This window comes from Mesocricetus auratus, unplaced genomic scaffold (assembly GCF_017639785.1).
Source record: "Mesocricetus auratus isolate SY011 unplaced genomic scaffold, BCM_Maur_2.0 Super-Scaffold_100003, whole genome shotgun sequence".
Taxonomy (NCBI): Eukaryota; Metazoa; Chordata; class Mammalia; order Rodentia; family Cricetidae; genus Mesocricetus; species Mesocricetus auratus.
The window spans coordinates 21,533,753-21,812,099 of NW_024429188.1; the positions used below are offsets into that span (position 1 = coordinate 21,533,753).

At 39.3% G+C, this 278,347-nt stretch overlaps 3 protein-coding genes, 1 long non-coding RNA gene, 1 other non-coding gene and 3 pseudogenes across 13 annotated transcripts; 2 read left to right on the forward strand and 6 right to left on the reverse strand.

Moving 5' to 3' along the window:
- Nucleotides 1–7,908: 7,908 nt before the first annotated feature.
- LOC101831582 (ubiquitin-conjugating enzyme E2 R1) lies at nt 7,909–10,141 on the forward strand. The gene has a single exon (XM_005074241.4). The coding sequence runs from the start codon at nt 8,216–8,218 to the stop codon at nt 8,921–8,923; it is 708 nt and encodes a 235-aa protein (XP_005074298.1). The 5' UTR covers nt 7,909–8,215; the 3' UTR covers nt 8,924–10,141.
- A 6,764-nt stretch (nt 10,142–16,905) lies between these two features.
- Eif1ax (eukaryotic translation initiation factor 1A X-linked) lies at nt 16,906–35,853 on the reverse strand. The gene is made up of 7 exons (XM_005074242.4): nt 35,634–35,853; nt 30,784–30,867; nt 30,123–30,226; nt 29,176–29,226; nt 25,265–25,346; nt 23,997–24,088; nt 16,906–21,077 (listed from the first exon to the last, which is right to left on the reverse strand). The coding sequence occupies exons 1-7, from the start codon at nt 35,647–35,649 to the stop codon at nt 21,072–21,074; spliced, it is 435 nt and encodes a 144-aa protein (XP_005074299.1). The 5' UTR covers nt 35,650–35,853; the 3' UTR covers nt 16,906–21,071.
- A 5,004-nt stretch (nt 35,854–40,857) lies between these two features.
- Nucleotides 40,858–146,758, reverse strand: Rps6ka3 (ribosomal protein S6 kinase A3). 9 transcript variants are annotated; one of them, XM_040744146.1, is made up of 25 exons: nt 146,740–146,758; nt 122,509–122,602; nt 121,524–121,560; nt 116,376–116,421; nt 115,305–115,361; nt 93,383–93,499; nt 87,973–88,054; nt 82,337–82,417; nt 80,969–81,048; nt 80,382–80,488; nt 75,559–75,596; nt 75,224–75,366; nt 74,097–74,167; nt 69,601–69,689; nt 69,357–69,421; nt 68,954–69,056; nt 68,196–68,320; nt 64,607–64,732; nt 61,305–61,394; nt 59,464–59,622; nt 57,592–57,753; nt 53,489–53,565; nt 52,019–52,136; nt 46,372–46,512; nt 40,858–45,786 (listed from the first exon to the last, which is right to left on the reverse strand). In XM_040744146.1, the coding sequence occupies exons 4-25, from the start codon at nt 116,376–116,378 to the stop codon at nt 45,664–45,666; spliced, it is 2,157 nt and encodes a 718-aa protein (XP_040600080.1). In that variant the 5' UTR covers nt 116,379–116,421; nt 121,524–121,560; nt 122,509–122,602; nt 146,740–146,758; the 3' UTR covers nt 40,858–45,663. The 9 variants fall into 9 exon arrangements, with proteins under 9 accessions (XP_040600080.1, XP_040600081.1, XP_012971881.1 ...); XM_040744147.1 differs by lacking the exons at nt 116,376–116,421; nt 146,740–146,758 and adding exons at nt 116,044–116,064; nt 146,283–146,363; XM_013116427.2 differs by lacking the exon at nt 146,740–146,758 and adding an exon at nt 146,283–146,363.
- On the reverse strand, nt 53,606–53,711 carry LOC121140113. The gene has a single exon (XR_005876944.1). It is a non-coding gene; the product is annotated as a small nucleolar RNA U13 (small nucleolar RNA).
- Nucleotides 146,759–149,358: 2,600 nt separating the features above from the next.
- On the reverse strand, nt 149,359–149,839 carry LOC110341656 (annotated as a pseudogene).
- A 20,017-nt stretch (nt 149,840–169,856) lies between these two features.
- LOC101842617 lies at nt 169,857–170,128 on the reverse strand (annotated as a pseudogene).
- Nucleotides 170,129–214,229: 44,101 nt separating this feature from the next.
- On the reverse strand, nt 214,230–217,045 carry LOC101842878 (annotated as a pseudogene).
- A 47,173-nt stretch (nt 217,046–264,218) lies between these two features.
- On the forward strand, nt 264,219–265,783 carry LOC121139961. The gene is made up of 2 exons (XR_005876744.1): nt 264,219–264,692; nt 265,229–265,783. It is a non-coding gene; the product is annotated as an uncharacterized LOC121139961 (long non-coding RNA).
- The last annotated feature ends 12,564 nt before the right edge of the window (nt 265,784–278,347 follow it).

The window sequence follows — 278,347 nt, forward strand, 5'->3', positions numbered from 1 at the left end:
CTGTTCTATAAGTTATTATGAATACTGTGCCACAGTAAACATAGGTGTTCAAGTATCTTTACTGTATGCTGAGCTCGATCCTTTGGGTATATACCTAGGAATGGTATAACTGGGTCATATGGAAGCTCTAATTTTAGTTTTGGGAGAGCCACCGCTAGCATCCGGTGTGGTCTCTTAATTTACTTTCCTACTGGTTGTGTGTAAGAGATCTCCTTCCCCATAGCCTCACCATTTGTGGTTTTCTTTCTTTCCTTCCTTCCTTCCTTCCTTCCTTCTTTCTTTCTTTTTTGATTTCGTTTTTTTTTTAACTGCCAGATGATTAGCTGGCAAAGATTTCCTTTCTTCCTATGGGCTTTCTCCAATAATTGTTTCCTTTGCTGTCCAGAGCTTTGTGATTTCTTGCCAGCCCATTTGTCACTTTATGTTAGAGCCGGGCATTGATGGCACACACCTTTAATCCCAGGACTCGGGAGACAGAGATAGGTGGATCTCTGTGAGTTGGAGGCCAGCCTGGTCTACAGAGCGAGTCCAGGAAAACCTCCAAAACAATACAGAGAAACCCTGTCTCAAAAAGCGAAAACAGAAATTTTTTTGTTAGTTTGTTTTGTTTTTTGACACAGGGTCTTTGTAGGGCTGCCCTAGATTGCACCATGTTTCCCAGGGTGACTCGGGAATCCTCATGATGTAACTTTTGAAATTCTGGGTTTACAGTTGTGAGCCACTGTGTTTGTTTTGTGTTAATTCGTGCTGCTAAATGTCTTGCCTGGGAAGTAGAGGTCAAAGAAGGCTATGAGTTCGAGGTCAGCCTGTTCCATATAGTGAACCTCACCCCTTTTAAGGGTCCGAGGATTGCTGAAGGAAGACCCCAGACTCAAATAGTATGTAATCACAGAGCATTTGTTGTGCAGAAATAGCCAGCATGCCGGAATCAACCATCCATACAAAATAGCGATGAGACCCTGAGACAAAGGTGTGCAGGCCATTTGAAATGGGGCTTGGGAATTCTAAGCATCTGTTTCTTCTGGGGAGTCGGGAGCAGTTACATGAGGCGCATATTGATTGGAGAGGGTTGGCAACAAGACTAGCTTTAGTCATATATGATCAGTAATAGCCGAATCCTGTAACTCTGAAACCCTTTTCCTTATAGGGTCAGGTTCTAAAACTGTTTAGTTGATTGGTCAAACTTGGCTGGAGGAATTTCCTGATTTGGGGCTTAGGTCATTACCCTCAAGGGGTGGTCCATGTCTAAGGTAGAATCATATTTCAGCTCTTTTCACCCGGTCTCCAAAAAATTAATTAGGAAATTAATTAGGAAAAAAACAGTTTGAAAAATGTCATTAGTTTTTGTGGGGGGGGTTGTTTGTTTGTTTTGACTTTTTGAGACAGGTTTTCTCTGTGTAGCCCTGGCTGTCCTGGAACTCACTCTATAGAACAGGTTGGCCTCAAAATCACAGACATCCGCCTGCCTCCCATGTGCTGGGATTAAAGGTGTGTGTCACCAACACCGGGTCCAACCTATCTTTTCATGGTCTGCCTAAGCCTTCCAGGTGTTTAGGGAGGCATAGCCTGCTAAGTGATTACCCTTATGCAAGTAGCTCAGGCTACATACATTTCTGTTGGAAAGTGGCCAGCCTTGAGATTTTTATTCCCAGCCTGGTAGAGAAAGTAACACTTTTTTTGTTGTTGTTTTGTTTTTCGAGACAAGGTTTCTCTGTGTTATGCAGAGGGAAAAAACCCAAAAAAACAAAAGAAAGAAAGGAAGAAAGGAAGGAAGAAAGAAAGGCTGAGGAGCTGGATAACAGTCTCAATGAACAAAGCACTTACCACACAACCTTGAAGCCAGAGACTTTTATCCCCAGTATACATGTAAATGTCTGCTAGGTATGGTGGCTCATCTGTAATCACCGTGTTTTGGAGGCGAAGACAGGAAATCCGCAGGGCAAGCTGGCTGCCTAAACTAGCTGAACCCTGTCTCAGAAAATAGAGAGCTGAGCAGGAAGATGCCTGAGATCAACTTCTCCCACATAGTTCCTCACAAATATGCACCCACATGCATGTAAACATGAATGCATACATGCATACCATGCCCATGTAAAAATGTAACAGAAGAAGAATGAAGCTTGTGCTGGCTAGTTTTATGCCAACTTGACACAAGTTGGAGTCATTGGAGAGAAAGGAGTCCCAAATGAGAAAATGCCTCCATATGATCAGGCTGTATGTCGGGCAGTGGTGGCGCACACCTTTAATCCCAGCACTCGGGAGGCAGAGGCAGGCTGGTCTCTGTGAGTTCGAGACCAGTCTGGTCTACAAGAGCTAGTCCCAGGACAGCCTCTAAAGCCATAGAGAAACCCTGTCTCGAAAAACCAAAAAAAAAAAAAAAAAAAAAAAGATCAGGCTGTATGCAAGCCTGTAGTGTTTTGCCTGAAAGTATGCGTGTACACCACAAAGATAATGTTCCCATAGAGGTTAGAAGAGGGTATTGGATTCCCCAGAACTGGCACTACAGATAGTTCTGAGCCACTATGTACGTGCTGGCAATCAAACCCAGGTCCTCTGCCAGAGAACCTCTGCTCTTAACCATGGAAACAGCTCATCAGCCCACTATTTTGAATTTTTAATATTTATTTCATTAAAATATAATGACATATGGGTGGCAGTGGTGCATGCCTTTAATCCCAGCACTTGGGAAGCAGAGGCAGGTGGATCTCTGTGAGTTCGAGACCAGCATGGTCTACAAGAGCTAGTTCCAGGACAGGCTTCAAAGCTATACAGGGAAACCCCGTCTCAAAAAAAGAAAATAATAATGACATCATTTCCCCTCCCTGCTCCATCCTCCAAAATTTTCCATGCCTGCCCCACCAGTCAATCCCTCTCAAATTCACGGCTACTTTTCCTATTATTATTATTGTAACATATATATGTGAATAATATGAAACAGTGTGTTTTTTATTACACTACTTGAGGGTGATAATGCTCCTGCCCCCAAAAAGAGCCATAGACTTCTGGCCTAGAACTTTTTTTTTTTCGAGACAGGGTTTCTCTGTGGCTTTGGAGGCTGTCCTGGAACTCGCTTGGTAGTCCAGGCTGGTCTTGAACTCACAGAGATCCGCCTGCCTCTGCCTCCCGAGTGCTGGGATTAAAGGCGTGCGCCACCAACGCCCGGCGGCCTAGAACTTTCTTTTTTTTATTTTCCAGTTTAAATTTAGATAAGAAACAAGGTTGCTTCACAAGTCAGTTCCAGGTCCCTCTCCCTTTCCCTCCCCTCCTCCCGTGCCCTCCCCCTAACCCCCCCATTATCCCCTCATTTCCCCAGGGAGGGTGAGGCCCTCCATGGGGGTGTCCATAGTCTGTCATTTCATCCAGGGCAGGGCCTAGACCCTCCCCCAAGAGTTCAGGGTGAGAGTGCATCTCACATTGTTGGATGGGAGTCCAAAGTCCGTGTGTATACTTGGGATGGGTACTGATCTGCTGCCCAAGGCTCAATAGATTACCTAGGCCTCCTCACTGACACCCAGATTCAGGGGGTCTTGATCAGTCCCATGCTGGATTCCCAGGCTGATGCCTGGGATTCAAGAGTTAACCTTTGTCTGGGAAGAAGAGGCAGACTCCCTTGGTTAAGTACTGAGCTGAACTCAAGAAAGCCAGTAACAGAGAGGGAGGACTGATGATCAAAGAGATTAAGACTGGGCTGGTTTAACCCCCAGAAACGGCCTAGAACTTTCTATGTAGAGTAGGCTAGCCTAGAGAACTTGCTCTTATCCTTCTGCTGCCTCCCAGGTACTGTGATTACAGGCTTGTGACACCATGCTCCATTCCTTTTATGTTTTATTCTTTTTTTTTTTTTTTGGTTTTACGAGACAGGGTTTCTCTGTTTTGGAGGCTGTCGGTCCAGCCTGGCCTCGAACTCACAGAGATCCGCCTGCCTCTGCCTCCCGAGTGCTGGGATTAAAGGCGTGCGCCACCAACGCCCAGCTATGTTTTATTCTTAATATCATTCTTTTCTTTGGGCATGCATAGTTACTCTGATTTTTGTTATTAATGATAATAATAATTTAAATACATGATCTTGTGCTGTCTAACTCAGACTAGTCTGAAACTCACTTTTGTAACACAAATTGTTCTCCAACTGGAATCCTCCTGCCTGAGCATCTAAGATGCTGGGTTTGCAGAAGTGTGCCTCCACAAACTGCTCATCTGATGTTTTCATAACTGTATGTTAGAAATGTTGCAGCATCATGTTGTGACGGCATGAGCACCTGTAAACTTTGTGTAAAATGATGTTCACAACAGCTATCAGTCTGCTTCCCTTGTTTGGAATCAAGTTTTCATGATCTAGCCATTGCAGCTGGATACTAACGAATCTATTATACAAGTTAGCCATACTGGTTTACCCTGTGAATTGACTGTTTAACCCTTGTCCATCTTTTCTTTTTCTTTTTTCTTTTTTTGGTTTTTCGAGACAGGGTTTCTCTGTGGCTTTGGAGGCTGTCCTGGAACTCGCTTGGTAGTCCAGGCTGGTCTCGAACTCACAGAGATCCGCCTGCTTCTGCCTCCCGAGTGCTGGGATTAAAGGCGTGCGCCACCAACGCCCGGCTGTCCATCTTTTCATTTGGGTATTTGCATCTTCTTTTGCTTTCTGGAAGTGTTTTGAATTCTAGATAACTCATTGAGTTTGAATGCTACAAATATTTTACCTCATTAGTTAAACTTTATTAAAATTTGCAAAAAATTTTAAAAATATTTTTTGAGACAGTGCCGTGGCTGTCCTGGAACTCACTATGTAGTCCTGGCTGGGCTTGAACTCATAGAAATCTGCTTGTGCCTGCTTTGAGTGCTGGGATTAAAAGATTAAATGTGTACATCACCCAAGCATGTTTTCTTTTCTTTTTTTAAGGTTTATTTATTTGTTATATATACAGTGTTCTGTCTGCATGTATCCCTGCAGGCCAAAAGAGGGGCACCAAATCTCATTACAGATGTGGTTGCTAGAAATTGAACTCAGGACCTCTGGAAGAGCAGTCAGTACTTTTTTTTTTTTTTTTTTGCTTTTTTGAGACAGGGTTTCTCTGTATTGTTTTTGGAGGCTGTTCTGGAACTCACTCCGCAGACCAGGCTGGCCTTGAACTCACAGAGATCTGCCTGCCTCTGCCTCCTGAGTGCTGGGATTAAAGGCTTGCAGCAACAACACCCGGCTAACAGCCAGTGCTCTTAACCTCTGAGCCATCTCTCCAGCCCCCAAGTCTGTTTTCTTAATCTGTATAGCAAGATTCCATTTTGTTGTTGTTGTTGTTTTGTTTTTTGTTTTCTCCTTTTTTTCTGAGACAAGGTTTCTGTGTGTAGCCCTGGCTGTCCTGGAACTAACTCTATAGACCAGGCTGGCCTTGAACTCAGAGATCTTCCTGCCTCTGCCTCCTGAGTTTAAATAAAGCAACTAGGGGGAATAGATGGGAGATTTGGAAGGGGAAAGGACAAAGGGAAAATGATGGCATTGTATTCTCAAAAAATAAAAACTGGCTTTATAAAAATAAAGGAACAAAAATTTACTCACTAGGCCCCACTGTCCTCCATATTTTCCTTTATGTTTACAGATTCATTTTCACTGTCTGTTTTTTGAGACAAATATCCATGGAGCCCAGGCTCAAGCTCCATATGTAGTTCAGGATAACTTTGAATGTCTCATTCTATTGTTTCCACGGCTCAGGTATACCACCATGTCCAGTTTCTCTTAAACATGTTCTCTGTATATGAAGGCCTCAAAATGTTTATCATCCCATCTCCAGTTCCCGTGTACTGAGATTAGAGGCACCCATCAACGTGCTCAGCTCCCCAAGGATTTGTGAAGCCGTTTTAATGCCACATCAAATTCTGATATGTGGACTTAGTTCTGAGCTCTTGAATCCTTTTCCACCAGTTGGACACTTATTTTTACTACTGTATCTTCTGTTAAAGCTTAATATCTGGAGTGAGTCACCTCTCAGAATGTTTATTATTTTCCTTCTGTGGCATTGAGGACGGAATTCAGGGCCTCTCACGTGCTAAGCATGTGTTTGAACCCTGAGCTACTTGTCAGTTTTGCACACTTCTCTCACGTGATCTTAAGGATTAGTACCTCCCATATTGGTCCATTTTACAATGTTTTTAAATCTCACATCCTCAAATCCAACTGTATATTAATTAAAATTACATTTAAATTAAACATTAATTTAAAATTGATGCCAAAAGAGGACCTTAGATTCTTGGAACTGGAGTTACAGATCATTATGAGCCAGTATACTTATGTTGGGAACCCACTCAGGCCTTGTGCAAGGGCAGCAAGTGTTCTTTTTTTTAAATTTGAAATTAAGTTTAATGTACAATAAAGTAACAGAAAAAGAAATTAAAAGCAGACAGAGAGAAAAACCTTCCCAGAATTACAGAAATAAAAGGAATCTGGGCCGGGCGTTGGTGGCGCATGCCTTTAATCCCAGCACTTGGGAGGCAGAGGCAGGCGGATCTCTGTGAGTTTGAGGCCGGGCTGGACGGACAGCCTCCAAAACAATACAGAGAAACCCTGTCTCGTAAAACCAAAAAATAAAAAAATAAAAAAATAAAAGATCCCACTATGTATCCCTGGCTATCATGGAATTCATTATGTAGACCAGGCTGGCATCAAACTCACAGAGATCCACCTGAGTTTGTAATTAAAGGCAATAACCACTATGCCAGGCTAGAATTTATATTTTTATAACATACAAAACATCGATGAATACCACCTCTGAATACCATCCATGAATTTAGACAATTTTAAAATTTCATTCAGGTATTGAAGAAATGACCCAGCAGTTAAGAGTTCTTGCTGCACAATGATGAGGGCCAGCCTTCAGATCCTAGAGTGCTCACATAACAAACTGGGTGTCACACTCACACAGAGATACAGGGATCCCGAAGCTAGCTGGCTTCCACCACAGCAGAGGAAAGACTAGCTCCATGTTCAAGGAGAGATCCTGCCTCGAGGGATTAGGAAGAGAGCAATCGAAGAGGCCATTCAATGCCTTCTTCTGGCCTTCATACATGTGCATGTGTACAACACCCACATACACATGTGTCCATACACTCACATCCAGACACCCATCTAAATAAATAAACATATAACACCCATACAATGGAGAGATGGTTCAGTTGTTAAGGGCACTTGTAGCTGTTCTAAAAGACTTGAATTCAGTTCTCAGCACCTACATCTGTTGACTCAATGCTGCCTTAAACTTTAACTCCCTCTATCTCCAAGGTGTTTTCCATCCTCTTCAGGCACTGCATGAACACACACACACACACACACGCACGCACGCACGCACGCACGCACAAATATTTTATAAAAACAAATTACAACCACCAGTTTCCTGTGCTTTTTTCATTACACCAACTTCCAAAAATAGCTCTTGTAGACCACGCTGGTCTCAAACCCACAGAGATCCTGCCTCTGCCTCCAAGTGCTGGGATTAAAGGCGTGCGCCACCACCGCCCGGCTAGCTGACAGGTTTCTTAAAATCTATTATTCCATTTAACACCACAATTACCCAATCTTCTGCTATCAGAATCCTTTTATAGCAGTGGTCAGCAAATGATGGTCAATGGATCAAATATAGCCTACTATTTCTGTTAGTACAATTTTCCTGGAATATGGCCACATTTTTAAATAACGACTTTTATTTTTATCTGAAGGAGGATTTTCCTGCACGTATGTTTGTGCACTATGGCGGTTTGAATGAAAATGGTCCCCATAACTTTATATATTTGAGTGCATATTCATCAGGGAATGACACTCCTTAGAAACATTAAGAGGTGTGGCTTTGTTGGAGTAGGTGTAGCCTTGCTGGAAGAAGTACGTCAGCAAAGACGTACGTCAGCAATCGAGGTGGCTGCGGCGCGCAGGCGCATTCGGCGCAGACAGGGCTGGGCCGAAGCGAGCGCAGCGCAGGCAGCGGCGTCAGAGCGAGTGGAGCCTTAGGGGTCTCCCGGTTGGCGGCGGCGGCGGTGCAGAGAGGAAGGCAGCGGTTCTCCCCCTGCCTGCACGCGATCCGGTCTGTCCTGCGAGCTCGCGCCGGGTCCCGCGGCGCGGCGCGGCCCGGCCCCGGTTCCGCGGCCCAGCGCGGCCCTGTTCGGTCCCGCGGCCCAGCCCCAGGCCCCGGGCCTCTCCGCAATCACCGCAACCGCAGCAACCGCTGCCATCGCCATCGCCATGGCCCGGCCACTGGTGCCCAGCTCGCAGAAGGCGCTGCTGCTGGAACTGAAGGAGCTGCAGGAGGAACCGGTGGAAGGCTTTCGGGTGACGCTTGTGGACGAGGGCGACCTGTACAACTGGGAGGTGGCCATCTTCGGGCCCCCCAACACCTACTACGAGGGAGGCTACTTCAAGGCTCGCCTCAAGTTCCCCATCGACTACCCGTACTCCCCACCAGCCTTTCGCTTCCTCACCAAGATGTGGCACCCAAACATCTACGAGACGGGGGACGTGTGCATCTCCATCCTCCACCCCCCAGTTGACGACCCACAGAGCGGAGAGCTGCCTTCAGAGCGGTGGAACCCCACACAGAATGTCAGGACCATCCTCCTGAGCGTGATCTCCCTGCTGAATGAGCCCAACACCTTCTCGCCTGCCAATGTGGACGCCTCAGTGATGTACCGGAAGTGGAAGGAGAGCAAGGGGAAGGACCGCGAGTACACCGACATCATCCGCAAGCAGGTCCTGGGGACCAAGGTAGACGCGGAGCGGGACGGCGTGAAGGTGCCCACCACGCTGGCCGAGTACTGTGTGAAGACCAAGGCGCCGGCGCCCGACGAGGGCTCAGACCTCTTCTACGACGACTACTATGAGGACAGCGAAGTGGAGGAGGCCGACAGCTGCTTTGGGGAGGAAGAGGACGACTCTGGCACCGAGGAGTCTTGACCAGCTTCCCTGAAATAAACTTTCAGATTTTACTTAAAAAAAAAAAAAAGAAGTATGTCACTGGGCATGGACTTTGAAGTCTCAGATGCTTAAGCCAGGTCCAGTTTCTCACTCTGCATGCCACCACACTCCCTGCCATGATGATAATGGACTAAACTTTTGAAACTGCAAGTCAGCCCCAGTTAAATGCTTTCCTTTATAAGAGCTGTCATGGTCGTGGTGTCTTCACAGCAATAGAACACTGACTAAGATGTGCGCTTCATGTGTGTAGTGCCTGTAGAGACCAGAAAAGGGTGTCAGATTTCCCGGAACCGGAGTTATAGACAGTTGTGAACTACCACGTGGTTCCTGGGAATTGAACCCTACTCCTCTGGAAGAGAGCAGCCAGTGTTCGTAACTGCTGAACCTACTCTTCAGACCTATAGTCACATTTAACCTGTGTTGTCTTTTGGGGCTTCAGTGATAGCAGTCTTAACAAATCATTCATCTGGTCTGCAAACTAGAGTGCCAACACCTACCAGATCCATAAAAAGCTTCTTTTGTCAACAGTGGTAGATATAAGTTCTTAAACTGTAAATTTACTTGAAAATGTTAATTAAGCCAGGTGTGGTGGTACATGTTTGCCTGGAAGCCCAGGTCTTGGGAGGCAGGAACAGGAGGGCAAAGAGTTCAATTTCACTCTGAGGTATGCAGAGCGTTAGAGGCCCACCTGTACTTTATGAGAATTTGTCAAGCACGCGCACGTGGGCACAGAGACAGGGAAAGACAGAAACTTGTAAGTGTATTATTGACAATACTGTTGATTTTTCCTTTTAAGTTAATAATTGGACTGGGCATAGTGGCATATATCTTTAATTACAGCACTCAGGAGGCAGAGGTAGGAGGATCTCGGTGAGTTTGAGACCAGCCTGGACTACATAGAGAGTCCAGGACTGCCAGGGCTGCATAGGGAGATCCTGTAAATTGCATTAAATTAGTTATTGCTGTATGTGTTTATATGGTATGTTTTGGGAATTGTGGGTTAAAGTGCACATGTGTAGGCCATAGTAAAACTTTGTCTTCTTTTCTTTATGTGGGCTCTTGTAATTTAATTTAGGTCATCAGGCTTGCACTTTGCCCAAAGCCATCTCACCAGCCTGCTAACTTTTCCGGAGAGAAAAGCTTATGTTATGATTGTATTATGCATTAATTCAAAATGAACCCAATGCATTGATAGAATCTTCATTTTTAATTTTATTTATTGTATGTGTATAGGTGTTTTGTCTGCATGTACGTCTATGCATCACAGGTATGGCTGGTGTCCCTGTATGCCAGAAGAGGATACGAGATACCCTGAGATTGGAATCACAGGCAATTGTGAGCTACCATGTGTGTTCTGGGTGTACTGGGGACTCAAACTCAGGTCCTATCGAAGAGCAGGCTGCAGAAACATATCTCCAGCCCCACATTAACAGGCTCTTTTTTGGTTTTCTACTTTTTTGAGACACGGTTTTTCTGTGTAATAGCCCTGGCTGTCCTGGAACTCATTCTATAGACCAGGCTGACCTTGAACTCAGAGATCTGCCTGCCTCTGCCTCCTAAGTGCTGGAATTAGAGGTGTGTGCCACCATGCCTGGCCACACTGTCAGACTTTTAATGCAGAGACTTTTAATGCAGAGACTTTTAATGAAGATGGCATTGTTTCTGATTTTTGCTTTGCAGAAGAGTTGTATTCACTGTTACAATATGGTGTTTTGGTTAAACAATCTACCCTTTGAGGTACACAGCAAAGGAAGTTTTTGTTTCACTTTCTCTCTTTTAGATGGAGATGGATGTTGCCCTGGTCTTGATCTCTTGAGCTCAAGTGACCCTTCGGCATCATTCTTCTGGGTATCTGATTATGATTCATGCCACTGCACCTGGTAAAAATGCAGATTGTGTTTGTTCTTTCATATTACAACTAATATTGACAGATGATTTCTCTATAGCCCAGGCAGACCTTGAACTTGGAATCCTGCCTCTGTTTCCAAACTTATTAGAATTACAGGCCTGTATATCACCCAGTCCAGAGAATCAGTAGTTTTTCTTATTTAAATTCTCTGAGATTGGGTCTCCCTATGTAGCCCTGGCTGTCCTGGAACTCACTATGTAGATTAGACTCGCCTCAAACTCACATCCATCTCTGCCTTGATTGTGGTGACATCTAAGACTTGCACCACCATGCTCAACAAGTAATAATTTGTTAAGTTACTTGTCCTCTGGACTCTAGTACATAATACGCAAGTTTTATTAGAATCCATTGGTCTGGGCTCAGGGTGTAGCTCAATGGCAGAGCACTAGCCTAGCATGTACAAGACCTTTGATTCTATCTTCAGTGTCTGAAAAAAAGTTTTATTATTCTGTCTTCAACTTTGGATGTAATTCTAACATCCCAATTATGGAAAATTTGGGAAACATTGGTGGAAAGAGCTATGAAAAGGTTTCATTAAAAAATTTTATTTGGCGCTGGAGAGATGGCTCATAGGTTAAGAGCACTGGATGCTCTTTGAGAGGTCCTGAGTTCAGTTCCCAGCAACCGAATGGTGGTTCACAACCATCTGTAATGAGATCTGGTCCCCTCTTCTGGTGTGCAAGCATACATGCAGAACGTTGTACACATAATAAATAAATAAAATCGTTAAAAAATTGTATTTATGTTTATGTGTGTATCTCTGTGGGTGTATGTTGTGGGAACAAGAGACCTTGGCCGGAGGCCCACTTCCCCATAAGCCTGGGAGCAGGCAGCTGTAACCGACCGCAGAGAAGACATGTTTACTAAAACATGTTTACTAAAAACAATCCGGTGCCTGTAAGAAATAAGTTCCTGATAGGGGCTTGCCCACGGGAACACCCTGACCTTGACCTTTCCAATGGCTAACCGCCTCTTCCTGACCCCCAACCCCAGACACTGGTGTCAGGGCAGCCTGGGTAAGAATAGAGCGAGGCCTTCTTGAAGCCTTCTTTCACTGTGTCATCAATCCCGACAACCTCCGCAGATTCTCGGTCACAGGCTGCGCAGTGGACATGGCAGTATGTCACATGTGTGAGGGTGCTATTGGAGAACAGAAGGTATCCGATCCCCTGGAGCTGGTGTTCCAGGCGGTTGTAAGCCACCTGACATGGGTGCTGGGATCTGAACTCAAGTCCTCTGGAAGAACAGCAAGTGCTATTATCCATTGAGCCATCTTTCCAGTCCCTCTTCCTAAAAATTTAAATGTTCCATTTATTATTCCTTTATATCACTGATCTATTCAGCAACTTCTTTATTAAAACTCATTTTTTCGTGAAAAGCTCATTGTTTCATAGATAGCAAATTCTCTTTGGTGTGATAGATTCATTTCATGCATTTTTCTAAAAATGCTAAACAGAAATCCAAGTTTTTTTTTCTAGGAATTAAATATTAGAATAAATTAAGTGATTTTTTTTCGAGACAGGGTTTCTCTGTATTGTCTTGGAGACTGTCCTGGAACTTACTTTGTAGACCAAGCTGGCCTTGAACTCACAGAGATCTGTCTGCCTCTGCCTCCCAAGTGCTGGTATAAAAGGCATGCGCCACCAACGCCTGAAGTGATTTTTTTTCTTTTGGTTTTTACGAGACAGGGTTTCTCTGTATTGTTTTGGAGGCTATTGGTCCAGCCGGGCCTCGAACTCACAGAGACCCGCCTGCCTCTGCCTCCCGAGTGCTGGGATTAAAGGCGTGCGCCACCACCACCCGGCCTGAAGTTAAGTGATTTTTAAGAGATTTATGTATTCTTTATGTGTATGGATGTTTTTGCCTCCATGTCTGTGTACCACATACATGCAGTGTCTGTAGATGCCATAAGAGGGTACTGGATCCCCAGGAACTGGAGTTATAGATGGTTGTTATCCACTATATGGGTGCTAGGAACTGAACCCACATCTTTTGGAAGAGAAATCAGTGCTTTTAAATGCTGAGCCATCTCTCCAGCCTTTGGAATGTTTTAAAAGAATATAATTACTACCATTATTATTAATACTTTTAACAAGTTCTCACATTGTTGCCAAGGCTGGCCTGGTATGCAGTGTGTAACCAAGGCCAGCTTCCATTTGAGGTAATCCTCCTGTCTCCTTGAGTGCTAGGATTGCAAGTAAGCCACTGTCACATAGCTCTTTTCTCAGGACAGAAAAGTCCCTCCTGGAGTGAAGACAGAGGCTCCCAGGATTCAGCAAACTAAGAAAATTTACAAGGCTGGGGAAGCTCAGAGAGTTACAACATTGGGGCCAGGGAACACAGCTCAGGCAGTAAGTGCTTGGGGGTACAAGCTCTAGGAACTGAGTTAGATCCCTAGCATCCATATAAGTATGTGCATTGGGGAGTGGGTGGAGATATGGCTCAATGGTTAAAAGAGCACGGATTGCTCTTCCTGAGGCCCTGGGTTTAATTTCTAGCACCCACATGGCAGCTCACAACTGTCTGTAATTCCAGTTCCAGGGGACCTGACACCTATAGCAAAACACCAATGCACATAAAATAAAAATAAATTTAAAAAATCTGCATGTGGTGAGTTACACTCATAATCCTAGTGCTGGGGAAGCAGGCACAGAAAACTTCCTGGGCCAGCCAGTCCAGCCTAGTCAGTGAGCTCCAGGTTCCAGTGAAGAGACCTGAGGAATGGTATCCAAGGTTGATGTCTTGCCTCTGCACACATGTACACATGCACACCTGCACACACATATGCTACAACCCACAGAGATGAGAATGTACACACATAGTAAATAACAGAAAACCCCTTACAAGATTAACATAGCCCTTCCTAAGCTTCTATAAGCACTAAACGATTAGCTAGGGGATTCTTCCATGCAGTTGCCTGAAAGCTAAAAACAACCAGTGCTCCAGGAATGTGGCTTTGATGAGTGATCACCTATGCTGGGACAGGGGTTGGGGCGGGGGCTTTCCTTGTAATACAACTGCTTTTAGGTCACACATACTCTAATAATTAACCAGAAAAAGTAAACAGATTTGAGTGAAATCATTTCTTTGGTCATCTGCAAACGGATGTTTGTTCATGTTTCCCCAGGCAAAATTGCCACCATGTTTTAAAACAGTCTCAAGTGTGGTGCTGTGGTGGCCCATGGCCTTTAATCCCTGCACTCCAGAGGCAGATGCCGGCAGATCTCTGTGAGTTTGAGGCCAGCCTGGCCTGCAGAATGAGTTCCAGGACAGCCAAGGCTACACAGCGAAACCCTGTCTCAAACAAAACAAAACAAAAAACCAACAACAGCAAAAAACAATTTCAAGTAGCCGCCATGCCTGTATGATAACATTCTGAAACCTTCCTGTCCTTGTTACATGGTGGTACAATAGATGCAATTTTCTGAGGCAGAATCTTGATATGTAGCTGTGATGGCTGATCTTCATTGTTGGTTTGACTGGATTTGTTATTACCTAAGAGATTCACTTTTGAGGATGGCTGTGGTATAGTTTTCCAGAAACATTTAGCCTAAGCTGAATGTGGGTGGCACTCTTGGACTGAATTCAAGGAGAGAAAGTGAGCTGCACAAGCAGTCCCAATGTGATCACTCACCTATTTCCCCTGCCATGTCTCCTCATCTTTTCCTGCCACAATGGACTCCCTTTTGTAGATGCAGTCCAGCAGCCATTAGTCCCAAACAAACACACAGAGGCTTATATTAATTATAAACTGTGTAGCTGATGACTCAGGTTCTCTTAATTATTAACCAATTTCTATTAATCTGTGCATCTCCACGTATGTGGTCTTGACTTACCTGTGATGCCCGGGTCTCTAACTTCCTTGGCAGCTCTAAGGCATCTCTCCACTCATACTACCTTTCTTTTTCTTTATCCCAGTTTCTCTTATTGGTTAAATCCTGTTTGTCCACCAGCCAAAACAGCTTTATCCATCAACCAATAAGAGAAACAGTCACACCATACAGAAGGACATGCCCCATCACCCTTCAAATCATAAAAAGAAAACGCTTGCTTTTTGCCACATTGGTGAGAAAAGTAGCTAATACAGTATCTCTGGCTACCACGAAACTGTTAGCCCAAGTAACCTCACTGTACTTGTTTCAGCCTCCCAAGTGGAAGGATTGTAAGTGTGAGCCACTATGAATGTCTCATCCTTTTCCTTCTGCTTTTGAGTTCCTGTAGTCTAGATTGGACTTGAATTCATCATGTAATCAAGGCCAGCCTTGAACTCCTGATTTCCCTGTCCCCACCTCCAAGTGCTGGGATTATAGTATGTGGAATAATGCTGTTTTTGCAGTGCTATGGATTGAATCATTCTATCAACTGAGCTACATGTAACACTCCCTTTGTTCCCAGTGTTGCTACATAGTCCTGGCTGGCCTCACATTCTGTCCCTTCTGCTTCAGCCTCCTAAGTGCTAGGATATACAAAGAAGTGTATCAGCAGGCCCAGCCAGGGTCATTCCCTTTATCATTTCTCTCTCTGTGTGTGTGTACATATGGTATTATATAGTGAATATGTTATATAGAAGCCTGAAATCAAAGTTGGTAATCATTCGGTATCCCTCTTCCACTTCATTGAGTCAAATCCAGAGTTCTTGATACAGTGGACCACCATGCCCACTAACATTTTTTGTGGGTTATAGGGAATCTAAACTGGTTGGAAAGCCTGCACAGCAAATGCTTATGTTATCTTCCTTGCCTTAGGGTTATTTTCTTTCTTCTAAAGATTTGTCTTAGTATTTTGCCTGCAAGTTTCCATGTATGCCCCAAGAATGCCTGGGGCCTCAGGCCAGAAGAGGACATTCATTCTCTGGAACAAGATGTGCTTGCAGATAGCTGGGAGCTGCCATGTGGGTGTTGGTAATTAACGGAACCTGGGTCCTCTGGAAGAGCAGCCAGTGCTCTGTTATATAACTGAGTCATCTCTCTAACTCAGCCTGTATTATTTCTTTTTTGGTTTTTCGAGACAGGGTTTCTCTGTATTGTTTTGGAGGCTGTCCTGGAACTAGCTCTGTAGACCTACCTAGGCTAGGTTCAAACTCATAGAGATCCGCCTGCCTCTGCCTCCTGAGTGCTGGGATTAAAGGCGTGCACCACCCACCAAACGCGCCGGCCCCCTTCCCTTTTTATGATCCCTTTCCCTAACTAAAAAAAAAACCCCTCTGCTTGAACCTTGTGGCATGGCATCTTTCTCACACATTCTTCTTAAATTACAATAAACATGCAAAGTTTCCCAGAATCCTCTGAAAGCCAAAAAGTAGTTTGAGAACCCTAAATTATATGACCTATTGTTAGAAACAGTTAAAAACCTTGCAACTGTGTGAGGTGGGGCACAACCTTGGGGGCAAATTCTACCTGTGGGATGTTGACAATCTCCAGGTAGTGTTAGACTCTGAGGTCAACTGGCACACACTGTAGATCTGCTTGCTTGCTTGCTTGGTGTGTAGGGAAGCAAGTCCAGACACCAGGTATCTGTGTTAATTCACAGGAAAGGAAAGAGTTTACATTAAAATTCAGTAACTTTCTGGTCTGTGCCTCTTTCTGGGGATAGTGAGTGGTGTGTGTCTGCAATCCCATGGCCTTGGAGGCTGAGGCATGAATGTTGGGAATTCAAGGCCAACTTGGGGATACACAGTGAGATCCTCTCTTCTCACTCCCCACAAGACCAGAGTAACAGGCAACATGCTGGCTGGAAATTTAGGTTCTCCTATACATATCTGCATAGCACAAAAGGTCCACTGACTATTGCTTTAGTAATTTGAGATCATTCTGGACAATTGGTTTACTGTTGAAAATGTCTTCTTCACTACAGGTTTTCAGCATTGACACAATGCATCCATTCAGTTCAAACAATCAAAATCAGATTTAAAAAAAGAAATGGATAAAGTATACAAGTGCACCTTTTCTAATCCATCACACTTAAGTTTCAAAAAAAAAACCTACAAAATTTCAGAAAAGAATCATCTTTAACATCTTAAAAATAGTAGGAAAAGAACCAATTATATACAGTCTTGGGTTGTTTTCGTGCTTTATTTTCTACTTGCTGTAGTTTGCATATGATTTCTTTACATTGTTCCACATGATGGGAATCTATAGCAAAAGGACTCATTAAAGAATAAAAATGACACATTACCACAGCCAGCATTATTAGTAACTATAAACTTTCTCTGAAGAAATATAGAGCGGTTAGTATTAATTCCAGAAAATAGCCGCAAGCAACTTGGCGACTCCCACCTGCCGAATTAAAGAAGGATGGTGTGGTAGCAACTGCAGTGTCCACACAGCACAAATAATATATTCTACACGTTCCTTTTATGACAGTAATTAAAGACTGCAAGCAAGGTAAGGTACACAGCGAACACAGGAGACATGCATCTTCTGTCTTACATGGTCCTGGGTTTCCACATGAAAAGCAGATACCAAGTGTGAATGTTATTAACCCTCCAATAATTCTACAGTAGGTGTTTCTATCCTCCCTATATCCCATGCCAGGCTTGTGAAGCTGAGACAAGCTGGAAAGGTAGTGATGGATACTTGGTAGAATTGACTGGGGATTGGGGTACAGACCCCAGAACCCACGCTCTTTATTTTCTCTGTCTAGCACACTGTCCTTAAAAGACTGGTAAATGTCCAGTACAGTGTCTCAATTGCTCAGTCTACTGCTTACTTAAACTCGCTTTATTTATTTATTTAGGTTTTTCAAGACAGGGGTTCTCTGTGTAGCCATGGCTGTCCTGGGACTCGGCTCTGTAGACCAGGCTGGCCTCAAACTTTGTCTCCCATGTGGTGGGACTAAAGGTGTCCACCACCACCACCCAGTCTGTGTTTACTTATACTTGTACTATAACTTAATTCAGATTTTGTTCTTTTCTGAACAGGGATCAGAAATGATGGTTTAAGTTAAACCACAAACATGAAGGTAGTGTGTAAAAGTCTGTGGGAGTCCTACTAGTATATAAATGAAACTTATCCATACTGAGCAGGATGAATATCACACACTGATACAAATCTTTATGAAAGGCAGGCATAGAGCTGTCTTCATCCTGATACTTTATAAACTGTAAAGCCAGTTTATTGTGGACATCATTAAATCTGTACAGAATACAAATTGAGTATAAATCTAGCTATTCAAAACATGCTTGTACCTATTTGATTACTCAGTTACTCTGCAGTCAACACTGACAGTTTCTACCTATTAAAGATGTTGTTCAACACAGTAATTTAAAGTTTACTAAGACAAGTGAGATTAAGCAATATTACAAGTCACAAAGTTTTTAAGTGACAACTTATAGCTATGATTCCATACATGGGATGAATAAACCAATGGCTATTTTCCAAATAATATATAAAATTTCTGTCATGAATACTTTGTAGTCTCTTAAGATGTTTAAGAAAGATTCAACAGGCAAACGACTAAATCTTGGCAAGTCTTTTTACACAGACGCTTGGTGTGGTTACTCAGTCACTTTAGCAACACACCATGCTCATGCTCTATCTGGAATAAACGACATGAAAAACACTGGTTTATGGGGTGCTGGGGATCAGACCAAGAGTTTGGTGTAAGACTATCAAATTGATTAGCATTAACTTCTTACACCATCACAGCAGGAAGACATATTATTCTAGTTGCGTATGTTTGTGCACAGCTGCAACCCCTGCAATTGGGAGGTAAAGGCAGAAGATCAGAAGGCTAGCCTTAGCTGTTGGTATTTCAAGGCCAGCGTGGGGTATGAGATCCTGTCTCAAAAAAAAAAAAAAAAAAGAAAGAAAAAGAAAACAACCCGTCCTCCACAAAAAGAATAGCATTATTCTTAGATTTCAAACATTTTATTTTTCTTTCTGGTTGCTACTTAGAGTTATACTATAGAAGTCAAACCAAAAATAATAATAAAAAACCCCAAAATTTCCTTGCAGACCACTTCCATTCCTTATCTGAAATAAAACTGAATCAGTTAAACTATTCAATTCCCATACCAAATACATGTCAAAGAACTCTTCCAGGTAGCATTTGCATACTAGTGACAACTGTATTCAACTACTTTATAAACTAGTATGGCTCCACATCACCCAGAATACAAGAACACTCATTAATGCTGCTACTATTTAGGCAAGAAAAGAGATATAACCACCAGAAGGTACAGGAAAAGGGGTTACATGTTAATTTCTAAAAACCCTCAAATCCTGTTACAGGAAGTAGAAAACCAACTTTTGAGCTGTATCACCTATGTAGAGTTAAAACACTGCTCATAATATAATGCATAGCTACATACAGTGCAAATTTAGTAAAAATGTTTTTTATTTTTGAGACATTATTTTATTTAGCCCTGGCCACTATTCAACAACTCCTGTGCTGGGATCACAGGTGTATGCCACATCCAGCTGGTGAAACACTTTTAAGGTCCAAAGATCTAATTACTGATGAAAACAAGTGCTTAACAAATGCCCCAGGGGTAGTTTTAGCCCTTGGTCTCAGATATGCTCTGCCTAGTTAATCACTAAGAAATTTCTCAGAATAAGAAATTCAGACTAATCACTTCATCTTTTCTACTGTTGTTATGGCACCTCAGATTTTGAAGCTGAGTAGGAAAACCTGAGATGAAGTCATAGTTAAGAAAGGGATTACAGAAGATCTTGTTTGTGAAACCATGTAATATGCATTCCTTTGTGTGTTCCTTTTCATTAATGAAAAGTTTTCTGATGTTAGTAGAGTACAAGGCCCACAACCTGCATGATGGATCTCGGTTTTAAACTTGCATGCTTTGTGTGTACAGTGAATTCTGACTAGCCCAGCTCTAACTGCAATGATAACTCCTAAATAAAAGCAAACCTAAATTCCTTGTACAAAGAAAATGGGATCCCTGGACCCCTTCCCAAACTGTCTACCTAATAAACTTGTCCCCTAATGTAAAGTTGGAGTACATGATATCGTCTGCAGCATGCTATTTTTTTCAGCTACAGCTCTTAGATTCAGAAATAAGAAAACACCTTTTTACTAAGCTTGTTATTTGAACTCCTGGTCCTCTTGCCTGGACCTTACCAAGTGCAGGGTTACAGGTCATGCCATTATATCAGGGTTATGTTTGTTATTCCCTCATTTCCCCCTCAGTTTAAGGAAAGCCTTAAAAAGCATTTATACTCTTATTATATAGTATTCATATTGTTATGAACTTAAATCTTCACTTGTCTATATCTTATGTGTTTATAAAGCACTCAGAATTGTAGTTTATGTGAGTAAGACTCCTGAAAAGCAACACTCCAACACAATCTTTCTTTTTGGAAAAATATTCTATGCACAATTTTTCTCTGTTTGGTAATTTCCTACTCACACTAGTTGAGAAAAGAAACCATCTCAATAATTAAAAATAGTATTACCAATGTTTAGATAGCTGAGCACCACCTAGTGTTCAATTTCTGCAACTACTGACCTGAATTCAAAATTTGCATTAAAAACCAGTTTCTAAAAACATTTTGGAAATGCCTTTCCTCTCCCAGTAAGTTGACTGCAAAACAAAATCATGAAAAGAACTTACATGTTATCAAAACTAGTATAAAAATAGCCATATAATTAAATATGCAAAGCAGACCTATCATTTTTGTCTTTAAATAGATTTCTGCCAGATGTGGTACATACATATAATCTCAGCACCCAGGAGGCTGAGAAAGGAGTATCATAGAGTTTGAGGTCCACTATGACTATAGTGAATTCCAACCTAACCTCGGATACAAAGTTAGACTCTGTCTCAAAATATAATAAAACAAAGAACGGATTTCTGCCTCCATTTGTATCAAAATCTCTGGGCAACTGGAGTATACATAAAGACTGCACAGTCAACAGCTATGCAAGAGGAGGGCTTAGTCATAATTTATAATGAGTACAAGGCAAATAGTTTATTCAAAACATCCATTTACTTACTGGAAGTGGTCAAAGTAGGAAAGGCAGTTATTTTTTTTTTCTTACATGAACTTGAGTTCTATTACATCAAATGAACAGAAGTGGGCTTAACATATCACTTAAGATATCAGTTTTGAAAGAAGCGATCTTAGTATCGAATCAAGTCTGCTTCAACACATTACAATCAAGACAGTGAAAACTTTTCCTTGAGGTCTATGGCTGGCCAGATTTCAAACTTGCAGGGCAATCTTCAGAAAGACCAGAATGTAAACTGTTGAGCTCATTTTAGATCTGAAAGAGAAAAGAACATTAAGTCAAAGGAAAAAAATACTTCTTACAAGTGTGTGCCAATACATGTGCACTACTGGGAGTGCTGTGTATATTAGGTGGGTTGCAGGAAGAGGACCTCAGATGTTGGTCTTCACTTTCAACCTTTTGATAAAAGGTCTCTTTTTTCTTCACTCTTGGGTATATCAGGCTAGCTGGCCTACGAGCTTCCAGAGATTCCTGTCTGCACCTCTGACTTTGCCATAAAAGCATTAGGTTTAGAGAAGTTACTGTAGCCATCTTTATGTGGATTCTGTGGAGCTGAATGCCGATTCTCAGGAGTGCCTGGTAAGCACTTTACCCTGAGAAGCAAACAGGTCCTTTGCAACAGTCGTAAGCACTCTTAACTGTCCAGCCATCTGTCTAGTCTTCCCAAATCTTCTTTGTTGTTGTTGTTTTTTCTTCTTTTTAGTTTTGAGATAGGGTCTCTATCTATATCCCTGGCTGACCTACATCTGCCTCCTGAGTGCTAGGATTAAAGGCCTGTGCCACACTGTGTCTGGCCCCTGAGGACATTCTCTTTTTCCCTCCTCTCTCTCTCTCCCCTGTTCCCTTCTCTCTACAGGGTTTCTTTGTGTAGCTGTCCTGGAACTTTGTAGACCAGGCTGGCCTCAAACTACAGAGATCCTCCTGCCTCTGTCTCCCAAGTGCTGGGATTAAAGGCGTGTGTCACCCCCCAGCACCTGAGAATATTCTTAATTAGATTTGCTGTCTCCTTCCTTTTGCATTGCTTATTTGAGATTTCATTTTACATTTTACTTCAGTTTTTGTGCCTGCACCTTTGCTTATGTATGTAGGTAACAGTGGAGGCCAGAAGAGGATGTCAGATTCCCTGGAGCAGAAGTTGCAGGTAGTTGTGAGCTGCCTCATGTGGGTGCTGGGAACCAAGCCAGGGTCCCTTGCTGCATGAGCAATAAGTATTCTTAACCATTGAGCCACTTTGCCAGCCCTGATTTGAGATTTTATATTTGGGGAGTAGGAATAGACATGAAGGACCATGACCTCTTTCAAGAACTAGTGAAGTGTGTTTTCAATCCTTTCTTTCCATTTGTTTACTGAAGTACAGACAGAACCTCTTTTAACACTTAGAAAACAGCCAAAGAAATAAATATCCCAAGGAAAAAAGCAGAGTTCTCAGGTGATACAACAAACTTATTTAAAAAAAAAAAAGCAGACAAATAAAAACAACCAAGAAATGGCCTGAGGCTCTCTGGAATCCATATGAACTGACTTCTACATGTATGCCCTAAGCACGAGTGTACTTGTCCATCCATCCACACAAAATAAATACATTTCAAAATAATGTTCATAACAATGTAAATTCTGGGGTGGAGATGGCTCACTGGTTAACACTGTGTACTGCTACAGTTTTGTTACTGGCACCTACATTGGGCGTGTTCACAACTGCCTTTAACCCTAGCTCCAGAAGCTCTGACTGATGCCCTATTGTTCTCCGTGGATGGGCACCCAACCCACACATCCTACATTTGAGTAAAACAAAACAAAATAAATGAAGATATTTTAAAAGGGGGGCATAAATTCAGCATCACCCTCCCCTTAACATGACTTCCTATTTTTCTTTTCTGTCCCTCTCCACCTCTCTTTTTGAATTACTAGGTAATTACTCAGGGCCTTGTACATGCTAGGGAAGTACTTTACTACTCAGCTCCATCCTAACAAGGGAGGAATTGTTTTTGGCTAGGCTCAAGAGCCTCAAAGAAAGCTATGCTTAAAATGTTTTTTAAAAATCACTTTTTGTTGTGAGTATGCCTTAAAATGTTATTTATTTTCTGTGCATTATCACACGAGGGCCTAGTGCCCTCGGAGGCCAGAGGGAAGCATGAAGTCCCCTGGAACTGAAGTTTTTAGACTGTATTCAGTGGGACTGGAGAGATGACTCAGCAGTTAAGAACACTGACTGTTCTTCCAGAGATCCTGGTTCGATTCTCAGCACCCACATGGCAGCTACTCCTGTCTTGTAACTCCAGTTAAAGGGGAGACATACATGCAAGCAAAACTTCAATGCAAATAAAGTAAATGTGTGTTTGTTAACAGAGGCTACAAAAAGGCTTCAGAGCCTTTAGAATTGGAGTTACAGGCAGTTATGAACCGCCTGATGTGTGATCTGGGAACTACAATTGGGTTCTCCACCAGAACAGTATACTCTCTTAACTGATAAAACAGGGTTTTTCTGTTTTTTCGAGACAGGGTTTCTCTGTACGTTTGGAGTCTGACTTGGAACTCTTTGAAGACCAGGCTGGCCTTGAACTCAGAGATCTGCCTATGCCAACAACTGCCTCTCAGTGCTGGGATTAAAGGTGTGTGCCACTACTTCCCGGCCTGATAAAACAAGTTCTCTAGCTCCTACTTGTTATGGTAGTACTATGTGGAAAGCTAGGTGTGGTACAAGGTATTGCTAGGTAGCCCCAGCTGGCCTGGTATTTGCCGGTATTGCAACCCAGGCCGACCTCAAACTTGAAGCAATATGGCTTTAGCCTCCCAATTACCAGAAATACAGGTACATGTTACCACACCTCGCTAACAGTTTGACCTCTGATGATTTAACCCATGGCTAAGCCTCAAAATACACTTTTATTTATATATATTAATTGGGCTAAATAATGGTTTTCATTTTGACATACATGCATGCACGTTTTGACTCTATCCAATAATCACCTACTATCCTTATCTCTTCACCTTGATCTTATTCCTCTTTCAGAACAGTGCCTTTATTTTCATGTCCCCCACCCCCAAGTATATACTCTCATTTAAATGTTCTATATTCCTAGTTTTATAAGAATTTAAGGGAAAGGTCTAGTATCTTTGTATGTATGTATGTAACTCATGAACAAAAACCAGAAAAAGTGGAATGTATCTACTTACATCATCAATGTCTTCATCATCATCTCCAATGTCATCAAACTGAATTTCGTCATCATCTCCAGGACCAAATGTATCAGTTTCATTGATTTTAGCTAAAGAAAAAAATATATACACTGATAATATAATCAAAATGTTGGCTTTCAATTTTCTACTAATCTTGCTATATGAAGCAAAATATTAAAACATTGAGAGTATTTTAATTTTCTTTTGTTCATAAGGGCTATTTAGCAAGAGAAGCTCTAACTATACTAATTCTGAACCAATTACATCCTCCAGGTTATGCTTCAGAAGTTTGTGCACATACTAACAACTTTATTTCCTATCTCAAACAAAAGATAAAATAAGTTACTTTAGGAAGGAGTCATTACTGATTTGGGACTAGGGATGGTTTCAAGTGTCCAGAAAGTCAACATCTGATCAAAATGAACCATACAGAAAGAAACAGACACTAAGAAGCAAAGAACAACCAATTCCCAACAATGGTAAATTAGGAAGAAACATCTGGGCACATCATACTTTCACCTAAGGCATGCTACTCCACCCCCAAATTTCTTGCTGTTTCCAAGATCAGAACGGCAAGTTTATAATTCTTAGCAGGATTTCCTTTTTTGTTTTGAGACAGGGTTTCTCTGTGTTAACAGCTCTGGTTGTCCTGGGACTCACTCTGTAGACCAGGCTGGTCTTGGACTCAGAGATCCACCTGCTTCTGGCCCCTGAGCGCTAGGATTAAAAGCATGCAACACCATGCCAGGCAATAGGGTCTCACTGGTTACAAAGCCATGTTTACATGAGAAAATGGATGCAAAAAATTTTAAAAAGTAACAGCTATATAAAAAAGATGACTTGTAACACTGTATAAATTATATTTTCCCTCTAATAAGGTTATAGACAGCTTATATTTTGAGGGGGAAAAGAACCCATGCTACTTAATCACTGCCCCTTCTATTTACACATATAAACAAGGATGTTTTTCAGTGCTAGTTACTCAACCCAGGTCTCTGTGCATGCTAAGGTGGTCACTAATGCACTGCATTGCCAACTTTTCTTGAAGTTAGAAATAATTCCTTTGGCTGACACTGCAATTTCTCATTAAATCCACTCTTATCAGGAACAGAAATTTATTAACTTCTTTCCCATGGACCTAATATAACGCATAAGCAGGTATATTTAACTCTAATAATGTAAGCACAAAAATAAATAGGAGCAACATAACTTCATTGCCTAAACACTAGCAGACAACCTAAAAACCATGACAAATTAGTAATTACCATGCTCTGGAAGCTCGCCATATGCCTTGAGACTTCTGGCTTCATCTGCGTTGTACTTTAAAATGACATCGGCTTTGTTATCCTTAAAACAAAAACAATTAGATCTGATTATATCACAATTATTAGCTGCAATGTCATTCATTATTTTCAAATTGAATTTGAAAAATGAAATCTCTAGCTGGGTAGTAGTGGCGGCACACGGCTTTAATTCCGACACTCAGGAGGAAGAGGCAACCAGATCTCTGTGAGTTGGAGGGAAGCCTAGTCTACAGAGTGAGTTCCAGGACAGTCAGAGCTGTTATACAGAGAAATCCTGTCTTGAAAAACAAAAAAACAAAACCAAACCAAAAAAAAAATCAAATCTCATGTTTTGCTATAAGAATCTTTCTCATTTTCCCTTAGGTTGATTTCAAAAGGAAGTTTTAATAACATTAACTGAGCAACGATTAAAAATTCAGAGCATGCTGGGCATTGGTGGTACACACCTTTAATCCCAGCTCTTGGAAGGCAGAGGCAGGTGAATCTCTGTGAGTTGGAGACCAACCTGGTCCACAAGACCTAGTTTTAGGGCAGCCTCCAAAGTCACAGAGAAACCCTGTCTTGAAAAACCAAGAAAAAAAATCCAGGGGATCAGACACCCATGACAAAACACTAATGTACATAAAGTTAAAAAAAATCCAGGAATTATATCTCACATCTGTAACAGCAGGATATCTTTTATATTATTTATACTTATTCTTTAATCAGAAGCACAAATGCCCCTCTGGAACTATATTTACAGTGATCACACACTGAAAATCAAAGACTGAGATTTGGTATCATAGCCCAAGGAATTTAAAAATCGTGCATGCATACATACATGAATATATGTGTGGGTTCCTGTGGAGGCTGGAAGGGGGCACCAGATCCCCTGGAACTGGAATTATAGGTGGATGGGATCCACCTGATGTGAATGCTGGGAATCAAACTGTTCCTTTTAAGAGGAGCAAGAGTTCTTAACTGCTGGGTTATCTTTCCAGACCTGATCTAAGGAAATAAATATGCCTTTTCATATATATGTTAAGGTTAATTGTAATGATTATTAATTTTGTCAATTTGACAGGATTTAGAACCACAACAAAATTTTGTTTTTTTCAGACAGGGTTTCTCTGTGTACCTTTGGAGCCTATCCTGTAACTAACTCTGTAGACCAGGCTGGTTTCCAACTCAGAGATCGACCACCTGGTCCAACAAAAATCTTTATTCATTTTTTAAATTTTTTTTTGGTTTTTATGAGACAGGGTTTCTCTGTAGTGTTTCGGAGGCTGTCGGTCCAGCCCGGCCTCGAACTCACAGAGATCCGCCTGCCTCTGCCTCCCGAGTGCTGGGATTAAAGGCGTGCGCCACCACCGCCCGGCTCATTTTTAAAATTTTTTTCGAAGACAGGGTTTCTCTGTAATGCTTTGGAGACTGTCCTGGAGCTAGCTCTTGTAGACCAGGCTGGTCTTGAACTCAAGAGATTTGCCTGCCTCTGCCTCCCAAATGCTGGGATTAAAGGAATGCGCCACCACCGCCCGGCCAAAAATAAATCTTTAGGTCTATGTGTGAGTGAGTTTGTAGATTAGGTTTATTAACATAGGAAGATTCACCCTAAATGCAGGCAGTGCCATTCCATGGGCTGGGGTCCTGGACTGGATAAAAAAACCATATTCACCGGGCGGCAGTGGCACACGCCTTTAATCCCAGCACTTGGGAGGCAGAGGCAGGCGGATCTCTGTGAGTTCAAGGCCAGCCTGGTCTACAGAGTGAGTTCCAGGAGAGCCTCCAAAACAATACAAAGAAACCCTGTCTCGAAACACTAAAAAAATAAAAACCAAACAAACCCACATTCATTCACTAAGCTACCCCAGCTCTTGCTGTCATTTCCCCACCATGATGCACTGTACCCCAAAACTGCTCTTATTACCCAACTTTACCAATTTATGCATTTCTTAAAAATTTATGCTGTGTATTTGTGGTTACGGGATGCCTGAAGGTCAGAGGGCAACTTTGTGGAAATGCTTCTTTCCTTCCACCTTTGTGTGAGTTCTGGGGATCTAAACTCAGATCATCAGGCTTAGGTAGCTGCCTCACTGGCACCCAATTTGTCTTTGTATATTAAAAAAAAACTTATTTCTTCTGTGCTATACTACCAGGACATGATGCCTTAAAATGTTTAATTTCCCCAGTTGAGAAGAATTTCACACACACCCCCAGGAGTGAAAAATGGGTTGATTCAATTTCAAAGGCACTGTCATCTAAATTAGTACTTTTACAGCTGTGAAGTGTACAGAAAGAGGGGACAAATAGTAAGAACCTGCAATTTTTCTTACATATTTTTAGATTTCAGTTTGAATGTTTTGCCTGCCATGTCTACCACATGAATGCCTAATGCCCACAGGAGTCAGGAGGCATCAGATGTTCCAGAAATGGCACTATTGGTATGGTGTTAATGTTGAAATTAAACCTAGATCCTCTGTAAGGGTAAGTGCTCTTAATGGCTAAGCCATCTCTTCAGGCACAAGAGCTGCATTTCTTCCAAACTCCTAGAAGACAGTAATGCCACAATCTTTCTGGAGCACCCACTAAGTGGCAGAAAACAGAGAAAGGGCCATGGGAGGATTAGAGTTAGTGTTAAGCCTGTCGGAATTTTTGTATCCTTTCTAACAAGGAATTAAGTCTTCCTTCTTCTGTGGCTACTGATAAGAGCTAAAAACAACAACAACAAATCCAAATGGTTTATGAATTTGGAGCAGCTTTCCTCAACCAAAGCACTAATGTTAATTTGGAGCCAGATCATCTCTGTTCTGGGCTGCTGTGCATTAGAAGGTGTGCCACATCACCAGTACTCTACCTACCACTCACTAAGATGATGCTAAGAGAATACTCTCCCAAAACCTCCTATGCCCCTCTGGAGAGTCTCAGCCACACAGAACTCTATGGCTTGAAGCAAAGATGTTAACATTAACAAAAACTAAGTACGATCAGAGCCATACAAATAGAAATGTAATGAGGCCAGTAATAGTGGTGCACGCTTGTAATGCCAGCATCTGATGAGGGGCAGGAGGATCAGGAACTCAAGGGCATCCTCAAAGACCCAACTGCAACACATGGAGAGTGAGAGAGCAGTGACTGATCAGCTGTCTCAAGTTCCTGATGCTATGACCACCATGAAGGAATGTCCCCTCAAACTGAGTCAAAATAAATCCGCACCTCTTTTTTTGTTTCTGTCAGTGATTAGAAAACAAATATTCCCAGCACTCAGGAGGCAGAGGCAGGCGGATCTCTGTGAGTTTGAGGCCGGGCTGAACTGACAGCCTCCAAAACAATAGAGAAACCCTGTCTCGTAAAACCAAAACCAAAACCAAAACCAAAAATACCAGGCACCAGGCTATGCCATTTGTCAGATATAACTAGATTCATTCAGTTGTAAAAAATTTAGTGGCTCCTAATTTTTTAAGATTTATAAAGTAAAATTAGAGAACTAAAAAAAAACAACCACATAGCAGTATCATCTATTCTCATTTATTTTTCTTTTATGTGCATTGGTGTGAGGGTGTCAGGTCCCCTGGAAATGGAGTTACAGACAATTATGAGCGACCATGTGAGTGCTAGGAAATGAACCTGGGTCCTCTGGAAGAACAGCCAGTGCTCTTAACAACTAAGCCATCTCTCCAGTCCTGTATCATTTCTTCTACAAGGGGAAACTTCAAATAATAAAGATAAGAAGACAATTTTGCTGTATAAAAACTAAATGTTTGACTCCTCGGACTGGTATTTGGGAACCATAATACCAAGGACACCAAGCCTAATGCCTAAGATACAACGTGCTGTTAGGAAATGGCTCGTCAAGTTCAATCAAACCAACAACAAATTTAAAAAGCAAGTTTTACCTGGTAATCTCGGAGCCCCACCAATATGATGTCTGAGGTATTTATCCAAACCTATAAAAGAAAAGCCACTGCATAATATATCTCAAATAAAGCAGAATCAAAAATTCCAGAGATGATTTGCTTAGAAACAGATGATTCCCAACTTACTTGGCTATCCACTATGAAAACTGAAAAATGTTGTAGTTTTCTAAGTCTGTATTTGTGTCTTTTACACACCCAGATGTATACAGCTGTCACAACCATTTTCCACGGGAAGGATTGATATCACTAAAATAAAACACTCTCACCCTGAACTCCACTATCACTCAAGAGTGGGGACTTCCCAGAACCCAAAGGGCCATTTGCCAGGCTTTAGTTCTCCTTAACAATGGAATAGTTCTCCAGTTCTTTTCCTCTTTCATAATATCAACATTTTTTCTTTTTAAACTTTATTTTATGTGCACTGGTGTGAAGGTGTAAGATCCCGTGGGTCTAGAATTAAAGACAGCTGTGAGCTGCCCTAAGGGTGCTGAGAATTGAACCCAGGTCCTCTGGAAGAGCAGCCAGAGCTCTTAACTGCTGAGCAATTAGTCCAGCCCAACATCAACACTTTTATTTCAAGACATGGTTTCTCTGTAGCTTTGGAGGCTGTCCTGGAACTCTGTAGACCAGGCTGGCCTCGAACTCACAGAGATCTGCCTGCCTCTGCCTCCCAAGTGCTGGGATTAAAGGCATGCGCCACCAACGCCCTGACATATCAATGATTTCTAATGCCAGGGTTTTTTAATTTTCAGAATATTCCTCAAATTAGATTTGTTAGTGTGGTTTTATTTAACTCATTAAGAGGCCCTAAGATAGCTTCCCTGCAAAACATACCCACCCACACACCACGTCTGTAGAGACGTTTCCTCCACCCTCTTTAACACTTTCATATTAGAATAAAACAAATGTTCTGTACACAAACTTACCTTTTTCCTCAATTTCCCTCTAATATGGCACAGTCTCTTTACACCATCGAAACACATTGCTTCTAATCGTCCATTTCCCAACATTTTAATTACCTGAGCATATTCTACATGGATGGAGTAGAGGAGAAAAAAAGGAATGAAATATTGCTCATTTTTTTGATGAAAGCAACTTTATATCCATTGAAGATTGACAAGAACATGTGGCTGCACTAATTAGGGATAAAAATACATAGGGCAAATATAAAATAAATAGAAGGTAGCTAAACACTCAGCTAGTTAATGGCTGAACCAGAAACAAGTCTTCGTAATATAACAACCTGGGTCTGTTATTAGATGTTTTAATTATCTACTCATTTTCAGTAAGGAGACAGACTGACTACTGCCCTTGTGACTACACTCTACTCCTAGAGATCAAAAAGGTACCATGACCCAGTATGTACACTATACCTCATAAAGTTCATATTCAGATCTTTACCTGTTTTGTATTCATATTTCTCTCTGAATCTTTAGCAATCTCATGGAATCATCAGTAAAAGTACTTTAAATGGTAGTGATAGCCTTGCTGAATTCTTCTTAGAAAGTCAGAAAATGTTTGGTCTCCAACACAGGAAAATACACAAATAGAAAAACATAACATGAGCCAACTTATCCGGCCCCTTACCTTGCCCGTCCTCTTTGAACACCAGCTCTCGCTTTTCAGATTCATTCTCATTCTTTCCTCTACGTCTGTTTTTACCTCCTTTTCCTAGTGGGTTGTTAAAGAAAAGGTTATTGGTTATCTGCAGAACATCAACAGTGTTAAGCATACACTGTTTAACAGACTCAGAAAACTATCTTCAAAAGTCAATTAAATTAAAAAAATTCATCTAATCTGATCAAACATGTTAAACTTACCATGTTCAGGTGTATAAAGTCACCATGTTACCCTCCTTGATTCTCATGGAATTTTCTTTGGGGAGTTTACATCTTAAACAACATCCTCATTTTTCTTTTATTGAAATTGTTTTTCTTTTTTCTTTTTTTGGTTTTTACGAGAAAGGGTTTCTCGGTATTGTTTTGGAGGCTGTCAGTCCAGCCCGGCCTCGAACTCACAGAGATCCGCCTGCTTCTGCCTCCCGAGTGCTGGGATTAAAGGTGTGTGCCACCACCGCCCGGCTTCAAATTGTTTCTCACATAATATATTCTGGTGTATGCCATCTCCCAGTTTCTCCCCACTTTCCCTCCCATCTGAATCTACCCCCTTTCTGTGTCTCATGAGACAATGAACAGGCATCTAAGGAATAATAAAATAAGACACAATATGTCAAAAGCAAACAAATTGGAATATGGCAAAACCAAACAAGAAAAAGAGCTAAAGAAATGCATACAGACACACACATTCTCACACACAGGAATCCCATAAAAATCCACACCCACAGCACTCGGGAGGCAGAGGCAGGCGGATCTCTGTGAGTTCGAGGCCCGGCTGGACCGACAGCCTCCAAAACAATACAGAGAAACCCTGTCTCGTAAAAACAAAACAAAACAAACCCCACACCCAGAAGCCATAATATACAAGCAAAGGAGCTGTCAAGTAAAGTATTTAAAAAACAAAAGCTCTGCTGGGCATCGGTGGCGCATGCCTTTAATCCCAGCACTTGGGTGACAGAGGCAGGTGGATCTCCACAAACTCACAGAGTTGCACAAAGAAACCCTGCTCGAAAAACCAAAAAGCTCTGACTGGACATGTGATGAAAAAGCCTCCAAAGACAAAGATGCCATTGAGTTCCTTTTGTGTTGGCCGTCTACTGCTGGGCATGGGACCAGCTCTTAGGAGTGGCTAGATGACCAATGACCATGCTTGTAACTACTATTTGAGAATGCCACCCACTTACTTGTCACAATCACCTTGACTATTAACAGTTATTTATCCCCAGTTTATCAGTAAGTTCACTAAAGTTCAGATATTAAATAACTCATCCAAAATTTTAGTTAATGAACTTGGGGCACCAGATCCAGTCCTAATCCTTCTCTGTCCTACTAGAGCTCTCATATTAGGGTTCCTTTCTGGAGTAGAATTCTGTCACCACAATTTTAACAATTTGGACCCCAGCCTTTATTTGGGGAGGGGAGGTGACAGATGGGCAGGGAGTCACACTATAGTCTAGGCTATCTTTGAAATGTCTCCTGAATGCTGGGATTACAAATGTGAGCTACCATACTGGGTCCTAATAAATTTTACAAAAAAGACACCTTGCCCTACTCATAGCTGACCCCCTATGAAAGAAGAGTGGTAAAAAATGACAGGAGAGACAAAAATGAAGTTGTTGCTACTTCAATAGAATCAATAGAATGAATTCTTGATGATAGGAGACTAAAAACAGTTAAAGATTTTGAATTTTGTCTTTAATATGCACCATACCTGAGATAGTTTAAGTTTAAATACAAGGAGTTAATTGCGTCTAGAGCCTCCTTGAAAATTTATTTAATGTTTATGGGTGTTTGGTGTGCGTGTCTGTCTGTCCACCACAGACCGAAGGAGGCACTGGATGACCTGCAATGGAGCTACAGACAATTGTAAGCTGCCATGTGGGTGCTGGGAACTGAACTGAAGACCCCTTACTACTGAGTCATCTTTCTAGCCCTACATATTTTAAGGGAAAGTATTCAATGATAGCAGTATACACTGGGACATCACACAGTAATAAAAAGAAGCGTGGTGGTGGACACCTTTAATCCTAGCACTCAGGAGGCAGAGGTAGGGGGATGGATCCTTGTGAGCTCAAAGATAGTGTGGTAACAGAGCTAGGTCCAGGACAGCCAGAACTGCACAGAGAAACCCTGTCTTGTACCTCCCCAACAAATAAAACCAGTATGATAGGTATACTGGTGCTTGCCTGTAATCCCAAGCATTACATTCTCCCCTCCCCCCACTTTTGGTTTTGAGACAGGGTTTCTCTGAGTAGCCCTAGCTGCTCTGGAACTAGTTCTTGTAGATCAGGGTGGCTTTGAACTCACAGAGATCTGCTGGTCTCTGCCTCCCGAGTGCTGGGATTAAAGGCATGTGCCACCACAGCCCTGCCATTCTTTCCCTTTTTATTTTATTGCCATGAAATGAAATGCTATTCAAATTCTCTTTTGAAAGAATGAAGGTCAGATATGTTGGTGCACATCTTTAACCCTGGCACTCAGGAGGCAGAGGCAGGCTGTGAGTTCAAGGTCAGCCTGGTCTACAGAGTGAATTCTATGACATCCAGAGTTTCATAAGTGAGACCCTGTCATAAACAAAAAGAATGAGCGAGACGAAGTTTGAGTGTACGACAAAACAGCAATAAATAGAATAGCCATTTTTTCTTTTTACCCAACTTTCTTTCTAAATGTCTAGTTCTTAAACTCAATCACAGTTCTCAAACTACAGAGGTGTTCCATAAAAGCAACCCAGGTAAGATTTTTCTTAAGAGGCTAGTGACTAGACATGATTTAGTGTGGAAGTTCTGTCTCCTTGGGACCGAGGGGAACCTACTATTCACCTATGGGCGGAGTCACCAGACTGGAGATGAGTAAGTATAACAAGTATTTATTGAGCATCTTTTAGGCTAAGAGCTCTCAAGCTAATGTGATTATGACCGACACCATTCCTGTCCTTCTAGGGCTTAAAACTAGTGTGGGAACTGGAAATCTAGTCACTAGAATTAAGGTGAGAATAAGATAACCTCACCTATTGAAAGTAATCAGTTGTCATCTCAGAACAAGAAGTATACAGACAGAAATTTAAAAATTTTGAAAATCTTATGCCTACAATTACACTTTTCTCAGGATGATCAGTAAAAATTCTCACTTCATAAAAAGACCCGCAACCTTGATTTTTGAGGTCCTGGAGCAGGGTTGGGACAGTGAGTTCAAGGTCAGCCTGGGCCACATAGCAAGGCTATCTCAAATCAATTTGTTCACAAAAGTGTGACAAAGTACTCAGAGGGCTAATGTGAAAAGTGACAGGTACAAAGAGTAGACTCCCTGGAGCCAAACTTTCAAGCAGAAAAGAGTATACTAGCAGGCATGGGGCAAGGGAGGTAGTCCCAAGGATGAATATCAAAGTAAAGTAAGTAAGTGTGTGTGTGTGTGTTGCCCAGGTGGGCCAGAAGAGGGCACTGGATCCCCTAGAGCTGAAGTTACAGGCAGTCATGAGTTGCCCTATGTGGGTGCGGGAACCCAATTTTCCCCAGGAAGACATCTCTTCTGCACAATCTTTGTCTTATCATTTTGGTTTTTCCAGACAGGGTTTCTTAGTGTGGCCTTGACTGTCCTGGAACAGAGATCCTACCAACCTCCTCTCCTGAGTGCTGGGATTAAAGGCATGAACCACCATCAACTGGCCCAGAGGCTGGGTACCATGTCCCCATCCTGTAGGAAATACAAGGTTTTTTTGCTATTTTTACTTGCACAATTTTCGAGAAATTATAAGGACAATGAGTACGTAAAGCCTGTAATTCCAGCTACTTGGGAAGCCGAAGCAGGAGGATCCCAAGTTCAGTGTTAGTCTGGGTTGTTGTAGATTGAGCTCCGGCTTAGGTTTAGTATGGGGACAGAGGAAAAACAGAGTCCTACTAAGGACAGATTTGTCCCTTCAAAAAAACCCATTACCACAAAATACTGTAACTATATAAAAATGAGAATGACCTAAGAATGTGGTACTTCTACTTAGATTAGGCTCTTTTTGGAGATCCCAAATAAAAAGTAATCTCGTGACTGATCAATTGAGAACACTGTTCCCAGAATGGAGGGAACTTCAAAGGTTCTTATTTTTCCATTAAAACAAATACATGATGTGAAGCAAAAGTTGAAAACGTGGCTAAATAGGTTTAAGCCTTGTAAAGCCATACAGTAAAATGATTTTTCTCGAGATAACTTTACAAATGCATCAAAGTAGCCGGGCGGTGGTGGTGCTAATCCCAGCACTTGGGAGGCACAGGCTGTTGGATATCTCTGAGTTCAAGGCCAGCCTGGATTACAGAGTGAGTTCCAGGACAACCCTGTCTCGAAAAATAAATTCATCCAAGTACTGAGCACTGGTTACTCGGGAGCAGCTTCAACGATATCAAGTAAGTCCTATGCTGGCGGTGCCAGATGGACAGGAGAGCAAGGAGGGCTTACTCCTTTTCAAAGTTCAGAGTCGCTCCAAAGGCTTAACTCGCCACGTGCCGGAAGCTCAAGAAGCCCGAGGCAGGTGTTCCCACGGGTCCCCTTGGCGCCCGGGTCAGTGTGGCGCGAATCAGGGGCACAAGCCCACACTCTCACACAGGAGGCCCTACAAAAATGGCGTCGGCTCCACCTCAGTGTGGCCAAACTGGGAACCAGGAGTAACTAACTTCCTTGCGCCTCTGCCGAGCTAAAAGTAGGAAGCAGAGAATACAGCCAGAGAAGAGGCAAGGAAAGATGGCAGGAAGGTCAGTATGGCCTGGGCTGACCTCGAGGCCGCGAGCAGGACCAGGGACGCGCCGGCGAGGAGCGAAGCCGCCGTCCCGGCGTCATTACCTTTATTCTTGGGCATGGCGGCAAGCTGGCGGGGTGTGCGACCGTGCTCCGGATGGCAGCAGAAAAGGCGGTGACTCCGACGGGCGACGCTGAGAAACGCGCGGGATGAAGGCTGTGCGGGAGGCCGAGAAGCGTGCTCGGAAGAGGCTGGTCACCGGCGCTTCCGAGAGCCGCCTGCGCCCACGCTCGGCAGTGGCAAATGGCGTCGCCGCTGCGGGCGGTGCTTTTCCCCGCCCTCCTCCTCCCCCGCCCGCCGGGCCCGCCTCCCGCCCTCCCTCAGCTCGATGGCGCAGGCGTGGCTGAGAGGAAGCCTTCTTTCTGGTGGGAGCCAAGGGAGAAGCCTTCTGGGGAGGGGCCCAGGAGTCCGGAAGGGGCGGGCCCGGGCTCTGCGTCATAGTGGAGGAGCTGAGGGGGAATTGAGGTACTGTGGGATGCCTGCTTAGGGACCGTCTGTGATTCCTAGCCAAGTGAGTCCCCAGCTTGACAAGCTGCTGACTCATTAACCTCATAGTTTAGCTGAGTTTTAACGTAGCCTTTTCATCGGTCCAGCCACTAGAAAGGCTGAGGGGAAGGGGAGAAGTGCTTCGGCCTTCCCTTTCCAAACTTTAATAGAATACTTGTATGGTACTTTAGAAAATTCTGTCCTCCCTAATTTACTGTAGCCAGGTCTGTTGTTTATTCTTGGCACTTAACAGAACGTCTGCACATAGTAGGTTGCTCAGCACACACACACACACAGGACAAAAGGAAGTGATGGAAGAAAAGTTGATATTAGGGCTTGAATCTCCCAAAATTCACGCCAAAGAAGTTCTAACTCCTAATATCTATGTATATGGCTGCATTTGGGGGTAAGATCTTTAAAGAAGTGACTATATTAAAATGAGATCCTTAGATTTGATATCAAGTCAGAATGACTTGGAAAATGACATCAAGCCAGGCATAGAGACATGGGCCTTTAATCCCAGCACTGAGGAGACAGAGAAAGTTTAAAGGCCAGCCAGGGCTACAGAGTGAGAGCCTATCTCGAAAGGAAAACCAAACTGAAGGCAATTAGCACCTAGGCAATAAGGAGGCATAAAGAACACTTCCTGAGCCACTAAACACCTGTAAGCTATGGAAACCTCAGAAAAAGCCAGACTTCTCTCTACCTTGATATTAGAGTTGGAGCCCTCAAAATCGAGTAAAAGAGTAGCCAGGCCTGGTAGTTCACACCTATAATTCTAGCACATGTGATGCTGAGGCAGGAGGATTGCTTCAAATTTGGGGTAAAGCTGGGCCACATAGTTCCAGGCCAGCCTGGGCTATGTAGTGAGACAAAACAAAACACAACCAAGAGACGTACATTTCCGATGTTTAAACAACCCATTACCCATTCTCTGGTTCTTTGTTCTGGCAGTTCCAGCCACGGAATAACTGTTTGGCTAGTCAGAGCAAATAGCTTCACTTCAAAACAGGCTTATTTAGGACAGCAAGATGGCTCAGTAGGTAAAAGCAATTGCCAGGAAAGCCTGGCAACCTGAATTCAGTCCCTGAAACCCATGTAGTTATACTCTGACTACCACACATATCCCTCTTCCAGGAATAATATGTAGAAATTTAAAAGTAGGTTTGTTTTAAATAACCTTTTGGGAAACATTAGCATTTTAACTTTCTATAGGGAAGGAGATCTAATGACAGAGAAATAAGGTATAATCATCTAACAGTGGATTATACCTTATTCTACTCTCTACTGTGGACATTTGGCAGTGTCTGGAGACAGTTCTGATTGTCACAAGTGGAGGAAGGAATCAATGATGTTGATATCTGAGTAGAGACCAGAAATGTTGTTAGACATTCTAGAATTCCTGCCCTCAGTGAAGGATTATCCAGCTAGAAAACAAGAACAGAACTGAGGCTGAGAAACTCAACAGATGTACTTCTCAGAGTGTAATTAAAAGTGACAAGTGTGCTGGGTGGTGGTGGTGCACACCTTTAATCCTAGCACTGTGGGAGGCAGAGGCAGGAGGATCTCTGAGGTTGAGGCCAGCCTGGTCTACAGAATGAGTTCCAGAACAGCCAGGCAGGGCTAGAGAAACCCCGTCTCAAACGAAACAAAACAAAAGGAAAGCTGGGTGTGCCAGTGCACACCTTTAATCCCAGCACACAAAGGCTGCAGGAACCTCTGAGTTTAAGGCTATCCTGGTCTACATATACAGTGATACTCAGTTTTAAAAAAAATGAAAAACGGCAGGGAGTAAAAGTTCTGATTTTCTCTTTTCATTTGCAGTTTTTTTGTAACTTATTTTTTTGAGATTGGGCTACATAGCCCAGGCTACCTCCATCTCTATGGCACTAAGATTGTAGTAATGAACCACCATGCATGGCTGAAAGTCCAAATGATCTAAGACTGGGCTCTGGAGTTTATAGAGACTTGAGTTTAATGTGATTCTACAAAATGTGTTCTGTGATCTTAGTTACATCTTTGTAAGCCTCAGTTTTCTCATCACAGAAATTAACGCAATATATTAGTTTAGCAATTATGCCTAGTACACAAATAATCAGATCCCAAGTGTACAGCCACATGTTTAAAAGTCAAGTACTTCATATAAGGCCTCATAGGAGAAGAAAACCAGGTTTTTTATTCCTTTAGCAAGTTTCCTACATCTGCTCATCAAAATCACTGAGGAAGAGGGGAATCATATGGACATCTGGTCAGAAATATGTAGGCAGAGAAGACAGGAAAGGCAAGGGCCCCTTTGCTGTACCTCTGCTTGCTATGATCAAGAAGTACCAAGGTCAGTGTGCTGATTAGCTTTTTTCAACTTGGCACAAAGTAGAGCTACCTGGGAAGGGAGAATCTTAACTGAGGAATTACCTTCATCAGACTGGCCTGTGGGCATGTTTGCTTGGCATTTTGATTAATGGTTGATGTGGGGTGAGCTAGCTTTTTCTGGGTTGTGCCACCTGCCCTGACTCCCCTCTATAGTGACTGTGATCAGGACATTTAAGCCAAATAAACCCTTCCCTCCCCAAGTTGCTTTTGGTCATGGCATTTATCACAACAGATAGCAAACTAGAACAGATGGTATGACAAACAATACAGCAAGCCAGGGAGCAGTTTGGGAGAGAGAAGACCAAGATTAGAGAGGTAAAGAGACCTCTGTCTCTGTCTCTCTCTCTCTTCGAGACAGGGTTTCTCTGTGGCTTTGGAGGCTGTCCTGGAACTAGCTCTTGTAGACCAGGCTGGTCTTGAACTCACAGAGATCCACCTACCTTTGCCTCCCGAGTGCTGGGATTAAAGGTGTGAGTCACCACTGCCCAGTTGCGGATCTCTGTGAGTTTGAGGTAAGTCAGCGAGTTCCAGGACAACCTTCAAAGCAATGCAGAGAAACCCTGTCTCGAAGAGCCGAGAGAGAGAGAGAGAGAGAGAGAGAGAGAGAGAGAGAGAGAGAGAGAGAGAGAGACAGAGACAGAGACAGAGACAGAGAGACAGAGAGAGACAGAGAGAGACAGTGACAGAGACAGAGAGAGACAGAGACAGAGAGGGAGGGAGGGAGAGGGAGAGGGAGAGAGGGAGAGAGGGAGGGAGGGAGGGAGAGAGAGAGAGAGAGAGAGAGAGAGAGAGAGAGAGATAGAGAGAGAGAGAGAGAGAGAGAGAGAGAAACAAAACAAAAATAGAATGGCTGTGGGGGCCATCCATGGTAGGGCACACCTTTAATCCCAGCACTCGGGAGGCAGAGGCAGGCAGATGTCTGTGAGTTCAAGGCCAGCCTGGTCTACACAGTGAGTTTCAGGACAGCCAGGACTATTTGTTTGCTTTGGTTTTTTGAGACAGGATTTCTCTGTAGCGTTGGAGCCTGTCCTGGAACTCACTGTGTAGACCAGGCTGGCCTCGAACTCACAGAGATCCGCCTGCCTCTGCCTCTCAAGTGCTGGGATCAAAGGTGTGTGTCACCACTGCTGGTGACAGCCAGGACCGTTTCACAGAGAAATCCTGTCTCAAACCACCGCCAGCAAAAAAAAAACAAAAACAAAAACAAAAAAAACCCAAAAACATGCATGAGGTACTGCAAGACAGCTGTGGTGGTTTCAATTAGTATAACTTCTTTGGGGATGATGACATATTCTAACACTAGGCTATCATTAGGGCCATGTAATTCTGTGTAAATAAATGTGCTAAAAACACTGGATTGTAAATTTAAAATGGGCAAAATTTATGGTACATGAATTGTATCTCAAAAAATATTTTGAAAAGAAATGGGAACGGAGTGTGGTGATGGTGCATGCCTGTAATCCCAGCACTTCAGAAGTAGTGACAGGGAAATTGCCACAAATTTGGGGACTGTCTATATACTCAGTTGCAGACAATCCAAAGTCACAGAGTGATAGCTTGTTTCTAAAATACAAAACCAAAGTAAACTAAAACACCTCTAACACTCCCAAACATTTTTTTAAATTTAAAAGATAAAAAGAAATGGGAGAATGTATTTCAATACGGAAAAATGATGGACAAATACTATAAGGGTTTAAGTGCAATTAGAAAACAGAAACTTGCAGTTCCATTTGCATAATTGTATGATTTCATACAACATCCAGAAATGTATAGCTGAATTAAACAAACAGCAAATACTGGAGTTTTGCTCAGTGGGTACGGTGAAAAAGCAAGGATGTAAGAAAGTTCAGGATGAAGCCGGGCGTTGGTGGCGCACGCCTTTAATCCCAGCACTCGGGAGGCAGAGGCAGGCAGATCTCTGTGAGTTCGAGACCGCTAGTTCCAGGACAGCCTCCAAAGCCACAGAGAAACCCTGCCTCGAAAAACCAAAAAATAAAAAATAAAAAAAAGAAAGTTCAGGATGCCTCTGAGAGAGAAGTTTGGGTGACCAACTCTGAGGTTACAAGTTTCAAGATGGATACAAAGGAAATCCAAAGGAGAACTAAAGTAAGAAAGGAGTTTGGGGCAGCTTTTTAGCCAAGTCTGGCAGTTTTGGACTTCTCCAAGAAAAACATTATTTTTCTTTCTTTTTTCTCTTATTTTTGTTTTTTTTTTGTGGGGGAGCTTTTTCTGGAACTTACTCTGTAGACCAGGCTGGTCTTCAACTCACAGAGATCCACCTGCTTCTGCCTCCCGAGTAGTGGGATTAAAGGTGTGTGCCACTACCACCCTGCTCCCAATTGAGAGAAAGTTTTACATTATAAAGTTCTAATCATAAGTAATTGATAAAATAATTGATAAAAGGGACATACATGCTTTACTTGAAACTTTATTATATAAATTTCCATTTCTTTTAAAGATTACAAAACCTGTTCTTTGACAGGAATACAAGCAATATTGTTCCAGGATTATTCATGGATACATTGGAAAGAGCTTAGATTACACATTAATAGTATGATTTGCAAACCTCCCAGATTAGACTCTTAAGTAAAACAACTTAAAGTACTCAATGAAAACTGATCCTCACAAGCATTTCATAACTATGGCAGCAGGGCCAAGCATCTATGCGATTTACCCACCAATAAAAGGTACAACACATAAGAACCCTTGATATGGTACCTTGCTTGGGCTTCTGGCATGCCTTACTAGAGATAAACTAGTATAAAGTAAGATCATATATAATAGTAGAAAAATATTTGTGATTTTTTTCTTTTTTAAAAACTGCTAAAGTAGATACTCATCCCATCCCCGCCCATCGCCAAAAAAATGCAAAATAATTACATCTTTTAGGTGTCTACCTTCCCTTTTATTTAGGGCAAAAGTTAAGATAAACTAATACATGTATATGATTTTGAGTTACACACTCATCACTCATAATCATTAAGGATGCTAATGAATGGCAAACCTTTTTTAAATTAAAAAACAAAGCTTTATAAGGTCAACTACACTTACAGAAACACAACCCAAGTCTTTATCCTCATGCCCTTGCTTTGTACTTAAAAGTTCTACTTTAAATACTTGTTTGAAAAACTCAGTATACAGTTCATTCAGTACTATAGTAATATAGGAATAAAGGTGTTCACTTTCATTGGACATTGAACTAATCTACTTAGAGAGAACTATTATAATGACTCTCTTCTCAAATACATTTCCATATACTGTACTTAAATGGTATGTGCTAGAAGACATTTTCTTAAGGTTCATACATCTGTACTTGAATCTCTAAGTTTTCCTTTTCACTAATCACTAGTCAAAACATCATACACCTTGCTAGTTGCTCTGGGGAAAGTCATGATATTTCAACAGCTTATCATGCAGTTCAAGGTTATATGGCAAAACGATGAGGAAAGTGCCTTAAGAGGTAGGAAGTAGGCTCTCATCCCAACCCTTGCTATGCCCATTATGAACAGGTAAAAGACTGGAATAAAATGGTAAATGTGAGATTTATAGTGACACCAGGTTTAAGAAAATTAAGTTGACTCAATTATTAGAATTTTTAGAGAACTGTCCCTTTGGAACCAGTTACAAGCCACTTAGCAACACAGAATACAGCAGTGTCAAAAACACACAAAGCACACTGTAGATAAAAAAATCTTCTTGGCCATCCATATTTGGGCATTATCACTGTGTAGATTCTTCAGTGCAAAAAGTGGTTAGGTGTGGCTCTGTAGAATACCACAGTCTTTAGAAACTGAATTTATTCCTTCATTAATTGGTCTCCACCAATGGTCACTTGGGGAGATCAGCAAAATGTAAGCAACCTGGGGTTGAAAAGAGGACTACTTTCATTAATTGAAATGAAAACACTGAATTAAGTCAACTTCTCTGTGAATTAAATAAGGCTCAAAGTATACATCCAGTTGGCTCTTGTGGAGGAACAGATACAGAGTTAGACTGGACCCTCCTGGTTTTAAGCACCAAGATCAGCCATGGCATCCATTGCTTTTGTGAGCCACAGAAAATAGACCTTTTTGATACTTTACGTTCCAGAGCTCTCTGAATAATTTCACAAGTCTCAAATTCTTATCATCACACTAAGAACTCATTTTACAAAATAGAGAAAAACAGCCTGAAATATTATAGGTAATTCATAAAAGCCAGGGACTGGAGACTATCAAAGTCATGCTGAGATATATGTTACTGGCCTCCACAGTGAATAGGAACATCTATATTAAGGTCCCAAAGTCTAGAAAGTCTTTGGCTAACTATCATCCCAGGATGAGTCTACTTGGGTCCTTTTCCTATCAATTACATGTCTTCTCTTGAAGCCTCTGCACCCATCTGTTCAAATCCTTCCCTGACTGAGGGTATGGGCACAGCTTTAAGGACACCCCCACTTCTCTTGATTTCTTCTGATCCCAACACAAGCCACATCTAGAGAACAGATGGAAAATGGTTGATCCTCCCAACCTGTTCTTTGAAGTGCAATGCATGCAAAATGTGGAAACGACCACACATACTCTACACCCTCTCTCCAGACACTCAGAACTTCCTCTTCCATATGCCAGCTTCACAGCATCTTGACTTTGAGTCTTGCCAAAATTATTTTTAGAATTTTGGGATTGCTTGTGAAAAACAGATTTACATTACATCTGTTAAATTCAAGGGATTAATGCACTTAAAAGATACCTTTTTAAACAGGAGTTGAAATGATTCATAAAAAGCAAAACAAACAAACAAACAAAAAACTTACCTTAATTTAATATCACTTGAAAGGGAAGATGCAAAACATAGTATTTGAATTTGTAGTTTCCAGTATGTGCTTGCCTATGTTAAATGCATTTCTATTGTTTGGGATGTTATTTTGCATCACAAACCAAGAAATGTCTGTAAAAAGAGTCCTGTCAGTTTAGTTCCTTGTTTCAGTGAAACATAAAAGCAGGGCTGACAACTCTGGGATAAGCCCCAGAGACTGGCAGTGATGGGTGAAAGGCAGAAGACTTCAGGAGCCTTATTAATCCCTTAAGTATGGTGGCCTGTAGGAAATGGACTTTGTGAAATGAATGGAAAGGCTAACCAAGCACAAGAACTACATTGTTGGCTGTTTGCCCTAAGAGAGTGTGAACACTAGAGCCACAGATGAAGTGACTTATGCTCCTAACCTGTTTTGTCAGTAAGAAGCCTTCAGTTTTGTGAATCTATAACTTGCTTTTCTCCAATAAAACTGGCAGCTTAACTAGACAAATAAGGCAATTCTTAAAGGAAATAAATTTGGCATCATATAGTAGAGGACTGCCCTAAAAATACATGATTTTGACTTTAACTCCTTTTGGTGATAATGTGAAAGGCAGCATGGTGTTATGAGGAAAAACTAAACTAGAGATGGGATAAATTGAAGAATCTGACATACTGAAGAGTGGGAAAGGCTTTCTTGCAAGGCAATGGAAAGCAACTTTGAATATTTAGCATCCACATACACAAGAACTTCAGTAGTTGGTACATAGAACTTCTGGCATCCCTCTAATACATATTTTTCATTTAGAAGATAAACTTACATTTGGTTTCTATGCAATCATCATTTTGTGTTGCTTGGGCAAAGGCGGTATTAGAGATTTTGTCTTTCTCTTTAATAGCACAGAAGATACAAAATGACAAGTGTCTTTTATGAACTGCAAATGCACACTCTTGGGTTCGTACTCTAAGTGAGATTTCTGATGTAAATGGCTCAGTAAATGACTCCCATCTACTAGGGCACATTCCTGCTGAGGTAAGTTAACTCCCTTTTTTTCTTTGCTCATGGTTTTCGCATCACATATTAATGTACACTGGGTAGTGTGATACAGATAGGGGTAATGAATGGTACAGAAGTTTCTTTTGTCAATGGAACTGGAAACTAGCAAGTTAGATATAGATACTGAACACTGCACAGCCAGGGGCCATTATGAAAACTGGTTACTACTGAAGTCAAAGGAAACATAAATAATCAGCAGGATTCAGGAAACAGTCAGTGCTGATCAGTCATTGAGCCTGCCTCAGTTATGACTTCAGGTTAGAACAGATACTGTTTGGCCAAGAATATTTTATTCTCTAGAATAAGAAAGTTTAAATCCAATTTCATATGGAGGCCTGTGGCCTTTATTATATTCAAATTAGTGTTTAATATAGAATATATGTTTAAACATGAAATATCCAGTAAGGCTTTAATTACCAGTTGCTAAGTTTTCCTTTTCCAATTTCTTTACTATGATTCTTTTAAAGGCCTTCGATGTATGTTGGTAAGATTTCAAACAATATGCCAAATACCACATATGAGGATTATGTAAGTTTAAAAGTTCAAGGATTACTTCCTTAATTAAGGAAAAGAAACCCTAAGAAATCACAAAGTATGTGGACTAACTTCATAGGTGTATTCTTGATTTCATGCCACACACACAACAACTTTCTCTACCATTAACAGCTCTTTAGGTTAGTCTGACAGAGCACCTGACTTGAAGAAACAAATGAACAAACCAGTGAAACAGACAGGGGAAGGTATGTACAATTTGAAAGAATTACATTCAACAGCTGTTCAATCAATCTGGCCATCTTTAACGTTTCCCAACAATACCGCTAATCCACATGAACTATTTATCCAGATTTAATAGTCAATTGATTAATAGATTCCAAGTTAAACAAGGCATGTATACATCAAAGAAAGCAGTACAGAAATGTACTGTATATGAACTGTTTACAAAAACATACAAAATGTTGAATGGCACAAGGGATACAGTGCTAATATAAACGGATTGTTTAAGCTAAGTGCTTAACATAAACTGTCCATCCCTATAACCAATAAAGACTATTTAGGGGACATGAAATATTTCCTATAAAAATAATGCTATATGGTGTAGAGTACTTTTATTCAGTGTATTTTAGGTGGTATTCATGTGTTCATTATTTTTCTTGTTGATTCAGTGATTATATCTTCATCATGTTTCCATTTTCATTTCGAAGCTCCAGGAAAATCTAACTTGCTAACAATCAATTAAAGCGAGAAGAGACGAAAGCAGGAGCAGCAGCATTATGGGTACCAGCTGGGACATTGTGTGCTTGCAGGTGTCTCTCAGGTATGTGCTACCTGTCGCCAGGACTTGTGCTATCAGCTTACATAATGGTACCAAATATCTCACTGAGGTCACTTCACAGGGCTGTTGAGGTGATTTTTTTAATGCCTCTCCTCTGAGCAAGAGTAGAGCGGCCTACTGGTTCCAAAACTGGTGACTGATTGCGGTTTAAAGCAGAGTATGTAGCTGCCATGGCACCCTGAGAAAAGCAAAGAAAGGTTACAAGAAAAATGACATGTATACAAATAGAAAATAAAGGCCCCTTCCAGGGATTTTCATATATAAATGAATATAGATCTTTATCATTCCCATAATGAGAATAACCTCTGGTCAATTTTTCAGATTTAACTAAAAACTGAGGCCAATGTGAAAGGCGGAACTTTTGTATGAGAAAGGACAAGGAGGGGCTCAAGTAGAGCCCTCCTCACTTTCCTTAGGGTCATTTCATTTGTCTTTATAACCCCATAATATGAGAGGCTGTAAACCATTATCTTTCATTTAGAAAAATTCATATTCTGTCTTATATTGAACCATTATGTATACAGAATGACAGAAATACAAAAGTTTTCCTTAAGCTAACTTAATTACTGATATTCTGGTATGCCTTGTGCCACCATGCCCCCAAGTCATTAGGTACCCATGTACAAGAATCCCATTCTAGAACTTGTAAACAAGGAAAAGGAAAGTGGCTTGGGGCATTGAGACAGGCTTCTTGGAGGCTCAGCTGGCCTTATCCATCCCGGAGGCCACACAGAAAGCAATGACTGGATATAGGGCTGTTCACCTTTACAAGATGTGGTGCATCCTGTCTGTTTAGTTGGTATTGTGGCAGTTGGTCCCAGTGCACAATCCAAGGATGTCTGAGCACAAGAGCCGCAGTCAGTCTCTGATGAGGATCTACATGAAGCATCTTTGACACCAGGTCCTATCAGGTGAAGGAGAAGAATAAGACAAGGTCAACTCTCCTTTTTTTCTCTTTTGTTTCTACGATGCTTGATATTGTCAGTATTCTTCTTCTGCTTTTATATGCTCTATTTCCTGGCAGTTCTATTTCCTTTTGTCACAAAGCAAATTTTAGGATATGTTTGTGAGAAAAATACTCTGATCTCTCTTTTCTCTTCTCCAAGTACCACAATTTTGTTATGGTGCAAAGGATCAGTTTACTCTAGCTTTTCTTAGCTTTGCTCTAATTATAGAGGTTTATAATATCCAGAGAGGTCTGGCCTTACACAATTTTAAGTTCAGCAAGGAAGATGCAAAGAATCAGTTATAGAACAAGGTAAAGTCTCTGATGGTATGAGCAAGTGCCAAGAACAGCTAGAACACAGATACCTGATCTGAACTGAAGATGACTTCAAAAATGTCACTTTTGAATGTTACTTTTTTTGAGACGGAGAGTTGCCAAGAACCCCCAATTAGTTTGGTACTCTCTATGTAGCTCAGTCTAGTCCCAAACTTTTGGCAAGCCTCCTGTCTCAGTCTCTTGAGTGCTGGGAAAGATGACTTTTTTCCGTTTTGGTTTTTCGAGACAGTTTTTCTCGGTGGCTTTGGAGGCTGTCCTGGAACTAGCTCTTGTAGACCAGGCTGGTCTTGAACTCACAGAGATCCACCTGCCTCTGCCTCCCGAGTGCTGGGATTAAAGGTGTGCTACACCAACACCTGGCTCAATTCAAGTTTTTCTAAGGAAAGTCAGTGAACAGTGTTACCAATGTTTCTTCAGTCTCTTTTGTGTTTTTCTCATTTGATGTGGAAGTTTACTCCTTTTTTAAAATAACAACTTTCCCTGAAGTAAGTGAAAGTAGTGTTAGTCTAAGAATGGTATCTCTAGAGCCAACTGTTTCTGAATGATTTCCAGCAACCAGGCTATAAACCAGGCTATTATGAATTGTGAGCTGAGTCCCTGTTCTTCATAACAAATCAAAATGAGGACATAGTGTAACTCTTTAGGGAACAATTCCTCTGCAGTGAGAGTTTCAAGTGCTCATATGTACCTGGTGTAAAATTATAGACAAGTTTATACTAAAACTCTATTCCTTGCTTTCACTGTGTGAAATGGGGATATAACCATCTATTTTACAAGTTTTTATGAGGCCAAGCAAGTGCAGTGTGAGGCACAAAGTAGGCAGACAAGTCATAAAGATTGCCATCATTATTATTCATCATGCTTGAAAGTAAGACAAAAACTTACAATGTATGCAGATAATAAGGCTAATCTCATGTCCTTTAGGAAAGCCATATGATAAATGGTCCTTCTGTAATTGAAGATATTTAGTAATTTCACTTCAACATACTACTTTATAAACAAAAACTTTTATATTTTTGGTTGTGAGTCTAGCCTTTAACGGCTGAGCTATCCCTTCAGTCATACATTTACACAATGGAGTACTACTTAGCAGAAAAAAACAACGAAATCTTGAAATCTGCAGGCAAATGGATAGAACTAGAACAATCCTGAGTGAGGTAACCCAGAAACAGAAAGACAAACATGGTATGTACTCTTTCATAAGTAGATATTAGACATAGAGCAAAGAATAACTAGCCTACAATCTACAACCCCAGAGAAACTAGGAAACAAGGAGGACCCTAAGAAAGATATACATGGTCCTCCGGAGAAGGAAAGGGATAAGATCTCCTGAGTAAATTGGGAGCACAGGGGGAGGGAGGTAGGAGAAAAAGGAGAGGAGGAGGGGGAGGAGAACATGAGGGATCAGGAAGGTCAAGTTGGGGGAAGAACAGAGAAAGATATCAAGAAGAGAGATACCTTAATAGAGGGAGTCATTATGGGCTTAACGAGAAATCTGGCACTAGGGAAATCTCCAAGGATGACCCCCAACTGAGAGTCTAAGCAATGGTGCAGAGGCTATCTTGGGTGCTCTTCCCCCTATGATGAGATTGATGACTACCTTGAATGCCATTGTGGAGCCTTCACCTAGTGGTTGATACAGAAGCAGAAATTCAAGGCTGAACACCAAACCGAGCTCCTGGGGTCCAGTTGTAGAGAGGGAGGAGTGCTGAGCAAAGGGGTCAGGACCATGCTGGGGAAAGCCACAGAACCAGCTAACCTGAGCAAGTGGGAGCTCACAGACCCCAGAATGACTGCTGGGGAACCAGCATAGGATGAAACCAGGCCCCCTGAAAATGGGTGTCAGTTGGGGGGTCTGGGCAGTCTATGGGGCTTCTGGCAGTGGAATCAGTATTTATCCCTGGTGCACGATTGTGCTTTGGGAGCCCATTGCCTATGGAAGGATACTCTTATCAGCCTAGATACACCACAGGGGAAGATCTAGATCCTGTCTCAAATGATGTGACAGACTTTGATGATCCCCCATGGGAGGTCTCACCCTCCCCGAGGAGTGGGTAGGGGGTGGGATGAGGGGTTGGTGGGGAAAATGGGAGGACAGGAGGGAGAGGGAACTGGGATTGGTATGTAAAATAAGATTATTTTAAATTTAAATAGAAATCAATTAATTAAAAAATACACAAAAAGGTTCTGTTAGTGTTTCTTCTTCTTTTTTTTGGTTGTTTTTTTGAGACAGGGTTTCTCTATGGCTTTGGAGGCTGTCCTGGAACTAGCTCTTGTAGACCAGGCTGGCCTCGAACTCACAGAGATCCGCCTGCGTCTGCCTCCCAAGTGAGATTAAAGGCGTGCGCCACCAATGCCCGGTTTAGTGTTTCTTCTAATCATGGATTGTGACAATTTTTTTCTCAAAAGTTTTTAGTAGGACCTAGGGAGATAAGTCGGTCAGTACAGTGCTTGACACAAACTAAGGGAAGAGGGGACTTTTTTTCTGTTTTTTTGAGACAGGGTTTCTCTGTGTAACAGCCCTGGCTGTCCTGAAACTCTCTCTGTAGACCAGGCTGGCCTTGAATTCACAGAGATCTGCCTGCCTCTCCCTCTTGAGTGCTGGGATTAAAGGAATGCACCATCACTGCCTAGCCATAAGAGGGAACTTTAAGCAAGGATTTGCCTCCATTAGACTGGCCTATAGGACTGTCTATGGAACATTTTTTAAAAATAGTTTTTTAGATTTACTTTGTGTGTATGGGTGTTTTGCCTTCATGTATGTATGTATGTACATCACATGCATACCTAGGGCCTCCAGAGGTCAGGGGAAAGCATTGGATCTCCTATAACTGGAGTTATAGATGATTCTTTTTTTCTTTTGGCTTTTTTGAGACAGGGTTTCTCTGTGGCTTTGGAGCTTGTCCTGGAACTAGCTCTTGTAGACCAGGCTGGTCTCAAACTCACAGAGATCTGCCAGCCTCTGCCTCCCGAGTGCTGGGATTAAAGGTGTGCACCATCATGTGGGTGCTGGGAACTGAACCCAGGTCTTCTAAAGAGCAACAAAGTACTCTCGATCATTGATCCATATCTCCATTGATTAATGGTTGGCAGTGCCATCCATGGGCAAGTGGTCCTGAGTTATATAAGAAAGCAGGCTGAGCAAGCCATGGAGAGCAAGCTAGTAAGTACCATTCCTCTATGGCCTCTGCCTCAGTTTTTGACTCAACTTCCTTCCATGACTTCCCTCAATGATGGACTCTGATCAGAAAGTGTTAAGTCAAATAAACTCTTTCCTCTCCAAGTTGATTTGGTCATACTGTATATAATAGCAATAGAAAACAACTAGAACATTGTGCAAGCATGAGGACCTGAGTTTGATCCCCCAGTACCCAAAGAAAAAGCTACATTTGTATTTTTGTCAAATGTTGGAGAAATCTCCCAGCACTAAATCAAAGGGAAAGGCTATGTAATGTATGGAAGCTACCACTTTCATCCCTGGGCTAAATGGGCAGGCGTTCATACTGCTGATGCCCCAATAAGAGGGAATTCCTTTCTCTGGGGCTGGTTAAGTGATCCAAAGCTTTTTCCTATATCTCTAGGGGTAAAGACACAAACAGTTAATTTCCTAGATTAAGATCTTGTATCACTGAAACTGGGGCAATGGTAAATACAAAATATTAATAGCTTGTTAGGGTAGAGCAGGGGCCAGTAGTCTATACTCTCCTGAGTCGGCTGTTACAGAATCAGGGCTGCCCAGTCCTGCTTATCAGTGAGGGCAGGCATGCTGTGTCTCCTACTCAGTGCCTGTCTTTGAGGCTCCAATTGTAGTCTGTTTGCTAGTCTCCTCTACTTGTTGGATATACTGCCATAAAAGATAATTGTAGGGAGCTAGCTTCTAAGTTTTGTAGATCTGACTAAGAAGTATCTTAGACTGAGTAAATACTTTCACACCAGGGCTCCCCAGTGTGGGGTAAGGTCATTCAGTTTACCAGTACAAGAGAGATTTATGCCCAATAATTGATTAATACACTTCGGGGTTTTTTTTGGGACGAATCCCACTATTGAAAAGGGGGCACTATGGCTTCACAAGGGTTTTCCAGAAATGACAGCAACTATTCAAAAGGTAGGTATCCCCACAGTTCTATAAATTGGGTTTCCTCCAATGGCATGTGTGATGATCCTGGTGGGTCAGACTCATGATTTTGTCAACTGAGATCTCACTGTATAAACCTGTGGCCTGTAGCAAACACTGCTGCATGCACTGTCTTAGAGCTGGGGAGGCAGAGACAGGTAGATCTCTGGGGTTCAGTAAAGCCTAATTGGTGAGCCCTAGACCACTAAGAGAACCCATCTCAAAGTAAGCAAGTAAGCAATACCCCTCAAGTTGCATGGCCACTATGGAAAAGACACCCAGAATTTTCCTTTGTATTCCACATCCTTTTGCACACACATCTGTCTGCTCATTGACAAACATGCAGACACATCAAAGACTCTATTCCCCTGATAAAAAGTCTATAATATGGCTGAGGGTATAATATTTCAGTGGTAGAATGTGTGCTTAGCATATATGATGTCCTGAGCTCAATTCCTAGCCCCTGGAAACAAAACAAAAGTAAACAACCATGAAATTGTTAGTCTGTTGGTTTCTGTCAGCTTAGTGGCAGAACCTGAATCTACACATACTTTAACTATACTCTGTACCCCAGGGCCCCCTGCTGCTCAGACTGCAGCCTAGTGGGATTTCAGGTTTGCTGGCACTGGCTCAACCTTGGCCACCAAATGTAGGTTTTAACTAAGTCTCTATTGTTCTATTTACCAATAAAAACTCGGGAGTCAGATGTTGCAGTGAAAACCTGCTATATCAGAGAAGTCAAAAAAGCAACCAACTGATCTTCCTTTTTTGGCTGGAGACACAGCAAGAGAAGTTTCTCTTTACTTGTCTCAAACCAAAAAACCCCACAAATTTCTAAGTCCCTCCCTACTCCTTCCTGTGCATCTCTCTATCTGTATTCCTGGCTCCTCCATCTCTCTATGATTCCTGTCAACTAGTCAGTGGCTCCACCCCCTGATCCAAGATTAATTTCATTTATTCAATCTTGGAGTTTCACAGCGTGATCAAATATCCCACAACAGAAGTTATACGTACCTTTGCTGTATCTGAAACGGAATTCCAGTAACCACCACTGAGTGAGAATTTCCCGCTACCTATCCGAGCCAGTATTTCTTCTGGGGTATCATCAGGACCATTTGCAAATGGAGTGTAACTAGATTATAATAAAGTTAAAATGTCAATAAATAAAATTTCTCTTGTAGTTAGTAATGTTTACATTTACTTATAGTTTCTAAAAATATTCTGAGTAGTTCAGCTAATGTAATACTTTATTGGAGTCTATCCAAGTAAATAAAGACAGTAACATGAAGCTCCATAGGTCAAATAATAGGTTATATTAGACTTTGTGGTAGTTTGAATGAAAATGGCTTGACATGCTCATAGGGACTGGCACTATTGGGAGGTGTGGTGGAGTAGGTGTGGCCTTATTGGAGGAGGTGTGTCACTGAGCGAAGGCTTTTAGGTTTCAGAAGCTCAAGCTCAAGGTCTCATTCTCTTCCTGCTACCTATGAATCAAGATGTAGAACTCTCATCTGCCTTCTCCAGTACCATGTTTGCCTGCATGCCACCATGATTGCTATGATAAAGTGTGGTGAACCCTGGCAGATTCCACGGCATTCGAGGATGACCTAGGCAGAGGGATAAATATGCCAGGCAGACAAAGCTTAGTGAGAAGTTTTATTAGGATGGGAAGGGGGAAGAAGGGAAGAGAAAAGAAATAAAGAGGCACAGAGACAGAGAGAAGACAGAAGAGAAGAGGGAGACAGGAAAAGTTCTGTCTGCCCCAGGGGAACAGCAGGAAAGGCAGCGGGAAAGAGAGAGGGAAAAGCGACGAGTGGAAAAGAGAGGAGCAGGAAAGAGAGTGGAAAGAGAGACTAAGTGGGCGGAGGTCTTTCTTTTAAAGGGGTCCTTTGCACCTGGGCTAACCAGGGTACTGACAGGTGACAGGGGCAGGCCAGCATAATGCCTGAATCCTTACAACAGTAATAATGAACTAAACCTCTGAACTGTAAGCCACTCCCAATTAAATGTTTTCCATTGTAAGAGTTATCATGGTCATGGTATCTTTTCATAGCAATAAAACCCTAACTAAGACAGACTTAATATGCAATATATGTATTTAAAATTATGACAGTCTAGAATAATGTATCAAAACAGCACAATTATCACATAATTAGAATAAAAGTATGGAAAATAAATTCAAGATCATAAGATATTAAAACACAGCTATAGCCAAGTGTGGTGGTACCCATTTAATTCCAGCACTGGAGAGGCAGAAACAAGCAGATCTCTGTGAGTCTGAGGCCAACCAGGACAACACAGTGAGACCCTGTCTCAAAATCAAAATGAAAAAGGAAAGCTAATTAACAAAGGATACAGCTATAAATATGATATAATGATAGCATGGGAAACATGGAAAGATATTACAATACAGGGATTTAAGAAGCCTACCCCATTTAAATAAAATATTGATGAATATTTATGAATATTATGGTACTCGCTTACCCAGTAAGCATTGTATAAAGGAGGACACCAAGACTCCATATATCACAGGCAGCATCATAACCTTGTCGTTTCAAAACCTAGAAAAAGTAAAAAGCAATGATTACCACACTAATCTTTTTTTTAATGGATAATGTGCCCACCTTGTAACAAGGTTTAATGGGCAGCACACATCATGCAGTGGAGTGAATTCCCAATCATCACGCTTATGAACCAAAAAAAAGATCTACACTAATATCTTTTTTAAAATATTATTTATATATTTGTGTATATGCCAGCTTGTCTGTATGGTTTAATGGTCTGCAAGTCTTGCTCCCAAGCAACTATCAAGGGTAACTCAGGGAAGGCTTCTCCAGAGCAAGGATTGAAAGATTTCTATAATAACTTCACACACAATCTGTTCAGGTCAAGCTCTTTATTATTCTGCCTCTAGTTTCAAATCTCTGCAGTTTATATACACATACAACAGCAAATCTTTGGCAATAGAAAGGTTACAAGACTATTTTTCAGAATCACAAAGCATTCCTTTTGAATAGATAAGAGACACACACAGCAATAACTCACCAGCTTTTTTATGGCTTACAGCAGCTGTGGATGTAAAAAGTTTTGGCTATCTCTTAAAGGGGAAGGGGTCACAAACAGGGAAAAACTAAACCAAAGGAAAAAATGTAAGGAGGAATCAAAGAATTCCTGTACTATTCTACATTGTTTTTGGTTTTTCAAGACAGAGTTTCTCTGTATTGTTTTAGAGGCTGTTCTGGAACTTTGCTTTGTAGACCAAGCTGGCCTCGAACTCACAGATCCACCTGCCACTGCCTCCCGAGTGCTGGGATTAAAGGCGTGTGCCACCAACGCCCGGCCTATTCTACATTTCTTAAGTGTAACTAAATTCATAAGCTAAAAGTTTGTGACCAGTAAAACGTGAAAAAGCAAAATGCCCTTGTCTTCTCAGTGCATAGAATGTAGCTGTGCTTCAGAAGCCATGTCAGTGCGTAACCATGGCAACCCGTGTAAGGGAAGGGAGAAACATACAGTGCTGATTTGAATAGGCATATTCACCAAATGTTAACTGGCAATAAAAATTCTTTCAAATATGAAAATATATTTTCTGCCCTATGTGACTAGAACAAAGAGGGGACCTGTAACTATTTTGTACAAGGTTGGAACCTGACACCTCCCAGCCACTCTGGCCATCTGCATGTTCACTTCCCATGCGAGAAAGCTATCTCCCTCTGGAGATGGTTAATTGGTTAACAACCTCTTTCTGTTAATTATAAAAATTTCAGGGCTTAAACATAAAGTTAGTCTCCTAAGCTTAAAATATTGTATCAATGAACTTTGTATAAAGTGTACACAAAGTGATACTAGCCTTTGGGGTCAAACAGGGAAGTGCTGCAGTTTCTATAAAGGCAGGCAGGTTGAGTTCAGAACAACTCTGTTCTCTTAATCTCTGAGGGGCTCTGATTTAACAAATCCAGATGCACTGCAATTCTGTCCTTAAGTAGTATCTGTGAAGGTCCCACTAGTTCTATCTACAGAGACACCTCACCTGGCCAAATTGTCCTGTCAGTGAGATAATTACAGAGAACAGGCCTCTAAGTTTCTTATCTTAATGTGGAACAGAAGTCTGACTGTGACTTATTTCTTCACCAGAATCAGTGTTGGGAGAAGTCATCCATTTATCACTACACAGGAATAATTGTTTCCAACAAATGAGGAATAGACTGCTAAGGTTGTGGGTTGTGGGACAAGTTCCAAAGTTGTATTAGAGGGGGACGCTGTTACCACACAAGAGAGTTGCAGTTAAAGGCAGCCAGCTATTCAAAAGACAATTTCCTCACAGGCCATGCCTTGTGAGTTTTGTCCTCCAACAGATATGTGTATGTCTGGTGGGTTGGCCTTCTAAATATCACATGTAATCTATTGTGTAATCTTGTTGACTCCATCATTATGTGTACCACAAAGGCCATGAGATGGGTCTGATCTCATGGAACTAGAGTTATAAATTATTTTTAGCTGATTCTTTGCAAGAGCAGCAACTGCTCTTAACTGGAGTCATCTTTGCAACTTCTTCAGTTTTTTACATATATTTGGATATTGAATTTTCCAAGTCAATACACATAAGAACTTTAACAAAACATGATTAACAAATCATATAGTAATCAAATATTAGAACATTCTGGTTATATACATTTATGTATATTATATTAAATTCATATATACCTTCATAAATGCACATATAAATCCACAATGTATAACTGTATATAATTTATAAATATAGATCATAAATATTAATATATTATTAATAATTAATAATATTAATAAATATTAATTTAACACTGGTATTGAACATTTATTATGTACTGCTGTGGGTACAGAAGGATACAGGACAAATCAAAGGTAATTTTTGTTTACATATTTCTTCTTCATTTTTTTTCTTCAGATATGAGGACTGAACCCGGGGCCTTGTGCTTGCTAGGTAAGCACTCAACCATTGAGCTAAATCCCCAATCCTTACACATTTTTTCTTGAGACATAATCTCACTATATGGTTCTGGCTGGCCTGGAATTCACTATGTAGACCAGGCTGGTCTAGAACTCTGAGAGATCCACCTGTCTCTGCCTTAGTGCTGCGATTAAAGGTGTCTGTGTAACTACACCCAACAAGTTTCTTAATGAATTTCTATTTTGAATGGGGCTATAGAAATTACTATAAACAATACTTTTTGAGACAGAGTTTCACTTGATAGTCCAGGTGAGCCTCAAACTTCCTATGTTGTCAGGGCAGGTTGTGCACTCTTGATTCTATACTGAGCTTCCTTAGTACTAGGATTACAGGCATGCCTCTCATACCTGGCAAATAACACTTTTAAGAACACATGTAACCTCATACTAATAATACAGTGCTAAAACCACTAATTTGTATATTATTTGATTCACTCATTTAATCATCATCACTGATTATTATCAGGCATGAATTATGACAAATTTTGGAAAAGATTACTTTCTTTAAAAAAGATTCTAGCAAAGGAAATCAACATATAGTTAACAATTCAACATAAATATTATAACAAAATCAGGTTAATAAAGACTGTGATACTGAGATGAATACATGATTTACTCATTTTGTGGAGTTGGGGATCAAATCTAGGACTTCCTATAGTTAGGAAAGCACTCCATTACTGAGGTATAATTTGAGCTCAAGTTAATTCTTGATATGGGGAGAGAGTTAGCTAGTTTGTATTGAACCTACAAGTAATATGTCTGTAGGCAAAGAGAGGAGGCAGAGGGCAGTCAAAAGTAGAAGCAAAGGACAAAGCTGTGTGTGGTGGCTCACATCTGTAATCTCAGAACTTGGGAGGCTGAGGTGGATCACTGCAAGTTCAAGACCAGGCCGGGTTCAGAATTGAGACCCTGTCTCAGAACAAAACGGGAGGACAGAACAGTGTTAATGATAGGCAAAATAGTACAAAGTGGCTAGAGCTTCAGGAAGAGGACACCAGTGATGGGGGAAGTCCTGTGCATTTGTCAATAAAGTACTGTTGAGCCAATAGGAAACCTAGATAGGAGGGACTAGGAGTCGAGGAGGATTCTGGGAAGGAGAAACACAGAGAGTCAACATGTAACCGCCATGGGGGTAGGAGCCCAGAACTATTCTCCGGTAAGAGACATACTTAGATTAACAATTATGGGGTATTTACTTAAAGCAGAGCTAGCCAGTAAGAGACAAGCAAGGCCAACAGCTTGCTAATTAATACAGCGTCTTGGGTGTTATTTGGGGACTAAAAGGTGGCAGAGCCCAGGCGACTGGCAGGGGATATCCCAAAGCGGCTAGCAAGGAAAAAGCTTCTTTTAACACACCAGGGAAACTGAAGAGCTTTTGTAATATCTTACTAGGGAGTTTACATTTTTCTCCTGCAGGCAATCTGATGCCATTGAAGCATTAGACAAGGAAATTGGCATTTTATTTCAATGATCAGTTCAGTGATTCTTCAAGTAAACAATAATTAACTATTCTATATTAAAGATAGAAAATGAGTTCTTAAAGATAGAAAATGAGTTCTTAAATATACCCAAACACAGCAAGCACACTTTCTCACAATTACCTCTGGTGCAACAAAATTTGCAGTATAACAAGGAGTCATGAGAAGACCATTTTCTGCTCTCAGCTGTTTTGCAAAGCCAAAATCACAAATTCGAATAGATTCTGGATTACCAGATTCATCCACATAAAGAATGTTGCTAGGTTTCAAGTCTCTGTGAACCACCTAGTTGAAATACAAATCAGAGATTTATGTTAACACAATACATTTTCCCAATGAAAATTTTTTTATTCTCATACTGGCAAACAATACACCTAACAGGCTGATGGATGCAGTATCCCAACATTATAAAATGCTATTAATATAAGTGTAGCTTCCTAACACTGACTGACCTGGGCATAAGGAGGAGGAAGAGACAATATTACTTACCTATTTCCTCTTTGTCCAACTGGGTTAAGGAGAAATACAAATAGCAAATACACCTATCTCCAGATAATTCATTCATTTTATAACAGTTATCCAGTTTCTACCATGTGCCACGCAGCAGACACTGTAAATAAGACCCACAAGATCCTGACCTTTTCATGCTAGGCACTTACAACATAGTGGAAAGGAATATAACAGACAGGTTCAGGTAAGTCTTTTTAAAGAATGGGACAGTTTTGAGATGAAATAATATCTGACCTAAGACCTAAAGTAGACACTTTAAACAAGTCATGAAAACGGTGAGATGAAGCTATTCTGAAGTGAGGGAATAGCATATTTCAAGATAGGAATAGACTATCTCGAAAAACCAAAAAAAAAAAAAAAAAGATAGGGAAACAATAAGTACACAAACTAGCATGTTAAGAGTAAAAACAAAGCCAGGCGGTGGTGGCGCATGCCTTTAATCCCAGCACTCGGGAGGCAGAAGCAGGCGGATCACTGTGAGTTCGAGATCAGCCTGGTCTACCGAGCGAGTTCCAGGACAGCCTCCAAAGCCACAGAGAAACCCTGTCTCGTAAAAACCAAAAAAAAAAAAAACCAAAAAAAAAAAAAAAAGAGTAAAAACAAGGCTGTAGAGATGGCTCAGAGGTTAAGAGCACTGGCTGCTCTTCCAGAGGTCCTGAATTCCATTCCCAGCAACAATATGGTGGCTCACAACCATCTGAAATAAGATCTGGTGCCCTCTTCTGGTGTGCAGGCATACATGCAGACAGAACACTGTATACAATTCAAATCCAGCTGGGCGGTGGTGGTGCATGCCTTTAATCACAGCACTCGGGAGGCAGAGGCAAATGGGTCTCTGTGAGTTCAAGGCCAGCCTGGTCTACAGAGCAAGTGCCAGGATAGGCTCCAAAGCTACACAGAGAAACCCTGTCTCGAAAAACCAAAAAAAATTCAAACCAAACCCAAATAAAATGTCATTTATTTGATGTACAAATAAAGACGTCACATACACAAAATCATTCTCTTTTTAAAAAGTTTAGATTTGATTCATTTTTCAACCACCAAATTCAAAGTCCACATGCTAATCACCTTAGTTTTAGTTCATAACATCTAGAACATTAATGTTATTTTCGTAATTAACTGATAAAGGACGGGGAAAAGAACACAGAAAACTTGGATAACTGTAAAGCTATCAGTTGTTTAGCAAATATTGTCCTCTACCAACTTCAGGGTACAGGATTAGGCAAATTCACTATCTCACAATCAGAAAGCTAAAGATCTAACTTGTTATCTTTTAAGGGCAAAGAGCATAACAGCTCAATATAAGTATGCTAAAATTTCAATGTACTTCAGGCTCAATGAACAAGGTTTGTATAAAGGAAAAGCAGGACAATGAAGCTCATTAAAGTTTTCTATTACTTTTATATTTTTAATTTTAGTTTGAGTATTAAAAAGGATGTGCTTATATAAGTATGTGTGTGCATAAATTATGTTCAAAAGACTTACCCCTTGTGCATGAAGATACTCAACAGTTTTGGTTATAGTAAACAGGACAGCACTGGCCTCTCGCTCTGAGAAAAACTTCTGTCTAAGAATTTTATCCAGCAATTCACCTCCTTTCATAAGTTCTGTTACCACATACACATATTTTCCATCATCATACACCTATAAAATTTAAAATAAAAACATAAAAAATTATTTGAAGCTTTATGAATGTCTCTAAATTACTACTTAAACATACTAAAGATTAAGTGATTATATTAAAAGATCCAAAAATTGCATATTCAAGAAAAATTTACTTGTGAAAAACCAATACAGGATTTCTGGAGATTGTGGGTTTTTTTTTCCGAGACAGAGTTTCTCTGTATTGTTTTGGAGCCTGTCCTGGAACTCGTTCTGTTGATCAGGCTGGCCTTGAATTCACAGAGATCTGCCTGCCTTTGCCTCCCAAGTGCTGGAGATTGTGTTAAAGAGTCATTTACAGTGAATAGTTTCACATTTAACGAGACTTAGTCAACATTATTTATCTAAGAGAAATTATTCTGAGAAAATAAGGGTTTGACAATATCTAGAGAGATAGCCTTTGAGCCTATGTGAGCACCAGCAAGCGAGAGACCTGACTACTTACTTACTCGAGACAGGGATATTTTTGTCAAAACTCAGTTATAATAAAAAGCACAGGAGATAGAGGTATCAGGACATTCCAGGTAAAAGATACCTCAATTGTCCTGGGGGTGGTAATGGACTGGAAAGACTTCCTGAAAGGAAGCAGCCTGGAGCAGAGTCTTAGTTGTGCTAGTCAACCAGGTAAAAATGGGAAATGATATTCCCACTTAGGGATTTACACATTCAAAGAGCACTTGGAGAAAATGAGGTACGCGTATTTTAAAGTGTCTACATCCCAAATAAAGCATGGTCAGAACACAGGGTGTGTAAACTGCTACAGAGGAAGGCAGATGGGAGGATAGTTTAAGGATCCTTCAGAAAGACTAATCAATTTTTAATACTAACATTTATATTTTCAAAATCACATACTACAAGCAGTAATTTTAAAATAGTTTTTAAAGGAAAAGCAGAAAATTAATTACATATTTTTAAAGTTTTATTATTAATTTTTAAGATTTACTTTTATTTTTAATTATATGTGTACATGTGTGTGTACACATATGAATGTGTGGAGGCCAGAATCATCATATCCCATGGAGCTGGAATCATGAATGGGTGGTTGGTTGTAAGCCACCTGATGTGGGTGTTGGGAATCAGACTTAGGTCCTGTGGGAAAGCAACAAGTGCTCTTAGCCACTGAGTTGTCTCTCTAATATTTTTGTCAAATCTATTTTTTATATTTATTTTAAGTTAATATATAAAGGAATGGGTTTCATTATGGGATTTCCATAAATACTGTTGTTTTTAAATCAAGCCTCTTTCTCCAGTATATTCTCTTCAAATTCCCTGTCTCTGTCCTGCTGGCCCCCTCCTTCCTACCACATGTCATATCCCCATCCCAAATATCCTTAAGGTATCTTTGTCACCTCTCAAGGTCATCTTTCTAATTTCATGACCTATATACCCCACTTGTACACACACACACACACACACACACACACACACACACACACACACACACACAATCTAGGATCATCATATGAGAAGGACTATGCAGTATTCGTCATTCAAAGTCTGGGATACTTTGCTCAAGATAGTAATTTCCACTTTCATCCATTCAAATTTACTTTCTAAGCTGACTATTCTGAAGTAGTCTTTCTCTAGCACATAATATTTGAAAAATATCCCAAATACGAGTTTGACAACTGCTTCAAGTGATCTTTGTTAAAGAATCTACTTACATCCTTTAGAGTAATGATGTTTGGATGCTGTCCATAACGAAGAAGAATTTCAATCTCTTCTGTTGGGTCTCTCTTGCTTTTATCAATAATCTAAAATGCAGATATTTAATATAAAATTTTATGAACATGAACCTTAAATGTTAAGTTATAGACCTTAGGTATCATCACAAGTAAACACCGTATGCACAAGTCATTTACCAATTAGATTGTTTCATTAGAAAGCTAGTCTCCACATAGATGGCTATGTAAGGCTTAGCATGTGACACATTCCTACTAGGTGACTTCAAGGTAAGTTTGTAGTAAATTTGGGACTTATTAAAACTCAAAAGCCTCAAGAAAAGTTATAAAGAACAAAGTTTCCACATCATTTTTTCATCCTTGAATTTCTCAAACATTTGAAAAATTCAACTTCTAATCACCTATCAATACAGAAAACTAAGAGACAGATGTGTCTGAAATACCACCACTAGCACCTGCATATTGAATGGAATTTACTTTTTTTTTCAAGACATGGTTTCTCTGTGTAGCCCTAGCTGTCCTGAAACTACCCCTGTAGACCAGGCTGGCCTCCAACTCAAGAGATCCAACTGACTCTGCCTCCTAAGTGCTGGGATTAGAGGCATGTGCCATGACTATCTGGCTGACTTTACTTTTTTTAGTTAAGTATTTTAATGGACTATCACATTAGCTGTAAGCTGCTTACAAAAATTAAGTAAACAAGCTTATTTCTGAAGCTAAGTAGAACTCTGCATAAAACCACCCCTAGAATATTAGTTGACTACATTTAACTCTTTTATGCCAGTTGCTTAAATTTTTTTCTGAATGTTTTAGTATGTTCAAGTACTAAACACACATATTTTTTAAATTTTATGTGTATAGGTGTTTTGCCTACATGTATATATCTATCTGTGTACCATATGCATGTCTGGTGACCACTGAGGTCAGAAAGGGTGTTGGTGTTTCCAGAATTGGAGGTACAGATGATTGTGAACATGGGTTCTAGATCTCAAACTTGGGTCTGCTGGAAAAGCAGTGCTACTACCATTTTTTGTTTTGGTTTTCGAGACAGGGTTTCTCTGTATTGTTTTGGAGACTGTCAAGGAACTCACGCTGCAGACCAGGCTGGTCTCAAACTCAGAGATCCGCCTGCCTCTGCCTCCCGAGTGCTGTGATTAAAGGCGTGTGCCACCAACGCCGGGCAGTGTTACCAGGTTTTTTTTTTTGATTTTACGAGACAGGGTTTCTCTGTATTGTTTTGGAGGCTGTCGGACCAGCCTGGCCTCGAACTCACAGAGATCCGCCTGCCTCTGCCTCCTGAGTGCTGGGATTAAAGGCGTGTGCCACCACCGCCCGGCTTTTTTTGGTGTGTGTTACCAGTTTTTAAATGATTTTATTTTATACGTGTGTACCATGTGTGTCCAGGAGCCCTCAGAGATCAGAAGTGGATGTTGGATCCTCTGGAACTGGAGTTACACACTACTGTGAGCCACAATGTGGATGCTGGGAAACAAACCCAGGTCTTCTGCAAGAGCAGCATGTGCTCTTAACCTCTAAGCCATCTTTCCAGCCCTAAGTACTATATTTGTGAAAGCAATTTGGGCTTTGTTTTATGAGACAGTGTCTCATGGATTCCAGACTGGCTTCAAACTCACTGTTTAGCTGAGGATGAAATCCCTCTGATCTCCTGCCTCCGCTCCCTAGTGCTGGGATGATAGGCATGTGCCACCACACTTGGCTTTCGATTTATTCAAAGAGTAGTCTGAAACAAATTTTGTGGTTCAATTTTATTTTATCAGTTTTAGTTGTCAAATGTTTGAAAGACAGATTCTCATTTTGTAGCCCAGATCAGCTTCTAAGTTACCATGTAGTTCAGGCTGGCCTCACAGTGACAGCAATCTTTGTAAAATGGGCCCTCAGCACATGTTTGATGTGTTTATGGGAGCAAGACACATGCCTAAACTGCCTATCAAGTATACCATTCTTTTTTTTTCTTGTTGCATGTTAGCAGTCTGAAATTTCTATTCTCTTTAGATTTCAATAAGAACAATGTACAGCAACCAGCATGTTACATGCATTTGTATGGTTCATCATTGTACCTGATAGAAAGCCTTATGGGCACTCATGTCTCTTTAAAGCAGTTGTATCCAGTTTTATGTAGTAATAACAATTTGCTACTCTTTCACAAACTAAACATGAGCTACTCATAAACTACTATGCAGATTCAAAGTCAGTTGGAAGCTTTAGGCATTACTTGAATTACTCGAAGTGGCAAAGGATAGATTACTATCAGAAAAAGTGAAAAGGCAGAATTTGGATATAATGTTTGTTCATTCATAGCTAGAGGTTTAAAATTCAAACTACCACAAAAACAGTTGCTCAGCCGGGCGTTGGTGGCGCACGCCTTTAATCCCAGCACTCGGGAGGCAGAGGCAGGTGGATCTCTGTGAGTTCGAGGCCAGCCTGGTCTACAGAGCGAGTTCCAGGACAGCCTCCAAAGCCACAGAGAAACCCTGTCTCGAAAAAACAAAAACAAAAACAAAAACAACAAAAAAAAAAACAGTTTCTCAGGTTTTGTCTTGGGTACTTTTATCTTCAGATATCATATAAAATTAAAATTACTAATAAGAGATGATCATGGTTCTTATTCTTTTTTTGGTTTTTCGAAACAGGGTTTCTCTGTATTGCTTTGGAGGTTGTCCTGGAACTCGCTCTGTAGACCAGGCAGGCCTTGAACTCACAGAGATCCGCTTGTCTCTGCCTCCTAAGTGCTGGTTCAAAGATTCATTCTAGATATAAAGAAATCTATAAACATTTTCACCAGACACAATACAAAATTTGCATAGTTTTCAGTAATTCCCTGAAACCCTGATCATAAAGAAGGAACTATTCAGAGTACAGGGAGTCCGATTAAAAATCATGATAAAAATAAACTGGCACTGCTCTGGCCTAACTGACTATATAGCCATCTTACTGTTTATGTCAGCAGAATGTGAATCCATGATTCCAGGTTAAGATCTTTGAAGATCACTAACCCAGATACTTAAGTTTACCTTCAATTTACTGTATAACAAAAGGCACTTTTGCAAAAGAGAAGAATGTAACTTATTTTAGGGCAGGTCTTGTCATACTGGCTGGGTTAACTTCTAACTCATAATTCTCCTGCCTCAGTCTCCTGAATAGTTGGATTGTGGTCAGGTGCCACTGCACATGCACCTGGGCTGAAGAGTGTAATTTGTAACCCATACATGACATGTATGAATAAGAACTGCTATGAGTTGCATTTTAAATCTGAAAATATTTACCTTCACTGCAAACTCCATGTTTGTGGCTTTATGTATACATCTCTTACAAACGGAGTATGAGCCAACACCAATATCCTCTTTGACTTCATATCCATCAGTAAATTGAATACTGTTCCTGTGTAATTGCTACAAACAAAATCATAGGTTGATAAAAGAGTTCTGCAATGTCTGTAATACATTTTAGAATCAAGGAATATTTTACTGAACATCTATTGTTAGTCACTAATACAAATATTAATAATAAAAATGAATAAAAATATTATTTAAAGTATGTGAAATAGGTCCTTTGAGGGTACTTATATTAACAAGAGAAATTAATATGTAGAACATAAAAAACAGAAATAACATAGTTTACCTATATCATTATCTTTGATTTAGCCTCTTCTGTTTTTATTTTTTTAGACTATCATACATTTTGATCACATTCTTTCCTTTCCCCAAGTTCCTACCAGACTCCCCCATTACTCGACTTTATGTTCTTTCTCTCTCTTAAAAAATAAACCAAAGAAAACAAGACAAAAAACCATTAGGAACACACACGCGCGCGCGTACACATAACCCTTCCATGAAATCCGATTTGTGTTGGCTAACTACTCCTGAGCATAATGCCTGTCCTAGAGTGCAGCTGACACACTCCGTGTTACTCCACTGAAAATTAACAAACTTTCCTTTTTTCCAGCAGGTATGAATTGCAAATAGATTCTTGGGTTGGTGTGGGAATTTGTGTCTACTTCCTTCTCTACATGCGAGGATTTTCTTTGGCTTGTGTGTGTGTGTGTGTGTGTGTAATTTATGCATGTGTATCTGTATGTTACATGTGTAGGCATGCCCATAGAGGCCAGAAGAGGGTGTTGGATCTCTTGGAGCTGCAGTTATAGATAGATGGTTGTGAACTGCCTAATGTGGACAATGGGACTTAAAACTCAAGTCCTCTGGAAGAATGGGAAATTGTTATAATATCTCTAGCCCCAGTGCTCCTTCATTGCCCAAACACCTACAGTTTTTCAGAAGTACTTCTAAAATTGAATGGAAGTTTGAGGCCTCTGGTACATAAGAAAAGATTTAAGAGGATTTAGAATTAGAAATCTGGATTGTTTCTGTCATTTTCTTTTAGTAGCTATGCACTCTTTTCTTCACTTTCAAGCCACAGCTTATATATGTTTGGCTAAAGAAGCTATTTCAGACTCTGGAGATTCCCCCAAGGAGGTCCTCATTCTTCCCGGGGAACAATGTGGGGATTGGGTGGGGGGCTGGTGGAGGGACAAGAGAGGAGGAGTGGGAGAGGGAGCTGGGATTGACATGTGAAGCATGCATACTTCTAAGTTAAATAAAAACATATATTGAGAAATAAAAAAGAAGCTGCTTCATCAGTTAGGGGCTTATGCTGGTAAATGGCAAACAGAAAATTCCTATTTTCCTAAGCAGGCAGAGGGAACTTGTGCTGATCTTGACTATGCTGAAATAAGACCCTTCACACTGAAGAGTTTTCTATAGGGTAAACTTGAATTTTGTAGAATATTTAAGTTTGTAGTTTTTATGTTAGGTACTTGTTATATTAAAACGGCCATACATTCATGGCTTTACATAGTAAAAGAGACAAACTACTGCAACCTAAGTTTTATTTGAAACATGGTGTTTAAGTTGGCTTTCTAGAAAAAAAAAACAAATGACAACACTTCAGAGTAGGACTGAGGGTGTGATTCAGAGACACAGATTGCCTTTGAATGCTTGAAAACTTGGGTTCAATCCCCAGCATTACACCACAATCACACATGGCAATAAAAATTTTTTTTATCTATTTATCAATCTATCTACCTATCTATTTTCTTTCAAAAGATCATCTTTGAAATTTTTCCCAATTTTTTAAAATTCTTGAAAATTATTTAACTTTTTATACATGTCACTCTCAGCTCCCTCTCCCTCCCCTCATCCCCTGCCCTCCCCAACCCCCCAACTCCCCACTCCATCCCCCCTCTGCTCCCCATGGTGAGGACCTCCATGGGGAGATTTTCAAAGTCTGTCATATCATCCTGGGCAGGGGCTAGTTCCTCTCCCATGTGTCCAGGGTGAGAGATCATCTCTCCTTGTGGAATGGGCTCCCAAAATCCATTTGTATGCCAGGGATAAATACTGATCTACTCTCCGATGTCCCATAGATTGCTGAGGCCTCCTCTCTGACACCAAGGTTGGGGGGAGGTCTGGATCAGTCCCATGCTGGACTCTCAGCAAAACAATTTTAAAAAGCAACTTATTCAAGCAAATTCAACAAATTCAAACATTGATGATGCCCTAAAAGCAATTTAAGTTTTCCTAAAAATGTAATTTTCCAAAAGGTTAATTAAAACCCATGATTTAAAAGATGAATTAAAAATTTTAAATGTTTCTTTAGTTTTCAACACAGTAACTGCATATGTTTATGATGTACTTATATCTCAATATTTGTACACAATGAATAATGATCACATAGGGTGAATTAAAATTATCTTCCCACAATACTATGACAAAAAGTATCTCACGATTATACTCCTTTAACAGTATTTACCCCAACACTCCCACTCCTACACACATGTAACTTAGAAACCAACTTCTACACACATGTAATTAGGAACCAACTTCTAAAGTTGTTTACCTACCTGCCCCCCCCGCAAATCTAATAATCAGATCATATAAAGGGGTAAGGTACTGTGCTAGATAATTTTTTTGTTAACTCGACACAAAATATAGTTATCAGAGGAGAGAAACCCTCAACCGATAAAATGCTTCCATTAGATTGGTGTGTGGGTATGTTTGTGGGACATTTTCTTGATTAATGGTAGATGTGGGAGTACACAGTCCATTGTGGTCAATGGCACTCCTGAGTGGGTGGTCCTGGGTTGTATAAGAAAGTAGACTGAGCAAGCTGGAAAACTGTTCTTCCATGGCTTCTGCTTCAGTTCTGCCTCCAGGTTCTTGCTTTGAGTTTATTTACTGCTTGTTTTTATAAAGTTTTGCTGGTACCCAACAATGTACATTTGTACATGAATTATCTATGACTTTATGTTTTTTGCTTGTTTTACTATTTTTTTACTTGATCTTGCTAAGCAGCCAAGGCTGACCTTGATCTAACTCTGAAATTGATACTCCTGCTGCAGCCTCCTGAATGCTGGGATTACCTAGGTACAAATGGCACCATGGCTGTTTTTTTTGCAACAACAGCAATGTTGAGTAACTGTGAGAATAGTTGACAAAGCCTCTTACGTTTTATAAAGTCTGCTAGTCAGGCAGTATGGACTTGCAATCTATTATTGATGACCTGACAGAGGCAAGGGATGAAATATAGTAGACCTAATAAACATTTTGAGATATAGAAGAGAGGGCAACAAAATAGTGATGTTTACCTCAATTCTCTTAGAATCTCACTTTCAATAACATATAGGATTTTGGCTGTGAAATCTTTGCAATGATGTTTGAAAGAAATTTCTCTGAAGTATATGATCTAAAATATGTTAAGGTGTTCACTTAAAGTCAGCACATAAAATCTAACCTTACTATTCACATGCTAAAATACATTTTAACATTTGAAATTTAAAGTTATTGAGACACTACTTACCTGAACAATTGAATGCACACCAACTGTCTGCATAGCCTGGCTTTCATCATCTGAGGTAATAGCAACAAAACTAAACCCCCGAAAAAGCTGATGTGCATTAGCACTAGGTGGAATGCCAGGTGAATCTAAAAAGAATGAGGAAATACTAAGATGAGCCTTTGGAAAGCATTTAAGGGAAAAACAGTTGACATTTTGAAATTTCCTTCTTATTCTGGAGTTCTTAGTTACCTGGTATGTGTACAAGTATATACACACACTTTGCTGTCCAGGATACCTCAGCGAAGCAGTGTATTAGATCGGTCCTGATTACCTATTGCAACCATCATCAGCCTACTTACTAAATCTACTCTCAGAGCCTAGAAAAGAGTTAATGTTTGAAGAACATAATAAATCAATGAATTATTAGGTTAATGATATTTGAAATTAGTGTCATCCCATTCATTTTCTTAGAACAAGGGAATTTTCTTGTTCTGTGCTGTCCAATATGGAAAGTAACAACATATAGTTACTGAGTATTTGAAACGTGTCTACTCTTATTATGAAACTAAATTGTAATTAAATTCAATCAGCCACACGTGATTCTCACAGTAGACATCACAGCCTTACATGATGATCCATCAACAATATGACTCATGTTTATTGAGGGAATGCAAAGTTGACATACAGCAAATTTGGCAGATTCAAGGAAAAGATTTTCTGACTGAACCAGAAAGAGACAGCCTTTGTGCTACATTTGAATTTTCATGTTTTCTCTTTACCTTTGGGAGTTTTTGCAGTAAACTCAGGATCAAAATAAAATGTATCTTCAGGCCTGCCAGTTGCAGGCTTAAAAGGTGGGTGAATTTCTCTTCTATACAGTTTCTGTTGGAAACAAGAAAGATTTAGACATGGGTTGGGTTAATTTTTTTTAAGACAGGGTTTCATATATAGTTCTGGCTGTCATGAAACTTACTCTGTAGACCAGGCTGGTCCCGAACTCATAGAAATCTATCTGCCTACCTCTGCCTCCCAAGTATAGGGATTAAAGGTGTGTCCACCACCCCCCATATGTTAATTTTTAAAAACAGTTCAAACTTTCTTTTTTATTTAAAGTAGTTGAGAACCCAGAGCCTTGGAAATGTCCCCTTAATTCCCTCAAACATGTCTTCAGCCTATACTTACATTCCAGTCTATTGTTGAGAAAAATGAATGCCTTTTAATTTCTTCAACTCCATCTGGTCCAGCACCTATCAGAAATTGATTGGTTAATCGTTTTATTTTGAGGATAAATGTGCACAACTGTTTAGTTTTTGCTTTGAGTGTTTTATGAATATGCAATAGCCCCACTACAAAAATAAATATCTACCCTCCACTGGAAAAAGCAACATAAACTTATGAAGGAAACTAATTAATTCAATGTCTTTACCTAATCTGTTTGCAGGATTCCGTTTGAAAAGCATTCGTAAAAGACTCTGGGCTTCAGGACTCAGAAACTGTGGCATCCCAAGTTTGGCTCTAAATATAAATCCATTTGACAACATTTAACTTTTGGAGGCATTTTTCATCTTCAAACATTAAACTTTTCATTTTGAAATATGCTTTGAATAGATTCTTACTAAGTTATGAGAAACAATAACAATCTCTGTATCATTCTGCAATTCCTAAAATGGCAATATCCTATAGAACTACAATGCAATGTACAAATGGGGACTTGACTCTGAAATAATCTACTGATATCATTCAGATGGCTCCAGCTTTATTTGCACGCTCTCATGTGCATGAATAACCTCCAATATGGATGCACTAGCTTATTCATCTATTTACCTTCTGAATGATACCTGAATTGTGTACAGTTTGGATGGTTATGAATAAAGTTGCTAGAAACATACATGTACAGGTTTTTGAGTAAACATAATTTATAAAAATCACCACTATGAGAATAAGGTCCTCTGAGCCTTACTTATGGCTATTATTCTTCTGCCTGTTAGTGCTTCTTTATAAGCAAAGAGATTGGATTCTAGATCAATGGTTTTCAAATATAGCTCTAGAACCCTTTTTGAAATGAACTTTAAGAAACCTAATACTTCAGAGAAAATATGTACTTTATGTGCCACTTTCCTGTGCTGCAATTCTGTTAACAGTCCTCTAGTGATGGGAAACTAATGGGAAAGGAGTTTATGAAACATTGGAGATCCTATGGCACACTGGCTGAAAACTATAAGGCTGGATGACTTTATTGTCTGTTTCAGCTACAAGGTAGAATTACATTCTTTCCCCCAACCTAAAGAAACCAAAGATCCTCTAAGTATGACAATAACAACAGACCTGGAGAAAACAGCTAGCACAGAAATTCCTTTCCAGAAATAGATCTATTTATTATTTACTGAATTGTTACTGAATTGCTATGTGCCAGATACTGCTTAGTGCTCTGGCTACAAAGCTAAAAACAGTAACCCCCTTCAGTCTATGACATATTAATATAGATAACCATAGTACATTAATTGGTGAATCCAAAAATGCGAATGGTGCCGCATACCATAATCAAAGCACTGGTGATACTAAGGCAGGAGGATCTTATGTTTGAGGTCAGCCTGGGTTATACAGTGAAATCCAGTCTTACAAAACCAAACCCCAAACCAACCAATTAACCAAAACACAAACCCAGAAAGGCATTTGAAAAGAATGCTTAGTTAGAGGCAAGTGGATCTCTGTGAGTTCGAGACCAGCCTGGTCTACAGAGCAAGTTCCAGGACAGCCTCCAAAACAATACAGAGAAACTCTGTCTCAAAAAACAAACAAACAAAACAAAAAAGAGAAAAGAATGCTAAGTAGTGGGTGCCCAATTAATTTATCATGGGACATGGTGAAGGATCTTCAAATGTTTTTTTTTTTTAATTTTAAAAAATTTTATGTGTGAATGTTTTGCCTGCAGGCATGTCTGTGCATCAGGTGCATGTAGTGCCCAAGGAGGGCAGAAGAGGGCAGTGGATCCCTTGGAACTAGAGTTACAAATGGTTGTGTGCTGCCATGTAGGTGTTAGGAATCAGATATGAGTCATCTGCAAAAACAAGTGATATTAGTCAGATGAGCCATTTTTCTAATACCCCTTCGAATGAATTTAAAGGTTGAATTTAGATTGAATTTCCTCACTGGGTTAGTGTTGCCCAAAATGTTACTAAATAGTATTATGCCTTAGATACTTGGCAACAACAATAAGGACTGTTCTATGATTCAGTGAACTTATGGACTGTGATTATTTTTTATATCCTTCATGGTGAAGACATAAGAGAAAGTATATTACAAGTAAAAGGCTAAGAAATCTAGAGTACGCCGGGCGTTGGTGGCGCACGCCTTTAATCCCAGCACACGGGAGGCAGAGGCAGGCGGATCTCTGTGAGTTCGAGGCCAGCCTGGTCTACAAAGCAAGTTCCAGGACAGCCTCCAAAACAATACAGAGAAACCCTGTCTTGAAAAAAACCAAAAAAAAAAAAAGAAATCTAGAGTAAATGAGTCATTATTTTCTAAATATTTATATTTAGCACCCCCCTTTGAGAAGATAACTATTTGTTATAGAATTAGATCTTTTTGAGAAAAATTGGAAAAGCACTGTTGTATTCAGTAACAAGAATGTAGCAGGAGTCTTGAAATGGTGGTCTAGCATGACCAGACTTATTTTCAAGATGACAACTCCAAGGGTAGCAGAGAACAATCTAGAATGGAAAGAGATGGTAGGCACTATACTCAGGATACAGAGGCAGGTAATTATCTGAGTCAAAGGTCAGCATCTTCCATAGGGCTAGTTTCAGGCCAGCCAGGGCTACACAGAGAAATTCTGTTTGAAAAAAAGTAAAACAAAGCTGGGCGGTGGTGGCGCACACCTTTAATCCCAGCACTCGGGAGGCAGAGGCAGGCGGATCTCTGTGAGTTTGAGGCCGGGCTGGACTGATAGCCTCTGAAACAATACAGAGAAACCCTGTCTCGTAAAACCCCCAAAAAAAGTAAAACAAAAAAAAAAACCACATACACACACACACACACAAAATAACAAGCCAAAATTAGATCAAAAGAACATGGTTAGAAAGGTAAGACAAGCAGGTAAGGGTAGGAAATAACTAAGAAGACTGTGTGTGTGTGTGTGTGTGTGTGTGTATAGTAGTAGTAGTAGTAGTAGTAGTAGTAGTAGTAGTAGTAGTAATAGTAGTAATAGTAATAGTAGAAGAGGTAGCAGCCAACAGTGTCAAACACTCCTTGGAGAACTTGCCTTATTTCTATCTTCTAAAATAACTCATGAGCTTTCTTTCACACTGTTCACTAACAAAGTAAGTGTGCCCTAAGATGTTATCTCATAACATCTGAAATTATCATATTTATTCAAATATTAATGCTATACTTCCCCCACTAGAACATAAGGACTATGAGACACTGAAGCTCTTTTCAGTATTCTTCATATTGCAGTCCCAGGATTGCAGCAAGAACTCTATTACTTGTTGAATGAATCATATGGATGAACAATAGGATTACCTTTCTGACAACCTGTCAGGATTTAGCAACTAGAAGGCCACTGACAATCAAATGGAGAGCAGTTTTAGTAGAGCGCTAGGCGTGAACAAATAGGCTGTGCAATAAAAGAAGCTGAAAATTGTGACAAAAAGCACAGATTACACTTAAAGAGGCTGTGTACTGAAAGGATGAAAAGATAATGCAGTAATTGTAAAGTAAAGCCAGGTCAAAGAAAGGGCTTGGCTTTTTTTTTTTGAACACTATAAAGCATTAGTAGAAATCAGGGGATAGGCAACCAAAGTTTAATAGTGAAAGTTCAGTGAACATTCATTCATATATATTTTTTATTTTTGGAGACAGGGTTTCTCTGTGTACCTTTGGCTGTCCTTGAACTCACTCTGTATACCAGGCTGGTGTCAAACTCATAGAGATCCACCCGCCTTTGTCTCAGGAGTGCTGGGATTAAAGATGTGCACCACTACTGCCCAGCTACAGTAAGTATTTTTGGGGGGGTTTCGGGGCAGGGTTTCTCTGTGACTTTGGAGGCTATTGTGGCATTCACTCTTGTAGACCAGGCTGGTGTCAAACTCACAGAGATCGGCCTGCTTCTGCCTTCCGAGTGCTGAGATCAAAGGCGTGCGCCACCACCGCCCAGCTGTAATAGGTATTTTTTAAACTTTTTCTTGTGTAGAATAACATGCCAAAAAACTGTCAAAACAAATGCTCACTCAAAGTATACAGCTCAATAGCTGTCTGGCCAAGAATAATAGCGTGCCAGAAACTTCCATCCAACATAACATTTTTTCTTATTTTTGCCTCTGCTTTTACCATCTGAATACAGACCTTAAAATATGCTTTAGTTTTGCTAGTTTGTAAATTTTATAAATACAATCACAGAATCAGTTCTTCTGGGTCTAAGATTTATTTATTTAACTTCCTTGTAAGACTTAATACAAATTCTTGCATGGAATTGTGATATGTCCTTTTTTTGTTGCTACTATTTTCATATAAAGGCCTGGACCAGCTTTTGTAGGGCTCCTGAACCAAGACTTATTTTAGTCAGTCAGGCATGATGGTACATGCCTATAATCTCAGTACTGAGGAGGATAACGCTGAAGAATCATGAGTTCATAACCAGCTTGGGTTACACAGTAAGACCTTGTCTCAAAATATAAACAAAACCCAACTGTTTTATATTTGTATAATGCTGTATAAAGAAATATAATGAAGAACAATGTAATAAAGATTCAACTGCATGAATATACCATTATCATAAATCCACTCTATTGTTACTGATATAATTGAACTCAGGACCTCTGGAAGAACAGCCAGTTCTCTTAACCACTGAGCAGCATCTCTCCAGCCCCCCTGAAGCATTTATTTTCAAACCTTTCCAAAACATGTTCATTTGGGAGTACTTACTTAAGAATCATAGTCATTGTTTCTTTACGATCTTTTCCTTGGAAAGGTAGTGTACCAGTGAGCATTTCAAACTACAGAAAGGTAAAACAGACATGTTACCCAGTAAGTATAAAGTTTCAAGACCGGAAGTTTAAAAGCAAAAATTATCATCTTAATTTCACTAAATCTTCTAAAACTGCTCCCTATAGAAAGCCATTTTCCTCTTTTCTCTTGTTTTAAAATTGCGTCAAATCATTCTTTATAGTGTTTCTTAATATGCAAGCTGTACTTCAATACATTAAATATAGATTTAAAATAAACATTTATGTTTATACTATATTTACTACTGAATTTCTTGATCATTCATAAAACATAAATAACCAAACTATAGAATTCTGCAGAAATCAATCATATTTTAAATGGCATTTTAAAAGTGTAAATATGTGACTAGTCTAACAGCCTGCCAATTTCCTGTTAAGCTTTTTAAAGGGTTATTGCCAACAGATTTCTCTAAGAAGCTTTTGCAAAGAACAAACACCACTAATGCTTTTGGGTTTGTCTAACCCAATGACACTGTAACACAATGTTGTCATTTATAAAGTTCATGCTTGAGAACTGTCAAATCAAGTGACATCCCAAAACTCTCACTCTCTTAATGTTTTAGATAACTTGATGATTTTGCATTGGGCTGTATTCACACATATTTAAGGGTACAAGGAGCTCATTGCCTGTAAGTTGAACATATAATGTAGAAAAATCAAAGGAAATATATTTTGGTCTTTTCAAATTAGGGTGAGATAGAAACAATCAATAGTTTCTCTAATCCTACCCTTCAGGCAATCATTTTATTTGGTTACTTTGTATTAAAAACAGAAAATTTTGAAAATCAAAGTACTAGCTTTTTTCTCTCTCACAATATGTACTGCCAAGTCTCACTTGAAAAACAAAAGAAGCCAGGCGTTGGTGGTGCTCGCCTTTAATCCCAGCATTCGGGAGGCAGAGGCAGGCAGATCTCTGTGAGTTCGAGACCAACCTGGTCTACTAAGCAAGTTCTAAGATAGGCTCCAAAACAATACAGAGAAACCCTGTCTTGAAAAATAAAAAAGAAAAACAAAAGAACTTTCACCACTAATAATTAGATGTCTTACCATCAACACACCAAAAGACCACCAGTCAGCACTCTGAGTATGACCTCTCCGATTAACTACTTCTGGAGCCATATATTCCACAGTTCCACAAAAAGAATAAGCCTTCTTCTCATGGTCAATAGACTCCTTACTTAGGCCAAAATCTGCCAAAATAAATATTGAATTGATAAATATCCAAAGTCTTTTAAATAATTTTTAAACTCTGAATTCAAATACATATTTATAATTAGAAATATTAGCCTAAAATTCTAACAGGCAAATACTCAAAAAATTTTTAATATAATCAACCTTAAAAGAAATAGGGGAGAATAATTTAATAAAATGAGGACTTTTACCAGTTAACTTGATGTGACCTTCTTCATCAAGAAGTATGCTGAAAGAAAACAAAGTTAGAAAAATGTCTTTAAATCAATTTACAGAGACATACAGAAGCTGAAACTGAAATTACTCAATCATCAGCTGACCACATTTACTCTAAAGGGTTACATTAGACCATGAGTAATGATTAAGAAAACAATTAAATAAGCTATACTTTTTCCAAGATGTTCTCTCTAGTGCTCTTCTATTGAGATGACCTGTCTACATACATACTAGACATCTGAAGTACATTTTAAATCTAAATTGTCTCTTTTTTTTGAGACAGGATCACATTTGAACTCAACGCCTTTCTCCTGCTTCAGCTTTCCAAGTGCTGGAATTGTAGGTGTGCACCACTCTATCCAGCTCCTCTGGATAATTATAACCTCAAAAATAACAGAAAAATATTAAAAAATTAATCTAAAAAATATTTGTTGAATGAATGAAGTCTGTCTACAGGGGGTTTAAAAGGCATTTCCACTAATACTTGCTTCTTCTTAGTATAAGGATGTATAAAGGCACAGCAGAGAAAAACATATGGCTATGCAGTGAGTTCTTTGGGTCACTATGAGGAACATCTGGAAAATGATACTATCTAGTTTGGACAGCTAATTTTTTTGGTCATTCCTTCCTTCTTCCTCTTATATATAACATCATTCCTACAGTTTCCCCCCACCTTCTCTCCTTCCAGTCCCACCCGCCTCACATCCCCTCTCTCCAAGATCCACTCTTTCTTCTTTAGCTTCAGAAAAGGGCAGGTCTCCCAGGGCAACAACTGAACATGGCATATCAAGTTATAATAAAACTAGGCATATCCCCTCATGTTAAGGTTGGACAAAGCAACCCAGTAGGAGGAAAGGGGTCCCAAAAGCAGGCCAAAGGAGTCAGAGAGTCTCTGCTCCCACTTTAGGAGTCCCATGGGACACCAAGTTATACAATCATAACATATGAAGAAGACCTAGGTTATATCTATACAGGCTTCCTGATTGTAGGTTCACTCTCTGTGAGCCCCTATGAGTCTAGGTTAGTTGATTCTGTGGGCCATTTTCTTGTGGTGTCTTGGCCCCTCTGGCTCCTACAACTTTTACTCAGCCAATGCCTAATGTTTGGCTGTGGGTCTCTGTATCTTTGAGCAGATAACTTTTTGGGGGGTGGGCAATGCCAAATTATGGAGTCACAGAAAGGACTAAATACTAAGCTATAAACCCATACTTGTATTTTGGGAAGGCATGCTAGTATACTAACTTTCAAAGTCAAATAATAAGCTATCCTATAATATAGGCATTTTCTTACCTTTAATATGAACTAAAAGCAAATCAAATTTTATTATAATAAAATTTTACTGGGACAAAATTAATTCTTAATTATTTTATTTGAGATTATATTACATCATTTCCCCTTGCCTTTGTTCCCTACTTGAAACCTCCCACATACCCATATACTCCTCTTTCAAATTCATGGCCTCTTTTTTCCATGCATATCCTCCTAATATAACCTCCTTAGTCTGTATGTTACCCGCATACATATTTTCAGAGCTGATCATTTGGTTTTTGGATAACCAATTCGTGTGTTCTTCCCTCGATAATTCTATTTTCCTACTCTCAGTATTCCTTAGTTTCCCATAGTTCTTTGTGCAGGGTTGAGGCCTCTTGGGCTTTCTCCTGTCCAAGTTAGTCACCAACTTTCTTAACATAATTTTCAAATATAATTAAGCTGAAGTTTAGCACTGAGGATAATTTAGGGTGGACATATTTTTCAAGTTACTTTCATAACAAGCTACTTACATAGGAAAAATACTTTTAGTTATACTTATTTATGAAGTAGTCCAGTATATTTTGGGGACATAAAAGATACTAATAAAGGCCAGTGAGATAGCTCACTGGGTGAAAGTGCTTGCTATGCAAGCCTGATAGTCTAAGTTTGATGCTTGAAACCTACAAAGTCCTAAATGCAGTTGTCTTTTGATCTCTATACAAGTGCTGTGGAACATGCATGCTTACACACTTACACACACACACACATACACATGCACGCATGCACACACACACACACGGGAAGGGGATAGAGAAGAGACAATTACTAAATAAACAAAAGACACTAATTGGATGGTGAAAATATAGCCCTTTCTATTAAATAGAAGACATTTCTAAAAACAAACAATTCTCAACCCTATTCTTAGTAATTCTGAAAGTTAGGAAAAGAAAATCTGGATAAAATATAGTACCTACACTTTCCAGACCAAATGTATTTTTAAAAAGAATTTTTTGAGGTTAGTATGTAAAACAAATGAATTTCTAAAGATAACAATCTTTGTCTTGGATTTTGTTTTTGTTTTTTTGAGACAGGGTTTCTCTGTGGCTTTGGAGGCTGTCCTGGAACTAGCTCTTGTAAACCAGGCTGGTCTCAAACTCACAGAGATCCACCTGCTCCTGCCTCCCAAATGCTGGGATTAAAGGTGTGAGCCGCCACTACCACCCGGTATTAATGAATACTATAAACTATAAACATTTTATTATAACATAGTTTTAGTTTAAAAGAATCTATAAAACTGATGGGAGTAGTGACATTAGTTTTTAATCCCAGCACTTGGGATGCAGAGGCAAGCAGATCTCAATAATCTTTTGTGAAATACAAATCAAACTATATGAAAAATATAAATTGTAAAATGTATGATAATTTCTAAATGATCTTTCTACAGGTTTTCATAGGAGCATGTCCTTATTTTCTGTCACAATACATAATTATAACACCTTGAAGTAAGTAATATTCAAAACACTCAGTAAAATTCAGGTGTGGTGGCATAGAACTACTATCAGAACATTTGGGAAGGAGGATTAAGAGTTCAGGCCCAGTTTTGGCTACATAGTTCAAGGCTAGCCTGGGTACGACTGAAAAAAAAGAAAGAAAAAAGGAAACCCAAAAAACCAAAAATCAAAAAACCAAAGGCTCCCAAGTACTGCAAATATAGGTGTGCATCAATAAATGGTATTTAGGAGAAAGTGTTAGCTCTATACCATTCTTCATAGAGATAAGTAAAAGAAACAGTACAATTAAAGAAAAATATCATGATATTGGGAAAAACTCTTCTACCAATAAGTGTGGTGATATATTATATATGATTTATTAAAGCTTGCCTGAAGTATCAGAAAGCAAAGCTATCCACAAGCCATAGAGGTCAGGCAGTGGTGGCATACACCTTTAATCCTAGGACTCAGAGGACAGGCAGATAGATCTCTGTTAGTTCAAGGCCACACTGAGCTACATGAAATTGATCCAGTCCTAAGGAGAAATAGCTCCCATAAAGGTGATCTCAGCACTTCGGATCACACACCTTTAATCCCAGGATTTGAGAGGTATAAAAGGAAAAAGCCAAGTCAGACTTAGAGAATTAGTCTCCAACCACACTGAGGACAGGACAGCCCTTTCAGTCTGAGGTAGAGGTAAGAGCTAGTGGCTAGCTGCTCTGTTTTCTGAACTTCAGCTTGAAGCATGAACCCCCATATCTTTATTTTTAAGCATGAACCCCCATATCTTTATTTTTTGTGCTACAAATAATTCTTTGGAGAAATCATAAAAGATTAGTTGGCCCAATGAGACAAAAATGTGTGTGAATTAAAACAACACATTTTTTAAAAGATTTATTTATTGCCGGGCGGTGGTGGCGCACGCTTTTAATCCCAGCACTCGGGAGGCAGAGGCAGGCGGATCTCTGTGAGTTCGAGGCCGGGCTGGACCGATAGCCTCTGAAACAATACAGAGAAACCCTGTCTTGAAAAAACCAAAAAAAAAAGATTTATTTATTTATTATGTATACAGTGTTCTGTCTACATGTATCCCTGCAGGTCAGAAGAGGGCACTAGATCTCATTATAGATGTTTATGAGCCATCATGTGGTTGCTGGGAATGGAATTCAGGACCTCTGGAAGAGCAGCCAGTGCTCTTAACTTCTGAGCTATCTCCAGCCCCAAAACATAAATTTTTAATAAAAAGATTTGTAATACATGTGAAATGATTAAAGTCCCACCCCCACCCTGCTGCCCTTTTTGTGAAAGGGGTCTCAATACATTTCCTAGACTGGTTTCAGATCTGTGTCTAAGTAATCCTCCTGCTTAAGTTTCCCCAAGAGATATGACTACATGAATGTTCAATTGTTCCTGGATAAATTGTTAGAATTCTTTGTTTGGGGTTGGCAACATGGCTCAATGGGTATTTGCCGCCAACCTGAGTTCAATTGGTAGAAGGGGTAAAACTGACTGCTATGGGTTGTTCTCTAATTTGCAATATATGCATATATTGGGATGAAGAGACATGTGGATCTGAGTTTGAGGCTAGCCTAGTCTACAGAGTGTGTAGTGATATCTTGCTTGTATCAAAAAAGCCTGTCTGAGAATGGAGCTTACCATTAGCTAAACATTGAGGTCTGGGGGCCTGTACAGACAGACAGGAAGTGAGACTGCTGGGTGGAAACAGGAAGTGAGATGACTGGGCAGAGGGAGAGTATAAGTGAGAAGAAACAGGAACTCACTCTCTTGTCTGTGCCCAGTCATCTAAACAGGGTAGACAGGGATAAACAGAGAGACCCTGTCTCAAAAGAAACAAACAAGCAAAGAAAGTAAATGAAAACAGGGTAACAGGGTAACAGTGTTGTTTAATGAAGATTTTACAAGTTCAATATCATCTAATGTTAGCACACATGTGAAGCACAATACTATAATGAAGTGCTGTGGAGATCTAGGAAGTTGCTACATTTTATGACACAGCTGTATCACACTGAATTCAATCTAATAGCATGGCTCCTTACTTTTCTGGTTTTAAGTCTCTATAGATGATTCCCAGGCTATGCAGATGGTCTAAAGCAAGTGCAAGTTCAGCCAAGTAGAATTTGACGTCTTCTTCTGTGAACATCACCTAAAACAAAATAATATTCCCAACTTTATATTCTTTTTATGTCTATGATTATTATGTGAGGTTCCATCTAAGACTTTAAATATTCAATTTGTAAATATGTTAATCAGGTATAGATTTAGTTACAACTTACTCATGAAAGAAATTTGCAAAATGATCTAATCAGTCAAGTAACATTTCAAAAATGGAAAATGATCTTGAGAATAAATGCTGAATTTACAGTACTAATTACTAAGGCCATTTATTGATATATAACCAATTCTGAGAAAAACTATGAAAGCAGGGGGTGTTAAGACAACTCCTCAATGTAAAGTGCTGCTTTCAGTATAAATTCAAAAGATAGGAAAAAACATTTTTTGACTCAGTTTCTTGAATGAAAGAATTTTGTGTTATAAGAGTATGATACATGCAACACTGAAATAACAAAGCTTTAATTGAAACAGGATGAGTAGAAATAAATTAAAATAGACATTAATTATATACCTCTTTGGATAAGCGTGTAAACAAATCTCCTCCCCTGAGAAAATCCAAAATAAGATACAACTTCCCTTCAGTTTGAAAAGCTGAATGAAGAAAAAAATTTCTGTTTAAACCATTGTAGTTTACTTTTTTAGCTTATATTAAGTCAATTCATCCATAAATGAACTATTATTTTTAGCAAATAAGTGATATCAGAAATCTAAACTTATTTCTACATAGAAGAAAAGATTGATTCTCTTAGTTTCCATGAGGAAATGTCAAATACAGGGTGTCTTATCAGGGAACAAAATTTTCTACCCTCAAGAATGCCATCCTATAGCCTTCATCCAGTGGATGATGGAAGCAGAGGCAGACACTCACAGCTAAACACTGAACTGAACTCCTGGAATCCATTTGCAGAGAGGGAGGAGTGATGAGCAAAGTGGTCAAGACTGGGCAGGTGAAAGCCACAGAAATAGCTGACCTGAACAAGGGGGAGAGCTCATGAACCACAGACTGATGATGGAGAGGCCAGCATGGGACTGATCCAGAACCCCTGAATGTGGGTGTCAGTGAGGAGACCTCGGCAATCTATGGGGTCTCAGGCAGTAGATCAGTATTTATCCCTGGCGTACGAATGAATTTGGGGTGTCCATTCCATATGGATGCCTGCTCTCTCAGCCTGGACACATGGGAAAGGGCCTAGACCCTGCCCCAGATGATATGACAGACTTTGGATATCCCCCATAGAGGGCCTCACCCTTCCTGGGGAGCAGAGAGGGGATGGGGTGGGGGTTGGGGATGTTGGGGAGGAGGAGAGGGAGAGGGAGCTAGGAATGACATGTGAAGCAAGCTTATTTCTAAATTATTTAACTTTATTTTATGTGCACTGATGTGAAAGTATCAGATACCCTGAAAATGGAGTTACAGACAGCTGTGAGCTGCCATGTGGGTGCTGGGAATTGAACCTGAGTCCTTTGGAAGAGCAGGCAATACTCTTAACTGCTGAGCTATCTCTCCAGCCCCCAAGAATGCTATCATTCTAAACATGATCAGTAAGAAAAACCTATAACAGACAGATTTAACCATGAATTATGACACAAAACTATGCCACAGGGGTGTGTTGGTTAGATTTAATGACATTGTACAAAGACTCTATGCTTTTTACACACTTAGAAATAACACTTGGCTTTCAGAAAAAAAGAAAGGTAGGTGATAAAAGTTTTATGATGCTGATATTGGGCCTCTTGTCATCAGTTTGGGCTAACACATAAGGACTATAAAATGGTGGTACAGTGTTATGTATCTCTCTGTATTTTAATGTTTCTGAATATACTCAAAAGGTGAGGAATTGAGGTAAAGGGATAAAGTGAGAGGGGGTTCTAAACTTACCATAATGCAATTTGACAATAAAAGGATGATTGACTTCTACCAAGATATCACGCTCCATTTTTGTCCGAACACGGTCTCGAACTATAAAGGATTACACACATGATACAATGCAAGTTTTTTCAAAGGGCATATTAAAAATTCTTTTTAAATTGCATTTTAAATTAAATTTTGCCTATGTACATAAAACATGAATTTTTATTCCTGTTAAATCTTTAAACTCTATAAAAATAGTTTTCACTATATTACAAAATCAAAAGCACCTATGTGTGTTCATAAATTCTATGCTCTAAGTTAAAAATATATAAAATATATTAGGTATTGGGTTTAGAAGCATTTTAGTTGAAGTTGTAGAAAATGGCAAAAAGCATGTGAAATTAAAAAAAACAAGGCATCTCATGAAATATGAAAACAATAACCTGAAATAGGTTTCAAACTTTAACTAACCCTATCAGTTCAACAAATGTTCATGAAGTATCTATAAAATGTGTCAGACTTGGTAAAGGATAGCTATATTCCAAGTGATTTATTTTGAGGCAGGGGGAAAAAAGGAAGGGTAGATTGGAAATGTACAGCTGAAAGGGCCAAAGGTTTTGTTTTGCTTTCTTTTTTGGTGAAAAAGATATTGATTCTAATTTGTATAATCATGAGTAAGTTACTAATTTAAACTCTTCTGGAACCTCACTTACCTTTCTGGTATAAAACTGGGTAATCCTACTATACTTTTGAAGAATTTATGATCACTTGGATAAAGTTAATACCTAAAGCCTGTGTGTAAAGGTATTAGACTATCATAATTATCTCAAAAAACAGTGTGAATATGGCCAATAGGCAGTTTGTTAACAGCAATATGTGTTACTGAAGTTCAGAGAAGTCAAGATCAGTTTTACTTGTATAGGAAGTCTAGAAGAAGAAGCAGGGTTAGGATAGAAGCTCTAAGACTCTTCCAGTAGGATTTTCCCATAGGGTGGGAAAGACAGGTTCTAAAGGAGACCAGGTATGGACTACCAACATCTGAACAGATACAGGGCATAAATGATGACTTGGAAGGAAGCTGTATCAGTGTGGAAACGGAGGTTCACTATAGGGAAGATGGCATGTAGAGGATCCAGATTTATGATAAGTTGAAACGCTGGGAAGAATTTGGGTTTGTGGCAAAACTCTTTTCTTTTCTTTTCTTTTTTTTTTGGTTTTTACGAGACAGGGTTTCTCTGTATTGTTGTGGAGGCTATCGGTCCAGCCCGGCCTCGAACTCACAGAGATCCGCCTGCCTCTGCCTCCCGAGTGCTGGGAATAAAGGCGTGCGCCACCACTGCCCGGTGGCAAAACTCTTTTCTAGAAAGAAACATTTCCTCAGCAGAGCCTATAATGGTGGAGAGAGAAGCATTGGAGTTCAAAGCTATTCTCAGCTATGTCGTGAGCTTGACACCACACTGAATTACATCAGACTGTCTCAAAAAACGAAACTGAACCAAATCAACAACAAAAACATTCAATGTTTATGTTAGTGATGAGATCTAAAAGAAAGTAGGGGTGTTGGGGAGAGGGAACTTGAGTTGGTTGCTGGTTTTGTTTTCAATTCAAGGGAACCACAGATATTTAAAACACAGAAACAAGACCTTTAGGAAACAAACCCCAGTGAGAGATGGCTCAGTGGGCAAAGGTACTTACTGATAAGCCTGATGACCTGACTTTGATCACTGAGACCCATGGCTGATGAAGAGAATGAACTCTAGCAAGTCATCCTCTGAATAGGAGAGTGATTATGAAGAAATACTGTTTGTGTTTCCAAGGCTATATATAGGAAATTGTTTTATTGTAATGATACATGAAGTCTTTTAAGCTGACAGACCACAAAATTCCCCATTAAACTGATCTAATGTCATTACCTTCCAGTTGATCCCACGCAGTGTATTAGTAGGAACTTTGAAATGAAATGACTTCTGGGTAAACATGGGCATTCTGTTAATTATTTCTAAAACTCCACTAAAATGACATTAATAGAAAAATGACAGTAGCAAGCTCTTATCTGCAAGTGCCATGTTTTAGGACTCTTCATGAGTACCTAAAACCACTGACATACTGGCTGTACCTCAACGAGATGATGGGACAGACTTAGTAGACTTCCTAGGGGAGGCCTTACCCTCTCTGAGGAGCAGATGGGACGAAGTGGAGGAATAGGGGGAGCGGGAGGGGAGGAGGGGGAACTGGGATTGGAATGTAAAAAATAAACCAATAAAAAAACACTGATATACCAACCCTGCAGACACATACCTATGAAAAATATAATTTACACATTACACATAGTAAGATATAAATAGAAACAAATATTAAAAGTTCTTTGAAGGTGTTCTTAGTCTCTTTCCTTTTCCCAAAACATCTTCCTAAAATTTTAGCTTTCCACTTAAAAAAAATCCAAAGCCAGAAAGGATAAAAATAATAAAACTTGAGGAGCATACATTTTGTAACACCTGACATTTTGTAATACATGACCAAAAACTTTTATAAAACTTGAAAATATGAGTCCCTAGATTCAAAGGGACCACCCCATATTTGATATGATGAAATTTTACACCACGCACTCAAAGATACTACTTAAATTTCAGGACACAAAGATAAAGACGATTTTATCTATAGACTTCTGGAGAGGAAAAGTTGCTAACACACAAAAGATTGGCAAAGAGAATGGCAATGACCTTCATCATTGGAACAGGGAAACAAGACGATGAAAGCAGTACTTTCCAATATCTGAGTGAAACTTATTTGTGACCTAGAACTGTAAATCTGATAGTTATAAATTTAGTAAGGGAGCAGAATATACTTTCAGAATGCTAGATGACACAAATTTTACCATGTATCTTGCCTTTTCTATAGCAGTTATTAAGAGATACATACAACCCAAATTGGAAGGTATACTGAGTAAAAGGTAGATAAAGAATTCAGAAAAAGGAAATATAGCAAAGATGTGAAGGGCATATAGTCCACTATACTATTTCATCCAGTTATGATCAATTTTTATGAAGCAGAAACAATGAGAAGATATAGACACGAGAACTGTATAGATGGCAGTATAAAGCAACTAAATTCTAAAATCTTTGATATCGGGAAGTAAACAGATCATGGCTCCAAATGAAAACAACCAAAGGATTGCAAAGACGATTGTGAAATGTGAAAGTAAATGTGAGAAGCAAGTCAGTGACTCTGGAAGGGTCAAGAATTAGAATAGGCAGGGAGATGGGGTAAAGTACAGCTAGCTGTCTTAGATGACAAAACTTTGATTAAAAACAAAATCCATATTTAAGAACACACCCAAAATTACCTAGAAGCCTACAATTCTATAACTCTGAAGCTTGTACACATTTGAGTTTCCTTCCATAGCTCATATGTATATAATTTTATATATTTGTAATAGGCATGTATGTTATAATTTTCAGTTATGTTTTCATTTACTTCTATAATCATATTAAACACATTAATTTTCATTTCAGGTGTATGAGTGGTTTGCTTGCACGGATGACTGCTATGCCTGTTACCATGTTCATGCAGTTTCTGTGGAGGCCAGAAGAGGGCAGTAGGATTCCCTGGAATTACATTTACAGATAATAATGATCTACCTTGTGTGCAATTGAACCTGGATCCTCTGGAAGTACTCAACAACATTTTGTTCAATCATATTTTATATTAAGTATGATACCATGATTTTTCCAAACATTCCTTTTTCAATATATATGCACTTTTAATCTTACTACTGTAAATGCTTGTGAATATTTTCAAGTGTAGGAACTCATTTTGTAAGGCTATTTCCTCAGGTTACTTCAGCAGCATTAATGACAACTTTGGACTTAATGCAAAACTGCTTTTCAATGATGCTGCCATCATGAAACAACTCATTATTTAGTATACATTTTTCTAAAATGCATATTGTTTAATATATATTTCTATTTTAAGCAACATTCATCATTTCCTCAAAGACTTTAAAAATTATTATTCTGTTTTATTGTTTTTGGTATTTATGGACCTTTTGCCTGCATGTACATTTGTGCATCACTTGTGTCTAATTAGTGCCCACAGAGGCCAGAAGAAGGCAGTAGATTTTCTGGGACTGGAGTTATAGATGGTTGTAAGCCACCATGTATTGGGAATTGAACCTGGGTCCTCTGGAAGAGCAGCCAGTGCAATTAATCACCAAGCCATCTCTACAGTGCCCATTCAAAATATTTATCTTTCTAAGTAAACTTTATTCAAAGTCCTTTACATAAGGTTGTAAAAGTATGCCTTAACAACTACCTACCTACACCCTTATTTTTACATTTATTAATTGGAATACTACTGCAACGAAGAGATTTCCTTCCTTCATTAACTATGGATTCTTATTTAATAAGCTTAATAAACTATTACTACTAGTAGTTATTTCAGTGGTCAAACAACACCAGAGACAACTCTATATGTAAATATTTTTCTGTGTGAGAGTGTGTACATGTGTGTGTGTTGTATGCATGCTTATAGACCAGAGGTGGATGTCAGGGGTTCTGCTCTACCATTCCCTGCCTTATTACTTTGAGACAGGCTCTCTCAATAAACCTAGAGCTGGCTAACTCCAGATATCCTCCTGTCTCTGCTCCAAACAGTACTGATGCATACACTGGGATTTTGTGTGGGTATATGTGTGCTTGTAAAGACTATACAGAAAAGAAAATGTATTCAGAAGAAGGAGCAAGAAAATGAAAACAAAGGAGGATGTGTTTTTTTGTAGAACATGCTGAAATTTCTTGGCATGATGATAATATCCACATTGAGTGACCAGGAAAACCTGATATAATAAATGATCAATACAAATATTTTCTTGGATATTTTAATGCTTTGCAAATTACATGTAAATTTACATGGCAATCAATACCTAAGCTATCTAGAATTTATAGATGTGGTAAAATAAACAATAGTATTAAATAAAAGAAAATTTTTTTATTTTTCTTATATTTTATAAGTATTTTTTTAAAGATTTTATTTATTTATTTAAATTTAAATAATAAATTTAAAGATTTATTTATTTATTACATATACAGTAGATGGTTGTGAGCCACCATGTGGTTGCTGGGAATTGAACTCAGGACCCTTGGAAGAGCAGTCAGTGCTCCCAACCTCTGAGCCATCTCTCCAGCCCCAAAATTTTAAGTATTTTAAAATGTATATGTAGAGCATCTAAATATCTTTTTACTTATCAGACTCAAATTCTACATTACATTCTTTTTTTCAAATCACAGACTCAGAAACGTGTTTGGAGGTCAGAAGTCAAGATGACAAAATCCTAAAGAATTAAAGCTATTGTGCATCTAGGTGATTAGTACGTTTTCCAAAATATTCAAGTAATTTGAAGATGAATCATACCTAGTTTTAATCTTAACTTCTACTTGCATAAAGCCCAAGATGAATTGATAATACTTCTTTACTAACATGGCAAGTCCTGTTCTCAAGTCATATGACTCTTAGCCTAGTAGGAAAGTCATGGAAGTCAGTCCAAATTTAAAGCAGTTAACAGGAGCCAATTCAGAATCTAAGCGGCCTCAGGGTCACATGAGCTCTATGGAGACCTTTCGGTTTGTTTAGACTACATGAACATGGCAAATAGCAGCAGCACTTACCTTTCAGTGTGGCCTTCTTTAATACCTTCATGGCATAAAGCTGTCTAGCATCAGAGCCTGAGATTTTTTTAACTAAGAAAACCTATATTAAAATGACAGAAAATAAATGTTACAAAGACTCATAAACAATATTCCTTTAATACAGCAAGACCCCATTATATATACAAATATATTCTAAACACATTTTGTCCACAAGAACACAAGGCCCAGGATTATTACTTAGCATCTTCAATTTTCATATACTTGGGGATGTTATGAAGAGTGTGGGGTTTAGACAAAATACGTAAGATGTGCTTTAAATAATTCATAGCTGTGTTATAACATGGCTGATGCAAACAGTATCAGTACATCATATTCATTTTGACTATTACATTATTGACCGTTGCCACCAAGCCTTAAGAGACCTGCTAAGTAGACCTGAATTTGTGTGTGTTATTATATGATAGAGAAGGATGTTGGGTGCCCTGCTCTATCACTCTCTACTTTATTCTTTGAGATAGACCTTCTCACTGAACTTGGAACTATTTTGGTAATCAGCAAGTCCTAGCAATTTTCCTGTCTCTGCCCTCCACAGTGCTGGGGTCACAGGTGCCCAGGGCCAGCACATTTGGCTTTTTACATGGGTGTTTTGGATTTGAACTTAGGTGCTCTTACTTAGCAAGTCATCTCTCCAGCTTCTGGACCTGTATTTTAACATATTTCTCTTACCTATTCTTTCAAATAAAACAGTACCCACCCCCGCTTTTTCTTTTGTTTTTTGAGACTGGGTCTTACTCTGTATAGCCCAGGCTGCCCTGGAACTCACTATAATTTGCCTGCCTCAGCCTCCTAACTGCTGGGCATTATAGATGTAAGCCACCGTGCCTGAAGGAAAGCAGTGTTCTTGAGCTGCTACTGGGTAGGAAGAAGAGAAACAAATTACAACCAAGATTTAAGTTTAGGGTCAGCTTCAATTATCTGACTTATACACTTAATCCAATTAGCACAAAAATCCCAAAACAACTCGTCAATTGATTCTCAGGCAAGGCAGAATTTTACTGTTTTGAGAAATGGTAGAAATGAAAAGCACATCTCGCATCGGACCCCAGAGGGAGGATGTGCTCTCATGTAATTGTGTTCTCGGTTCTAGCATTAAGGCCCACTCAGTAGTTCTTTTAGTCAATTATGGGGAGATGACCTAGAAGGAGAAAACCTTTTTTTTTATTTTTTGAGACAGAGTTTCTCTGCATTGCTTTGGAGGCTGTCCTGGAACTCGCTCTTGTAGACCAAGTTGGTCTCGAATTCACAGAGATCTGCCTGCCTCTGCCTCCTAAGTGCTGGGATTAAATGCATGCACCATCACCGCCTAGCTTAATTTTCAGGTTTTTTTTTATTTTTGGTTTTCTTATTTTGGTTTCTCTGCATAACAGTCCTGGCTGTTCTAGAATTCTCTTTATAGACCAGGCTGGCCTCGAATTCAGAGAGATCTGCCTGCCTCTGCCTCTCAAATGCTGGGATTAAAGGCATGTGCCACCACCGTCCAAGAAAAACATTTTTAATAAGTGTGGTTCTAAGGTGAACTACTGTTCAAATGTTAAAGGTAGTCAGATATTAGTAATAATTATAACAAACAGAAAGAAATTCTAATTGGGTACAGGTAACTAGGAGATTGCCCTATCAATGTCATTATTCCATTGTAACAGGAAAATTTGTATGGCTTCTAAACTTGCTTCAGTTCTTTGAAAGCGCCTTGTTAATACTTTCAGCACTTCTTTCACAGTACCTTCAGAAGCACTTGCAATGTAGATCATGACAATCTGAGGATGCAGACCTACTAAACAATGCCAGTTTTATAGATGCCCAAATCAGGGTGTCACAGTGGGACAAGATCGGGGTCATATACCCAGTTCTGAGGCCCTGCTCATGGCATTCTTTAGCTGTTTGCTTAAGCCAGTGAGCTGCTGAGCTCAGTGACAGCAGCAGGAGTCCTCACTTGCCCACGCAGCTATTCTGGGCTCTGACAGGTCATCTCTGTTTCCTTGGCTTATACTGGCCTTTAAGGATGAGTAAGAAAGAAGACACCCTACTTTAATGTTTGCTATTTATAGTGAGGCACTTAAAGTACTTTTAAAGTAATAAAGGGAGAAGCATTCGAATTTCTTGAAATTTAAATATGTGTTCCCTGAAATCCAATGTATAAAAATAAACTCCTGTATTTGGGTTGGTTGAAGAGCAGGTAATACAGTAAATGTCGATATGTGTTTGGCCTTGTACCATTTAATTCTCACTACTATCCTATGAGGTCAGCACTATGACTCATTAATATTTTTCAAAATTACATGCTACGTACAATGCTAATCATGGAACCTTTAGTTTAGTGAGAGAGAAAGTCAATAAGCAATTTTACAAATGAGTAACTGCAACTGCAGTGAGTGCCATAAAGTAGAGGTATATAATGCTCCTAGGGGATATAACTAAGAGTTGTGACACGTAGAGTGGCAGGGGACTCTTCTGAGACCACAGGCACAAGAAGAGCTAACCAGCTGAAGAAAGCTTAGGAGCCAAAAAGGCCAATGGGGTCAGAATACAGTGTTGGATAATATATAAGTTGATGTTTTAGAGGTGGCTAGGGAGTCAGACTCAGGGGCTCCTCTGCAATTTTAAGAATTTGTTCTTATCATAAAAATAAAGGGAGGCTTCTGGTTCTCATGTACATAATTGAGGTTAAGAAATTGGGAAGACACTCTTAATAAGACTCTTTCAATAGACAGGATTTGGTGACAGATCATATCGGCTGGGGTGGTATGTAACATGAGGGTTAGAGGGAAGAGAGGAGGCAGCAGACCTAAAATAGATGTTAAGAATGTCTCCCCAGTTTCTGACTTGTTTAACTGGATGCTATTCACAGTGACAGAGAAAAATGAAATAGGATAGGTTTGAGGATGGAAAAGATTATGAATTTGGTCTTAGATACATCAAGCACAAAATAAAATGCCTTTGAGACATAAATGGAGGTGAGGACTAGCCATAGAAAGAGTTAGAATTAGGAAATACAAATATGTGATGTCAGCAGCATATGAGTAACAACGCAGGGACACAGAGAAAATCAATTAGTGAGGAGTACAAGGCGGTAGTTTAGAATTAAACCTCAAGTAACTCCCATATTTAATGACACACTAAAATAGGGAAACAGAGCTCTAAGAGATTAAGTAACAGTAATATGTAGAAAAAATGAAAATGAATTCAGTCTGGCTGACCTACAGTTTAAACTTATTTTATTTTTTTTGGGTGGGGGGTTAAACTTATAACTATTATGCTCTGCTAGCTATTGAGTCTACATTTGGATTAAAGGTATGCTCTGTGTTTAAAAGTGGTTAAACAACTATAACAAATTATCTGTATTAGTAAAGAGCTGCTAAGCAGCCTCACTAAATAAAATACACAAGTGAGAGCCACTTATACTATTTTGATGCTTACAGAGCATGACACCTTCCAATGTTTTCTCACAGAGAAGTGGTAAGGAAGTTATATGTAATCTCAGAATATTTTTCTTGTTGAGAATCTGTTTAGAAAAATCAAGTAGTAGCAGCTTGGGAAGTGGAAACCAGGACTGTTGGAAGTTTGAGGCTAGTGTGGCTAGAGGGAGACCCTGTCTTAAAACAACAATAACTGCAACAATAGGACAACAAAAAGAAGAGAGTATATGAAGGGGTTAGCTTGTGAGTTTTAATCATTTAAGAAGCATGAGAGCTGGAAATATAGTTTAGTGACAGTGTGCTTGCTCATCATGCCCTGAAGCCATCAGTCTAACCTCCCTGTCACAAAACAAAACAAACTAACCCATCTATATATCCACCCCAGCATCATGACAAGAAATGACAGTCTATAAGAGAAAAAAATGATTATGAACACTGTTAATTTACTAAGGTTTCTACTATAGTTCTGAATAATTCTATTCTTTTTATACTTTAATAGTAAAAAATATAAAAGAACATATTGCTGGAAGAAAGATTGGTAGCATTTCATACAATATTTGTTTTCCAATGTGATAAAACATCCATGAATTATAAAAATCAGTTCTTTTTTCTGGTTTTTCAGACAGGGTTTCTCTTTATTGTGTTGGAGGCTGTCCTGGAACTCGCTCTGTAGACCAGGCTGGCCTTGAACTCTGCCTCTGCCTCCCAAGTGCTGGGATTAAAGGCAAAAAATCAGTTCTTTTTTGAGACAGGTTCTTACTCTAGTGTAGTCTCACTCTAGGTTGGCCTACACTGGCTTCAAAATCTTAGCAATCATCCTGCTTTATCCTCCCAATTGCTGGGATTATAAGACCAAGATATTAACTCCTTTTAAATCTGAAGATGTGTAAACTTGTCTTTCGTTCCCCTTAACTTTTTTTTGAAATAAGATTCTCATGCAGCATAGGCTGACCTAAAACTCTCTATGATTCTTCTATCTCTACCCTTTGAGTGCTGGGATTAAAGGCTTGTGTCATTGGGTACTGTTTTCCTTGTAATTTTTTTTGGACAGTCTCTCTATGTAGTCCTAGCTGTTTTGGAACTCACTATTTAGACGAGGTTGGTCTCAATTTTACAGACATCCACCTGCTTCTGCCTCCTGAGTGCTGGGATTAAAGGCATACGCCACTATGCCAAGCTTCTTTGTAACTTTTTAATCTAAACCTTATGGCCTATCTCTTTCTTTAGAATACATATGTATATTTATTCTTTATAAAATATTTATTTTATTTTTTGAATTTACATGTATCTGTGTCTATAGATGTGAATGTGCCCACAGAGGTGAGAAGAATGTGTTAGAACCCTTTAAGCTAGTTGGAGTTACAGCTGGTTGTAAGCTGCCCTATATGGGTGCTGGGAATCGAAGTCTTATCTTTTGAAAGAGCAGCAAGCTCTTTCTTAATAACTGAATCATCTCTCCAGCCCCATCTATGTATATTTTAGTAGATATAACTATACATATTTATGGGAAATAATATGACAATTTGATAAATCTATGTAATGAATAATGGCCACATCTGAGTAATTAGTAATTTCGTATTTTTAAACATTTATAGCCAGTTGTGGTGGCACATGTCTATAATCCTAGGACTCAGGAGACTGAGGCAGGAGGGCTATGTAGCCTGCCTGAGCTACATAGTAAGATTCTATGCTCCCAAACATGTTAACTTTCCTTGTGCTGAGAAGCTCCAAATTTCTCTTCTAGTTCTTAATAAAATATGTAATAAATTGTTGTTATCTATAGTCATGCTATGCTATAGTACATTAGATCTTATTCCTTCTATGTATCTAATTTTGGTACCTGTTATCCAGCCTCCCTCTATTCCAAGCTTTGTGTGATTATCATTCTACTTTCTATGTTTAGATATAGACTTTGTATGTATAAACTTTGTTTAGAGCATACAATTATGACTTACCTTTCCAAATGATCCCTGCCCTAATACTTTCAAAAGCTCAAACTGGGAAGGATCTGCCTTTTCATGTCCTTCCTTCACATGATGTGTGATTGCAATTTCTTTGATACTGCCTTCTTCCTATTAAAATAAATAGAAAGAGACAAAACACATTGTTAGCCATAATCAAATAATCGTAATTTAGTATAGTATAGCATATTAGAAACTCTCAAATTAATATACAAAACTACTCTTTACTGGTTTATCAAGTTAATAGAAAACATACATCAAGTAATTATACTTTCCTTTTTAAAACGTTTATTTATTATATATACCGTATTCTGCCTGCATGTATGCCTGCAGTCAACAAGAGGGTACCAGATCTCATTACAGGTGGTTGTGAGCCACCATGTAGTTGCTGCAAACTGAACTCAGGAACTTTGGAAGAGCAGGCAGTGCTCTTAACCACTGAGCCATCTTTCCAGCCCTGTAATTATACTTTCAAGTTAAATATTAAAGAATGTTAAGCTTCTATAAGTTATTAGCAGTAATTATTTCCAAGGGGGGAGCTCTTGGACCCCAGACCGACAGCTGGGAGGCCAGCATGGGACTGATCCAGACCCCCTGAGTGTGACAGTCAGTGAGGAGGCCTGGGCAACCTATGGGGCCCTGGGCAGTAGATCAGTGTTTATCCCTGACATACAAATGGACCTCGTGTGTCCATAACACAAAGAGGGATGCTCTCTCAACCTGGACTCTTAGGGGGAGTGCCTGGACCCTGCCCTGAGCAAAATGACAGACTCTGGATATCCCCTATGTAGAAGGAAGTGGAGATAGGGTGGGAGGCTGGGGGGATTGTAGGGGATGCGGGAGGAGGGGAGGGAGAGGGAACTGGGATTGGCATGTGAAACAAGCTATTTAAAATTAAAGTAATAAAAAAGTTTAAAAAAAAGAAAATATATAACGTGTACATAGGATTTCAATTACCTATTTGTGTTGAGATAAAAAAGATTAATCAAGGCAATACTGTATGATATTGACAAAAACAGCAACAATAAAACAAAATATATCAAAATCAGAGGTACAAGTCTGTTAAACACTGTCATTTCTATTTTGTTGACTATGAATGTTGTTTTTTCCTAGATGCATAAATATTGGTAGAAGAGGCTGGGCGTTGGTGGCACACGCCTTTAATCCAAGCACTCAGGAGGCAGAGGCAGGTGGATCTCTGTGAGTTTGAGGCCAGCCTGGTCTACAGAGTGAGTGCCAGGATAGGCTCCAAAGCTACACAGAGAAAACCTGTCTCAAAAAAAACCCCAAAAAACAAACAAACAAACAAAAAAAACCCAAAAATGGTAGAAGAATCTAAAAGTGTTATACAAATATGTTTGTTTTTGGAGCTAGGGTCTCTTAGTGTAATTGAGGCTGGCCGTGATCCTCCTGATTCTCAGACTCCAGAGCACTAAGAGTATAGGCATGTGCCACCATACCTGGTTAGCATTTTCTCATATCCCCTTAAAGGCAGGCAAAAGCTCAATGGCAGAACACTTGCTTAACATGTGGGAAGGCCCAGGTTCAATCCCAGCACCATAAAAACCAACCAACCGACAAACTACCAAACAAGAATTATGCTGTACAGAGATTTCTCAAAAAGATACAACAAGATACCCTATTGTAATTTCTGAAAGTGAAAATAATCTCCTGGTAGGATATATAAAGGAATATAGCATTTTAGTTTCCAAGGCAGAGGCTGTGTGGTTCATAGAATAGCCTACTACTTCAGCAGATTACTCATTTTGGACTGTCTTAAAAATTTCACCACAATAACAAAAAATGTCTCCAAATGTTGTCATATATTGTGTAATTTCAAAAGTATCATTCCCTTAATTCTTCTGACAACTCTGTATGTGATGTATCACATCAACTGAGTTTAAGGTGCTACCTCTTCCTGAGCACACTTCTCCGAGACTGAGCAGATACATTAAGAAAAGCAGGAATTAAACTACTAAATAACAATAAGAAGAATGATATGAAGAGTGATAAATAAGATTTAGATGAAAATCCAGCCAATACTTACCTTGTATCAAGCATGCATTAGTTTCTTTTTTACCTTATACCCTGTATTTATGTTTCATGAAAAACCTTTGGCCTTTTATTAATGTTTTGAGGGCTGATGATAATACAGAGTAAATTCCCAGATGAGACACAAACATTTCAGAATTCTAGTGTGTTCCCCTTGACTCCTTTCACCACGAGAAATTTAATAGATCATTTAAAGTCAAAAGGCTTTGAATCCTCTGAAGTCTAAAGTTTAAAGAGATTAAATGAGGTTAAAGAGCATAGCCAGTATGCTGCAGACTCAGGACTCAATTCCAGTTTCCTAACTTCCAAAAAGGCCCACACAGTTACACTACTCTGAGGCTGGTAGATGTTCTTGGTGACTTTCCACCCAAGAACAATGACAGGAAACTACAGACTTATGCTCCTATGCTTTGTGGTCTTTGTTTTTGACACAGGGTATCACTATCAGTTTAAGATAGCCTTGAACTTCTGGTAAATCTCTTTGCCTTAGCCTCCTAAATTCTGTATTTACAGGCATGAGCCACTATGCTTGGCTGTAACTAGTCATCTATTTCTTGCTTCAGTTATCTCAGTAGTACATCCTTAGCAATAAAATGATCATCATAGAACCAGTATTTGTATGCTTAGTGGTTCATAAATTATATACACATAAAAGAAGTTCTTTCTTTTCCACACCCAAAGTGTCATCACATTGTATTTTAAAGACTAATGGGCTGCAAACTTGACTCATGGAGGCAAGTTCATTGATTAGATTTTAGCATGTACCATTTATATCCTTAAATCACATGGACAGGAAGAATTATATTCTTTAATAGTCTACATTTTATCATGTCTTTTTCTTGGGTAAGTGGGATATGATTCAACTCAGCTATAATATTTTTGCAACTTATAGTCTGCAGCAAATGCCTACATTGATGCCTTTCACAAGGATACAACATAAGCAAGGAGAAACAGTTTCTGAATTAAGCATTCAGCAGACTGTAGCAAGCAAAGAGGATCAAGGCTTACTGTTACAGTGTAGGCTACAATCAGGGAATGGATCTCAAAATAAACATCCATTACTATTCTCATCTTTGATGACTACCCCTCCTTTCCCCTCATGTCAATTAAGCCACTAAAAATGCAGGCCCTCTTTGATCTCTTCACTCAATAAATATATACTGAAATACCAGCTAGATATCAAGTACAGTGCTTAGAAAACCTTTTATCCTTTCTTCTTCCATTCCAATGGCATTATGCACATGTAACCCTTTAATCTTTCATGTAGAAAACTGAAACGGGTATGGTTCCACCTCACCCTGCCTATGTCTAGTTCATCTTCCTTGATTCAGAATCTATTTCAGGCTGACAAAGACAATTATATAATAAAGAAGTAGGTTGAAACTATATTGCAAAGGACCTCAAATGCCAGCATGAAGCAGTGCATTGAATTGGGGAGAACTTGAAGGCGTGTATGTGTATAAACATGTTCTTTTTTTTTTTTTTTTTGGTTTTTCCAGACAGGGTTTCTCTGTGGCTTTGGAGGCTGTCCTGGAACTCGCTTGGTAGTCCAGGCTGGTCTCGAACTCACAGGGATCCACCTGCCTCTGCCTCCCGAGTGCTGGGATTAAAGGCGTGCACCACCAACGCCCGGCTCAAACATGTTCTTTGTGTATATGTCTGTGCACCATGTGCATGCCTGGTGCCCATGGAGACCAGAAGAGGGTGTGTGATCCCATGGAACTTGAGATACAGATGTCTATGTGACACTATGAGGGTACTAGGAGAACCTGAATCCTCTGGAAATGTAGCTAGTATTCATAACCACTGAACCATCTCTCTTGCCTTAGATCTTCTTTTAAAAATGTATTTAACATATTGGTGGTAGTGGTGGTGGTGGTGGTGTGTGTGTGTTAGAAAGAACATGAAGAGCCGGGGCGCGTTATAGAGTGAGTTATCTCCTATTATGTTGTCCTTGGCACTGAACTCAGCCAGGATTGTTAACAAATGCCCTTACCCACTGAGGCATCTTACTGGACTTTATTATTCACTAATTTAGAGGTTTTTTGAGACATATATAACTTTGGCTGGCTTTATTTTTCTGAAACTCCACACTAATGATGTAAGTCAGAGTCTACTTTTTCTCAGAATAATAGGTGCTTAGATAATTTTATCGTCTATGAATTCTTTATCTCTAAGGGGAATTCTAATATTTAATAATTTTGTTCCAATCATTTTTTCAGGGCTTCTATTTTTACAACTTCCCTTTGGGTTGATATGGAATTATATATATTTAAACTCTTATGCCTGTACTTTCTGAGAAATTTTCTTGACTATCTTCCCACTTTGATATTGATCTTTTTTGAGGCAGGATTTCTCTGTGTAGCTCTGGCTGTCCTGGAACTCACTCTGTAGACCAGGCTGGCCTCAAAATCACAGAGATCCACCTGCCTCTGCATCCCAAGTGTTGGGATTAAAGGTGTGCGCCACCACTGCCTGGCTTGAATTTTTTCCTGAGATAAGTCTCACTTTGTAGCACAAACAGATCTTGATCTTGAACTAATGCTCCTACGTGAGCCTTCCAGTGCTGGGATTACTGCTCTGCACCATCACGTCTTGTTTCATGTGGTAGCCCTATCGTAGTGTACATTAAGTGACACATGATTACTTTTGTCACCACAAAATATCCTTATGTTATATACCTAAAACTGTTATAAATTCTCTAATGATATTTTTACGAAGTCTGTTTATTTGTTAAGCAAAGATTTTTTAATCTACAACACAATTTTACATCATTCTTTTAAACTCCCCTGACATTTGTCACACCTCATACTAGTATTAAAGGCCACCAGGTTCATTCTCAGTCTTTAAAGCAAGTGGAGAAAAGGTTTCCTTTCTAAGCCAGGCATGGTGGTCACACCTTTAATCTTGGCACTGGGAGGCAGAGGCAGACAGAGCTATAAAGCAAGTATACAAAGACTGATCTACAAATCAAGTTCCAGGACCACCAGGGCTATACAGGGAAACCCTGTCTCAGAAAGAATTCTTTTAAGTCACAAGAGGAAAATGTAACAGTGACCCAAAAATGTAAAAAGAATTTTAAAAAGCTACTTTAATTAGTGCTGTCTTTTTGAGTTATTAAAAACCTAATATTGTACCATGCTAACACTAAGAACACAAACTGGGTGATATTAACTGATTTTAAAGAATGATTCAATGTTTGGCATTATGCCCTACCCTGTATACATAATTTCCTTTTTCCTCTCCTCCCTTGAGTCAGGAAATCTGTTCTTGTGGCATTTGTATTTTCCGAATTGTTTTGAATGCCAGAAAACATTTTTAAAACTCGAAGAAAAATATTTAAATGCTCCTTGGTACAAGACCATAAAAAGTATTTAACTATGAACCTATTTCTTGGTGAAACATAAAAAATACCTTACAAATGAAATATACATAGCTTATTCTTTAAAGGTACTGTAGACTAAAGTCATTGAACAATCACTTTCTACAGAGATTCCTATAGCACTGTAACAGTTTATTTGAAAGGACTTTTTAACTTTTGTTTTTAATATGATTTAGACTTTATAAATTATTTGGTGTGGCAAACAAGTAGGATGGTTATCTAAACCATGGTAAAAATATTTTAATTTATTCTAGAAGATAATTTGAATACATTCTATTTCACTTGCTATTGAAATAAATGATTTCAACATTTTTACTTAACAAAATTCTTTATGAGACTATCATGAGCCAGCTTCTCCCATACTGAAAAGAATGCTAGTTCTCTAGACCAATGTTTTCAACACTACATCCCACCTCCCACCCTTGCCCAGAATCTCAATCAGAAAATTTAACTCTATGAAGAGAGGGTTTCAGAACAATTCTCATGGCAACACACCAAGTTAATGGCAGGATTTTATATTAAATATAATGCAAATTATCATCCACTAAACCCACTGTGACAAAAAGAATTTTTTTGAAAATTGTGCCTATACTGAGTCAGGTCAAATCACCTGCTTATAGTTACTTAAATGTAGAGCTGCTTGAAGCTCTTGACCCTTACAGGAACCAGTTTCAACAAAAACCTAAGTATTTGACTACTTAAAATAATTTTATCCTATATGCTAAAATATTACTTACATAAAAATAATCTCCTAATATTTAACTGCTAATATATTAGGAGGTTGTTGTTTGCAATTCTGTTCACAACTAGTTTAATTCTGAAAGTTAAAGTAATTTGTTTTATTATATAAAATTATGAATACAAGCATGATAAAATTATTCTAGCACAAATAATCCAATATTAAAAGAAATCAGCAAAATGAAGAGTTGAAATGTCTAACACAACCAACTAGCTTATATTTAGTAAAAATGTTTCTTTAAAAGTTGGCTCAAAACTTATTCTGAATTTTTAAAAGTTCCTTAAAAGAACCTATGAAACTGAATGATGAGCATAATTATAGTTCGTTCTGAATAAAACATCTTATTTTTTAAAAAAGAAGTTGAACAAAGCTTACCTGAATAGAGCGAACACGAAAAGACAAAAATTTAAACATGGCTACGAAACCATGCTGAAGATAGAGTTCCTGACGGTAAAACTTGAGTTAGAAAGAAGAGGCCAAGCCCCTGCAAAGTTTTCTCCTACCAGCTGTTCCGGCAATTAGAAAATTTCCTGTCAGGCGGGTCCTGAAAATGCTAGAAAAAGAGGCTGGACAGTTTTCCTGTGGTAAAAGAAAGGAGAAACCTGCCTACAGAGGCTTTCTTGTAGCTGATAGGTAGGGAGCCCAGAACAGGAAACTGCAACAGATTTGCTGATAACCAAATCCTGTTGAACTGTTTTTTTTCTCCTGATTCCCAGCAGTCATAACAAGTAAAATGAATGCCATTTTAGAATCCTACCCAACAGCAGCATTTCTTAACTATGACTCTTAAAAGCAAGGGAACTAGTCACTACTATTAAAATAATAAAAGTTGCTGATACACATGTGGGAATTTACCCTTTGTAATGTTTATACCCATATACAAGACATGGCCTCGAGATGACTTTAAAGTTATATATAGCCATGCCATGGGTGTTCCCTGTCTTTAAGGAAGAGTTTCATAACTATGGTTAGAAAACAAAGACTACATGCCAAAACAAAACCTTTTAGACTAAAGGATAAATTCTATTTAAATGAATGTAAATGGAACTTAATTTACATGTGTTGTAATCATCAGTTATGAACCAAGTTAAAGGCAAGGCTCTAGTAACTAAAATTCAATTCCCAGCTGATAAAACCTAAATTAAAACGTTCAAACACTGGTTTTATTAGTGAGCAAAAACAAATTCCTAAGAAACTAAGCTGGACAGGAAGGTGGAGACCGGCTTCCATTTAAGCCCTTCCTCATTTCACTTACTGGCATTTTTTTCCTTTGGAAAATGTTTTTAAATTACACCAATACTCAGAATATCACTGTAAGTGGCACTTAAAATAACCAAAGGATCAGCAGATACAAGATGTGATCTAATGTAAATTTAATATATGTGGATCCAAGAAAAACCTCAAGTGCTAATCTACATAGCCTATAAAATTTAATAAAATCACTGAAAGTTCAAACCCAAAGAGACTCTAAAAACATCCAGAATATGGGCCTTAGGGTGTAGCTCAGTGATCATTTTGTGTAGCATGTGTAAAACCCAGGCTTCAATCCTCAGTACTTCGAAAGTGGAAGGGAAGTGGGAGAGGGAACAGTAAGAATAAGCTAACATTCTAGATGAAGAAACTATGGTAGGGGTAGGCACATTTTTGGTGACAGAGTTATCTCTAGTTGGGGCTCACCTGAGCACTTATTGATTGAGCATATATTATAGTGCCCATCACGTGCTAAATAAAAAGCCAGGGCTCTTCTTGGTACATCAAATTTTCATGGTAAGGGCATCAAGTAAAGGGAGAGTAATTTTTAAATGCTATACAACCAAATACATTAGAAATCAACAATAAATAAATAAATAAATAAATCTTTGATTTATACCCAGATGACTACACACTTGTCTCAGTTTAAAACGGATGACTGTTTTTCAGTAGGGAAAGTACTTATAAACTTTTCATAAGAACAAAATTCTTCCATATCTCAAAATGGATCACTTAAGTCGTCTTAAGAAGTTCCAACAGTGCAGCAGAGTTAGGACATCTACCTAACGTAGTGTGAACATGAGGTACTTCATCAGATCACACTGAACCAAGGCAACACCAACTTTATTCACAACCAGTTATGGAAACAGTGCCTCTGTTCAAAACAGTTCTCTGTTTTATTCAAGTGATAACTTCTGAAAAAAAAACCACTCTTTTTCATTTGAAAGAAAGTTTCATGTATCTCAGGCTGGTCTTTAATTCCCTATGAAGCACAGACTGGCCGTGATTTTCTGATTTTCCTGCATCTGCCCCTCCCCGACCATGTGTTGGGGATGAAGTTTGATAGTATAGTATTTGCATCTCATGTGCAAGGTCTTTGGTTCAATCCCTAGAACCATGAGAAAAATAAACCCATTAGACTCTAGAAATTTTCTTTATTGTTTTCCTGTACATATACATGTACACATTTGGACCACACTAAACGTATTGCCATGTTTTCAGTGAAGGGCCAGATAGCAAACATTTTTAGCTTTGTAGGAGAGATGCCTTCTGTCTTGCCAATGCAATGGGAAAAGACTAGGTGAGGCTGTGTTTCAATTAAATTTTATTTACAAAATTAGGTGACCATTAGGTATAGTCTGCTGACCCCAGATCTATTGAAACTTTAAATGCATTACTAGTGAATACCAACAGTACAACAATACAAATTTACTTTGGGGCACTTTATTTACTGTATCATTGTGATAACCCTATCTTTCATGAACATTTCACACTTACATAGAAGTAACTTTTTCAAAGTAGTGCTATAAGTATTGCTTTCCTGTTTGCAATTTTCCTGTGCATTCCTTTGTCTTTACAGTAGGCAGAATAATCCTAAAGCACAAACCATAGCCAGGTGTGGTAGCACAGGCTTATAATTCCAATACTAGGGAGGCAGAGGTGAGAGGATCTGGAGTTTGAGGCTAGTCTGAGCTATACAATGAGAGACACCCTATCTCAAAAAGGAATATGGATACACACAAATAAAGACTTTATTTATCCACAGCTTTATAGTATATCCTAACTATGAAAACACATAAAACTCAACAACCCAGAAACACAAACCAAACATAAATTAAATAGGTTATGGCCCTAACCAAAATTTTTCACTGGCTTCTGATCACAGAACCAAAATTGAATTTCTCCATCAATGGAGCGAAAAGTAAGCGATACCAAATGCTACTTTGATCTTGACTTTGTGAACACAGCCACTAAAGTACTTAGACATAAACATTGAGTTTTAAACCTATGATATTTTTTCTTTAAATCTCCAAAGTGATAAATGAAGTGTTTCTTCCTTTGATTTACTAATTTGATAACGTATATAAATAAGTTTTTTAATACTGACCTATACTTGTATTTTGAGGGAATTGTCTTAGCATAATTCTGAACTTAATGTATAGATATTTGCACTTGTATTCATATGTTAAACTATCATGCTATTTTCTTTTCAGTACCAATTTTCATTTTCGTGGCTATAATTTTATAAAACGAATTAGATGTAATAAGAAAACTTTGTGGTCTTCAATGTGATTATTAGTGCATGTGTGGTATATGTACACATGCTGCATGCTCATTTACTAATGCTTTAAACTTTTTTCTATTCATTTATGAATATACTTTAGATTTTCCTTTAAAACTATATTTCAGAATAAATTAATGCAGTGTTATATTTAGTATTATTTTTGAGCATACCCAGAAATGCAAAGAAAGACTAGTATAGTAATAAACCTTGTCTATCACTGAGTTTTAACAATTTCCCTGTTTTTTGTTTTGTCTTTTCATTTTTAAAGACATATTTATTTATGTACATGAATGCTCTATCTGAGCCTGGCGGTGGTGGCGCACACCTTTAATCCCAGCACTCGGGAGGCAGAGGCAGGCGGATCTCCGTGAGTTCGAGGTCAGGTTGAACCGACAGCCTCCAAAATAATACAGAGAAACCCTGTCTCGTAAAACCAAAAAAAAAAAAAAAATGAATGCTCTATCTGTATGTATACCTGCATGCCAGAAGAGTGCATCAGATTCCATTATAGATGGTTGTGAGTCACCATGCGGATGGGAATTGAACTCAGGGCCTCCACTATTCTTAACCTCTAAGTCATTTCTTCAGCTCTCTTGTTTTTTCTTTTGTGTTTCTGTTTTGTTTTGTTTTTGTTTTTTTTGGAGCTGAGGACCGAATCCAGGGCCGTGGCTTGCTAGGCAAGTGCTCTACCACTGAGCTAAATCCCCAAACTTTTTTTTTAAAGAAACAAATAAACAAACAAAAAAACAGGGAGTTTCATATAGCCAAACTGGTCCTCAAGCTCAGGATGTAGTTCAGGATGACCTTGAACTTCTGAACCTCTTTTCTTCAATTACAAAGTCCTGGGATTACAGGTCTATGCCATCACACCTAGTGTTATGTGGTGTGATAGAACCTAGGGTTTCCTGTATGCCAGGCAAGTGTTCTACTGAGCTACATCTTCAGGCCAGCTTTAATCATTTTTAGCTCATGACCTTGTTTCATATATTCACTTCCCCTTACTCATGCAATTACTTTTAAATAACCCCTGCATTTCTTTTCTATCTGTGATTATAGCCTGTTTTGCTTTCCTAGTGGTGGACATTTGCACCCCTTTCTATTTCACTGACTTTGAATTTATATTGAATTCCCTCCTCTTGCTTTTTATTTATTTTTTGTTTTTTTTTTCGAGACAAGGTTTCTCTGTAGCTTTGTAGGCTGTCCTGGAACTCGCTCTGTAGACCAGGCTGGCCTCGAACTCACAGAAATCCGCCTGCCTCTGCCTCCCGAGTGCTGGGATTAAAGGCGTGCGCCACCAACGCCCGGCTCCTCCTCTTGCTTTTTATTGGTTTACTTTTTTTCTTTGTTAAGTGAATATAGAGTTGTTTTTATTTCAATTCTCCCATTTGCTGATACAGTTCTCTTGCAGGTATAGGGTTAACAGTAATAATAAATATAGTACTCTATCCAAGCTACCACTGTTTACATGGAATTATCTCAAACAATTCTTACCACTTAACTCATTTTTAATTATGATTATCTGCACTACAAAGAGGCTGAGGCTTAGAGGGAACATTAAATAACCTGCTGCTCAAGTCTATACAGTTTGAAAATGGCAGTGATGGAATGTTGGTGGCAGCATAATAAAGTGATTCAATGGAGAATATATATGAACTAACTAGTGCAGTTTCTCAACCTTCCTAATGCTGCGACCCTTTAATACAGTTACTCATGTTGTGGTGGTCCCCTAGTCCCCTACCATACAATTATTTCACTGCTACTTCATGCTGTAATTTTGCTACTGTTATGAATTATAATGCAAATATCAAATATTTCTAAAGATCTTAGGCAACCCCTGTGAAAAGGTTGTGCTACCTATTCCAACAGGTCACGACTCATTGGTTGAGAACCTGTGTTTCAAACACATGCAGCCACACCTAGCTTTTACCCTGTGAAAAGGTTGTTCAAACCACCAAAGGGATTGAGACTCACAGGTTGAGAATTGATGAACTAGTAGCTGATTTAGGCAAAAAAAAAAACTGGGAAGTTGCTAAACTTTTTGATAAGATTCTGATAAGCTCGGTAGATGGTCCAAGGCAGAACCATAAACAGTTAAACCCAATTATCAACCATCTTTATGATCCTATAACAGCTGAATCCTTTTGGAAAACAAAACAAAACAATATCTGTAACTGGGGATGCAGCTCAGTTGGTAGAGTGTTTGCTTAGCATGCATGAAGCCCTGGGGTTTATCATCAGCTAGGTATAAACCAGGTATTGTAGGTATTGTAGTACACACCTGTAATCACAGTACTTCTGGAGGTAGAGGCAGGGAGGCTACAAGGTTCAAGGTTATCTTCCACAATATAGGAAATTTGAGGTTGAGGCCAGCCTGTAACACATGCAACTCTGTCTCAAAACACGCACGCACGCACGCACGCACACACACACACACACACACACACACACACACACAAACCCAAAAAACTAAAAACAACAACACAAAAAACCCAACGAAATTTGTATGCTAACCACATAGAATCATCATGTTCTTAACTGATTTCTTTAGGATATATTTTTGTATAGTAATACAAATTTTTCAGATATTTAAGGATTTGGTATCTAAGGATTTTTCTCAAAGTATGAGTTTTAGTGGATATCCATCTATATTTGCTGATATAAGAAGCTAAAGTTTAAGGTTTTTTTTTTCGTTTTTTAGAGACAGGGTTTCTCTATTGTTTTGGAGGCTGTCGGTCCAGCCTGGCCTCGAACTCACAGAGATCTGCCTGCATCTGCCTCCCAAGTGCTGGGATTAAAGGCGTGTGCCACCACCGCCCGGCTAAAATTTAAGGTTTTGAAATCAGAGACAGGGTACAAGTTTTACAAAGATAATTAACTTGAACCAAATGGTAGTGAACTCCTGGTGCACTGTGAGGATTTGCTTCTAAGGCCTTGTCTAGATGGAATGCAAGCATGCTATGTTCTACGTGTCCTTCCCATGGGACAGAAGAGGTGAAGCAGCACCAGTGTCCCAGTAGGAACCTATCATCTCCTCTTTGTCTATATAGCTTTTTTTTGCTTACCCTTAAGGTCATGGTCATGCCTGTATGAAATAGCTTAAAGTACTCATTTAGATAAAGGGGCCATAGCTTTTCACTTGTCAATATTTCAGTTTGATTCACCCAACCATTCATACTTGAACATCACTCAGTTAAATCACTTGCTTTCCTTCCAAATATGGATAGCATCACTCAACCAGAAAGAATGGATACTGTTTTGCGATGAATACACTAGAGCAGGGAATTAACTTTAAATCAGAGGAGGCACTGTACCAGAATACCAGTGGCGAGCTGTGATAAAAGGAAAAGTAGTTTTAAGTTCTGGTGAAGAGGTGTTTTAAGGGATAGTAAAAAGGGTCTCTAGGAAGTAAAAACAAAACAAAACAAATCTCTGAAAGAATGCCAAAAATCAGTAAATGGAATCCTTATAAGCTTGGAAAGTTTGTCTAGTGTACACATATCCTATTTAATGCTACAATGCTGTGTTAATTATAACCCCATTTATCTTACAAGTATTTCCCCTAAGTGGCATTTATTTAGATCAACTAGGGTATTTTTATCCCAAGCTCTGAGTTCTAAACTACACTTCTCAGTCAATGACTTAGAATAACAGACAATAATTGACAAAATTAGTCAATAAATGTTATTGCACCACACATGCATTTTCCTGCCAATGAGCACTAAATTGTACTTTCCTGTTTTGAGTAACTCAATGCCTATTATCTATTTTGTTCAAGATTCTTTCTGTAGCTTACTATGTGCTTTAACCATGATGCTAATGGTGTGCTGAACTCATGGCTTTGAGTCATTATTTGGAATGTTCAAATTCAAGTTTTAAGGCAGTTCGAGGGAGCCTAAAAGAGCAAGTGAAATTCACTGAAGGGATTAGGCACACCAGTGCAGCCTCATGGTTACAGAATAAGCAGTAGCTAAAATAATGGTAAAAGTGGAAGATAGAAACTATTGCAGGTTATTTACTGCTGTGTGCTTCATAAAGGAACCTGAAATGTGCAAAGTCCGGGATTCAATCCTAAACATGGCAAAAAAAAAAACCCGCTTCAGAAGATGTTCAAATGCCTAATAAATAGGGTATTTTGGGGATGGGACCCAAGTCTAAACATAGAGTTCATGTATGTTTTGTATCCACCTTATCTACACAGTATTTTTCATGAATCTGCATTTTTACTACAATCTATCATATCAGTGCAGGTGTGGAATTTTTGACTTGTACCATCATGTCCATGCTTTAAAACGTTCTGGACTTTGGAACACTTTGGGTGTATTAGGTTTAGCTAACTTTCTTCACTTCTTAACAATTATACGGATACTATAATATAAAAGCTAAGGAGACTGGGTTAATAAATGTTTTCTTTTATAGCAATATGTTATTTACAAAGGTGATGTTATAAGCAATTCATGTATGTGCCATCATTGAAAATACATGACAGAAGGAAGGTTGGGGTTCTGGTGTACAACTTTGGTCCCAACTTAAGAGGTTGAATCAGGGGAAAAGCTCAAGCCTAGGAATTTGAAGATGGTTGACACGAAGTACAATTCTGGGTCTTATTTTCTTATTTATAAATGAACGAATGAATGGCAGATGGAACAGAAAGGTCAAAGGACTAAACTAAGGGAAAGTGAAATAATTTCATAATTTTGCCTGAGGCTAGGCCTATTTTCAGCAAAATAACAAATATTGGCTACAACCCTATTCCTTAGGAACATACTTCATCTCTGGCAAACAATATGGGAAAACAAGAGCAGCCTCTAGAAGGAGTAAGACAGGAAAATTAATACTGGTTAATAGGTTCTTACTTTGTGCTAGGCATTACTTCTCTCCTTTGACTCTCAATCCTTAGAAGGATCTTTGCATAGTATTACAAGAACTATTAAGAGAATCAATTCCCCACTAAATAGAAAACTGCTTTATATTTTTCTTTAATGACTCTCTTGACAGTCAAGACTTGCCAATTTTTCAACATGGATCATGAAAACCATGGAGTTCTCTGGCCAGCTGAGAAATGACAACAAGTCTAAAGTCTAGGAAGCTATTTTATTTTGGGGATGTTCTATATTCTGCTATGAAGGCAGTTTCTCCTCTAAGTCCTGTAGGAATGAAAGATAAAAGTAACCTACTCTTATCACCAGAGAAGACAAAAGAAAAGATACTGAAGCCAGGCGTTGGCTCGCCTTTAATCCCAGCACTCCAGAGGCAGAGGCAGGCGTATCTCTGTGAGTTTGAGGCCAGCCTGGTCTACAGAGCGAGTTCCAGGACAGCTTCCAAAACAATACAGAGAAACCTGTCTCGAAAAACCAAAAAGATGGAGTAAGCTGTGAGGTAAATTAACTATGTATAAATAAGAACTTGATAAACAAACACATCAGGGGAGGGAGATGCTATCAGTTCATCTTCTGGTGCTGAGCAATTTATTTTAAATTGGGCAAATTTTAACATGACATGAGATGCACAGAGGAAATAAAGAACTTTAGGTGAGTTAAGAAAGGTAAGGATTGACTCTTTAGGAAGAATAATAGCATTCAAACTTAGAGAAGATAGAAGAGGATCTAAGACATGACCAGGAGGAAAGAAAAGACAAAACAAAACAAATGGGAGAGGAATTAATGAGGAGTGAAGAAAAGAAAAATCCAGGCCAAAAGGAAATGACTTTATCACAAATAGAATGATATGCTTAAGATACATACTAGGACTAACTGTGTATCAAGAATGTCTAAGTGGAGATGTTTTATATTCAGGAGAACTTAGACTCTTCTTTATGGGTATTGTCTTAGGCAAATGGATTTAATCATTACACATCTCACATTTCTTCCCTTGTCTTTTCTTTATACCATTTTCCCATGACAAAATTTTCATTCCAAAATTGACACGTACTTTTCAAAATCCTGTACGTAGTCTTCAATACCCATTTTGCATATTCTACAATTTACATTTAAAAAATCTAACTACATGATACAGCTATTTTTAAATTGCTTAAATTTTTTATTAAAAGTGAAAGGGTTAAAAATTGATGCTAGGTAGTTCTTGATACCCTTTCAGCTTTTTTCATCATTCTCTCTGATTTTTTCCAGAGTCTTACTCTAGCTTAGGCTGACCTTGTACTCCACATGTAGCCCATGTTTCCCTCGAACTAGTGGCAACCTACCTGCTTCAGTGTTGGGATTAAGGATATAAGCACCACTGTGTTTGGCTTCCCTGCTATGGTATCTAATGCTATCAATTTCTGACATCAGACATCCTAATTTTATAACTTAGCAATCATAGCATTAATTTAAGTAAAATTATTTATTGTTTGTAACTACTGTGACTATGTAGAAATTGTTAATTTCCTAGTATTCTAGCTGCACTTTTGGGTCTTTTTCTTAAGCTTATATTATGGTAGCTTTGTTTTAAAATTTGCTTTCCTTGTATCTTTTTCAAATTCTTTCTGTTCTGCAACAGCTTGTCAGACCTTTCAGAGAATTCATCACTTCTATACTGTTGGTGGCTTCCCTATCCTCTCTGCGGGCAGCATTCCTGGAATTGTGTGTCTCAGTCTGGATTCAGTATTCTTTAAGCACTACTGAATAAACTAGCTTTCTGAATATTCACATTTATTTATCATGGCGGAAAGGCACTAGATACTTTGTGTCCTGAGTATCATGTCTCTTTTTCTTCATCAACAAACTTCCTCCAATAGGTGTAAGGATTCAGGCATTATGCACTCAGGCAGTACTCTGGTCAGCCCAGGGTTCCATGACTACTAGTTTGGGCACAGGTGCAAAAGACCCTTTAAAAGAAAGACCCCTGCCCACTTACGCTCTTTCCCACTGTTCCCCTGGAACAGACAGGACTTTTCCTGTCTCACTCTTTTCCTGCCCCCTCTGTCTCTGTGTCTCTTTACGTCTTTTCTCTTTCCTCCCCCTTTCCCTTTCTAATAAACTTCTCACTAAGCTCTGTTTGCCTGGAATGTTTGTCCTCTGCCTCAGTCAAACTCGCCCACTATGGAATCCACCAAGGTTCCCCTCGTGCTTTATCATAACAATAGAGAATGTCTGAAAATGTATTGGCTGAAAATCATTTTCAATATACCTTTTAAAGACGTTGTTCTTTCTCTTTTATCATGTATTGTGATTCTTATATCCAATCCTGTACATGATTTTTAAAAAGTTCTTAGAAATAGGGCATAATGTTACATATCTAAAATCCCAGTTATATGACAGGCTGGAGAAAGCAAAACAAACAAAGGGTTGTTTTGGTAGTTCATAAAAGGACTATTTTTGAAATTAGGCCTACTAATGTAATAGTCTTTTGATAGGACTTTTTAATCCAGAGACTCATCCTTACTTGGGGGCAAATGATGCTATCATATTCTACCTAATATAAGACAATGAGCACCATTATATGAGTATGAAAGAAAAATAAGTCAATTAAAAGGTATCATTCTGATTTCAGAGATTAAATGATGCAAAAATGTTCCCCCCCTCTATTTCATCTCCTTTTTATTATTTAGAATAAGGGTGGGGGCATTATACACCAGGAGTTAGTTCCAGCTACTCAGGAGGCTGAGGCAGGAGAACTGCATGAGCACAGGGGTCTAAAGTCAGCCAAGTCAACCTTATATCAAAAGGGGGCATTAAACAACATGGGAATTTGGGGCCTGGTCAGCTGGCATGCTTTATTGCAGGCTGCCATGCTATTAGCTCCATGCTACATCTTTACTTCCACAGTAGCTGGAGTTCCTCTTCTTGATTTCTTTTGAGTTGCCAGGGTTGTAAACAAGACTTGATTCATATTGGAGTATCCTTCTAAAATCACTTAAGACTCTGTGACATCCTATTGTTGGGCTTCCATCTGCCCTTCAATAATATGTCTTGTGATTCAAATTATAGAAGTCTTCTGATTTTAAAAATCAAGTTTCTGTTTACTTTCCTAATTGTTTTGGGTGATAATTTCCCCTAGAAGAGGACCAAAGCAGCTTTGTTTTGCCTTTGAAACGAAAAGTTTCTCTTAGGCTCTTTTGTACCTCTAACATAACAGAGTACCTAGCACCAAACAGACATGAAGAGCTCAGCCCATCAATGATTTGAATGGTTTAGATGCAGACTAAGCCACTGTAAGCAGAAGACCCCAAAATGTAAGGATTCAAATAAGATAAGTGCCTTTTTAATTTCTCAAAGAGAAGTTCACAGGTAAGCTTAGGGTGAAGAGCTGTCATTAGAACACTAGGTCATTAAGAGACCCAGGTTTCTTCTTTCTCATATTTATTCATTCTTCATATTGTCCTGGTGAAAACTGGCTTATCATAACTCTGTATTTAAGCCATGTGAGCTTAGAAGCAGATCCTTGCCTAGTCAAATTTCAGATGAGACTCTATCTGGGGCCAGCATCCTGACTGTAGTCTCTGAAACCTAAAGGTTAGGCTAAGCTGTGTCCAGACTCCTGGCCTCCAGAAGCTGTAACTGATTAATATAGCATTTTAACCTTCACCATGTAAATCATTAGTAGCTGACAAAAAGTAACTTTTAATTGTATTTTAAAATAAGTACAATTTTCCAGTATAAGGCTAATATAAATTTTGGTAATCTTTTTAGATTTATTTATTGTGTGAAGTATATGCATATGAGTGCATACATGTAAACACGTGTGTATGCACATGGATATGCACCTGAAGGACAAGCATTGACCAAGCATGCCTTCCTCTATTGCTTTCCACCTTTGTTTTTGAGACAGTGTCACTCACTGAACCAGAAGCTCGCTGTTTCAGCTAGACTGCCAGGTCAGCAAGCTCTTCACCAAGAACACATTTGTCTCTGTACCCCCCAGTGGTAGAGTTACTGTCACCATGCACCTGAACCTTATGTGGATCCTAGGGATCCAAACTCAGGCCTTCATGCTAGCACAGCAAACATTTCACTCACTGAACCATTTCAGCAGCTGGATAGCTTTTTGGGTTTAATTATATTAGAGAAATACTGTTTACATCTGTAACTAAACCTAATTCCATATTTGCTAGACTGATCATCCACACTGCTGGTAATATCACAGATCTACACTTTTCCAACCTATCTCTACAATGCAGCTCCTAGATGGAGTATTAGGAGTGCCATAAGCAAAAGTACAAGCCATATGACATTATATACTTTCATTTCAGACTACAGGTTTTCCTTCTAAAAGAATTGTTACACAAAGCAAAACAGGCTCAATGCTAACACTGATTATTTTTGTATATATTTATGTGTCAATACACATTAAAGACCATGACTCAAAATACCTCAAACAGTTTGAGAGGGGTTGCAAGCTAGACAAAATCTGGTGATAGTCCCAGCACTAGGCTTTATGTGTGGGTTTCTGCACAGGCAAAATTTAATTCTCCTGCCTTTGCCTCCCAAGTGCTGAGATTAAAGGCATGCATCACCACCGGCCAGCTGAGACTAAATTTTTAAAAATATTTTTTTATGATGTTGACCTATAAATGTGGCATAATTCTAACTAAAAAGTCCCAAAACATTCTTTAGGAGTAACTGACAAATGGAATGTAAGATTACTGGAAAGTTAAATACATAAGACTATAATTTTAAAAAAGAAAATGTTTTGTCTTGTACATACTAAAAATATGGTAAAAAACACAATAGTTGAAAAAGTATATAAGACCAAAATACTTAGGGAGGATTGTAGTTAAACTGTATTCTTCAAACAAACATGCTCAAGTTCAAGCATTGTTACCTATGAATAAGGCCATATTTTAAAGTAGGATCTTTACAAAGGCAATATAAATTAGGTTATACTGTATAAGACAGTCCCTAATCCAGTGGCCAGCATTCTTATGAGGGAATTTTGGACAGAGACACAGGCAGCAATAACACCATGTAATGACTAAGATTGACAATGGTATGATGTATCTACATGTCTAGGACTGGAATAAGTGATGAAGGATCCCACTTTAAAGCTTCTAGGGACAGGTAGTATTATAGACATATTGGCAGTAGACTTTTGACTTCCCAAACCGAGCTTTCTATTGTTAACTTAACCGTTTGTGCTAATTTGCTATGCCAACCCTCAGAAACTTACATAGCATGTAAAAGACAAACTAAATATGATAAAGTGGTATCTTAAATGAATAGGTAAATAATGGATTTTATTTATTGAATAAATAGGGGTTAGGACAACAGGCTACCTATTTGGTAAGTAAAGTAAAATACAAACATTATACCACAAATTAAAATACCAAGGGGAAGATACATTCAAATGCAAAAACAGAAAAATATAAAACCACCACCAACAAAAATCAAAAGATTATTAGGTCAAAATATAAGAGTTTGTTTTAAAAACAGGGATAGACATTCTAGCCAGAACAAGAAATCCAGAAGACAGGTGTACTAATTTAAAAATAAAAACTCTGCATACATTTAATGTAAGGTATAAAAATCAATGTTTAGCCAGGTGGTGGTGGTGCTCGCCTTTAATCACAGCATTAGGGAGGCAGAAGCAGGCGGATCTCTGTGAGTTTGAGACCAGCTTGGTCTTCAAAGAGAGTTTCAGGATAGCCAGGACTGTTACACAGAGAAACCCTATCTCAAAAAAAGAAAAAAGAAAAAAATCAATGTTTTAAAAAAACTGTATAAAATATTTGGAAAGTTGATAAGAGATATGGGGTTAATGTCCAGATTATATTCAGATACATACAAACCAAAACAGAAATGAATTATCCAAAAGAAGTTCATGCTAAATATAAAACATGAAGACCAACAATATGCAGTTACTAAATCTAATAATCAAATGAGATACAAACTAAAATGAGAAAGTATTAAATACTTAAAGTGGTTCATAAAGACTGTTTACTGATAACACTCCAGTGTGGGATAGGAAATGATCAAACAGGTACTCTTATATGCTGAAACTTTATCAACAGTTTTGGAAGGCTATTTGGTAATGTTTATTGAAATTTAAATGTTCTTAACTTTTGACTCAATGTAACCTTTTCTGTAGTCTAATAAAATATAAGTTTATCAAAACCATGGAAAATTTATATTAAATATATGATATACACAGCATAGAACAGCATGCAACCATTGCAAAAAGATATAACCATTTTAAAAAGAGCTACATCTGTGTATATTATGAAAAGATGTTCAAGACATGTCAGTGAAAAGAGCAAGTTGCAAAATAACTGCCATATGTATCAAATAACAAAATTATAGCTGAGCTGCTGACAATGGACAGATGTCCTGGGGATACTGGAACAACATACTAATTCACTTATACATACTTAATGAGTACTTAAATGTGTGCCATGTTCTAGATGCTGGGGATTCAATATTGAACAACAATTTATAAGGGAGGAAATGGTCAATAATCCACTTTCTGTGTTAAAAGTTTCTTTAAAGTATAGCTTTAATATGTATGTATATATATAAACACACACACACACACACACATACACATACAGAGAGAGAGAGAGAGAGAGAGAGAGAGAGAGAGAGAGAGAGAGAGAGAGAGAGAGAGAGAGAGAGAGAGAGAGAGAGAGAGAGAGAGAGAGAGTGTGTGTGTGTGTGTGTGTGTGTCTAGCCTGGAACTTATTACTAACCCAGCTGGTATCAGACATGTGGTTCTATTGCTTCAATGTCCTTAGAGCTTATTGATAGGCCTGTGCCAGACCCTGTGTTGTCATTCTTTTTAAAGCAAATCTTAAACAGTATTTAGAAATGTCACAGGCATATTGTGTGATAATCTGACTACATTCTGACACTCCCAAAGACTGACAATAAAGTTTGTTTTGAATCAGAGGGCGGAGCTAGCTATTAGATGACCAAAATTAACCAGAGATTTTGGAGGACTGAGGACAGATAGATACAGAAAGTAGTAAGTCAGGACTGAGAGAAGACTCAGCCCTTTTGGATGGAGGAAGGAAAGAGATAGGAGATCAACAAAGGAGATAAGAGTTACTTCTCTACCACTTCTTTGATCATTCAGGTTCTTACCCAGATATCTGACTCCCAAGGTTTTATTTATAAAAATAATTAGATAAACACATCAGCATATTTTGGCAAAACTAATATGAAAGCATCAACAAGTGCCTTATATTGTAAAATGATTGCTTTGCTTAGTTTAAAATTAAGAATATTTTTACAACATCTGGTTTGTCCCTGTGCTTTGTGACACTTATTTTACTTACTGTTTGTGGATTAATCTCCTCCTCTCCCATAGGTTCATCCATAATTTGCTGTCCATTCTGTGAAAAGTACAGCAAGTATACAGTTACAAAAACAGATTTCACATCAAAATTATATGAAGACAGACAAAAAGAAAATAAACCAACAAACTATCAACCCATCATCTAGAAAATCAATACCCCTAAAGGGCTTCAGTGAAGTAGAACCACCATCTAAGAATGCGGGGACAACTTTGCAACAAGTTGTGTTTGAGAAGTTCAGAAGGAATTTAATTATTTGAAACTATCTGAGTATTTTCCATGGAACAAATAAAAAATAACTACCTTTCCAGGTGAGCTCTTATACTTCATAGGTAAATGCATTACAAATGGTCTTAGTCAAGCCTCACCTAACATCATTTATAATACTCTGCACAACAAAACACATTGTAAACTCCAAAGCCATTAATAATTAATCAGAAAAGCCAATTAATTATTGTAGAGAAAACTAAGCTCAATCTCCACATCAAAGTAAGTTCCAGATGGACTAAACATTTAAATGTCAAAAATAAACTAAGTAAGTATTGGAATATGGGTGAGTAATAGTTTCAAGAATAGAAATCATAAAGAAAAAAGTGACACTTGCATCCATGTTATTCTACCAGACACAAAGGATTACAAAAGACAAACTGATTACAAAAAACTAAAGCAACATAACAAAGAGTTGGTATCCTTGATACATAAAGATCTTTGTTTTACAAACCTGTAAGAAAAAACGATGAACCTCAACAGAAATGAGCAATAAGGGAAAAAAGAATTCAGCCTTAGTGCCAGTCACAGGAATGCATTTAACCAAAGATACCTTTGCCTTCCAAATCAGTAACAGCTTTAAAAAACCTGAAACTAACACTCAGTGGGAATGGGGAAAGAGCATTCTGGGTTTACTGGTGGAGAAGGTGTAAATCAGCACTCTTTCAGGAAGACAATTTAAGTCTATTAAAAACGAACAAATATCACACATAAAATTTTAGTTTCTCATTCATTCTACTTTTTAAAATAGACAAGTGTACAAAGATGTATATACAAGATGCTCACCATAATTATTTTTCCAAAAAGAACTCCAAATTGGAAACCTAAATTCCTAACAATAGAGAACTAGTTAAATACAGTATGATGCATCCATATAACGGAATACTATGTGATCATTAAATGATAAAAATGCAAATTTATTGATATGGAAGACAATCACATATAATAAGTGAAAAAGCAGTTTACAAAACAATATGGATTGTAACGAACCCATTTTAAACAAATATATACATGTCTTAATGTATATATTTGTATGGGAAAACACTCTGGAAGGATATACATCAAAATGTTAACAGTGGCTATCTCCAGTGGCAGAATTTCAGATGACTTCAACTTTTATTTTGCTTATTTGAATTTTGTAATGTATCTGTAAGTATCTACAATAAATATGTATTATTTGTGTAACTGAAAAATAAAACAGTAGGGAGTGGTGACCCATGTTTATAGTCCCAGAACCTGGGATCTTGAGGCAGGGGTCTGTAAATTTGAGGCCAGCCTGAGGTATATAGCAAATCCATATCTCAAAGAAACAAAAACAAAACCTTAAAACAATGGAACTTAGGAATATAAAGGGTCTTCTTTTAGTCCCTCAGTGGACAAAAGCACTCTAACTCCTTGTTGATTCAACAAATGTACCACTTTTAGAGCATTATAAATGGGGAAGTAATAAAAGGCAGTCCACAGTATCACATAAGACACATGTTCAGAACTTAAATTCCTGTCTCTCTGCTCTCCCCAGCTCTATTATCATTCATTCATTCTTTATTTGTTCATTTATTCATGCTATGTTCTAGGTGCTGCCCGAAAGATAAATTTAAACATGTCTTTCATCCTAAAATGTCTACTGCTTTAAACAAAGGGCATCTATGTTAGAGGCTGTCTATACAATAACACAAAGGACAAAACTGGTGCCAAAATGCAGGAAGGTGGGGGTAGGGAGTATATGTAAAATAAGATCTTAATTTCCTGACACACTTTCTAAGGCTACAATACCCCTATTTCTGTGGTAAGGGCATCCAAACTATCTTCAAGACACGCCTTTCCTCTAAAAGGTATAACTTTTTATTTGACTGACTTCTGATTGTTTTAATTCAATCCAAGGAAACCTTAGTTTTTAAGGATACTGAGTTGAAGTCAAGTGTGTAGATTCAAAATCCTGTTCTCATACTAGCAATGATGAAGCACTGGGTAAGTTACTTAAACCACATAAGATTTAGCTTTTGTACACAGAAAGTAACAATTTAGAGAGTATTATTCAGAGGATTGTGATGAAAGATAAATATATGAAAACTTAATCTGAGTATTTGACATTTAGTAAACAATCAGATTAGTTATTTTTTATTATGTCCAGATGCAATCATCTCATCTATGGCTGACCAACCTGCTACTTTTCCTGTAATTGCTCCCTTAGTGAATGCCACCATCTAATAATTGTATTTACCTTTCTCTGTTATCTGGATTTTAGAACTCTTGTTCTAACTGGAGGTACATTTATATTTTCAATGGGAATAGAATTTCAGAACCATTAGCTTCTTGTAAGTTTCAATGCATGCAAAACAACTATCACAATTCGATTTTTAAAGACAGCTGGTACAACAGGAACATCACTGAACTTGGAATTGGTAGACCAGCAGTACGGACATAAGAGACCTGGTACTGATAAGCCTCATGATTTGGGGAAGTTGGATTTTCTCTTAACCTATCATTTTCTCTGTTCAGGTGGGGATTATTTGCCCTATCTACTACTCAAAAGGTTATTATTCAGCTCAAAATTGAGATGATTCATAGGAAAGCACTTTATTAACTGTACCAATGTAAAGTACTATTAAGATGAAATAGCTTCATAAGGATAAAATGATACAACATAAAATCCTGCTGATAATCAGTAAGACATTTCAAAAGTTTTCTGTTTCAACTGCATATAATTTATTTAAATTCTTCCTACCCTGTTTTTACCTCTGTTCAAATGTTATCAATATAAGAATGCAGGCTTAGCCGGCGGTGGTAACGCACACCTTTAATCCCAGCACTCAGGAGGCAGAGGCAGGCGATTTCTGTGAGTTTGAGACCAACCTTGTCTACAAGAGCTAGTTCCAGGATAGCCTCCAAAGCCACAGAGTAACCCTGTCTCAACCCCCCCCAAAAGAATGTAGTTTTATCAGGTAGTCCAATACTAGACTGCCTCTGAAAAAATACTGCCTGCTAGACACAATTCCTCATTGTATAGTAATGTTCCTCACTCACAAATTCCACTTGAAGAAGATACTAATAAATGAAGAATAATTTGCCTTTAGATTGCCTGCAAAGTCATTGGAAGCAAATCTATATCCATTCTTATAATGTGCCCAAGTCTTATCTTTTACAGATAACTCAGGTTTCTCCAAATATTTAAGACAGATGAGACTTGTGATCCTATTTGCTGAGCATATTCTTGATTCATCTTAAAGAATAGTATATTGAAACACATGCAAATCAACATTCCAACTCTGGTTTTAAAAATGAAGAAATGTAGACATATCACCTCCCTTTCCTAGATAATAAACTTTCATTAATGCTGTTCACATTTGCAAAATTTTGGGTATGCCTCAACATATTGTTGGCACATACTAAGTTTTCTGTTGATTCAGTCCTTGTCTTTTTTCTAAGTATTTATTTTAGTGGGTATATGTAGGTATATGCAGGTGCCAATAGAGGTCAGAGGTGTTGCATCCCCTGAAATTACAGACAGTTGTGAGCCACCTAACATGGGTGCTAGGAACTGAATGGGTCCTCTGCAAGAAAAAGTCCTCTTAACCACTGATCTAGTTCTCTAGTGCCAACATTTATTTAATTTGCTTTTGGTGGTGGTTACATATGCTATAGTGTGTGTATGAAGGTCAGAGGCAACCTGAGGGAATGGCTTCACTCCTAGTATGTAGGTCCCAGGGACTGAACTAACGTCATGAAGCTTCCAAGCTGCCTTTATGTAGAGATCCATCTAGAGCTCATTTCAACTTTTTTACTTACAGTACAATTTATTATGTGCCAGCAATATGTTGGGGCATACCCAAGATAATGTATCTTTCATCTTGAACCTGTTGTTACTTATTCCCACAGAAAAAGCCTTACTTAAAAAAACTTTGATTCATCTTTTCCCATCTATACTTTTATTGCTACAGTTTCTATTTATTGGAATAGAAAATCTGTAAACCACTTCACTATTTTCAGCTTTATGTCACTCACAAATTTGACAATGTGTTATCTTTTCTGAAATGTTTGACTAATTAATACTGAAGTGAAGCATGATCCCAAAGGTATCCTATTCTCTAGCATAGGCAAATAATCCACTTCTTGCTAAATTTAGGGAAGATTAAACTTTGTACTTCATTATTAAAGTTGGAAAATAGGAAAGCCAATGTTATCCTACACACCAACTTTACAAAACTTTTTCTCTACTAAAAATATCCTTGTTTTAATCAGCCTTTGGTATCATTCATCGAACAAAGATTCAAGCATGATTAAAATGAATATAATGCTATGTTTGCAGTTAAGAAGTTTTTTCCCCTTTGAAAACTGACCTTTGGTTATCACTAGAGACTAGGATAAACAGATGGCCAGTCTGACTCAATGGGGAACTTTCTACAGTTTTTAAAACTAGAGGGATAGGATCTACTAAAGAAGAAAATGGATTTCTTTTATTTTAAGACAATTATAAAAGTGTGTACTGAAGTCAGTCAATACCATTTTTAAATCCTAGCCATGCCCCACACTGGTACCTGAACTATGGGTAACTTCATTAAAAATTTAAGCTGCAGTTTTTCTGCTCATAAGATGTATAATATAATGCCAACCTCACAGGATATTGAATTAGAAGGTTCCGTAACAGGACAGTAAATGCTTCACGTTTTCTTTTGTCTCAAATGATCAAGAAATGTTTCCATTTCTGTAGATAACTTCTGCCTTTCTCACTACTCATGGTGGTCAATTTCCTGCCAAGCAGGATAGAAGAAATCATTCATATGTGTGCTATTTTTCTGTGCAATGTGGCTGAAGAATAAGTATGAAAAAGTTTTAAAGTGAGGCAAATGTATTTATTCTCTCTCATCCTACCAAAATGCCCGCTAGCCAAAAAACCCATAGAGCTTGGCAGATTGCACATATGCAAATACGATGTGAAATACTGGGAAAGGGTAGGAAATGCTAATCATGCTTTACTTTGTTACTTTGAAATGTGCAAAAAGTCACAAATTGGATTAATCTACAATATGGGTCTGATCAGAACAAATCAGATAAAGGAGACTGTTCGCTTCGGGTTCAGCAGGAGTTGTTTTCGAAACAACTTTCAATGTTATATATACAGGGATCACTAGATATTGTCTTTGAGGTGCCATGATGGGCAATTCAAACAGTAATTCTAAATGGAAGTTTCAATACCTCTAAAGTATTCCCAAGTATTTTAAGGGAAATGCTGACAAGTTAAAAATACTATTTTCTTGGTTAAAAATGTTTCACTTTCAGCAACCCTATTATGAAGATTATTGTGCTGCAGTGCATGTCACACCATATATTCCCAGGGTACTGTCTGGTCTCTTTGGAAAAAAAAACATAGGTACGCTTTAAAAAATTCTTTGATTTTCTAACAGGAGATCATCTGGAAGAAGTGTATTAGGACTAAGAAGTGATCTGTGATGGGCTAAATTTGACCTTTACCTTTGTAGGACATACCAACTACTTACACTCTCTCACCTACAGATGAAATGCACATAAGAACACTGGGAGAAAAGGATTACTCATAGAGAATAACAATCTAAAGTAATAAGAAAGGAAGAAGAAAAGGGTCTGGAGCCATAGCATATTAATATAGAGACCCAAGTTGCAGGAAGGAGCAAGGATACACTTAAGAAAACAACCCCAAAACAAAACACTCTCACATTTCTCCAAGTATATCTGCCTTCCAAACTCCCTGATCCTAGCAGTGGTTTTCCTGTTGAAAGTGTAATGTAGCAGAAGTTTCATCATAAAGGTGCTGTGCATGAGGCAACAGAAACCTCTTTCCAACTTTGGTTAAGATACCATTGTATTGTTCAGAATCCAAAGAAGCTTCTATGCAATCACATTGAAACAATAAGAAACAAGCATTTCATATTCTTAATAAGGAATGTATATAATCCTTACCAATGTGACAGGATTAAGAATCAGCTCCTCATTTATCCTAAGGAAATATCAGAGATGTGCATAAAGACTTATGTACAGTGATATTCATTATACTTTAAAATAGAAAACAATCTAAATGACCAACAGGGGACTGGTTAAATAAATCACAATACATCTATTCATATGTAGGAACACTATGCAATGGTTAAAATCAGGGCCTAATGAAAAATTAATGATGCAAATATGCCTGCAATATATTACATTTAAAAGGATATAAAGCTGTAAGTATGATCCCAATTCTGTACCCTCCCTCCCAACATGGGAGCATGTAACTAGCAAAACATAAAATCTTATCAGCGGTTACCTGGGCCATAGGATTTTCTTCTTGGTACTTTTTTTTCAAAATTATATGCATTTATTATGAATTTTTAAAGAGAAAAATAAATAAATGTAATTAGAAAAATTGGTTTATCTTCTAGTTACAGTGCTGTTATGCCTGCTTTATTAGCTTTCTTGCTACCAAAAACTTGCTGGTACCCAGGACTGCTCTATTTTCTAGACTAGGTAGGTATGACGTCTGGCATGTATCTACACTTTTAAGTTTATGAGGGCCCTTTCTTAAGTTTTTATTTGGTTGTTTTTTCTTGGTCCTGTAGTTGTGGCCTCAGAAAATAAGGTTTAGGCCTAGATCCACCTATGTTTTTTGAAGTGTACCCCTAAGGGAAATTCTGTTTATGAAACAAGTTATGTTGGGAGTAAAGAAATGAAAACACAGTAGCAAAAATTAAGTCTGTATTGTGAATAGCAAGTATCAGAGCACACACTGCAGAAAACAGAATCCATGCCACAAAGGACAAACTTGAGTAAATGAAAAAAAAAGAAAGGATTTAAAAACTATGGAAGACAGACAGAAATAATCTATGAATAACAAATATTCCTAAGAAAACAACAGAGCAGATTAATCAATCAAAAGTATAAGAAAACTTTCCAGTTCTGAAAAAAATACCTGAGACTGCAGACTGAGAAGGTTCAACAGAGATCATCAACACCAAGACATGTCCTGGCAAATGTTTTTAAATTTCAAGGATAAAGATATAATCCTATAAGCATACAAGCAGAAAAAATAGGTTATTTCAAAGGTACTAAAATCAAATTGATCTCAGATTTTTCCTCACAATAAAATGCCAGAAGACGATGAAGTAATGACCTACAGAGAGTTAAAAGAAACAGTTAAGATCTAAGGATTTCATACTTCACCCTAGTTTTTCAAGTTCGAAGATCATAGAAAATTATTCTTACATCTGCAAAGTCTTATAAAATGTCACCATCTTGGTAGCATCTTTTAAAAATAAACTCTTCAAAGGTACACTCTAGACAACCATCGGGAGGATAAAGAACTCAGAAGAAGCGTCTATAGACACCAAGTTAATAATCAGGAATAACTGACTAATTTAATTCCACTAAAGGATAATGTAGAAAAATGAATAAATATTGCTGTAAGTATATAAACAATGTAAAAGAAAAAAACTATCTTAAAGAGTTGAGATTTATAACCTCAGACTAAATTAATATTAACTCGTAAGAGGTAGTAGGAGAAGAAAAAATTAATCCTCTATCCTTCTTAAAAGTATATTTAACAACCATTATTTTAGTTTGTATCTAATAAGTTTTGGAATATTTTGAAATACCACAAAATAATAAAAACAGATATTACTGTCTGAATCACTAAAGAATGTGCTATGTGGCTGATACACCTGGTAGTCCTTTATGCTGACATCATATTCAACCCTAAGAATATGAGGTAGTAATTACCCATATTTCACAGCTGAGGAAACCAAAGCATAGCAAATAGATTAGTGAATAGCAACAATAGGACTCAAACCCAGATCTTTTCAGCTCAGTAAGTCTTTCGTTTATCTTTCACAATTGTCCCAAAGAAAGGATTCCATATAGCAGAAGAAAAAAATTCTCAAGGAAATAACACAAAATGACAGGAACCGTTTTAAAGGTGATATAAGAAATGTCAAGTGTCTATTTAAAGTGAGTAGTATTTGATGTTATTGGAGCCTGTTGTTTGAACTGCTAGAGGCAGACCTCACACAAGCTAGACAAATATTCTACCATTAGGCAATATCTGTAGTCCTATTCTGTTTGGAGACAGGGTCTCATTAAGTTGCCAGGTCTGGACTTGAACCCATCCTACAGCTTGGGCAAGCTTGTACTTGCAATCCTCCTCCTGCCTCAGCCTCCCAAGTGGCTGAGCTTTACAGGATTGAACCATCAGCCCCAGAATTATTCTCATGTGTGATAATAGTACAACAGCTAAGTGTTTTAAGTCTTTATTTTTGAAGAAATATGATGCAAATATTTACATTGGAGTTGACTCATCTACGATTAGCTTCAAAAGAATTCACTGAATGAGATGGGGCAAGGAAGTATGTGCAGGGCAGTGTGTGGGAGGAGAAGCAGCAGGAATAAAATAGTGGGTCATGAATTAGTACTTTTGAGGCTTTATTCTTAGAAAATGGTGCTTGTCCATGCTACTTTCACACTAAAACTTTCAGTAGGCTTACATTTTTTGAGAAGGATAAAAAAAGTCCATTATTTACTGTTAAAGAAAAGAAGAAACTATAGAAAACCATGTAGAAAGCGAAAGCATGCAACTAATTTCTGCAGTTCCAGGAATTGAACCCAGGCCTTTACTCATGGTAAGCAAGTGTTTTAACACTTAACTATATCATCTCCAAGCTCTACTTTGTACAATTAATTTACATTTTTAAATAAAATGGAAGCAAGTGTTTATAATATTAATACTGAACATAAAATATATGACAAAGAACCTTTAAGGTGATCACAAAGGTAATTTGGACTAAAGATACCAGTAATGAATCCATAGTAATAATGGTTGCTATTAATTACTGAGCTCTTGACCATTAGGCAAATACTAGATGTTATTATCTCTGATTCTTCTACTAACTTTAAGAGACACTGTCATCAATTTACAAATGAAAAATTAAGTCAAGATGGATTTGTAAATAGTTTTAGTGTAGTCTCAGCAAAATGCCTGGCACATAGTACATGCTCAATAAATATTTGGTGAGCACATGAAAAAGTCCAATAACCTGTCCAAGGATAAAATGTACGGTCCACATTTAGACTCAAATATAAATCTAACCCTCTATTTCTTAATCACAAATAATATTTTAATAATGCTTCATTATAGCAAGAGTAGTGATATATAATTCCTTCGGTGCTTGTTTATTTTTCAGGTTTTACATAGTTAGCATGTGGTACTTTTAGACACAAAAATAATCCAATAGTAACTATGTAAAAGTACTGAACATTTAGCCACAGACACAACACAAACCACAAAAGCAGATGTATTAGGAATATAACATGAAATAAATGGAAACAAGGGAGATATGGGAACTTTAACATGAGTATCAACTAACATAAAAATAGAAAAAGGACAAATTGTTATAATTTATACTAGAATAGGTAAATGCTACATTTTAGAAAGAATAAAATATAAAAGATTAAGGACTCAAATATCTTTTAAAAACTGACTGTGTTCTAAGGCATAAAATAAATGTTAAAATATTTAATATTGTATTTTTTTATTTGTAATTACTTATATATGAGCCGGAGTTACAAGAGATTGTGAGCACCCTAATAATAGGTGCTAGGAACTGAATGAACTTGGGTCCTCTAAGCCATATATAGCCTCTAAAATAGTGTGTGTGTGTGTGTGTGTGTGTGTGTGTGTGTGTGTGTGTGTGTGTGTGAGACATGCCATGGCACATGCATGGAGATCAAAGGACAACCTGTGGGAATTCAATTTCTCCTTCGACTATGTTGGTCTCAGGGATCAGACTTAGGTTGTTAGGCGTGTGATGAGCATTGTTACCCAATGAGCCATCTCAAGGGCACTAAATCTAAAACTACCAAAAGCAGGAATTATATATTATCCCTAATTATGATGAATTAAACAAGGAAAATAAACTATAGCAACCACTCAAAAATTAATTTTCTTTTAAATAACCATTGGTTAAGGAAATAAATAATAGCAACTATTACTTAGTCACTACTTCTGCCTATCTTTTAAATTATAGTGCTCAATCTCATATTCTATAATTTATTTCCAATTATTAATAAACCATGAGGTATGCTGTTATGCATAGTTAGAGATGAATGGAGGTTGAGAGTATTTTGTTCATGATCACAGCTACATTTTGTAAATAAGTGAACCAAAGTCAAAATGTAAAGTACCCACTAAGTACACTTAGAAATACCATTCTAACACGGTTAGAGTTGATGGCCAGGTATGCTAATTTATCTCTTTGCATAATATAATATGCAAATATATAATATAATAAAAGTGGGGAAAACCAGAGTTCTTTCATACAACATGTTCTGAAAATATTCACTTTATAAATACACTTTAATAAGGGTATGATTAATTTTTTCTAACATTTTATTGGCTGAATATATTATCTCCTGTGAAGTTTTTATAAACTATTCTCAATAGGGCCATGAAAAAAGAAAGATAAGACACAACATAGATAAAGGAAGGAATCAAAAGTAATTATGATTTGCTGTCCATTTCTAAAAAGCAGTGTGACCCTGGAAAAGTCACTTGGGGGGAGTAGTTACCTACAATCCTCAGAGTGCTATGGCACTTTGGTCAGTTTAGATTTGAGAATCTGCCAGACTGTGGGTAAGCCCCTAAGTCTGAGAGCTCCCTTATCTTGAAAATGTTAAACTTCTTTGATTTTAAAAATTAAGTTTTAGATTAAGATTATTTAAGATTGTGTTTTGTATTTCACTTGAGGAAGTTACCAATTCTCTGCTTAAAGGTATTTTATATTTCTAAGTGTAATTCTTACATTTGTATACAGAATAGTTTTATTCATATCTATCAGTGGTGCATTTTGCTCCCTAGTGTAAAGAAAGATAATGCCAAAGAATGGATGAAACAGATGTTGTCACCTAAAAGTAAAAGAAAATATGGGTTTTTTTTTTACAGATTAAGGACTCTAATGCAATCTTCTAATTTCTACAATCCAATCTTACAGTATTTTACCAGCAGAGAAACTCGTGTAGTGCCAACTTTTAAAATAGTTGCTATGTAGATTCCTAACTCTATTCCTGTCTCCCAAGCCCTACTTCTTTTTAATAGATGGTATGTTTCCAATCCCCACACAATGACCAGAATTACTTGAGTTTTCTGTTAACACGCAGTTGTAGGTAGAGTGCTTGCCTGGCCCCTGTGAGGCCCTGTATTCAGTTTCTAGTAACACAAACACAATACAAAATAAAATTATCTGGACTTCCTCCACACAGAAACAAAATCAGATTTCCAGAAATTCCGTGGCTTAGTATGTATTTCTTAAGGGCATGTTGGATAACTCCTGGGAAACCAGTGTAGTAAAGATCATGAGCTGTGATGTCTGCCATATCAAGTTGCAAAACCTGGCTTGCTCTAAGGTGTCTTTGGTCAAGTGATTTACCTCAGCTTTCCAATCCAAACTCAGATACTCAATCCACCAGAAGCTGTGATAAATTCAGTATAACTATACGGGATAGTCAGTAAATTTTAACTTCTCTTTTCCTATGTTCACCTTTTGGGGCAAAGAGCATATGAGGAGCTTTAGAGGAGTTCCCTGTCCTAAGAGTGCCCTTCCATTTTCAGAGCTAAAAATACAAAACTGGATAACTTATGTATTGTTTGGGTTAATTAATTCAGATTTATTTAAGTCAATTTCAAGAGGTTCAAATGCAAAATACCATCATGCTGGCTGCAAAGGCCAAACTTTTATTTTGGCATTATCATGGAAAAATCACTTGGACCTCCATTTTTACATTTCTATTATGCTTTTTCCTAAACATTTTCATAAAAATTACTTTATTTTGTAGTTTTACCCAAAATATACCCCCCATACACAACTGAATTAATCTAGAACTCATTTTTCAAACAAATTCTTATTTTTTCAAAATTCATTTAAAAATGAATTTAAATTGCTTTAAAAGAAAGTGGTATCTCTTCCGTTTAGATTTTAACTGAGATGTTTAAGGTCAGAGCTCTTCCTCAGTATTTGGTTTTTCCAGTATTATTAAAGGTGTGAGTCACCATTGCCTGGCAGTATTTGCTTTAAAAAAAAAAACGGGTAGAGCTGGGCGTTGGTGGCGCACGCCTTTAATCCCAGCACTCAGGAGGCAGAGGCAGGGGAATCTCTGTGAGTTCGAGGTCAGCCTGTTCTACAGAGCGAGTTCCAGGACAGCCTCCAAAACAATACAGAGAAACCCAAACAAGAAACCCACACACAAAAGAACTGATAGATGCTGCTGCATTTATATCTGCTGTGTTAACCAACTGACCACACTTTAAAAACCTTTCTCTGGTTTGTCCCACTGATCTATGTGTTCATTCCTTTGCCAATATCATAGTATTTTGATTACTGAAGCTATACAGACAATAAATCTTAAAATCAAGTGATTACTACCCCCCAGAGAAACTGTAGATTCATGTTGCTTCTTTACTCTTGATTTTCCAAGTTTTCTTCTTTCACTGTTTACTTTTTTTGAAGGAACTCTTTTAGCCAATTCTTTCAGGGTCTGATACTGACATAATTCTTAGTTCCTATACTCGAAACTATTCTGAATTTACCCACATTCCTAAAGGATATTTTCTTTTTTTAATTTATTTTTCAGTTTAAATTTAGATAATAAACAAGGTTGCTTCACAAGTCAGTTCCAGGGCCCTCTCCCTTTCCCTTCCCTCCTCCCGTGCCCTCCCCCACCCCCCCCCATTATCCCCTCATTTCCCCAGGGAGGGTGAGGCCCTCCATGGGGGTGTCCATAGTCTGTCATTTCATACACGGCAGGACCTAGGCCCTCCCCCAAGAGTTCAGGGTGAGAGTGCACCTCACATTGTTGGATGGGAGTCCAAAGTCCGTGTGTATACTCGGGATGGGTACTGATCTGCTGCCCAATTTTCTTTTTATTAAAGATTTATTTTTTTAACACATACACAGCGTTCTGCCTACATGCCAGAAGAGGGCATCAGATTCAATTGTAGATGGTTGTGAGCCACCATGTGGTTGCTGGGAATTGAACTCAGGACCCCTGGAAGAGCAGTCAGTGCTCTTAACCTTTGAGCCATCTCTCCAGCCCTCTAAAGGATATTTTCACTGGGTCTAGGGATGGGGAACATGGCGAGAGGTGGGGGGGAGTGGGAGCTGGGAAGAAGAGAGGGGGAAAAGAGGAAGAGAGAGTAGGTCATGGGGGAACAGGAAGTTGAGGGGGTGGGGGTAGAATAGGGGGAAGAGGGAATCATAGGTTAGAAGACAGATCAGGCACCAGAGTGACCTCTAGTGATCTAAAGGGATAACACCAATTGGCAAGCTAAGCAATAGTGGAGAGACCACCTCGAATGCCCATTCCTGATAATGAACTTGATGTCTATAACCATCCGGGAGCCTTCATCCTGTGACTGATGGAAGCAGAGGCAAACATACACAATTAAGCACCCAGTGACAGAGAGAGAGGAGTGATGAGCAAATTGGCAAAGAATGGCCTGACAAAACCAGCAGAGACAGCTGATCTGAACAGGGGAGAGCTCTTGGACCCCAGACCGACAGTGGGGAGGCCAGCATGGGACTGATCTGGACCCCCTGAATGTGAGTGTCAGTGAGAAGGCCTGGGCAACCTGAGCAGTGGATCAGTGTCTTTCCCTGGAATACAAACCGTCATCGTGTGCCCATAGCACAAAGAGGGATGCTCTCTCAGCCTGGACTCTTAGGGGAATGCCTGCACCCTACCCTGAGTGAAATGACAGACTCTAGATATCCCCTATGTGGAAGGAATTGGCAATAGGGTGGGAGGCTGGGGGGGGGGGGAGTGCGGCAGGAGGGGAGGGAGAGGGAACTGGGATTGACATGTAAAACAAGCTATTTAAAATTAAAATAAAGTGATAAAAATAAAAAAAAAGAATTCTGGGCTAACAGAAATCCTTCAGATTTTAAACATACTGTACTTCCCTAGATTTTGATGATAAACACCTGACAATTAAATCACTCTGCATAGGTACTAGCACAGTTCTAGCTTCTTTTAAAGATTCTCTTTAATTTTCCAGTGTGCTTTTAAATTGCTATAAACTATACATGAGACTTTATGAATCATTGTAAGTGTACAGTCCACTAGTGTTAACTGCTATTCACATTGTTGTGCAACCAATCTTGCAAAATTGAAATACTATACCCACTAAACAGTAATCCCTTGTTATTAAACTCCTTGATTTTGATGACTCAGGGAATGGATTATTTTGGACTTGTTTGTGATTAATATAGACTCTGGAATCTGGAGGGCTATACCTTTTGTCTATGTGGAGAAATTTCAACCATTACATTTCTTTAGGTGGCTCTTCTTTCTGGGACTCTCATAGCATGAATTTTAAGTCTTTTTAAAAATGTCCTGTTCATTTTCCTCAGGTTACTTTTTGTTGTTCAGATTGTGTGGGTACTGTGGGGCTTTTTTTTGAGACAGGATCTTGTACTTTAACCTAGCCTGGCCTAGAACTCAGGGCAATCCTCTGTCTCTACCTCTCAAGCGCTAGAATTACAGGTGTATGCCATCACACCCAATTAGATGGGGGTAATTTCTCTTGCTTTGTCTTTAATACTATTATTTTTCCACCATACTTACTCTGTTATTGATTTCATACTCAGTTTATTTAACTCACATTTTTTCAGTTCCAAAATTTTCATTTGGGCTTTCCTTTATATTGGCAGCTTTTTTTTTTTTTTTTGGTTCTTGATGTGATTTTTTTTTCTGAGACAGGGTTTCTCTGTGTATCCCTGGCAATTCTGGAACTCACTCTGTAGACCAGGCTGAACTCAAATTCAGAGATCTACCTGCCTCTGCTTCTGCCTCCTGAGTGCTGGGATTAAAGGTGTGTGCCACCATGACCCAGCTGACTGTTTTTTCTGTATGTCAAGCATTTTTTTTTTATTTTCGAGACAGGGTTTATCTGTATTGTTTTGGAGGCTGTCCTGGAACTCGCTCTTCAGACTAGGCTGGCCTCGAACTCACAGAGATTCGCCTGCCTCTGCCTCCTGAGTACTGGGATTAAAGGCATGTGCCACCAACGCCCGGCTGTATGCCAAGCATTTTAACTGAATCCTGTTTAATATATATGGCAGACAGTCCCATGTTGAGGTGTAGTGAGGGCAGTATGAAAAAAATATTTCATTCTCTGGAGACTACAAGACTACGAAAGCAATAGTGGAACAATGTCTCAAATGCTCATTGCAAATGTATGTATTCAGCTATCTATACACCTTGTTGCCTATGGTTAGGATTATAAATTCACCTTTCCTCTGGGCTCTGGGGAAGTAAGGCAAGAACCAAAAGCCTATCTTCTTAAGGAGTGCCTCAAGGAGTTAACAAAAGGGAGGAACAGAAGAGAAAGTGGATGGCTAATCACTCTCACCCTCTGCCAGATAGGAGTGAAGGCTCAACTGTCTGCTAAGCCTCACTGACATCAGCAGGGGTGAGAAACAAGAGTACTCTTGCCTCTAGCTCTCTTCTTCTGCCTGGTTGATGGTGTGTGTAAAAGCTTAGTGTGAACTATCCCTGCCTCACACTACTGTAGTCTTATCATTTTGGGTTTGTGGTGAAGGCTCAACTTACTGCTGACTCTACACCGAGAAGAATCAACTTCCTTTTACAAGGGTAGGATGGTGAAAAACCAGCTTCCTGAACAGTCTGCAAAAGTCACCCAGCAGAGGGAACCAGAGCACTGTCCATTTTTTTCAAGGCAAGGAATTCGTAATTAGTGCTCATTTCCCCTAGCAAACACCCTTGGGCTGGAGGGGCAGAACACTGCCACCTGTTCCCTATTCCTATTAGTAACTAGGTAGATAAGAATGAGAACTGGCAAGGCTTAGTCTTACTGAGCTACCCATTTTCCCTAACTGTTTAGCTAAAGAGAACCAAGTTTTCTGGTGCCTGGTAGTGCTTTAGCATCTTGTCTGTGATATATGGGAATCAGTAAGAAAACCCAGATACCACATTACTTGTGTTACTTTTAGGTTCCAAGGTCCTAATCTGCCTTCTTTTTCCACTGCTCCACTGGTCCTGGTCCTATTTGTTTAGATTCAGTTGGAAGGGAAGTCCTGGAAGCTATAAGGTTCATCCACCTTGGCAGAATCAGAAGTTTCTTCCAAGTGATGTTTATATTAAAAATGACATTTGTTTTCTAGTTTTCACATCATTAAAACTCTACTATGGAAAGTTGTTAGATTACAAGATTATAATTTCCCTCTAAATATTGTATCTGTTTGTATTCCTGGTCAATTTAGCTAGTTTTATGCTATTCTGGTTGTCTCTCCAGACAATTGGGTATTTTTAAACTATAATAATCCAAAGGAAAGAAATCTACTTAATTCATTGTCACCTAGAACTATATTTCACACACTAAAGGGAGCCAAGAGGAAAAGAACATTTTAAAACTAATTTGCACATTCTTGTTATTGATCCAAGGCATATCTTATTTTTAACTTGCCTATACTATTTCTCTCTTTAACCTTCTCTTTTACTGACACCAACATTCACTATGATAGTTATTCTCTTGAATTATACCAATTGCTAGCAGGAACTTGAAGGAAAGGAGGTAAGTAAGGATAGGGATAACTGAGATGGATTCTTTTTGTTGTGGTTGTTTTTTGTTTTCTGAGACAGGGTTTCTCTGTGTAACAGCCCTAGCTGTCCTGGAACTAGCTCTGTTGACCAGGCTGGCCTTGAACTTACAGAGATTCACCTGCCTCTGCCTCCCAAGTGCTGGAATTAAAGGGGGCACCACCACCACCTGGCCGAGATGGATTCTTAAAAAGAATACATTTAATGCGCTGACTTAATTTAATTAACTTAACTTTGGAGATTTCTTTAAGACAAAAAATTCCTATACTTTTTTTTTGAGTTTCTAAGACCAAGGGGACTATTCCCTGCCTTACCCTCAAGTACTACCTTGTAGCTTTCTATAACCAATCTGTATAGCTCCATTGTTGTGTTCTTCAAGGAACTCTGCTCCTGCTTAGATAAACTGTACTAGGTGATGAGGTAACGTAAAGCACATTCATAAAACCTATGCGTTTATGAATCCAATGGAAAAACCACCTTTCTAGGGACAGTTTTGTATTTATTACATCTAAAATGAAAAATTTTGAGAATATAGACATATAGGGCACTTTCCTTTTCTCTAGAGAAAAACACCATTTAAATGCCTAAATCAGTAATAAGCACAGAAATTAGGACAAAAAGTAAATGGAATGATCCTTAATATCATTAGTTACTAGGAAAATGCAAATGAAAACAATGAGATACTTTATACTGACTACAGTTTCAGTAAAGAAATGTAACACATTTGGCAGAATGTGGAGAAACACTATTAAGGGCAATGGAAAATGGTGAAAATGAGTTGGAAAACAGTTTGGTAATTCCTCACAAATGTTAACCATAGATCATATAACTCCACAACTTTACTTCCAATACATAAAATAATTGAAAATATATATTCACACAAAACCCTTACTCAAACATTCATATTATCATTATTTATAATAATCAAAAGGTAGAAGTTTGAAATAAGTCAAATTCCATCAGTTAGTGAGTAAACAAAATATGGCATACAGTGTGGGAAAAAATGAAGCACTGATACATTCTACATGACATGGATGATCTCTGCAAACATCGTTAAGACAACTTATACAAAGGCCATATATTGTAGGATCAAATAGGGTAACTCTATAAAGATACAAAATAGATCAGTGTTTGTCAGCATGTGGGAAAAATATGACTGTTAATGAGTAGGGCATTTCTTCTTGGGGTAATAGCAATGTTCCGGAATCAGACAGATTACTAATGGATGCACAATTTTATGACTACAGTAAGAGCAAGTCACTGTCTGTGTTGTTGTTTTTTTTTTTTTTTTGGTCAATTAGAAACAAACCAGAGTTAACTGGGATGCGGTGACCGCAACTGAGGAATTGTTTCTATCAGATTCATCTGTGGGCATGTCTGCGAGTTATTTTTTCCATTTTATTTATTTATTTATTGGTTTGTTTTTTGAGACAGGGTTTCTCTGTGTAGCTTTGGAGCCTGTCCTGGAACTTGCTATGTAGACCAAGGCTGGCCTTGAACTCAAAGAGATCCGTCTGCTTCTGCCTCCTGAGTGCTGGGATTATGGATGTATGCCACCATCACCTGGCAGAGGATATTTTCTTGATTCATACTAATGTGGGAGGGTCCAACCCACTGTGGGCTGGGCTATCCCTGGGTTGTATATACAAGCAAACTGAGCAAGCCATAGAGAGCAAGTCAGTAAGCAGTGTTCCTCTATCTGCTTCAGTTCTTGCCTGAGTTCCTGCTTCAACTTCCCTCAATGACCCAGACTTCCCTCAATTATCAGGATATGTAAGCCAAATAAATTGTTTCTTCCAAATTGGTTTTGGTCAATGTTTCATGACAGCAACAGAAATTAAATTAGGACACCTACTTTATAAAGGTAAATCTTGTAGTAAGTCTATAATTTCTTTCTCAAAAATTAAGGATATTTGACTTGTTTAAAATCTAGTGAAAATTAAAAACAATTCCTTTCTTATACTACAGCAATATAGCTTTTTTCAATTGTTCCATTTTTTGTTTTTTGGGTTTTTTTTTTTTAGACGAAGCAGATCCTACTTCCTGGCACTTTAAAGGCATATCTTACAGGCTTTTCTGAAAGAGTCAAATGTCAACAGGTAATGATTTTTTTAAAAAACTGCAAGTAACAAGCCACATTTACTCAAATAAATTCCTACCTAGGGGCTTCTATAAGGACAACTGGTAAGTAATGTTTAGACAGCCTCCTTCGAACTTCAACTACAAGATACTTTGTTTCATTGGTAACATAGCTATTTATAAATCTGAATGTATTTTCCCATATAATGTGAAATGTTTTTACTCTGGCTAGTTTAAAAAGCTGTATGTGCAAAACAGTATTAATTTTTACTGACTTTTCTAATACATAAACATTGTCTCTATTATGAACAGCATTCCTAATTTATGCTAGGATCACATTCTCCATCAGGCTCATTGAGAGGGCTTCACATACATGAGAATGTGCCTATCTTTTTAGGTCATTAACCTCCTTACATTCTCACAAATACAGCCACTTATGCAAACCACCTGGATACTTTCTGCATTGTAGATTTTTTCATCTAGATGGAATCACTCATCTGGATGTTCTCAATTCAAGCAGGCCAACTCAGTGAAATTTGAAAATCTGTGAGACTTGGGTTTGAATCTTTGCTCCTGTTTACTAGCTATGCAATCTTATAAGCAGTTTATTTTCCTCTGGGCTTCAATTTCCCCAGATAAGAATAACTATATACCTCATTCCAGTTAGAACATACTGAGTATCCAATCAAGTGGGCATTAAGTAAATGTGAGTGTCCACATTCATCTAGGAGAGAAAGGGTAGGGACCTTGACACACTCCACACTATTTGATTACAGGTATGGCTGCCCCCAAGTTGTTTATTTACTCTAAAAACTGGCTGAATTTTTCCAAATTTATAAACTGAAGTTAAGGCAAATTGATTTTAGGATCCTGACAAAGAAAATAAAGGTAAAATTAACAAACAGAAAATGGCTTAACTTTTACATGATGGCTCTTTAAGTTCTCTTTAAGGCAGTTTTGAAACAAATACTTTTAAATTGTGTACTGTAGTAGATAGAAAAATGAATTTTACTGAAATGGAATATTCTGAACAGGTCTCAGTTATTTTGTGTGTCTGTGTGTGTTGAGAGAGTATCTCTCTACATAGCCTGGGATGTCCTGAAACTCACTATATGTCGTTCAAGATGGCCTCAAACTCAGAGATCTGTCTGCCTCTGTCTCCCAAGTGCTGGGACTAAAAGTGTGCCACAACGCCTGGATAGGTATCAGTTTTCTTACACAGAATAGGGCTAAATTGTTCTTAGCTCCAAAATCCTATACTAAAGTTTCAATTTCTGCAAATTCAAACTCATGTCTTCATGTTTATATGGTGGTGTATACCTTTAGTCCCAGCACTCAGGAGGCAGAGGCAGGAAGATCTCTGTGGCCAGCCTGGTCTACAGAGTGAGTTCCAGGAAAGGCTCCAAAGCTACACAGAGGAACCCTGTCTCAAAAACAACAACAAAAGTTCCAATTTTCAACACACTTAGCCTACTTTTAGTTTTAATTAGCACAGTAAAATGTACAGACACAGTATTGTAAGTTACCATGCAGCATTTTTTTCATTCAACAACACAGAACATAATTATGTTCTTTTCTGCCCTGTTTTTATTAAAGTTTAGTACTTTTGTCCATAAGCTCAGTCCACAAGAGGAAGCTTATAATTTCAATATTTTGATAGCTAAATATTCCTACTGCTTCAACAGGAAATGCCACCAGAAAAACTACTGAAGAGCAGAATGGTGGACTGTGAGTATATCACTTAAGGAGACTTATAAAAATCATCAGGATAGGAAAGAAATAATTGTGAAAAACATGTATCAGATGTACTTTTATTTAGAAAAAAATACCTTAGCCTATTCATTTCAAAACACAAGAAGTAGAAGAATGGAAAATTGCAACACTAAACTACAAGGAAATGGGAGTACTATTCATACAAATCCTATAATCTATGACTGAATTGGTCTATATAGCAGATAATAAACACAGGTGACTATTTAAACTAAACTAAAAAATCAGGGCTGGTAAGTAGCTTAGTGACAGGCCAATTCCCTTGTATATGTTAAGTCCTGTGTTCCATTCCCAGAATTGTTTTTCAGTCACACCAACTACATATTTCAAATTCTTACTATTAATACTGTATTGAACAGTGTTGAGCTACAAGTTTTAATTTCATAAAAAAATTTGTTTATTTGTATGAGCATGGGAGGTTCAAGTACATATAGATGCCCACAGAAGCCACAAGAGGGCGACAGATCCCCTGGAGTTGGAGTTACAGGTGGTTAAGTCCCCAGAAGTACAAGGGTGCTTGACACTGAAGTCCAGTCCCCTGGAAGAACAGCAGGCACTCTTAATTGTTCATCCCCCTTTCAGTAATGTGTGTGTGTGTGTGTGTGTGTGTGTGTAGTGCACATGTGGAGATCAGAGGACAATCTCTGAAGGTACTCCTCTTCTACCTTATTTGAGATGGGGTCTCTGTTGCTTTTCCTCTTCACAAGCCAGGGGATTCTTTGTCTGCCTTTCACTTCCCAGTACATACAAATGCTCATGTTACAAATCCGGCTTTTGTACAAGTTCTGCAAATTCAAACTCATGTCTTCATGTTTATATGGTAACTTTTTATCTACCAAACCATCTCCCCAGATCAATTTTTCTACAGTTCAGATGAAGTCTCACAGCTCAGACTGGTCTCAAACTTGATATATGTAGTCCAGGATGACCTTGAACTACTTGTCCTCAGGCCTTTGCCAGCCATGCACTAGTATTACATGTATGTCCCACTATGCCCAGCTAACAGTTCTTTATAAAAGTAAATATTCATTATTTTATACTGTTTTCAGAAAAAATAAAAATAGCCAACTCTGTTCCCAAATGTGAAGAAATAAATAACATTCTAATGTTGAGAATTTTACTATAGGTTTTATAAGATCTCTAGAACAAAGATTTTTGAGCAACCACTGAATATAAGATGCAGTTCAGTTTGTTAGTGACAAAATGGTCTTTTGCTTCAGGGTATCATTTGACATCTGCATCTAACACATATCACATGGCTGAACTAAGTTTCCTGAACTAAGTTTCTTGTGAATCAAAGGACTAGAGCTATGCACACAGAAACCTAGATGACCAGGTCAAATTTGAAGTTAATCATATGTAAGATATAAAAATCAATTTATATAGTCAACAAGACATAATCAACACCTAAAGCGTGTAGAGAATGTATTAGCTAAGTGGAGAAATTCTCTTTAACATACTTTGGCTATAACACTACTTTTACTAGGAGAAGAAAGAAGAAATCTAAAAGTGCTGTAGAATATCTAATATTTGGGAAACCAGCAAAATCTCTCAAGAACAAAACTGGACCCAGAGTGTGAAAACCTGATTACAGGTAGTGACATAGGCTAGCTTTCCACTTTACAGCTGCCTGGTCTTTACATCATTCACATTCTACTTTGTAACTGACCTTATTTTTTTTTTTTGTTTATCGAGACAGGGTTTCTCTGTAGCTTTGGTGCCTGGAAGTCACTCTGTAGACCAGGCTGGCCTCAAATTCATAAGATCGGCCTGTCTCTGCCTCTGCCTCTGCCTCTGCCTCCCAAGTGCTGGGACTAAAGGCGTGCACCACCACCACTCAGCATAGCTGACATCTTTAAGAGAAGGCAATAAATGAACCATTTTTATTATGTTATGCCAAACATAGAATTACCTTTACAATTAGGTAGTATACCCAGTAAATACCTGATCCTCTAGGTATGTCTGTACCAACCCACAGCTTACATAAGTCCCTAGATAAGTATGAGTTAACTGAAAATGATGTCAAGTTGCAATATCAAGTTGGACACCCCTGCTCTACACAATTGGCAAAATTGAAAAGGTTGAAGATGTTCTTTTGCATTATTTGGTGAATTTAAGAACTGAAATCAAAATATTCCCATGTTAAAAATGGCTCCATCTTAATCCCCCCCCAAGGAGGGCCTCACCCTCCCTGGGGAATGATATGAGGACTGGGTGGGGGGGCTGGGGGGGAGTGGTGGAGGGGCAAGGGAGGAGGGGTGGGAAAGGGAGCTGGGATTGACATGTGAAGCATGCATGTTTCCAATTTAAATAAAAACATATTGAGAAATCCGAGCACTCGGGAGGCAGAGGCAGGCGGATCTCTGTGAGTTCGAGGCCGGGCTGGACCGATAGCCTCCAAAACAATACAGAGAAACCCTGTCTCATAAAAACAAAAAAAAAATTGAGAAAAAATGGCTCCATCTTATTAACCCTAGTTTTCTACCCTCTACTAACTGTAAGTCAGAAGCAGTTAATTAAAAATAAAGCAGAATGTGAGGTAGCAGGGAAATTGACAGAAGAATAAAGTGGCATATAAAAAACAAAACAAAAACCCTTTTAAAAAAGTTGAGCCTGGTTGTGCACACATATGATCCCAGCACTTGGAGAGCTGAGGCTAGAGGATCAACAGTTTTAGATTAGCCTCAGTCACACAGCAAATTTGAGGCCAGCCTGGACTACATTGAGACCTTATTTGAAAACAAAAAAATTAAAAACTATGAATACCTGATAAAAATTAGAGTAAGTTAATGTAGAGGTAATTTAGTAAAGGTTTAGTATTAAAGAACTATATAATTAAGGATGATTAAAAATCAAATCAATGCCTTTAATCCCAGCACTCGGGAGGCAGAGGCAGGTGGATCTCTGTGAGTTCGAGGCCAGCCTGGTCTACAGAGTGAGTTCCAGGACAGCCTCCAAAACAATACAGAGAAACCCTGTCTCGAAAAACCAAAAAAAAAAATAAAATCAAAAAATTTAATTAAAAAGTATTTAAAATTTTGTTTTTAACATTTCCTGAGTGTGGGGCACAATCATGTTACAGTGCACATGTGCCATGGCATACACAAGTGTGGATATCAGAGGACAATTTATGCGATATATATATATATATTATATTATATCCATCCATTCCCTTCTGCTATGTGAGCCCCAGGACTGAATTCAGGTCATCAGCTTTGGTGAGTAAGCATCTTCACTCACTGAGACATCTTCTATTTAAATTTGAGTTCACTACTGAATTGGAAATTTATTGTACAACTAGGTTTTAATTAAAAATGAAATGAAATTTTTCTTGACAAAGCCAAACGCTTCAATATAGTCAATTAAAAAATAAGAGCTCTTCTCTGGGCAATAATGAATCAAGTTACAAGGTACTGAACTTTCTGAAACTGTTCTGTAAAAACACTTGTGTTGCTTAAGCTTCCAATAGATGCCTTGTGAAAACAGGGTTCTGACTTCAAGTCCCACATTCTATTTTTGTTGTTTTGCTTGTTTTGTTTCATAAAGACAGGATCTTACTATGTACCCCTGGCTCAAATATGGTTTTGCAGCTTCACTGTGTAAATCATCTTAAAAGTTTAAAAATTATGAAGCAAAGATATTAGTTAATATTTAACTCCACATTTTTTAAACTTACTGATTTCATATGCTCTTATTTTTTAAGGGGAGAAGTTGATTGCTGGGTCACATATATCCTTTAATAACAACTTCAGAACCTCTGGAGACTTTGAGTGTCTCTAGAGTTTTCTCTGTAAAATACTCTATAGTATTTAGAGTTTTTAAAATACCAACACCTTGCAACAGACAAAATCCAAAGGTCTACATTTCTAGACAGGAAATCCTATTTATCCATGGTCCATTCGAAAATCAAAATAAATGTACTTACAGTAATGGGAAGGGAGATGTGTTATATTAATTTTCTTAAAAGTAAACTGAACAAGAACTGATTAACCCTAAATTGTGAAAATATGTATATATCTTGTTTTGATAAACTTTAGAAAATCAAAATTATATCTATTCATGCTATATATTGACTTTAACCCTTTCATCACAGATACATTACCTTCAAGAGATCAATGTACAGGCCATCCTGTATTTCACTGATCATAAGACAGTATCATGCGTAAGGTCTACTATCATTTTATTTAACACTAAGAAAAAAACTGGCCTGCCAGTTTATGACACACCACCTGGTTTGTACAATGTTACAATGTACACACTTCTCTGACCTCCTTTTCCTAACATGCCCCTCATGATACTCTTCATTGGTTTTTATCCTTTCAAGATATTATTTGGAAAGAACACAAAAAGGACAAGACTGAAGAGATTTCTGTTTATCTATGTATATTCAGATATTATACTGATTCTGTTTAAAATGATCAAAGCAAATAAGTAATTTTACCTGCTTTCCTTAATTCTGGAAAAAATACCCAAGAAGACAGTTCTATGAGCAAGTTATTTATAAGTATTATTTAATAAACACAAATCATAGATTATACAATTACTTTACACACATTATTATTTCATTTAATTCTCATCACAACTCTGAAATCAGTATTTTGAAGACTCAAGTGTAGACACAGCAAATAACCTTGATATGGTTAGAAAGCAATTCAAAGACAAGGCCAAGACACATGCCTTTATAGCTCCATTTTTTTTTAAACTTTGGCAGGAAGCAAATGATCTGACAAAGTTAATTCTAAATTTCAAAGTGATAAAGCTGGAATTCTTAACCATAAATGGTAACTAAGTCATTCACTTAGAATAGATCAACTGAACTAAATGATCACTACATGCTATATGTGCATATTTTCTTCTGAACTTGTTTTATAATATGTACATAGTGAATTTGTTGAATATACTTATTTAGTTGAATCTTGACTCATTTTACTTAGCAAGTAAGATTTATTGTTTCTATTTTCCTTGTGTTTATGATCTTTGGTATTAAACTGATAAATCAGACTGTCTGAGCAGCTGATGTTTGTTCCAAATTCATGATACAACTAGTCATTGATTAAATCTAAACAACATACTGGTGGGCATGAGAATGTGTTAATACTATGTAGTAAAACTTAATCACTTAATTTTCCTATGATATGAATTCAGAGAATGGGATGTAAATACACATACACATGCACATACACACAATTGTGCAACTGTATGTCAATGCTTAAAATGTATTTTTCACCAAAAACACATTAACAATTGAACACTATTATACTTATGCATCATTAGAGAGTCAAGCAAATATTATCCTTCATTACAATCTGAGGTGCTGGGCCTACAGCATCCAATGTGTAATGAATGAATTAGGCCACTCTGACTTTACCTATCACTTATATCCTGGCATTACACATGTTCTTGAGCATTGAAGGATAGAGCAAATCTTGTAAACTGTGACCATGGTATAAATTTTTTAGTGGATGATAATTAAAGGAAAACTTTAAGAACAATTCTGCAATCTGGACTTCTGGATAAATAATATGCTACACTTCTATTTATTTTACAACTTACCAAGTCAAATCCTTAGTTCAGGAGTGCACATCTAAATAAATTATGTCATTTTTCTTATGTAAAATTTCTTATGTAAAATTTATTTTGATTTCCAGAAATGTCGTAAAGAAAGGCCAAGTGTGCCTATACTTGCTTCTTTGGATAAACACTTTTACCTCATTATCTTAAAGTTCAAAGGAACACAGGAAGTTTTACGTTTTGGATACACTGTACTAACACAGGATCCAGCTGCCAAAATAAAGCAGGTTTCTAGATTTAAAAAAAATGTCCTGTAATAGAATCACTGAAAACAATGAAGTATTCAGTAATGTGTCATAGTTACTTGACAGTTAACATGGACTACCTGTCCTTGCCTCAGATCTTCACTTAGGGGAAATTAAAAAATCTGAAAAGTGGTAAAAATGAAACAGGAAATGGAAAAGAACTTAATGAAACATTTGTTCAAAGTCAATCATAAATTAATACTTTCCCAACAGATTAAACTTAAGAAACCTATATAATACATATTAGTAACACTGTAGAAATCCTGCTGAGTTGCAGGAAAGATAAAATGAAACAGTAGGTACAGCACAGTACCTTTGCATATATAGTAGATGTTAAATAGGCTTGTATTTTATCTAAATGCATAATATACAGAAAAAGGATAAAGTAGAAGTAAGGGTTACTATATAATTTTTGAGGTTAAAAATGGCTGCATGTGGTGGATCTCTTGTGAGTTTGAGACCAGTCTGGTCTATAGCTAGTTTCAGGACTGCCTCCAAAGCCACAGAGAAACCCTGCCTCAACGCACACCCCCCAAAAAAAATGGCTCCATGTTCACCAAAGATCAACAACATAAAGTTCTCATGTTTTGTTATCAAATATAGTATTTTTCAATGCCTGCTAGGTACTTGTTATTTAAAGGAAGTCAAGGTGGCTATTTTTATGCAACACATTGTATTAAAACATTGTTCATATTATATACAATACATTACATTATGACTATTTTTAAAGACCAAAAATAACCTTCATTTTATTACTTGTACATTGTTTTCTATTTAGATTAGCATTTACCCCAATTCCAGTGCAACTAAGGAATACCATATACTTTAAGTTAGGCTTGCCATCTAGTGATATTTGTCCCTGACATCAGAGACAATGGATTTGTAGAAGAACCACAATTCCTTGATATCCACCCCGAAAACAGTCAAATATCAAAAAATGTACCTGCAACTTGGACATCTGATTATCTATTTAGGAAGTGTTTTGATTTTTTTTGTCTTCTAATAACTTGACTTTGCTTACATAGTACTTCATTATCCTAAATTTGCCTTAAACATTTGGCTTAGTTCTGGTTTATCATGTTATGACCCATGTTTGAGTTCAACCACAAGGGGTTTTGTTTTGAACACCATGAGACTTGTGTGCAGATTTAAAGCAGGAAGGGTGGTATGAAGGAATGCAGAAACTGCTTGTGTTTTAGAGGCACACAGGTCTTCTAAAATTGTTCATATTTCAAATAGGAATTAAAATGATAAAAACATAGATAAGAGTCATAAGCACCCTATTTCTGACCTTCATGATTCACTTAGCAGACATTTATTGAGTTCATAACACGTATGTGCCAGGCATTGTGAAAATTGCTGAGGAGTCGGAGAAAGAAAAAAGAGTTTGTTTTCAAGAGCTCAGTCTGTCTAGTAATGAGACCATAAATGTAATCCTATGTAGACCAACCTTAAAATCTTTTAGCGTGGAGGGGAAACTTCTGATGCATTTGCTCAAGTAGGTATTTCTTTAGAAACCTTGATATTTCTCTGGTAAAATACAATTATTCCCTGATGTGAGCCTACTGGGGAGGAGATGGCATAATAATGGGTATCAATATTAGCTCTTCATGAAAACTCTCAACTCTTCTCTCACTGGTTTCAATATTTTAAAATCATATCAGAATTTACTTGCAATAGTTTAACAACCAAAGGAAAGAGTATCTAAAGGCATTTGTTTAAGTCAACTTTTAAAAAACTTAGGCAACACCTGGGTCTGCCATACTTTATGCCAGAAAAGTAAGAAAAATTTTTAGAAATTACAATCTGTGAAATCGTACCCACCAGGCTTTAGAAAACACAGACACTGACACATGAATGTGCACCTGTGCACAAGCGCGCAAACACAATATATATGTATATCATTAATATATATTATGTATATTAATGCTTTTCCAAATCATATCTTACATTTGCCTATGAAGAATACATGATCTCTAACTATTATGTTTATGCCTTGACTCTTCACAAATGATTTGAAGCACCTATTCTAACATAAAGCATAGCATACAAATTGTATCTACCTGGCTTCAAATATGGCTCTGCCATTTACTAATTATAATCTTTGTGCTCTTAACTACTGAATTTAGTCTCTTAACCTGTAACAATGGAGACTACAAATCTCTGCTGAGTTGCAGGAAAGATAAAATGAAACAGTAGGTACAGTACCTTTGCATATATAGTAGATGTTAAATAGGCTTGTATTTTATCTAAATGCATACTACAGAAAAAGGATAAAGTAGAATTTTAAATTATTTCTGTCTGCATACTGACACATGCCAAGGAAAAATGTGGATTAACAATTTAACAAGCAAAGAAAACAAACTATCTAAAGGCAATTTGTTGAGGTATAGCTTTAATCTTAAATAACTTTTAATGTATGACTGGATTAATTTTGAATCATAATTGTTATTGTGTGTATTTAAAAAGCAGACTCATACTTGGGCATGGAGGCATATGCCCCATGCTTGGGAAGCAGATGCAAGCAGATCTCTGTGAGACCAAGGCCAGCCTGCTGTCCATAGTGAGTTCCAGGTGAGCCTGGGATGTCTCAAAAACTTTTAAAAAAATCCCATAAAACTAAATTAAAAAGCAGATTCTAAGTATACATAATTTCGTTGACAGGTGTAGTACTTTGGGAACATTTTAACCACCTTGATAACTGTATTTTTAAATGCATATTTTTCCTGAGGAAAAAAAATGAAGAGGTTCCCTTGCCACACTGTTTTTCACACTATCCACTCAAATGATGATTAAACATTCTAAATTTAACTTTGTTACTAAAGACTTATAGAATCATACTGGCTCTCAAATTTAAATAAAATTCTTGTATTTCTGTCAATTTTAAAAACACGATTTTTCTTTTTCTTTTTAACACTGGCCTGTCCTTTAAAAAACATGGCAACATATATCTATTCTTTTATATTATCTCTTTTATATTTTTGAGCAGCATTTAGATATTAAAGGCATTATCTAGTAGCAAGATATATTAAGTATGAGCTCGTATACTCTATTACAACTCTTCCTGCATTTAGGAAGATCAAATAAATATTTTTATATGATAGTGGAGTGACTAGGGAGAAAACCTGAAAAAAAAAACGATTTGATTGGACTCCTATCCTCCTCCCCTTCCCCCTCCAGGAGAATGTAAGTGTCCCGCATCTCACACCAAACTGAGCTTGAGTTTTACTGACGTAACCAGTAACCCTATCTACTGTCTCTCACACTGCGGAGGCCGGCAGGGGCAGCGGCTGCCGCCAAGCACACCACTCATCAGAGCCTGCCCCATTCCACCCCCGCGTTTCAGTCATGCTTTCCAGAAATGGGGTCACTCGCTCAGTAACTATTACACACACCCAGCCTATCATCCTGTAATCCCCTAAAGTCCGCTGCGAGGATAGAAGGCAGCGAAAAGTCAAGAAAGAAGAATCTCAGACGCGCCACCATCAGGAACTGATTTTTCCACTCTGGAGAGGAGCGCTGATACCCTGGAATGGATCTTGTCTGTATTATTTTCTCAGATCTCGAGTTGATTCTGGGACAGGGCGGCTGCGAAAAGCTCGATGCTGGGATGTGTTCGCAGAAATTCTGTTTTGCCTTGTTTGGGTATACTGTTTGGGCTTTTTGACACTGGGATGGGTATCTCAGGGATGGGCACCAGATCCCGGGCGAGGAAAGCCAGAGAGCTCTTTACAGCGACCGCTGATCTCCTTGAATTTCACTCGCTCACCTCCACCGACAGGAAAGAAAGTTATACTCGGGGTCTTACAACTCAGTGACCTCAAAAAACGGGGAGTAGGGGACCGGAGGCGTCCCGTTTTCCTTGTGCAGCAGCAGAAAGCGCTGCGGCAGATGCGGGGGGGGGGTGACCCTCAGTCCTGTACCCCTTACTCAAAACCCTCATGACTCAACACCCTGCCCTGCATGTGCCCGTCTCTCTGCAGCAACCCCCTCCCTCGGCCAGACTCAAGTCTTGGTTCCAGGGTGAACTGAACCCATTACCCCAAAGTCGCTAAAATTCCGGAGAAGCCCCCGGAGCCGGCAGGGCCAAACTTCCCAACTCCCCGCCGGCTCCCGCTCTGCCTCCTGCTTCCCCCACGCAAAGTTGATTAAAACCGGCTTCTTGCAAAGCTTCAGCGCCCACTCCAAACCCCACGCGCCGCCACACCGGCAGCCGCCCCCCCCCCCCAAAAAAAGAGCCAGGGAGAGGTGAGGGAGGAATAGACAGATGGGAAAACCTCAAAGACCCAAAGCAGAATCCCGCACCCGGGACAAGATGTGAGCCGAAGGTGGTCAAAGGGGCAGCTCTGGGGAAGAGAGCTAGCCGGCGGGGGCGTGGGGAAGGGGCGCGCCTGCCCCGCCGCCCGGCTGCACTCACCTCAGCGCTGTCGGAAGGGCTCTCCACAGCCATCTTCTGCCACGGGTCCGCCAGCTGCGCCAGCGGCATCTTCCCCCCCTCCCCGGCCCGCCGCCTTCACCACCTCCTCCCTCCTCACCCGCCCCACAGCCGGCCCGGCTCCTTCGTGGCTCGAGCGCAAGGCAGAGTCGAGAAGCCGCAGCAGAACAGCCGCGGCTCCCGAGAGCGAGCTCGACGCCGACACCGACCGCCCGAACGCCCAGCGCCTGGCCACAGCCGCCCGCACTCCGAGCGAGAGCCTCGCGCCGCCGCCAGGCACCAGGGCTCGCCCCTTTCTTCCTCTCCTCCTTCCGCCGCCCGGACTTCGGCTCCGCCCCCCCACCTCCCCTCCCCGCCGGTTCCCGCGCCCGCTCCCAGCAGAACAGCGACCGCCGCGCGCTCCCCCACTTCCGCTCACAACATGGCGTCTAAGCGATACCTGTCTCTCGGAGCGAGGCTGGGCTGCCGCCACCACCACCGCGCGCACCCAGGGGCGTGGCTAGCGCCGGACACGCCCTCGGGTCGCTACGCTCGGCTCCTCCCCTTTCCCACCCCCACCCCTCCCTCCTCCTTCTCCCCAGCTTTGGCTTCTGGGCCTCGCCTACTTTCAGGAAGGGCGAGCCCAAGAGATTTGGGGGCGTTGGCGGGAGATGGGGGTGGGGGAGAGAAATGGGCCATGCGGGAAGGACAAGAGGCTGGGTGACTTTAACTGCCACGAGTCCAAAGCAGGTTGGGGGCTCACTGAGAATGGGGGAGCAGAGTGGTTCGCGCTCAGTTGGAAAAGCTAGGCAGGGCGCTGGGGGCGCAGTCCCGTGCTAGCAGCCCAGGGGCGGAGGCGGGAGATGTCTTTTCGGCCTTTCTCCTCCAGGGGTGCGTGTGGGCGCGCCTAGGCTATGGGCACAGCCCCTCCTGTCCCAAGACTCTCCCTCTTCAGGGTCACATGCTGAGTATTCACCTGACCCCCTTTCCTCCTCCTTGGACGAGGACTCCAGAGGTTTCGTGCCGGGGAGCCAGCCGCATGGTAGGTTCAGCTCCCAGTTTGATTCAGAGCATTTCAAGTTGATTCTCTTGTTAAATTGTTAGTATTTGGCATTTTTTTCGTCCCACACTTCCTCCGCCCCCAATAACCCTTCCCAAGTGCCTAGAGCCCTCGAGTTTCAGCCCAGACTGCCACACCCCTCCCTTGCTACCTATATCTTCAAAGAGAAAACAGAGGTTCCTTAAGGTTGCCCTTCTTGGCAGAGATTAAAGAGTTAGTAAAAATATCTTGTAGGCAGGAGCGCGGGGTTCCTGCTCCTCCGTTGACTTTAAATAAAAGATTAGATTTTTTTTAAAATCAAGTTGGTCGTAGGCGGAGGAGAAAGGGAGAGGGAGGTTATGACTCCTCCTCCTCCCCAAGAAGAGGAAGCCCTGGGTTAAGGGAACCCAATCCCCAGTCGGCATCGGAGCCCCAGAATTCTAAGAGTTTGAGAATTAAGGCCTGGGCACTCAGCGTCGGTTCCAGGAAGGTTCATCGCGCCTGCTGCTTAGGTGCGTTGTATGCCTCGGCAGAAATGTGTAAAAGTCGCTGGGTTGAGTGGAAAGCTACTGCAGCCCCTGGCTAATCGTCCTGCCTCGGGAAGGGGGGAAAAAACACAGGGAAGTCTCCGGCCAGCTTGTTTCTTCAGTCCCCAAGGCCTGGAGGGAGACAGCCCTAGCCTCCCACGCTTGGCTACCAAAGCGCTCCCCCCCCGACCCCTCCCGCTGCGCTCTCCCTGCACGCCTTTTAACAGTTTCCTTTAATCATCCTGGGGATCCAGACACCTGGATAGTGCTCGCCACCCTCCCTTCTGCAGGTGTGAGAATGACCTTAGAGACCCACGCCCAGCAGGCCAGGTCTCTAGGTTTCTTTCCTGGCCCGCCAGAGACAGGTGTTGGGCTCTTTTTGCTGCCATCTGCAGCGTGCCCCTCCAGGCCTGGGAGCCTCATCTGATGAAAGCTCCAACTGTTTAGGGAAGGCAGCCGGAAATTCTTGCTGAGAGCCCTCTCACTCAGCCTTGGACAGCTCACTTTGAACAACAACTAGGCAGGCTCAGAGTCATCTGGGGGAGAGGGACACAGGGGGACGTTTGTCACCCACCATATTTGATTTGGGTGCTGTAAGTCCAACATGGACCCTAACTCACGTTAGTTGGCAGCACCTTCTTGATGTGAAAACACACTCACAGAAGTCTGAAGATATGGAATATGGATTCTTTTGCATATTTACACATAGAATGCCTAAGTTATGTACCCAAACACTCTCTGGCACTAATTACCCCCACAGAAACCATATAAAATAAAGCATTTTGAGGCACCAAGAGGCTTTAGTGGGTAAAGACACTTGCAGCTAAGCCTGATGACCTGAGTTTGAGCCCCAGGACAAAAATGGTGGAAGAAAAGAACTGACTCCCAGAAGTTGTCCTGTTATCTCTCCCAAGCTGGTGTGCACATGGACACACATGGGCATACACATATATAATAAATCAGTATATTAAAGATAAAACAAAGCATGTTGTGTGTGATTTCCAAGACCAACATTTACTGATTTCTGTTTACCTTGAAAACAAACCAGAGTAATTTATTTTAATCTTTTTTTTGCAGCACTCTGGATTGACCTTGGGGCCTCCTAGGAGGTAGGCAAGCACTCTGTCACTCAATCATATCCCCAAACCCTTTCTGTTTGTTTGCTTGCTTTGTTTTGAGTCAAGGTGTCAGATCCTCAGTGGAGTTTAAATCCTGTTATTCTCCTGCCTCAGACTACTAAAGAGCTGGGATTACAAATCATTGCCATCAGGCCCTGCCTGTAATAACATTTAAAACCAGGCTAACTGATCTGTAACAGTAATGTAAGCAGTGGTCACAATTGTGAGAATTGAACATTAAAACTGACTGCTACTAATGGGTTAAAAACACTACTGTCATGGATTTCTTCTTGCACATAGATCAACTCAAACTGTGAACTGATGTAGAAAAATACAAGTCTCCTTAATTTTTTTGCCTCCAAAGAAAAGAAAAGATGGGGGGAGTGTTTCCCTATTTATTTCTTTTCATCAGATCCAAGAGTAGTACAACCATCCTCTTTGTTTGGGTAACTTGGGGAAAAAACAACTAAGAGTACAGGACTGCCCCCACCCACATACACTTTATTTATTTGCTTTTCATTAGGGTAAATCCAGGAGGGCTACAGCATTACATATATTCTGTGTCCAATGGCCTTAGCAAGAAGGTTACTTTGGAGTTTGGAATTTGTCATGAACCATGCCACTGTTTCCATGGGCCCAGGTTACCTCTCTCTAGATTACTCTGGCTTTGTTCAGTTCTCTGGCTTTATTCAATTTGCCTCCAGGAACTACTGTGTTGTTGTTTTTGTTTTGTTTTGCTTTATACGCTGAATAGCATTCAGTTTCAATTGGGGCATGAACACCTTCAATTTTAAGAAGAGTCACATGTTCTCTTTGTTTCTGGAGACCTTGCTTACAGCCACCAAACATGACCTTGCATCACAGCTTTCCAGACATATTTAGGTTTTAGAAGTCCTGTTTCCAGCAGCACCGAGATAGAAGGAACAGGGAAAATACGGGATTTTGAAACGTAGTTGATGCTGCTCTGAACAAGATTACTTTTGTTTTCCTAACAAAGAACTCTAAGTCTTGCTATTCAAAGAAGAGTTGTCTTCTACCTCCAAACCTACAAAGATGGCAAACCTTACCTGGCTACTGAGCCTTAAAATGAGGTATGCTGGTCCAAATTTAGATGCACAATATCAACTGGGCATGGTGTGGTGTCTAATGTCTTTAACATCAGCATTCAGGAGGCAGAAGCAGGCAGATCTCTGAGTTCCAGACTAGCCTGGTCTACAGAATGAGTTCCAGGGCCACCAGGACTACACAAAGAAACCCTGTCTTGAATTTAAAGAAAAAAAGATACCATGGTGTGCTGTATCTTAAGAAAAGAATATAAAGTATCTCATCAATATTTTTGTATTGACTGTATATTGAAATGATGACACTATGACTCTTGTGTCAAATACAGTTTCATTATATTAAGTTCACTTTTGATTTGCCTTGTGACAGAATCACACCACTTACCCCAGACTGGCCTTAATCTTGTGATCGTCCAGCTTCTGTCTCCTGAATACTGGGATTGCAGGCATACCCCCACCCCCACACTTGGCTTTTGATTTTACCTTTTAAAACCTATAGACTAGTTCTTACATATGCCTTTCTTGCTAAGCTTCAGACTGTAGGACAGGACTACTCTAGAATTGGGCACTATCTTTTAACATTGACCCTTTTATGAATGCCTACAAGTCCTATAACCTTAAAGTCATAGCTTCATATCCTGCTCCCCCCCTCTTCTCCGTGCAAAATCAGCAGAAAGGATTGATTCATTTATCTCCTAACCTCCCTACCCTATGCCTCCAGAACCAAAACACCGGAAAGATATTACTTGAAACAACAACTGAGGAAATGGCAAACCTCAGTAGAAAATCTGAACCAGGGTTCCAAGAAATGATTCCTAATGTACTACAGGACAACTGACTTTAACCTCCTCTGCCCCCAGCAATTTCCTGCTATAATTATAACCTTTGTGTACAAGTTTAAATGGGCACTCATTTGACAAAATAACTTTTGTCAAAAACTGGAGTTACCTCAGTCTGGAAAAGTTGCAACATGACTAACTGTGGCTCATGGTGAAGAACTCCATCTCACATACATTCAAAATTCCAAAATTTGCAGTTCTATACATATAGACTTGCCACTAGCATAGAAAACTCACAAAGCACATCATTGTCACCTCCAGGAAAAGACATTTCCTTTTATATTATTAGAGGCATATCTGTTTCACAAAAAGAAATGGTAAACAGAAACATTCTTCTTTACAGAAGCAATTATATGATTTAGGCTCACATCTTACATAAGACAGGAGCTTAAAAAACTCATGGTAGTGTACCTTTGTTGTATGCGATTATCTTTGAAATTTCTGAAATAAAAAAAAATTATCAAGTCCAGGTGTGGTGGTACACACCTATATTCCCAGCACTCCAGAAGCAGAGGCAGGTGGATCTCTGTGATTTTGGGGCCAGCCTGGTCTACATAGTGAGGTAGGGCCAGCCAGGGCTACATAGACCCTGTGTCAAATGAAAAAAAATCATAATACCAACCTTAAAAAAGATCTATTTGAATATATTATTTGAGAAAATATTTGGAAATGTAAAACTGTTCCCTGGGTCCCTCTTCAGATAGAAAGTTCAATGACATGATGAAGAAGGTGTTAAGAAAATCTATAACTAACAAGGGGAAATATATTGCATTGTTTTTGCTCTTTTTACTCTTTGACATTTTTGAGGGGCCCACCACCCAGCTCCCAAATAAATGCACAGAGGCTTATTCTTTGTTATCAGTTCCCGACTTTAGCCTGGCTTGTTTCTAGCCAGCTTTTCTTAAATTAAATTAATTTGTCTACCTTTTCCCTCTGGGCCTTTATCTTTCTTACTTCTGTATATTTTACTTTTCTTCTTATTCCGTGGCTGTCTGTTTGGCTGGGTGGCTGGGTGGCTGGGTGGCTGGGTGGCTGACCTCTAACATCCCCCCCTTGTTCTCTCATTGTTCCTCATATTCCTCCTTTATTCTTCTATTTCTCCTCTCTGCCTGCCAACCCTGCCGATTCTTGCGCCCACCTTGTTCCTGTTGTTCAGCTCTTTATTAGACCATCAGGTGTTTTAGACAGGCAAATAACACAGCTTCAAAGAGTTAAACAAATACACCATAAACAAAAGTCACACACCTTAAAATAACATTCTACCACAGGGAAAGGCATTCTACAATACACCTACATGTAATGCGTCCTTTTTAGGAATCTATTTATTTATGTGCTTGTGGCTCGTCACCTTTCACTTGGTTTGACGAAGGGTCTCTTCCTTGTTCTTCACAAATTGCGTGTGCCAGTCTAGCTGGCCTGTGAGCTTCTATAGGTTCTTGGAATTCAAACTCGGGTCCTCATGCTTATACAGCAAGTGTTTTACCCACTGAGCCATATTTCCATCCCATGGAACATTTTCTTCAGCATTATTTCCACGAAGGTAGGATGGGGTCATGATAAGATTATATCAAAATTTCAGATTTGTCTGTCTAAGCTTCAATTTTGTTTAGAACAGGGATTGGTATATAATAGTTCCTCTGTGGGTATTTGCAAAATATGCTTTGATTTCCTCATCTGAAATGAGAATAATAGTAGTCGCCTCATTGGACGGTTAGGAGGAGATGCAATGGGAATCATGTCTAGAAAGCATTTAGTACATTGTCATTAGAAAGCCTTCAATAAGTGGAGCTTCTGTTACCCATTTCAGAGAGGGAGTGTTCCCGAATACATAATGTAACTCTTGAAAGTTATTGCTTTCCATTTGTTGAGAGAGCATTTTATTGTAGTACTATCTATTTCTTTAGGGCATTCATCACACACACACACACACACACACACACACACACACACACACACATTGTGAGTAACTTCCCATGGAATCCAAATAAAAGAGAATGTAGGGTAACTGGCTGTTTTGTGTTTCAAGCTGCTTGTGTTGAAATGCAAATGATTACAGGTCAGTTGCCTCATAGGCTATGATCAAAACCTGTTTATAGAATGCTCAAAAGAAACTAACAAATGTCTGATTCAAAGTTAACAGTACCTGACTCATACTTATGGAGAGAACACAGGAGGAACAGGGAAATATGGAGTCTGTGTCAGGCATGCTTTAATGTTTTCTTTTATTGGTTTCCAAAATGTGTAATCCTTGGAGGGTGTCATTCTGTTTTAGAGTCGTTTGAAGGGAGAGAATTATGAGGCTTTGAGACTTGACAAGGAGCTGAGAAGCCATTCTTGGAGCATTAATAAGCTACTGTTCCTCTCCAGTTTTTGACTAGAGCAGAAAAGACCCTCGAAATGTTCTTGTTTATAAACATTAATTCATAAGAGGGAGATAATACATTCAAATTTCATTTTCAAGCCAATATTAAAAACGGCTGCTTTAACATTAAGCAAAAATCCCAGCATAATGCATTCCTTCAGAGGCCAGCATTTCTGTTTTATAACTATCAATTTACTGTGCTTGGTTAGAACAGTGGTTCTCAATTTTTTCAGTTCACAAACCATTTTGAAGCAAAATCCTAAGGACCACCAGTTCCTATTCATCATCATGAAAAGAAAACAAAAGGAAATAAAAAAATGAAAAGAAAACAAAATGACTAAACATGAAACTATTGTTTTAGAATGTGACTTTTACTGTGGTTATTTATGTTTGTTCTCTAGAATGTAGATTCACATTTGCAATTAGGATGATAACTTTAAGAAAAACTTTTTTTTTTTTGAGATTTGGATTTGAGCTCATCCCGTAACCAGTGCTCAACTGGAAGTGAAACCGTGGAATTAAATGGAACTCTACTCTGTGGCTACTTACCCAATTCCAAATCTCTATGCTTGGGAAATAACACAACTTAAATCACAAAAACTGTATAAGTGAAGCAGCCTTAGATGAGTTCTGTTGCTGGAAAAACTGGTGGTTGATTTAATTATGTCATTTATGAATGAAGTACAGTTTCATCACATAACAAATTGATTATGATTTCAGTAACACATTTAAAAGGATAGGGCTAAGACAAAAAATGCCTTGAGAGTATAGATCCCATGAAAAAGTTCTTTATGAAACATGAACAGAACTTAAAATGGCTTACTAAGTAAGGGACAAAACAACAGATTAAGTGTGTACATTTAAATTGTTTATGTTTGGGCAAGAGTTTTTGTGACGGGCTATGTAGAAAAATAGAAAATATTTTACTATTTCCAAAGAGCAACATAATATTTTTTGATGGCCAGGCAGTGGCGGCACATGCCTTTAATCCCAGCACTTGGGAGGCAGAGGCAGGTGGATCTGTGTGAGTTTGAGACCCACCTGGTCTACAAGAGCGAGTTCCAGGATGTGCTCCAAAGCTACGCAATGAGAGGCCCTGTGTTCCATATCCAGTACCATAAAAAGAGGAAGGAAGGAAGGAAGGAAGGAAGGAAGGAAGGAAGGAAGGAAGGAAGGGAAAAAACCCAGGTATTTTGAGAGAATAATAATTTAAAAAATTCTATAGGTCTTTAGACAACTGTTGAGGGTTGAATTATGTTACCCTACAGAAAGATACTGAATTCTTAATCACTGCTACTTTAGAATGTGACCTTATTTGATAATACTGTCTTTATAGGTATAATGGATCAAAAACAAAGCTATACTTTAATAGGGTGGGCCCCTAATCCAATGTAACTGATGCCCTTATAAAAGAGATTGTTTTGTGAACGGAGACATAGGGGTATTGCCTTGTAACAAGCCAAGGAATGTCAAAGGTGATTAACAAAGCACCAGAAGCTAAGGGGGCTGTGACTAAGAAGGGTTACCTACAGGTTTTAGGGGGAGTTAGGTTCTTTGGGCTACTGTAATCTCACAGTTCTAGACTCTACAACTGTAAGGTGTTCTCTCCCTCCCTCCCCCCTCCCTCTCTCCCTCTCTCCCTCTCTTCCTCTTCACTCCTTCATTGCTTTTTTAGGCAGGGCATTTGTGCTTAGCCAAGGCTAGACTATAGCTTAATAGCCTTCACTGGCCTTAGGCTCATTATCCTTCCACCTCAGTCTCCTGAATGGAGGGTGGGCAGGGGATGAAATTCTTTTTTCTCTTCTTTTTGATATTATAATATAATTGCATCATTTCCTCCTCCCCCTTCCTCTCTCCAAACCCTCACATATGTCTCTCCGGTCTCTTTCAAATTCATGGCCTACCTTTTCATTAACTGTTGTTATATAAATATATGCATATGTATGTATATATATATTATTAAATATAACATTCTCAGTCTGTATAATGCTACTTTTATGTATGTTTTCAGGGTTGACAATTAAAGCTATCCAGGTTGTGGCACTTTGTTATCGCAGCCCTAGCTGATTAATAAAAGCATGGAGACAATTTTTGCTTATGTACTTGTAAAACATCTTTACTTCCAAAAGCATTACATCTACAATGTAAGATTTTCTCAAATAGCATGTTTATGTCTGCAAGTAACAGTAGAAAATAACAATAGAGAGGAATTTGTAATACATTTTTAAATGGATCAGGAATACAGCCTCACTTTGATTTTTTCGGGTTAAAGACAACACAATCCTGACTCTTCTTTATAGGTCTCAGGAATCTGGAAAATGTTATAAGAAAAACTTTTCCCTCATATGGTATAGCACTATTATTAGACCAATTTAAAATGAAAGCTTTCCTTCTATAGGAAAGAAAGGTCCATCTTTGAATAGGTTTAGTTTTTCATTTAAAAATAATTTTCTTCTCTTCCCTAATTTCTAGAGGTTTGTGGTATCACTATTAGCTTAACAAGTTAGGAATAGAGAGGTCAGGGTATGTATATTTAGGCTGTGTAAGGAAAGAAAGGAACGAAGTGGTGTGTGTGGGGGATAGGGTTCATCGTACCACCCAACCCTTGTTCTTCTCCCATTCATCTGCCCCTCCCAGCATCATTACACACCTAGATTGTAATTCTACTTTCTTTTATATATATATATTTATATATATATAATATATATAATTTAACTTTTTTACGCATGTCACCTTTCAGTTCTCTCTCCCTCCAATCCTCCCAACCCCTCACCCCCACTCCATCCCCCCTCTGCTCCCCAGGGAGGGCAAGGGCTTCCATGAGGAATTTTCAGAGTCCATCACATCATCCCGAGAAGGGCCCAGGTTCTTCCCCATGTGTCCAGGCTGAGAGAGCATCCCTCCACATGGTATGGGTTCCCAGAGTCCCTTCTGTATGCCAGGAATAAATACTGCTCCACTCTCCAAGGTCCCACAGATTGCCAAGGCCTCCTCTCTGTCACCCAGCTTCCGTGGGAGGGTGTCTGGATCAGTTCCATGCTGACCCCCCAATCATCAGTCTGGGGTCTATGTGATGCCCCTTGTTTAGGTCAGCTGCCTCTGTGGGTTTCACCAGCCGGATCTTGATTCCTTTGGTCATCACTCTTCTTTGCAACTGGGTTCCAGGAGTTCAATTTGGTTCACAGCTGTGAGTGTCTGCCTCTGTCTCCATCAGCCACTGGATGAGAGTATTAGGATGGCATATAAAGTAGTCATCATTATCATTATCATGGGAGGGCATTTAAGGTATCCTTAATGCCAGTTGGTGTCATTCTTGTAGATCTGTGAAGATCTCACTAGTGTCAGATTTCTCCTCCAATTTATACTGGCTCCCTCTTTTATGATATCTCCCATCCTTTTCTCCTCTATTCTTACCCAGGCTCAACCTTCCTGCTCTCCCATATCCTCCTCTCCCCTCCTCTTTTCTCCCCTCTCAACTTGTGCAGCCACTTTGGAGATCAGTATGGAGATTCTCAGAAAAATGGAAATCAGTCTACCACAAGATCCAGCAATTCCACTCTTAGGCATACACCAAAAAATGTACCCTCATACTGTAAGGACATCTGCTCAACTATGTTCATAGCAGCATTATTTGTAATATCCAGAAGCTGGAAGCAGCCTAGATGTCCCTCAACTGAAGAGTGGATAGAGAAAATGTGGTACATTTACACAATGGAGTACTATTCAGCGGGAAAAAACAATGGAATCTTGAAATTCGCAGGTAAATGGATGGCACTGGAAGAAACCATCCTGAGTGAGGTAACCCAGTCACAAAAGAGAAACATGGCATGTACTCTCTCATATATGGATTTTAGAAATGGAGCAGGGCGTTGCCAGGCCACAATCCCACCGCCAAGCCCACAATCCCACCCCTAGAGAGTCTGGGGTGCAGGGAGGACCCTAAGAGAGATATGCATGGTAACCCGGAGAAGGGTTAGGGGATGTGATTTCCTAATTGGATGGGGGGGGGAAGAGGAGGGTAATTCTACTTTCTAATCTATGTGTTCTCTGTTCTCTCCCTCCCTCCCTCCCTCCTGCCTTCTCTCTCTGCCACTGCTTCTGAAAGTTAGGCTCTCAATATCTCTGGCCTGCCTTTCAAAGCATTTCTCACTAGCTCTGACCTATGGTCAAAGGATGCATTCTTAATGAAAACCTCGTTTAATTCCTTAAAATCCACAATGCTTTTCCATAAAAAGATTTAAAAATATCTAAAGTTTTTGCATATACAGATTTTAGAGAAAGGAGTAAAGAATGTGTATCTGGGTTTGGAGTTTCCACCAGATATTATAAATCTGGAAAATAGGATAGATGGTGTGAACTCTGGCCTAGAGAGATGAGGCCCAGATGAGCTGGCATCCATTTAACTCCTGTAAGCAAAGGATAAATTTTGGAGCCCTTTATCTCACAGTGATGGCTTCCATTAGTTTCAGACATAGCAAAAATGTTTGTTTCCTTTGGTTTTATCATTTCTTTTACTTTCCTCAAAATATAGGTCATGTATAAAGTCTATCTTTTTAATATTTTATTTTTGTGACAAAATATGTCATACAAAATTTACAACCTTATTCATTTTAAGTGCACAGTTCAATAATCTTAAGTCGTTCACACTGCTGCACAAATAATCTCCAGAATATTTTTTTATCTTGCAAAGCTTGAAACTCTATACCAAGTAGACAACAACTCCCCATTTTCTCCTCACCTTGGGCCCCAGTTGCTATCATGCTACCTTCTGTCTCTGGAAATTTGTCTATTTTAGACACTTTATGTAACAAATACATTATTTGCCTTTTCTTTTGCAATCGGTTTGTTTCACTTAGCACCATGCCCTCGATGTTTATCCATGTTGCAGCATGTAATAGAATTTACTTCTTTTAAGGCTGAATATTATTCCATTGTATGATATACAACAACAGTAACACACACACACACACACACACACACACACACACACACACACACACACAAGGTTCTGCCCCTAATTCCTTACATAGAGATTCTATAACCCTTGTAATTTTGTGAATGGTAATAAGGTGACTTTTGGTGGACTCTGAATATGATTAGAAGCTTGGAGCTTTCATCTCTGTCATGCTCCAGCTAGAAGAAAGGATAGGCGATTGAGTTAATAACTAATCATGCCTATATGATGAAGCAGCCATTAAAATTTCCTAAGCTGTGGGGTTTGGAGCGTTTCCAGGTTGATGAACACATCCCTGTGCCAGGAGGGTAATGCATCCAAATTCACAGGAATAGAAGCTCCCCACAGTCAAGGCCCCTCTGAATCTTTTCCTATGGAATTTTAAATTTGAATATTTGTCCACATCCTTTGTAATATTTTTTAAGAAATACTATATTGTTAACTTTTGATATTTCATAGATGCATGCAATGTACTTGGATAATATTCACCCTTACTCTTTCCCATGACTCCTCCTATATCCACCCCATCCTCTCTTGAATTTGTGTGTGTGTGTGTGTGTGTGTGTGTGTTTTGCAGCCTACTGATTCCAATTTGTGCTGCTCATATACTCATGAGTCTGAGGCCATCCACTGGAACATGGTTGACTATCAGAGGCCACACCCTTAAAGAAAAAATGAACTTTCCTTCCCCCAGAAGCTATCAACTTGTCAATAGCTCCCCACTTAGGAGGGAAGGATATAATAGAAATGTCCCATTTGTGCCTGAGCATTCTACAGATGCTTATTCTCTGCACTTTGACCAGTTGTGATTTATAATATTGTTTGTATAAACAGACTATTTTATTTATTCACTCATCAATGGGAAACGGGTTACTTCTTTTGACTTTCATGAATAATGTTCTATGAACATGAGTATGCAGATCCATGGTTATATTCCAGATTATATGGTAGATTGCAAATCATAAACTAAGCTTGTATTCATTTGTTGTGTAACAGTCTCCTCTGAGATTAAAACATTCCACCCTGCAGGGGAGCTAGTTAAGCAGGGAGGTAAACTAAAAAACAAAACAAAACAAAACAAAACAGTTTCAAGAACTCCATGGAACTGACCAGATTCACTAGGCCCCTCCCTGCCAGAATGAGCAATAAAAAGCCCAGCTTCAAAGAAGATTCTCAAAAGAGAAAAGCTGCAAAGAAGTTTCTGAGACCAGACCAGCTGCCTGGAAGAAGCAGAAACTGAGCTGCCTGGAAGAGGTTTAAACCACTGAGGTTCCTGGAAAAGCTCTCTCCATCCTGTGAGCTGCCTGAAAGTTGTGCAGTGTGCTCCAGGTTCCCTGCTTTTGTGAATGGTCATGCTTGGGCTTTGGTGATGCAGTTGTCTTTGAGTCATTTCTGCTCTGGTTAGTAACTCCTCACCTGTATTCTTGTCAGTAACTCCAATAAACTCATTGGTTCACCAAGTTGGACTTTGGTGGTATCCATAGTTTTGTCTGTCATGGGTTCCCTATTTGGGGTGAATAGATGTGTGTGCTTAATCTCCCCAGGAAAAGTTTTGTCATACAACATGATGCCAATTTGTAGCATGACTTCAGTTTGTCCCAAAAAGGCAGAGTTAATTTTCTGCTCTTTGAACCTGGGACAACCTGATGACTACCTTTAGCCAACATATATGTGATGGATGCAATGTGGTACAGATTTCGAGTCTGAGCCACATTAATATTGCACACCTTTGCTTTCTTTCTCAGAATCTACATGAACATACATAGGTCAGAAATATTCAGGGAAGAAAGAGCACATGAAGTAGAGATGGGACGTGTTAGACGTTGCTCAAGGATAGTGAGAGCATCCAGCCAGTGTCTCAACAGCTAATTGCAGAGGCACACGTGGATCTACAAAAGAGCTGAATAAATTTCCAGCTGGATTCGGCCCAGATTTTCATTTTATGAAATTTTAGGCCAATACATGCTTTTTCCATTTTTAATTTTTTTTTTGGCTTTACGAGACAGGGTTTCTCTGTATTGTTTTGGAAGCTGTCGGTCCAGCCTGGCCTCGAACTCACAGAGATCCGCCTGCCTCTGCCTCCCGAGTACTGGGATTAAAGGCGTGCACCACCACCGCCCGGCCCATTTTTAAATTTTTTATTTCATTTTACATTCCAACCACAGTTTTCCCTCCCACCCCTCCTGCCACCGTCTCTCACCTCCCTGCTAGCTCACCCCCCCCCCCCGTCCACTTCTCATCACGAGCAAGGGCTCCCATGAGGAGTCAACATAGTCTGGTACAATAGGTTGGTGCAGGACCAGGCCTCTTTTCCACGCATTAAGTCTGAGCATGGCATCCTATCATGGAGAGTGGGTTCCAATAAGCTAGCTCACGTACCAGCTTTGTATTGTGCTCCTATTGCCGGGGGCCCTCTGATAGTTCAAGCTTCACAACTGTCTCACACATATGGAGGGCCTATGTCGTTCTCCTGAAGTCTCCACAGTTGTAGGTCTAGAGTTCATGAGTTTCCATAAGTTTGGTTCAGCTGTCTCTGTAGAGTCTCCATCATGTTCTTGATCTTCTTTGATCATATGTTCCCTCCTCCTTATCTTTGACTGGATTCCCACAGCTTGGACTGGTTCTTGCTTGTGGACCTCTGCATCTGGTTCCATCAATTGCTGGATGAAGGCTCTATGATAATAGTTGTGGTATTCACCAATCTGATTAAAAGGGTAGACCAACTCAGGTATTCTCCTCACTATTGCTAGGAGTCTCAGCTGGGGTCATCCTTGTGGAGTTACTCCAGCCCCAGGTTTCTCCCTAAGCCCACAGAGGCTCTCTCTATTACGATATCTCTTTCATTGCTCTTCCACGGCATCTCTCCCTACCTTGACCCTCCTGTTCCCTCAAGTTCTCATTCCTCCTTCCCTCCCCCTTGTCACCCCTCAGTTTACCCAGTAGAGCTCATCTAATTTTCCTTCTCAAGGTGATCCATGTGTCCCTCTCAGGGTCCTCCTTGTTAACTGGCTTCTCTGGAGCTGTGGATTGTAGTCTTGTTATTCTTTATGCTGCATCTAATATCCACTTATGAGGGAATACAGGATGTGTTTGTCTTTCTAAGTATGGGTGACCTCACTCAGGATGGCTTTTTTCTAGTTCCATCTGTTTGCCTGCAAATTTCATGAGCTCATCATTTTTTTTTACAACTGAGTAGTACTCCATTGTGTAAATGTACCACATTCTCCTTATCCATTCTTCGGTTGAGGGGCATGTAGATTGTTTTCAGGTTCTGGTTATTACAAATAATACTGCTATGAACATTGTTAAGCAAATGTCCTTGTGGTATGGTTGAGCATTCATTGTGTATATGTCCAAGAGTGGTATCGATGGGCCATACAGATTTCCAAAGTAAACTGTACAAGTTTGCACTTCCACCACCAGTGGAAGAGTGGTCTCTTGACTCTACAGCCTCTCAAGCATAAGCTGTCCTCAGTATTTTTGATCTTAGCCATTCTGATAGGTGTAAGATGGTATCTCAGAGTCAGGATGTTGAGCACTTCCTGGCACTAGGCTTTTTATTTATCTTTTAAACTTTTGATGTCTAATAGTGGCATTGCCACCCCATTGTAGGACAAACACATGTAAACTCTTTTATGTATATGTATATTTTAGGAGTATTCTATAGTAGTAAGTTTCCCTATGACATTTTCAAAGGTCTTTCATATAGTTATTCCCTTTCTATATTCCCCTTTCTCTCTCCCATATTGCATCCCAATTAATCCCTCCTGAGCCATTATTTCTTCTCTCCCCTCCATACTAACTGTTCTCTGTCTTCCCTTAAAATCTACCCCATGGCTCTTGTAGTTTTTTTTATGGGTACCCCAATTTAAACACATATGTGCAAAGTTTCATAACACCCACATATGTGAGATAATATGTGGCATGTGCTTTTCTGGTTCATATATATGTCAAATATATATATAACACACACGTGCGCACGCGTGCGCACACACACACACACACACACACACACAAACATACACACATTTAAGTAATCCAAAAATCCTTATTACTTTACCAAGTTGGTCTTGGGCATTGTTACTTAGGTCTGTTGTTTGCGTCCTGTCTAGGGTAATTAGATGAATAGTAATTAGGCAATAGTGCCACACAGCAGGTGTCAAAAACATACACTAGAGAAAAGTAAGCCTCTTCAACAAATAGTGCTAAGAAAACTGGGTATCCACATATATATGAATGATACTAGATCCTTATCTCTTCCTCTGCACAAAATAATTTCAAAATGGATCAGAGACCTTAATAGTAAGACCTGAAAGTGTAACTTTTGGGGAAAAGCACTTAATGATATAGACATAAACAAAGTTGTTCTGAAAATAACTTCAATTCCTCAGGAAACATTAGCAAGAATTGACACATAAGATTGCATGCAATTTTATAATCTGCATAGCAACAGAAACAATTAGAGTGAAGTGATTACAGAGCAAGGGAAAATCTTTGACAGCTATATATATGATAGGGAATTAATATCTAGAATGTACAGAGAAATAAAAATTAAACACCAAAACTGAATCATACATTCAATAAATGGCTAAATGTATTGAACTCGACAGTTCTCAAAAGAAGGAACAATATGGCATATTCACATCCTTGGCCATAATTAAAATTGCCTTGAGACTCAATCTCACTATTTAAAATGGCCATCATCAAAAAACAAATGACAGTGAATGTTGGTGAGGATGTAGGAAAAGAGAAACACTGTATAGAGGTAACTCGAGGAAATAAAAATTGTATTTCCATAAGATCCAAGTATACAACTCTGGAATATACACAACAGCACAGATATACTTGTACATCTATGTTTATTGTTGTACTATTCATAATAGTCAATATAGCCATCCTTAGTGTACATCAGTGGATGAATTGACAAAGAAAATGTGGGAAACATACATAGTTCTTTATTCATATGTAAAGAAAAATGAAATTACATAATTTTCAAGAAAATGGATGGATCATCCCATTAAATGAAATAAGCCAGACTCACAAAACAAAGATATAACTTATTTTTCTCATATGCAGAATATAGATTTCAATGTACACATATACTTTATTAGTTACTTTCTGTTGCTGTGATAAACACCACAACCAAAAGCAAATTATGAAAGAAAGTGTTTATTTTGATTTATGACTCTAAAGGAAGAGTCTATAGTAGTGGACATGGTAGCAGGAGATCAGGAAACTGGGAGATCACATCTTCAACCATAACACAAAGCAGAGAGTGAACTGGAAATGAGAAAATGCTCTAAACTCTCAAATCCTCCTCCCAATAAGCATTCCTTGCTAGAAAAACACATCTAGCACCAGTATTAATTCTCCACCAAGCTTTTATTGTAACTAATAAAGTATATGTGTATTATGAATAGTGCAACAATAAACATTGATGTACAAGTATATATGTGCCGTTGTGTATATTCCAGAGTTGTATACCTGGATCTTATGGAAATACAATCTTACTCTTTTTAAACTTCGTGTCCATGTTTGTCAAAGTTCGAATACAAAATTGGTTGGTCCTAATAATAAACCCTAGAGACATATTGGGGTTAAAGCTGAAGATCAGAGAAGCAAAGAGGCTAGTCACTAGAGAGTTTCACCTCTACCAATGCACAGACATAAGGGGTGATCCTGTCCTCAGATTGCATCTCCAGCCTGCAGCTGTCTTCACCAAACCTCAGATTGCACTAAACTCCTGTCTCCTCCCACCCTATATTCCTCTCTAGTGCTAGGATTAAAGGCGTGGGATCCCAAGTGCTGAGATAACTTATGTGTGAGCGGTTTCTCTTTTAGGCTGGATCAATTTTGTGTAGCTTACAGTGGCCTTGAATTACCAGAGATTTATCAGCCTCTGTCTCCAGAGTGCTGGGATTAAAGTTTCCTGGCCTCTATGGCTAACTAGTGTGGCTAGTTTTGCACTTCGATGTTAAGGCAAGCTTTATTAGATCATAAACAAAATATCACATTTGGCCTCATCCTGTAGTCACTTTTACTCTGTTTTCTGGCTGCTGTGACATCAATTGCTTTGTCCTACAATCCAACTGCTGTCCTATCATCATGGTGAACTAAGACCTCCGAAACTGAACTGAAACAAAGATTTCCTCTCTTTAAGTTGTTTGTGTCATGTATTTGGTCACAGCTATGTGAAAGTAACTAATACAATGTCTCTTGTAGCATTTACCACTTCTGACTTCATATTAACTTCATGTTGTAGTCTCGTGTGCATATTTTATCTTCCCAAACTAACTATGGAATCAGAAGGGATATAGTTGCCGCCTGATTCATTTGAATATTCTTTACATGACCTACTACAGGGCTTCACTGAAAACCATGCTGATAGATATTGAGTGAACGAATAAGTAACCAAGTCAATATTTATTTCCATTTAAGGGAATTAATACTAACATTAAAACAGTACCAACAATGGTTTTAGTTAGGTCACTGCTAAAATTCCTTTGGAAATAATGCAACATAATTCACTTAAGCCTATATTATAAAATTTTCTTTAAGTGGTTATTAAATTTTTAGTTTTTAATTAGAAATGTTGGAAAACACTGAAGTATTCCAACTGAAGTGACTTTAAATAACACTGCCTAAAATGTTCACGCAACTCATATATCTAATATAAAAAACATGTCAATGATTTCTCACTAATTCAATAATAGAGTCCCTGGGCTATCTTCTATATAATGTCAAGGTAGCAATTTGGGGAACATACTTACAAAGTTTGAATATATGTAAACATAATGGAAAGTTTTCATTTAATTACACAAAACTTAGATCTTAGCCTTAAGTAGGCTGCTTTTCTAATGATCTCATCATCTTCCTTGGCTTCATTTTATTTATCTTTCCTATTTTTCCATTTCTTCTTCCTGTATTTCCCTTGCTACTGAACTGTGTTCTTTCGTGGTACCTCAAGCTCATTTCAACTCAGAATCTAAACTTACTTTCCAGATCCATTAATGTCACAACAGCTTTACCTTAGAGAGAAATACTCTTTAAATATTTTTCACATAGTAGAACTTTTCTACATTTTAATGCTATACTTTGCTAGTGATTTTTGGTTCTTTGAACTTTATTAACTCAGTGTAACCAGTTTAGTAATTTAGATTGGGGATTATTTATGTGGGGTGATTGCTTACTTAACAAGATATTCTCTGCTTTTGTATGTATCTTGTGCTGTTTTGAATTTAATTAATTGAAAAGCACAATTACCAAGGCAAAATGTATGATAAAAACCCTGTGTGATCAAAGCAAATGAAGTGCAAAGCAGAGTTTCTTATCTTGACCTGGAAAAGACATTACTCATAAGTGACATTGTGGAAGAATGTATTAAATAATTCAAGACCATTGATGTCATTGTTATCTGCCCAAATACATTTGACTGAAGAGGAATAACCTTTCTTTCTTACAGTTATTTTGTAGAAAAAAATTTCATACAAAACCTCAATTCTATTCACCGTTTTATCTTGGAGGTTAAGCTTTTAGAAAAGTGCACAACAGCCAATGTAAAATCAAGCAAAAGTATCACTCTTTTGTATTATACTATGTAAGGTTTCTCAACTGTTCTTTTTTTTTGAATTGCAGAGAGCTGAATACCCATCTAGAAGTAGCTTAAGAATTAAGGGCATTCATTTTTTTTATACAAGAGCACACAGGAATAAGGAGTTCAAAAGATTAATTAGTTGATGGCATTGTCATTGAGATCCTACTTTACATTTGTTTATTTATTTGTGTGTGTTTGCAGATGCACACACTCACATGCACATGGAGTTCAGAGGACCTCCTGTGGGAGTCAGCATGTCCCTTCCACCACATGGGCTTAGGGGAGGATTGAACTCAGATCCTCTAGTTTTTTTTGGGGGGGGGTTGTTTTTTGTTTTTATGAGACAGGGTTTCTCTGTATTGTTTTGGAGGCTATCGGTCCAGCCTGGCCTCGAACTCACAGAGATCCGCCTGCCTCTGCCTCCCGAGTGCTGGGATTAAAGGCGTGCGTCACCACCGCCTGGCTTCAGATCCCCTAGTTTTGACCCACAATTCTCAGAGAATTGGTTTGGACTTCTTGCTTATCTGTTATGGTTGCGAGATGTTCACAAAATTTCAGCTTTCATATGTAGACAAAATAGTGCCTTGAGTGGGAATATGGACCTTTCTCCTCATAGACCTAGTCTTTGTTTTTAGGATCTTTGCATTCACTATTTACAGTGCTTGGCAGTTTGTCTTTCAGATACAATAGATTCAATTTCCTAAAGGTGAGCAAAGACCACTTTATTAAAAATAACAACTATCACTTCCATTGTACTTGGTTTTCTTTTATTGATAGAAGAGCACATTTTATATTCTAGGCTGGCTTTGAACTTATGATCTTCCTGTTTTAACCCCCACCCAGAGTGCTGTGATTATAGGCATTTGCTACCTTATCTGGCATCATCCATTATTCTTTATCCCTTCCCTTGCTTTAATTTTATAGCACTTAACACCAGTGTGTATGCATGCACGCGTGCGCACGTGTGTTTGTGTGTGTGTACATGTGCCACAATAGACTTGAAGACAATTTACAGAAGTTGGGTCTCTCTTTCCATCATGTGGGTTCTGGGAATTAAACTCAATTTGTTAGAGTTGGCAGCAAAAACCTTTACCCACTGAGCCATTGTACTAGCCTCCCAGTATACTTCAAGGTGTTCCCAATAACCACTCGCTCCATTTTCAGCTGGAAAAATGATCATCCCAAATTAAGACTACACTTTCGACTTTCAGTTGAAAACTGTGTGGTCAACAGGATATTGACAGATATCAATTTTCAGGATTTTGCTATAAGACAATTGGTGTGCATTTTACTTCGTATGTTACTTGGTTTTTGCATTCTTGTCTAAAGCATTGAAGTGATGAGTGGCTCTCTCACCATTATTTTAGATTATGAAGGTAAAGGCTACATTGCTTACTTCTCACTTTTTATTTTAAATCGAATATTTATTTTAAAGTGAATACAGTTTACATACCAACTAAGGTTCCCCTCCCTCCCCTCCTCTTGCTTTCCCCACCTTCCCCCAACCTCTTTTCCCATCCATTCCTCAGAAAAGGCAAGGCCTCCTATGGGGAGTCAACAAAGCACATCAAGTTGAGACAGGACCAAGTCCCTGCCCCCCACCCCCACCACCCGCCTCTGCATTGAGCCTGAGCAAGGAATCTCACCATAGGGAATGCGATCCAAAATGCCAGCTCATATACCAGGGACAGATGCTGGTCTCACTGCCAGGGGCCCCACAAACAGACCATGCCATACAACTGTCACCCACATGCGGAGGTAAGTTTTTTATCTTGTTAAGCTATGATTACTTGGGTCCATTTTTTTTTGCTACCAAATCATCTAATTCTAACTAATAGACAGAAATAAGATTTTAGAATGTTACAATTGGAGGGTGGCTCAGGTCATGTGCAGAGGTCATAAACCAAGGGCACGAAAATACAGTGTGGGTAAAGCAAGATACAAAATACAGTTTGCTTAATATCTTTTTCCTACTTAAAGCCCTATGTAAGTATGTATGCATTTATTATGTATATACATCTCTCTCTCTCCCTCTCTCTCTCTCTGTGTCTCTCTGTCTGTCTCTCTCTCTCTCTCTCTCTCTCTCTCTCTCTCTCTCTCTCTCTCTCTCTGTGTGTGTGTGTGTGTGTGTATTTCAAAAACAGTTTGGAACCAGATTCCTGTTTTCACATTGACTTTTTAAACATTATTATAGGAGTTACGAGTTGATAATCTTTTAGTGAGTAAACTCAAATACTCATTGAGAGTTTTTGTTTTTTAAATATCTCTTCATTCTTTAAATGCAAGCTTAAATGCCCCCATTTCTGAGATGTAATTAGAACATTAAATTGAACCAATGTATCTGGATTATAAGATAATGCTTCATCAGCTGCTATAGTCCTATACAATATGATTTAATATAACTTGAAAATTCTTTAGGCATAGATGTAGGTTGATATGAACAAAGGTGGCTTTTTCATGTATGCCAAGTTTATTAATCACTCATGTGAGTTGTGCAATACTGGATCGATAGGGTGGCCATAACAGCAGTTTTGAAAGCTATTACCTCATAAAGAAGTTCAGAAAAAGATATTAGGGAATATCAACTATTAAATATGTTAATAGTAAGCATGAGGCAGGGGAAGGAGCTTCTCTTATGAGCTTTCTTTCTTAGTCTCCAATTGTTTATATTTCATTTCTTTCACTAGTTTTAAAGATATTTTATTTTGAGATAGGGCCCTGGTATGTAGCCTAGGTTGCCTCAAACTTGTTACATTGTATTTCATTTCTTTTTTCAAGCTGAACCTTATCCAGCTTTATTAATGATACTTTTTATAAACCATCAGGTGTTAAAGGAAGGACATGGAACAACAGTCATTAATGGTATGCAAGAGTTTCCAGAATTACTTCTTACATGGGTTACCAAGAGCAGAAAGCCATTATGAAATCCAATTTTGGAGTGAGAGTTGACTTTTCACCTAAGGATGATGTTTAATAACTTTCCACAAGCTAACCCTGGCTTTTAGGAAATGAAATTAAAATGGTAGAATTATAGGTCTGAAGAATCAAAGTCCTCCTGGAGCTAGTTTTGTAGACCAGGCTGGATTTGAACTCATAGAGGTCCGCCTGCCTCTGCTTCCCGAGTGCTGGGATTAAAGGTGTGCACACCACTGCACAGCAAGCCAAAGTCTTTTAGAAAAGGATCCACTGCTCTTTTGAAGAACATTGTCTTGGTGATGTCACTGCAAGGTACGGATCATTCAACATACTGGTCAAGCCAATTTTAGGGGATTAGATTCCAACAGGTCTCTGGTTTTATGAGAGTTAAGTCTATGTTGAGAGGGAGGAGAATTTAAAAATGAACTTAAAAATTTCCCATGCCATTAGGTATTTGGTGCCAAGGGGCCCGAATGTGTGAATACCAGGAATTCCTCCTGAAGCAAAGATGAGCCATTCAAGATTAGCAGGGAAGGTGTTTTCCCATTAATTAAGTTCCAGAGACATTTAGTTAGTGACACATGCCCCCATACCCCCAAACAGTGAAATGATCTGTATTTTAAAAACTAAAACAATGTCAGTGAGGAGGCCTAGGTAATCTATGGGGCCTTGGGTAGTATTTATCCCTGGCATACAAATAGACTTTGAGTGCCCATGCCACAATATGGGAGGCTCTCTCAGCCGGGACTTTTGGGGGAGGGCGTAGGTCCTGCCCTGAATGAAATGACATTTACTGGAGATCCACCATGGAGGGCCTCACCCTCCCTGGGGATTGGAGTGGAGATTGGGTGGGGGACTAGGGCACCTGATGGGGAGGGTGGGGGAAGAAGGGAGGGAGAGGGAGCTGGGATTGACATGTGAAACAAGATTGTTTCTAACCTAAATAAAAAATAATTATTCAAAAAAATAAAATAGGTCCAGAATGCAGTTGGAAATTAAATGGTGTGTAAAATAATAGGTGTATTTTTAAATCAATGTTATTAATTTGGATTTTGAAATAAACTGATGAAAGTAAAAAAAAACAAAAAACAAACAAAGAAACAAAAACTGAAACTAAATTCTACATTTTCTAAAACTTGATAAAACGGTATTTTAAATTGTACACAGTTATAAAAAATGCATGCACTTGGCAGCTCTGTGTGCCTGGTTAGTTTGGGCATCTCTACTTTCGTTAGGATTATTCCCATCCTTGCTAACATCAGCTTCTTCCTTTTGCCCTTTGAGCAGCTTCTCTCCCTTCTTTGCAGGGGCATTGTTCAGCTTAGACTCTGGCTTTGAGGATCTAGTCCAGCAGACCACCTTGCAGATTTTCTCTGTGACTTAGCCTTCACTTTGGCTTTATCTCCTTTAGCATACCCTTCAGCCTTTCTTTTGGCCATGGTGGTAGCAGAGCAAGGGGGTAGTAGACTCTGAATGCAGAGATACAGCAGTGCCCAGCTTTGGTAGGTTGAGGGGTCCTTCTGACTTTTTCTTCATGGGACTCCAATCTTGGGGCTATCATGGCCAGGCATTCATTAAAGATCACACAGGTAATGTGCTGGATAGTTTTATGACACGTTGACACAAGCTAATTTCATATGTAGGGCATTTTTTAATTAGTGATTGATGGGTGAGGGCCCAACCCATTGTGGGTGGTGCCATCCCTGGACTGGTGGTCATGAAGAGCAGGTCAGTAAGCAGCATTCCTCCATGGCCTCTGTATCAGTTCCTGACTCCAGAACCATCATACAGGTAATGATGCTCTTCTAAGCAATGGCATGAATCCATGCCTCTAATTATAGTAAACAGGATGGTAATGTAAAACTAGGAAAACATTTACACCCTATAGGGAGATTGACTATGAGATCTCTGGTGTGACAAAGCTGTTGGTTTGGACTCAATTATCTTATTTTTATTTATCTCATAAAATCTTAAGGAAAAGTAAGCTATGAGGAGAATCAAGGCATAGCGACACATGCTTGTAATTCCAGCCCTTGAGAGGAGGATTGTCAATTTAAAGCTAGCTTGTGCTCCATAGCGATATCCTGCCTCAAAAAAAAACCAGGAAACATTGAAGAGATTATATCTTATCTTATCTGGGTTGAGAAGAGTGTTTAAGAACATAAGCTACAGTAAGGCAGAAGTTTATAAACACTGAGGTCTATTTTATGGGTTTCTGAAAATTCCCATGAGCATTTGATGGAATTTATTGATGTCCTAAGAAACTAACTATACTAAAGACAGCACAAAGGCATTGGGTCTGCTTACTGTTCTCTATCAGATAACTGCCTTTTCAGCCACTTGATAATCATGAAGATGACAATGTTTGCCCAGCCATTCCTGCTGGGTCAGGTCAGTTAGCAGATACATGGTCACTTGATCCAAGTTAAGCCATTAAGAATCTGGACCTAAGATATTTAGAACTGGAAAGAAAAGCTGGTGCCATTTTCTCCCCAGAGACTCTGAAAGTACAGAATAAAAGCCAGAAGCAGCTGTTAGCATAGAGAAAGAAAACTCTCCTTTCCTTACCTATTGCTGGGTTCATGGTTGAGCACCCTATGACACAAGACACACTGGCTAGAGGAAAGCATACACGTGCATTTAATGTAAAATTTTATGTGATAGAGAAACATCCATAAAGGACATGAAGTCAAGTAAATGGGTAAATCTGTGTATTTTCATGCTAGGTTTGATGGACAAGTGGGTTGTAATGAAGAAGATGATTGGATGAAAAATTATCATCCAACAATAATAATTTTGAGGGAGAGGCTTAACAAGGCCTGTTTTCCAGGAGTCATGTCCTTGTGTTTTTTGGTTGGTGGCTGGGACAGGGTCTTACTATATAACCCAGGCTTGCATGGAGCTTACCATGTCACCTAGGGTAGCCTCTATCCTCTTGCTTCTGCCTCCTGAGTGTGCGATTATGTGCTCCCTATTTCTATACTTGTCTTTTTAGGGATAAGAGCTCCTTAGAGGTACATGGAGGACATGTCTTCTTTTGTTTTTGTTGGGTTTTTTTTGAGACAGGGTTTCTCTGTGTAACAATCTTGGCTATTCTGGAACTCACTCTGTAGACCAGGCTGTCCTTGAACTCACAGAGATTCACTTGCCTCTGCATCCTAAGTACAAGGATTAAAGATGTTCTGCACCACACCTGGCTGAGGGCACCTCTTTAATAAGGGTTTATGACTTACTTCAGAGGAAGGTAACTGAATACTTCCTAGATTTTATGATCTGCTTAAGAAGAGAGAGGCGTAGTAAGGTCAGAAAGTGTCCTTCCTGCTTCTGTGGTTTGTTTGAATGCCAAGGTGCCTTATTTTGGAGCAGTTGTGTCATGAACCCTATCATTATTTATATTTTGTAACATGGAGGAAGCCAGTTGCAGTAGAAAGAAAAAAGCCAGGGAGGAGAGAGTGTCAACCTACTATTCCATCTCTTATTCTAGAATCTTGTTCCTTTTTTTGAGATAACGTATATTTATGTCACCAGGCTGGTCTTGAACTTATGAGATCAAGTGATCCTCATGCTTCAGCCTTCTGAGTAGGTGATAATGTAGTCATGGATGACAGCTTGCTGGTGTAGTAGTTCTTATGACTAAGTCAGTCATGCATATGCGGGTTTTGTTGTTATTACTGTTGTTGAATTCTTATCTTGTTTTCCTAATCAAGTTAGATCCAGTATTTCTGGGAAGAAATAGAAAGAATACTATTGACATAACAGGATATATGTGAGACAGTTCTTGCAATGTAAGTTGGTTTACCAGAGGCTAAGAACTTCTTGTATTAGTATAGTGTGTAGGGGTGAGCCCTACAAATCTATCTGCCCTAAGGGCGGGGATAAGGAAATTTAGGACAGGTGGAGATAAAAGGAAATGAAAGAGAATCTCTCTTCTCTCTTCCTCTGGAAGCCTGCCATGCTTCTGACTTCCCAGCCTTTTGTGTGTAAGTTCTTATTCTGGTAAATAAATATATTATATTCCATGTTGCATTGACCTGGATCAACACTGGTGATTCATGATCAGGACAGGATGTTGTTCAATAATAGAAGTGTTTGTCTATTAAGTGAGAAGCCCTGGGTTCAGTCCCCAGAATTAAAAGAAAAAGTTCTCATCAAGTGGATTTAGCTGATTCAGTATACATTGTCTTTTAACAGAAGCAAGTTTAGCATGTCTCCTATTTATGAAAGGCCTGCTATCAGGTTGGATTCTTGTATATATATAATATTAAACAAACTGTTTTGTTACCAGTGTTCTACAATTCAGACTTCCATGTAATATTTGTCAAGATATTTAAAAAGTTTTTAAGTGCTTTTAACATTAGTGTATTGATTTTCCTTTTGAATATGCCATGAGAGAGAAAAGAAACAACAGCAAATTAGTTTATTTCCTCTTGCTCTGGGAAGCAATCAAGTCTCAGAAAACCATAAAATAAAATTTATAGGTGTCCGGCTTGTGAAGCAGAATGAAAATTTTATTTATTTATAGAGGGGTATGGACTTTTCTAGAGACTTGAACCAGAAAGTCTTCTCTCCAAGGCAATCCCTTCCCGGTATACCTAGAAACTATTTTGGTTATCAGGAGATCATGCTGATGAGGATGGAATTACACAGAACAGAAATAGGCTTTGGTTAAGCAATACAGTATTGAGCTATGAAAGATCCCAGCTATGAAAGAGTCCACTACTCTTCTGGAAGACATAATTGTCAGTGGACAAGCTCTAGATCTTCTCATTGAATTGACATTTGTTTCCTGGCCATCTTTTCTGCTTCCTGGATTCGAAAGCCTTGGATATTATTAACCTTTTCTTAAAAAAAAAAAAACCTACCAATATGGCAAGAGTTAGCAGACAATAGGAACAGTGGTAGAAAGCAGTGTGGTCTTCTGAGGAACAAAATAAAATATGTAGTCAGAGAAGCAGCATTTATATAATTCCTTATTCATTAGTCATCTCTTGCTGCATAAAAATTACCTTAAAATTAGCACTCTGCAGCAACAAAAATGCCTATTATCTTTGTGGATCAGCAATTTTCAGTCCATTGGGAAGATCTGCCTCTTGATCTGAACTTGGTGTCAAGAAGTCAGCTAGAGCTGCAGTCATCCGAAGACTTCACTTGGCTTAAATGACCCACTCCTAGGATGGTTTGCTCATAAGAACACTGCTATGTATTCTACATGTATCTGAGGCTTGTTTCTACTTAATATTTGCAGTAAAACCTTGAAGAATGTTCAAAAGCCACTTTGACTGTATTTCCTTCAATGTTACATAAATTTTGAAAGACAGGTTTTTGTATATGAGTCTATAGAAATGTCAAACCGTGGCTACAAATATCAGCCCATGAATGTTTCTAAAGTTTTGAAGTGCCGTCTTTGGGCACTCAGCCATTTGTAAAGGAGAAGGAGACACAACAGCATTTATATGATTTGGAGGAAAGTAAGAAAGGAAGTGTAGAGGCTTCAAAAATGTGATCTGACCAAATAGAAAGATATTCTAAATCTTGGGGAAGAAGACAATTAAAAAATGTCTTTCTAAATTATTAGTATAGATTCATTCAATTAATTCTGTTTGTAATGCCAATAGTCAATATATGTTTTCTAAGAAACTGAATGAAAGTTCTACTTTTGCTTGGGTGGTAAATTTCCAAGTAGTCAAATAATAAAAAAGAAATAGAAAAGACAATGTCTGTGTTATTAATCTATTTTTTGAAGGCAGGGCCTCTGTATGTAACCCAGGCTGGCCCTGACTCATGACAATTCTACTACCCTAGTCCTTGGTGCTGGGATTTTAGGCCTGTTTTGCCACACCCAGAGCAGAAGGACAATGTGTTTTGCTTTGTTTTTGTTTTTGAGACAAGGTTTTTCTGGGTAGCCCTGGCTGTCCTCGAACTCACTTTGTAGAGATACCAGGCTGGCCTCAAACTCACAGAGATCCACCTGCCTCTGCCTCCCAGTGTTGGTATTAAAGGTGTGTGCCACCACACCTGTCTGAACAATGTGTTTTATCATATTACTGAACAAATCATAAAGAGCAATCATGTAGTATGAAACAGAAATAGGCTAATTGTTCAACAGAACAGAACAGAGACTTTGGAAAAAGACTAGAATATGTTTAAGAATTTAATGCATGACAAAGAATCTTGGTACGGACATGAATCTTTGGAAACAATATAAGAAAAGAGAGATGTGCAGGAGAAAGACAAACTATGAAATATATGGGGCTGACCTCAGTGGTCTGTGCATTTGAAGTTAGATAAAAATCACCTACATAACAAAAGCAGTAACTGAGTAAAGGTACATATGAGGGAGGGTTAATATCCAGAATCTATAAAGAACCACAGAATTTAGCAATAAAGAAAACAAGCAATCCAATTAAAATGTCAAATGATCTGAATAAACATTCTTCAAAAGCAGAAATACAACTACCCAATAAAAATTTGAAAAAGTGTTCAATAATATTAGCTATCAGGGAAATGCAAATCCAAACTGTAAGGAGATACTATCTCACCTGAGTTAGAGTAGCTATTACCATGAGAAACAAAAGCAAAAGCTGGTGAGCATGTGCTGAAATTGTATATTGGTGGGAATACAAACTAGTACAGTATCTATGGGAAACAGTATGGCGAGTGCTCACAAAAACTAAAAGTAAAATGAACACATAATCTATAAGACTCCCTGTGTGTGTGCCCACGTGTGTGTGTGTGTGTGTGTGTGTCTGAAGGAGAAAAATAGCATTAAAAATTAAAAAGAGATCCCTGAGGATCCATGTTTCTTTTAGTGCTATTCACAATAGCTAATATCAGTTTAGGTGCTTGTCAGTGGAAGAACAGATAAAGAAGATAAATATGTTTTATAGTCATAATGGAAAAATATTCAGCCATAAAGCAGAATGAAGTCATGTTATTTATGAGAAAATGGATGGAAATGGACATCATGTTAAGAAAAATAGATCAGACACAGAAAGTCGAGTATCACTTGGTTCTCATATGTGGAAACAACAAGAAAAACAGTTGATTTGGAAGTATGCTAGTGATTACCAGGCACTGGAAAGGGTACAGCTGGTGGATGATGATAGAATAAAGGTGACTTGGATATGATCAGTGTACTCAGTAGGCATTATGTGGAAATACTGAGAATCCCATTAATATTTACACTTAACATGTGGTAATACTATTTTCTTTCACACGTGGATCTTAGCTTCAAATCTTAATGTTAACTGCTTAACTTGCAGAGCCTATAGAAGACAGGGAACTAGATAGGGATTAGTGGGGGAATGTTTCAAGGGAAGGGAACTAGTAGAACATATGTGTTATGAAAATAGTGAAGGAGAATACAGAGATGATATGAAGGTAGACAAGAAGAATAATGGATGGAAAGGTTCAAATGGGATGGGGAAGTGAGAAGGTGAGTTGGGGATATTAACTAAAGTGAAGGACCTATGGAAATACCATATGGAAAAAATATATGGTAAAAATAGTTGGCAAATATATCACATAGCTGGAAAATGCTGTTCCTAGAAGCCATTGTTTATAAAATAAAAATCCTACTACCAGGAGTAGGCTATCTTGTTACAACTTGTTGGTAAGGGATTCTCAGAGGCTCCCAATATAATATAGACTAGTGTAATTACTTTTAGCTGCCCAACAGAACTAGATGGTAAAACCATGTTACTGAAGACAACGCACATCTTGATTGCAAGATACAGAGTAAGTAAGGTGAAACTCAGCTGGAAGCTTTCTCCTTAAGTGGGTAGCTTTCATGATGCTAAGAGTGCTGTGCAGATTGCTTGGGGAGATAAGGCACCAGCGTTGTTACCCAGCTGAATCCTGTGAACTATAATTTGAAATTTCCAGGCAAGATGTGCTTGTTGGTGCAGTAGTGGCACAGCTATTACAAGGATTGCTAACTTTTCTCTGACTGGATTTGAGGACTCCATAGGAGGAATATATGCTTGGAATTGTAAACCAAGTAAAAAACCCATGGCTGGGAAGAACATAAGGCCATAGGAGGAACTCAATATTGTTGTTTAGCTAACTGACTCAGCAACAAACTGCAGTTTGAATACTAATATTTATTTATACCCATTAAGGATGCAACTCTCATCCTTAATTAAAGACGTTTCCCTTTGCAGTGAATGTAGAAATTCATGGCTACTCAAGATGGTTAGAATAAACGTCCTAAACAGGACATTTACATAATATCCTCCTAAGGCTCAGGGGACATTGTGGAAGAGGGAATGGAAAGAATGTAAGAGCCACAAGATAAGGAGAGTGCTGGGAAATGCTATATTCAGGATATGACACAGCCATTGCAAACATGATCTTACAGCAACTGCAGTTTCTTGCATTAGCCCTGTACAAAACTTGACCTGTCAACAGCCAGTCATGTATCAGGAAGGGTTCATGGCACACTTGCTCTTCCTGGTGACCCATTGGCAATCAGTCAGTTTGAGGGAGGGACAGTCATTGCCTTCAGTTGTATACTAAACTGTGAGTTTATAAAAAGACTCCAACCCATGGCCACACAGACAGTCCTGGTTAAAACCCATGGGTCACAAAACAAAACGAAACAAAACAAAACAAAACAAAACAAAACCAGCATGAATGTGGAGAGGGGCTCTGTGGGGAAGATGGGGCAATAACAAGTGTGGAAGGGAAATGAAAGGGTGTAGTGGGGGGAGTAAAACAGAATGCACTAAATACATTTGTGAAATTGTTAAAGAATAAATGTAATCAATTAAATGCCAAATGTTTTTAAAAATCTCCAAAGCTCCCACCTCAAAGAAAATAAAAAGGTTATGATAATGCCTTGTTTATTGTAGATAAAAATAACTTTAAGATGGATTAAATGCTTACATATAATAAACACAACAAAACATCTTGCTTAGAATCCTGCCTAGATAGATTAGACCTCTTAACCAAAACTGGGCTGAGATAATTTATAAAAACCATGAAAGTCTATAAAGTTAATGGACAAAGAGTATATTTGAAAAATATTGGCAAGAGTAGATAAATAAAATATCTTGAAAAACCTTTATAACTCAATCTAAAAATGGGCAAAAAATTTAGAGTCAATCATTTTAAAACTCACTCTTGAAAAAAGTTTACTAACCTAAAATTTGAAGGGACAGATGCTTTTATTGGACAGATGGAAAACATTTTAAAATCTAGATCAGCTTATACTTTGTGTGTTTCAATGATGCTCTTTGTAGAATAGGTAGTTGGAAAATAAATATAAAAAACAGTGTCCTAAGCTTTCTATATTTCTATTTTATACATGCAATTTTTCTGCAAACAGAAAAAATGACCAAATAGAAATTCCAGATGCTCAGCAACACAGGAAGATACTCTTAGCAAAGGGAAATAGAAAATAGAATAAGATATTGTCCACAAAATAAGTCTAAAATTTAAAAGACTCTATTACAGTTATTGTTGATCAGATACAGAGAAAAGGGCACTCTCATTCATTGCTGCAGGAAATTTGATCTGCTATAGACTTTTGCAAGACAATTTGGCAGCATGTATTAAAACTAAATATACCCATGCCCCTTGACCCAGTATGTGTGTGTGAACTCACTTACACACAGAGAGAGAGAGAGAGAGAGAGAGAGAGAGAGAGACAGACAGACAGACAGACAGAGACAGAAAGAGAGAGTGAGAGCACTTGTATTGATAGAAGATGGTTACCAAAGGAAATAACCATTAATAGGGATGGTTGAATAAATTATTACACACAGCCCAAATAGGAATATTGTTTAGTCACCTAAAAATGAATGATATGTATACTAGTGTGCTTGAAACTTCCAGATGTTTTTTTGGAATAAGAAATACAAGATGTAGAAAGTATGTATAATATAATCTTACCTTTCCTAAACAATGATCAAAATAGCTCCTTTTAGGTGTATGTGCATATACATACGTATGTATAAAGTTGTATGAGCTTGGAGCAAATATGAATAGATAGAAACTAAATTGCTGTCATGATTTATTTGGTAAGGGGATAGATATAGGAGAGGGGATGGAAAGAAATGGGGAAGGGAAACCAAGTTGAGCAGAAAAAGGAGAAAGAAGACTGCACCAAAAAATCTGAATGTATAAAGACATAATCACATTTATAAAATTGTATTTTTGGGTAGAATGTATAAAATAAAATAATAGATGAGAATATCAGATTTCTAAAAAAGACTAAGTCTTTTTAAGCTCAGGGTATAATTTGAAAATATTCTTTTTAAAGGTGAATTCCTACTATGAAATTCTTTTCATTTTTCTTGCCTTTTAAGACTAGAAAAAGTGGAAATGCAGAAGTTCTGATGGCATTATGGTGATCATAAATCTTCCCTAAGGAAAGAGAATTACATTTTCCAATGTGCTCTGCAATTTTACACAGAGATGTCCTTTACCAGAGAACAACAAATTCATATTTCCACTGTACACTTAACATAACCATCTTAGTGATAGAATAAATATTTAAATTAACTAGTCAAATTATTTAATGTCCTATTTATGCTCTGTCAGTTATGGTCTTGCCTGGAAATAGACGATGTATTCAAACTGTGTAGCTGGGAGGGTTTGACAGAGGGACTATCTATAAAAGCATCAGCAGGGAGGAAGGAAACTGGCAAGGCATTGTACCTGTCCTGAGATACTAATAGAAGGGTTGCCATCACTGCTAGTCTGGAGGAACAAAGGGAGAGAGTAGTACAGGGACACAGCAGTTTAGGGTGCTGTATGGCAATAGCTGTGGCCTTCAATAGAGGGATGCAGCTAACTTGAAGTAATCCTGTGGAGAAAGAGCCAAAGGAATCATTATGTAACCCAGCCTCCTGTTCCTACTGCTCTCTTTGTCTGTTGATGCCTCTTGTTCTTGGAGCCTAACCAGAGATCAAGGAAACCCATTCGTATCATTCATACAGGTCAACAGGAGCCCAGAACTGGGGATAGAGGTGAAGAGTGGATCTAAAGAGGCAAAGATGTCCATTGCTCTTCTATAACCAATTTCTTCAAAAAATATGTTAGTTGATGAGGATGGAGCATAATATTTAGTCTATGGCTTAAATTAACCACAGAACTTGGCCTTATGCTTGGGGGAATTCACCTTTGGAAAAAGCTTAGTGTGAAGCCACATGATAGTCACTATCATGTGACTTAATGAAATTATATAGATGCTACCCAACACATGGAAGAGAATGTTTCCAATTTGGGACATACATCAAATAAACTATGATAAGAGTTGAGAAGGAACATAAGGAACAAAAAAGCTTTTGTTTTCCCAAGGGTGGAAAACAGTTAAGGGAAGAAAGGATGATGTTCACAATATAAATCCACTATAAAAAGTTTGTCTAAAGTTTATATGTTCAAATGTATTGACTTTACATGTAGGTCAAGATCACTTGTCCAGGAGTTATAATTACCGGGGTTCTGGTTCTCTGTTACATGTTCCGTGCCTGGTAAGTCATTTCTTCCCTCTGAACTTGCTTCATCTTGTGCATAATCAAAGGGCAAATCTAATGTTTTCCAACCCTTCCATTAATTCTACATTGTTTGATGATATTATTTTGCCCAACCAGAAAACCATTTTGATGCAGTGTTGCCCAGGCTGGCTTTGTGTTTGTACGGTCCAAACAATCCTCCCCTTATACTACCTGATCTTAGAATTTAGCAGGCTAGTGCCAGAGCAGGTGGTATATACCTATAATCCCAGCAGTAAGGACACTGAGGCAGGAGAAGCTTGAGTTTGAGGTCAGCGTAGGCTACATAGCAAGACTGTTTCAAATTAGCAAATTCAGAAGACTACTAAGACACAATAGTTCAGTGACTACCAAGTTGAAAATATATCTATAATATTGTTAGGGAACAATATCAGCAGGTAATAACAATGCAGGATTTTAGGAAGAAGAAGCAAAAAAGATACTTAATATGTTGTCAGTATCTCATGTTGTAGCTGAAAATCATTTAAAGATCCATCCGCATCCTTTTTTGTAGTGTCAAATGGAAACCTAGAAGAACAAATTTTAGTGAGCATTCATGTTCTTCCCCTTACTCGTTCTCACTTTCATAATTGGGGGAAATACAAATATTTTGGTGACAGTTCTTGTTACCCAGAATGTTACCTTAATTCAAGAGACATTGATTTGGGCCTATTTGGTTAACTCACATCAACAATTAAAGGATAGGAAAGGGACTTTAAATAAACAAAGGAGATATGGAAGTAACTTAAAATTAGTTAAGATATGAGTATCATTATTTAGATATGTAAAATCCCTGGGATACAGAAGCATCTATAAAAATTCCAGAAAGTCATTATTCTGTGACAACCAATACTGTATGAAGGAAAGTGTTCTGTGGTGTAATATGGCATAGGGCATTACTCAGGTTTTTGTTCTTCCTTTACATATCTGTAATCTGTGAGGTTCTCCACATACTCTTTAACAATTCAGATGAATTCTACAAAAAGCATTTTCATGTCCCACCCCAACACAGAAACCTAAAAGACTAGAAGCCCCAAGCACTGATCTTCCAGAACTAACTGGGCCCGTTCCCTCAAGTGTGATTTACCTTTTATTTGAATGCTATGTGTGTGTGTGTGTGTGTGTGTGTGTGTGTGTGTGTGTGTATGTATGTGTGTATGTGTATGTACATGTACACATTCATGGAGGCCCACACTGTTAGACAATACTTTTGGTCATGCTTTGGCTTTTATTAAAAAACATAAATTAGAAAAGAATCTCCCAGGACTCTTCATCTTTATCACTGCCTAATATAATACATGTTACTGGTGTAGAAGTCCCTTGACATGAACTTGAGCAGCAGAGAGTGAGCAGTAAGCATGAATAATTATATCATCTTTCACCCTGATCATGCTTTATTACTCAACAATCCAGCCTTACATAAAGGGTAGGCAGGCCATCCATGTTAGAAAAGTGGGTTTTCACCTTCTTCTCTGTATTTCTATATTTAATTTTTATTTCAACACTCTTTTGTTATTTTTGTAAGCAAATTTGGGTAACAAATAAAGGAATGCACACATAAGTGAAATTATAAACAGCTTTATCTTCTAAGAAATTGTATACTAATGGAAACATGTTGCTGTTGATAATTCAAAGAATGTGCTTATAACTCACCACCATCCATTATTAGAAAGCTCCATGACATTTAACTGTTAGTTCAGGCTTCTTTGCCCACCACCCAAAATTCTTTAAGATAAAGAGACATAGAGGTTTAAGAAAAATTTAGGTAGCAGTAACAGCTGGGAGCAGGAGGAAGAGTAGCACAATAGTAGTGTGCATGTTTCAAAAGGACCAAGCTTCTGCCCCAGCACTAGATGAAGTTTAAATAGCAGTAGTAGACTCCATAATAAAGGTATATTCAAGGCTTAACTACTGAGATGCTGGGTTGTTGTTAATTAATTTTATTTGTTTATATTTTGCTGATATTTCTATACAAGAATGTAGGGTAATAATTAAGGCATTGCTAAGGAAATGAACGTAATTATTGATTTGCAGTTTTATTTACGGAGAAGCCATTAGTAAGATGCATTTATGTCTAGGGTTTATTTTTGTCTTTATTGGGAAGTGACTGCATGAAATTAATACTGTCACAAATGGATTATTTACCTAATTTGTTTATAGAAGCTCGGAGTTCATTATGAAACTGGACCTAAAGGGTGATATTTTTTTCTAAGTGTAGCGAGTTAGTGCCAGTTTGAAAGAGATCTTATCTTCCTGCAAGAACTGAGCCTCTGGGCTCCATGCTTCCATTTTTACCCTTGTAAAAGCAATATGTTTATATTAGAAAGTAATTTTAGCAATCCATTTATTATTTATAATCTTTAAATATTGTATTCATGAGAGTTTATAGTGATTTTTCTCCTGTAACTTTATCCAGACTCTTAGGATTCATGAAAAATAGCTTGAATTCTCTGTAGTCTGAGATTTTTAAAAAAGCGTTCGTAAGACATTTGTAATGAGTAGAGTGCATCTACTGTGACCATTTTGACTTATTTAGGACATTTATTAAAGGTCAGGGAGATGCTGCTTCTGGACGTCATTGGAATGAATGCCAATTTGAAATTCAAAAGGATAACACATCCTCTCTGCACCTTTTTTACCTCCTTCAACCCGTCCTCACTTTTAACTGTAAAAACAACACTGTAGTATATAACTGTTTAGAAAGGAATACAATTTCCTAATAGTGCTACTGTCATTTTTATTTATTAACTCCTTTTTGCCCAAATACATTTATGTTTTTCACATTTAGGATTAATTTTATTTTTCCTTTTTTTAAATTTAAGTTAGAAACAAGCTTGCTTCACATTTCAATCCCAGCTGCCCCCCTCTCCCCTCCCCCTCCATTAGGTCCCCTAGTCCCCCACCCAATTTCCACTTTGATCCCCAGGGAGAGAGGGCCCCCATGGAGGATCTCCAGAGTCTGTCATTTCATCTAGAGCAGGGCCTAGGTCCTCCCCCAAGAGTCCTTGCTGAGAGAGCCTCCCTCATTGGGGGATGGGCACTCAAAGTCCATTTGTATACCAGGGATAAATACTACCCAATGCCCCATAGATTGCCTAGGTCTCCTCACTGACACCCACATTCAGGGGGTCTGGATCAGTCCCATACTGTCCACCCAGCCATCAGTCTGGGGTTCAAGAGCTCCCCCTTGTTCAGGTCAACTGTTTCTGTGGATTAAACCAGCCCCGTCTCCAAATAATTTATATTTATAAATATACTATAAATCATAATATATAAAATCCTGTATTCACTTTTATTTCATTTTAATTGTCATATGAAATATAAAAAATGTAACTATAGGGTACTAACTATATGACATTTTGATATAGGGACATATTGCATGATATTGAAATAAAGATAAACATGTTTATTGTCTCAACCATTGTTATTTCTTTTCAGTAAAAACATTTAAAATCTTTTCTTCTAGACTTTTAGAAATGTACAATATGCTATAATTATCTATAGTTATCCTACTGTACAATAGCACAGCATTTTATCTCGGTTCTGAGACTATCTAACTATAACTTCCTAGCCATTGGGGCACATTTTTTTAATGTTTGATTTAAAATACAAATAAGGGGTTGGAGAGATGGATCAGTGCTTAAGAACCCTTACTGTTTTTGCAGATGACCTGGTTTTGGTTCCCAGCACCCAATCCACAGAGTAACTACAGCTGCCTGTAATTCCAGTTATATCCTCTTCTCTGACCTTTCTGGACACTGCACACATGAAGTGCACATACACACATGCAGGGAAAATATTCATATGCATAAAATAAAAATAAATAAAATTACTTGTATTTTTCATGTACAGTATTATTTTGACACATATGTATTGATGAATGGATAAATTGAGCTTCTTGCCATATGTAGTTCCATACAGATTTATTGTTTTTGTGGTGATAATACACAAATCTATTCTCTCAACATTTTTCAAGAATGCAATATAGTGCTGACTATATTCACCATTGTCTACAATCCATCTTTTGAACTTACATGTCTTACCTAAGTGAAATTTGTATTTTGCTTTCTATTGTCAGCACTATGCTGAGAAGTAATATGAAATTTCTGTAAGGAAAATGCAAATAGAGAACTGTGTCATTCTAGCTGGAGAGAGGAGGAGGAAGGGAGAAAGTTGCATGCATTTTAGACATTTCAAAAGTGGTGTAACATTTACCTTGCATTTTCATTTTTAAAGGAAATGTGTGTGTGAGTGTGTGTGTATGTGTGTGTGTGTGTGTGTACCTGTGGAAGCAAGTAAACAGCCTGTAGGAATCTGTTCTTTCCCTGGATCCCAGGGAACAAACTCAGGTCATAGGGTTAGCTGGCAAGCAGCTTTATCCAATGAGCCATATCACCAGCTCTTACATTGCATTTTCTTAACCAGAGATTTGAACCCAACCATCTTGGCTTGGAAAAGGGTATGGAATGCAATTAAACTAAAATTTGTGAATGGAAGTAGAACAGCACTTTATTTCTGCCAGATTGCTAGTTAAATGCCATGGAAGACTTTCATATTTAATTTTAGCCATGTAAAGAATGTGCAATAGTTGGTACGCAAGAGTTTTAGCCAGGAAAAAAGGAGTGCATTTTTAGATCATTTTTGCTACCTCTCTCAATTATCCTGTGATGTAGCTCAAGTATAGATATGGAGACACTCCTTGATTTTCTCCCAAGTTGAGACTGTGCCAGGCAAAAGGGAATGGAACTTGAAGGCCGTGACAGAAGAATGGTGGAATGGACATGCCTTGTGGTAGAAGAGGAAGGAGATGGAAGCCGATGAGTGTTGACTGACAAAGATAAAGTAGGGATGTCAAGAGGCTGGAGCTCTGTGCAATAAGAATAGACACAATATAGTAAAAGTAGAGCAAGAGAACTAAAAGAATGGAGGCTATATTCATCAGTTTTATTGAAAGTGAAAATCCAGAATGCAAGTGAGTTGGTCTTATTTTTTCTTTTTGGTTTTTCGAGACAGGGTTTCTCTGTGACTTTGGAGGCTGTCCTGGAACTAGCTCTTGCAGATCAGGTTGGTCTTGAACTCACAGAGGTCTGCCCCCACCCCCAAGCCTGGGATTAAAGGCACCTGACTGAGTTGGCAAATAAATAAATTTTCGTTTTGAGAAAGTCTCTCTCTCTCTCTCTCTCTCTCTCTCTCTCTCTCTCTCTCTCTCTCTCTCTCTCTCTCTCTCTCTCTCTCTCTCTCTCTCTCTAACTTTGTAAGTGGCTGGAGATGACCTGGAACTTGATTTTCTGAGCTTCTTGTTTCCCCTTTCCATTACTGGTGTGCACCACTATACACAGTTTATTTGGAGCAGAGGATCAAACCCAGGGTTTCGTGCATGCTAGGTGAGCACTCTGTCAATTAAGCTGTATCAGTCTGGGTATTAATATTGTTTTTTTTTAGTTTTCATGTTGTCAAGTATTAGTTCTGATGAAAGCATGCAAATGAAAACCCATTCATCAAATCATCCATGCATTCATTCAATAAATAGCTTACATTGCCCCTCCTATGTAATAGATACTATTTGGGGTTGTTGTAAAGGCAGCAGTAATTAAAGCAGAAATTTTCCTAATGGGGGAGTCAGGCACTTACTAAACTAAGTAACAAGTAGTAATAAGATAGAAGTGAACCAGGCATGGTGGCACAGGCCTTTAGTTCCAGTACTTGGGATGCAGTAGCAGGTGAATCTCTATGAGGTTGAGGCCAGCCTGGTCTACATAGAGAGTTCCAGGCGAGTGAAGGGCTACATAGAGAATAATAACAATAAAAATCTAAAAAAATCATAGCAAAGTCATAGAGTCATAAGGGCTATGCATAGAGAAGTGAAGTGAAGAAACAGTAGAATGGCAGGTATAAAACCCCTGGTAGGGAAATAGCCTGGCCTGACCAACCCCTAACATCTGGGAAGTACAGTGCAAGAACACAGATAGACATCCCTATTGTCTATATTTAAATGTTTGAATTTATAACAATTATGTATCTTAATTTGACTAAAATACTTGCATTTTTGGAAAACTACATATGGATTTAGAAGTTTTGGCTTCCTTAGGGTCATGTTTGCACCATAACCTGGATCATAGTCCTAATTCAAGACCAGTTTCCCTTTTTTTCATGCTGATTGTCATAGCACTAAGAGGAATCTTATATAATGTGGCTGAACACCTGATCTGAATGTACAAGTTCTGTCCACATGAACCCACCCAAACAGTTTTTTCCCCGATGGCTTCTTGGTGTTGGAATGTACACATTTGTGACAGTCTGCTCTTGGAAAGATGGATCAGACATAGTGCCCAGACTGGCCCTGGAAGTAAGCTGTTGGTCATTTGAACATCATATTCTGGGGGTCCTGGATAGGCACAGCCAATGAGCTACCAATTTCTGTGGAATTAGAGGGGAGGTGACAGAACTAGTCCCTTGAAATCATGTAACTCAGAGCAGCAGCCCATTTGCCAGAACCTAAGTGGTCCAGTTTTGTTTGAGGAGAACAGGAGGCTATTCTGATATCCTCAGGATTTGAACTGTGACCTCAGTATTTGAACTGTGGTGATGGAGGAGATACAGCATTTCCGATCCATGGAGGGTCTATAAAAAGTAAAGGAAGGAAGAAAAGGAAACCGGAATGTATGGAGCATCTGCGCTGAGCCTGGCTGGCAGTGTGAAATCCACTCTTGCTTGTGTGAGCTAATTTAATCTTCCAAATAACCCTAGGAAGTGGGATTTTTCACTTTCCTGTGTAAGGCTAAGAAAATAAACTCCATGGGCTCAATTACTTGCCCAGAGTCACATAGCCAGTGATCTAGGGAGCTGAAGCTCAAATCCAGGACTTAGGCTACTTCTAAAACTCATATTCTCTCTATTATAGCACAGTGCCTTTAAAAGATTCTCAAAGAAAAAATTGCATTTGTAATGAGCATGAAGGACACTACAGAAAGTAAGCCCCTATAGTATGCAGAAAGGAAAGTAATTACAGGGGTTCTTAGTGCAGAGATTTGGAGGCTTCCCCAATCTCTTGAGAGTTCATGAAGATATTTCATGACTTTATGGGTGTTAGGTAGCTTTAAGAATTGAAATAACCTGGGCATGCTGACACATGCCTTTAATCCAGCACTCAGGAAGCAGAGGCAGGTGGATCTCTGTGAGTTCAAGGCCAGCCTGGTCTACAAGAGCCTGGTATAGTACAACCAGGGCTGTATAGTGAGAACCTGTCTCAAAAAAAAGAGAGATAACACTTATACACTGTGAAATGGACAGTTTGAAGAGTCTTGTTTTGTAAATGCAAACAACTGTCTAACTACCCCACCAACCAAGACATTTCTCAATCAAGATATACTCCTCACTCCAGAAAATGTCTCTTTAAATCTTTCCTAGGCAATCTCTTTCCATAACAGGCAACCACTGTTCTGGTTTGTATCACTATGGGTTTGTTTTGCCTGGTTTAGCATTTAATGTAAATAGAACTGCACTTTTGTATTTGGCTTTTTTTGGCTCAGCATGGTTTTGTTTTTCTGAGATTTATCCATATTATTATATAAAAGAATGCATCTCCCTTTTATGGCTAAACAGTACTCCATTATATAAATAATTTATAATTTGTTTATTCCTTCACCAATTGATGGGCATTTGAGGTTTTTCTTATTTATGGTTATTATGAATAAAGCTGATACAAACATTCTATTTTTTCATACTGAGGATAGAACCTAATGCCTGTGCATACTAGGCAGGTACTTTACCAGTTAATAACATTCCTATCCCAAAACAGTCTTGCACTTGGCTTATTTGTAAATGTATGTAGTTATTTCTATTAGGTCTATACCTCAGGAGGTGTGGTTGGTGTTGGTTTAACTTTTTAATAAGCAATTAAAATTTCTCAAAGTGTTTTATATCAGTTTATACTCCCACAAGAAACCTATGAGTTTCAGTTGCTATGCTTATTTTAAATTAATTTAATTATTAAAATTATTTAAAATTTGAAGTACTTTAAAATTATGAAGAAAGGCTGGCGTTAGTAACTGATAGTCATATATCAGCTACTTACATTTCACATGTTAATAGTTTCCTGTGTTTGTGTCAGATCTTATGTAAAATATTACATATACACTTTACATACACTTGGAGATTGGCTCCCCCATCTCTTTCTTTTTCCTCTTCCCTGGAAGTCAGCATCATTCTGAAGTTGGTCTGTATCCTTTCCACATCTGTCTATTTTTAAATCTACAGCATAACATATAAACCATCAACAATATTTCACTCAATCTAACAAAGATGACATGTTTTCCTGTGAAAAGTCTGGGTGCATCTTGGTAAATAAGTCAACCTAACCCTTCACAATTTTCCTACTTATTATCTGTTCTTGATTATTTGGAATGTATATTAGTTAGATTGTTTATATATGCTATTAATAGAAAATGGGATTGTTGAATTTGGATTTTAAGAGGCAGTTTATGTAGCGAATGAAAACCCTCCTGACAGGGCTGATAAAATGGCTCAGCGGGTAATGGTGCTCAAGCCTCACAACCTAATTTTATTAGCCCCACATGGAGAGAGAACCAACTCCACAAAATTGTCCTCTTACTCCACAGGTGTGTTGTGGCATGTACACACACACACACACACACACACACACACACACACACACACCCCACACACAGGAAGTTCTTGGAATTGTGCTGGCAGGAACGACAGCCTTAACCAAAACCTCCCATAATGTAGGAGAGGAAACTGAGTTGAAGATTAGTTGTGACTTGCTAGGTTTTTACAGCTGATGAATTTCAGGACAGTACCAAAATCAGATCTTATAGAAGTCTCTTGATCACACCATGCAGCTTTCATGCCACTGATGCTGATCAAAGATGGAGAAGAAATAAAGGAGAGAAGAAAATGTGATGTGGAGGCAGGAGGAAGTAAAAACTTCATCAAAACAAGGCAGAAATGTGTTATTTTAAGGAAGAGGTTTGCCCTTCATATGAATGATTCTTGGATTTTGGTGTATATTTTTGGTAGCAGTATGCGGTGAGTCACTAACAAAGAGCTTAAGACAGATGAGTTAACATAAATGGACCAAAATAAGCTGTGGTCTCTAGGCTGAGCAGCTGTTGGACAAACCTGCCAATATTTTTTTATTTCCCAGAGACGCTTGCGGTGGATTAAAATGAGCAGGTGGCAAGAGCTTCATTAGAAAATTCAAACCTTTCAGTTCCCTGTGCCTAAGACAGGGCTATCCAGGGGAAGAGGAAGAAGTCCCCAGCTGTTTCCTGGAGTTCTGCTCTGTGGAAGAGAGTAGGCAGCAGGGCGCTGGTGGAGGGTCAATGCAAAGAATCACGAGAGAAAGAGCTTAGGTTTACAGCCCTGATTATGTTACTAGTTGTGGCAACCATGGGACTTTTTCAGTCTTCTCGTGGCCCTGTGTTCCATCTTCTGAAGTGGGAGTGGTGGGGGCCTGGGTTGAATGATTTCCAAGAACACTTCCAGTTTTTTTTTTTTAAGTCCCCATCTGCATTTATTGACTGCTTAATTTCATCATGTTAAAACAAAAAACAAAACAAAAACAAAACTGTTTTGGATTGTTTCTGCACTAGCCCTATTTTTCAGATCAAGAAACTGAGGCCAAGGGAGGATAAGAGATCTGCCTGAGTCGTAGCCTCAGACTCAAGCCTGAAGCTGTCTGGGTTACCTGGCTTCTTAACTATCTTTTGCATTGCCCATTCTCTCTTAGCAAGGAATTACAAATACATTTCCTTCCCAGCCCTTTCACTACAGCTTTCTTTCTGTTTGAAATCGCTATGCTTCAATAGCACTGCAGTGGATTTTTCAGTTCCTAATTGGAGTCCCTTGCTGCATCCATACACCACACTGTCGGTGAATGGTCTTAAAGCTAGTAAATCAAATTCAGGACACATACCTCACGCAAGACAGAAATAGTGTTGAGCTGAGCGCAGCAGGGCCATTTGATTCATAGGATCTTCAACAGCTTGAATATTTTGTGCATTCTCTCCACTGGACACTCTGTACCCAGTGTTCCTGCTGATGTCAGTGGCAGATATGTCTTATGAGGAGACACCCTGTTTGAAGAGCCACTTCAGTAACCTCCTCTATCCTGATTTAATATGATATGGCCAAGACAACGGTGGTAATAGTGGTGGCTCCTTTATTCCCTTTCATAAATGATGCACTGCCACTCTTCCAGTGAAGACATCAGATATAGGGAGAACATTCTTCTCTACAACATGAACTAAAGTACACATCCTAAGGTTAGATCTCCATCTAACTTGTGTTGGGATAACTTGTCAGATGTGTGACTGATAATCCTGTTTCTAAAGTCTGAAGGGGATATTTACAAGCATACTTGGCATAATCCTGCTTTTCATCTCTTCTCTTTTCCTTATAGCACTGGGAAATGAACCCACGGCACTGTGCATGCTGTGTACTCTCCAGCTTTCCACAGTCCTTTCTTTTCTGTCTATAGTGAAATGAGATGGAAGTATCTTTGCTGTCTATGTAGACATGAGAACCAAAACAGTATATAATAAGGCAAAGCAAAATCGGTGCTGCTTATATTGCATACTTACATATTTTGATGTTTTATAGTATAGAAACTTGAAGATGAAAAGGGAAGGGACAATATACTAAAACATAAAACTACTCTTTTGAAGTATGATTGATATACAAGAATATATTCAGTGTCTTCTCAAAAGGCAGATGTTAAAATACTATAGATTTCACTAATGACTTTAGTCCGTCTTTTCCTGGAGTCAATCCAATGTCATGTGACCTAGACATTTCATTTACTAAAACTAGAAGTTTTTTTCCTTTCTTTGAATGTAGGCTGGTCTTATGATTTATTTTCCGTGATAGGGTGTGGATAGAAATGTTGGTTGGACCAGTTTTGATCTTAGGCTTCATAAGGCCTTGTGTTCCTTGTTCTTTTTCTGTGTTTGTCTGAGAACCTACTAAAAGATGCAACAAGATCTGGGATGATTTCTCTAGTTGTTGCAGCTGAGGTTTCCCTAGATCAGTTGAGCTGAAGCTGACTCTAAGACCTATGAATTTAGTTGGAATCAGAAGCATGGCCCATTTGAGTTCAGGATAAATTTCTAACCCACAGACTTTTGAATAAGTGATTATTGTATAAGACATTGAATTTTAGAATGTTTTCTTACATTGAGTTATGTGACAATTGGTAACTGGTGTAGAAAGTAAGAGTTTAGCTGTCAAGAAAACATCCAAAAACGGAGCTATGGCTAGCTCAATTGATAGAGAGCTTACTTAGCAAGCATGAAGTCCTGGGTTTGATCCCTAACACTTCAAAGCCAGGTATGTTCACACACACCTATAATCTTAGTATTAGGGTGGTACAGGTAGGAGGATCAGAAGTACAAGGTCATCTCTACATAGAAAATTTTAAATCAGCCTGGGATTCATGGGACCTAGTCTCAAACTCAATGAACAACATACAAGAAGTAACAAAGGATTGAGAGGATTGTAGGAAGTAGCAAGAATCAAATGGTGGTTTAAAAGCATTTTAAAGTCTTTCCAAATATGCATGGCTATGCATCCTTTACTAGTAGTTATTCTGTAGGCAGGAATGGAGTGAATCTTAATGAGAAAACACTATGCTAGGTTAAATGCCCCAGTGAGCTGGAGCTTAAGAAAAACCAGAACCAATAATGGACCTGATCCTGAAAGACTGGCCATGGAAATGATGGTGAGTGGAGATAAGTGAGTTCAATGAGATGGCTGTAGAGCTCAGTATTCAGAAGATGAGCAATGAAAATAGAATCAAGTGTGAGTCTGTATGAAGATGAAGACATTTAATCTCAGTCATGGCAATATATTAGAAACATGAATTCTGGGAAATTAAGATCTCCATCTTCAATCTACCAGGAGAAATCCTCAACCAATGACATTGGGACTTGTTACATAAATACCTGATCTTTCTTGGCTCTTGGGTAGGAAAATTCTGAGACATGTGTTTTATACCTTTCCCATAATTTCCCTGCAGAGTTAAGTTCCAGGCACCTGTTGTGGCAGCTGGCTCTCTAACACTCTTTTTATTTGCTGTCTTCACTTTCTCATATACTTCAAGGTCTTTAGACTCTTCCCTTCTGTTTCTTAAATGACTTGCTACTTCTTGTCCAAGGGTCTTTATGATGTTGTCCACTGCCTGAAATGATCTTCCCTTCACCCAAGCAAGGCCAGCTTCTTCTTGTCATTTAATTCTTAAATTGCACCTATTATTTTAAATTTTGGTGTTTTTGAGAGGCTCTCACAATGTAGCTCAAGCTTGCCTCAGTTTTTATGTACCCCGTGTTTTCCTGAACTTGTAGTAATCTTAACAATCGAGGATGAGGCAGGAAATTTCATCTTTTATGGTTTTCCTGATCACTGCATCTAAAGCAGTTTTATTAGCTTACTGTAATTCTCCATATTTTCATACACTGCTGGTGAGAACGTGTTGGCATTGCTTCCATAGGAAAGTTGTTGGACAGTGCCTAGTAAAGCCACTTATGATTCAGCAATTCCATACCAAAGTATATATTTAAGAGGTATGAGTGCTGTGTACATTAAGAACAATCTGCAAGAGTGTTTACTGCAGCTTTATTTGTAATAGCTAATGCCTGGAACCAAACCAAATACCCATCAGAAATAGAATAGATAAATAAATGGTGAAATAGTCGATAGATTATCCCATAATGTAATACCATACAGCAGTAAAAAGAACAAAGTACAAACAAAATATAACCATATGAGTGCATATCATAGAAATGATGATGAATAAAAGAAACCAGGCACAAAAGAACATAACATAGCATATAATTTCATTTTTGTGACATTCAAACAAGAGAAACTCATCTATGGTGATAGATGCCGAAAATGCGGTTGCTTCTGGGCAAAAAGATACTTACGGGGAAGGAGTATGTAGTGCTGGACATTCCCTGTCTTGATGTGGGTATTGATGACATGAATAGATACATATGTAGAAAGTCATTAGGGTGCACATTTAAGATTTGTGCATACTCTATATATGTTCTATATGAATTAAAAAATAAAATATATAGTAGGACTTGTATGTATCTTAGTTGGTATAGTGCTTTCCTTTCTTGCATAATACACTAGGTGCAATACCCAGCATGGCAGAAACTGGGTGTTGTGGGACAAGCCTGCAATTTGAGCACCTGGAGAGTGACACCAGTAGGATCAGAAGACCAACATGATCTTCATACAAAAAATGCTGCCTTAAATAACAATAATAATTACTCGGACATGGTGGCACATGCTTTTAGTTCCAGCAGAGGCAGGCAGATGTCCGTGAGTTCAAGGTCAGCCTGGTCCACAAAGAAAGTTCCAGACCAGCCAGGACTACATAGTGAGGGCCTGTCTCAAAAACAAGAAGCAAACTAATGATAATTTTGAAAAATATATGGTTCTGTGAGAGCCAAGGAAATTTTCTGGCTTAGCTCAGGCATGGATATCTAACACACAATACATGTTGACTGGACCAGTGCATAAATGTGTATTTCTATTTTTTCTTCAAAAATTTAAACCCAAAATTAAAAGTTTTGTGGTATCTACTCCATGTGCTGTGTACTTTACAAGAATGGAAGGTAAATCTGACTAGCAAGAAATACACAGCAGATTATATAAAATATGGTATTAATGCTATAAAAACAGATGCTGAGCAAAGTGCTAGCAGAGCTAAAAAGAGAGATGATTGCACTGCAGCTTTGAGGAAGTGAGATTTGATCTGGCCCAGGGACCATTTCTGCAGGTATATCTGGGTAGGGGAAAGAAAAAGAACAAGATGATCATGAATGTCAGGGAATAAAGCCTCGGAAACAGGACGTCCAGGGTGCGTTGAAGAGATGGAAAAATGGGAGGTGGCTGCAGTCAGTGAGGAGGGTAATGAAAGAGAGAGATCTACCAAAACAAGTTAAGGTCTGCTCAGACAGGGTCTGGGAACTTAACAAGAAGTTTGGTCTTTAGAGATGAAGTATAAAAGAAGGGTGCCTGCCTGCCTGCCTATCTATCTATCCATCTATCAGACTGACTCAAGATTGAATTTAGAGCTTTGCATATGCCAGGAAGTATTCTACAACTTGATTGCCTCTCCAGATCTCTTATTACTTTTTATTTTGAGTCAGGGTCTCACTGAGTTGCTTGGGCTGGCCTGGAACTCATTATATAGCCAGGGAAGCCTCAAACTTGAGTTCTTCTTGCCTCATGTTCGCAAGTAGCTGGGGTTACAGGCATGCACTATCATGCCTGGCTAAGAAGAATAATTTAAAGGAGCAATTTTTGTCTTCCCTAAGTTATAATAAAAATGTTTATTTGTAGAAATATCTGAACGTTAGTGCCTACAGCCCTAATAAAATCACCACTATTGATTTTATAGGTGAACTCTGAGATACATACATGGAATTAACCATTTTAGACTTTACAATTCAGTAAATTCATAAGCTTGTACAATCACCAACAATAATTCTGATACATTTTATTACCTCCCAAAGGAAGAAAGTGCCTGTTAGCAGTCATTCTCCATTATTTATCCCCTAAACCACCAGTGTACTTTATGTCTTTGAGTTTTTCTAGAGATTTCTTCCTGTACAAACATATACACATATATAATACATATGTATATTATTTTGTATATAGAAAAGAGAGGGACAAAGAGATTGAGTGAGTGGTGGAGAACTTAGTAATTGATTAGAAATATGAAGTGGCAAGAATAGCTGAGCAAAAAAGAACAAAACATGTACAATTATATGTGTATTACATAATTCACACACACACACACACACACACACACACACACACACACACACACACATATATATATATATATATATATATATATCTTCAGGCACTGACTTGGTGTCTACTTTGTGCCAGAAATCATTCTAGCAGCTGAGATGAATCTAGCATGCAAGATGAATTATATCTGCCTATATGTCTGCATATATATATATATATGTGTGTGTGTGTGTGTGTGTGTGTGTGCATCTGAGTGTGAGGTTAGAGGAGGAAATAGGGTGTTCTGTTCTATCATTCTCTAGCTTATTCCCTCAAGACAGGAACTCTCACTGAACTTGGGGCGAGGCTGGCAGCCATCAAGGCCCAGTGATCCTCTATTTTTGTCCCCCATAGCTCTAGGGATATAAACATTTGTGATGATACCATCCTTTTACATGGAGTTTTAGGGTTTTAATTCAAGTCCTCATGCTTGCATAGCAAACATTCTTACCCACTGAGCCAACTCCCTAACTCATCTCTCACTCTTTTATTTGAAGAACAGACAGAGAGGAAAGAAGTATAGAGCTTTCTGAGCACTCCAACAAATAATGGGAACAAGGTATGACAATATAAAGGAACTGAAAATAGTAGCAAGCTGTTAAACTGGTGTAACTTGAAAGATGTAGGTGAAAGAGACTTAATTAAAAAGAATTCAAAAGTTTGTTTAGAACTGCTGAGGGTCGTCTTGAATAGAAATGTAGATTTTAGTGTCCTTTATGTAGAAATAATAGTTGCCACCTTACAAATGGATGAGATTGTCAAGGAAGATACAAATTTGTGTAAGAGCTTCAACAGAGCTGACAAATGTCAGTTTAGCTCACACTCTACCAACACTCATGGCCTGCCACAGCTAATTGACCATGTAGTCTTAGAATCCTTGTCAACATGTGGCTTTAGGTAATTATTACCAATAACTCCACTTACTATTTCTGGCTTCTTTTCAAAGTCTAGGTGTGGTGATCAGGATCAGTTGTGGATTTCCAAGGGAGTAAGCTGCTTGGTGATTAGGCGCAGAATGAACACATAACAAACAAGTCAGGGAAGGTACTCAGAGAGAGAGAAAAGCATTTCACAAAGATGGAAATACTACCATCCACCTAATGACTAAGCTGAGGACACAGAGAGTCAATAAAATTTGAACGGGGAGGCTATTGATTATCTTTGGAGAAAAGGTTTCACTGGGATGACCTTAAACGAGATGACAGAAGCTTGAGTAGATAAGGGGAGGTGTTCCAAGTGCTCTGTTATAGGCTGCCTTGAGCTCTTCTGGGGAGCTCTTGCATTTCTGGGACACACTCCAGTGGTTATTACCTTGGGCTGTAATGTGGTATAGTTTTTAAAAATTTGAATTAGAAACAAGCTTGTTTTATATGTCAATCCCAGTTCCCACTTCCTCCCCTCCTCCCCTCTCCCCACCCACTCCCTATCCCATCCCCTTTCTGCTCTCCAGGGAGGGTGAGGCCTTCCATGGGAGCTCTTCAAAGTCTGTCATATTATTTGGAGCAGGGCCTGGGCACTCCCCTGTGTGTCTGTAATGTGGTATTCTAAGGAGAATTTTTATCAGTGTTATCTTTGGTGGAGGAGAGATGCCTGAAGTTACTGGTAGGTGTTCACTGTAGCAGATTCTACTGTGGTCCCTTTTATAGATCTTCAGTATATACTGTTTGATATACAATACCTGCTCTATCTCATTCTGTGGCCACTGGAGCATTCTTGACCTATTTGCCAGAGGTGCTAGAGAGTTAATTTCCCAAGGGTCAGCCCTCAAACTATGAAGGACAGGAGTTGGAAGACAAATAGCTCAGTGTCTCCATTTCTCAGAGAAACAACTGATAACTTGTTTTAATACTGTTTCAATTCCTTTCATCCTGCTGCTGTAACAAGATATCCCGACAAACACAACTTAAGAGAGAAAGGGCTTATTTTACCTTACAGTTCCAGGAGCATGTGGTTTTAATGGCAATGAAGATGTGGTAAAGAGAGAAGGTGACAGGAGGCTGGCTGGTTACATTGCATCCACACTCAAGAAGCAGAGAGTGAGGGATGAATGTATGCCATTTAGTTCTCATTTTCCTCATATTGTTCAGGATACCAGTTAGGGATACCCACAGTAGGCAATCTTACCTCAATTAAATATAATCAAGATAATCTTTCAGAGGCTGACAAAACAGCCACATGTTAAAAGGCAAGGCTTATGATAACTAATTAAATTGAACTGATGAGATGGCTCCTCAGGTAAAGGTACTTTTCCACTAAGTCTGGCAACAACCTGAGACTTACATGATAGAAGGAGGGAACTAACTCCTCCAAGATGTGCCTCCAATCTACACATGCGTACCATGCTGTGGTACATACTCATCTACACACACACACACACACACACACACACACACACACGCACGCACGCACGCACGCACACACACACACACACACAAGCAAAGCAAAATAAAAACATCAAATGTACAAAATTGTGAGCAATAAGATACTTCTGTTTTCAAACGTAGCACGAGGTAGAGGCTTCCAAATATTGGAGTCTTCTTCATTAGCAGTCCGTCTTTTATCTGTGTTGTCTAGAAGCAGAAGAAAAAGGGCTCAGCACTTCTAAGAGACTGCTGACCTTTGGCCTTTGAAAAGTCCAAACTTCTTAATCTGACATTTCCAGGTGTCTCCAATTGACCCCAACCAACATTCTTACCTTGATCTTTGACATTACTCTCTGCAAAACCTTTGGAATTATGCTGCTCAGACAGGATGTGTTTTCCCACCTTGCACTCAGCTTTCAATGTCCACTTTGCTGTTTCTTTTTCTATGCCTTTCTAGATCAAAGGACTCACTCACAGTCTGCCTCCCCTGTAACTCTCTGAAATAACATTTTGTCTCCTCCTTTTGTTGCTATTACCCTCTTGATGTCAGGACTTTATGTGTTTAGGTCTTCTCTTCTGAACTAGAAAGAAGCCATTTAGACAAAAATTAGGCTTGTCTCTTTAGTCTCTGTACCTTTTGGTACAGTACAAAGAACATGGTTACTAAAGATATCTATCTATCTATCTATCTATCTATCTACGTACACACACACACACACACACACACACACACAGTAGACCCATGGATATTGAACTCAAATATCACAAATGTAATGTTTTGTTCAGACATAATTAAAAAATCCTTTCGGTTGTAATTACTTTCAGACTTTGTAGAAGAGCTGAAACAATAAAAATTCCAACCTATAATTCCAACAGTTGGGAAGCTGAGGCAGGAGAATTGTAGTATTGTGATTAGTTTGGGTATCCCAGTGAGTTCCAAGCCAGCCTAGGATATAGATATGGAGACTCTTATTTCAAAAAGCAGGAAAAATAGTAGAAAGGTCATCTGCATAGTTTACTAGGTTTTATTTACATCCACTTACTGTAAATACTTTATCTAATTTTGTTTTTATGCCATCCATCTATCCATGCATCTATTTACCTATCTATTTCTCTACCATTTCTCTCCCAATATTTTCCTTAATTATGTAAGTGGAAGTTACACTATGAGTCTTTACTCTTTAATATTTTAGCATGAGTTTTCTAAAAGTAGGGACTTTAAAATATCAACCTCTATCAGCTTAATATTGATATAACAAATTTATATGGTCCTTACACCACTTTTGTCAGTTGATATGATAATGTCCTTTATGACAGCATTTTCCTCCAACATAGAATTGAGTGTTAGGTCGGTTATCATGCTTGATGATCATGGTTTCTCATTCTCCTTAAATCTTCAACACTTCAATAGCCTTTCTTTGTCTTATAACATTGTTCTTTTCCACATTAACTGCCAAGGCCTCTCTTTTTAAAGAGATTTGAACTAAAAAAAAACTCCTGGGTTTGGTAAGCTGTTTTACATGGGGTATTTACTTACATCTGGATGGTTATGGAGTTTCTGAGTAGTGTCATAATCATTTCCAGTACAAGACTCTAAACTTTAACCCCCTTTTATTCTTGTTCTGAAGTCTTAGTCATTAATGATAGTATTTTAATGCGGAGGTACAGGAACCTCTGTTTTATTTTATTCACAATACCTTTCTGCTTAGTTAAGTAGAGTTAGAGTGGAAGAGGAAATCACAAATCTCTTTCTCCTCTAGCTTCTGCTGGCTTGCAGGCTGCAGGGAAAGAAAAGTCAATAGAGGAAGTGAGAGAGTAAACTGAGAAGTTGAAATCAAAGTGGTGGGCTGCTGAGTCTCGGCTGTGGCGTGGCTCTGAAGTCAAAGCATTTTTACAGACATCATTCAACCATAGTTATATAAAATCCCCATGCTATAGGAAAGGAAGGCATTAATAATTTCCATTCACGATGAGTGGAAACAGAGACACTGACAGGCTCAATGACTCTTATGCTTTGAATCTGAGACACAATGAGAAATAATCTTTTAGTCCGTTTATTACTGTTGTTGCCAAATTATTCTGCAATTAAGCAAGACATGTCGCCTTCAAGCCTTGGTATCAGGACTCATTTTACTCTGTGTCCTTCAGTGGGTCTACAATTCACTGGTAACAAATTCCACCATACTTTAGATGTGTATTTATGACCACCGGGCTAGCTGCTGCAGATGTAATGATGAATAGAGCCTAGTCTTTGTTCTCAGGGATCATCCCGTGTATTGGCAGGGAGCAGGCATTTGACCAAAGAATTTCAATTCAAGGTGATAAGAATCAAGTTCAAGTACAAAGGCAAAAGAGACAGTAAACAACTATGTGTGTCTGTGGAGGAGGGCATGTGCCCTTGCACATTCATAGAGGAAGTGACAGTGGTTGCTGAACTGAGTCTTGAAGTGGGTACAGGGCAGTCAGGCAAGAGCTGTATTGATGTTTGCAAAACCAATGTACTTTCAATCTGCTGGATACAATGCACCAGAGATAAAGTCAGAGTAATGAGGCTAGAAAGATAGCTGGGAGTGGTGGCCCTGTAGGAGGGTGATTTTGCTAAGTAGAGGGGAATTTGAGGCTGAGAATGGAGAATGGAATTAGACTTATGGAAAGATCAAAGTAAATAAAAGGTAGAACTGTAGATAAAGGACAGAGATGGTGGGGAGAGGAAACAGCAGAGTGACTGGAGACCTCCTTAGGATGAAGACCTGAGAAAGCTTACTAGTTGATTGTGGCAGCATGTAGAAAAAGGGCACAATAATTCCACACTTCTGAATTGCGAGTTAACTGTACTGTGGTGCTATTTATTGCAAGTGGAAGTCCCTAAGGAGGAACTTGATTGGAGGAGTTCATTCCAGTCTATGTTGGCCTTGAAGTATATGTGGGACATTGAACAAATTGACTTGAAACTCAAGAAAGAAACATAAGATGGAGACATATTTAGTGGCTAAGGGTGTCATCAGTGACACTCGGGGAGAGTGAAAATTTAGAAAGGGTTGTGGCCAAGAAGGAAGAACATGAGTTCACTTGCTATTGAATCTTGATTCTTATTTGATGAGATCTTCCTAGCTGGCTGTATAGTATTAGCCAAATAACTTCTAGTCCTCCTCTCCCCCAATGTTGACTCCAACTTGTGTACTTGTGAATTTGAAGTTAAAAACTCCAACTGATGGAAGCTCTAAGACAAGCAAGAAAAGCACCCTGTGAAACACCAGGGAGAGCTATTTGCTAAGTTCCCACTGTCTTTCTTGCCATGTCAGTTAGTTATGAGATGCTAGTTATTATTGATATGAGTGGAATAACAGACTTGCACGATTCATCAGCATTTTTGTGCTGTCACCACTCTTAAATGTCTGTCAGCATGAACCCTAAAGAGTGTTTAAATTAGTCGGAGACAGGACTGAAATGAAACAGAGGGTCTCAGAATCTGAATCATACTTATTGTAATCACTGGGGTTCCTATTGACATGGTATTTATCTTCCAACAGACCAGAGACCAGGCATTGGTAAAGGTAGGTGGAGAGGAGGAACCAGGAATGTGTGTTGAAGAATTTGTGAAAACCACCAGGAGCTTGGTCTTTTGATCATTGCTTATCTTCTCTGCTGACCCTGCAATAGGGAAGTCTGAAAGTAAGTCTACCATTGATGGTGTGATCTCAACTCCCATTATTCATGCATGTATCTCCCAAGTATACCATTCTTGAGGGGCCCTCAGTACCCATTCCTTCACTGGGTAGGCCAGACATTCAGAATGGAAGGAGACAGCAGAATTTATCAGACAAAGCAATGACTGGCTCAAGCTAGTTCTTAGTGAGTGAGGAATCAGGGAAGATTCTAGTCTGAAGACAAGTATGAGCAAGATGACAAGTCATCTTTTACTACTATTTTCTCTCAAATTAGCTAATAAGTCATGAAAACTATATAAATAAGGGTACAGAGATCTAGACAGATACAAGTCCCACAGGATGTCTTCAATCAAATAAGGCAGTAGTGGGGTCCATTTTGAATTCCATAACCAATCAAATAAGGCAGTGATCTGGTAAATAACATCTTGTCATTCAGGGTTAAAGTACATATTTGATCCCTTAAATTCTTCTTGCTAGGGGCACTGTGGGGGCAATTGACTGTTATCTGTACCTACACTGTGTGTTGCAAGAATTTCCTATTTATGGGGCCGGTGAGATGGCTCAGTGGGTAAAAACACTTATTGAACAAGTCTGATTACCTAAATTTGATCCCCAGAATCCTCAGAAGGAAAAACACACTCCTGAAAGCTGTCTTACACACGTGAATGATAATAAATACAATAAAATAGCAGAATGTCCTGCTTGTGTTTATGTACAAGGCTTAGCCCTTCCCTACAGCACAGTTAATGCTACATTTCCTTTTGCCCTCCATTACTGTCCTTCTCCACTTGTCCGTCCCTTTCTCCTTTCCCTACCCTTCCTTCCTCCCTTTTCTTCCTTCCTCCCTTGCATTTTTAAATAGACTGTTTTAGAACATTTTATAGCTACAGAAAAATGAAGCCAAAATTAAGATACTCCTTCTATGCCTCATTCCTTTCCCTTTCCTCAACATACAATTCCTCTATTAATATCCTCTTATGTTAGCATGGCATATTTGTTAGAGTTAATGGGCCAATTTTGAAGCATTATTATTCACCAAACTCATGGTTTATTCAGATTTCCTTGGTTTTTCCAATGTTACTTTTCTGCTTAAGGATCCCCTCCAGGAAACCATGCTTACATTTGGTTGTCATGTCTCCTTAGGCTTAGCTGTGACATTTTCTTACATTTTTCTTGATTTTGGTAACCAGGTCATTGAAAGTGTACCTGTCTGGCATTTTGTGAGATACTCTAATATTGGAATTTGTCTGATGATTTTCATATGATTGGACATGTTATCTTTTAAAGTGGAAGACCACAGAAGCAAAATGTCTTCCTATCATACCATATCACTGGTACATATATCATTTTCAGCTTCTCATGCCCTCTTTTGGTCTCTGTTTATTCCTTTCACTTTTCTTTTCTTTTTTTTTTTTTTTTTGGTTTTTACGAGACAGGGTTTCTCTGTATTGTTTCGGAGGCTATCGGTCCAGCCTGGCCTCGAACGCACAAAGATCCGCCTGCCTCTGCCTCCCGAGTGCTGGGATTAAAGGCGTGCGCCACCACCACCCGGCTTCCTTTCACTTTTCTAAGCCAGGCGGTATTCTAGAAAGAGCACAGTGTTTAGCACAAATAGACATTAGGTCAATTCTGTTTTGGTGTTTAGTGGACTAAGATGCCTGCCTTCCAACTCTAGGGAAGGATAGTGACAGCCATTTATTGACACTTTGCAGCTCCTGTTAGTACAGTATGAGGGATGGCTATTGAAACTAGGAAGGGAATGTGATTGAGAACTGAAATAGCAAGAGTTTGATTTTATTCCTGTCCAACCTGCAGTCGTATCAAAGCTAAGGGTCCCAGGAAAGTGCACTCTTAGCCCCCAGTTTCACATTAACAAAGCCCAGCTCATGGCTAACTTTTGGCTAATTGACATCTGATCAGTAATTATTTTTAGATCACTCACTATATGTTCTGCTACTCAGTGTTATATGATCATGTAATGAAATCCATGCCCTAGTGCATTAACTAATCTTAAAAAAAACCCAAACCTTTCAATAGCATCACCCTGGCTTTCCCCTTCACAAAGAGCTGACAAAAAGCTCCTAGACTTGAGTGCTAAATGCTGTACCATTAAGAATGCTGGTGAAAGCTATGAAGTCATCAAGTATTGACCTAACAGAACATTTAGCACCATCTGATTTCTCCATCTTGACATAAACATGAAACGGACCGTACTTGCCAATGAATCACTTTCCCTATTTAAGTTCACAGGATTTTTCTAAAATAGCTCCCTTGGTACAAAGTAGAAATTCAGCTCAGAGATTATAATGGTGACTAGTAGGTTCAAGTTATACTTTTATTATAAGAAAAAAGAGGGCTTATTAAAATTAGAATCTTTTTGGTGTGGGTTGGGATAATAAGATAAAGGTGCCTTTCTTAGTCATAAGAGCCCCTAGGAAGCTAGAAATCCAACTACATTTTTATACTACATTTTTTTCATGCTTTATGTCAAACTTGATCAAAACATAGATACCAGCCCTGTTCAGATATGTTAGTTTATTTGGTGGAGGAGGTGATGTCAGGGTGTTTCTTTAGCCCTTAGCATTTCAAAAAACTCAGTCTATCTCTAATGTTGAGAGTCTGTTTATTTCTTTTTGCCAGACGGTTTTGATTGTGCATGTCAGAAGGATCAAGGAATTAATGTCATCCAAGTGTGGCTTCAACAAGTAACTGGGAACTGCTATTCAAACACACCACTCCCTCTTCTATTCAGCTGCATATTTCTGATATGTGTGTATTCTATCTTTCCTAAAGTTACTGGTGGGATTGAGCTCCACTTGCTCACAGTAGTAATTTACTTGCACATGCACATGTACTCTTTTAGTCTGTCTTCTCTTTCCTCTCTCTTTCCTTAGTGTTTTCTGGGACCTTCTCTCAGACTTCCTATAATCAAATCCATGTTTGCTTAGACATCTGTTCTAGGGCGAACTCAGCACTCTGCACTTTTAACAAACAACCTAGGGCAATTCAATGCAAATGGCATAATATTATGACATTGTTTAGAACATTTGCTCTGAAACCTTTATGATTATTAAATGTAAGGCTATTAGTAAGTTTATTTATTGGACAAACATTTTCCAGGGTCTTTGTATTTCCTTCAAGTCTTCTGGCTAATTCTTCCAGGGTGCAAGCTGAGGTAGGGTAGGAAGCCAGATTGGGTTTCCAAGATCTCTCTGGGAAATCAGAGTGTATCAAAGGAACAAGGAGACAAAGGGAAGGAATCTAACCTTGAATGATCTGTTCCAAGTGAGTTTTATGTGTGGGGACAGAAAAGCACAGAAATGAAATAGGACTGTCATGTGTTTGATTAGCAGAGTTGCTGGAAGTGTTAAGCTAGAATAAAGTTGGAGAGGATTTTGCATACTATCATATAATAATATTTGGTATAATGAGGCCTGTCCAGGATCAATCACTTGAATAACAGTACTTGATGTCTTTTGTGGGTTAGAGGTAACCCAGTATGTACCACCCCTTAAAACAGACTAAATGAGATTATGGCTCATACACATTGTTGTACTGGTGCTCTAAACTGAAGATGTTGGGTATTAAGAGAGCAATATGAGAAAGTCATAGGGAAAAAAGAACAATGCTGGACAGCCTTATACCTTTGTGGGGGTTGTTTCTATTTTTATTACATACCAATTGCCTTTTTAGATTCAGAGTCTTTAATAATCTTGAAATGACCCTGAAACACAACTTCAAAATTTCCAGGAGGCAGCAGAAATTTATCTACTAAACTGTCATTTGCCTTGAATCTAATCTGAAATTGTCTTGATTTGGAAAATGATTTTTGTTTTTTTAAATTAAAAAGAGATTATCATATAATCACATTATTTCTCCCTTCCCTTTCCTCTCTACGAACCCTCAATTACCTCCCCTTGCTCTGGATTCAAATTCATGGTCTCATATTCTTTAATTGTTGTTGCACAGACACATATATTCCTAAATATATGAATACAAATTGCTCAGTCTATATAATATTACTTGTATACATATGTTTTCAGGGCTGACCATTTGGTATTGGATAGCCAATTGGTGTACTCTTCCCTGGAGGAGACTATTTCTCTTCCTCTCAGCATTCTTCAGCTGCCTGTAGTACTTTATGTAGGGGTGAGGCCTCTTGGGCTTTCCCATGTCCGTGTTAACAAATTTATTGGCATCATCCTTGTTTTGGTCATTTTAGGTGGCCATATTGTGAGACTATGAGTTTGTCTTCTGACATTTCCAGGAGACACAATCTCATAGCAAACTTCCTGTTCCCCTGGCTCTTAACAATCTTTCTACCCCCTTTTTGCAATGATCCTTGAACTTTGGGTATAGGAGCTGTATATTTGTATCTGTTGGGACAGGCCTCCACAAGTCTGCATTTTGATTGGTTGTAGAAGAAATGTAATGACATTTATCTGTTGCAAAGAAAAGTTTTCTTGGTGGGAGTGAGCACTACACTTTTCTGCAGATATAAGGATGAGCATTTAGAATGTAGTTAGGGATTATGCTAGTTCAGTAAAGTGTTGGTGGTTGTGGTTTCTCCTCCAAGGTCCACGACTTTACTGCCTCCAGGTAATTGGCAAAGTTTTCAGTTCTGGGCATGATTTTTGCAATTTTTAGTGGAAAAGGCCAATTAGAGAGCTGTTGGTTACCATGAAAATATGCATGCCACTACTGCACCCTTAGGGCTATTGTACCATGCTGGTAATTGATGTGGTTCATAGGTGTCATAGCTTGGTATTACTGTTAGCTGTTTCCCTCCCGTGGAAGGTTGCAAGGCACCTTCAGGTACCATGAAAGCTAGTTGCACAGGGAGAGGCTTTTAGGTCAGATACAGCTCAAGTCCTCTGAGCTCTATGTTTGAAGTGCATGATGTCGTCAGCAACAGGGACTTACTTACCTTATACCTCTGGGAGGCAGCCAAGTGCAATAAAAGATCTTATTGAATGAGGCAACTCAGACCCAGAAAGACAACGTGTTCTCTCTCATCTGAGGTTCCTAGCTACAAGTCTTCAGATGTGAGTATAGCCTTGAGTAACTGCAGAAACCAGGAAGGTGAAAAGGGACACATTTTGCAGTGGTGGATGGGTTGGTGGGGTGATAGAGGACTAGCAGGGTATAAGTGAAGGGGGAAATGGGAAAAATGGGGGCTCTAATTAGGGAAGGGGATGGAGATAAATATAGAAGGAAGGTAAAATAAGAGTGATGATATCTAAAAAATTCATAAAGAATCATACTATTAACTAACTACCTAAAATACCTATGATACATGTACAATTGCATGCATCTATAGAGTTTAAATAACAATGCTTCCCCCATAAAAAGCATAGATTATCTAATCAAAACAGAGCACTGGGCATGAGAAGCCCTCTTTTGAGTAGTAGGTCTGAATTTTCCAAGAGACTCCAAAACATTACTTTTAAAAAATCTTAATATTTTTGCATATTTTTTGTGTGTGAAGTTGATATGAAGTATCTTCCTAGTTCACTCTATTTATTGAGATAGAGTCTTTCCCTGAACTTCGAGTTTGATAATTCTGCCTGGCCTAGCTAGCCAGCTTGCCCTGGAACCCCCTGACTCTGCTTCCTGAGTGCCAAGATTATGGATGTCTACTATGTCTTTCTGGTTGTTCCAGCTTTTCCATGGGTTTTGTGTATCCAAACTGCCTTCTTAATACTTGTGCAACAAGAGTTTACCCACTGCATTATCTTCACAACCCAACATGCTGCCATTTTTAAAATTTGTCTTTCCCTGAGATTTCTGCTCTGGGATTTCTGCCTAATAGATCATCAGGTAATTTTGATCATTGGAGCCAGTTGGACAGGACCTGGGACGTTGGGTTATAGGTTGATAGTTACCTGCTTTAGTATTAACCTATGAATCACTCATAGTATTTAGCTGAGTCACATTGAACTTTACCACATTGCTCCAAGATTTTAGAGTAATTTGCAGTTGAGCATGCATGATTGAGGAATAAAGCTTTAACAAGTAACATTCACAAATGTAAGCTCCACAAAAGGATCTCTGTCTATTTTTCCATTGTTTTTCTCCAAGCCCTTTTAAGAGTGCCTGGCACAGTAGGCATTCAATCAAATTTTGTTGAATAGAAAAATTATATGATGTTGACAAGGAAGAAAAGAAATATGGCATGTAGCATAGAGAGCTTTTCAATTAGTTCAGATATGTATGCATTATAAATGGAAAGAGGACTACACATAACTGTTTAATGAAGTGTCTCAACTCAGTGGGAGAGAAACACGGAAGTCTTTTATTTGGCTTCAATCCTTGCTCCCAACTGTGCTCTGCCTTCTTGCCATTCCTGTTTTCTTAATAACATTTTTGAGCAGATCCCATACATTTCTGGTCAGTTTTGATTATTAGGAGTCCAGTTCAGTTAAAAAGTTTCGATCTTAACTTTGATCTCACTCTCATTTCCTCTTCATACTCAAGCCCAAGGATTAGTTGAGTTGGAGTGGCCTGGTCTAGTTCTGAAGTATATCCAGTGCCATTTTTCAGGCTCTAGCTCATCAGACTCACCAACAGATTCATCTATTTTTCATTGGTGTTTCCCAAACCCTTTGAAAGAGTGTCTGGTACAGTAGGCAATCAATCAAACTTTGTTGTGGAGTGATGAGGGAAGAAAAGGGACGCAGTTATCTATATTTAATGGGCTGCTGTCACTTCCTCATTTAGCTGTTGTGGTTTCTTTGGTACATACTACCTGTCCTCTGGGCCCTCTGCTGGCAGCCCCTCCAAATGTTAGCTTTCTTGTGAGGCATACGATAAGTTCCTTTTATTGTTCTGCAAGATCAAAACTGTCTTCAGGTTAACACTAAGATGTCATTTACCTTTTCCAGCACACTAGTATTTTCAGTGATGGTACAAAGTAGTGATGGGTCAAACTGCCAGTGTCTCAGAAGTGGCCCCAAACAGTACTACTTGTTGTGGTAGTCTCATTGCAACAACCCAAACTAAAGTAGACTCCAATTCCAATGAAGAATGCCCTGAGTGAAGCAGAAAAAAATGACTACATGTACTAAATATTGACCTTTGACAATATGCCTTTTGACTATTTTGTGGGGAACAAAATGAGATGAATATTTGAGGTATCTTATTTGCATATTGGAATATAATTGTTGTTCCCAAAAGATCTATTTGGTTGTTTGAGTTGCAAGCTGAACTGCTGCTTATTTTCATTAAACATCACTTTCACTTGAAAAACATCCTTAACTAGTAAACTCTGGTTATTTAGACTTGGCAGCTACTCTCTTGCAAATAAGTGGAATAAGGCTTGTCATTTCAAGGAAAACAATGGACAGCATCTGTTGTCAGTGATAAAATTTGAGCCTTCAAGGAAAAATTAAAAATTTGAAAGACTTATCTTCACCACTGTGCATTTAAGAGCTTTCTAGGACTGACAAACTTTCCCAAGGAGCTGAGTGGTAAAATTAACAGTGGCATTAACAAATGCCATATATTTGAAACTATATAATGAATTCTGTCAACATGTGGAACATCTGCATAGAATCCATTGTTTAAAGTTACTAAGTTACTAATGTTACAAAAATCAGGTGAAAGGTTGATTCATGGTGCACAATTGGCCAACAGATTTTAATATCACAGGGTATGGAAAGGATACCACTACGGTTTCCGATTCCACATGGCATCAAACTCTTAACAAATGGGGTTTTTCGTATAACAGAATATTTATATCACTAAAAGGTTGTTAAAACAGCTCTCCATGTGTGCATGGTATGTGTGTGTGTGTGAGAGAGTATGCGTGCGCATGCGCGTGTGTGTGCGTGCATGTGCAAACATGTATCCATGTATTCATGTGTGGAGGCCAGTAAAAGATATGGGGATGCCATCCTCTGTTAGTATCACTTTTCCCCTCTTTCTTTGAGACAGAATCTCACTGAACCTGAAACTGGCCATTTCAACTATGCTGGCTGGCCAGTGAGGCCCTGAGACCCGCCTGTCTCTGCCCTTCATTGGTGTGCTTACAGACACACAAAATACCTGTCTTTTCAATTGTTGCTGGGGATTTGAACCCAGGCACTTTACTTTTTCCACTGAATCATTTATCCAGCCCATACTCCTTTTTGTAATTAAATACCTTCAAGAGGTCAAATCTTCAATAAAACCAATATATTGCAGAGGATGGAATGCAGAAGCAGATGTGAGAATCTTCTATGATAGAAATGTGTAAAAACTTATAAGACAAGGTCTCTCACTGATTTTTATGTTTGTTGTGTTTTGGAAAACAATTATTTTTCATAAAAACGTTACATAACATATGGTTTCATTGTTATTTTAAATTAATTTGTCAATGCATAAACATCAGATGTAACTTCAAAAGCAATAAATATCAACAGCTATAACCCACATAAGCAAAAGGTATTTGCTATCATCCATACAGATGTAAGGATAAAAAATGATACAGAGACAACAGTGCTTTATAATTACCGACTCAGAGATTTGCTGATTTGTGGTTGTTTAGACCAGTAAAAGCTCATTCATCTGGGATCTTATTAGAAATGTAGAAGCTCCTCTAGTAGCACTATTCCAGACATACACTTTAATAAGGTCCTCAGGCAATTCAGAGGAAGAATAAAGCGTGGGAAATACTGTATCCCCCTGTCTGCCTCATAGGTCATGATGGGAGAGATCAGGTGTGGATTGTCTTTTATTCCCTCTCCTTCAGTTACCAATATTTTCTGTGCTTCAAGACTCTGCCTTGTTCTAGTGGTCACAATTGTTCAAGCCCAATGATTTTCTTCCTTAATGCCTCTTTGGCCTGAGGAAACCTTCATTCTTACCTTAGCAAACTGGCAAGCAGGCCTGACCACTGCCACCTCCCTTTACTGTCAGGTGAAGCCGGGCTGTTTCAGCCTCTATCTTGCCCTCCCCTGTTATATATCTCTAGGCAAAAGCAGACGCTATCTTTTATGGTCACAGAGTACTCCTAATCCTCCAGATCTCACCAATCATTCACTGACATTTTCATGAAGGGCAAGTAAGGATTCTGCTCTCAGTGAGCAGCTAGCTGCAGAGGGGGGACCTGAATCTTCTTTCTCTTGTTTTCCTTCTTTTACCCTCACCCCACTTGTTTTTTTTTCTTATTTTGCAACAGACTTATTGAGATGCTATTACCATACCAGGGGCATTTCCAATTCAAGTATGCAATTCAGTAGCTTTTAATGGAGCCATGAAATTCTGCAGCTCTCTCCAGGATCATTTCTACTGCATTTTCGTCTGTTTCAAAAGAAACCACGACACGGTGTAGAGGAGGAGCACTCCAATAACCCTAGGTGGATGACTGAGGCAGGAGAATTGTGAGTTTGAGGCCAACTTGGACTACATATGGAGACTCTGTCTCTACCGCGCCCCCAAACAAACCACAAAACATAACACAACAATGATGATAAAAATAAGAGAGAACCCTATGCTGCTTAGTTATCATCTACCACCTTCTCTTGCAACTAATTCTAGGCCTCCTAGCTTCAGCTGCCTAGTTGGTACAGCCCAGAGTATGCATGGGAGTCTCAATTGAGGGATTGCCTAGGTTAGATTGGCTTGTGTGTGTGTCTTTGGCTCATTTTCTTGATTACTAATTGATGTAGGAGGGCCCAGCTACAGTGGGCAGTGCTACACCTGGTCCTGAGTTATAGAAAAATGCTGGCTGATCAGGAGCCAGAGCAAGCCAGTCAGTAATATTCCTTTATGGTTCTTGGCTCTGGTCCTGCTTGAGTCCCTGCCCTGGCTTCCCTTAGTGATGGATTGTGACTTGGAAACATAAGTCAAATAAACCCTCTTCTCCCTAAATTGATTTTGGTCATGGTGGTTATCACTGCAATATAGATTATGTAGATACTGAAACAGCATATTAACATAGTACAGTACTCTCCATGTTGTACAGTTCATCCATGTTGTAGCATGTATTGACAATTCATTTTTGTGGTTGGATCTTATTCCACTGTGTGGTAGAATATATTTTATTCATTTGTCTGTTGGTGAACATTTGAGTTGTTTCTACTTTTGTTGTGGTGCTGGGGATAGAATCCAAGGTCTTACTTATTCCAGTGAAGTGTTTTATGACTGAACTACATCCTCTGTCCTTGGCTTCTGCATTTTTGCTGTTATGAATACAAAGCTTCTGTGAATATTCACACACATGTTTTTATGTGAACACATGGTTTCAGTTCTCTTGGGTATGTACCCAGGTATGGAATTGCTGCATCCTATAGTAACTCTTGGACCTTTTGAGAACTGTCATACTGTTTTCTGAAGCAGCTTCTCTATTTGAGGTTCTACATGCAGTGTATAAGGGCCCTGAGTTCCCCACAGTCCCCCCATTTGTGAATGCTTTTCTTATTGTAGCAATACTTTCTGGAGTGATAGCTCATAGTGGTTTTATAGTCCACACTTATTGCAGTCCTTGCTCAAGGGTGTAGAAATGGAGGCAGTCTTAATTCTTTTTGATGAGGTGAGGGTGGAGTTTCCTGTATGAGGATAGATTACTGTACAATTCCTAAACCTTCTCCAGAATTCAGTTTAGAGATTGGTGGAATCATGTCTCCTCAGCCCCTGGGTTTGACGAATGACAGGGGTGGAACCCGTTTGTGGGATGTCTGATCTCAGTTGTTCATGTCTCTTTCTTTAGAGAGAGAGAGAGAGAGAGAGAGAGAGAGAGAGAGAGAGAGAGTGTGTGTGTGTGTGTGTGTGTGTACACGCTTGTGTTTGCATGCCAGTGTATATAGAGGCCAGAGGTTGGTGTCAGGTGACACCCTAACTGTTTTTTTTTTTTTGAGACAGGGCCTCTCACTAAAGCTGGAACTCATCAGTTTGCCTAGGTTGTTCAGCAATCCCCAATGATCCTCCTGTCTTTTTCTCCCAGTCCTAGGATTATATGCAGCATACACACTGAGCCGTCTCTCCCCAGCCCCTTTAGGGCTTTCTTTCAAGTGAAAAGCTACATGTAGCTTCTCTGTTCATAGTTTTAGGTCCAAAGTTTCATTCTACATTTTTGAATTTATTGAAAAACAAATAGAAACATGTAAAACTGTGATCAGAACACCTTTAACCCCAAACAAATCAAGGTTTGCTAAAAAAAAGCTAAGTTTTTTTTATACAGTTTTTTGCTACCTATCAACAAGGATGGGATTAACCTGACTGTTGGGCCCTAATAGTGTCCTGTCAGTGGCAGTGCAAGCAGTACAGAAAAGTCAGAATGCGTTTGATTAAGAATACTTGAAGCCAGAGATAAGTGGGGTGATCGTAAGAGAGCCACAAACTGCTGTAAATGGATTTGTGTCTTTTGACACTGAAAAAATGACAATCTGCGAAAATTTAGACAAAGACTGGAAATGTCCTAATTTCCCCAAAACTCTAACCTCAAGCTGGAAATTGAATTCTCTCAAAATTCTAGAATGAATTATTAAATGGAGGGAGCTTGTAGGCCTTTGGAAAGGGAGGGTGGTTTGAAGGCTCAGTGTGGAGTCACTAAGTCATTTCCACATGAACAGAGTTGACATCCTGGCACACTAGAGGCCTTTCCTGGCATCAAGACTCTACAACTTGATTTTAGTCAGGTTTATTACAATCTACTTCCTGGGGGCCATAAAATGGGAGTCTACATGCTCCTTTTTCTTCTCATAAACAAAGAGAAAGAAGGAAGAGTCGGCTTCTTTTTTTTTTTCTTTTTTGGTTTTACGAGACAGGGTTTCTCTGTATTGTTTTGGAGGCTATCGGTCCAGCCTGGAAGAGTCGGCTTCTTGAAGAGATGGAGAATTATTGACTGATGAGAAACAGTGGAGAATGTGTGTATGGTTGAACAATCCTGTCCAGAGAGTGCTAATTTAGGGTTAAACCAGAAGATATGTGGTGACAATGGTAATGATGATGATTATAGTGATGGTCCTAATACCAGTGGGTGCTTTTGAGTTTTTCCTGTGTGCTAGAAATGCATTACACCCCCAGGCGTCCCCACAACCATCCCCCACACATCTCCATACATGCTGATCTATTTAATACATATAGTTCCTCTACAAGGTGGAAAATATTGTTATGGCCAGTCTTCATATGTAGAAAGTGAGCAATTGTATTTTTGGTCTAAGGCCATACAGTAAATGAAAACCCTGGGACTTGAACTCAGAACTTACTCTCCTAAGAAGTCTGTACAGTGCTCATATGCTGGAGAAGAGCTTTAAGATCTGGCTGGAGAAACTGGGGCTTGAGGAAGCTGTCTTTTCTTTTTTGTCAGTGGGTCAAGTCTTGGGTTTGTGCCTCTGTAAGGACTGGGTTGTGAGTGGGCTGATGGAGTATGGAGCCCTTGAGGCTCAGCTTTGCAGTTTGTTCCTCTTTCCCCAGTCTAGGATAATCTTGCCTTCCATGTGAAGATACATTGAGGTGCTGGGAAAACTGGAATTATGGAATCAGAACAAGTAGGCCCATATGGATTTAGGCTCTTTTTTCAGCATAGACATTTATTTAAATTCAAAATAATATGACTATAGTTAGAATAATGTAATAATTGTCTAATGGAAATATCACCATAGGCTCTGAAACAGTCTAAAGGTGTTCTGGAGTCAAAAATATGTAGTAAGAATATACAGGAAGCAGAAATACAGAAGCAAGTATGTTGAGTGTGGAAAGCTGTAACAGGAGGGGCTCACTAAGACACTGTAACAATGCAAACAGGAAGGCACTGCCAACAAGCTGTCTTACCTGTCAATCCTAGACAGTAGTAAATCAGTAACCTGGAATGAAGGAATAACCCCACTTAGTTAACAGGACAAACTTCCTTCTAATTTGTCTTTGTAACCAACTTCTTTCCTTTTTACCATCGATTCCATCTTGTAGACAAAGCATTTGGTTTTATTTGCACATTGGAATAAATAAAATATTCTGATCTAAGTGTTCAATTTTGTTGAAGGTGCTCAAGGATCAAACCTTTTGAAAAGGTCAACTTAGCTAGTTAGTGGAAACCATCAGGTGCATTTGCTAAACAGATGAAAGCCGTATAATTTAAAATTGGGTGAGAAATCCCAGGAATTACTGTAATGTAGATGATCAAAAGTAGACAGACGACCTTTGATTAATCCCATCACTAAGAGACAGAAGGACAGAGTCTGGTTCACAATTGTCCATGCCCAGAGGGCACATCAGAAGGTCTCCTCCTCCCTCAGATACTGGAACACAGACGAGAAGTCTTTCTTTTAGTAGCCCTTGGCACACATCATCCTGTATATCTGGTGGCCCAGGCTTCCTAGAAGAATTGGGCTCTTGGTGCCGGTGGCAGAGTCTTGAGCCAGTCCCAGATCCTTCACCATGAGTGTTGTTCCAAATCCACCTTGGTAGTTATTAGATGAGGGGACTCCATCCATCACCCCAGGTACAGGATTATAAGTGTCACTGGACCAACATCGTCCTGAGCTCATATTCAGGATTTCAGCCAACAATTTTGGGTCAAGCCCTGACCTGATTCCAAGATTCATAGCTTCAGCGGTTCCAATCATGCTTATAGCCAGTAGCATATTGTTGCAGATCTTTGCAGCCTGCCCAGTCTCAACAGCTCTACAGTATATCACAATGGAACCCATGTACCCCAGCAACTCTTGGGCAGCAGCACATTCATCTTCAACTCCTCCCACATTAATGTAAGGTTTCCAGACCGAGCAGCTCCTACACCACCAGAAACAGAGGCATCCATGAAAACAGCTCCCTTTTTCTCAACTTCTTTTGCCAATTGTTTTGAAACTGAAGGATCAATAGTACTGGAATCTATTAATGATGAGCCTTTCTTCACTTTTCTTAGAATCCCATTTGCTCCAGAATAAACTACCAAATTCATACTGGTGGAGAGCATTGTAATAATCCTGTCAGTCTTTTCAGCTACATCTGATGGGGAAGACGCTAGCTGTTCACCAGCCTCTTGAAACTCTTTGCATGCATCAGGGAATACGTCATAGAGAATGAGTGGATAGCCACGTTTTATGAGATTTTTCGCCATTGGATTCCCCATGTTTCCCAGTCCAATGAACCCAACTTAGAATCCATTGACCTAGAACACACCGCTACAAGGCTGGCTGCGGGTCGCTGACTGCTTCAATACCAGAGACCAGAGGCTGCAAGGCCATACTACCCTGAACGCACCGGATCTCTGATCTTAGAAGCTAGGCAGCGTCAGGCCTGGTTAGTACTTGGATGGGATTTAGGCTCTTAAAGAATTCTCTTTTCCAGCTGGTGTTGGTGGCACATGCCTTTAATCCCAGCACTTGGAAGGCAGGGGAGGCAGAGGCAGGTGGATCTCTATGAGTTTGAAGCCAGCCTGGTCTACAGAGCAAGTTCCAGGACAGCCTCCAAAGCCATAGAGAAACCCTCTCATTCTCTTTTCCTTCTTTTTTATAATTTATTTATTTGTATTTTATGTACATTGGTGTTTTGCCTGCATGTATGTCTGTGTGAGGGTGTTGGATCCCTTGAAACAGGAGTTACAGACAGATGTGAGCTGTCATGTGGGTGCTAGGACTTGAACCCAGGTCCTCTGGAAGAGCAACCAGTGCTCTTAACCGCTGAGCCATCTCTCTAGCCTGAATTCTCTTTTCTTAAAATGTATCTAAAATTGTGTAGTGAAATATTATGAGCCCTGTTTGAAGGATATGAAGTGTTTGCCTGCAGTTAGGAATGTTTTAGGGTCTTTGAATTCCTGAATTCCACCTAGAAAGGCCCCATTATACTAGTGTCTGGGTAGGCTGTGTGGGGACTACTTTTTTCAGCTACTTCTTCCTTTATTTTTTCCTTTGTATGTGTGTACATGTGTGTATTCATGTCCGTGTGTGGGTCTGCGTGTGTGTGTGTGTGTGTGCGCGCGCGCGTGCGTGCGTGCGTGCGTGCGTGTGTGTGTGTGTGTGTGTGTGTGTGTGTGTATGTGTGTGTGTGTGTGTTGCTCAGGCCGGTTACCGTATCCACTCAACTTTTTTTTTTGCCTGTCTCATCTGTCTCCCCTCTCAATATTCAATCCTAGAAAGATTCCTCAGTCTTGCAAACCTGTTCATTGTTGAAACTTAAGGGCACTGTAGGAGTCTGCAAAGGTAGTTGGTGTTGCTACAACACAGGCGACATCACTGAATTCCATATTCTCCAGGACACAATGGAATTTCAGGGAAGGGGCTGCTGATGTCATGTGGAACGAACAGGGCCTCCCTGCTAACCAGCCTTCTTCATAACTCAGCAGAAGTTAGGTTTCTCTACCCAGGAATCTCTCCTGGGAAATAAAGCAAAACCTGCAGCACCTCCTCCTTCTAAAACAGAGATCCCTAATTGGTTGGAAATCCTATAGTAACTTCCACGTGGGGAATTAACACTGGAGAATCCAACCTCTCTACACTGTGTGTTTGTTTCCTATGAAAATATTTTTTTCTGGTTCTAATTTAGTAGTTGAAAAGTTGATCTCTGGCTGGTTGTGTCCTGTAGGAATAGTAAGATTCGAAACTACAGTTTTGTCTAGCCAACCCTAGAGGCTCTACATTCAGTTTCCCAGGTTACACACATCCACACGGTATCTAATCCAGGCCATGCTATATCTCACCTGAGCTCAGACCTTGCTGCACTTTTACTTTTTTAGATAAATTAATATGACTAGACCATTGGAGATGTCTTGTCAGCACACTGCACTTACCAGTTCAACTTCTAGCTGATTTTACAACATAAGGAAAAACAATCCAGGCCCATGTACAGTCTGCCCTATTTCCTTTGGGAATATAGGGAATGATGTCAGGAGTAGTTAGGAGCAAGTGTCTCTTTGTGCTCCAGCTAAGCAGTTTTGAGAGGAGGCTTCAGACTATCCAGAATGGAAAGAGCCAGCACAAAAGCCACTTTCCTCTGAAGGAGTCCACTCAACTTTTATGTGGGTTCTGGATATCTAATTTCCAGCCTAAATGCTTGCATAACAAGTGTTTTACCTGCTGAACCATCTTCTCAGCCTTCCTTCTTTTAAAATCAGAACCTTCCACATTTTAATATTCATCGAACATCCCAGGATCTTGTTAGAATGCAGATTTGGATCTCGTAGGTCTGAGAAGGAGCCAGGGAGTTCACATTTTTTAACAAGCTCTCCGTGGATGCTGCTATCTGTGGTCCACTTAGAGTCATGACATTCTGTATCAGCCTTTAGAGTTGCTGAAACCACTGTTAACTCACACATGCTTAACAGTTCCTAATTTGATCTTGGACTGTCTCTTCTTTAAGAATAGGTGTACCTTGTAGCTGTAGATATAGAAAGCATTATAAAATGCAAGACATGCTCAGGTAGGTTTGGGAGAAAGGGTATTTTATTTGCAACTCAAACAAAGATTTGATTGACTTTCTGAGTTTAGCTGTCTGACATTTCAAAGAAAACAGGAAACATTTGAAGAATCAAAACATTGCTATTGCATAGATGGTCAATACAGGAATTCATTTTCATGATAAAGATGGAAAAATGATCATAGCAGAAGTCACTGTTTACGTGATGATTCATTGTTGAGGAAAACCTACATAGATGATGTCATCAACTGTTGTCAATGTACATTTACAACAAGCTCCTTTACCATGAATACCATTGTCACTATGTGCAACTGGGAAGGGGTTTTGCTGTTGTTTTGTTTTGTTTGTCTTTCATCAAGACATTTTATTCTTGGGCAGGTGGTGATGGCATAGGCCTTTAATTACAGTACTCGGGAGTCAGAGGCAGGTGGATCTCTGTGAGTCTGAGGCCAGCCTGGTGTACAGAGCAAGTTCCAGGACAGACTCCAAAGCTACATAGAAAAACCCTGTCTCAAAAAAATACCCACAGCCTATTCTTTTGTCTTCTCTGTTATTCTTTGTTTTTACACATAAATATTTATTGTATAGAATCCAATTTTGGTTTTCTGAGGAAAAACATATGATCTCATCTAAAATGAGATAGTGAACTTCATTACTTCCCAAGAAAAGGAAAATAACATAGGACTTTTAAGCATTTTAAAGTCAGCAGAGATGCACCTGAAATGAAGTCCCATGAAGACTGATGGAGGAGGAAAGGACATAGCATTAACACAAAGCACAAGTCTATTTATTCTCCTTTTCTAGACTGTTTTTAACCAAACACATCTATTCTGTTATTGTGATTTCTTTGAAGTAGTGGATATCAAACCCATAGCCTTGCATATACTAGGCAAGTGCTCTACCATTGAACTATGTACCTCTAATCTAGTGGTTCTCAACCTTCCTAATGCTGAGACCCTTTAAAACAGTTCCTCACATTGTAACAATCCCCAACCATAAAATTATGTCATTAATACTTTGTGATTGTAATTTGGCTACTGCTATGAATTGTAATATAAATACCTGATATGTAGGATATCTTATATATGACCCCCAGGTTGAGAACTGCTGCAAACCCCTAGCAAGTTCATTTTAGGGTGAGGGTAGGAGGTGAATTTGGAGTATAGAGCCATAGTGTTTGAAGTTCTCTCTTTTTGAGTTTGATCTTACTTATTTTTAAATTCATGATTAGTATGCAAGGGTACTGACATATGTCTGAGGTTTCATTAATCTAGTTGATTTCGGCTTCCTATCAATGTCTTAATGAGTTCACATCTGGACATCAATTATAGTTGCAGGAAATTAGCAACATATAAAAGCAGCAAAATCCGAGACCCAGATGCAATAGTCATCCCTGGAAAGTTCTGTTATTTTTAATATCCCCTTTGCCTTATGAAACCTATTTCTTCTCTGGTGTAGAGATTTCTGTAAAAGGTCAGTTCTGATACTGGAAGGGAGCATTTAATAAAAAATCATATGTAAAAAGATAATGCAGAGATTACATCAAGTAATAACCTTTACTCTCTGACATAACCAACCATTACTCAGAATATTGAAATGCAAGGCTATTGTGTATTGAGTCATATCTAGAGAATTAATGTGAGCTGTAATGTGGAATATTACAATGAAAAACAATGTGTTATATTTAGAAAATTAGTATAATCAATGGAAGAGCTTTCTATATTATTTAAGTTTGAAAAGCCCTTGTTTCATTTAAGGCAATGCATCTTTTAGCAATTGTTCATACTGTTGACTAAACTATCACTGAATTAAAAATATCTCATTTACATTCAGCTGTGTAATGTTTTATTTTAGAAGAAAAGATAAATGGGACAATAAAAGTTTGGTTTATGATATTGTTTGCATATGTCTATTTTGTAATAAGTTATTACAAAACAGGATTACTAACTAGAACACACATTAACATTCAAGAGACAATGATAATTATAGGGAGATGTAATAGGGCATCAGTGTTATGTGTCATCCTAAGAATATTGGTATTTTGTGGAATGACAGGTGATAGTTCATACATGATTTTGTTGTCATCATTATAAAAAAGGTAGTTTTTGACAATGTATGACCCCAGGCTTCCTCCTTAGGGCTGATTGCTCCAAGATTTTTCTTGCTTCAGTTTTTCCAATCATTTATTCTTCCTTCATAGAATCTTGTCTGGCCCTTCCCCATAGAGATCCAGAGCCTTGCCTGAATCTCGCATTAGTTATAGCAGTTACAAGAATGTGCTTTGGTGGTAGATGCTACTAGGTTTGACTTCAGCTCAGCTACTTCCTAGGTATGTGCTTTAGACCTGCATAGTAAATCTTCAGGGTGGGTATGCAAATAAAATAAGTGTTTATGAATGTACAATATCCTTACATTTGACCCTACCACTTCCTATCAACCCTCATTTCTTACTGCTTGGCAGAGTCAAGTAATTTTCCACATCTTCTTCCCAAAGTTTCCATCAGTGGGTGAAGTACAATCAGAGCCTTGAAATGGCTGCTACAAAAATCCTGTAATTAGGACTTTGGTGGGACACTGTGAGTAGACTAGAAGCTACAAATTTCAGAAACTTGAAAGTGAGTTCTGCCAAGGAAGGCACCATGCACAGTTAATCCCAAACACAACCCCAATATCTGACATATAGCAGCTACTGAGTGAATGTTTATGGAATAAATACATTGTTGCCTTTTGCCACCAGGGTTCCTGGATTGAGCTAGAGGAGGCATGAGTGAAGAAATTTCAATAGTGTCAATACAGACTTTTGGGGTAATTAACTTTATGTCTTACTTTCTATTGCTTTGAAGAGACACCATGACCACAGCAACACTTCTTCCTTCCTTCCTTCCATCAATCTATCATCTATTTATTATTCACAGTATGGTTTATTTCAGTGAAAATGAAGATAATCTAAATAGTTCTCCTGGTGTCCTTGACCCCTCTGGCTTCTATAATACTTCCTTCACCTCTTCCTCAAGGTTCCCTGAGCTCCACCTAATGTTTGGCTGTGGGTCTGTATCTATTCCAGACAAGTACTATAAAGGAAACATATAATTGGGCATGGCTTACAGTTCATCATGGCAGGAAGCATGGAAGTATGCAGGTAGATATGGTGTCAAAGAAGGAGCCAAGAATTCTATATCGGGTAGGGAGGCAGCAGGAAGAGAGAGTGTGACAGTAGGAATGGTTTGAGTACTTGAAACCTCAAAGCCCACCCTCAGTGACACACTTCCTCCAATAAGACCACACCTACTCTAACAAGGCCTACGGGATGCATTTCAAACCACCACATAACAGGATTCAGAGTATTTCATTTGTGAATTGTCTTCACAGTTTAAATGTGCTTTTATATCTACTGTTTAATTTCAGAAAATATTTTACTCCAATTTTCCCTCAGCAGAGACTTGTAATTTTCTTAATATGAATATAATCTTGGATCTATCTTTTAGGTCTGACCAACTACAAGATGAAATTTAATGTTCTTAATGGAATATTTCCAGTCCTCCTCTGGTCCTCACTTCTTTGTTATCATCTTCTGTCTCTCTTTAGGTATAGAGTTCTGCAGACATTCAGAGCCCCGTGAGTCTCACAATGCATTTCTGTTCTCTGTTTTTTAAATATAAAATTTAAATTTATTTTTGAGAATTTCATACATGCATACAATGTATTTTTATTGCATCCATTTCTCCACCCCCTTCAACTCCTCAAGAAACTTCTCCCATGTTTATCCTCTCAATTTCTTGTCTTCTTTGAGTTTGAGTGTTTTGCCTGCGTGTCTGTACCCTGTGCATGCCTGGTGCCCATGAAGGCTAGAAGAGAGTGTTGCATTCTCTGGAACTGCACTTATAGATGATTGAAAGCCACCATGTGGGTGCTTGAAATTGAACCCATGGCCTCTATAAGAGCAACCTGTTTCCTTTACTGCTGAGCCATGTCTCTGGCCCCTGCCCCATGCTCTATAACTCAGAGTCTGATTAGTACTACCCATGTGTTCATGGGTATAAACATATCCATTGGAGCATGAGGAAGCTACAAGAGTCTATAACCCTGAAGAAAAACTACTCCCTTCCCCAGCAGCTGTACATTTCCAAGAGCTCTTCAGCTAGGGCTGGGGCTTTGTAAAACCCCTATTCATATTAGAAGTTTGATTGTCTTGGTCTTGTACGGGCAACCATAGCTGTTGTGAGTTTGTCAGAGAAATGGCCCTGCCATGTCCAGAAGACATAGTTTCACAGAATCTTCCCAAACATCTGGTCCTTAAAATCTTTCTGCCACCTCCTCTGCCATGTTCCCCGACTCTTAGGAGGGCATACCTGATATAGATGTCTCACTTAAGAATGAACATTCCATACTCACTTATTCTTTGCACTTTGGGTAATTGTGAGTCTTTACAAACAGTTATCTACTGTAAAAAGAAGTGTTTTGGGGTGAGATTTCATATTTATTTAGGAACAAATGTTTATTGAACCTAATAATGGTAGTAGGTTCTCCCCTAGGACTATGAGGTCTACAACTGTGTCTTGTCTGCTGTCTGTTTATGTTGCAATCTCTATCTCAGATATGCCTTCATTTACCTAATTTATGATTGTCATTCATCCTTAGGCACTAGTTCTTGCTCATGAAAGCATTTGTTGCCCTTGAAGGCTAGATTTCTCCAGAAACTAGCTCACTGTGGGTGGATTGCTACCAGAGTTAGAGGACAACTTCCAAGAATCAATTTCTCCTTCTACCATGTGGGTCTAGGGGTTGGGACTCAGGTCCTCAGAGTGAGTGGCAGATGCCTTTACCCACTGAACCATCTTGCTAGCCCCTCATAATAATTTAAATGGCCATTGTTTTGAGCTTCTAGATTTGGAGTGATTTGTTACTCAGTAGTAGATAATCATAACATTTTGATGTAAAGACTTGATTATAAGTAATTTTGGAAGGAAGAGATCTCAGAAAGTGTTAGTTGAGTTATCAGAAAATGAGACAATAAAGGGTATGTTGATAAACAAGCTGTCACGTTGAACAACTTGGATTAAGGTGTGCTGGGACCTTTCAGCACTACGCAGAATTAACTTCAGAATTGTCTGACCTATGACATGAAGAAGATTGGTTATGTACTTACTAATTTTCTCTCATCTTGGTTCTGGATTGTTGCTGTGACTTTTCTGGGTTTTCTGGTTCCTGTGCCAGCTGAGACAGAGACTCAGAGGTGTTCACAGTGGGAAGCTGCCATTGCATGAGAGAGTTGAGATTTAAAGTATACGGGAAAATAATAAATTCTGAGAGAACAGTGTACACTGGTTGAGGTGTACATCCAGTCGAAGATCCCTTCTTTTGGATTCCTCCCTTGTTTGCTAACATAACACCCCATGCTGATTTACATTATAGTATTTGTTACCATCTGTATTCAGTAACTTTTCTACTACATAATCTAGACCATGAGATTCTCTATAGCAGGGGCTATATTGTACCAATTTCTTACCCACCAGAGCTCAGTCTAATATATGGCATAGAGTACATGACAACAAATAATACTGGAGTGTATCCTTTTGTTTCCTTATGGCAACCTTAAGATATAGGTATGCCAAAGTAGTTACAGGCCCCTGCTGTATTATCCATAACTATAAAACTGAAAATATTCTGAAAAACATTTTTTCTTGAAGTTTGTATCAAAAATCATTTAGTGGCAGAACCTACTCTGGATTATTATGGTGTTCTTTTTAAAGATTATGTTGTGTGACTATCATGTTTGTGATAGACACATGGATGTATTGCTGGGGTAATGTCTTAGTAAGTAATTAACGGGTCATGCAAGTATGAAGATCTGAGCTTTAGTCTTTGGAACACACATAAAGCTAGATGCTATAGCTCATGACTGTAATCCTAGCACTCCTGGGAGGAGATGAGAGGTGGAGACAGGAGAATCTCCAGAAGCCTGCAAGCCAGCTAGCTTGGTATACATGGTAGAGGGGTGGAAGGTTATTTTCTGACCTCCACAGACAAGCTGTGGCACACAGATTTACATACACATGCAAATACACATAAGATTTAGGAAAGGAAACATTGGTGTACCTCACAGACACTCCCAAGAGAGTGTGGAGAAGACAGTAGACATCCTATTTTGAGAACTTTTGGTTTCCTAACTGGTGACATAATGTTTATTTCAATATACCATCATGGAAGTAGTGAGAAAACTGACAGACAGAATAAGGTTCACTCCACACTGGTCATGTGATCAATAGCAAAGGCTTGACTATTTAGAGTGATTCACCAACATTGTGGCTAGAAGCGGCTCAGACAAGAGCTTTATCTAGGAGAGTTACCTATTATCTTCAACCTCAATTCTTTCTGATGGGTGTGCCTAGCTTTCATGTCAGTGCTATGGGACTAGCTGTTGGGTCATGGAACCAGGGACTGGCCAATCTGATTGCCTCTTGGTAAATCTGAATCAGGACAAAGAGACCCTAGGTGGCCAATGCTAGACACTGGGAGCTCATGTAAGCTGTATTTTGGAGGGTATTTCTCTTAAGGCAGAGACAGCATGCCTCTAGAGTAGGATTGGTAATGGCATTTACATACAAATAAATGGGCTGGAAGTTCATGTGACCTCTGAGAACAATCTGCAGGCTGTTTAATTTTTTTGTGCTCGTTGCCATTGAATTCTGAGATATCTCTATTTCCTTGAGCTGATTTGGGTCTATTTCTGTTCCTTTCATCAATGTCTGTTTACTGAGATGAATGCCTGAGCACTCTAGGCAGGCAAAAAGGGGTTTGTCAATAGTACCTATTTTCTACTAGATGATTATTTCTCTGCTCTGCTCTAGTGTACTCTAGTCTACTCCAGTTTATACCATTCTTCTCAAATTTGATTTATTCTATTATGTTCCAGTTTACTCTATTCTACTCTTTTCACCTGTATTCCAGTCTTCTCTATTCTATTCTACTCTGTTTCCTGCTCGGTACTGTGAAGCTCTGCATGGATTGGGCCTGGGATCAAGGGTGGAAAAAACATTTGAACTCTGTTCTTGTATTAGTCAGAGTTCTCTAAAGGAAAAGAACTGATAGAATGAAATGTATATATAAGATTTTTAGAGTGTGCTTACCGGCTGTGGTCTGAATAGTCCAACCATGGCTATCCTTGCAGAAAAAAGCCAAGGACCCGGTAGTTGTTCAGTCCACAAGACTGGATGCATGAGGCTGGATGTTTCAGTAGTCCCAATATGGTGCTGAAGCTCCAGGGAGGTCCTAGAGAGCTGCTAGCTTTCAGTTTTTAGTCTACATTGGAATTCTGAAGAAGTTCTAACACCAGCAAAGGAGTGGATCAGGACAAAAGAACTTGCCAGTGGCAGTAAGCAGGCGGAAAGCACAGACATTCTCCTTCCATGTCCTTTCATGTGGACTGCCACCAGAAGGTTTGGTCAAGATTAGGGGTGGATCTTCTGACCTGAAATGATCCAGATTTAGGGTAGGACTTCCACTTCCAATAATCCAACAAAGGAAATCTCTCGCAGGTGTGGCCAGATGCTTGGGTTTTAGCTAGGCTCACGTGTGGTCAAGTTAGCCATCAAAAGTGTGTTCCATAAAGAGGCTATTCATTCATGTGCTTCCCTATAATTGGCCTTAGGGACTGCAGACAAATTTGTCTTCCTAAGAAAGTGTCTAGACCCATGGTTTTCAACATTCTTAATGCCACGACCCCTTAATGCTCCCATGGATAGATCCACATGAATGTCTAATGCAGTTGGTCTTGATTAAACTCACTGGGTTTCAAAAATCAAAAAAAGACAAAACAAAAAGTTATGCTTGTTGGAGGGGGACTTGATGGCAGGTATGACGAAGGGTGATGGAAGGATGGGGTGCTATGACCAGGATACATAAATTTAAAAATAGTAAGATGTTTGTTTTAAGGACAGTCTTAAAATCTAGTAACATTTTCTGGTATTGTTCTAATCATGCTAATAAAAATGGGTCACACTTATAAACAATGTAACAGGAAGAATGATGCTTCTTGTTCTCTTCTTTTTTAAATTTAAATTAGAAACAAGCTTTCTTCACATGTCAATCTCAGCTCCCTCACCCTCTCCTCCTCCTCAGCCCCCACCAATCCCCCACTCCATCCCCACTCCACTCTCCAGGAAGGGTAAGGCCCTCCATGGGGAATCTTCAAAGTCTGTCATATCATCTGGGGAAGGGTCTAGGCCCTCCCCCATGTGTCCAGGCTGAGAGAGCATCCCTCCATGTGGAATGGGCTCCCAAAGTTCATTTGTAAGCCAGGGATGAATACTATCCGAGGCCCCATAGATGGCCGAGGCCTCCTCACTGACATTCACATTCAGGGGGTCTGGATCAGTCCCATTCTCATGCTGGTCTCTCCGCCATCAGTCTGGAGTCCAGGAGCTCCCCCTTGTTCAGGTCAACTGCCTCTGTGGGTTTCACCATCCAAGTCTTCACTCCTTTGCTCACCACTCCTCCCTCTCTGCAGCTGGGTTCCAGGAGTTCAGTTCAGTGTTTAACTGTGGGTGTCTGCCTCTGCTTCCATCAGTCACTGGATGAAGGCTCTAGGATGGCATATAAGATAGTCATCAATCTCATTATCGGGGAAGGGCATTTAAGGTAGCCTCTCCACTATTGCTTAGATTGTCAGATGATGCTTCTTTGAGATGCATTTGTTGCTATAAAATTGGCAGCCTTAGCTATTAAATTTTTTCAAAATGAACTTAGAAAGTATATGAAGTCTGAAGTTATGTAGGAAGCTACTGAACATATATTTTGTTATTTTTATCTGAGATGATCCTGGCTTTTGATGGAATGTAGAAGTTCATTCATAACTGTTGTGAATGATAAACAAGAAAATAATTAGAAACATCTGTCTACAGCATTCATTTATACAGATAAATTCCAAATAGTTATGGGATTATAATACGGAATGTAAATGTGAAGCCGCATAGGCAAAAGGTACAGGGAAAAAAGAGATATTCGAAACATCTGTCTACAGAGTAGGAAGAAGGCTTTGGAGTGGTTAAATTTAGAATCGATCTAGAAGTTAGTAGTTAAAGTGGTAAAAATGGAAGCACTTGTTTCAAGCCAGGAAAACATTTTTGAATAGGGCATCTTCATATTAAATCCTGAGACTCTACCTTGAAGTGCAATTGAAAGGCAGGTACAACACACAGTACCTTAGTTTCAGTTTCTGTAGAAGCATATTCAAACACCTAGACCTGAGTGCAAACATTTTATATGGGAGGTGATTAGGAAGCATGGATATAAATGTAGGAAGCAATAATGAGAAGGTGTCGCGTCTGCTGCGCGGCCTGTGTCCGAGAACGTGCGGAGGGTGTCGGGGATTGACAACACAGAGACTCGTTCAACGATGTAAAGAAAACTTTAAGCAGGCCCCAAAAAGGTTCAAGAAAACTTCCTAAGAAAGGCTCCCACCAGAGAAGCTTCTGCTCTCTCCTCTACCCTGGCTGGTTCTGCCCTGACCCCAGAAACTGATCTGGGCGTGGCAGAAGAGGCGGTTAGTCTTTAGACAAGGTCGAGGTCAGGGTGGTTTCTGTGGGCAGGCCTTTTCCAGGAACTTAATGCCCCCAGGCATTGTATTGTTTTTAGTAAACATTGTCTTACAGCTGCCTACTCCCAGGCAGAAGGGGAAGTGGGTCTCTGCTCAAGGTCTGGTGTTCCCACAATTCACCCCTTTTTATTTTAAATGAGGCACTCCTGGCTTAGGTCAAGTAGGACCTTGAACCCCTGTCTTAGGCGGGAGTGGGTCTTCCCCACAGGTTGCCCGTCTTTGAAGTAGCCCCACCCTTAAAATCATTTGTAATAAGGCTTTATGGCTATCGGGATTGCCATGGGCTAAGGCACTTTGAACTCAGCATGAAGCCAGAATGCCTATTGCCACTGTTACCATTCCTAGGACCCCCACTGACATAGCGCCTCTCTGTCACCTGCCCATCCCCCAATCTGGGCCTTAGCATTCTACCACCAGCCTTTCTTTGCTACAAGGGTGATTTATAGTTACAATTTGACGGTCAAAACAGTGATAAAGTTTACAATCATTTTAAGATCTACTTAGGAAAGCATTAGAGAGTGCACTTGCACAGATACATTAGGTACAATCATTGATGTTACACATGTAGCATTATAAAAAATATGAACAATAGGCTTGTTGCGCTATCCACAGAGCACCAATTTGTTTCTGTGGTGATGCAGTTTGTTGATTTAACGTCAGCTGATTATGCGACTTGAGTCAAAGTCTCCTTTTTGTCGCATTAGGACAAACCACATTTCTCCAGAAGAACACACTGATTCCAGAAACAGGAACTACCAAGTCTGATATTTCAAGTGACCATGTCCTGTTCAAATACTGAAAAGAGACTTTTGCCATTCATCACAGTCCATACCAATGTCCAAATGTTTTAAATGGGTCTTTTTCCCCCCAAAGGGAAAAGCTGGCAAAATGAATTCTGTTGTTTTAAGGTGTATCAAAGGCTAGCTGCTAATCTTCCAGTTTTGTTGGCTTTGGGATGAAAACTCACGGGTCCAGGAGGTTGATGTAGCAAGCTTGATGAGACACTGGAAATCTCGAACTGACTGTTTTCTTTCTCGGGCTGTAGATTTGATGACATCAAGGGTCAGGAACACCGACTTAGGAGATCTCGAACTGGCTTGAGCAGGCTTCCATGGTCTCAGGTCCAGTTTTTCTCTGCTCCATGCATCTCACTAAATGGTCTGACAGCTGCCGAAGCTTTATTCTTTTCCTGCAAGAAAACACAAACATGCCCTCAACCCCAAATTAGGGTCTTCTCCACTGTCTAGTGCATGGATGTCTCCATTTGACCTGAGCAATAGTTGCTCAAGTTCCATCATGCCAGAATCTGTCTGAAGCTCACTGGCATTCACATTATAAAATTTTTAAATGAGGAGTGTATTATTTGATGAGTCATGTGGGGACTGGGGACATTATTCCCCCTTTTTTATTTTCTAAAAAATTTTTTTTGAACTGTTGAAGCTGGACCATAATAGTAGAAGGATTTGTCTACCCTCCTTGGTTGACTATCTAGGTAAATTGGGATTACTACTTAGATTATTTGTAGATGCCCATTAAAAAGGACATATCCATTAAATATTTCCCAAAAACTTCTGAAAATCACTCAAAGATTGCAAACTATACTGTGTCCAAGTAACTTTTTAAAATTATTTGAAGTCTGTGCGGCCTGCATCCAAGAATGTAGCGAGGTGGTCGGGATAGATGACACAGAGACCAGTCGGTTGCTTTAAGAAAACTTTATGCTTCCCAAGTCAGCTTAGGAGGAGACCCCAGTCCGCTTAGGAGAGCGAAGTCTCAGGAGAAGTCTCTGGAGAAGTCTCTCTCTGAAAAAGGAGCTTCCCTTTTTAAGGACTTCTGCCATTCATCTACATACCATTCTTTCCTCCTGGCTGGTGGTCTAATCTCCGGCCCCAGAATCGGGGAGACACCACAGGGAAACAGGAAGAGGCATCTAGCCGTAGGGGGTGTGAAAGGCATGGTATTTCAGTGAGCAAGCCCTTATCTCAGCCCTATGAAGAGCTTTAAAGCACTGAATTGTTTTCAGTAAACATTACACAGATGCCTGCTCCCAGGCCGAAGGGGAAGTGGGTTTCTGCTCAAGGTCTGGTGTCCCCACAAGAAGGAAAGAAAGCCTTTAGAATGGTAATTCAAGAATAAGGTACCGCCATGACCAACTAAGGCTCAAATCTTCTGCAGAACAATAGAAGACAGTATAGAAGATGCTTTATAGTCTATCAAAAAGTCCAGGGACATGAGGAGTTTTCCCTTAATTTCTACCTGTTATTGGTTGAGGCCTGTTTCTGGATATGGAAATAACCACAAATACAAAGACAGCTCCAGCTGTCAGAGAAAGTCCCAGGTAGACAAATATCAGTGCTTGTAGTTGAAAATAACTGGGTTACTAAAGGAATAGTAAATCCCAAGAGTGTATAAGCAAGGTTTAGATAGATAGCATCCTCCGCATGTATACATACGTGGTGATCAGAGATGGTACAGATAGACTCAAGCAGATATAAATTTCAATGATGGAAGACCCAGTAAATTCAGACAAATGATTAAGAACTACAGAATAGAGTTTCTGTGTAGAAGACAAAAGACAAACAAACATGGAGGTAATTAGTACTAGGTTAGGTGGCAATAAGGCTGAGTAGGAGTCTCTTCTTTATGAACTCGACCTCTCCCTATATGTTTCCTCACACGTTAAAAAGAAGATGGCATCTGTCTCACCTGATTACAGAATATAGAGATAAGTAAATGAATTAATGGATAGAAAGTTCCCAGAACATTTAGGAGACTGAAGAATTGTTAGAAGGAATGAGATGATAAAGGAGAAATCAGGATGAAACTTTATGCGTTCAGCTAAGGGGCTTCAGATGGCAGCTACAAGTGTGAATACCAGTGTCAGGTGATCAACTGAATTTGAACACTGAGTTGCAAACATCTGACTGGGGTAATGAACATGTGCACAGAATCCAGAAACTGCTTCTGGCAGCAAGGTTCTTTCTTATTATTATTATTTATTTTTAAGTTTAAATTTAGATTATAAACAAGGTTGCTTCACAAGTCAGTTCCTGGTCCCTCTCCCTTTCCCTCACCTCCTCCCGTACCCTCCCCCAACCCCCCCATTATCCCCTCATTTCCCCAGGGAGGGTGAGGCCCTCCATGGGGGTGTCCATAGTCTGTCATTTCATCCAGGGCAGGGCCTAGACCCTTCCCCAAGAGTTCAGGGTGAGAGTGCATCTCACATTGTTGGATGGGAGTCCAAAGTCCGTGTGTATACTCGGGATGAGTACTGATCTGCTGCCCAAGGCTCAATAGATTACCTAGGCCTCCTCACTGACACCCACATTCAGGGGGTCTTGATCAGTCCCATGCTGGATTCCCAGGCTGATGCCAGGTATTCAAAAGTTAACCTTTGTCAGGTCAGCTGTTTCTGGGGGTTAAACCAGCCCAGTCTTAATCCCTTTGGTCATCAGTCCTCCCTCTCTGTTACTGGCTTTCTTGAGTTCAGCTCAGTGCTTAGGTTCTAATTATTACTACTGTTACTAAGACCAGCAAAACCGCCAGGCGGTGGTGGCGCATGCCTTTAATCCCAGCACTCGGGAGGCAGAGGCAGGCGGATCTCTGTGAGTTCGAGGCTGTGCTGGACCGACAGCCTCCAAAACAATACAGAGAAACCCTGTCTCATAAAACCAAAAAAAAAAAAGAAAAAAAAAAGCTAAACCGCAAAACCACTCTTTGATAGGTAACACTAGTCGCCTAGGAGAATAGTGCTAAACTGAAATGGGAGATGAAGTATTCAGATTTTAAAAACAAACAAACAACAACAAAACAGGATTTGAATCTTTAAAAGAATGAATGCAATGTATGTATGAATAATTTTCATGTAAGTTATCCAAACTGATCACCTAATTACACTTATTTTTTCATATGTATTTGTGTATGTATGCTTTCCACCTTTTTCTTTTTAAATGGAAAATATACCCATCTGGCTAGACTTGCTGACTAGCAAGCCCCAGGGATTCTCCTGACTCTACCTTTCAGTGCTGGGATTATAGTTTTGTATCAGCTTTAAAAATCATCATCATCATCATCATTTTACTGTGGGTGCTGGGGATCTGAATTCAGTTTCTCATGCTTGAACTGTAAATACTTCACTGACTGAAATTCCTCCCCAGCCCACTCAATTCCATTTCTTAAACAAGGCATCAACTAGGCATGAGCTCTTCCATTAAGTATAGGTCAGGTTTGGGGTCCCCACAGGAGATAAAGAGGTTTGGCTAATAAGGCACACTTCCCTAGAAAATAATCTTTGAAATGGTTCTTTCTAAATGTAACTGTTCCTGGTGTGGGAGTAAACTATCATGAAGGGAAAATAATAGGGTTGCCTTGACATCTTGGGGATGGCTGCCACTTTCACTAGGATTTCTAATGCCCTTTGCCTCAAACAGATTTTAAGAATGGTATAATTTCCAGTGCACAGTGTTTAATGGAAGGCCTTTTGTGAGAGTTTCACAAAACATAAAGGCTTGCCTTGCTGGTTAAGCCCATACACTGGGATTTTCCAAATGTGGTGCAATAGTACTATTAAGAAAGCCAGTGAATGAACTAATAAGGGAGGATGTTGCCTGGGATAACACAGAGAAGGCAGTAACAGTTTTATTAGAGTCAAATAAGATAAAAATATCATAGTGGGTCCATCTGGGAAGCCCCTAATTCTTGGAACAGGAAGGACAGAGCTTGTATTTTCTAAATAACCTCTTTAAATAGAATTTTCCTCCTCTTTGCCAGACACTTCCTCTGCCTTATGCAAAAGTGCTTTATAGTTTCCTCTCTATTTGCCTGTTGTTTTCCCACAATTTACTGGTTTCCTCTTTGTTGTTAAAGTCCCATTGACACTTTTGAACAGAAGAGACAGTAAAGTTTGCCAAGTGATGATGCCACCACCCACTGTAATCAAAAGCCTGAACTCTGGCCATCTATGCTGAGCTTATGAGAGACTGGAGCTTCCAAACAACATGATTTTACTGGACCAAAAACCACCTTTTTCTGTCTTTAGCATTGCCTATATGCCTCCTGGAGCACAGAAAGAAACAAAACTGTTGATTTCCATGAGTTTCTAACAACCAATTTTAGGTTATTTTAAGCACTTTCCTCTTCTACTCCCTCAGCTGTGTACCTGTAAGAATGCCCGCTTGAAGCAAGTCCACTTAGAATCTTCATCTCTGGTCTTTCTATAAATATGAGAATAGATCCCAATGGCATTCTTTCATATCTGTTGGTTTAGTCATTGCCTCACACCACTAGAGAAGTTTCCCCTGAGGTCACCTTTTCTTCTTGCTAAAGAACTTATCCTTTCCCCCAAAGATCTTTGCTGTCTGTTTCTTCTTTTATTCTTATTTTGTTATGAGTGTTCTCTTGGAACACATGTCAAATTCTTTGAGACCCTCTCTTTCATTTATTTGGCTAAACAATATAAGCTGAAGTTCAGGAGACAACAATTACTGTGGCTACAGTGAGACTATTATGTGCTGGCTGCACTCTGGAGGTTTGATCTTGGAATTTTCAGTTATTAAAACTGTGAGACTTTGTCCTTCATCTGACCTATGCTTCCCTACCCTGGCTGGTCTAGTCTCTTAGTCCCCTTTGTACCCTATTCTTCAGTTTCCTGAATTATCTCCAGTGTCCTTCACTTGCCATAGTATCTGTTTAAGTTCTGTTGTAAATAGTAGGACTCACTTGGGGTAGGTTAGCCACTGTTAGACATGAACACCAACGTCATCATAGATTTCACACAACAGGAACTCAAACATCACACCCATTAAGCCTAAGTCCGATTGTGTTGATATAACACAAAACCCGAGACTATGTAATTTCTTTGTTTTTGAAACTAGATCAGTGGGCAAGCATCAGGTGAGGGCTTGCTGTATCTTTTTGTGTCAGAAGGCAGAAGGGAAACAAAACTCTAATGCTATGTTTTCACATGACAGAAGACTGAAAGACAGCAAACCCACTTTTACAGGCTCTGTCACAACCATGTGGAAGGCCACCTGTGAATGGAGGACACCCGCTTCCAGGCTTTGGTATAGTCTGAATGTATCCCCCAAATTCATATGTCAAAAAGGCAATCCTCCATGCCCTGTAGTTGTTCAGGATATAGATTGCTTTCCATTTGAGGCTTTGTATATGCATTCAACTGGCATATGTGAAAGAGGTGATGGGATGATACTTGGGAAGCTTTTATGAGCTAGACTTGGGAATGGTGCATCGTTTCTACTGTTATGCTTTGTCCAAACTTAGATATGTGGTAATGGCCAACTATAAGGAGGCTTCCTCTTTGGGAAGAAGTTTGGAGGTTAGCTAGATTGTCTCAAGGGCTAGTTAGACCTATGGTAATTTATTATAGAATATTTGGTGGCAATGTCTGTAGAAATGGCTCGGTGGTTTAGAGCACTGTCTGCTCTTCCACAGGGCCCAGATTCAATTCCAAGCTCTTACATGGTGGCTCATGTAAGCTCTCTGTAAGCCAAGCCCCAGGCATCCAAGGATACCATGCATACATGTAGTGTACAGACACATACGTAGTAAAGATCAACACAAAATCAATCAATAAATTAAAATGTCAAAGTATGTTTGGTGGCTTGAAAAACATTCATAGGCTACAGGAGCTGGTTTGGAGCCTCTATGTTAGGAAAAATTCCCAAGCAACATCACTGGACTCCTCCAGTGGAGTCTTGCCCATATTCCTGCTTCCTGTGTTACTTAACATAGCCTCATACTGTATTAAAGTTATGCTCTATGTCATGATATGGCTAGCAGTGTTCGATAATATCTTTTTGGTACACTTCGCCAACCTCAACAGTTCAATGATTCTTTATAAGACATGCTTTCTCACCCTGATCTGTTCAGAATCAAAGTCTCTCTTGTTTGGCCAAGCACTGGACAAACATTAGTGCCCATACTGTGAAAGAGAACAATGTGAGTTTCTTTCTCTGGGACATGGAAACCTAATGTAGGAATCCACCAAATTTATGAAACTTAACCAGGTTGAATGCTCTTGAAAACAGCCTCCAAAATAAGAAATTGGTAGTTTAATTGGAAGACAATCCCAAGTTCAGGGTGAGGGAGCCATGGGGAAGTAATTCAATGTGTCTTATGGAACAAAATAACCTGGGCCAGGTACCCTTTTAGGAACTACCCAGAATGCACCTTAGGAATGTCTCCCCAGTTTGGGAGACATAGGGGTATTTACTCTCATTGTTGCTGAAAACTCTCTCTGAGATGGTAACTATACCCCCGTGTCCCCAGCCCTGGTCTTTTTTCTTTTTGTAATTGTAGACTGTTCTACATGAGGAAAATCTTAGAAGCCTTGGAAGTGGTGTTGAGGCAAAAGCAAAATAAAACATTAAAAAAGCAAGGATGTGGAAGGTCATAAGATAGGACACAGAGATGCTTGTAGCTTGCATGTCACTTGTCAACTAGGGGGTCTTCCCCCTTCTTTCTGTTAGTTCTATACTGCATTAGCTAATAAAAGTTGCAGCCACAGACATACTATTCGACAGTATGACATTTAAAGTCCTCTCAAGACCTGGCTCCACAAACCTTTTCAGGGTTCCCTCCAGTGTTTAGAGTGTTAAAGCACAGTGTGGTTCTCCTAGAATTTGATCTCCTTTCCAAAGCAAGTTAGAAGGGCAGCACTATTGCTGAAACTTGATCAGTGTGTGGGTGTCAGGGAAAAAATATCTGACATGCAGATATCAATCTGACATTGAATATCCAAGAGACCATTCAGCAGGTCATTTCACAGACTCCCTTTACCTGGAAAGGCTTATTGAAACGCTTTTGGGAGCTTAAAATGTGTCTCTGTGAAAGGAGGAACTTGCTACTGCCAAAACTTTGCTAAAAACTATTGTCTCTTGTGGCCTTTCTGCTTCCAATGATCATTGGAAGCCACATCTTGTCTCACCACATTAATGTAATTGGACAGTGAATGCTGCCACCTTGGTCATAGTATCCCAGTGTGGTTGCCACTGATGTCGCTGCTATTGCAAACACCAAGATGGATCCTCCATTCTCTGTGCTTCCTGTTTTGTTATCTCCTAATTCCAGTCTTGGAAGAATGCATGCATCTGTTGGAGTAGACTCAGACTGGAAAGGAATGTGAAATAGTAAGTACAATATGACATTATCCACCTTGGGGCATCTTTCCCCCATTGCCAAACTTACTCTCAAAAATAAATTACATAACTTTGTCTACATAATGCCAGATGATCTCTAAGGTTCCTCTTTCTCTCAGAGAGTCTGTGATTTGGTAATTTCCTATAGATAACTACTTTTTCAGTGGGAGATTTATTCTCTGGGGCAAAGCTATTACAAAAAAAGGACATAATTTTTGGCTCATTTACTTCTCAATTTTATGCCACCAATTCTTGTCTCAGACTAGAATGGAAGGGCAGAATCCACATTTCTTCAGAGCAGCAGACTGTGTTAACTTAATGCCTGAGTATTTCAAGATAGCCAAAGGGCTATGTCAAAGATATTTAGTTGTTTTTGCTTCCATAATTATACTGGTTTTAGCAAGGTGGGTGTGATCTCTCAGGCATTCTATTACAGTTGGGAATATGAAACTGCCTTTCAAAATTGCTAAAAACGCCTCAGTGAATCTGAAGTATGATAATACTAATCCTAGCTTGACATAAATGCCAGCTTTGTGACTGCACACTCCATAAAAAGTGTATTTTTGCCGGAAGAAAATGCCAGTGTTTAGATAGCTTTGACTTTATTTAGTCTCTTTTGGTCTGAAATGATCACAATTAATTTTGACACACTTAGATTATCTTGAAATCCTAAATGCTTTGTTACAGTGGATGCACTTGGAGCTGAACTAAATTTTAATAATCAGTTGAGGAATTGTTTAAAATCTAGGGATTCATAGTATATAGTAATATTTATTTTATTTTTATTTTAGAAACAATCTTATTTTACATATCAATCCACCCATTCCTTGCCCTCTCATGTCCCCCCACTGGCACCCCAACCCACTCCCACCCACTCCCCAAGGATAGTGAGGTCTTCCATGGGGGATCATCAAAGTCTGTCACGTCATTTGGGGGAGGGCCTAGACCCTCTTCCATGTACCTGGGCTGCAATAGTATCCCTTCATAGGGAATGGGCTCCCAAAGTCCATTTGTGCACTAGGGATAAACACTGGCTCCCCTGTTAGAGGTCCCATAGATTGCCTAGGCCTCCTAACTGGCACTCACATTCAGAATGTTTGGTTCTTTCCGATGCTGGTTCCCCAACTTTACGACTGGGGTCCCTGTGCTCTCACTACGTCAGGTCAAGTGTTTCTGTGGGTTTCTCCAGCACAGTCTTAGCTACTTTGCTCCTCCCTCCTCCCTCTCTACAACAGGATTCTGGGAGTATGACTCAGTGCTTAGCTGTGGGTGCCTGCTTCTGTTTCCATCAGCTACTGGATGAGGGCTCTAGGATGGCAATTGAGGCAGTCATCAATGCCATTATAGGGGAAAGGCCAGCTGTTTCTGGGGGTTAAACCAGCCCAGTCTTAATCCCTTTGATCATCAGTTCTCCCTCTCTGTTACTGGCTTTCTATAGGGGAAAGGCATCAAAGGCAACCTCTCCACTACTGCCTAGATTCTTAGTTGGGGTCATCCTTGTGGATCTCTGAACGTTTGTCTAGTGTCAGAGTTTTCTTTAAACCTTTACTGGCTCCCTCTATTAAGGTATCTCTTTTCTTGCTCTCCTCTATTCCTCCTCTGTCTCAGTCTTCCTTATTCCTCTTGTTCTCCCCTCTCCTCTTCTCCCCTTCTCTTTTTCCTCCCTCCCTACCCTATTTCCCTGTGCTCCCAATTTGCTTAGGGGTTCTTGTCCCTTTCCCCTTGTTCAGGGGACCATGTGTTTCTCTCTTAGGGTCCTCCTTGATTCCTAGTTTCTCCGGTGATGTGGTTTGTAGGCTGGTAGTCTTTTGCTCTATGTATAATTTCTATATATGAGTGAGTGCATACCCTGCTTGTCTTTCTGTGACTGGGATACTTCGCTCAGAGTGGTCTCTTCCAGTTCCATCCATTTGCCTGCAAATTTCAAGGTTCCATTTTTTTTTCAGCTGAATAATACTCCATTGTGTAAATATACCACATTTTCTCCATCCATTCTTTGTTTGAGAAGCATCTAGCTTGCTTCCAGGTTCTGGCTACAAACATAGTTGAACAGATGTCCTTGTTGTATGAATGTGCATTCTTTGGGTATATGCCCAAGAGTGGATTTGCTGGATCTTGAGGTAGACTGATTTCCATTTTCCAGAGAAACCACCATACTGATTTCCAAAGTGGCTGTACGAGTTGGCATTCCCACCAGCAGTGGAGGAGTGTTCCCTTTTCTCCACATCCTCTCCAGCACAGACTGTCATTGGTGTTTTTTATTTTAGCCATTCTGACTGATCTAAGATGGTATATCAGAGTTGTTTTGAGTTGCTTTACCCTGATGGCTAAGGATGTTGAGCACTTTTGTAAGTGTCTTTTCAGTCCTTTTAGGTTCCTCTATTGAGAATTCTCTATTTATTTCTGTACCCCACTTTTGAATTGGTTTGGTTGGTGTTTTGTGGCTAGCTTCTTGAGCTCTTTGTATATTTTGGAAATTGGCCCTCTGTCAGATATGGCATTGGTGACAATCTTTTCCCATTCTGTGGGCTGCCATTTTGTCTTGTTGACTGTGTCCTTTGCCTTACAGAAGCTTCTCAGTTTCAGGAGGTCACATTTATTAATTGTCGATCTCAGTGTTTGTGCTACTGGTGTCACGTTCAGGAAGTGGTTTCTTGTATCAATTTATTCAAGGGTACCTCCCACATTCTTTTCTAAGAGAATCAATGTGGCTGGATTTATGTTGAGGTCTTTGATCCATTTGGACTTAATTTTTGTGCATGACGATAGACATGGATCTATCTGCATTCTTCTACATGTCAGCATCCAGTAATGCCAGCACCATTTGTTGAAGAAGATTTCCTTTTTTCCATTGTATAACTTTAGCTTCTTTGTTAAAATTCAGGTGTTCGTAGGTGTGTGGGTTAATACTAGGGTTTTCAATTAGATTCCATTGGTCTACCTGACTATTTTTGTGCCAACTACCAAGCTGTTTTCAGGGCTATAACTCTATAATAGAGCTTGAAGTCAGGGATGGTTATGCCTTTATGTTACTTGACTTTTTTCCTTTGCTGATCTTAATATTTTTGTTTATTCTGTAAGTTTTGTGTTTTGATTATTTTGTGACGATGGTACTTCTTTTTGTGGTCCATTCTATTTGATGTTCTGTAAGTTTCTTGTTCTTTCATAGGTGTATCCTTCTTTAGGTTGAGGAAGTTTTCTTCTATAATTTTGTTGAATATGTTTTTTGCACATTTGAGGTGGGTTTCTTCACCTTCTTCTATACCTATTATTCTTAGGTTTGGCCTTTTCACGGTGTCCCTTATTTCCTGGATATTTTGTGATAAGAATTTGTTGGACTTGGCATTTTCTTTGTTCAATGACTGTATTTCCTCTAGTGAGTCTTCAACACCTGAGATTGTCTCTTCCATCTCTTGTATTCTATTGGTTATACTTACATCTATAGTTCCTGATCATTTACCCAGCTTTTCTATTTACAGCATTCCCTCATTCTGTTTTTTTGTTATTGTTTCTATTTAAGCTTTCAAGACTTCAGCTGTTTGAAATGTTTCCTTCACTTGTTTGGTTGTTTTTCTTGGCTTTCTTTGTGTTTTTTAAGAGATTTGTTTATTTCTTGAATTTTTTGGTTTGTCTTTTCCTCCATGTCTTTAAGGGATTTTCTTATTTCCTCTTTGAGGATTTCTATAATCTTCATAAAGTTGTTTTTGAGGTCCTTCTCTTCTGTTTCATCTGTGTTAGGATGTTCAGGTCTTGCTGGTGTAGAGTCCCTAGATTCTGGTGGTGTCATATTGGTCTTTCTGTCGTCTTCCCATTCCTTCTTTGAGTGGGTACAGGTGGGGTCTCTCCCTCTCTTCTTGTCTCCTGGTGGGCATGGTGGGGGGAAGACTTTAATGTTAGCAACTCTGGATGGTTTGGCCTCTCCTGGTGTTCTCCTCACTCATACTTGTAGTGGAAGGGCATAGGGGGGCCAAGATTCAAGTGGAGGACGGAGGGTGGAGGGCAGGGAGGATCCAAGACTTAGTTGTGGCCAGACTCAGGGTGGTCCTTCCTGCCAGGGTGGGTCCACTATACATGGAGCAGACCCAGGAAGTTCCAAGGAGGGGATGATGGGAGTTGGGCCTGAGCAGAACCCACACTCACCTCAAACAGATGGTGGAGTGTGTAGCTGTAGTAATATTTTAAAGGTATCTAAAAAGTCTGAAGAAAAGAAACCTGTTTACTTTTATATCATGATTCTTGAATTTGAGCATGAAACTTGCCTTTTATCATTAATTTTTACAAATACTTGTTGACATAGGACATAGAGAGATAAGGTTGCCTTGTGATTTGGAAAACATATCTATCATAGCCCCTTATCCATTAAGAATGTCATTTGCCAGTCATATGGTTGTGCAGCTTTTGTTTGCTGGTTACCTTGGCAAATTCAAAGGTGGCAGTAAAATATGAAAGTAGGGCTGGAGAGATGGCTTAATGGGTAAAAGTGTTTGTAGTGCAAGTGTGAAGACCTTGTTCAAATTCCCAGAATGCATATAAAAGTTGGACTTGTGTGGTAAGCTTCTATGATCTCAGTGCTCATCTGGCGAGATGAGAGGCAGAGATTTGGGGTACAGAGTGAGAAAACAACAAACAGAGCCTGATTCAGCAAAGTGGAAGGTAAAGACCTATATCAGAGTCTGTCCTCTATGGCATGGCACACACTCACCTGGATTCATTCACACACATATACACATGCATGGTACACACATAGAATAAAAATGAACAAAAGTGAAAACAAGAAACACCATGAAAGTAGGAGGAGGATTAGTTGGGAAGGAGAAATAATTCAGTAGGAATTGGAGAAGTAGGAGAGAAAATGCTGAACTGTATGAAAATATGTGGGACACATGCATGAAACTGTCCAAAAATAACAAAAGATAAAATATAGAATTGAAAATTTGAAGAAAAAATATCCCAGAATGAGTAACACAGTGATTATAATTATGCTATTAGGACTTTCAAAGATTAATTTAAGTGAAAATATTAAGTCACAAAGATATAATTGGTGATTTAAAACACAAAGATGGTGTTTTCAAAGTGTGACTTTCTTGAAACATTTACAGTCAAACATTATTCATGGATTCTGGAGGAAATTCTTAATTATTGAATACTGTTTTCAAAGTGTCATCACATATTCTTTGGTTTTAATTTGCATTTGGTATTACTATTGTGCAGTATTTCATTATGGTTGTTACATAGCCATAGTGTGCTACTTTTATGTTTCTGTACCTAAATGGAAACTTGTCATTTGAATAGAGAAAGACTTTCACAGCTTGGTGCTCATAGAGTGACATTCACATGGCTTATCATATTTGGAAATGGAAGGTGTGGGGCTAGTTTCTTGGCTTCATCTTGACACCCTTTTTCTGATGGCTATTCTTGGTTGTCAGATTGACTGCATCTGAAACCAACTAAAAACCCAAATAGCTAGGCATGCCTGTGAGGGTTTTTTCTTCTTTCTTTTTTAAAAAAAACTTTCTTTTAATTTATTCTTTGTGTCTTTCAATTCATGCCTCCTGATCCCACCCATCTCCCTCCCCACTCCCAAAATAAAACAAAATAAAATTTAAGTGAAAAAAGGAGAAAGGAACAGTCTCATCATGGAAGCTGCAGTGTGACACTGAGTCATGCAGTAACCCCTTTATCTATACATTTTAACAAGCAGGAGTTCACTACAAAGAGTCATTGCTCTGGTTCAAAGCCCTTAGTTTCTGCTACACCATCACTGGGTCCTCACTGGGGCTCTACCTAGACATCCTGTTGCTGCCCTGTGTCATGGAGGCCCTGCAGCCCTGGGTCCACAGGACTGAACCCCACTCTTACCCATGCTCCAGCAGATCACAGACAAGGTGGATATTGGTTTGGGTCAACACATAACCCTGGTTCTGGGCATGGGTAGTTGCATGGTTGGTCAGCCCGCCAGTTCTCCTCTGTCTTTACCACCAGGGTGAGCTTTCCAGCATTTGCCATGGCTAGTTAACCCCTGGTTCACCTCATTGCATCAATTAGCAAGGGGCACAGCCAGTTCTCCCGCTTTGACATCTTTAGGGTCGGGTCTCCCACACCTACACCTTCAGTGCCACTCTACTGTGCTGTCCTGGTGAGGTGCAGGGGCCACTCTCCTGAGTGCTACAGCTGATGAGGGGCAGGAACAGCCCTCCAGCTCTAGTAACCTCAGGGCCGGCTCTTCTACTTGCCTCAGGCATTGATGGGTGGGGGTGGGTGGGCTGGGAGTGAATCTGTCCCCCACCCATGCTGCCACATGATATATGAGTAATGGGGACAGCTCTCCCATGCTCACAACTTCAGGCCTGGCTCTCCCACATCTCCACCAACAGGATCAGCTCTACTGTGCTGCCCAGACAAGGTGCAGGGTCCACTTTCCTAAGTGCCGCAGCTGCTAACAAGGGTCAGCTTGCTCATCTTTCACAGGCAGTAAGGAACGAGAGGTAAGGGAGGGCTTGTCTACCCCACCCACACTGCCGTATGACAGAAAAGTAGTGGGGACAGCTCACCCACGGTCACAACTCCAGGGCTGACTCACCCACACCTCTGTCAACAGGTTTGGCTCTATTGTGCAGTCCGGGCCAGGTGCAAGGCTTGCTTTCCCAAGGGTTGCAGCTGGTGAGGGGTAGGGCCAGCTCTCCTGCTCTTATGGCCTCAGGGCCAGCTCCCCCACCTAATGGGTTGGGGGAGGAGGGTACCTCTCACCCACCCATGTCACCACATAACAGATGAGTAATGTGGACAGCTCTCCCATGCTCATAACTTAGGGGCTGTCTCACCCACACCTCCACCAACAGGGTTGGCTCTATTATTGTGCTGCCCAGGTGAAGCGCAGGGTCCACTTTCCTCAGTGCAGCACCTAGTATGGGGAAGGGTCAGCTCCCTCACCCACCACAGAGATGGCAGGGTCAAGAGGCAGAGAGCATCTTTCCTTCACTCTCATCACCACACGTCAGACAAGGGGGGTGTGGCCAGCTATCCCACTGTCACACACTCACCTCTGCCTCTGTCAACAGGGTCATCTCTACCGTGCTTCTCAGTCAAGGAACGGGGTCTTCTTTCCTGAGTGCTGCAGATAATAAGGGGGAGGGTCAGCTCCCTCATTGCAATGAGGGCCAAGGGGTAAAGGGCAGGGTTTTTTTCTTAATTAAATTATTCAGAGTGGGAAGATACACCTTTAATCCAGATCTTTGATGTGGGAAGATCCACCTTTACTCTGGGCCGCACCTGCTGGCAGCCTGCATGAAGGACACGGAAGAAGGAAGCTTGCTTTCTTTGCCTGCCTGCTGTCGCTTTCACTGTCAGGCCCATTTCTTCACTGACAATAGAATCTACTTCTTCAGGATTTTGGCATATACTGACATCCAGCCTTGGGCACTGAACAACTACTGGATTCTTGGGCTTTCCATTGGTAGGCAACCATTGTTGGACTAGCTGAACCACACAGCCTGTGAGCTACTCTAATAAATCCCCATCTGTCTGTCTGAATGTGTGAACATATATCTACACATATATGTACATTATTTAAGTTCTCTTCCTCTAGAGAACACTTACTAGTATGATAGACTTCTTGCTTCTGGGATATGGCTTGGTATTGGGTAGTCAATATAACCCTTCTCCCTTGATCACAATGATAAAAGGGGTATTTTGTGACACACATGAACCAATGAACGAAGATTCTAGAATTATATGTTAGGACACATTTCTCCATGATTCTGTATTATTTCTGTATGTCTTATCAGTGAAGAACTGAGTGCTTTTGCTCTGGATTATCTTTTCAAGGGGATTTATGCACTACAACCTTGTAACCTCTGTATCCCTTCACAGCAAAGGCAGACATGCTTACTGCCCAGTGTAATAAAGGTAGTCTTCCTCTGGATCAATGGGCAGGCATGCTCTGTAACTATTATAAAAGATTCAGGTCACATTCTATTCCAGAATATAATCCACTGTGAGTACAGGTGTTGCTTGGCCCTCTTTGCCTTACTGGAACTGAGTTTGATGCACACTAGCAAAATCCTAATCAGCAGACCCTCTAGCTACTGATACTGCTACAAGGAGTCTGTCCCTCATCTCTGACCTTTTAGCAGAACCCAGGAAACCATGACACATGCAAAATCTGAAATCCTTCACAGTCTTTGACACATGGACTGAAACTCTGCTCAAGTTTCTTAGGAGACTCGGTAAAAACTTGAACCTATCTTTTAGCCATCTTGTCACCATAAGAAGAGAGCTTGTCAGCCTTGGAGTCAAAGCAACACAGAGAAAAATGAGGCACAGAATAACTTTTTTTGTCACTGTGGCAAAACACCTGAGACAACCTAAGGGAAGACATATTTATTTTGGATCATGATATCAGAAGTTTTAGTCCACAGCCTACTGGGTTCATTGATGTTACCACCTTTTTTGTTTGTTTGTTTTGAGGCAGGGTTTCTCTGTGTAGCCCCAGCCATCCTGGAACTAGCTTTGTAGACCAGGCTGGACTCGAACTCACAGAGATTTACCTGCCTCTGCCTCCCAAGTCCTGGGATTAAAGGCGTGCACCACCACAGCCCTGTGGAAGTTTCCATCTTTTACAAAAATATTTATTTTATTTTAAATTATGTATATGTATGTGTGTGTGTCTTGTATGTCCACATGAATAAAGGTGCCTATAGTGGTTAGAAGAATGTTTCTGATTCCCTGCAGCTGGAGTTACAGCTGCTCTCCTCCTGCTCTCCTCCTGCTCTCCTCCTGCTCTCCTCCTGCTCTCCTCCTGCTCTCCTCCTGCTCTCCTCCTGCTCTCCTCCTGCTCTCCTCCTGCTCTCCTCCTGCTCTCCTCCTGCTCACAGAGATCCGCCTGCCTCTGCCTCCGGAGTGCTGGGATTAAAGGCTTGCGCCACCACCGCCGGGCGGTCTCCACCTCCACCGTACTTTTTGATAAAGTGTTTCTCACTGAAGCTGAAAGTCATTGATTTAGATTGACTAGCTGGTAAACAAGCCCTAGGGAATCCTTCAGTCTCCAGCTCTCCAGTATTGTGATTACAGGTACGCATAGCTATGCCTATTATTTTATTTTTTAATTTTTTTCATGAGTACTAGGGATCAAACTTAGGTCCTTCTGCTTGTATGGCAAGCATTTACCAATGAATCCATCTTCTCCCCAGACACAAATAGATGATAGATTTCTGTACTCTGTGTCTTGGACCTTGTTTTCCTCAATACTACTATATTTTAGAATGCTGAAATTTTTATACATGTCTATAGAGACCCCTTCTCCTTCTTTTTCTTCGCAGTTCTCATTAATGGTAGATATAGATTTTTACAATGAGTCCCCCATTCATGACTATTTGATAAATAACCGGACAACATATACTTGCCTTTATCTGTGTGATTCTTCTCAAAGTGGATATCTTGCATTATTTGTAGTCAGGTGTTCAAGGAGGAACATGGCCTTTCACTGGGGATACTGCTAAACACCTGGGGATTTTATTATGGGAAAATCTATTGGGAAAATCCTGATATTTGCAATGCCAAGTAGTGAAAAGCATAGAAATCAAGAGGGAGCAATTTAGTTTTAAAGAGGCATCATTTAGGTCAGGAGACATGACTCAGGGGTTAAGAGTTCTTGTTGCTCTTGCAGATGACCAGGGTTGATTCTCAGCACCCACATGGTAGCTCACAATTGTCTATAATTCCATTCCCAGGGTACCCAAAGCCCTCTACTGACCTTTGCAGGAACCAGGTGCACATATATGTATGCAGGCAAAACATTCATATCCATGAAATAGTAAAACAATCAGATCTTGGTATTGGCACAAAAATAGACATGTAGACCAATGGAATCGAATTGAGCACTCTGATATTAACCCATACATGTATGCACATCTTATCTTCGACAAAGAAGCTAAAAATATACAATGGAACAAAGAAAGCGTCTTCAACAAATGGTGCTGGCATAACTGGATGCTGTCATGTAGAAGACTGCAGATAGATCCATGTCTATCGCCATGCACACAACTTAAGTCCAAATGGATCAAAGACCTCAACATAAATCCAGCCACACTGAACCTGTTAGAAGAGAAAGTGGGAGGCACCATTGAACGAATTGGTACAGGAGACAGCTTCCTGAACATAACTCCAGTAGCACAGACACTAAGATCGACAATTAATAGATGGGACCTCCTGAAACTGAGAAGCTTCTGTAAGACAAAGGGCACAGTCAGCAAGACAAAAAGACACCCCACAGATTGGGAACAGATATTCACTAACCCCACATCTGACAAAGGGCTGATCTCCAAAATTTACAAAGATCGCAAGAAGCAAGTCTCCAAAACACCAAAATATCCAATAAAAATGGGGTACAGAACTAAATAGAGAATTCTCAGTAGAGGAGTCTAAAATGGCTGAGAGACACTTGAGAAAGTGCTCAACATCCTTAGCCATCAGGGAAATGCAAATCAAAACAACTCTGAGATACCATCTCACTTCTGTCAGAATGGCTAAAATCAAAAACCTCCAATGACAGTTTATGCTGGAGAGGATGTGGAGAAAGGGGAACAGTCCTACACTGCTGGTGGGAGTGCCAACTCATACAGTCACTTTGGAAATCAGTATGGAGATTCCTCAGGAAAATGGGACTCAGTCTACCACAAGACCCAGCAATTCCACTCTTAGGCATATACCCAAAAGATGCCCATTCATACAACAAGGATGTCTGTTTTACTATGTTCATAGCAGCATTATTTGTAATAGCCAGAACCTGGAAGCAACCTAGATGCCCCTCAACTGAAGAGTGGATAGAGAAAATATGGTACATTTACACAATAGAGTACTATTCAGTGGAAAAAAACAATGGATTCTTGAAATTTGCAGTCAACTGGATGACACTAGAAGAAACCATCCTGAGTGAGGTAACCCAGTCACAAAAAGAGAAACATGGTGTGTACTCACCCATTTATGGATTTTAGACATGAATCAAGGGAGTGCCAGCATACACTCCCACTGCCAGAGAGTCTAGGAAACAGAACCTTCATCCAGTGACTGATGAAAGCAGAGGCAGATACCCACAGACTCTAGGTTGATGGCTGTGTGGAAAGTATGGGACTGACCCAGACCCCCTGAATGTGGGTGTCAGTGAGGAGGCCTAGGTATTCTATGGGGCCTTGGGTAGTATTTATCCCTGGTGTGCAAATAGACTTTGAGTGCCCATGCTACAATATAGGAGGCCGTGTCAGCCGGGATTCTTGGGGGAGGGCCTAGGCCCTGCCCTGGATGAAATGACAGTTACTGGAGATCCACCATGGGAGGGCCTCATCCTCCCTGGGGATCAGAGTGGAGATTGGGTGGGGGATTGGGAGACCTGGGAGGGAGCTGGGATTGACATGTGAAACAAGATTGTTTCTAACCTAAATAAAAAATAATAATTAAAAAAACCAATCAGTATCATTTAGTAGGTTTACCAAAGTGTTCCTCTGGGCAAGGAGGTTTTCAATTTAATCCTACAAAAATCTAAATTGCTCTTGCCTTTGGAACTGCTGCTGTTTAGTTTTGTATTTGTCACATACCATGTTTGAACTTTGCAGAAATTATTGTGCTTAAATTTTGCTATAGCAAAGGTGCATTGGTTGGAGTCTGACAATCCTATTGAATAAGCATTTTAGTCAAAATTGTACTTGTTTTATGAAATTGAACTGGAATGAACTTTGGGGTCTTGAAAGATACAATTCACTTCTTAGACATACAATGTTATCATCCAGACGCAACTTGGCCCCACCGCTTGGGAACCTGGCACAGTGTGTCATCCCTCCGCACATGGCAAGCCGTATGCAGGCTCTATGTAAGTGCAAAGGTCCCTGAAAGAGTCAAGCGCTGCCACTCTTGCTCTTTCTGCAGTTTCTTTGAGGAGGCAGGTCTCTCTCTCTCTCTCTCCCTCTCTCTCTGTCTCTCTCTCCCTCTCTCTCTCTGTCTCTCTCTCCTCTCTCTGTCTCTCTCTGTCTCTCTCCTCTCTGTCTCTCTCTCTCCTCTCTCTCCTCTCTCTGTCTCTCTCTGTCTCCCCCCTCTCTCTCTGTCTCTGTCTCTCTCTCTCCTCTCTCTCTGTCTCTCTCTCTCCTCTCTCTCTCTGTCTCTCTCTCTGTCTCTCTCTGTGTCTCTCTCTGTGTCTCTCTCTGTGTCTCTCTCTGTGTCTCTCTCCTCTCTGTCTCTCTCTCTCTGTCTCTCTCTCTCTCTGTGTATCTTTCTTTGTCTTTCTTCTCTCTCCTCTGTCGTCTTCCTTCCCTTCCCTTCCTCCAATAAACTTCCCACATAAGCTCTGCCTAATGACATGTTTGTCCCTCACCCGCCATGGGATCCATAAAGGTTCCCCTCTCACTGTGTATCATAACACACCCACCTTTGGAAAATATTTTGGCTTGGCACTATAGACATTTTGTTTTTAATTTGAATAATATTTTCAACTGTCTTCTTAATCCTTTTCTGTAATTTAACAGGTTCATTTGAGTAAGACAGGTTAATATTTTCTTTCAGAAGGAAGTATTCCAAATATTTACAATTTTATACAAGTGGAGATTTGTGTTTTCCCTAGTCCTAAAGAGTAAACTAAATTAGAGCTACTTTATGACACTGTGAGTAGTTTCCTGTCTTTCTTTCTCTGCTGTGTCAGACCTAGGCTGTATATATTACAATTTCAGGTTCAAAATTTGTTGTTTTAGCTCACTTAAAGTCACACTTTCTTGCTAATTGTCAATGATGTTCCACCTAAACAGATTGCACATTCAGAGAAGTGTTACCAATACTGTTTGTGAAGAGCAAGGAAGTTGTAAATGTTAATTGAAGGGAGGATTTGGTCTCTACAGATTAGTGGGTCTTCAGCTACCTCAGGAAATTGGGATGTGAAAATCCCCAGGTCCCACATATCATCACCTGCAAATGCTGAATAAAAACAGTAGTTGGAGCCATGTCATACAAATATTAGTTCAGGTTAAAAAGGCGTGTGCTGCTCAAGAGGGAGGAAACATTGTCTGCCACTATACGGGGAGGGATTTCATCCAAAAGGGCACTTTCCAGATTTCCAGATGAGCCCAGAGATGTGACAGACATTGAAGAGTTTTTGTGAACGGAATTTTGTGGGAAAACATGGAAAACAGTGAAAGCATGTCATGTTTTATCCATGTGCTCGATTGTGCCAATATTGGCTGAATGTTGCACAACAGCACAGTAGCTGCACTTACTGCAGCTGTCGTTTAAGGAATGTGGCAGATTTGCTCGACTTGAAAATTGTTCCAGCAAAAATTCTGGTTTTTTGCCTTAGGAATTTTACTGAGGAACCGGAAGATAGCTCAGAACCATGCCGAGCTGCCTGCCCAGGCTGACTTGCACTATCACTCTTTTGTGACATCTGAGTTAGGGGCAGGCACAGCTAGGGTGGTTCTCAAGATCCAGATAAGATTGGGGGAGGGGAAACACGACTTTTTCAAAACCTAGGATGGCACTGTGTGAAGCTGCTGGACAAAACCGCGGTACAATTGGGGTTGGATCGCTCATGTCTCCCCATCCCCAGGCAAGGTGAAGTCTAGAAATGAGGATTCAAAAGACAGTGGAGGGAAAGTAAACCTTCCAGCAATTCCAGAGCCGGAGTGCCCTTTAGTGCCGCTTCTCTGCAGGCTCTGGGGACACTGGTGTATACAAGTCTCCTTTCTCTCCTGTGCTTTCCAGTTTACTTTCACCAGCTGACCTGGTATGGAACTCTGAGTATCTAAGAGCTCAGCCATCTGGAATGTTAAGAGGCAGCATCTAGATAAGACTGGTTTGGATTACATAGACAAACACGCCTGCTTTTTTTTTTCCTCCTAATATTTCCCTTCTACCTTCTACTGACTTTTTCTTTCCTTTTAAGCCATAAAATATACATTACACAAGATTAGTACATTCAGTGACATTAAATAAATCCACATCAGTGTGTGGCCATTACCACTTTCCATCTCCAGAACTTTTCATTTTCTAAGCAGAAATGGGTACTCATTATACACTAACTTCCCATGTTCCCCCTGCCAATCATCCTTGGATTTTCTGTTCTTGTGGTATTTTTATGGCAGAGTTTGAATCCAGGGCCTGGCACCATCGAGTTACATCCTAACTCCTGTCATATATGTTTGACTACATGCTCCATCATGGTGTTTTGAGAATAAAAGTTCTCCATAGCCCTATTTGGTATCTATTTCCTAGCTAGGACATGTATGTGGATGTACACAGAACCGATGGGACCAGATACTTGGCTGTTTGTCCACCCATGAGCCTGTTGCCAGGGAATCAGCCAAGGGGAAGCAACTAGATGAGTCTGGCGTTTGGGATGGAGTGCCTCTGCATTTCACTTACTCACTGGCAGACAGAGGAAGCTGAATTCTAAAAGCTATTTAATGAGGGAAAGTGAGGGCTAGGCAAATGTGATTAGTCCCAGAGCTCTAAGCACAGGGTATTCATTCTCTGAAGAAACCCTGGGCTTGTGAGTGGAACGATTGCGGGCTGCAAAGCTGAGGAAATTTGACCAAGAGGCCTAAACAGAAGTGGGGAACGGGTCTCCTTATGAGCTCGATTGACACTGAATAGAAATGTGGGCTTAATTCCAATTTGTTTCCTAGCAAAATAAATACATAATATCAAGAGAACTTCCTTGTTTTCAGAAAGAGGAAAGAGTTGAAGTTATTGAAGGTGGAAGAAGGCTGAGTGGTTTTGAGGATACGATAAAAATATCTCGGTAGGCAGTTACACGTAAGTGTAAAAGGATACTCTGGAATCTTTCCTGGCTTCAAGGGTGAAAGGAGTGAATTACCGTACCCAGCAAGGCTGTGGGTGTGCATGGGCATGCTAGGCTTGGAAGCTGGAGCAAGTGACAACATAAGCCTGAGAAATAGTGCGTTTGTTTTTGACATACTCATCTTTCTTAAAATGCCAATGTTGTGTAAAATCTAGATCCAGACACACGCATAAATATTCACCAAGTAGATTGGGAAACACTATACAGAACTATAGAGTGTTGACTCTGTGTATTTCATTAGGATCTAAATGATCATGGCCAACACATTTTACTTTTCAAGCTTGGAATTGTCATAGGAAGTGTCTAGCTGCCCATTGCTGCATGTGACAGAGCACACAGGTAAGATGAACTGAGAGTTCAAAAAGCTCCTTTCATAGTTCGTATTCCCTGTGGAGTTTTGTCATTTGTTATTTATTTAACATTCTCATGTCTTGATAATAAATGCTTACTGTGGAAAACTTATAAAATACAGACGAGAAAAAAAGCACTGGTAATCCATAATGCACAAGCCATTAGTTTTATTTCAAACACAAACACACACACACACACACACACACACACACGGTTAATGGTATGTGAATGAGATGTAATATTTTGTATTTTCCATTTTACTTTAATATTTCTTCATGCACATGTTTTTTGCAAGAAAGACATGTTTGTGTAATGCTTGTATTGTTTCATCATGTGGCTCTACCATACTGTTATTTTTATTATTATTTTAATTTTAAATAGCTTGTTTTACATGTCAATCCCAGTTCCCTCTCCCTCCCCTCCTCCCGCACCCCCCACCATACTGTTATTTAATTCTTTTTTGTGGTGTCAGATATTTAGAATGTTTTAAAGGTTTTGCTATCACAAATGACTGTTTGATGAGCATTCTTTCATAACAATTTTGATTTTTTCTTTAGATTGGAATCGCTGAGATCAAGTGGGAACAGTTCTCAGAAAATTTTTACTATATTTCCTTTCCTAAAACTTGTACCAATTAAACTTGAATAGCATCAAATATCTTGCTGGTATATCTTTATAAAACTGAAGTAAGCACAACATTCATGAAAAAAAATACAAATAATGAGAAAAAAGTTTTTCTTCTTTGGCAGATGTAAATGATTGTATTTCTTTGGTTGCTAATTTGACTAAATCTTGAATATGTTAATCAGTTCTTTTGAATTTTCCTGAAAATTCTTTTACTTTAATATTTTTTGCTCACTTATTTCTATTTGTTTGCCCAATTTTATGTCTGATAAAGGGGCTTTGTTTTGTTTGTTGGACACAAAAACCTCTTCCTTTTTCTTAGTAGTAATTATTATAAAGCTCAGCAAGAAATATTTTATAATAGTAACGTAAACTGAAGTTCCTGGAAGGAGTACATGGAGAGTGATTTTACTGTACTGAGGAAGCTGATAACGGAAAGCTTGCTCCATTTACTTATTATTGTAAGAATTTAAGACAATAGATAAAATTCTCCCTTGGTTACCTTATAAATTAAAATGTAACAAAAGACAAAAAGCATGCACAGGAATTTTAGGAAAACTCAACAGCAAACTGATCCTAAAATTAATATAAAACAATGATGTGCCCCCTTTAAATTCACAAAATAAAAATAAAAGTCAGTATCCAGCCCAGATGAAATCGAGACATATTACAAAATTATTTCAATTTGCAAAGAATGGTATTAACATGAAGAGACAAATGAATCTGTGACATAGAGACACAGAGCAGAGAATGTCCCTCTTTATATGATTTGGCTGGTATCCCAAACTGATAAGGGGAAAATATGCTTAAAAAGTGGTGCTACTTATTTGTAATAGCCAGAAGCTGGAAGCAACCTAGATGCCCCTCAACTGAAGAGTGGATAGAGAAAATGTGGTACATTTACACAATGGAGTACTACTCAGTGGAAAAAAAAGCAATGGAATCTTGAAATTTGCAGGCAAATGGATGGCACTAGAAGAAACCATCCTGAGTGAGGTAACCCAGTCACAAAAAGAGTAACATGGTATGTACTCACTCATATATGGATTTTAGACATGGATCAGGGGAGTGACAGCCTACAATCCCACTGCCAGAGATTCTGGGAAACAGAAAGGACCCTAAGAGAGATATACATGGTACCCCAGAGAAGGGGATTGAGGCAAGATCTCCTGAGCAGATTGGGAGCATGGGGGGAGGGGAGAGGGAGCTGGGAAAAAGAGAGGGGGAGAAGTGGAGGGAAGAGGAGGACATGGGGGAGCAGGAAGGTTGAGTCGGGGGAAGAATAGAGGAGAGCAGGATGAGAGATACCATAATAGAGGGAGTCATTATAGGTTGGAGGAGAGATCTGGCACTAGTGAGATCTCCAGAGACCTACAAGGATAACCAACTGGAAAACTAAGCAATAGTGGAGAGACTACCTTAAATGCCCCTCCTTGATAATGAGTTTACTTATATGCCATCCTAGAACCTTCATCCAGTGACAGATGGAAGCAGAGGCAGACACCCACAGCTAAACACTGAATTGAACTCCTGGAACCTAGTGACAGAGATGGAGGATTGATGAGCAAAGGGGTCAAGACCAGGCTGTTGAAACCCACAGAAACAACTGACCTGAACAAGGGGGAGCTTTTGGACCTCAGACTGAATGTGGGTGTCAGTGAGGAGGCCTAGTCAATCTATGGGGCCTTAGGTAGTATTTATCCCTGACATACAAATGGACTTTGGGTGCCCATCCCACAATGAGGGATGCTCTCTCAGCCTGGACTCTTAGGCCCTTCCCTGAATGAAATGACAGACTCTGGAGTAGGGATTGGGTGGGGGGCTGGAGGGCCTGGTGGGGGGCAGCTGAGGAGGGGAGGGAGAGGGAGCTGGAATTGACATGTGAAGCAAGCTTGTCTCTAATTTAAATTAAAAAAATGTAAAAACTAAAAAAAAAGTGGTGCTACATTAGTTAGCTCTCTGGTATGAAAAAGTTAAAAATTAGATCCTCACATCATATTACCAAATAAAGTCTGCTAGAGTTCTAAAGTTAAAATAACAACAATGACAACTACAAACAAGACAATTCTCTAAAAGAGAAGAAAATACAGGATGACCTGCTACATGCAGTTATTATTATTCTCGTTATTTATTATTATTATTATTATTATTATTATTATTAATTTGGTCTGGACAGTTTCCAGTGAACTTTGCTGTTTTCCTGCACACCCGGCAGAACACAGAGAAACTCCTAATTGTAAGAACAATAATAACTGTATTCTTTTCTGTTTTCCTTTGCCTACAGATGTCCCCTGTCTTGTTGTCTGTTTCATTTTTCTTTCTACCACTTGCACCTGCTCACAGAATTCCGACTCTACAGGCCTCCTTGCTGTTTATTCCTTAAACACTTCAGGTATGTTTGCCAACTCAGAGCCTCTTTCCTTGACTTTTCCTTCTGCCTACAATGCCTTTGCTTCTGATAGGCTCATGGATCATTCTCTCACTTTTCTCCTGTGTCCTAGAAATTTTATTTTTTTTCTTATTTATTTATTTCGTGTGGATGTACTGGCCAGATGTTGTACATGTGGAGGTCAGAAGACAAGTTTCTGGAGTCAGTTCTCTGCTTTCACCATGTGGGTTCTGAGGATTGAACTCAGTTTGTCAGGCTTGGCAACAAGTACCGTTACCTCCTGAGACATTTTACTAGCCCTAGAAATTGTATATCTTTAATCTCTATTTAGGTCTATGATCCGTTTTGAGTTAAGTTTCATGTGTGTTGTGAGATAAGACTGGTGGTTAATATTTTCCCAAATGATAGGGTGCTTGTTCCAAAGCCATTGTTGAAAAGATTCCCATGAGATTAGCTTATCAAAAATCAATTGTTCAATTTGTTGTGGTGGTGCTAGTCTCATAGGGCCCTTTCCCCAAGGAAATTCCAGAATTTGAAAGGTGAAGGCAGGAGGACCATAAGTTTATAGCTAGCATGTGCTACATAGGAAGACTTAGCTTCAAACAACAATAGTAACAACTACAGTAACAACACAACAACAACAAATTATTTGTTAAAATTAGTATGGATTTATTTATGGACATTTTATGCTGCTCCATTGCCCTATATATTAATTCTTTTGCCAATACTATTCAATTGATTTTGAAGTTTTGTGGCTGTCTTAGGGTTTCTATTGCTGATAAAACACCATGACCAAAGCAAGTTGGGTAGGAAAGGGTTTATTTGGCTTATACTTCCTCAGTACTGTTCATCATTGGAGGAAGTCAGGACAGGAACTCAAACAATGAAGGGACCTGGAGGCAGAGGCCATGGAGGAATGCTGTTTACTGGCTTGTGCCTCATGGCTTGCTCAGCCTGCTTTCTTAGAGCACCCAGGACCACCAGCCCAGGAGTGGCACCACCCACAATGAGTTGGGCCCTCCCACATCAACCACTAATTAAGAAAATGTGCTACAGGCTTGGTTACAGCCCAGTCGTATGGGGAATCATTTTTTTTAATTGAGGTTCCATTCTCTCTAATAACTTTAGCTTGTGTCAAGTTCTAGGAACTCTAGAAATCATAGTGTATTTACTCTGACTTCATTTTCTTAATAAGTCTTTTTAATTTCCATATAAGTTTTGGAATTATGTCACCAATTTCTAAAATAAAGGTTGCTTGGATTTTGATTGTTAGTATATCACATCTATACATCAATGTGAGGGAAAATTCACGTTAACAATATTTAGTTTTCTCATTCATGTGTGGTATGTTTTCCCATCCACTTGTGTCATCTTTAATTTTGTTCATCAATGTGTAGTTTTCAATGTACCTCCACTGCACAAGTTCAAAAGACTTATCCCTATGCATTTTATTTTTATATGTATGGGTATTTTGTGTGAATGTATGTCTGTGCATCATGTGTATGCCCAGTGCACAGAGGCCAGAAGACGTCATTAAATCCTCTAGGACCAGAATAAAAGATGGGCATGAGCCCCAACAATGTGAGCCACATTGTTAACTAGACACTAGAGATCAGAAAGCAGTAAAGAGACACTAAAAACATTGCATGGTAGCACACACTGTGATTCCAGAACTTGGAGGGTGGATACAAGGTGATCTGAAATTTGAGGTTAGTGTGGACTACATATAGAAAAACCCTATCTGAAAAAAAATTCAAAATTACAGGGCTGGAGAGAGGAATCTGCAGTTCACAGCACTTGCTGATTTTTCAGAGGACCCAGGTTTAGTTCCCAGCACCAATTTGGCTTACAACCATCCTTAACTCCAGTTTGGGGGTCCTAGTGCCTTCTCCTGGCCTTGGAGAGCACCACATGGTGCAAATATACACATGCAGGCAAAAAAAAAAAACATGGCTAGGCGTGTGACTTGGTGGTAGGGCACTTGCTTAGCATAAGCAATGTCCGGGTTTTCACCCCAAGCACTCAAAAGGACACCACCCATAGCAACGGAAAATCAAAGGGAAGAGTTTGTAATTTTTAAAACATAAATGCTTGAGGGAAAGGCCCCAGTGAGTCATGCATTTGAACCCCCGAGGAGAGTGAGGGCTGATTGGCTGGTACTAGCTTAAAGGAGGCATGATGAGCTCGTTCTGCGAGTGTTGGGAAGATCAAAATCTTGAATCTACTGCTACTACTGGCATGAATCACCACCACTGGGGTGAAGTATTGCCAAACTAATTATGCTAGCCAGAGGAAGTAAATACAAAGAAGAGTTGACCTTGATTTCTTTTCCAGACTTAACAGGCTTCCAGTTTGCTTCTAGAGTTTTCCATAGGTAGAGTCAATATAGGGAGAAGGTAGTGGAAGAGTAGGCTGGTTTATAGGAGCTCACCCACAGCATCATAAGACTGGGCTTGATGTTATGGGAAAGTAGCTTCATAAATGATATTCATATATCTTATGAATTGGGGGAAATGGTGTCTTATTTCTGCAAGAGTAATTGAGAGTGTGACTTGGGTCATTAGGATGGATTTTTAATTTTGAGAAAATGATATCAGAATTCAGGAAGCGTTGAGTAAATATTTGTGACTGAAATAGTCATGCTTGAGAGGTCAGAGGCAGAAGTACCCAACGTGTACGGAAGTGTGGACCAGGAGTTACACTTTAAGTTTCTTTCCCTTTCATAACATGGCCATATTTCCTACTGACTAACTTGTCTTGCACTTGTCTAGTTTATAAGCCCGTATTCAGACTTCTCTTTTAAATATTAACGATTCAATAACCCACAAACACTTTTGGTTACTTGAATCCAAATAACGAAGCTTAAAATACCACGCATGTGAAATTTTAAATTATTCCATCTTTATTGATTATTTGAGAATTTCATGGGTGTATACAATGTACTTTAGTCATATCTAAACCCCGGCCTCAAGTTCCTCTTAGACGCTTTCCACGTTCCCTTTCTAACTCCATGCCTTTTTTCTTTGATAACCCACCAAGTCTATTTGGTGTTGCCCATATGTGTATGAGTGTGGGGACACTCACTGGAGCAAGGGCCGCCTACTAATGACCATCCTCCAATAGAGAAGTGGTTTTCCTTCCCTCAGTAGCTACCAACTGCCAATAGCTCCTCAGCTAAAGGAGCTTTGTGGGCTCATTCCTCATCTAATTAATGTTAATGTTAACAAAGGGCTGAAAGAGGATATTATTAAACATTAGTTTTGTTTCGTTTTTCTTCTTTGTGTGTATGGTATGTGTGGTGGCATGTATGTGTACATGCATGCAGATGCTAGAGGTCAACTTCAGGTGCCATTCTTCAGGAATTGGTCTTTTTGTGAGAGGTTAATATTGCAAATAATAAAATTAATAATTCTGGGTGATGAGGTAGATGCTGTTATGTTTTTTATATTTTTATAATTTATGTTTTCTTAAAAATATGAAAAATTTTCATTTAAATCAGATAAATATCCGTTTTCCTTATTCTTTTCTTATACTATAAAAAGATACATGTAACTCAAATTCTTCAGAAAATAATCAGTAGATATAGGACGTAGAAGCTTACATTCATTTCTTTTGTTTCAAATAACCACTTTATTTGGCATCTAATTTCCTAGTCCCACTTACCAATAGTATTAGTTTTTAAAAGTTAGCTTATGAAAGTCGCTCTGAATTTTTGGTGCCTTATACATATTTTAATAATAATAGGTTTAGACAACATATATAACTTCCAGGTTTAGACAAGATATATAACTTCCATCCAGAACTACAAATTATTTTAAACTTCAAATTGCAAATGTTTCTTTACTCCAGTGTCTTTGTATGGCAGGCAGGCTTCCCTTAGGAAGCAGGTTCTGAGAGTTTGTGATCGTGGGGGGAGGGGAGAAGGAGGGGTTATTATGTGTGCCTTTGGGGCTATCACCTGTGGAAAGGAGGAGACAACAGCATGAGTGGTCAGAGGTGGGAGAAGTGGTGGAAAGTGACAATTTAGACCACAGGGAGCTGTGTGACTAAGGTGACCCATCATATCTGTCAACTGCTGAACCTAAGTGGTCATGATTTTTGCCTCTGCCTTTTCATTTTGTGGGCTACCCAGGAAGGGATGTGTTGTGGAGCATATGAGTCTCTCTAGAGCTGAGAGTGTCCTTGAGGAGCCCATAGCTGAAGGCTGCCTGGCACCAGACTTTCAGTAGTGATGACAATGAACCTGGCATTCATTGTCTATTCCATGCCCTTGTATTCCAGAAGCGTGTTCTGTGCATTAGACCTGTGTTGGCCTTGTTCCCATTGCTCTATCACATAGTTATCATAGCACTTGGAGGGAAATATTGTGTTTTGCTTTTTACACATGAGGAAACTTGGCTTGTGTTTGTTTTTCCTGATGAAAACCCAGCATGGGGCAATATTTCACACTTGGCCAACTACTTGGAGTAGCCTGCCTGCTATGCAAAGGAAGAAAGCCAGCTTTGTATCAGGGAGTGTCAAAAATTTGGACCGGATGCTCTGCTTTTAATTTCCTTGTGTGCCTTAAGGTAATCATGCTTACACATAATATATATATATATATATATATATATATATGTATATATATATATAGTGTGTGTGTGTGTGTGTGTGTGTGTATGTGTGTGTAGCTCAGTGATTTGGTTAGCCTGACTGACCAGTAACATCCAGGGATGTACCTTCCCATGCTGAGTTTAGCTGTATTTGGATTTTATATATGGTGCTAAGAATCTGAACTCAGCTCCTCAAGCTTGTATGGCAAGCACTTTACCTAGTTAGTTATCTCACTAACCCTCATGTGTAATTAAAAATAGATGTATAATTGATGGGTCAGCAAGATAGGTCAGCAGGTAAAGGCACTTGCTGCCAAGCCTAATGACCTGATGACCTGAGTTTGACACCTAGGCCCCACAGGGTGGAAGGAGAGAACTGACATATGCAGGTTGTCCTCTGACCTCCAGACATGTGCCATGGCATGCATGTACCATGCACATACACACAAATAAACGAATTTGTAAAAATAAGACGTGTAATTGAAGAAGTAGCAGTCAGAGACATGGAGGATTCTCATTGGTTGTTTATACTGATGCGATAGGTATAGGAAGGGTTGTATGAAAAGAATCGGTATCTCCTCCTCTGATTTGTGCCCTAATTGCTTCCCTTCCTCCATAGAATGTCCCATTAGTCAGCAACTGGATGTCCCAGCCACATGGAACACAGAAGTGACTCAATTTGTTATCTGATGATCTAGAAAACTCAACACTAGCAGAGTGGTGTTTTAAGTATCATTAGGAGAAGCAAATAGCAGCGCTTTAGAACTTTGGAAGATGGTTCTGCTAGGGAACTGGTAGTCGCAGTTTTCTGACTGAGCAGTTAGAAAGTCTGAGGAAAGTCTGGAATGAGGAAAAAGCAAGTTGAAATGAAGATATTTCAAGGCATCATGTGGTGGGATAAAGAGGATTACAGTGAGCAATTTAGGATTGGTTCTCACATCCATTTACGAAGTTGAGATGAGTTTTCTGGGTCTCAGTTTCTTTATCTGTAAAGGTTCCTCAATGCTTCATCTTTTTATAATCATACAGAATGAGAGGAAGAACCAAAACTTGAATATATATGTATATATGTTATATATAATAAATAATAAAAAGGTGCGTCTATTGCCTAGGTTTTTGGTTCTTTTTATCAAATAAGACAGAGATATATTTGCTTCATGTTAAGATCTGATAGAGCCAGGTTTGGTGGTATATGTATGTAATTCCAGCTCTCAGGAATTGAGGCAGCAGAATAGAGAGTTTGAGGCTAGCCTGGGCTTCACAGAAATTCAAGGCCAAACTGGTTGAGCTAAATAGGAGGATCCTGTCTCAAGAAATAAGGATTGACATCAGAGTGAGATGGCTCATACTATCCCAGCAATTGGGAGGCCGAGGAAGGAGAATTGCAGAGGATTTGAGGGCAGTCTGGGTTTTGGAGTGAAATGCTATCTCAAACAACAACAAGCAAACCACCCAAGAGCTAAGGATGTATCTCAGTGGTATAATGTATCATGTACCATTCCCTAGATTTGATCTCTAGTACTGCAAAATCTGATAATACTTTCAGTTGATCAGGGCAGACTGAGGAACTCCTAGTTAATTTTCTTCTGTTAAGTCTTAGAAAGTTGAAAGTTTTGGTCTGGAGAGATACCTCAGCTGTTAAGAGCACTGGCTACTTACTCTTCCAGAGGACCTGCAATCAATTCCCTCTATCTACATGGCAGCTCATACCTGTCTATAACTCCAGTTCCAGAAGATCTGATACCCTTACACAGACATACAGACAGGAAAAATGCCAATGCACATAAAATAGACAAATCTTAAAAAAAGATAGTTGAAAGTTTCCATGTGGTCACTTTGTACTTGCAGAGATAATGCTGACATTTTCACAATGAAAGGAAGATGCTGGAAAACTTGGAACATTATAGAGAAATTATAAATTCCTGGACATAGCAGTTTGAGGCTCATGTTTACTAAAAAGGGTTCTGTTAGTTCAGATAAACTGATGAAAGAATAACAATTCAGCCAACTAGCTGTGTAAGAGGTAGAAGTAATTTTAAAAATATATACAGGAATAAAGACTCAGTAGGTACTCTTCTATAGTAATTGAAAGGAAATTGAAGCCTTTAATTTTTATTTAGTACAAATAATGTCAACAAGTTCAATCAAGCACATTAGTGTGGAACTCCTGTTTCAGAGCCACTAGCTCCCAATTGCCCAGTTTTATCTGCAGGAAAATGCCGGAAGCCCTTTGAGTATTAGTCTTTACAGTTTTAAAATGGAGAAAATATTAGTATACCTATCCTATGGGGCATAAAAGTATCCACACAGTGCCTGCTACAAAAAAAAAGTTAACAGTTTCAGAGGTTTAGTTCATTGTCATCATGGTGGGACATGGTGGTGTGCAGGCAGAAAAGATGCTGGAGAAGGAACTGAGAGTTCTACATCTTGATCTGCAGGCAACGGGAAGTGAAATAGCTCAGTGGGAATGGCTTGAGCATATATGAGACCTCAAAGCTCACCTCCACAGTGACACACTTCCTCCAACAAGGCTACGCCTCCTAATAGTGCCATTCCCTATGAGCTTATGGGGACAATTACATTCAAACTATCATACCTGGAGAATGTGACTAATGTCATTCAACCATGCAGATTTTTTTAAACAGAGAACCACGATTCAACATTCCATATTTTGGTGATGATGCCACTTTATGCCGGGGTTCAGAAGGTTTGTTACTATTTCCTGACAGTTTCAATATTTCACTAATTACTATGGTCTTGGAGAATGAATTAAAATTTTCTCTAGACACCGGAGTGTAGAAATAATTTTTTAAAAATAAAGATCAAACTGGTAATGTTGTGAACAGATATACACAGCATGCTAGTCACATAATTGATTCTCTTACCTTACAAAGAAGGTTAATTAAATGCCCTGTTTGATAAAGAGAGGGGAAAAGCAGTCCTTATTGTTTGTGCTTCTTTAAAATGTTTCCTGGCATTATCAGTTGCTTTGACTCAAATATGACCTTATCCTGCAGGCAGCAAGTCAAATCTTTACAAGCTAATCTGAGAAGTATGTGTGTGTGTGTGTGTGTGTGTGTGTGTGTGGTGTTACACTTATATGGCCACTTTGAGTACCAAACTTTACAGTATTAGCTAAACTAGATATGGATTAATCCTGGCACAAATCTAGACGTACTTTATTATTCTTTGTTTATTATCATATTGTTTTCAAATTCCAGGTCAATAAAGCTAAGGTGATGTTTAGAAACTTCAAGACAGGCTATGTGTTCTAACACATACCCGTAATCCAACCATATGGGAAGTAGAGGCAAGAGGGTCAGGAGTTAAAGGTCAATCTAGGCTAAATAAGACTATGCCCTCCCCCCCAAAAAACCCAGAAAAATAAAAACCCAAGCGACAAAATGAAAATTCAAGGTAGTATGCAATTTAATTTAAAAAGATAATAATCTGAATAAAATGAGAAAAATTTAATGTCAGGTTTATAAATTTTTGTTCTTTGACAATTTTCTACATGTGTATAACTCTGATTACTCTTGCCCAACCTTTCACTTCCTTCCCATTCTTGTCAGTCTTCTTTCCTACAGATCTCCTTCCCACATTCATAGCTTTTTGTTTTGTTTTGTGACCCTCTGAGTTAAACCAGAACTGACTGTGTGACCCTAGGTTTGGAACTAACCACTGGAGCTGGTGAGCTCCCCAATTGATATACAGTTGATGACATAATCCTCTGTAGCCAATAGTTCAGCAGTAAGGCAGGGGGACATACAAACTCTTCCACATCTATGGCTAATTGTAGACAGGGCCAGTGTTTTGCAGGCCAGGTGCTAGGAACTATAGCTGTGGTGAACATATGATTGCAGTGACTGTGTCATGTCTAGATATGTATGTTACTTTTAAAAGTATGGGTGTTATCAGAGCAAGGAGGCCAGACACTAATGAAAACAGGTGGCCCAGGTGATCCAGCCTTTCAGAGTTCCTCTGTTGCCGTTTCCTCAGAGTTCTACATTTGGAACAGCTTCAGGGCTACTGGCTGAGATGGCCCAACCTTACAGACTATTCTAGCTAAGAGTGCATATTAATCCTTGTGCTTTTCTATTGCACAGAGCCTGGAAATACATATTACCACTATCTTGCCCAGGACATGACCATTATTCTAATTGTCTCAGGGTCTCCAAAAGATGCCAGCACTGCCAGACAACAGGAAGCAGTCTAGAAAACATGACACCCACATTCTCAAGAGGTGGGGTAGTTTGCTTTTGGTTCTTCAATGGATTATAGATGTTTGTCATTGTTTAGGGGTGTAGGAGAAACTGTGGCCAGCATACCTGAGCTTCAATTGCCTTGCCCTGGGTGCCCAGGCCAGCCTGCATGCACATGCGTGGCAGGCAATTCCTCCCTGAGCCAAGTCACCAAGCCTGCCTCAGTGCCCAGAGACTACTGATGGAGAGACACCAATGAGGAAAATACATGCAGCAGAGTCAGCAGCCTGAGCCAATAGGACCTTGGGAAGGGGTATAAAGGCAAGTCTAACTTCCTTAGTAAAGTAGTCTGCAGTATGCTGTGCTTCTCACTGACTCCCAGTGCCTGAGTCATTGGTGCTGCATCTTCTTACCCCCTCCCCCAAGGGTGTCCAAACAGGATATCCCGCAACATAGGGGGGTTGGTTACAGGTTGTTATTGGTCATGGTCAGGAAAAAGCTAAACCAAGGTGTTAGATTCAAGGATCTCTTCCTGAAGGAAAAAATGGGGATATAATATAGAAATGAGATGATAGGGTGGATTCTTGAGTCTACTTTGAACAACCACTGCTCTAAAATGTTTTACATTGGTATGGAATTTTATATATTGATACAAATTTAAGTTTGTTTTTGTTATATTGTATATATGTTACTATTCTTGTTTAAGTTGTTGTACCTTTGCAACACATTTACAAATGTAAAGTTTTAGTACTTGAAAACTATTTAAGATGATAAAGAAATACAGGTTAATAGCTAGTCATCTATAACAATCAAACTTATACTCATGTTAGGTATGTTTTCTTTTTTTGAGATTTATTCAGGCCTCACAGTTTTAAAGTTAGTTTCCTTTTTTTTTTTTGATGTCTGGTTTCATTTTTTAATTTAAATTAGAAACAAGCCTGCTTCATATGTCAATCCCCACTCCACTCCTCTCCCTCCCCTCCTCCCAGCCCCATCCCATCTTCCCTCCACTCCCCAGGGAGGGTGAGGCACTCCATGAGGGATCCCCAAAGTCTGTCATATCATCCGGGGCAGGGCCCAGGCCTTCCCCCATGTTTCCAGGCTGAGAGCCCATCCCTCCACGTGGTATGTTTTCAAGGTCACACAGAGATATATTTTAGATAGGTATGTGAACTTCAAACATTTCAAAGACCTACAGAATATGACATTTAAAATGTTTCAATAACATAAGACTTCTCATAAATGAGACACATCTGCTCCTGGCAGCACCAACTTACTTCAAAAAAGGATAGTGGGCATCAAAGAACCTCCATGTGGAGTTTGATTTCTTTGTGGCAAAAGCTAGACATTTGGGCAAAGGGCTGCCTTTACCTTAACTGTTGACAATATGCTTTTCAAACTGGACAAGCAGCACAGAAAAGGAAGGTACTGACTGGAATCTTGAATTTTGCAAGCAAATGGACAGCACTAGAAGAAACCATACTGAGTGAGATAACCCAGTCACAAAAAGAGAAACATGGTATATACTCACTTATTTATAGATTTTAGACATGAATCAGGGGAGTGCCAGCATACAATTCCACTGCCAGAGAGTCTAGGAAACAGAACCTTCATCCAGTGACTGATGGAAGCAGACACCCATAGCTAAACACTAAACTGAACTCCTGGAACCCAGTGACAGAGAGGGAGGAGTGATAAGCAAAGGGGTCAAGACAGGGCTGGTGAAAACCAACAGAAACAGTTGACCTGAAAAAGGGGAGCTCTTGGATCCCAGACTGATGGCCAGCATGGGACTGATCCAGACCCCCTGAATGTGGGTGTCAGTGAGGAGGCCTAGGCAATCTATGGGGCCTTGGGTAGTATTTATCCCTGACATACAAATGGACTTTGGGTGCCCATCCCACAATGAGGGATGCTCTCTCAGCCTGGACTCTGGATGAAATGACAGACTCTGGAGATCATCCATGGAGGGCCTTATCCTCCCTGGGGATCAGAGTGGGGATTGGGGGGGGGCTGGAGAACCTGGGGGGATGGGGGAGGAGGGGAGGAAGAGGGAGCTGGGATTGACATGTGAAGCAAGCTTGTTTCTAATTTAAATAAAACATTTAAAATAGATGTAAAGTTTATAAGGTTGAGAAACATAAAAACTCAAGTTATTTATCTAAAAGATGTTTTAAGGTCTAAAAAGATATTTTTAGAATGGAAATACAAGTTATAACAAAAATGGCTTAGCTATAAAACTTTGGACTAAGGATAGATAATGCACAGTTTTCTCTAAATTAGCCAATACAAATAGTTTGGAAACTGTGAATGTAATTCTTACCTGATAATTGTTCTTAGTGTATATAGTTTCCTTGTATTAGAGTTAAGACCTTTCATTTTATTTAGACAAAAGTGGGAAATGTTGTGGAATATTCCTTTACCCAGTGTGAAGATGTGTCACTGTGATTGGTTTAATAAAAAGCTAAATAGCCAATAGCTATGCAGGAATTACAGCCGGGACTTCTGGACAGAGAGAGCTCCGGAAAGAAGAAAGGTGGATTCACCACACAATTGGAGAAGTACAGAATAAAGGTAACCAAGCCACCTAAAAGAACATAGATTGAAAGATATGGGTTGATTTAAGTTATAAGAACTAGTTAGGATCAAACCTAACCTAAGGCAGAGATTTAATAATTAATAATATGTCTGCTCTGTGTTGTTTTTTGTGAGCTGGTAGCCCAAAGAAAAATTTGTTTACACTAGTTGAAACTCATAGGAATGAAGGACACAGAGTGGAACCAACTGTTTTCTGTAACTAGGCAAGCTTCCAGTGGTGGGAATGGGACATCAAACCAGTCACAAAACTTTCAACTTAAAATTTCTTCTGCCTACAATATGTTCTGGGAAAATGGTGGTGCAGAACTTGTGGGACTGGATAATGAATGACTGGTCCAAGTTCAGGGCCACATCAGGAGAGGGAGACTGTGTCTGACACTACCTGGATGATCTGGAACCAAAGGTTGGATAGCCCAGGGACCTAGGATAGAACCAAACATGACTGGGGAAAAAGTCAATGAAATTATTCCTATTAATATTCTGCTATATTAATAGATCAGTACCTTGTCCAGTTCTCATCACACAGGCTTCCTCTGGCATCTGATGGGAGCAGATGCAGAGACCCACAGCCAAACATTAAGTGGAGCTTGGGGGAACTTCATGGAAGAAGTGGAAGAAGGATTGTAGGAGCCAGAAGCATTGATGGCACCATAAGAAAATCCACAGAATCAACTAAACAGGGCTCAAAGAGACTAAAGGGAGCCTGCATGGGTCTGTATGAGGCCCTCTGCATACATTTTGTTGTTCTTTAGCTTGTGATTTTTGTGGGACTCCTAACAATGGGAGTAGAGACACCTCTGACTCTTTTACTTGCTCTTGAGGCCCCTTTCCTCCTATGGGGTTGCCTTGTCCAGCCATGCTATGAGTCTTATTGTGACTTGTTATGCTGTGTTCATTTGCTGTTACTGGGAGTCCTGTTCTTTTCTGAAGGGAAACAGAGGAGGAATCAATCTGGGGAAATAGGAGGTGGGAGGAGGGTCTGGGAGGAGTGGATGGAGGGTAGACTGTGGTCAGAATGTAATGTATGAGAGAAGAATAAAAAAAAGTGGTACCTGAGAGAAAATTGAGACTGACTCAGACTTGCTAAGATATCTTTTGAGTTTGTGGAGGGCTCTAAAAATAATGCATTTTCCCAAAATGCTGCTTTCTATTTCTTTGTGGTTGCTGAAGACTGTGATTTCTCCTGATGGTCTGCCTATGGGATTATCTGTTGCATCCTGGCTGTCATCATTGAAAACAATATCTATCAGGACAACTTCCTTTCAGTCAGGGTTTTTTGGTCATCTGATAGAAATGTGCTTTACGTATGAGTCTCCATGGAATACATACATATCCCAAATTTATAATTTAATAGCTGTACTTATTAGTGTCTTAACTTTTCTCTAACAGATCACCATAAAGTTAGTGCAATCCAATAACAATTTAATTTTTGCAGTTCTGTAAGTCAGACCTGCAGAGTCAATCTCACTGAGCTAAAGTAAAAAAAGTCAGCAAGATTGCATTCTTTCCAGAGGCTTTAGAAAGTCTCTCTCCTTGCTTCTTTCAAATTCCAAAGGTCATTTGTAGTCCTGTAGTTCCCTTCAAGGTCCCTTCATTGCACCATCCTAATCTTTCCCCTTCACCCTAATCTGCTTGTTTCTGCTATCATAGCTCCTGCCTTCCTGATGACTTCTTCTTCTTCTCCTCTCCCTCCTCTGACTTTCCTGTTCTTTTTTTGGAGACAAGGTTTCTATGTGTAACAGCCCTGGCTGTTCAGGAACTCACTCTGTAGACCAGGCTAACCTTGAGCTCAGAGATTCAATTGCCTCTGCCTCCTGAGTGCTGGGATTAAAGGCGTGCACCACCACTGCCTGGCTAAATTTCTTCTTATAAAGACTCTGTGATACTACATTTAGGGCCCACTCAGACAATTAAAAATAATCTTACCACTTTTAGATCCTTAGCATGATTACATCTGTAAGAGTCTTTCTGCTATATTAGGTCATGTTTACAGGTTCTAAGGAATAGGAGGTGGACATCTTTGGGGGTAGTTATTTTGCATACATATCACATTGAACTTTTAAAATTTTAGTCTAGCAAGGTTAGAGAATAGGGGGACAAAAGATGTATTAACAGTGTGTGTGAGGTTGAGTGAGGGAACAAAGGAGGTAATAAGGGAAAGGCTGCCAGATAATATATGAGGATTTGTAGAGATTCTGAGTCCCCAATGGGGAGGGAATAGAGATATGGTGTTATAAGATTCTTTCATTATTTATTTGAGAATTTCATGCATGAGTACAGTTATTTATATAGTTTTCACCTTTCCCTCTGTGTTGAGAATCTTATACACAAAGTATTATATTATGGAATGTAGACTGTGAATTAAGGTCATACTATAATTCCCTAAGGCAATTATTAGAGTTATAAAACAGTTTTTTCTAAATAAGAGAGATAGAACTCAACCCACAAGAAGACAACAATAAGGAAAAGGGTTCAAAACGAGGGAACAAGGTAATAGACTTATATACAACTCAATTGGAGGTAAGGATGAATGCAAATCAAAATATGTTAGTTGAAAGACACATTGTCAGATTAGTTAGAAAAGTAAAACTCAGCAATGTCAGAAATCTGAAGATGACACATCAATTATTATATTATTATTCTATCACTTTCTTTTAATGTTGTTATACATTCTACATATAACTTGAAGTGAATATATTAAATTTTATATTTTATATTACATTTTGCTGACTAGGTGAAGTGTAGGTATATACCTTTTATGATAATATTGTGAAATCTTAAAGTATAATAATTATTCAGAGATCTAAAATAGATGAAGAAATAAATATACAGGAGATAAAAATATTAATAGTGTTAACTCAATAGCCTTTGTAAATAAAATTTTCTTTTTTAAGTCTAGAAATCTTAAAAATATGAATAAATATGTAAGACAAACCTCAAGTCTCTTGTTTAACAGCATTCATATTCTAGTATCTTCAACCCTTATGTCGTGAAAAGTACAAAGAATGTGATGTTAGGTAAATACTGTTTTAAGGGAAAAATTAACTACATGAAAATATTTCCTTCCACCAGCCTTGGCTGAAAGTCAGCAATGATGGGCTATTCTAATTAATTGTTCTACACTATAATGGTAACTTTAAAGTTTTGACTACTGGGCTGGTTCTGCAGGTAAGGGTGCTTGTTGCCAAGCCTAATGACCTAAGTTCCATTTCACCCACATGGTGAAACAAAAGAACTGATTCCTGTGAGACACACACACACACACACACACACACACACATACACACACTAAAACAACTTGACTGTTACAATTTCTTTTAAAAGAAAGCTGTGCAAATGATGTGACAGACTTTGATGATCCCCCATGGGAGGTCTCACCCACCCTGGGGAGTGGATGGGGGTGGTAGGATGGGGAGGTTGATGCCGGTGGGATGGGAGAGCAGGAGAGTGGGAACTGGGATTGGTATGTAAAATAAGATTGTTTTAATTTAAATAAAAAATGATTTAAAAAGAAGGCTGCAAATATGCGAATATAGATTGGTATGTAAAATAAGATTGTTTTAATTTAAATAGAAATCATTAAAAAAGAAGGCTGCGAATATGCGAATATAGTTAAAGTTGTACTGAAGTCCTGGGTAGTCATTGTATCCTATTTCTTTTAGTTTTAGACAATTATCAATGACAATATTCAGATATTTAACATTCATCTAAAATGCATTGTGTATATAGGCATATCTTATTTTAAAAACAAAAAGTTATAATATGAACATAAAGTAGTCTAAGTCCTTAATATTTTTATATTGTGGTTTTTATGTAATAGTGCTGCTCCCTTTGGGGGCCATGTTCTTTCAAATTACCACATACCATAACCTGCAAGTGTTACCTTATTTAGCCGAAAGAACTTTGCAGATATAACTGACGATTCCATGAGTTTAATCATTTAATTTCATGTAATTACATAAAAACCTCTGAACTGTAAGCCACCCCAATGAAATATTTTCCTTTACAAGTGTTGCTGTGATCATGGTGTCTTTTCACAGCAATAGAACAATGACTAAGACAGGGTATTAGTATTTGGATATATTTATGGATTGTTAATCAATGTAACACATTAGGTTTAAATTCGTTTTTTATTGGCCACTCAGTTGTTTTGCACATTTTTGAGTGATTTGTAAATGTGCTGAATGTTTTGTATATCTTTGACTTAATTTCTGAGAATTTTCTTCTCCAGAAGCCGTGTACTAATTTCCACTCCCACACCTAATATACGAGTGCTACTTTCTTAAACCATGGAAAACGCAAACTATTATTAATTTTGTAATCTCTGACAATTTGATATGTTCAGTTGGCATCACATTACTAATTTATTTGTAAATCTCTTTTTTTCTTTTGTGAAATTTCCATTTGTCTCCTTTTCCTATTGTCTAGTTGGTGTTAGTTTTTTTTCATGCTTATTTACAAAAGTTCTCTGTTTACGTAGTAAGGATATTAAGGATAATTAGGATTAAATTTGTTAAAAATGAGAAGTGTTGACTTGGAAATGCCTTCCATGTTCTCATGTGCTTGCTACTTTCATAGGCTTGCATGGAGTGGGTGGAGAGAGAATGTGAGAATGTTTACTGGGAACATTATTGGTGGGGAATATGTTAGAATGAGTGAAAATTTAGTTCATCCTCTACATAATTCCAGACTGTGTTTCCTAAAATAATTCTGTCTACTTGCTTTCTTTCTGCTCAAAATCTCCCCATTTGTCTTTATTTGTCATCCATCAACCCAGTGCAATTCCATCAGTTAGGAATTTAGATTCTTTAATATTTGGGTTCCCAGTATTGTTTTCAAAATGGGACCACTGGGGCCAATAATATGGATTAGTGGGTACAGGCACTGGCTGCCAAGCACAATGACCTGAGTTTGACCTTGGAGAAACCACTTCTAGCAGGTTTTCCCCTGACCTTCATATGGGCATGTGCATATAGAAAATAAATAGTTAAATAGAATAAAAATAAATTTTGAAAATGTACTCAACTCACCACAACCTAATTAAACTTCATTTAGACTAGTCTAATGTGTTAAAAATTGAGGACATAGAGATAATGAAGTCTCTATCCTCCACATGTTCCACAGATGAAGGAAAATCTGGACTCTGGATGAATCAAAGGCCTTAATTTATCATGCAATCAAATCTGGAGTGAAACTAGTGATATAACTGCCTTAATAGAAGCATTCAACAGGCATCCCTTGGGAATAAAGACAGATGACCTGGTTAGAATAAAGTGTCAGAAAAGACCTCTTTCTTACAAGAAAAGAGGAAGACTACAACGCATTTTGACAGGACAGTTGTCTATCAAAGTCAAGTCATGGAGGAAGAGTGTTTTTAAGAAGATGGAAGATGAGGTGAACTTACTTTAGTATTTGAGAGGAATGGTCCAAGATGAACTGGGCAGGGTCCAGACAACCCATTGTATCAGGAGGCCAGGCATGATGGCACAAACATTTAATCCCAGCATTCAGGAGGCAGAGGCAGAGTCTACAGAGTGAGTTCCAGCCCAGCCAGGACCACACAAAGAAACCCTATATCAACATCCCCCAATTAATTAATTAACAAATAGAGGAATGGAGAGTAATTGAAGTATGTATTAACAAGGGCTGATCTTGTCATAGCAATACTTAAGAAAAATCACCTTGACTGCCCCCGGCTAAATAAATCAGAAGTGGGGAGCATTTGAGTGACCTTAAGTCCCTGTGGGCTTGACACAGTTTTGATTTATCCTTGTGGCTCTATTATTCTGCCCAGATTAACATAACATCATTTGTCATAACTTCTCTCTCTCTCTCTCTCTCTCTCTCTCTCTCTCTCTCTCTCTCTCTCTCTCTCTCTCTCTCTCTCTCTCCTCAAACTCATTATGCAACTGAGGGTGAACTTGAACTCCTGATTCTCCTGGATCTACCTTCGAAGTGCTGTGATTAAGAAGTATGTGTCACTGCCTGGTTTATGCGGTGCTGAGGCTCAAACCTCAGGCATTTTGTGCATGCTAGGCAATCATTCTATTAACTGAGTACTATCCATAACTAAGGCTTTTCATTTTAAATTAATATTTTCAACAAGCATCAGGAAAGTTGGCGCAAGTGGTTGCCTTCCATTTGACACTTCCAGATTCAGTCACAGAATTGTCTACTATTGAGTGAGATAAAGATTCATCAAGAAGAGACCTTATTTTATCATGCAACTAAATCTGGAATAAAGCCAGTGCCCTTGCTTTTCTTTACCTGACTTTCTAGTTACACGATAGTTAGACCTACCTCACAATGAAGGAGAGCATTCAGATTACTCTCTGATAAACCTAAGTGCTTCTAAGACTAACAGCTGCAAGAGCTGTGTTCTGATCCCAGGCAATGCTGCAAGAAATATTTGAAGGTGTTATTCTCGAGCACTTCTTTGTGTGCTACTCAGTTACTGTGGCTTTCATTTCATCCAGAGTCATATACAAAGCTATGTAAGCTGCCTCTTGTTGTATCAGTGGGAAATATGCAACATCATAGGTTAGATGTATATGAAGTGTGTGCTTGAAATAAAAGCTGAGCTATGTTGTTGCAGAAGGTAGGAAGGCAATCTCAATGCTTTATCTTGCAAAGGTTTTGTCATTTATTGTACAGCATATACCTACATCTATTATTTATTACATTGTTAGCTAATGCTTATTATTTTTGTTTCTGCAATAAACTCTTTGGGCAGCAATGAGCCCAAGGGAATATTCACTAAAAAATTAAACTGATTTTTACCTCCAAAGAATGTTGATGTCAGGTGTCTAACTTGCAGAAAGCATTTATGGACATTTATTACCTGCCACAAGACAATACAGGTATCAGTAACCACATGGAAAACAGAAGACATGAAGATGCTGAAAATATATTGCTGTCTACTTCTAAAAGCCCTTGTTACTGGACAAGGCCTGCCCGGAGATGGTGATTTGCCATGCACATCTGCAGATGGTGTGTTCTGGCAACCCCTGACATTTGTGGGCTTGGGGCAAGAGGACAAATGAAAGCCCGTATTCCATTAGGTTTAAATATTTACAAGTTATGAATCAAGATAGCAGGCTGTTAAATAAAATATGTCTGTGCTCCTACCTGAACAAAAATACCTTCATTATGACAAAAATGTATGTTGCTATGGTTTTATATGGAATTGGCAAAAATTCAAAGATGACTGAACTTAAATATGTCTGAGTGTCTGGATGGGTTGGCAAAGTCTAGACATGTAATGCAAGTAAATTAATACGTGACTCATGAATTACTATGTATTTATTCCATAAAATTATGTTGTTGAATATGTAGCTCAGTGGTAGAGCAATGTGCTCAGAATGAATTGAGGCCTAATATTCATACTAACAAAAAGACAGACAAAATTTTTCCTTTATTTCATTAAAAGCATCAATTTTATTTTTGAAGATCTTTTCTCATTTTGTTTTTCGAGACAGGGTTTCTATGTATTGTTTTGGAGGCTGTCCTGGAACTCACTCTGTAGACCAGGGTGGCCTTGAACCCACAGATCTGCCTGCCTCTGCCTCCTGAGTGCTGGGATAAAGGCGTGCGCCACCAATGCCCAGCTGTACTCAAGATTTTTATGAGCTGTGTGTTGGTACTGCCTGTGATCACAGCTGCTTAAGGGGCTAAGGCAAATTCATTGCCACTGTATGCACAATAGCTAGGAAATGGAAAAAACCTAAATGTTCTTCAATTGATGAATGGATAATGAAAATGTAGTACATATACACAATGCAATTCTTTTAAGCTGTAAAAAAGAATTAAATAGTAACATTTACAGGTAAATTGATGGGTCTGGCAGCTATCATACTAACTCTGGATTACCCAGACCCAGAGTTGTTTGCATGTTCTCCCTTTTTTGTTGATTCTAGCTCTGAGTCTTTAGATGTGAATATGTTAATCTGGAATAACTTCAGAAACCAGAAAAACTAGAAAATCCCTATGCAGGGAGGGAGAAGGAATTCTAGAGGGCAGTAGTAAGACACAGGTGTTATAAAGAGGGATAAGGGCAAAACTTCTGGCCTTTAACTGGGGAGGAGGGGCAGTAGAGAGGAATAGGGAAGGAGGAGAAATAACACTAAGGATGTTTTAAAAGACCATAGGGAAGCATATTATTCAATATTTACATAAAAGAGACTATATATGTGTTTAAATGGAGTCATGCCACACTTGGTGATTTGCTTCCCCAGGAGCCACCATCAATCTAACAAAAACCTCAGTGCCAGGCACGGCAAACCACTCTTTGAGTTGTTGATCAGGGGAGAAGAGACTCCCCAAACAATAGAGGCTATTGCCATCTTCCTTACTGCCTCTCTTGTGGCTCTAGTAATAGCCAGAGTCATATGCAAAGCTATATAAACTGTCTCTTGGTATATCAGTGGGAAAGTGGAATATCATAGGTTAGCTGTATATGATGTATGCACATATACATAGACAGGGACTATGTGGGGAGGAAGATTCTAGAGAGGGAAACGGTAGGACACAGATGTTATGGAGGGTGACATGGGGTTTTTGAAATGGGTAGGGAGGGCAAGATCCTATTTTTGAAGACACTATACACTTCAGACACAGGACTTGGAGGAACTGAGTTGGAACTGATCTTATAGCTTCTTCACTGAGAACTAGATCTAATAGTATTAGAAGGTACTATGAAATCAGCCAAGGGAGAAAGGCAATCAAAAGTACTACCCCACTCTAAATACAACACAACAATGACCATCCAGACAAGATGCCCCAGCAGTGCAGTAGTGGCACTTTTAACTTGGGAGTAACCAACAGCTGTCTAAGTAGATGCAAATCTTGCTCAGTAACTACTTGTGGTTGGAGAAGTCATAGATCCAGAGAAGAACCTATATACTAACGATAGTCTAAATATTATCCCACAGATAAATGTAACCATCACTTCTCATCAAATTGCTTCTTTTATAACAGATTAAACCTGGGGTCTCTCAACTGAAGAATTGAAGAAAATGTGGTACATCTACACAATAGATTATTACTCAGTAGTAAAACACGACATCTTGAAATTTGCAGGTAAATGGATGGAACTAGAAAAAAATTGATCCTGAGTGAGATAACCCAGATCCAGAAAGACAAACATGGTATATACTTATTTATAAGTGGATATTAGCTATAAAGCAAAGGATAACCAGGCTACAATCCACAGCTCCAGGGAAACTAGGTAACAAGGAAGACCCTAAGGGGATGCATGGATCTCCCTGGAAAGAGGAAATAGATGAGATCTCCTGGGTAAACTGGGGGCAGGGAGTGTAGAGGGAAGGGGATGTGGAATGGAAACATGAGGGATCAGAATGGTTGAGCTGGGGGCAGGATGGAGGGGGGGAGTAATGAAAGAGATATCTTGATAGAGGGGGCCATATAGGATTAGGGAGAAACCTGGTGCTAGGGTAACTCCCAGGAACCCACAAGGATGACACAAGCTAAGACTCCTAGCAATAGTGGAGAGGGTGCCTGAACTGGCCTTTCCCTGTAATCAGATTGATGAGTACCCTAATTGTCATCAATGACCCTTCATCAAGTACCTGATGGAAGCAGATGCAGAGATCCACAGCTAAGCACTGGGCTGAGCTCCAGGAGTCCAGTTGAAGAGAGAGAGAGAGAGAGAGAGAGAGAGAGAGAGAGAGAGAGAGAGAGAGAGAGAGAGAGAGGAGGGATTGTATGAGCAAGGGTTGTCAAGATCATGATGAGGAAACCCACAAAGACAATTGACCTGAGCTTGTGGGAGCTGATGAACTCTGGGCAGCGAGGGAGCTGGCATGGGACAAACCTAGGCCCTCTGCATCTGGGTGACAGTTTTGTAGCTTGGTCTGTTCATAGGGTCCTAGCAGTGGAACCAGGACCTGCCCCTGATGCATGAGGTGGCTCTTTGGAACCTATTCCCTAAGGTGGGATGCCTTGATACAAGGAAGAGGAGCTTGGTCCTCCTCAATTTGATATGCCATGCTTTGTTGACTCCCATGGGAGGCCTGCCTCTTCTGAATGGAGATCTAGAAGAAGAGGATGGGGGCATAAGGGAGGTTGGTGGAGGGATCGGGAGGGGAGGAGGGAGGGGAAACTGTGGAATAAGTAATTATTTAAAAAGACTATTACATAGATCCACAATTGGTCAAAATGCAGAAAACAAGTGATCATGGGGTGCCAAACTTTAATTGATACATCTACAATGCAACCCCTATACTTAAGGCGCAGGGGAAAACAATAACAGAAGAGGGACCAGAATGATTTTAAGATGTACAGGACCAGAAAGCTCTACCCCTAGATGAAGAGCTACAGTAATCAGTGACTGTTGTATCAATTGAAATTAGAAGGTAAGCCGGGCGGTGGTGGCACACGCCTTTAATCCCAGCACTCGGGAGGCAGAGGCAGGCGGATCTCTGTGCGTTCAAGGCCAGGCTGGACCGATAGCCTCCGAAACAATACAGAGAAACCCTGTCTCGTAAAAACCAAAAAAAAAAAAAAAAAGAAATTAGAAGGTAATATATAAATTATAGTTAATGAATATCATGAAATTTTACAGTCAAAATGAAATGAAAATTGTGCTAAAGAATTTTATAACCCAGGTGTCTATAATTCAATTTTCTCCAGGGGAAAGAAACCTGATAGGGCTATGCAATACCAGGTGATCAAGAGTTGGATGGGGGAGAGAGAGGGGTGAAAATGCTGTAAATATAGTACTCATGTATGAAATTCTCAAAAAAATTAAAAATTAATTAAAGAGAAGGGCCTAAGGCAAGAAGATCAGTAGTTTGAGATCATCCTGGGTTACTTAGTAAGACTCTTGTTTGATAAATAAAATGGAAAGGTGTGGGGAGGTATCTGAGAAATGGAGCACTTGCCCAGAACATATGAGGCAGTGACTTTAAAAACATTTTTCATGTAATTTGCATTTTATTCATGGTAAAGGTCTAAAGGATTATAACAGTAAAATCCATCTACATTCAAAATGTGTAAAATTTGAATATATTCATACAAATATGTAAAGTAAATGTAAAATTTAAGTTATACATTTTATGATTTCATAGATGATAATTTTAAATATTTTAGAAGAAAAGTATCAATTGGAATTAAATGATAAAATATAAATTATAGTTAATGAGTGTCATGAAATTTTACCATCAAAATGAAATAAAAATTGTGTTAAAGCCTATAATTCCAGCACTTAAGATGCTAGGGAAAGTGAGGCAGGAGGATTAACAGTTCATCACCATCCTCAACTTCATGTTGAGTATGAAACCAGACTGTGCTACATCAGGTCCTGTCTCAAAAGAGAAAGCAGGGAAGGTGGAGGAAGTAGGAAAGAAGGAAGGAAGGAAAGAAAAGTGTTGAACATGGTGGCACATGCCTGTGATCCTAGTGTTCAAGATCCGAGGCTGCAGTATGAGGTCAGGACCAACCTTTGGGCTGCAGGAGACCTAGTCACAATTCTAGAGTGCAATGCCTATCCAGTTTCTTCCTTTCTTTTCTTTTTCTTTTGATTTTTGGAGAAAGGATTTCACAGTGTAGCCCTGGAACTCACTATGTAGGCCAGGCTGGCCTTGAACTTACAGAGATCCACTTGCCTTTGCCTCCCAAGTGCTCGATTAAAGGCATGTGCCACCACTGCCCAGTGACTGCCTAGTTTCTAATTCACCTGCTTTATAGCCAGATTGGCATACATGTATAGGCATAAACATAGACAAATACATACATGTATGCATAAATACATGAATTTAAGAGTAATTTGAATTCCTTATTATGTTAAATTTTGTAGCTGCATATGAAATCATTTGTTCCTCTAGAACTCAGGAGTCAAAAGAAAAGGAGTGTGTTCAATAGTAGTGGGAAGTGATACTTGCTTATGTACAGATCTACTGCATGCTCCATTTCTGAAGGTCAGCATCTCACAAGTTAACTTTCCATTTGTCTTTTATAAGTCTCTCCAATGTTTACTTCCTGTCCTCTAAAATTGCTTCTGTTTATGATTTTGCTATTAGTGTTTGAGTGTGGTTGCGTTTTCTTTTTAGGACATCAGGAAAATGTTAAAAAAATTAATCTTTTTGAGACTGGGTTTCATGTACTTAATATTGTACTCAAACTTACTGTCCTTAATGTTGTTTCCTCTACTTCCCATGTCCTGAAATTAAGGCACAGGCCACTATGCATGATTTATGTGATGCTAGGAATGAACCTAGCATTTTATACATGGCACTCAAGCACTCTACCAATAGAGTTACATTTCCAACCAAGGTATTAATCTTGAGTGTAGACACTTAGGGTGTTGGCTCATGGTCTGTCATCACTGAGACTTGGATTTTGAGTAGCAGATCTGCTCATGGATCTTAAAATGCTTTTACCCTTTAGGTTATGTCTGTGATCCACAGTGACCTCTTACAGGGTACTCATTGCCCATGTCTTAAGGATATTTACATATGATTTTACACAACATTTACTTTCATTTTTCTCTTCTAACTGAAGTTTACTTCAGGGTTTTCTTGTCCTTGTATAAAAAGTGAAGCAATAGCTGTTGTTGGGTTAGATCCATCACAAGTTGAGGAAGTTCATGAAGAGTTACTTGACAATAATTTATATTAGTGTTATCAGATGCTCTGACTATCAGTTCATTTCAAATATAGTTTGATGTTTTCATGTGGTTCATGGATATAAATAAATCCTTCAGAGGTTCATTCTGTTAAGGGTTTAACATCTGTCATACTATAGTAAATTCATTTTTAAAACTTTACTATTTGGAAATAAAATGAATTATCAGGGAGAGGATAGTAGATAAAAGTCTGAGTTTTGGTGTAACACAACATCAGAGCCAGGACAATATTCTTAGTGAAACTGAAAAGCCTATGGAACTGAGCTATATTTAGTATTAGTTAAGGTACACACATAATTCATGGTTAAATGTGAAAAGACAAGCTACAATATTATACCGACCAAAACATAATTGCAGTTGTCAACAATTACAAATGCCTTTAATTATACAATGTTGTTGTAACTTGAATACAAATGTTATGACAAAATTGATGTTGAAACTTGGTGTAGTGGATGATAATAGTGTATTTGTGCAAAGTGGTGAGATGTGCTTCCACTGACAAAGCAAAACAGAAAACTAATGCTAAATAAAGATCTTATTTATTTTGGTTTAGTTTGATTTTGTTTTTGTAATTTTGAGAGTGAGAGTGAAAGAGAGAGAGAGAGAGAGAGAGAGAGAGAGAGAGAGAGAGAGAGAGAGAGAATGAGAATATGAAGAAGTTTGTGGGGAGGGAAGAAGGAAGAGGAGAAGAGCTGGAAGGAGTTGGAGGAGGAGAAAACATGATGAAAATACATTGTATGCAAAAGTGTTTTAAATAATAAAAAAGATACTTAGTATGTCAGTGCATACATCATCAAGAGCTACTTTGTTATGTCCTACGTTGGCACTGCTGTTTTAGTTAGGGTGTTTATTGCTGTGATGAAACACCAGGACCAAACAGCAAGTTGGGGAGGAAAGGGTTTATTTGGCTTACATTTCCACATTATAGTTGATCACTGAAAGAAGTCAGGACAGGAACTCAAACAGGGCAGGAACCTGAAGGCAAGAA

Excerpts from the sequence above, each read along its gene's own strand:
- Eif1ax (XM_005074242.4), bottom strand. Across the intron at positions 29,227-30,122 it reads GAGGGAAATTGAGGAAAAAG|GTTTGGATAAATACCTCAGA; the intron begins GTAAGTTTGTGT and ends TTTCTTTTATAG. Across the intron at positions 24,089-25,264 it reads TGGCGAGCTTCCAGAGCATG|CTAAAATCAATGAAACTGAT; the intron begins GTAATTACTAAT and ends TTTTTTCTTTAG.
- LOC101831582 (XM_005074241.4), top strand. The coding sequence starts at position 8,216 with ATGGCCCGGCCACTGGTGCCCAGCTCGCAGAAGGCGCTGCTGCTGGAA.
- Rps6ka3 (XM_005074243.4), bottom strand. The coding sequence starts at position 146,351 with ATGCCGCTGGCGCAGCTGGCGGACCCGTGGCAGAAGATGGCTGTGGAG. Across the intron at positions 93,500-115,304 it reads AGGAGATTAATCCACAAACA|GAAGAAGGCAGTATCAAAGA; the intron begins GTAAGTAAAATA and ends TTATTTTAATAG. Across the intron at positions 46,513-52,018 it reads CCGTTTCAGATACAGCAAAG|GACCTGGTGTCAAAGATGCT; the intron begins GTACGTATAACT and ends TTCACCTGATAG.